This window comes from Cavia porcellus, unplaced genomic scaffold (assembly GCF_034190915.1).
Source record: "Cavia porcellus strain 051 isolate PalLab524CR breed Dunkin Hartley unplaced genomic scaffold, mCavPor4.1 scaffold_23, whole genome shotgun sequence".
NCBI classification, from domain to species: Eukaryota; Metazoa; Chordata; class Mammalia; order Rodentia; family Caviidae; genus Cavia; species Cavia porcellus.
Window position 1 is genome coordinate 51,231,253 of NW_026947506.1, and position 288,358 is coordinate 51,519,610.

General features: G+C 48.1%; 2 protein-coding genes and 1 long non-coding RNA gene across 3 annotated transcripts; 2 read left to right on the plus strand and 1 right to left on the minus strand.

Moving 5' to 3' along the window:
• The first annotated feature begins 89,321 nt into the window (after positions 1 to 89,321).
• On the plus strand, positions 89,322 to 215,422 carry Egfr (epidermal growth factor receptor). Its single transcript, XM_003465815.5, has 28 exons — positions 89,322 to 89,503; positions 172,936 to 173,087; positions 173,836 to 174,031; positions 175,522 to 175,656; positions 176,477 to 176,545; positions 177,089 to 177,207; positions 178,103 to 178,244; positions 178,835 to 178,951; positions 179,638 to 179,764; positions 179,840 to 179,913; positions 180,283 to 180,373; positions 181,579 to 181,778; positions 182,733 to 182,865; positions 184,365 to 184,455; positions 186,047 to 186,204; positions 186,932 to 186,970; positions 189,517 to 189,658; positions 190,776 to 190,898; positions 191,272 to 191,370; positions 196,508 to 196,693; positions 200,959 to 201,114; positions 201,773 to 201,848; positions 203,957 to 204,103; positions 207,033 to 207,130; positions 208,115 to 208,282; positions 208,612 to 208,659; positions 209,307 to 209,409; positions 210,023 to 215,422. Exons 1-28 carry the CDS (start codon positions 89,410 to 89,412, stop codon positions 210,382 to 210,384), a joined length of 3,645 nt encoding a protein of 1,214 aa, XP_003465863.2. The 5' UTR covers positions 89,322 to 89,409; the 3' UTR covers positions 210,385 to 215,422.
• Positions 215,423 to 225,193: 9,771 nt separating this feature from the next.
• On the minus strand, positions 225,194 to 236,663 carry LOC134472538 (uncharacterized). Its single transcript, XR_010042407.1, has 3 exons — positions 236,482 to 236,663; positions 235,901 to 235,983; positions 225,194 to 225,769 (listed from the first exon to the last, which is right to left on the minus strand). It is a non-coding gene; the product is annotated as an uncharacterized LOC134472538 (long non-coding RNA).
• Positions 236,664 to 274,063: 37,400 nt separating this feature from the next.
• LOC134472295 (putative speedy protein-like protein 3) lies at positions 274,064 to 283,913 on the plus strand. Its single transcript, XM_063233619.1, has 7 exons — positions 274,064 to 274,175; positions 274,619 to 275,188; positions 275,806 to 275,864; positions 276,443 to 276,528; positions 278,354 to 278,522; positions 278,676 to 278,769; positions 283,744 to 283,913. The coding sequence occupies exons 1-7, from the start codon at positions 274,064 to 274,066 to the stop codon at positions 283,911 to 283,913; spliced, it is 1,260 nt and encodes a 419-aa protein (XP_063089689.1).
• The last annotated feature ends 4,445 nt before the right edge of the window (positions 283,914 to 288,358 follow it).

A 288,358-nucleotide genomic window follows, 5' to 3' on the forward strand; every position in this document is an offset into this window, starting at 1 on the left:
TTCCCAATGTGAAAGCTAAGACACAGGCCAGCCCGGTGGTGCTCAACTGTAATCTCAGCACTCAGGAGGTTGAGGCAGGAGATTCTGGGAGAGTTCAAGACCAGCCTAGACTCACAGTGAATTCAAGGCCAGCCTGAACTACATAGCAAGACTGTCTAAAGAACAGACAACAAACAAGCAATAAGCCAAAATGCAAAACTCTACTCACCCACCCACCCAACACCACTAGCAAAACACTGACTAAATGACAGGTAAGCTTAAGGGAAGTTTTTAAAAAGTATTGTAATATTTTATCAAATTGTAATGTGTTCTAACAAAAGGAACAATTCTTTTAAAGCACAAAAAAAAATGGAATAAGAAAAATTCTCATTATGAAACCTAAAGTCATACTAAAAAGAGAAGTATCTTTTCTTTTTCCTCTTCCTTTTTTCTTCTTTCTAACGAGAAAAGTATAAGCAGTGATTTTTTTTTTTTTTTTTTTTTTTGGTCTTTTTCCTTTTTATCAGTACCAGGGATTGAATTCACGACCACCTACTTGCAAGGCAGGTACTTATGCCACTGAGCTAAATCCCCAGCCCCTAAGCAGTGATCTTTTAAAACTATCTAAAGCCAATCACAGTTTGCAAACCTGGGCTCCCAGCAGCCTGGGAGACTGACTGTGAGTTCAACACCATTCTTAAAAGACAACTTGGTGCCAGGGATTCAGTCCAGCTGCAGGGGCGCCTGCCCAGGAAGCGCAAGGTTGTGAGTTCAATCCTGGTAACAACAACAACAAAAAGACAACCAGAAAACCTCTGGAAAGCAGCCAAAGCAGGGGGTGAAGAGCCCTGGCCGGAACCCCGCCTGCCCACTCTGATGAGCCTCTGCCACAGACATCTCACAGGAGCCAAAGCCCAAGTCTCTCTCCTCGCTGTTCGCGTGGAAACCTGCTATTAGTTTTGTTGGCGAACAGGAAGGGTCTAGCCCAGCTCCCCGGAAGCCATTTCCAGGTTTCCATTTGGTTGGGCTGAGGTACAGAACAATTCCAGATTCATTGACCTGTGGGAATAATGCATATGTCTTTTGATGAGCTTTGTTGCCTTTCTTGCTATTTTTTCTTTCCTGAAAGTATTACCTATATTTGTTTCTAGAACCTTTATACTTTGAGATCTTATTATTTTGTAATTACTATAAGGAGTAAAAATTGGTATTGATTGATTAATCTTATCTTAGTCTTTTATATGTAATCCCAGCCTGGGGTCACAATTTCTGTGTTAGCATATTCTGTCAAAAATGTTAGGTAGTTTACTTTTTAACCTTTAAAAAATTTTTAAGTTAAATATCTTTTTATCACTATTCCTTCTTTCTTATACATCCTTTTGTATTCTGCTAGGTTTAAACAATATTATCTGTATTTTTCTATCTTCTTTAAATATGTGTTGGAAGTATTTACAGCATAACATGAAATGAAAATTATTTAATAGTCCATTGATATTAGAAAATATTGCTGTTTGTTTTCTTTGAGAATAAAATTTGTCAAGTTTACAAGGATATTAGATTCTTTATAAACTTTTTTCCTGCTTGAGTCATCAATCTAAGAGAGTTCTCTCCACTCCAAGAATTAGCTAAAAACTCCTGGAATTGATGAGTAATTGTAAACATATTTTAATCTTCTTGATGAGGAACAAAGTCTGGTTACGATCACCTTCCTAATGCAGTGCTTTTTTATTAATAAGTAACATCTCTCATATTTTTATATTTTATGGTTGGTATTCATTTCATTTGTCTTGTTAACACTGATAAATTTATTTAATTTTGTTCGATTTTACTTGGTATATCTTCCATGTTTTCTAAGTCTATTATTTTTTAAAGAGGTACTTACAAACATCTTTCGCTGAATTTAGTTTTTTTCATTTTTAGAATCCAATTTGAAAGCCACTGTATTTAAAGGTAGAGTACTGAACTCAGTCATATTTACTCTCTGTGTGCGTTTGCATTTTGTTATCTTTCTTTCCTTTTGTCTTTTCTAACAGTCTTTAAAGACGTTTTCAATCACTCTTTTGTGCCTGTTCCATCTCAGCTTTTATCCTAGTGCTTTTTTAAAAAATTTTCCTCTTGTAATCTCTGCTGAGCTCATTCTTCAAATTTTGTGAGGTGTCTCCAGCACCCCAAAATATGTCAAGTACTAAGAAGTGGAGCTAGGTATTGACCTTCTCCTTGTAAAATAAGTGAAGGAAGCGAATGTGTCTCCCATTCCTTCCCCAGACTCCTCGCCTTGTAGAAGACAGGGCCCAGCGTGGTGAGCGCCCGGTCTCCAGGGACCCTCGGTCTTCTGTTCCCACCATGCTGGGCTCTCTTCTCCTCCTGTCGCAGGCCCCGGTACCATGTTGGAGGCTTCACTGGCAAAGGTTTGGGGGACTTTCCCTGCAGGTTTCTGGTGCAGGGTGCAGGGTGCAGCCCAGCCCCCAGTGAGCCTCTGTAGCTCCTGACACGGACCTCCTTGCTGTCCAGGTCCACAGTGCCTTTCCCATGGGTGGTGCCTGCAGAGAGAGTACCCGCCAAGCATTCTCTTCTCCCCTTCTTAGAAAGCCAGCATCCCCATCAGCTTAGTCCCTCGCCTCGCTGGTCATCCCTCAATCAGCTCTTAAGACTCCTATCTGCACATGGAATCAGGGTTCAGCACCCACATACAGGGGTCTTGCTCCATACACAGCACCTCCTCCAGGGCTGTTCCTCTCTGATCTGCCTCATGTCATCGAACCCTAAATGCTGGCTTTGACCTCCAAATGTCTTGGTTGTTTCACTGTGATGTCCTTGGTGGCCCCTTCTGCCCCTCACACTAATGATCCTAAGATTTCCCTATCTTCTTCCCTCACCCTGTCCCACCCAGCATCACTGCCACCAGAGGCCAAGTCTTGATCTGCACAAGTGGAATGGACTCTTAACACTTCTTCATTCTTCAAGTTTCCAGAATCTTGGTTTCCATTCCAAAATATTTCCCTTGGCTACTTATATCTCTCCTAATGCTCCTCGTCCTTCCTTGACCCGTCAGATACCTTCTGGGCTCGGGCAAAGACACAAGGTTAGCCCCAGCCAGCTAAGGTGTCTGTCACAAAGGACGGTGGGAAACTGTGTAAGCCTGCAGGTGAAACGTGGCCAGAGATGCACAGTGCTGGAAAGCAACAGCTGGTCTGAAATCAAATCCTGTCCCGAGCAGAGAATGCAACTGGTCAATGGACAGATTGGGCATTAAGACATTTCTTGAGGCTAAGTTTACTGAAATCATGGTAGTCGTGTGCTGTGGCTTGTATCTATTTAGATGTCCCCTGAAGCGGCATGCACACATACCTGGGACTCTGGAGATACATACACCTGGGGCTGTGAATGTGGGTTAAAGATGTGATAACTGGGTCGTCCCCTAATCAGTTTACCTTTTCTCTGGGTATGGATAATGGAAGCCCCACCTGGGTGTGGATGGCACCAATAACCAGGTTTGCAGCCTGGATGGAACAGAAGGTGCAAAGAAGGAAGGCCGGTGGCCTTCTGCTTGCCACGCCACGGACTCTGCGATGCCTCTCTGCCATGTTCCCTGCCTTGGAACCAGCACCAGGTCTGCAACAAAGTCTTTGCACATCGTTTAAATTCTTGGTGGTCTTGACTGTGCCTCAGTTTATCCTAACAATATTTTAATGTTAATCATAATATTAAGGCTCAAACAACCTTAAAGCCTCCAAAACTTGGGGTGCACTATGGAAATATCTCACCCTCTAGAGAAGAATCTTGACCTTAACAGTTTTATTTCAAATTGACTGGCAAAATTTTATGGCCAAGTCTATACCAGAGACTTCCACCTGCTTCTCTAAGGGAACAAGCCAGGACAGGACCGCGATTTGATGTTAAATGTCAGGATATAAATGATATGTTCAGACAGGGAGAAGAAATAAAACGCCTGGGAGCTGGTCTTTGAGGAAATTGCAAAATCATCTCCCTTCTGAGGTCATCTTGTCCTTGAATCCCAAGGATATTTTTCTTTCTGAGCTGAAATCTTGGCTTCCCAAGAGGATGGTTAAGCACAAAATTGTGGAAATGAAAGATGGTCTCATTTGATTTCAGCTTTTTGCAGCTGCAAAAAAAAAAAAAAAAAAAAAAAAAACCTAAGATTCCTCACAGAGGTTGAGTCATAGCCTAAAGCATCTGGAGAGCTGGGCTCGAAGGCAGGCCTGTGCTTGTGAGACTGTCAGCGGGCAGAGCGGGACACGTGTGCACACACACACCAGGCCCTAGTCCTGGGGAAGCAGCCTTTGGTGTTGGAGTAACCTGATGTAAACAGGGCGGTAGCTGGGGGAGCTAGTTTTACTGTAGGGGTCCTGAAGGCGTCTTTCATCTGCACCCATCTTCAGGTGTGTAAAGACAGTGCACAGAGAGTTGGCTCTATAGACACAGATTTCACAGCCATGGGTGAGCCAACTTTGGGCTGCAAATACTTTAATATATTTTATAAATGTACATAAAATAAGTCATGAGAAAAAGGTAAACATTTCCATTCAAAAGAGGAAAAGGATACAGACCGTAGAGGAACAGCACTAAAGGATGAACCGGAAAGTCTTTGGTGCACGGGCTGTGTTGTACAATGTTTTGCCCTAATTTGTTTTCTTGTCAGCCTTCTTACACAATCATCTAATATTATGAGTAGTTTGTGAGCATATTTCAGTGTAAGTGACATTGGCAGAAGTCTTCATTCACCTGTAAGGCATTTGTGCTGGCTAATCTAAGTCATCACCTTGCCTAGATTAAGAGACTTCTGGAGAGGCAACAGGATCACTGTGCCTATCGGCATGTTACCCCTTGATGCTTTAGCTGAGTGTGCAAGGAGAAATGGGCCCAGTGGAGCAGGTAGTCACTAACACTGCCCTGGGAGAGTGTGCCTCTGAGTGGCACCTTCCTGCAGTGTTTCTCCTGAGGTCACGCCATGAACTGCACTCCTCCACACCTTTGCACCATGATGTTTCTGCCTCAGACCCACTGACCATAGACTGAACCCTCTGAAACCGTGAGCCACATTCACCCTCTCCTTCTCTATGTTGCAAGTGTCCATTTAATGCAGTATTCCTTGCCCGTCAGAACTTTTTTATGTATTTTCCCAAGGCTGTTTCTAGACTCACATCCCCACTTGTATACACACACATTTGCACATGTGTGCACACACTAAATACACTTGCACCATGTCTAGCATACGGCAGGAGCTTGAAATAAGTATTTCCTGCCTTCATGCTTTGGTTTAGACAAGAGTAATTCTGCTTCAACAAAGGAAATCTTCCAGAGCACATTTAAGAAGTGTTAGAGTTTAAATCTAGAATGTCCCTCTATAGGCTTGTAGTCAGAGGCCCTGCTTTTAACAGGTGATTGGGCCATGGAAAAAAGCTTACTCATGAGTGGATTCATTCACTAATGTGCTGATGAGCTGAGAACTGATACGGAAAAGGCCCTGCTGAAAGACATATACCACTGGAGTTCTGGCTCCTCCCTTTTCTCTCTGCTCCCTAGCTGCCTTGACATGAGAAGTTTTCCTCCACCAGGCCCTTCCACCATGCTGCTTTTACCCTGCATCCAAGTGACCATGGACTAAATGCCCAAAACGTGAGGCAAATAAACTTCTCCTCTTTAAATATGGGTCTTTTGTCCCAGCACTGGAAAGCTGACTGCTACAAGGAGGAATCATAAGGCAGTGGGTATACCTCAAAGTGTCCACAGGTAAGAGACACAGCCAATGTCACTGGCAACTGGGGTGAAAAGAAAAAAGCAAGAGCGTGCTACCTAAGGAGAAGTGAGGCCAGAGGCACTCGCAACTGTATGCAGGTATGACCACTCTAAGCCCACTGTTCACGGGTGCTGCTGGTACCATGGAAGGAGGTGAGTTTCGTGTGATGAAATCCATGGAAGATGCTTGGACCTGGGAGTCAGGTGGCCCTGACTCAAACCCCCATCTTCCCACAAGCTCAAGCTGTACTGGCCCTGCCTCTTTGTTCTCAAAGTAGGGGCAGCAGAACCTTCTTCCTAGGACTGCTGGGAGTGCTAGAAAGTTCCCACACACTGGCTTGTGATGGGCTCTCCAAGGTTCTCATCTGTATTCTGTACCTAGGTGCATATGTGGTCATAAACACTACCAGGTCAAAGGCAAATGAACTGAAATGACATACTCCATTAAACACCTAAATGATGTTCTAACACAGCCACTCTCAGATTGGAATTCGGTTCTTGCAGGAAGCTGACCTCCAGGCAGGTAGGTCTAAGACGTGGATCTCTGTCCCCACTTAGACACCACACTCTGTACATATATCCCACCTGAACACGCACTTTCTCAGTCTCAGAGCAGGGAACCTGGCCAATTTAGCTTAGCCTAGCAACTTTCAGCCCTCCAAACTGCTTAATTATGAAAAAGGTGCATGCGGAAAGGTTCTTTTGCTAATTATTAAAATATTACAAAACTATCTTTCTGTAAAGCATACTTTTCAAAGACAACACATAACAATGATTCATGATTAGACCTGGATGAATTCTTCATTTTTTATTACAAAACATTGTCATGTTGTAATGATTGATTACTTTATTCAATGTGATTCATATATATTCAATTGGTATAGTGAAAGCATTCATTAATAACTGGAAAGTGGATATATGAGAGCTGGGTCTGGACATCACAGAAATTGTAGATTAGAGAGAATTCAGACTGTTAGCAGGAACCATTTCAACTATCATGATGAAGACCCAGTCATCCTATGAGAGGGTTTCCAAAGGATGCCATGCAAGTGTTAATGCTAGGACAGCTAAAATTATCAAGATCCTTTACTAAACACACACTCCATAGAATGTTTAAAAGTGTGTATTACTTATATTAGAGAACATTCTACATTGTACTTCAGGTCTGGAATTCTCCAAATTCTCATGAGTTGTAGTCTTGGTCTTTAGTCTCTGATGCAGTATGGATGTGGTAGATCCTTGGAGAGGAGGGGCTTAGTGGAAGGTCTTAGATCTCTTGATATGAGACCTGGAAGGTGACAGTGAAACCAGGCCCCTTCCTCTTTCTGGGAGGCATGACCCGGAGGAGACAGTAGGACCCCACCCATATTTCTTTTCTTCTGTGCACATGACCTAGAAAGAGGCATTGGGGCCCTCCCTCCTCCTCTCTGGAGTGTGACCTAGAAGGAGACAGTGGGACCCAGCCTCTTCCTCTTCCTCTTTCTTGCATCTCTACCATGGGGTGAGTAACTTTGCTTGGCCACACTACTGCTCAGGCTGGGACACCCCTACAGTCCAGAGCAGCAAGGACAAGGGACTGTGAATTGAAACTTCCCAAATTAGGAGCCCAAATAAACTTTTTACTTTATAAATTGACTATAGAGGCATTTCTTATAGTGATTTAAAGCTGACAACACACTCTATTTCTCTAAAAAAACAGCATTTACTTAAGATCCCATGTAACATACTGAAGAAAAAGAGCAATCTGGCTTGATGAACTTGGAATGTTTTATTTTCTTTCTTTCGAAGCCAGCATAATTTCTTTAATCTACCTCTAAGTCATTCTACCCATAATATCACTGATAACGACCTTCACTGTGACAAAGAGAGACACTAGCAAGGAAAGACAAAGGGAAGAGTTCTGATGAATTTCTTTTCAAAAGCATCTTCCAAATATTTTTCTTTTCTCAGGGAGTATTTGAAATGTCACAATCCTTCAGCCTATCATTTAGGCTGGGCCTTGTCAATGCACAGAATTGACAATAATGAAGATGTTAGGTAAGAGGTTGTTCTCTTTACTGGATAGATGTGAAACCTGTAGAAAATTTACTGCAAAACCATTTAGCAACATTCTTATCAAACAAGATCTTTCAAAACTTATCTCAGCCACTTTATCACTGAACACATCCGATTGCCCCAGCTCTCAGGAGACTAATTTTCAGCGTTAGGGAACACACTTAGACTTACTTCATCTCTGGAGCACAAAGTTTGATTTCTTCACTCACCATTGACACAGGATTGGATGGAGAGGCAGAATTTGCGCATGTGTGGTGATTTGGGAAATAGATTTACAGGGTGCAGCTTTGCTTCCTACAAAATTAAAATGAGTTCCACATGTGGAAAAGGAAAGGCAAGCAAAGGGACTGAGTTCAGGGGAGACTGTCAGAGGATGGTGAACATTAGGGTTTTCACAGCCTTAGGGGGTGTCATTTCCCTCTGTCATGTACAAATTGGAATGTTTAAAAACAAATTGTGTGTAACATCCTTTCTGTATTTCTTGGAATACACATATCCTTTAGTAGATGAAGGACTTCATTGTATTATTTTTTTTCTTTTGAAGAATTTCTCCTTTGCCCAGTAGTTGGAACTACTGGGAAAAAATAGATTTGCATCAAATTGGATAAAATATTTGGTTGGAGGAGACTACTAAGGTAAGCAAACAGCCATGAAAACAATAGAGACAATAAAGTATAACATGCTTCTGCCCTGAAATAATGCCTCATGAGCACTGTTAAAAACAAGAGGAGTCAACAGCATCTTTAAGTGAGAAGACAGCATATCATGTAAGATTTTCTAGAAACTGACCTCAAAGAAACAAAGACTTCAAGATTGTCTGGAAAAAAAATTTAAAACAGTTGCTTGTTTTAAGAGAGTAAGAAATCTACAAGGAACAAAGAAGGACATTAGAACAAAGGCAAGAAAATGATACATGAATCAAAATGAAAAGTTCAGCAAAGAGACAGAAAACATGAAAAGAAGCACACAGAAAACCTAAAGCTGAAGAATACACTGAATCCAATGGAAGATACCAGAGAAAGCACCCATAGTCCATACAACATGGCAGGAAGAAGAATCACAGACTTGAAGACAAGTCTTTGAAATTTATTTTACAGTCAAAGTTGCAACAACAACAAAAAAATTATGAAATGGAGTAAAGAAAGCCTGTAATATTTGTGGGCCTCCATCAAATGAGCCAATATCTATGTATTATAGCAGTACTGGAACAGTGAAAGAGGGGGTGGTGAGCTCTTTTAAAGAAATAATGACTAAGAAATCCCCAACTCTTGAGAGTATCACCTGGTATCATATTGAAAAATTTAAAAATCTACCAATAAAATAAACCTGAAGATGGTTATACTGAGACACCTTATAATAAAATAACCAAAAGTCAAAACTAATGTAAACAAAAAGATATGAGCAACTTGCCATATACATAAGACTTGGTGAAAGTTTATCTCACTGTTTTTCTGTGGTTTTGAGACCATGTCCTAAATATCGCTTCTCACGATGTGTTTTGGAAGTACTTAGGCAAAAAGTTAAATCTATATGGAAGTTGCTAGTTTTTTAATAATCCTTATTCAAAGAAACTTAAAGCCAGTTATTGGAGGCTGGGGATGTAGCTCAGTGGCACAAGCCTGGCAAGTGTGAGATCATGAGTTTGATCCCTGATAAAACAAACAAACAAACAAACAAACAAACAAAACAGTTAGTGATGTTGACATTTTACCATAATACCTTAGAAACCTGATAAGAAATCCTAACTGGAATTTCATATTTCTCAATTAAAATTAATTAATTTTGAAAAGGAAAAACCCTAGTATGATTCTCAATAGGTAAAATACAGAACCAAAATTTTTGTTTAAAAATCACTTTGAATTCTTGCAGTATTTGAAGACATTACCAGATAAAGAACACTGAAACGACAAAATTATGTGTGTGTGTGTGTGTGTGTATATATATATATATATATATATATATATTATCAAGCATTGGACATTGCACAGATTGTAATATTAACAATACTGGCTTGAAGTGTTTTAAAGTATTTTTCCTAGTTTCTTGTCTTCCCATGCAGCATAACATTTATTCACATTCGTACGTCTTTTTCAGCTGTCTTCACACCTCCTCCTCATTTGGTCAGTCTCTCTCTTATTCATCCCCAGAACCTGAATGAGACTCCATCTTCAGATACTAACTGGCCACCTCGCTATTATGGGACCAAGACAGGGGAAGTAAGAAGGGAACCCAAAGGAGGATTCCGAGCGCCAGTGGGCTGGGTGCGGTGTTCATTCTGGGCAGCCGAGGTGAGAACACACTGTCAGAACTCAGAACCAGGAAGAGATGCACTTGAAACTTGAGGCTTATCGAGGTAGAGCCCAGAAAGGTGCCAGGAGCCCAGAGAAGTCCAAGTCACTGTCTAGGCGAATCCAGACAGCTACTGAGCGGTTCTTCGCGTTGGACCCCTGGATATTGGTGGGTACATTGTCAAGGAACCATGAGTTTTCTGAGAACTTGCAAATGTCGGATGTTAATTCTCTTTCTAAGCCCCCACAATTAGTGTTAGTGCATCCTGGATCATCTTTTAAGTGGAAACTGTCTTGTAACTCAGTATTTGAATAAATCTTTGTGTTTACATTCAATATTACAGTGAATATTTTGTGTTTCTTAATGTTGTGTCACTAAGAGAAAGTGTAAAGATGTAACCTGATGGGCAAGTCTTAATGTGAAGAAACAGTAATTAACCTTGTCCCTGACATGCTAAAGCAACCAACTGCAAAGACAAACTCCTCTCTTGCCATGAAAACGTGCCACTGAGAAGCATTAGCAAACTTAAGTCTCAGTCCCTTGGCTGAGATCCTGAACCAGCGATGAGCTTGTGTGGTAAAGTGTTGCTTCAATTGCTGTGCGCTGGTGATTAAAGGAAACACAAAGGTGGACTCAGTGCAGAACAATGCCCTTGAGCACTTGTGGCCTAAACGACACTACAGTGCTAAGGAGGGCTGCACGCTTGCTGAAACAGAGCAGTGCCGAGGGGCCCGAGCCCACGCCCAGGGGCAGCAGGGCCAGGCCATCTGCGGGTGCAGACCTGATTCATCCCCTGTCCAGCCGCAGCATGCTCTGGCAGTGGATGTACTAGTTAATAAACAAGTAAGACATTTAATAACCAGTAAGATAGTTAATAAACAAATTTAGTTTTAAGAAAATTCAATTTTTAAAATGTATGACATACTTGAAGTACACTATTAAATTGATGATCACAGCTAAATAATGTAGTAGTGATTAAACATCAATGGACATAACTTGTATGGTGGTCCTGCCTGCTCAAGTATAAGTTTGCATGATAAAAAATAAAACCCAAAGTATGATTTTTCAGCTCTGAATTCTAACAATGTTTTTGCTTCAGCAAAGTATAGATGTTACCATGTATTAATGTTGTTTTCACATTTTTCAACAGTGCCATGGTATTTATGGCATTTGAACAGGGCTGTAGTATTAAATGTGCTTGGTTTTATTACTGTACTATTAATATAAAGAATTTATTTTGGCTCAGTTCTAGAGCATAAGCTTGACATCGGTCAGGCCCTGGTTTTAATCCTCAGCAGAGAGAGATCAAGAGAGAGACAGACAGACAGACAGAAAGACAGGGGGGAAGAAATTACAAATATGAAAACAGTCTAATGAAAATGTAAAAGATTTAAGATAACATATTGATAGGCAGACTGACAGTTTTTCTTTTGAAGGAACTCCATAGTTAATGTGATGAATAGCACATCAACACATCTCCTTGTTACAAGTAATGAGCATTTTGACTCTGACCGCATAAATCAACATCTGGGGACAGGAATCCAGGGGCACATGAGTTCACCACACTGTAGGTGAATTCATGATCTACATACTAATGCCTGCCAACCTGGGCCAAAAGTTATGAATTTTGGTTCTTTTATTCATATTTTCTTTTTCTCCTTCAAATTGATTATTTTCTGTCTTGCAGTTTAAATTCTTATCACCTTATTTCTTTTAGTGGACATTATTTTTTAATTCTTACAATGAATACAGAGTCCACAGAAAATGTATACAACTTCAAAAAAAATCTTGTATAAATATTTAAATACTAAAGTTATTGATACATCATAAGATTAATACAACTTGGCCTCTATAATTACCAGAGGTGCTCTCAGTGATGACCATTCTCTTCCAGACATTTATTAACTTGGTGAACTGCTGTTCGGGTAACTTAGTCGCTGCTGTAGTCAGGGGCTGCAAGGAAGACAATTACGTACAGGACATGTAATGTATAGTGTTATTTATAATGGTCACCCAAGGAGTCAAATACAAACAAAGTACAGGAAATCTGCCCACACAATAAAGACCTAGAGAATCTAGCAGAGGGCCTGGATCCCATGACAATATCTAGCATGAGTTCAGCTGAAGACTACAGCCCATGACAATACCCACTATGAGTCTAGCTGGAGGTCTAGAGCCCACAAATATAACTTATGCAAGTCTGTTTCACAGATCTGCCCTGGGAAGGCCCAAAGGTCAGCAGTAGAAGTTTGAAAGTCTATGCCAGCAGGGTGAAGGATCTGTGCCAGCAGGTTGAGGTTCTGCACTGGAGTCAGGAAGTGATGCTCAAAGTAAGGGCCAGGGCTCCCTCGAAACAGTCATCCTCAGTGACAACGAGGTCCCAAGCTCCTCCAATGATAAGAGCCGAGTTCGTATCAGGAAGCCAGCATGAAAGCTTCTTCTGGAGACTGAGCACACATCTTCTCCATTGTAGCCAGGAAGCGACGCTCAAGTAAGGAGCAGGACTCTCCCAAAGTGAACCACAGCCATGCTCAGCGACAGACAAGGTCTCCATCTTCTCTGACAATGAGAACAACCAAGTTCATATGAGGAAAGAAGTTTGAAAAGCTCCTCCAGGAGAACCAACACCACCTCAGAGAACCAACAACACTAAACTCTTCCTCTCCAGTTCTTCTTTTTATCTTGGCAACAATCCACAGGAGGAACCTCCGAGCTCAGCACGGTGCTGATTCAGTTCAGCCGGTATTACAAGTTGACCACCAGTTATCAATCCACCACAGTTTCTGAGACTGCATTTGCAGTTTCTTCTCTAAGACCCAACAGTGTGGTGGGTTTTCTGCAATACACAGCGTCCTCCAGGGTCCCCCATACAAGATAACAGCATCTGTTGAAGAAGCAGGCTACTGTTTTTCTTTCCTGAAGTGTGCATATATTTTCGGTGGACTCTGTAATTAATTGATTTATATTTGTTCCCTTAAAAGTCAAAAAGATTATTTAAAATATGCACCTTATACTAATTAGGTTGAAGAGTTGGTATGCTTTAGAATGTATTTCCTAAATAACGTGGAAGGGAGTTTTGTCATTAATTTAGTATTTACCTATGTAGATATAACTGTTGATGGTATTTTTATTTTTAAAATTTTTAATGGTTTGGATTTTGTTTAAGACTGGCTAAACTTTTGGTATTAATGTTTAAATATTTTTTCATTTGTCATTGAATTTTTCCAGTGATATTTCTGTATTTTAGAAATGCATTAAGAACTTTGAACCCTAAAAATCCGCAATGAGCAAAGCTGCTTTGAGCCAGAGGAAAAATTCAGGAGACACACAGCTGCGGCCCCAGCTGCTTGAGAGCCAAGCAAGGGAAACACAAGATCAGGGAAGCCTGGGAAGCCTGACAAGACTGTTTCAAAATTTTTAAAAATAATTTTTAAGAGGCTTGGAATATAACTCAGTAGTCGAGTGTTTGCCTGTCATGCATGAGGCCCTGAATTCAATCTCTAGTTCCACAAAAAATAAAACTAAAAAATTTATTAAGAACCCTCATTATTTTTATAAATACTATATATATATATATATATATATATTTACATAGTAAATGCACATTTTGTTCATTAGATTAAAAATCCTAAGTATCTATATTTAAGCAAACTTACTGACTATATTTTAAAAAATTTTTTTCTCTCCTGACTTATTATTGCTTATTCATCTATAAAAGAAATAAGAGGATGATAGAAAGTCACAGGTGAGTTTTGCAGATAAGTTTTTGTTTCAAAGAGCTTTGTTTTCATTACCATGTTTTTTCACATAAAAGTTTGTGATCACCAGCCAGCTGCCCTGGAGCATGCCCAAAACCCCAGTCACCTGGGAGGCTGGGGCAAAAAGATTAAAAGTTCAAGTCCAGCCCAGACAACTTTGTGACTTAGAGAGACCCTGTCTCAAGAAGAAAAATGAAAAAGGTCCTGGGAATGCAGCTCAGTGCAAAGGCCCTGAGTTTAATCTCCAGTACCACACAAAAAAGTATGCAAACAACATAAATAATTAAACTATGCAATCCACTACCCTTTATGAATATAACTTAACCCTCTGTCATTTCCACTGAAACCTATGCACTTTGCTCACTGAGTTCCATTTTGGCTGCTCCAGAGATACTTAAATTATCACCAAACTCCCCGCCCTTATATTCTCTTTTTTTAAATCATTAAGCTGCTTATCACTCGGCTTGTATTCTTCTCATGTGTAGACAAACACTGTGTTTTTCAACATTCAACTTTCAGTGTGGCTGTGATCAGTTCCATGTTTGGTACTGATGCATAGTTTGGTTTCTCATTTATGTTTACTCCTTCTCGTGTTTTTATTTTACCCTGTGTTTATTTGTTGATAATTGATCTGTGTTCTTTAAATCTTCATATGCTTTTTATGACTGAAAGTTAAAAATGATTAACTTTGTCCAGCTTGAATATAAAATAATAAATTTGGAAGATGTTGTCTATGTAAAAATATAGCATTGAAACATGAAAGGTCAAGGATGCTTTTATGCCTTCAGCTTTCTAACACATTTCTGAGTATTTTGCAGCTATTTTCTTGTGTTGAATTTTTTTTATTATGCATCATTGCTTTCAACCATCATTTTAATGTGCACACTGCCATATAAAACATCGAGGATTACTTAGCCCTATTAAGTTTAATTGTTTAACATCTTTCCCTTTAAATACTTCCTGCTTCCTCTTACAATGCAATTCTGCTATTAATCTCTTTCTTAGCAAAACAAAATTTTCAAGTATCTTAAAGGACGCATGGGTGTTATGGATTGAACTCCACTCTTCCCACCAAGGGTAGGCTGACATTCCTCCTCTCAGAACCTCAGACTATGAACTTATGTGGAAATAAGGGTTGAGGACAACTAATTACGATGAGTTCACGTTGGGACGGGATGGGCTCCAGCGTCCTTACCAGGAGGAGGGAGACAGACACACAGCCACGCTGGGGACGGTGCTGCGAGCCAGCGAGCAGAGACCAGAGCTCCTCTGTGAGCCGATGGGCACCAGTGCTGCCAACAAATCACCAGAGGCCAGCGCATCGCCAGGAGTGCTCTGCCCAGGGCTCCAGAGGAAACGCTCTGCCAATGCCTTGGTTCCAAGCTATTGTCTCCAGAACAACATGAACACACTTCTGTGGCTTTAATGGAGCCCCATTTATGTTCTTTTGTTATGACAATGCTGGAGATTTTCTAGAAGAAGAAATCCTTTATGACCTTTGATGATCTTGGACATGTATTCCAGCTAATTAATGTAGTACACGCCCCCCAAAATAGAAATTTAGGTCCTGGATTATTTTTGATCTTCAAATCAGTGCTTCCTTGTATTTCTGTGAGGGTTTTGTCTTATATGTTTTCCAGCATGTGGAATTCTTTTTAAAAATTTGAATATTGATTATATAAAAATTGATTCTGCAGTCTAGTGCTGGAACTCCTAAGGAGGTGTTATTGGTTAATTTTTTTATTAATGGTTTTCTAATCAGTGTATGTCTTAGTATTTACTAGATTCTTTCCTTAATTTGCTTCAGTGCTTTATATTGAAGGAGTTTCCTTATATTTCCTGATACGTTTCCAGCACTGATATGGATTTTCCCATATTATTCTATTCTGTTAGCTTAATAGACATTTGGTGGGGGGGGGACTTTCACACGGGTAAGTCAGGAAATGTGACCCACGGGAAAAGTGGCATCAGCTTCTTGCCTTGTCTCTTTGCTTTCTGAGATGGTTCTGTGTCATTGACCACCTCAGCTGAGCACAGGTTTGCTCCGAAGTAGGAACCTTTGGGCTGTGAGAGGTTGTGACTTAGAGAAGAACTTGGTCCAACAAACCATCCATCTGCTCTTCCCTGAAGTCATTTCATCAGAGAAGCAAGAGCCCTCATCTAAGTCCCTGGCCCTCCCGATAGTGGCAGCACCCTTCAGCTACAGAAGAGCATCATCCCTCCAGCCCCAAGACGTGAGGGCAACAGGGCTCCATCTGACGCAGAGGCACTGAGGGTCTTAGCCTTGCAATGCCCCTGCTTGTGGGCATCAACCCATGCGGTATGTGGACTGCCAGCAACACGGGCTTCTCCATCTGGCCTTGGCAGAAGTGCTACTGAAGCTTTAGAAATTTTTGGAAGGGTCCTAAAGTGCATCTGTATAGATTTCTTTACAATCATGGAGATGAAGTAGTTTGGAGACATTTAAATATGTGTTGACTTTAGTTACCTTCCTAACTCCAGACTCACAAGCCCACGTGTCAGTCGTGAAGTGGACTCCTTGATTCTACCAAATCTCCAGTGAGTGACATCAGCTGGAAAACCTGCTCATCGTTGCCAACTGTGGCTCAAAGTTCCAAGAAGTCTTCGTCTAGAAGATCGCCTGGTGCTCTGTGCGTGCCTCTTGTCGGTCATGACACAGAAGGACTGCCACCCGAGGCCCCGTGCAGCGTGCATGGGTGCAAAGTCAAAAAAACTAAAACTTGGGAGCAATGTGCATTCCCAGAAATGTACACCTAACAATGTAGACTCACTAAAAGCTATGGACATTCATAAAATAGAAAATGCAGGAGGAAGAAAAGGGCAGGGAACAAGGAAGGGGGGAGAAGAGAGGCAGAGATGTTTTCAACAACAGGACAGGTATGCTTGTTACCAATGCACTTACTAAGGGGTATGTTACAGTAATTTAAGGAAAAGAAAAAAGGTACAAATACAAGTGAAAATGGGGAGAAAAATGATTTTGTTTATGAATTGGTAAATTAATAAGTTTACTACTTAACTAATTATAGAAACGAAAGTAATAAACAAGCAGTGAAGAAATAAAAAAATTTTTTACAAGTAATCAAAATAGACATCAGAAAGGGGTGTGATTATTACGTGTATTTTGGAGAAGCATGCATAAATAATGCAATATCTTAGAAAAAGCTACTACCTAGATTTAATCATAAGGAAACTTCAGACAAACCCAAGTTGAGCTGTGCTTTATTAGACGTCTGTTATGTGCTCTTGAAAACCATCAATGGCATTATTGATTAACAATTCTTAATAAAAATATCCTGAAGAGATACGACATTAACATGCCATGCGTAACCGTGGACTACATTTGATGCCAGGAAAAGTCATTGCTATAAAGGAAAAATTATTGTGACAGGTGGCACAACTGTAATATAGACTATTTCAACTGAAATATTAATATTTCTGAATATTATAAACTGTAAATATTTAAAACGATATTGTTAAGAAATACACACTTATGCCAATCATGGTAGCACATCCCTGTAATCCCAGCACTCAGGAGACTGAGGCAGGAGGATCGTCCTAAATTCGAGGCCAGCCTTGGCTACATAGTGAGTTCAAGGCCAGCCTGGGCTACACAGTGAGACCCTACCTCAAAAAAAAGTACAAAGGAAATACACATTTAATTTTTATGTAATAAGTACTCTATGCAATTTGCTCTCAAATGTTTCAGGGAAATTTTGAGCTATATCTGTATATCTACATACAGATACATATGATAAATATAAATGTGAGAAAGTTTAAAATTGTCAAATCTATGTTTCATAGAAGTTATTTTAACTATTGTTATTTTTTGTAATTTTAAAGCATTCTGTGATTTTAAAAATTACTTAAAAATTAAATGTAGCAAAATAAGGACTCAATATAAAATACAAAAATACCAACGAATAATTCCAATAAGAGATACATAAACCTTTGCAAAACATATTAAAGGAAACTTAGAAAATGAGGTTATATACCATGTTCATGAATAGAAATGTTCAGCACCACAGAGATTTGTAGCACGAGAGAGAATGAAACGGAGCAGGGGAACTCACCAAGTGGGAGAACGGAGACAGGAAGCAATGAACCAACCAGAGACCGCTGGAATTTGCAAAGAGCTTTGGGAAAAGGGGGCGCAATGCAGAGAAGGAACTCCAGAAGGGAAGAGGGGCCGTCTAGAGCCTCTGGCTGGATCCTAAGCTCAGGAAACGCCAGAGCACCGGAGGAGAGCCCGGAAACGCCAAGAACTGACCGCGAGGCTGCAGACTTCCAGGACACGCTCACTCTAAACCTCCGCGGAGCATTTCAAGAGACACGAAGGAATCCAGCCGATCCAAAAGGAAACTGACTGCCAGTCTGAACAACGCAGTACTCCTTTCGAAGAGAACAACACCCAGGCAGTGAAATGGAGCTTTCACAGTGCACAGCACTTAATTTGAAAACACTGAACATAAGGAGACAGGAAACTAGTGTTGACAACTAGCAGAGACTCGGTGAATAAAAAGTTAGAAATGACAGGGAAGATGGGACTGATAGATAAAGGCTCTGCGGGAAATACTGTCAAAGTTTGAAAGGAGCACGTGAATATAAGAAAGAGCAAAATGGAATGACAATAATGACAGAATCCAAGGAATTTGACGTGTATCTGAAGAAATTCATCAACATTCTGCAAGAAAAGTGAGCATTTTGGGTCAAGATGTAGTTGTTAAAATTAAAAACAAGAGGCTTTTATTTCTCTAAGTAGGAAGGAAAGGAGGTGAGAACAAAGGGTAAGTATTTTAAATACATAATTGTACCCAAGAAACAGTGAGAGATTTCATGTCAGATAGCCTTTCCTGAATATGTAAAGTTTCATAGGTCAAAACAGTCCGTTGGAATTAAGAGAGATAAAGCATTACAAAGACTGGGAAACACATTATAGGACTAAATTGAAAAAGTACAGGTTATTATGAAGTTACAAATATTAAACTACCTCAGTATTTAATGGAAAAACCAATGGATTGCATGACATTCTCTATCATAATTTTAAGGCCCAATCTAGTGTAGGATATACAGTGAATAATAGAAAGAGATAAAATTTCTAGAAATTTAAAAATAACTGAATTGATTCAAGAGAATTATAGAAATAGCATATATAAGAGATAATTATGGCTGAGGAAATAAACCATTTCAGAAGGGGAAGAGTGGTCTAACACGCAGGTGACGAATTAGAACTGAATATGGTGCACTATAAAATAAATGTGTGACACCATTTATGATTTGTGCATGTTCTCTAATGGCGTGAGGACAGACACCGCAGTCCTGGAGAGTTGTGGAGGATTGCTGGGCTGGTTGACAAAGCGTCTGGAGTGAAGCACATGCTGCTCTTGTGTGAGGAAGATGTGGGAAGAGGCTGTGCGGAGACGTGAGGTGCCCAGCTCTCATGTCTGCTTCAGCAGGGACCTGGATCTCAGAGGAACAGGAAGGATGCACTTTCCCTGGCTTGTCACGTTTATGTGCCAAATCTCTGCACAGACCAAGGTTGTATTTCTGTTAAAGCTTAAACCTTCATAAAAGGTGCATTCATATCATCTGATCCTTCGTTGCTTTTGTGAGGCTGACGGATTTGTCATCTTTTCCCTGAAAACAGTTTTAATAAAAAGAAAGGAGAGAAATGCTCAGTCATAGAAAAGCCCGAGTGAGATGAAAAGGATGCGGCAAAGAGGAGGCTGAGAGCATAGAGTCATGATTTTAACCTCACTTGCCTTTCCATGCCACACCTGAGGCATACCTGGAACACACACCTGAGAAAGGTGTGGCCGTGGGTTAGGTGAGTCCAGGCAGATTTTTCCTGGACCTCAGTCAAATGTACTGCCTAAAAAGTTGGTGTTTAGCCAGTTCACCTAAAAGACGTGGTGTCCTTCCTCAAGTGGTAAGCTCAGTTTCTCCCCATCTCAGCAGCTGACTACAGAAGACAGAGAGGGAAAATTGTTGATATAACCTCTGGGTGTGTCTGCCAAGAGGCCGGGGCGGGGTGGGAAAGTGAAAAGGGACGTGTTATTTAGTCGTCTGTATCCGGGTAGTTAATCCCTTTCTCTGAACCAGTCAAAATGATTTGACAGCTAGAATAATGCTAGATTTTATGTTAGAGCTGAAAAACATATGGATGTATTTTATTTTCCTACTTAAAGAGATCCACTGTTTGCTTTCATCTCTCTCTCCTTCTGTGTGTGCATGTGTGTGCACGTGCACAGGTGCATATTTACATTTATAAGGAAAGCAACAAACAATGTAAAACTCTGTCCTACATGAGGTCATTAATAGTGGGAAGCAATGGTCAAATCTCAGAAGAACCTTGACCTTCAGTGGTGGCTCATGCAGGTAACCCTGGTCATGCAGAGCTGGAATAATAAGCACCTCTTCCGGGCATTCCTAGACCCATGTCTCTCCCAGTGCGCCCTTTCTGAAGAGAGCTGATGAGATGTATGCAAAGATGCTTACATGCTGGGAGTGTGCAATGCAAGACTCTAGCTCGCTGGTTTTGACAAAATGGTTCAATTATCTACTTCAATGTGGTGCTCAAAGTTCTCATTTATCATCTTATTATCATGTTTCAAATACCAGGACTTCATTCAAGTAATAGTTTAATGACATAGTAATCTATGGTATTGACAGTTACTAAATGTGTATTTTTAATAATCAAAACTGAATTTAGTGAGTGATTTCAATGAAAATGGCAGAGAAAGGAAATGAAACAATCTCTTTTTTTGAAAAACCAGTGGAAACACAGAAAAAGAATGAAAAGTAACAGATTCTCTGTTAAGGGAACCAGTGTAAACAGAAGAAGAATTCCAGAGAAAGAGAAGATAAATGAACAGAAAGAATTTTGAAAACTGTAATTGTCACAAACTTGATTTTATTTTAAAATATTAACATGAAGGGCTGGGGATTTAGCTCAGTGGCATAAGCGCCTGCCTTGCAAACAGGCAGTCGTGAGTTCCATCCCTGGTACTGATAAAAAAAACAAAAAAAAAACAAAAAAAAAAATATTAACATGAACATTGAACACAAACTCTAATAAATTTCAACCAGTACAAATTGAGAGAGCTCTGCCACTGCATGCATCATAACCAAACTTTCCGAAAGCAGAGACAGACACCAAAAGGCAGTGGGAAAATATTTAGAATTACATTTATTTCAAACAAAGACCATATATAAAACTTGTGGCATGTTATCTAAACCAGTACACAGGGAATTTCCAGCTTTATAGCCTTAAAGTAAAAAGAACTTTCTCAAACTGTCACCCAGCTTTACCTTAAGACACTGATAAAAGAGAAGCAAGCTAAACATACCACAAGCAAAAGAAAATAAACAAGAAAGGCCAGAATGGAAATTAATGAAATATACAAGAGAAAAACATTGTAGAAAATAAGGAAATCCAAAAACAAACTCATTTAAAAGATCAAAATTGACCAATTTTTAGAACCAATGAAAAGAAGACTGAAATTGTTTGAAAGAGAGCATGTTACTACCTTGTCTACAGAAAAAAAAGGATTATAAAAATAATGGCCCAAACAATTATGCCAATGAAATGGATGTAGTTATAGAAAAACACAAGCCACTTTCCTGACTAGAGAGACAGATACTCTGAGTAGAAAGGTAAAAGACTGAAGTATCATAAAACTGTGAACAAGGAAAAACCCCACAGCCAAATGGCTTGTCTGCTGAATTCTACATATGCCTTAAAAATAGTTCAAATCAATTCATTAGAAACTCTTCCAAAAACCAGAAGAAAAAGAAGTATGTCAAAGTATTAAGTACCCTCATACCAAATTCAGGCAGCTATCACAAGAAAAGAATTATTCCAGAACACAGGAATAATTCTTATAACTCAACAATGAAAAGACAAATAATCCAAGTAAAACCTAAGAAAAAACTTGACTAGACATTTCTTCTTGAGGATACAAATACATAGCATGCACATAAAAACACTATCAACGTCACCAGTCTTTAATGAAATGCAAACCAAAACCGTTTCATTTCCATACTATAAACCATGGCTATTAAAAAAAGAAACATTGAAATACTACGCATGGCCATGATGTGGAGAAACTAACCCCTCCCAACTTGCTGGTTCAAACATAAAAAATGATGTGGTCTTAGTAGCACCATATTGGAAAGAACTCACACAATCTTCAGTGAATGATGGACAAACAAAATACATTCACTCAATGGAATAGTATCCAACCACGCAATGGAACTAAGTAGTGGGTTAAGCTACAGCATGAATAAGCTTAAGGCATCATCCTGTTCAGTGAAAGCAACCACTCACAAAAGATCATATTACCTACGTGAAATGCATTCGTGCAAATGTGAAATATAAGTAAATTCCACACTTTAATTGTCCTGATATGAAAGATGTTCAAAACAGGCAAGTAGACAGAAAATAGGTCCGTGCTTGCTGTGAGTCGGAACAGAGCAGGAATGGGGAGTGACTGAACCTTGTTGAGCACTCATGGAAATGCTCTAGAATTAGAGGTTATGGTCACAGAGCTCTGCGCATGTGCTTAAAATGACCACACTGCACATTAGAAGGATGCTGGCTCCCCAGGGTGAATGATCCAATTTGTGTTGCAAATGTCACTAAAATGTTTTTAAAAGACAATAGGTCATATTTGATGGCACAAGACTTGTACCTCAATTGTCCAAATGAGCTTAGCTCTTTAGATGCATCGAGTGGTGTTTAAAAGTACTCTTTCAGTCTTGAATGACAGTCACCTCTCACCCAAACCACTTCCAGACATCTGTGCCTCTGGAGAAGCCACTTCCTCACTCCAGGCTTGGTCTCTGTGATTCTGATTCAACACTGAAAAGCAGACCAAAGAGCCAGGTCAGTAAGGGATCTGTGTAAAATCTGAGGCGAGGAGAGGCTAGAATATTTCACACTTTTTCAAACCATGGTTGTTTGGGTTCTGATTTTGGAGTCAGTCCCCTCTCTAAATCATTTATCTCCTTTAAAGAGATAAATAAAAGGGGAAAATCCATAAACCAGTAACATACTTTTCTCATCAATTTTTAGGTATTCTTGACTAAATGAATTTGGCCCCTGAATCTGTGGATTTGTCCAAAATTTATATAAATGTATATAAAATATTATATTATGGCATATCACTTTCTCATCACTGTACCAGAGGAACCGGGAGGAGACACGCATTTCTGGTCATGGTCTTCAGTCACCTCCTCTGCAGGCCCTGCCTCCTTCAGCCCCTGTGGATTTCTCATGCTTCCATCCATTGTGAGCGCACTTGCGATCTAGCTACCTCCCAAGATCCCTCTCTAAGCACAGGCGCCTCCCTGGGACTGGGAGTCCAGGGAGCTAAATCGGTGAGCTTGTAAATGGCCTTCAGGCTGGGAGCTGAGGGACATTTGCCTGTACTGCCACACTTCAGATTTTGAGGACGAGAACTATACATCATCAAATAAAAAGTGAAAAACAAATGCAAAAATTATTACTCCACTGAATAAAAAAGTACTCCTTAAGCATGTGAGTTTCAGACATTAAATTGCCAGGACTATGCTATTAAAGTGCTTTATTTAAGAATCTAAGCCTAAGTTCAGGAACCTCAGTGCTAACACAATAAGGAAAACATTAGTATTTTGAAGTCCCATGAATATATGAAAATTGCTAAGAGATATGATCTTAAATGTTCTCACAAAAAATTGGCATATGAGCTGATAGGTAGGTTAGTAACTTGATTAAACAATTTCACAGCGTGTACAAATACCAAACATCACTTTGTACAGCAAAAATGTAATTAATTTTTTTCACTTATGTCTTAGTGATGTTTGGAAAAACGAGAATAACCCAGCAGTATAAAACCCTTGCAAATGAGATGATAGATGCAATGTGAAACCTTTTATGGAAATTTTCCTCAGGTTATCTCAGGAAGTTTTATTTATTACCCCTTTAATGCATGATTTGATCTAATTCAGTAATATTTGACAAGTAAAAATCACAACAAGTTTAATTCCTTTATAACCCAGTATTCATGTAAACAATCTAAGCTTTCTTGTTAGAATAAGATGTCAAATATCAATTATATGTGCAGTGTACTTAGTTTTCCACGCCTTGCAGACAGCTGTTTCGGTAAGGTTAAGAGCGACACTGCTGAGCGGTGTGTGCAGACACAGAGATAACGTTCTTTAGTTCAGGAGTGAACCGTGAGAATGGGGAGACTGGTGGAATCCCAACTGCATTTCCTAGGTACCCACTATTAAACCTATAGTTTCATTTTTTCTGCTCTGTGGCATTGTGAGTTTTAATAAAAACTATAGTGTTACTTCTTGATGTCAATTTTTAAGAGACTATTTTCAGGGCGAATTTGAAAGTTGGAAGATTTCCAGATGCCCCCACACTGCACATGGAGAGTCACCCCAACACTGGCATTTCCGCCACATGGGTACATTTGCTGCACCTATAGGTGCCTGGGGTGGTGTCCTTAGTGTTCACCTTACGGTCCTGGACTGGGTAATGATATGCATCCGCCTCTTTAGTATCACACAGGGTGTTCTCACTCTTGCAAAAATCCAATGCTGGCCAGACGTGGTGGCACCCCTCATCCTAGCACTCCGGGAAGCTGAGGCAGGCGGGTCACAGTTTTGAGCTCAACTTGGGCACCTTAGTGAGACCCTGTTACAAACTAAGCAAGGGTCCAGGGCTTTAGCTCAGTGTGAAGACCCAGGATCCAATTCCCAAACTCCTGTGCTCCTTTCACTGTCCTCTGCCTCACCGCTGGTAACCACCCATCTCCCTGTGGTCTCTGAAGGTTTGCCCCTCTCAGAATACCTCATAGTTGGAATCACTCAGCCTGTATCCTTCTGATATCCTCTGTGTGCTGTCCATCTGAGGCTGTTTTTCTTGCCTTAAAAGTCCATTTCCTTCTGACACTGAGTAATCTCCCGCTGCCAGCACATGCCGTGGTGCACTTATCCGTCCACCCACCAAGTCCATCTTGGATGCTTCCTCGTGTAGACAAGGACAGCTAGAAATGCGGCAAACATCTGTGTTCAGGGCTTGGGGGAGGGGTGAAGAGGTTTTTTTGATAAAAACCAAGAAGCGAGGCTGCAGGGTTTCATGGTAAGAGTGTACTTACATTTGCAGGACTGCCTCTCCAGGTGGCCGCGCCCAATCTCTCTCTCTCTCTCTCTCTCTCTCTCTCTCTCTCTCTCTCTCTCTCTCTCTGTCTCTGTCTCTCTCTCTCTCTGTCTCTCTGTCTCTGTCTCTGTCTCTCTCTCTCTCTCTCTCTCTCTCTCTCTCTCTCTCTCTCTCTCTCTCTCTCTCTCTTCCTCCATACCAGAAGACGATTCCTGTGCACTGGCCCTGGGCGAAGCCAGGTTCTGGGTCCTGGCCACTGCTGGTCCAGGGGGCACTTTTTGATTACTTCCCTTGTGCCAGGTGCCTTCCTATGTGTCTTCTTTGTTGAGCTGTTTGCTCGGGTCTTTGCCAATTTTTTATTTATATGTTTGTGTTGAGTTTTAAGAGTATGCATGTTTTGGATGACAGTTCTTTACCAGCTGTGTCTTTTGCAAATGATTTCTTCTGGTCTGCAGCTTGTATTCTTACTCTTTTCAATCTTGCAGAAAGCAGCAGTAGTTAATTTTGAAGGAATCCATCTTACAAATTCCTTTTTTCATGGATCGTGCCTTTTGGGTTGGGTCCAAATGTCCTCACCACTCCCCCGTCGTCGGGGGTTTCTCCTTTGTTGTCTCCTAGATTTGTGGCTTCACGTTTGATGTTTTGATGGAGGACTCATTTTTACTTGTCTGAGGGGGACGCTTGTGAAGGGCCCACTGTTATGGCATCACTGCTGAAAAGAACGTGTTTGCTACGTATGCTGCTCATGCTTTGTGTGGGTTTATTCTGGGGCTCTCAATTCTGTTCCATTGACATATTTGTCTATTAAATTACCAGCATTGCAATGTTTTGACTTACTGTAGTTTTATAATGAGACTTAAGAGTAAAGAGTATCTACCTTCTGATTTTGTTCTTTTCCTTCAATATTGGATTGGCTATTATGAGTCTCAATTTTCCGTGTCCCACTTACAATAGTTTGTAGATACCCAGGAAGTTGTTTTCTAGTATTTTTATTGGTATTGCACTGAGTCTAGATATCATTCAGAAGAATTGACATCTTGAGATTATTGAATATTCTGCTCCATGAACATGGAATATCTATCTATTTATTTTTAAATTTCACTTAGTAGAGTTTTTGTGAATTTTCTTGTACAGATATTTCATTAGATTTTTACCTAAGCATTTAGGTTTTGAGATGTTGATGTGATATGTTTTTCATTTCCAGTTCCATTTATTTATTGCTGGTGTATAAGAAAGTGTTTTTCTTGTGTGTGTGTTAATCATGTATTCTGAAAGTTTTATATAATTTCTGGCATAACGTCTTTTAACATTGTTTTAATATTGAGATAATTTATATTTAGGGAAGAATTCTGTCCTGATATCTCTGTCAATCACATCTTTTCTCCCTTTGTAGGATGTCACTATATTTTGTTGTGCTCATGACTTCTCTCTTATTTCCCAGAATGATTACAATTTTTTCAGCTAATTAATGGAAACTTGAGACCCAGTGAGGCTTCCTGAGAAACCCCAGGAGACTTTCCACGAGTTTGGAAAATGAGTAAAGAGTGTTTTGATCTAACATCTCCAACGATGGCTCTCTTATCAGCAGAGATGGGTATGTTTCATATGGAGCTGTCTGCAGAGCGAAGATGAAGAGTTTGGTCTGCCGGAACTAAGCATCAAATCCTATGTGATATCCAAAAGGAGATTAGGACCCTATGTGTGGGAGATGGCCTGGCTGGAGTCATAAATCGAGGAGATGTCGCCCTCCAGATGTTGCAGGATGCTGGAATAGTCAATGACATCATTCTGAGAAGGAGTGCGAACAGCAGTGGGGATAAAGGCCTGCAAAGGCAGTGGGATCTCCAGTGCCGGAAGCAAGCAGCCAGCCCGCCCTGGGCTCAGCGGTGGACAAGCCCCAGGCACTCCCCAAGCCCTGATGCAGCAGAGAGCAGATGTCTTCTGCAGCTACTTCTCCACGTCCTGACAAGCACCACACACATTAAAACATCAAAGCATCCTAAGTGCAAAAAGCATTTTACACACTGAGTATACTGACACCGTAGCTTAGCATTACCTTCCTTAAACGTGCTCACAACACTTACCTTAGCCCGCATGTGGACAAAATGGTCCCACACAAAGCCCCCTTCATAATCAAGTGTTGGATATCTCCCATAGTTTGCTGAGTACTGCACTGAAAGTGAAAACAGCGTGACTATATGCAGCTGTTTTGATACCACAGTAACGCTAGAGTTTACTTACGGAATCTCTTCCCACCTCCCCTCTCTTCCCTTCCCCTCCCCTCCCCTCCTTTCCCCTCTCTCCTCCTCTCCTCCATTCCTTTGTGCTCCCTCCACTTCCTCTTTCTCTTCTTCCTCTCTCAGTCTCTCTCTCTCTCTCTCTCTCTCTCTCTCTCTCTCCTTTCTCTGAAAGTGGAACCATAGATAAGTGATTTCTTCTTACAAATGACAGTTGGTTCACATCCCTAGGCTTCTAGACCTGGAATAGAAAAACATTTAGTGAATAAAGTGGGTTCCTTAACGGCATAGGAATCCAAACAGCCAAGCTGATAAATCTGGAATTTTATTAGCTGAGCTCAGCAACCACTCGTAGATCCCTGTTTCAGAGTCCAAACAAGTGGCGCTGAACTGGAAAGTTACAGAGCTTTTAAAACAGAAAAATTCAAGAAAGATATCCCATTGGAAACAATTTAGCTAGAATCTTACATTAATTTTTGGTTGACACCTGTGTCCTGCTTCTTTGTTGAGCAGGTTAATTTTTCTCTTGTGGGTGTGGCTCATTCTGCTTTTCTCATGGGACTTGTACCATGAGTAATTTTTCACTCTTCTGGGTCAAATACAGGGCACAAGATGGTATTAGTTATGCCAAGACAATAGTAGACACTCAGATCCTGGCAGCCCTGTCAGAATGTGCCCAGTTTGTGTGCAGGAAACAAGGGGATGAGGGTGCTCTGACATTCTGCTCCCAGGAGGCTCCTGTGTACTGGAGTCTGTGGTCGGGTTTACTGTGGCTCCCATCTCGGAGGGTTTGCAGTAACTTATTGGTCAGCAAACCTTAGTCTCTAAATACTTTGCAGTGTCAAAATGAAAAACAACCAAAATCAACCATGAAGTTCCTTTAATAAAATACAGTATAAAATTGACTTAAAGTTTATTTAAGGTCCCAGAATTTCCTGTATGCACTTTGAAACAGGGGTCCACATGGACCAAGATTATTTTCATCTATCTACATAATACATTAATTTTAGCAAAGAGGAATGAAATTCCCAAACAACTAAGCTATATCTGAGCCCAGTTATTAGATCATCCTGGAACTATTGAATTGGTTGAAGTTTTTCATAGATGACTTGGTACTAACTACCCTAGTCATGTTCTCAAGTAACTGAACTCATTGCATTGACTACAGCCTCACATTCTATGCCAAACTGGAAGAAGAGATGGTGATGTCTATGGAGGCACAGTCTTACATACACATGCATATCACAGAAAAAAAGAGGAGGGAGGGGAGAGATGGGTAGGGGAGGGGAGGGAGAAGAAGAGAGGAAATTTCGTGAGTACATTTTTGGTTTGGATTCTCGTATCTTTGGCATCCATTCGCATGAAGTATTTTTCTCCCTCCTTTTCAGTCAGGCCACCAAACTTAGCCCTTTGACGAATAATATTTACTCTGCATACTGATGCGTGCGCTGTGTAGAAGGAAATTCTGTTTTCTTTCCTAAGACTGACAGCAGCCCCATCAGCCTCGCCTTTAAAAGCTAACCCTGGAGAAACTGTCAAGTCAGTCAACAGAAAGTTCGAAGGCAGCTGTATTTGCCACAGAGCGGAGAAACAAGAAGCAGAAGTAAAATTACAAATGCCGCCATCGTGGGCTCTGCCTTCTGAGGTGCAGAAATGAAAGCCAACAGTCCCGTCCTGGGCCCTGGCACTTCCTCTTCCCTGGGTCCAGCTCTCTGGATTGCAGTCAACCTCGGCAGCTGGCGTCTCAGACGAGCCTTAGTAGGTCAGGCTGGAGCCCCGGCCATTCCCACTCGGCCTTCATCTGTACCCACAGCACACAGGCGCTTGAATGAGGCCTTCAGAACCGCAGCCCTGCCTGTTCTTCATGTTGGCCAGATCCGCCTTTGTTCCGCAAAGACAATGGCTGTGCTCCTTTCCCTCCACTGAACGCCTGGCAACCCACACACAGCGGGGCATCTGCTGTGGGCTTAATTTCCCACTGCACTTGCTTTGTCCCTGTTGCGTGCACCAGCTCTCCCGGTCCGGGCTTTGCCTGGCTTCCTCAGCTGGGCGCTGGAGATGGTGTAGAGCAGATGGGATGAGGTGGGCAGGACAGAAGCGCTGATCTGAGCGGCAGCAGCTCACACCTGCACAGCCACCCCAAACGTGGTGTTCACTCCATCCTGGATGTGAGCACCTGATCATGAAGGATGCCTGTTGAGTTCCTAACATCTGTGAGGGCTCCAAGGGCCCCAGACTTCGAGGATACTTCAAGGTAGCAATGAAGAAGGGATCGGAAGGTGACCTTGGAGCGTCAATTGTGCACCTCCCAGGGTCACACTGGTTTGTGACCAGCCACGTCCACATCCTCACCGCACATGTGCGAGCTCTGCCTCTGAGTAGATTCAGAACCACAGTGCTTCCTCAAGCCAGGGCACCTCCAGCACCAATGAATCGCAGGGTCTCAATGAATGGCAAAGCTCTCCCTTCTTACCTCGCTTGTGCATTATCCACTTAGCATCCCAGAATGGCTCTGTTAAAATGCAAGCTGGTAAGCAGATGCGCTACCTCAGTCACCTCAGCGGTTCCCACACAGGTGGGAGATGAAAACCACATCTCCTTTCCAGTACAGCATCCATCTAATTTACACGGGTGCCCTAGTGCAAGCAGAGAGTGACTGCCAGTGCAGAGCCCATGGCTCAGCCCAGCATGAGGAAGCTATTGGGGGAGCAGAGAGGACAGTGGAGTTGAGATGGACGCTCCAGTCACACACTGATAAACCCTCAACGAGTGATGAGGCAGAAAATGCAAACTTTAAAACTAGAACTAAAGAAAACAATTCTGTCACACCTTTGCCTTGGGAAAGATTATTTTATTCTTAGATTATAGGAAGAAATCGCAAAATAAGGTACTAGTAAGTTAAGCTTCCCTTTGTTCGATCCTACAAATAAAACTTGAGGACAACAAGAAAGTGAATGGAGAAGCAAGCACACATGGGGAACAGGTCTGGGTGCTAAGGCGTGCCCCGCACCCCGCTGCCACTCCTGGCTCTCTGTACTGGCCACCTTCCGGACACCCTCGGCATGTTTGCATAAACAGTGGGTGACACAAGATAGAGAAAAGGAGCGGTCTGTTTCTAAAGTCCCGTCCTTCTGGGCTCAGGCCTGGGTAACCAAGGCTCGGGGTGAGGGTGCACAGTTAGCTGACAGGGAAGCAGAGCGTGTAGGCATGCTGAATGCTCTCCTGAGAAGAGAACGAGGGCGAGGGGCCGCAGACAGTGGTGCGCTCCGCCCAGTTTTGGGCATTTTCTCAAGGCTGCCCGGCCACTGCTTCTGTGCTGCAGTGAGGCAGCTGCAGTGGGCAGTCCGAGGCCAGGGAGCTGCTCCCCTGTGGGCAGGAAGGGGATGAGGAAGCAGCTTGGAGAGAGCTCCTCTGGACCCTTGCTTCCAGGAAGCCCCTGCTCATGGCCCAACATCACCAAGGACTCTGCCCAAGCTCTGGACAGTGGCTTTGGGGACTAATCCAAAGTGCCTGGCAGCCCAGGGCAGGGAAGGTGGCTGTGCTCTTCCAGCCAAGAGGACTGGAACAGTCTGGACTGTGAAGTGATGAGAGCACTGGTCTGGAGTCTTCACACAGGGCTCCTGCCCATCATGGAGCCAGGGGCCAGCTGCTAGGAGTCTGAGAACTTCCTGGAAGTAAAACAAAATCCAAACTACAGAAACGAGGAGTCAGCAGCAGCCCACCTGCAGGATCCACTGGCTGGGCCACGAGAAATTCCAGTAGGTGTCAGATCAGGTGGCCAAGCCAGACTCTGAAGCCAGACAACCTCAGGTAGCACCTTCCCAGTGGCCCCCTGGCCTGTTCTGGGCAAACCCCTGATGGCCATGAGAGCATGTGACAGAGAAATGCGTGCTACATGTGGTCCTGAAGGCGCAGGGCTGCCAGTTGATTTGCAGACTCCATGTAATTCCAATAACACAATTGTAACACAATAATTTTATTATTGTGTTAAAATTGATATGCTAATTCTAAAAACTAACTTGGAAAATAAAAGGGTCAGGAGTAGATACGGGAATCATGAAAACCGAAAACAGCGTTAAGGGTTTACACTTCATGTTGTGAAGACCTGTTATCAAACTACAGTATTAACACAAATTGGTATTGGTGTGAGCACAGACAAATTGACCAGCGGCAGGAATGCCTGGAAATAGAGCCATCCGCACAGACGCTGGCCAGGTGTGTTTATCCGTGAGCGTCTTTAGTTGCACTGCTGTCCCACCTCGATGTCCTGAATAGCCCCCAAACCTTTTCCTTCACGGTTACTGACTTCAGGGATGAACCACAAGCCAGGGCTGGGGTCAGGGCTGGTGAATAAAGAGGATGAGGACACAGCTGTGATGTTACAACTGTGCCTTTCTGTTGGATGGCGCTCAGCTGCAGTCTTCACTGTATTTTTTTTTTCTACCACACTGCATAAAACTGCATAGGAAAGAGGACTTAAATAGTTCACTCCTGGCTCCTATCTGATGTCATACACACATGTACATGCGCCTGCACACGCACACATGCACCCACATGTGCACGTGCACACACACACACACACACACACACACACACACACACATACACACACGACTCCAAAAATATTATTGTTCAAAATGTAACATCTTTAAAATGAAACAAGGCGAAATATCTTCAAGTCACAATAAAAAAGACAAGTGTTCATCAGGACATACAAAACAATAGCCACACAAAGGGAAAAATAATACACTGAATCGTATAAATTTAAGAAAATTATCAAAAACTTCATTAGGAGAGCAAACTAAAAGGCACAAGAGGGAAATATGCTTGTATTATGCAAAATCAACACAGGACTTGTACTGCTAATATATGAAGATAAGGAAAAAACAGGCAATGCACTGTTAGTGGGATTAAAACTCAGGCACAGTCTCCCAAGATTATTTTTTAAGGGGAGAGAGGTTTTGTTTGCTTATGATTCCAGTGCACAACCAGCTGATCCCATGGCAGAGACATCGCAGTGGAGAGGTCCTCAGCTTACATGACTGGCAGACAGAGCAGGGAAGGAGCGTCAGAGAGAAAGGTTCCAAACAGGGACCAGAGACACCAAGGCCACACTTCCCTGATGCATGTCCCCAGGGCTTCCTACACCCACTTTTCCAGGGCACTGGGAGGCCTAGCAAGCTTCTCCCTTGGATGTAGCCGTGGAGTTCTGCTTAGTCTTTTTCACTAACTCTGCTCAGTGGAGCCTTTGTTCTGACTCTTTCCTCCCTATCTGTGTGGATCAGTGACTGACTTTCTCAAAGAGACAACAGCATCAGGAATCATGCACACCTCCACTAAATGCAGACCAGACACTTGGAAAGCATGGCAGCCCGATGTTCTCAGGTCTCAGAGAGAGGCGAGAGAGAGAGGTGATCCTGGGGTAACACTGATCTCAGGGGAACTCTACTGCTCACCAGAGCAGAGGACAGCCCTCTAAAGAATTCTAAACAGCAATCCCAGGTGGCACTGGCTGGCACCTCCCACGTCCCCCACAATATGAGCCTCTTGGCTGGGGTCTCTTTCTGAGGGGTGAGGCTTCACCCAGGGCCCTTGGGTGCAGCCCAGTACACAGGGGTTCTTGGCCTTGGTCATCCCTCATGTCCCCTGAGGCCTCACCTGTGGGCTGCTCAGGCACAGAGTCTGGAAGATGGGTGGGTATCTTCCCAGACTCTTTCCCAAAGAGCTGGCCCCTGCAGTGGAGACCACACCACTGGTTAGCCGAGCTCTCAGCAGCAGCTCCACCCAGCGCCATGCAGGCTCTGTCCCCTCAGCCAGGCACTGGTACTCAATATGGTGAGCACTGCTCAGCAGCCTGACTCTCCTTAACCCAGACATGGACCCACCTTCAGCCGAGCAATGTCCCAGTGGATGACAGGAAAGCTGAGACCTTGCTATCTGCCTACAGTGGCCAGCATGAAAACCTCGAGGAGCCGGGCCGCTGGGTTTGCCTCTTGGATGGAGAACTCAGTATTCCCTGCAGTGGTTTTCCAGTCTGGACCTCGAATTTTCCGCTTACTCTTCCATCCCTGTGGTTTCTGAGCAGAGCCACAGCATGTCCTACTTTAGCCTCTTTTTTCCTTTGTATACAGTGAGAACCTAAAGGGACGTCTATTATGACTTTCTATTGTGGCAAACTAGGTACAACATGAAAACTGCCATTTCAACTGTTGCAAGCACTCAGTTCAGTGTCTTTGGTTATGCTGGCAATGTTACACAGCCGTCTCCACTCTCTGGTTCCAAATGTCCCATTACCTCCAGCAGAAACTGTACCTAGTAATCTACCACTAATTAGAATTAGATGTCATTAATCTAAGTGCTGAAAGTTTTCTATTTCCTGGATTAATAATATGAGATAAAGTGAATTCAATGACCACTCAGTAAAAGACCCATTCTTATATTTCAGTTGAATTATACGATACTTCCCTCAGGAATGGAGAGCTGAAAATGGATTCTAAATGTGGTCTAGTGACATTAGCTTCCATGGAGCGAATGTCCTCTGCCTTGAAAAGGCTTGGTTTAGAGCCAAGCATTAACTTGGTTTAGAGCCAAGCATCTCCCATTTCATGAACAGATCTTGTGCACAAATTATTGATACTCTGCTTGTTGGGTAGATGTACAACAGGGTGAAAATATGCATCCAGGTAAAATGTAGCATGACATTTCAGCAGTGTCACTCAGCCTATCTCTTTCACACACACACACACACACACACACACACACGTGCGCATGTGTGCACACACACAACACTCTCCTTTTACAACACCTTCACGAGAGGTATGAGATGAAACAGATGTGGGTGGAATGAAGATAGATTACCCTTGTGGGGAGGCCCATGAATTTTAGCGCTATAACGCCTGGACATCTGCTGGACTTTTCTGAGTTTTGTTTGTTTTCATTGGTCAAGCATCGCCCTGCCTAAGGATGTGGGTGGATTTGGGAATTAAGCCACCTTGGTTTAAATTAAAGCTATGGAATTTACCAAGTCTTAGAATTCACTAAGGTTTTTGCTTACCAGGCAAGTGCTCAAAATTCTCTAAGTCTCTTTTCCTTTAATGTGCATAAAATTAGTGATCTGTCACAGGGCTGCCATGTGGGTTGGCTGAGGTAAAACTTGTAGATGGCTCAACTCAGTTTCTGGTCTGCACTTAGAGCCACTGTTCTGTTAATATTATCAGCAAAATCTCAGTAAATGTTGTCAATGGCTGAGGTGTTTACATGCTACTTTTGAGACTTACAAACATGACTGCAAAGAAGGATTTTAATGAAGAAGACTGCTTAAAAAGTCAAGTTCATAGGTTATCAAACTGTTTCTTGAAATAGGGTTTGGAAGTCAAGTTTTGAAGTGGTGTAAATTAAACATTCTTTTTGCAGTTTTGCCTTCCAATTCTCAGATGCCACGTTCCAGACAACTGCCTGAATTCCAAGCAATGTTTTAACTAGCATAGCCCCAGTATAAATGCTTTCATGATTGCTCATCTATCACCCTAACTTACCCCACTTTTTTTCTGAGAGAGGCAGAGAAAGTTAACATTCGATAGCTAGTGTGAGAGGTCCAGAGGAAATTTTGGTTCCCAAGAAGTGTGCACTTTGCACTGTTTGAGATGCTTCTGTTTCCAGTGGAACATCCCATTTCAAAGAATTGTGCTATCCTAGGCAGTCTCATACCTCGGCGTGTTCTTGGAATGTGCAAACAGGTGCCAACTATTCCAGCTATGTGTCCACAGTCGGGCACAGGTACCTGAGCAAATTCGATCCCAACAGCCAGCCATCCCATTGCCCAAACATGCTGGAGCTCAAACCACATTCCCGGGTCACAGGGCAGATAATTGCCAACAAGGATTATTCGTACTGCAAGCTAAGAGATGAAGAAGTGGCCTCAGCGCAGACCCAGAACGAAACTTAGGGATTCTCACAGTGGGTAGAGCAGTCCCTGAGCCTACTCGTCCATGATTTCCAAAAGTCTAAATTAACCCAAAAGATGTGACACTGCAGACACCTGTGACCTCAGGAATCTGACCACCAGTGGTAGAGAAGGAAGCTGTGTTATTGTCTGATACCTAGTAGACGCTCATCAGTGCTCTCCGAAGCATAAGAAATACGAATATTTCACTAGACCCTTACACAGGGGTTGGAAGATCTGGAATAACAAACCCGTATTTGCAATGAGAACTGGAGTATAAACCAAGACTTCTGCCCCACAAGTCAGCTATGCAACCTCACCACTCCTGGTCCTGCAGAGAGGGAGACAGCCTGGCTTGCTTGCAGACACTGCCCACTGTGCATTCAGGCTTGTGGGCAAACACCACTCATGGCCTGCACCCCGCACTGGGGGCAGAGGCCTGAGCTGTGTGGACAGAGGCTGAGAGGGGCTGGGAGTATGAGGAAGTAGGGTTGGATGCCAGAGACAGAAGCTGACAATTGCAAAGCTTTTAAAAGTGCCAACACAAATCACAAGGATATACATAGTTTATGTTAAACATGAAACATTTAATAATATCAGTAAATTTTAAATTTTTTTGTTTAATTGTTACTCAATGTTGTTATACCAAAATGTGCTACTGAAGGAAAAATATATTTATATACATCTTCTACAGGGTTATACACTGACGTGGAAATAAGCATATATTTTACTTTTGTATTTGTGGTAATATCAAGCAGTTTACATTAAAGTCTAAAATTATTAATTTAAATTCTAACATTTTATCATTTATTTCAGTTTTTATCAGAGAATACTGTGGTTGGTGTTAACATTTTGCTCTTCTATATAAGTGTCACATCTATCAATCTGAAAGTTTGAATTTTCAGAAGTAAAATCCCAGTCAGAGGTATTTCATTTGTCAGGGTATAGGTGTCTTTTTAATGTTTTAAGTAACTTCAGAAGGTTGGATTAGTTCACACGCTTTTTATAAATAAGAGCACCAGATTCATCTCCAACACGCCAGGCATTCTGCCATCCTCCTAAGCAACTTGCTGGTCTTTCTAGTATAATTAGTACTTTAAATATAATCTTATTCAAGACACCATTTGACCATCATTTGAATTTGTATATTTAAAACATTTCCTATCAGGTAAATTTTTTCTTCTTAAACTTGGAAATCTCATTCGATGCTCATTAGTTTGCATTTTCTCAAATAAGCTGAATGTATTTTCCAAGCTAGGTATTTCTACTTGTGATCATTCTTTTTCATATGTTTTAATGATTTCTTCCATTCTTTTGATTTTTGTGTCAGCTGCAAATCCTACAGCACCCAACACCCACAACCCCACATTCAAACAAGCATAAATACCAATGACAGCAGGATCTCCTCACACACGGAGTCTAAAAGACAGAATTCCTGAAAGTAGAGGGTCCACGGTGGCCACCAGGGACTGGAGGTGGAAGGCTAGGGCGTGCTGGTCAGACAATACAAAGTCCTCTAGCTAGGACAAATGCTTTCGAGCACTGTACTGTACCATACAGTGACTACTGTAATAACAATGTGTTGCACTCCTAAAATCACTAAGGAAGGCAGTGTTTGGGTTGTTACCACTTTGACTAATCATGTGTGCTGACTCCTGTGTGAATCACGCTGCCTTGGTGCTGTGAACCAAATGAAAGTTCTTCAACAGGTCTGGGCTATCGGCTTGCTCCCAGCTCCAGCCTGTGGGGCTATAGAAGGCTTTAGGAGGTGGGGCCTAGAAGAGGAAGTGAGGTCATTGTGGGGCGGGGCCTTGAAGAGTGTCTTCCTCTTCCTTTCCTTGTTCCTGTCCACCAGGAGGCAAGCAGGTTCTTCCTCTTTGTGCTCTGTCCTGATGTAGTGCCTGGCTACAGACCCGCAGCAGCAGAGCTGAACAAACACAGTCTAAGTAAACCCTTCCACTGTTATGCAGGTTACCTCGCATGTCATGTGCAAGGCTGATATGTGCCATTCGAGGTGTACTTATTTCAAGACATCATATTGTGCATGATAAATGTAGCTCTTATTTGTCAATTAAAAATTAATTTTTAAAAACTCTTGAGAAAACAAAAACTTAGGGACAAATGATAAACATTTCAGATCATCTGAGGAATAGTGAGGAGGTGACACTAAGTAATATGGAACAGAGCCCCCCTCAAAGGAACAGTCCCTGTGGGAAGCAGGGGGAAGGGGCACTGACAGGACTTGCTGTGTGCACCAGGAGCAAGGTGACATGGAAGGAACAGCTAGTTTCAGTAAAAAGCAAGAGGAGGCCACAGAAACCAGCCTGACCCCCAGATCCACCAAGCCTCTGGCCCTCCCTATGCCTCCCCTTACCAGCCTGGATGATGTGCTCAGCTGCGGCTCAGTATCTTCTCTCCAGATGCCTGGACTGAGGCTGGGTGGGACTGAGAGCTCCATTTTGTGCAAGATGCTACATTAATAAACAGTTTGTGTTTGTGCTCTCTCTGATAAAGTGTGCATGCTCATATTTTCCCTTCCAGACTGGTGCATCAGTACCCTGGCTGTGCATATCCTGAGTAAGTGTGAGTTTCCCCTCTGAGTCAATCATCGGCAGAATCTTTGGGATAAGGGGGCACCAAGTCAACTACTCGATGCCAAATAAGGCAGCCCGGATATGTTGGAGGACACACAAAACAGCTCCACCAGTGAAGGGAATGTTGATGTTGTAGATGAATGGAAAAAGATCAACTACAGTTTTTATGTAAAAAGTGAAAGCATTCAAGATATCTTGCAACAGATCTGTATTTTCCTGTAAATAAACATCACTGAGGTTCAAGGGAAGTGAACTATATTGGAGAATAGAAAGACTTTTTAATCAATCTATCGATTATGAATTACGGGAAAAAATTTTTGTAAAACATTTCTGATTTTTTTTAACTATTAAAAGAAATGTGACAGCTTTGAAACCTGCAAACACTGGGGAAGGAAGTATGTGAAATACACAGCTCCGTCAATGTGGCGAGCCAGTGGCGTTGGGAGTATCTCCAGGAGACCTCCACTTCCGCACCACTGGAAGAGGCCCTCCTTGGGCAGAGAGGCTGGGTCACTGGTGCTGGGAGAGGAGTGTGTGAGCCTGGCTGCACACTCACAGGCAATCGACACACTGAGCAGTGGGGGATAAAGTCTGGTCTTCTTAAGTGACTCCAGTGTCCTGCAGCTGCAATAAAGAAAACACAAGCTCCGGGGATAAAGTTTTATCCCCCTTTTCTGGAGGTAGAAATCCCAGGTCTCCCCCAGGCTGAAACCAAGTGAGCAGGGCTGCATTCACTGTGATGCCTCGGGGAAAAGCCACTCCTGTCCTTTTCTGCTTCCAGAGGCCACCTTTACTTTCTCCATGTACACCAACAGCCCCAGGCCACGTCCTTCCCAAGCTGCTGTCACTCCGCTCTCATTTCCTTTACCCACTTTTTTGGGCACGCACAGTTTCTCCCACTCTGCGTCGGAAGTTAACCCATCTACAACTGAGTCCCTTCGACCCTGCAAAGTTAACATCTGCAGGCTCCAGGGATCCTTTAGGTCCCGTATAAAGCTCAGTCCCCAGGATGGCGCCACTGGAAGGTGCAGGATCCTTCAGGTGGTGGGAGGTGGTCAAAGGCTTAGGTCAAGGGGAATGGCCTTAAAGGGGATAAAGGACAGTGGGACTCCAGCACTCCTCCTCCTCCCAGCCCTGGCCATGAGGCACACAGCCTCATTCTGCAGCAGGCACCCCATCACGCTGTGCTGAGTCCTCACAGGTACCGAGCAGCGGGCCCACAGCTCACTGTGGACTGGAAACATCAGCACTCCCGGCTGCCGCACGGCTTTTCCCTTTATGAGCTGATTACCTCAGCTGCCGGTGATGCAAAGTGAACTCACACAGGGTCAGTGCTCTGCACCTCACCGTCTCCAGTCTGAGGCCTCCCCCCTCCCAGCCTGACAGGAGCAGACACAGGCCCTGTCTGGATGGATACACCCTGCAAGGAGGTCCACAGAATCCACACAGATGAACCAGGCAGGAAGCCACAATTGATGGTCAGCAAATAACGTGAGAGAGCAGAGCAACAAACAGCAGCTTCCAACCCCACAGCTGACACAGCACATCAAAAATGAGCACAGAGATATTAACAGAGCTAAATAAAGGAACACCACGACACAGCACATCAAAAATGAGCACAGAGATATTAACAGAGCTAAAGAAAGGAGCCCAAACACACACACACACACTCTACACTGGAAGGTATAGCAGAAGGCGGCAATCAAGATTCAATAGTAAGTACAAGAATACAGAATTAAAAACATCTAAAAGAAGACGTTAGACTGTCTAATTCAGTCTAATCAGAATCTCAAAGACAAGGCAGACAACAGTGAGTCAAAGGAAGCATGGGAGAGAATAGGAGAGAGAGAAAAAGAGAAGTTGAGAGACAAATAGGAAATGAATGGAGAATGTTGAAGGTTAATGAAAGAATAATAGCTGAGCATTTTCAGAAATTATGAGAAAATGGGTAGATTCAGGACGCCACTCTCCCATTGGTGGGACAACACACCCTGTATGCACCAGCTCATGGTTTCAAAGGATTCAGTCCAAGGCTCACCAGCTGTAAGAGAGAAACACATGGTGAAAGTCTATGAGAGAACAACACAACTCACCCCACAGCAACCAGAAAGCAAAGCGAGAAAGGAGGACGTAGGGACAAGAACATACCCTTCAGGTCACACCAGTGACCACCTTCAGCCAGTCCCCATGCCTAACTCATGAGAGTTTGGGGGGACATTTTACACCTAAACCATAACACTCAGCAAGTGTTAAATTAAAACAAACTGTATGAGGCCATCTTTAGCGTAGTCACCATTGCAGCAAGCACCTTTCCGAGGTACAGCTGACAACATCTTACTTGGATGTGACTTGAAGCCTTCCATTTTGGCCCCCGCTCATCTGTGAGGCATGTGGAAGCCAGATGGGTGCCCACACTGGCATCAACACTGAAAATCAATGTGAACACTTTGCGGACCCATCCTGGAGCACAGGGAATAGGAGCTCACAGACAGAGGTCCTACTCCTGCATCCCCCACATCCCTGGCTGGGATGCATTCTAAAAAGCACCTCCAGGGCCTCACAGGTCTTAGACTTCGATTTCCACAGTAGTGACCAGATCTCAAGTGCACCTTTGCCTTGAGCCACCCTATCTCCTTGTTTCATTTTTCTTGGTCTGCTGTAGTCAGGGTTTACAAAGGAAAGGAATTGGTACAGGACATATAATTAATAAACTTATTTTATACACTCACCCAAAAAGTCAAATGCAAAAAGAGCACAGGAAATCTGTGCGCACACTATAGACCCAAAGAATCCAGCCAAGAGCCTGGATCCCATGGCAATGTTCTACATGAGTCCAGCTGAAGACTTAGAGTCCATGACAGTGCCCCCCATAAGTGCAACTGGAAGCCTAGAGCCCACAACAATGTCTCATGCAAGTCTATAACAACAGTCTGCACTGGAAAGATGCAAAGGTCAGCAATGGAAGCTAGAAAGTCTGCACCACTAGGATGAAGGAGCTGTGCCAGCAGGCTAAGGGATGTGAACTGAGCCAGGAAGCAAAACTCAAGATAAGGACCAGAGCTCCCCCAGAAGTGAACCACAGCCAACCTCAGTGACAGCGAGGTCCCATCTCCTCCGATGATGAGAACAGCTGAGTTCATATCAGGAGGCCAATGCAAAAGGCTTCTCCAGGAGAATCAACAGTGCACATCCTCCTCTCCAGTTCTCCTTCTATGCTGAGGGCAGCAGTCCCCAGGTGGCCTTCCACACCCAGCACCACACTGACTCAGTTCATCTGGGTGCTACAAGTTGCCCACCAGCTGTCAACACACCACATAGCCCCATTTTTCTTTTCCCTGGCTCAGTTTCCAAAACAAACCATCTGCTTTCCAGGTCTGTGTCTCAGACTCGGGTATGGGGGGAGATTAGACATTATGCAAAGCACTGTCCCATGACATAACATAGTATAACTACAAAATACCAACTAGAATAGAAAGTCTTGAAATCTCCCAGGAAAAGAGAAATCTGACTTTGTCACTTTCTCCTTGCTGAGACAAATACCCAAAACCCACAACCTAAAGGAAGAGAGTGTTGCTTAGGCTCACGATTTCTGTCTAGTTCGCTGGTTCTAAGGCACAAAACTCGGCAGTGGAGAGCTGCTACTGCCAGGGCAGTCAGGGAGCAGAGACAAGAAAGACCAGGAAGGGAGAGGACCTTGTGGTGACTCACCTCTTCTGACCAGACCCCACCTCCTAATAGGAAGTCAGCTGTGGAGGTCCCGGCACCCCAGCACCCTCCAAATGCCCCACCTAGGAGCACAGGAGATATCCAGACAGAAATCATAGCATCATCTACAAAGAAGTGATCATTAGATGGCAGATTCCTCACAGCGAAGGCACACAAGGGTTAGAAAAATGCACAGAAAACCACTATCGATCTAGAAACATATTCCCAGCAAAATCATAGTTTAAGAGCCAGAGTAAAATAAGGAAATTTTTAGCTAAACAGAAACTAGAAGTGTTACCATGCAAATATGTACACAAATGGATCTTCTAAAAAAGTTCCTTCAGAAGCAGAAAAATAAACTTTAAAAGATGTTTTGAGATATGAAAGTATAGTAGAAAATAAGAATCAGCAAAACCTGTACAAACCTAAACAAGCAAAGTATTTATGACATAATTAAAGTATTGTCTAACTTGAAGGCTAAAAATATCAAAGAACATTATTGTTCTTATTGGACAACAATAAAAAAAATTTTAAAAGGGAGTAAAGTTAAAATGTTGCAAGTTTTTACAGCATTTGTAGGGAGCTTAAGATATTAACTTTTTCCCCTTTTTTGGTGCTGATGATCGAGCCCAGGAGATGTACTAAACCTCATCTCCAGGACCCCTACTATCTTTTATAAGTTTGAGACAGGGCCTCACTAAGTTGCTAAGTTGCCCAGGCTGAGCTCAAACTTTTGATCCTCTTGCCTGAGGCTCCCAGAGTGCTAAATTACAGTTGTGCACCAACATGCATGCCCAAGATATTCAATATAAATATACACACACATATATATGTATATATATACATTTATCCTTAAATGTGCTTGAAATTTTTAAATCTTATTAATATATTAATGCTTAAACAGATTTTAAGTTATCAAACACATTTTTTAGTTGGAAGGAGGGTGTGGGGATGAATCCCAACAAAGGTGGACAGCAAACTTTAATAATAGAAAGAAATCACATACATATTTGTGAAGTGCTAGCCCGTCTTAAAGACATTAGAAAGAAATGATTGATGTTTATAATTATCCTTTTTACTAACACTGATTTTACATATATTATCACACACTGTAACTTTGAATGCTATGTATATAAATTTAAACGGAAGATGAATATGAGGCAGTATAAAGATTAGACTGCGTGTGTGGAAATCTTACACAGTTGGAGAGCAGACTGGTAGTACACATTCTACACACCAGCTAACCAGCAATTGCTGGGTGTTGCCCCACCAGAGAGGTAGAGACAGAGACAGAGACAGAGACAGAGACAGAGACAGAGACAGAGACAGACAGAGACAGAGACAGAGAGAGACAGAGACAAAGAGACAGAACACCAGGAGCAGAGAGAAAGCCACATGACTGAGAGGAAACAGTGAAATAAATCCTAACAGTGATTTTGTGGGAAGCCCAGAGAGCCAGCATCCTGGCTCCTGCCGCCAGTGACCAACGTCACTGGAGAGATGGTTAGGGCTTCAGATGCAGCTGCCACTCTGCCAGGTTTGCATGGAGAGATGGGGAGAGAAGTCTGGGGTTCCCGAAGATGGCAGGACCCATAGAAATTCCCTGGAGATTTTCGGACCAACACCTCAGTCTCAGCTCCCTAAAGCCCATGTTGGGTTTCCAGCCAGTAAGGCTCTAAGTAATGAGTTTTTATTCTTCAACTTTTCTCATAACTTTTGAAGCTGCTAGCACTGGGAAATTGAGACTCCAAATAAGGGTTCGAGTTTATTCAGACTCGTAAAGGGTCTGCCTTAATCTGTAAGAACACCAAACAAACCAAGCCTATTTATCGATTGTAAAGTGAAAATTTTGGGAAAAGCAGGCAGCAGGCACAGCCTTTCAGGCAGTCCCGGAATCAGAAGTCAGCGCGGGCTGGGCGCTCACCAGACCCCTCGCGCTGTCCGTGGTCACTCTGGGGATAAGTGTCAGAAACAGAGGGCCTGGTGTACAGCAGAGCACTGGCCACTAAACATGCATCACGAACCCCGGTGAGCAGCGAGAGGGCTGCAGAAGGGGCCTGGGCAGAGGGGCCTGAGGCCTCCTCCTCCAGCCGGTGGGCACTGCTGCAGGACCATCCGTCCTGGGCAGCGCATCTGTCCGGACCTCGGCCGCCTCTGGCCCCGCTGGGCGCGCTGGTCCCTCCAGGCCCCCTCGCCGCGCCCCCTCCGGAAAGAGGTCCCAGCTTCGATCTGCAAGGACCTCGAAAGAAAAACCCAACGGAAACCACAAGTGGCACCGGTGCGACCTCGAGGCGGCCTGCCCCGTACCGTCCCCCACCGCAGAGCAGAGCCCAGGCGTGGCTGCTCCCCACCCAGGCCTGCAGCGTGTGCACGGCCCTGGGGTAGCCTTGCCTTGCCCTCCGGGGCTGCAGGGTCAGACGAACTGACCAGAGCTTCGGAAGGCGGCCGTGGGCACTGAGCACAGGCCCTGGAGGGCTGCACGGGCCCACCGGCCTCACCGCCAGCTTTTCCGCTCCGCTCTCACAAGGGCTCATTTAAAACCACATTTCCCAGCGCTGTGAGAGGCTGAGGCAGGAGGGTTGCGGATCTGAGCCCAGCCTGGGGTGCTTGGTGACTTGGTGACCCTGACTGGAGCTTCAGTTGGGGGTTCAGTCAGCCCACAGGCCCGGTTCCCAACCTTGAAAGGACGATGGCCCTCGGCCTCCTCCCCCCTCCTAAAGCTCAGGCCGCGCCCTGCTTCTGCTTCTGCACCCACGCCCGCCCAGCCCACTCCCCTGCGGCCTCAGCCCCAGGCAGCGTCCCAGGAAGCCCGGCCCAGGGCCACCGGCCCGCGCCCACTGCCCACTCTGGCAGCTGTGTCTCCGTCCTCTGCCTCCGGCCTGCAGCCACAGCTGGCCCCGACAGGGCTCCTCTGCTTCCCGCCTCCTCCTGGCTCCGGTCTTTGTCTGACTTGCAAAATCCTGGCTCAGCCGGCCTGAAGCCAGCTGCAGCCTGCTCTTCCGCTGCGATGTTTCCGCCTCTGCTTTCTGTTCTGTCTTGGTAGCACTGGGGATTGAACCCAGGACCTTCCTGCGAGCTACGCATCCAACATCCCCCCCCCCCCTTTTTCTGTCTTTTTTATCGGTACCAGGGATCGAACTCACGACTGCCTGCTTGCAAGGCAGGTGCTTATGCCGCTGAGCTAAATCCCCAGCCCCCATCTTTCCACTTTTATTTTATTTTATTTTATTTTATTTATTTTTTTTTTTTTGTCTTTTTCATTTTTATCGGTACCGGGGATCGAACTCACGACCGCCTGCTTGCAAGGCAGGTGCTTATGCCGCTGAGCTAAACCCCCAGCCCCCTTTCCACTTTTATTTTGAGACAAGTTCTCCGAGTGGGTAAATGGCCTAGACTGGGCTGGAATTCGCGGTCCTTCTGCCTCAGGCTCATGGCCCGGTCCAGTGGCCTCAGCTTTCTCACGACGTCCACTCGCCCTGCGTAAGACCCGCGAGTCCAGCAGGGTGAGAGCTGTCCCTGCCTCTCTCCACTGCGGGTCATCGCGCTGGTTAGTCTTTCCCCAAATACCTCAAGAGCGCCCTCTTATTTAGTTTTTACTATTTAGGTTTTTAAATTCTCTTTTATTATTTTTAAAATTTTATATATAATTTCAACAGTTTATTTTATATATAATATCGAACATTTTAATAGATTATCAATGGTTTCAAAAGCAAATAGCAGATATTTTGAAATCTTTTATAATAGTTTTGTGATCAGAAAAATAATAAAATTTAAGTAAAAATAATGTTACATAGAGGCGAATCTGTACTTGCACTGTAATTTATCCCCAGATAATAAAAAAGTGGAAACTAATTCTTAACATAATTTTGGATAGTTTTTCATGTTTTTTGTTTTCTAGTTAACTCTTAAATAATTGTTATTTTTCCTCCCCCACCCCCTCAGAATATAAGCTCTATAAAACCAGAGATTTTTCGGTGTTTTGGTTTTTTCCACATTCATACCTCAGTATTTGGAATGAAGGGCACGAAGTGTGTGTGTATGCGTGTGTGTGTGTGAGTGAGTGTGTATCTGTGCATGGATATGTGAGAGAGAACAATTTAATAACTGAATAAGTAATTGAATTAATTAATTGTTTGCTAAGTAGGTTCTCTAATCTTTATTTTTTCAAAGTATTTTAAATTGCATTTTCAAAATCAATTAATAAATTCCAGTAAATTGCTCCTCCATAATTACAATTACAAACACTCTGGTTCCACTGAAATGACCATCCAGGAGGCTGCTAGTATAGCTCAGTCCAAAGACTCCACTCACACATGATGTTTTTATGTGTTTTGGCTATGATAAATTAGAGTTAGTTTTTTTCAGATTAGTCTTTTTTGTTAAGTTTATTGGTATGATTTAGATATACATAATGATCACCTTCATCACAGAGAATTTGTACCTGTACGTGATATATCTTGATTTCTCTTTTTTTCCCATTCATCTCCCCCGTTCGACTCCCCTTTCCTCTTTATTTACAAATCTTTGTTTTATTTCAGGTTAGTTTTTGATAGCTTTTTATTTAGATATATGTGATAATCGTGCAGTTGTGTTAGACAATGATTATTTTTAACTTGTATTTGATTCAGACCCATGAATTCATTGGCAGAAATCCATATTTTAGCTTGCGCGGTTGCACATCTGCATTGTGGGGTGAGGGTGTCCATGAAGAGTGTCACTTCATCATCATCAGAGAAGAATTGGTGACCAGGCAGGAAACAATCAAGTCTGGCCAGCCAGGAGGATCTTCTACCCCAGACTCCCTCACTCAGCACCACAGGTTGAGAACTAGACCGGCATGGAGGGCACTGCCTTCTGGGGATCCAGATGTGTGCACTCGGGAGGAAGGAAGAAATAGGAGGATGCACCGCACCGTAACCTAAGCCTGCAGGTGAGAAATACCATGTGTCAGAACAGAGGGTGCTACGTTTAGCACTAGAGAATCCCCCATTGCGTATGAGTACAATCTCTGGACTGCAGCTGTACTGGCAGCCTCCTGGACGGTCATTTCAGTGGAACCAGAGTGTTTATAACTGTAGTTATGGCTGAGCATCTGTGTGTTCAGAGCAGGGACTTTTGGAAGGAGTTTGGGTCATGAGGGTGCTATAGGGCGCTATACCCATCAGTGGACTGATCCACTAATATGTTCATAGTTCACATGCTATTAGGAATGCCCCTGTGTCACAAGAGGTGGTCAGTTGCCCCGACTCAGAAGCGCATCCTTGTCCCCTGCTCCTCCTTCTCTCTCTGCTTCCTGCCTGCCTTGGTTGGAGCAGCCAGCTTTCTTCCTCTGTGTCTGCCTGCCATGCTGGTTCTGCCTTGCCATGAACCGAACCCTCCAAAACCACGAATAAATCTCTCCTCCTTTAATTTGGAAGTGTTGAGAGAGAGAGAGAGAGAGAGAGAGAGAGAGAGAGAGAGAGAGAATGACTTTTGCCTCAGTATTTTCTGATTATGTTCAGTATGGGAAAATCAAAAAATCACAAGAAAAACAAACAAAATTGATTTGTAACATAACAAGTGAGAGATGATAACTTTTATATACCAAAATATAACTTTGTAGTCAATGAAACTGAATATATTTCGGTTTTCATGTTTGAGTTCAACTTATGCCTATACAAATGGTCATACTAAAGTAAACTCTGACCCCAAACTTGCAGTACTATAGCCAGGAAACCATCCCTACTCACAAGAGCCAGCCCAAGTAGCCAGCCTGCTATAATAAATCAGACTTGTAGAGAGTCAGACTTCTGTTTCTAATAATGATCTAAAAGGCCCAATAAGAAATTCTGTAACGATCAGCATAAGTGACCAGGACTTGATGAAAAATTGACAGGTTCTCTAACTTTGTCCCACGTCCAACTTTGGGCCAATCATGTGATGTTGTGAATACACAGCCCTAACCGTGTATCTAGTTAGCATCCACTGGGCACATTGGAAACTTCCTTCTATTTATGAGGTGGAAAAAGAACAGTGATTTCTCTGCAACAGAAGGCTCTGGAAAAATAGTCTTTGCTTGTTTTCATCCGGATTGTCTTCATTCACAGTCTCTCCCTTCTTCCAAAGGATGTGGAGGAGACATTTTGTGGATCCCTGAAATCATGAATGGGAGGAAATCCTATTCAATGTGTTTTTCCAATAGATACTCAAGCTTTGTTTATATATTAGACACACAAGAAACTAACAATAATAAAACCCTTCAAATGACACATAAGTTACTTAAAACTCAGGAATCATTTATTTCTAGAATTTCCCATTTGGTATTCCTGACCAGCAGTTTATCATCCCTGCAACCGTGGGGTTCAGGACTGTGGCCGAGGGCACCATGTCCCCACAGTTAACCAGAAGGGCGGCCAAGACCTGGCCTCCACTGCCAGTCAGTCTGCACCTTGGACCCAGCATGGTGCCGACAGAGGTCCCTCGTGCCAGCCTGTGCTGGGTCTGAGCTCTGCTGCTTCTCATTGATGACCTTGTTACTGGTCCCCTTGGCTTGCCCTTTCCATGCCTCCATGTTGTCTCCCGTGTCACCGAAAGCCTTGTGGAAAGAGACTCAGCAGAACCCTGGTGTGAGCCTCGAGTTTGACCTACACTGGCAGTGAGTGATGGAAGCCAGGAGTGAGCACTAGTGGCAGCAGGGGCATTGGGAGCTGTCCCTAGAGGGAATTCACTTACCACCTTTGCTCTGGGCCGTGGGGCTCTCTTTTTGGGTCAGCCAACTTTCAAAACTGTGACAAAACACCTTAAAGAAGGAAAGAGTTATTTGTCTCACAGTTCCAGAGGTGTTGGTCTACCTCTGACAGGCCAGCTTTAAGCCTGCAGTCAGACAAGCCACCATGGTAGAAGGGGACAGCATGTGGTAGCCAAGGGACTGAGGCAGAGCCAGGCAGAAGAGCCACGGTCTGATGTGGTTCCCAAGGAAACTCACCCTTCCACAGTTCTCACTCCTGCCTCCCATCACTGCCAGTGATACTGCAAAATTATGAATCTGTCGTTATGTTTATATCTAGATGTCATCCAGCAGCATCCTGTGCTCATTGGCAGTGCTCTTGGAAGGCAAATCCACCATGGGGTGATACAGCTGACTTGCTGTTAGGAAGTGCTGGGGATTTAGCTCAGTGGCACAGGGTCTGCCTGACAGGTGCACAGTCCTGAGTCCAATTCATGGTACCAGAAAAAAAAAAAAAAAAAAAAAAGAGGAGGTGGGTCCTGATGGAGACGACCAGTCACAGTTGCTGTGACTGGCAGGGTGGATTTGCCTTGTGGCTCTTCCCTTCTCTCTGCTCTCTGACCACCATGATGAGAGCAGTTTTCCCAGCAGGCCTTTCCACCATGGTTTCCCGCTTATACCCGATGGGGTGAAACTGAGCCAAAATAAGCCTCTCCTTCTCTACACTTTGGGTATTGAATGTGTTGTCCCAGAGATGAAAAAGTAGCAAAAGCATCCATCAGCAGATAAATCCACTGATGGAATCAGCCTCCTCGTGATCCAGACACTTTCCAGGGCTCATCCTGGCACTTTACTGCTCTGGGAACCGAGCCTTCAACCAGGAGTCTTTGAGGATATTCCATTTTTGCCCTGTGAGTGTGGCTCTGAGCAGAGAGGGCGTCTGCTCTTTCTTGTCTGCCAGCAGAGGCAAGACTGTAAGGTCTGGATTTGAGGACAGTGGACCCTCAGATGGAGCATGAGACCAGGTTCCACCCAGAAATGCTCCTGCCGTACTGCCTTTCTAAATGATGTGGCTTCTGCAAAGGTTACTGGGCCCTCAGTGGACCCTTGGGGAACATTCAACTTGAATAAGATTACACATTTGAGAAGCATCTCAGAAAAGTAAGAGAATGGGAGTTTGCAGGCCCAGCCAGTAAACAGTGCTTCCTTATTGCTATGAAAAAGCCTCCAGGGCAATTCCGACTCCAAAACTGCTTCGTTGAAACATCCTCTGGCCAAAGAGAATGAGCAAGCTGGCCGAGGGAGAGTAAACGGGATTGTCTCCTGAGGAAATCCTCCTCCTCTTGTCCTCCAGCTGCCTCTCAACATCCAGCCTCCCCTCTCCTTGGGTTATAGCCAAGATTTTCTTCGCTTCTCCTCCTCAGCCAGATCTTTTCCCTAAAACTCCAAAATGCCAGTACCTCTGAGGACCTATGTCTTATGAGCCAGGGATGCAGATAACAGGGAGTTAAACCTTGGACTCAGACTAAATCAAGGGCTATAGTTAAATATTTCCTAAAATGACATCGACAAATAGGAAAGAATTTAGAGTTCATTTGGGAGCATATAACCCTGGGTAACCTGATACGAATCTATTTGTACATTCAGGAGTCAGAAGTTCAGATGCTAAACATTGCAGGGCAAGAGATGGTTTAACTGACCCAGAAAAAAATCCATTCCATATGTTATGATTTGTGTCTAGGTGTTCCCTTAATGCCTTGTGTGGTAATGGGGGGCAGGCCTTTTGAAGGCAGCTGAATCTAGAGTTTGTGATTGGTTCATTGTCTAGTGCTGGGACTGGCAGTGTGAGTGCTACACCTGCCCTGGGGTGGGTAGCCTGCACATAATATAAAAGAGGGAAAGAGTCATGCTCCTCCCTTTTGTCCCTTTGATCTTGCTGCTTTTACTGTCTTCCAGGTGTCATGAACTGTTGTCCTCTGCCATGTGGAACTCTGCCTTGGAGCAAACTGAGCATGAACTGAAACTTCCACAAACTGTGAGCTAAATAAACCTTTCTTTCCCACATGTTGGTGTTGAGTATTTTGTCCCAGCAATGAGAAAAAAAATAACGAAAGAATTTGGTACCAGAGGAGCAGGGTCATTGCTGTGACTGTGCCTGACCACGTGGTTCAAGAGCCTTTAGAATGGCTTGTGGGAAGAGTTTGGAAAGGTTCAGAGATGTCATCTGAAAGAATGGAGCTGAAACATCTTAGGCTGTTCTGTATGAGAGATTCTGGTCAGAACTCAGAAGACCAGAGGCTGATAGAAATTCTGCCAGTAAAGACCAGGCTCAGGAATTTCTGCTGGGAAGAAGACTGCATTGATTGCTGGACTCCAGATGATGTGTGTTATGGCCTGGCAAAAAATTTTTCTACATTTTGCTCCTGTCCAGAGGCATTTTGCCTGAAACTGAGATTAAGGACAGCAGACTAATTAATATGGCAGAAGAAATTTCAAGGCAGTCAAGAGTTGAAGTGTTGGCATGGCTATTGTTGGGGGTTTTAGCCAGATTTATGCTGTAAATGAAGAGCAAAGGGCCTAGCAGAGTGATTTAAAATGTTATGAATTCAGCCAAGAAAAACGTTCCAGTAAAGCTGTGGACTACAAAGATAGAGACAAGGAGATCTCCATTGCTGAGAAGGAACAAGAGAATACAAAACATGGCCTGAGGGCATCACAAGAGGCAGCAAGCCTCTATCCCTTGTAGCCTCAAAAGTACAAAAGTGGAAGATTTTGCTTTGAGGAAAAACCACAGAGCACCATGTTCCAGAATAGTGCTGGAAGCCACACCAGGTTCCAAAATGGCAACAGCCTAAAGGATTTGTTCATCAGCACTGGATTCAGAGTGCCTAGCAATCCAGGCACCCAACCCCTACAGCCTGGCTACAGCTACAGCTGGCAGTCAACTCTGGCATCATCCACATGGTGCTGATTTTAGGTGCACGCAGAATGCAAGTGCTCTGAGGTTGGTTTTCACTGATTTCAGAAGAAGGCCTGGGGAACCAGGTAGTGTGCAACTGACAGGGCAGGTGTGAAGCTGTGAGCGTGAAGCCAGAGGTGCAGTGGAGAACCCAGAAGTTTGGGAAAGCCAGGAACATGGATCATCTAAGAACACCTCTTGAGAAGCCATGGGAGCTACAACCACCAGAAGTGCTGTAGAGGTGGAATCATGCAAGCTGTTTGGAGCTCACAATTTGCCACAGATTGCTTCAGATGCTTCACATGGAGCTATAGGGCTTAATGTTTTCCCTGCTATATTTTGGACTTGTATTGGTTCCATTGCTTTGTATGCCCCAGTTTGTAGCTTTTGGAATGAAAATGTTTATCTGTGCTATTGAGCATTGGAAGGGCTTAACTTTTCATTTGTATAAGGGCTCACAGCTAAGAGTTTGCCTTACATCTTGGAAAAGACTTGAGCCTTGGACTTTTCAGCAAGGCTGAAACTGTTAGGACTTTGGCAACTCTTACAAGTGGACTAAACCTCTTTTGCATAAAGAATATGCATGAGTCTTTGGGGGGCCAGGGGAAGAATGCTATAGTTTGTGCTTGTGTGTCCCCCTAAAGCCTCATGTAGTCATGGGGGCAAGCTTCTAGAATTTACAATTGATTCATGGTCTAATGTTGAGATTATGCATGTGAGTGCTATACCTACCCTGGGGTGGATACCCTGCATGCCATATAAGGGACAGAAAGAATCTTCTCTGTGTACTCCTCCTTTTCTGATATTGCTGCTTTTGCTGTTTTCCACCACCATGAACTGTTGCCCTCAGCCATGAGTCACACTGCCTTGGACCCAGCTGATTATGAACTGAAACCTCCACAAAATGTGAGTTAAATAAACCTTCCCTGCTTCATTTGGGGCATCAGGTACTTTGTCTCAGCAATGATAGGAAAGTAATCAAGACACCATAATAAAGTGGATGGCTAGCAAATCAGTCAAAGCACCCTAAAACCCACAGCTGAAACATCTCCAGAAAGAATTAATTGAGCTGGGCCTGGTGGCCACACCTATAATCCTAGCACTCTAAGAGGTTGAGGCAGGAAGAGCAAAAGTTCAAACTCAGCCTCAGCAACTTAACTATCTAGCAAAACTTTGTTTCAAAATAAAAATTTTAAAAAGGACCGGGAAAATAGCAGGATATATTATAGTAACCCACTTTGATTTCCTATTAACTTGATTTGAAACCCTGTATTGCTCTCACTATCTTGTTTTGACTGATTTTCCTCTATTCTGTTTTGCTTGATACTACCAAGTTTGAGAGTATAGGCAACAACTGTGAAGACAATACGATTCATTATGATGCCCATTCTGGTTTGGCTATTATCTTCTTTTGAAGTCCTGTAATGTCTCCAATATTTTGGTTTTATTGGTTTTGTTCTTTACTGTTTTGTTCAATTTTATTATAACTGATGATATAGGCAATTCTTTTTAAGATAGCAAGAGGCATTATGGTAACCAATGTTGATCACTTTGTATTTTGTTTTTACAGTATGTATTATGTCCATCCTTTTGATTTGACTGACTCTGTTTTGGTATGTCACATTTGGTTTTATTCTCTTCAAAAAAATAATAAGAACTGTGAGAGTAATAAAACCCAAAATGTGTGATTGTCATTGTACAAAAGAGAGGAAAAGAAAATGCTCTAAAGGATATAACTGCATGTATATTTAAGTGTATAAGATAGATAACCATATTACTGAGTTTTGTTGGATCATTGAAGAGAACTGTTTGCAGTCTCACTGTTTGAATGTCCACTTTATATGCTTTAATTTTGTAACTTGAACAACTATTTCTAAGATGACAATATGTAATCTATTTACTAGTGATTTCCTACTGTTTATTTTTTTTTTGAAATTCTGTATAACTTGTACCCTTTTTCTGCTTATTTTTTTCTTTCTCTCCTTAAATAAAATTAAAAAAAAAAAAAAAAAAAAAAAGGACCGGGGATAAACCTCCAGGTAAAAGCTCTGAGTTCAACCCTCAGTACCATAAAAACCTTAATTGAGCCACAGTTCAGATAGATGGAGCCTTAGAGGAGGGCAGTGGCACTCACGATCTTACCAGATCCAAAACACGTGGTTGAAAGCGATCCCTGTATTGCTGGGCCTCATCGGCTCCTGACAGGCAGGAACCACTCCTCACCCCCACTTGGCCACGCCCTTGCCCCCCGCCCCCCACCTTCACAGAGCCCACGCCAACAGTGCGCCTCCTGCCTGCACAGGGCAAACATTTCTTTTGCGGTTTAGTGTAGACACCATCCTTAGATGTTCACCCGCCTCATTCAGGAACGAAGGTGTCAAGGAAAAGGGTTTCCCCTAACAGTGCTGAGCTCCCCACGAAAGGGACATAAGCGTTCAGAAGTTTAGCTCGTTTCTCCAGAACACAGCCCATTGTGCATGGCACGAGGGGGACCAGCTCTGCGCTGGTGAAGAGAAGGCTGTCTAGGCTGCTTCCTCCCAAAGGACAGCTGAGATTTCTCTAATTTAACGGCTATTATGGCCAACAGGCACCAAATTTCCTTGCAATCTCAAACCTCTTTATGAGCTGACCAAGTTCTAGGAAGAAGAACCCTGCTCAGGGATCCCAAAGGCCTGGGTCCTAAGACAGCCCCTTCGGAGGGTTTTATTTGTGAGGATGGGGTGGGAGTGGTTGCTTTGTTTATTTGCTTTTGCCACAAGGAACAGACCCAGTACCTTTACTCTGAGCGGCATCCTCAGATCCTCTATTACATTTTTAATCTTGTGACAGGGTCACATTAAGTCTCTGAACCGCTGGGCTGGAACTCGTGGTGCTTCTGCTGAGCCTCCCAGCATGCCAGGAGTACAGATGTGTACCCCGCTGCCTGGCCAGGCATGTGAGACTTTGATTCTGTGGAAACTGTTCAAATCCCCTGTTAACTGCAGGCTGCAGGCTTGAGCTGCTGCTGCCGCTCTTCTGTGGTGCTGCAGAGCCTGACTGAAGTGCCTCCTGCCATGCAGACACTGCTAGGGACTGGAACACACTTATCAGCCAGCGATGACCTGCTCCATGCGGGAGCCCTGGGCTGTCCCTCAATGGAGCCGAAGAGCCGTGAGCCCATGGCAGCCAGCGACCTCAGGTCTCCTTCAGATCCTGATCCTCCATGAGGAGAAGACAGCAGACACACACTCCCATGCCTCCTGAGGCTTGGCCATCATCCAGGACCAGACCACAGGCTGGCTTTGAGGGATAGTGCTTTGAAATGCTTTAGAAACAAAGCCCGGTTCTCACAGCATGCTAAGGACATTGTCAGTGAATCCCCACTTCCCAGACCGGGGTCTGTGATTGAGATTGGTGCCCATATTAAAGGGATTAGATGGAGCTGGATATGCTAGTGCACACTCGTTCTCTCAGGACTCCAGAAGGCTGAGGCAGGAGGACTGCAAGGTAAAACCCAGTTTGGGCAACTTAGCAACTTAGTAAGACCTCCTCTTAAAGTGAAAGGGACAAAGGGTGAAGATCCTGGGTTAATCCTCAATGCCGGGGAAGAAAAGTACTCTGGAAGCTTAAGGAGTGATCTAGCAGATTGGTTTGCCAAAAAAGCAGCTCAGCCGAGGCTATGATTCTACCTAAACTCTTAAAGGATAAGTCTCTGGAAGAATTCCAAAAGGTGATTATCAAATATCAGTGTTTGTCCCTGGTTTTGAAAAGGAAAAATGGATCAAATCTGGCCACAACCTTGACTTAACCTTGGGTACTCTCAGGGCAGCTGCTCGGTGCCACCAGTGATTTTCAAGTGATAATAAATAAGTTTCTCCATGAATGGCTCGTCATGGAACAGACCAGTTGGCCAGTCAGTCTTAGGTCAACAGTGGTGAGTAAACTCTGAAAAGACAGCTGAGGTCACTTTCAGGCCGTGCGCCCTCTGTCAACAACATCCCACTGGAAAAGCCATAAAGATGGGGTGCAGCTGGGACCCAAACCTTCATGTCCTTTGAACACCTTTGGGTGGATTTTGTCCAATGTCCACTCTCTGTAGGACTCAAACATGTTTTAGTTACTGAATGTTTATTTTGAGGGTGGATTAAAACATTTCCCTGCTGAAAAGTTACAGCCCTTTTAGTAGCTAACTAGCTATTTAATTTTGTTCCCAGCATTGGGCACCCTGAACTTTATGTCAAATGACTGAGGCTCACATTTTACAGAAATCATTACTTTTAAAACGCTATATATTGTTAGCCCTTACTGCAAGACGCTGCACTGTGCTGACCACCCACAATCCTCCAGAGAAGTTGGAAGGCTAAGCGCATCCTGGAACTCAAATTACCCAAACTGCTGGGAACCCTAAAGGCCCTTTGCTCACAAGTGCCCTGAGGACTCAGCAGTCATTGCACCGGAATTAATGGCTGGAAAGCCAGTGTGACTTGGAGACAGCACCACTCACACCAGCCTTGGCTTCCTGCAGGCGACATGGCAGAACATTGCAGCACTGTCGTGCTCTACAGGCCACCCTCACGTGGACAAAAGCTGGCAACTTCCCAGGTCCTTGTCCATCTCCATGATCTTCTTCCACGAACTTTTGTCGGTCAGAAGAGAGGTCCCTCAGGTACTGCGGTCAGGACTCAGTCCGTGGACTCATATTTTCAACAACAGAGAAATTCAGAATCTTGTGTAGTTGAGGGGTTTCAGCAGGGTGCTCCGACCTCTGAGTTGTCAGAGATCTCCCAGAAGCAGCCCATCTTCCGAAGCAAGCAGCTAGCCCAGACCTCCATGCATGGCGAGGGTGGTGGGCCGTAGGCACAAGGCCTCGTCCTGACTCTTGCTTTGTTGAGCTCCCGTCTGCAGTCCTCTTCTTGTCTTCTTCAGACTCCCTGTTGTTACCCCCTTATCAAGGTCTTTTTACTCTCTCCTGCCCCTCCCACGGTGTGCTGGGTTGCAGCATGCTCACAGTGTGCCCTTCCTGGATGGCCCCCAAGAGTAGCCCGCCTTGAGCCTGATTCCAGCTTTATCAAATCAGACCTTAGGCTGGTGGTGGCAGGTCTGTGTGCACCTAAATGGACTGCTGACCCTAAACCAACCAACTTAGGACTTTGTGCAAGTGCTCCTCTCTCCCAGAAAAAGAACCAGTCATTACAGTGTTACCCAGACCATCGTTAATTCTAAATTCAAACTCAACAGATGTCCTGGGACCCCGAGACAAATATAGCTGGCAGAGATGGAGGAGTCCCTAAGACATCACCCAGGTGGGCCAGGAAAGCTGGGCCACAGGGCACATGCCAGCATACAGGGGCCAAGGACTGCTTCCCAGCAGCACAAAACACACACACACACACACACACACACACACACACACACACACACAGAGCCCAGCTAAGGGAAAGGCTTGATTTTAACTGTAGGATGCACACACCTCCTTTTATTTAAGCCACACCTCTCCCTCCTTTGTGACCAGGATGCTTAGTGTGTTTTTTTCTTTTTTCTTTTTTGGCAGAGACTAATGCCTCTTGCATGCTGGTTCTGGAATTCTGAGACATGTCTTAACACAGAGACCTCACTCTGTAAATCGCTAAGGTTGGAAATTTGGACTCAGAATTAAACTCCAAAATGAGCTCACACTTGATTATTTCAGGCATGCTACCTGAGGGAGATCACTGACTCACTGTTTATGCCCACAGTTAGCGCTGTCCCCATGCGTGGGAGATGCACACACAGAGAAAACCGTGGAAACTACTGCTAGCACTGGCAGAAATCCTTACAGATGCCACCTCCTCTCCAGAAGAAATGTGGGTCAGTCTCAATACACTGCTGTGAGCTGGTGGACAGCCTCCACGGCTCTGGCCTGCGCTGGAGTCCGCGTTGAGTAGTCATGGTGGCTTCTGTACCATTGCTAAAGCTGATTCCTGGGCTAGGAAACCAGGTCCGGTGGACCAGGCTCACAAGGGTGATCCTCACACCTGGAGCTGGCCAAGCACAGCTTCAGGTTTTGAAGGGTCACATGGAGACCAGCAACAATGTATGTTGCTGTCACCAGGGTCATGATGCTAGAGCCCTGAATTTCACCTTAGACTTCAAAGGCTGCACCATGGCCTCATGTCCCCAGGAGACCTCCAGGAAGCTACCAGAGTAAAACATCAGGAAGACCTTGCAACGTGGTGGACCATGGAGATCCCTGGAAGATTTGGAGCTCTGCTTTACTCTGAGCTGGTCGACTTCTCCCACGTGAGAGAGTGACTGATGTGGGCTTAAGCACTAAACACAATGTGAAAACAGAACCCCACACCACCTGCCACCGGCTGCCTGGCAAGCCAAGCCATGACCTGCAGTGACCGGCTGGCGAAGCTGCCACTGTGCCTCAGGCTTCTGGGAAGTGAGGCTCCTGTGTCCAGCAGCCCAGGATCCAAACCACAGCCATGGTAGTGATCAAGCCCAGTGATGGGGCCCCAATAACTGATGCTTCCTTAGTCACATCTCCCACTTCTGACTCAGGGTGGATAGCGGAAAGCCATCATCAGCCCCAAACTGTAGGCCCTGCTCTGTTATCCCACTCCATCTTTCCTGTGCCCAGAGGCTTCTCTTCCCCTGCAGAGGGTTCCTACGCCTCTGCCTGCCTGAGGCATCACTGCACATGTGCAAGACAGCAAGCTCCGCGTAAGTGATGTCTGGTGTCTTCATGTGGTCAGATTTCCTTGACTTCCCCCATGGGAGATGTGCATTCCTTGGTGGGTGTCCCCCTGCCCAGGCCAGCTCATGTGGCACAGCTGTGGCCTCAGAGCAAGAGACAGAGGAAGAGAGAATGAGGTGGCCGTATAAGACAACAACTTGCCTTCATGGCCTCTAATCTCTGGTGGCATCCAACCTCATCTCTAAGAGTTCCACCCTAGAATCACTCAAACCAGGCCTCACTACGGAGAGAACTGCATAGAGGTGAGGGCCATGCTGTCTGCTTGCGATATCCAATAGTAACACGGCCATTTTAGTGTGGCTTCTCCATTTGTTTTCATCACTTAAAAAATATTTAAATGCCGTGTCCATGTGATTACTTTGAATTTCCACCATAGCATTTCACAAACTGTAACTATCCTTTTGCCTGCTAAAGAGATAGAGGCTTGTGACGTTACTATTTTTTAAAACAAGGAGCTGATTCCCTTTCCTCATGAAACTCCATTTCATCTTACAAGAGGATCTCTTTAAAATAGATTCTTCTGTCACTCCAGTCTTCCTCTGTTCCACCATAGGGAACACCAGCACTTTGCTGGTGTAAATTAGTGGTGCAGGATTTCCTGAGAATCTCTGTTTGAAAAAGTACTCACATTTGTATTTCTCATTCCTACAGGTTTTAGACCTTGCAGTTTGTGCACACATGCTCACACATGTATACACTATGGCCTGGTTCATCTTCCACCACAGAAACTCTTCCTCTTCCAGTTGCCATTGAAAGGTCCTGGAGGTTGGCTTTTATATTTTGCAACCCTTCAGGGAGGTGTCCTACACTTGTGTATGGTGCACAAACCAAAAGCGAACAGCTCAGTGGGTGACCACAGAGTGAGCCCACCTGGTGCACCCAAGCCAGATGATGGCAAAGCCTCACATTCCTGACTCCAGCTCCTCCCACTCCCCGAAGGAAGATACCAGTATAATAATGTCTCAGCCCCAGAGACTGGGGTGGCCTGGATTTGAGTTTTATATCAAAGAATAGCATTTGTTCTTCTGAGGCCGAACTCTTTCTCAAAACTGCCTATGAGACTGATCCATGTAGCTCACTCGTTCACCGTGATTTGCAGGTGGGCCTTCCTCACATGGAGGAGCATAGTGTGTTTTCTGGGCTACTCGTGATACATATTCTGGGTGTTTCTAATGTGGAGCTATTATAAACACTTCTGTAAATATTTTAAATATGTCTTTTGGTGCACATGGATATGAATTCCTGTTGCATCTCTACTTAGAAGTTAAATTACTTGTTCACAGGAAATGCGCTTTTAAATTTTAACAGTTTCCATTTTTAATAGTCATACATCTTTGATTTCTATCTGCAATGCATAGAAGTTTCTAGTTCATCTGTTAAGTTTAATAAACATCCACCTGATGCTGCCACTAGGGACAAGATTTCAGAATTCAAAATGCTACAGTGAGCTACTGCACCAGAATCTTCAGAAAGTCAGAGGAGTGACTGTGTCCCTCCACGTCCAGCCTGGCTTGGAGTGCTGGGAACTGGGTCAATCAGAACAGCCACGGAGCTAACTGCAGGAGCCAGATGATTCCTGCCACCTGAGGTTCATTTATTTCTCCCGCTCCATGAGCTTCTGTGGCAATCACAGTAGCCAAACTTGAGCAGTCCCAGAAGCTTAATAAGGAAAGCTATATTCTCACATCCAAAATTAGTGGACCATAATAACTTTTTTCTTTACAATTTTCTTCACAATGGAAATGGGTTGTTAATGAGCCATTTGCTTGACTTGAGCATGGGACAGTCAGGAAATTGTCAAAAGCACTGAAAAGACCCTGCCCAGCTTACTCTGTCTTGGGGCCTGGCATCAGTCTGGACACTGCTTGGCTGACTACAACCACTCTGGCATTCTGGGGCTTTTGCCTGGGGCAAGACAGAGCTTATCTGCACAGCCACCTGTAAGGTGTCCCTCTTCAGCCACGAGACAGACGAAAGACAGAGCTACTACTTCTTAGGGAAGACAGGCAGGTATCTCATTCAACTCCCTTAAACCTTCCAAAAGGGTCCCAAACCAGTGCAAGAGGTAGGGGAAAACGCCCTTCTTACAAACCAAAGAAAGTGATAAATTCCACACCTCTGAAAGTGAAATCCCTTGCAGGCCTGAACTGAGACCTGAGTGTGGCCTCGAAAGACCCCTCCTGCAGTCCTGTCGGGAAGGACAGGAAGAGAGCAGTACGTCACCAGGATGACCGCCCCAGGGTGGGGAGACAGCTCCATCCCATGGCCCATCTGTCACCTCCCAGTGGACAGAGCCTGTCAGAGGGAAAAGCAGCTGCTGCCACTGAAGACCAGAGCCATAAACAGCAAACAGAAAATATTCAAGTGCATGAGAAATCACCAAAAGAAAGAAATATTCGGTGATGCACTGGGACCCAAAGCGAGCACATTCAAGGAAAGCACAGGACAAGGAAACCAGGGAGGAAATTTAAAACAACAGGAAATCCAGAGCCAAGACGAGTGCTTCTTTCTCACAGGGTGGGATCCAGGGCTCCTGCTCCACCCTGAGCTTTGCCCTGCAGGATGCCACACCATGTAGGATGGAGGCACCACAGCACCAGCACAGAGGTGAAATAAAATTGTCTACACACAAGCACAACAATAAAGCACCACCATAAATTACTCAGTATTCAACTCATTTACATATGTAATTATGGAAAGAAATTACCATGAATCGCAATTATCAGAAAAGATATGAAGTTTATTTCTATGGGCATGTTAAAGTCCAGTAATACCAAAAGCTTGCAAGGATACAAACAAACGGGGTCCTGGATGCTTGTGAGTGGGAGCATGTGGTAAGAAAACTGCTCTTCACATAATTTAACCCCCCTGTTATGCTCCCAGCAGTTATACTCTTGGGTGTTTATTCTGGGAAAACAAAAATAGGTCCCCGAAAACCCTGCACTGGAATATGCATACAGGCTTCATCTGCAGCAGCTCCAAATTGTAAATAAGCTACGTGTTGTGGTGCATGCCTGTGATCCCAGAGGGAAAAGCAGCTGCTGCCACTGAAGACCAGAGCCATAAACAGCAAACAGAAAATATTCCAGTGCATGAGAAATCACCAAAAGAAAGAAATATTCGTTGATGCACTGGGACCCAAAACGAGCACATTCAAGGAAAGCACAGGACAAGGAAGCCTGGGAGGCTCTGGGAGGCTGAGGCTTGAGGACTGCAAGTTCAAGCCTAGCCTGGCCAATTTAGCAAGACCCTGTCACAAAATAAATTTTTAAAAAGGAAGTAGGGCTGGTCATGTCACTCCCGTGAGGATCCTGGGTTCAACTCCAACTATTGCTACATACATAATAAACAAATGTTGTAAATAACCCAACCGTCCACCAGCGGCTGACTGACTGAACACGTGGTGGTACAGATTCAGCCATAAAAAAGGAACAAAACACCGAATGCCACTCAGGTGGGTCTCAGGGGCTGTGCTGAATGAAAACAGCAGTGTCAAAAGGTTGCATAACACCAGCCACATTATGTCACTTTTATTATAGATATATGCTATTTTAAATCCTAAACAAGCAATGAGCAAAAGCAAACAAAGGAACCACCAAGCAGCAGAGCACCTTTGGCCTTGGGAAGGTCACTGTCAGGTGCGATGACAGGAGTAAACAGAAGATTCCAGGAGGGTCAAAGTCTAGGGAGCACAGAGCAGGAAGAGACTATCCAGCTGCTCGGGAGCAGCGAGGTTGCCAGGCTGGAGAAGCATTTGATGAATTGTTTTGAAGACACCCATTTCTTGGTAATTTTTTGAGTGCTGGCTGTAGAAAGGCATGAAGGTAGATGCTGTTCAGTCCAGCCTTCTGCTGTGAAGTGCACTGTGGTTAGTTTTGACAGCTTCTTGACAGGACTTGGAAAGGCGGGAAGCCGGGCAGGGAAACACCGGGTCTGGGTTGCTTACTTTAATGGACAGTTGTGGTAAGTAGACCCTCATGTAAGTAAGACACTGCAGGAACACATTTCTGCCACCTCCGCAGTCATCTTCTTGACATCTCCACAGATGTTACTAAGGCAAGCACTGCAGGCTGCTGGCCACATCTATTTTTCATTTACATTTAAAACATAAAAGGGCTTACAAATGTTTGATTTTCATAACTAGCTGGAAACTTTTCTAATCATGTAGGAGCAAGTATTAATTTGTTTCTTTATCTGAATCCCTGAGTACACAGCTCATACATTTTACTCTGGAATTGGTGTGGCAAGAGCCCGTAATCAAAATCTACCATCAAATCTACGTCCAATATTTACACAGTTGACTGTGCACATCGCCATCTATTTACAAGGTTTAATGGTGTGCCAACATAATTGCCCATCATAAACTCATGGAGTTGGACACCCAGGAGTCAATCTCGCCCACAATAATGGCTGCCCTGACATATGGCCACTCCGCACCAACGTAGGCACCCATGGTTTCAGGAAACCAGCTCTCCACAGTCCAAACAGCCATCCAAAGGCTTGATCTGGCATCTTTAAAGGCAGCCTGGTGTGATGTGCACCACCACCACCTATGCTCCTGAAGGCTCCTTAGCATGCAAAAGACCTAAGGTCTGTGCAATCCCCCTTCACAGGAGAGGTAGATTCTGCTGAGGGATGTAGAATAAATATGAGCCTTGGAGCCAGCGCTGCAACAGTGCCAGCCGCTGACCAGAAACAGCCTGTAGCTTGTGGGCCACTGCAAGCCCCTCCACGTTGGAGTCTGCAGGCCTTTCCTCTGCACCGTCATCATTGACCCCAGCCACACACTTATCTCTGCCTTCAGTTCCAAAGAAGCAGCAGATTTAAAGGACAGACTGGTCTCCAGGGCTGGGGAGTCGCATGGTAAATACCCAGAAGGGCAAAAAATGAAGTATGGCCCAAGCCACTTTCACAAACTGAGAATCCACAGGTGACGTACAGCTGCAAAATAGTCCCATCGCACGTGAATGAAACGCTGTTTCTGGAGACCAGGTGTGATGATGTTTGCGGAATACTTACCTCGGAATCCGCAACGTGCACCTGAGCTGAGTTATGAGAAACTTGCGCTGAGCCTCCTGCCGTGTGGATGTGAAAGCATCATCTGGGCTTTGGAATTTATGTGCTTCTGTTTTACTTTTTCTGGTTTTGAAAAATAATTAGAGTAAGGTGAAGAATAAATAGGAACCTGTCTCACTCTATAGTCACAGATCATTAAAAACCACCTTTTTATACAAATATCATTAAATAATTGGCTGTCTGATCCTAAAGGAACAGGTTTCGGTTTTAGTATCACAGGTGGGTGCAGGGGGGAGGGCTGGAAGTTTCACCAAGATTCCACACTGCTCCGAGACAACAATAAACGGGCTGTCAGGAAGGTGACTCAGAGCACCTGGCTCTGCCAGCTCGGGAGGGAAGGAGGATGCACGGGAAAAATGTGAGGACCTGCAAGGGCTGTGAGCGTAGCTCAGAGTGAAGCCCTGGCTTCAATCTGCAGTGCTTCCCCGCAAAAAGCCACACACACTGTCACACTCACATACACTCACATACCCTCACACTACTCTCACACTCAGACACCTTCACACTACACACACTCACATTCACACACTCACATACACTCACATCCTCATATAACTCACACACATACACTCACTTATCCACCCTCACACTAATCACACACACACCCTCACACTGCTCGCACACTTACACTCATACACACTCACACACACACACACACACATCACAAAGAACAACTGAAAAGCTCCATAGGAACCCTTAGCAAAGAACCTACAAGCCCAGTGGCCAGTGCTACATGACCCACCTTCTTTCCAGCATGCACCTCGCCCCTGGACCGGCGACCCTGACCATGCTGACCCACTCCCACCGGCCCTCACCTCCACTCTGAGTGAGCCTGTGGCTAGCTCGCCTGCAGGCAGCCCCACACACACACCCCTGGGGAAGGCCGGGATGGCAGGGCCCCACTCTGCTCCCTCGGCACTCCAGGACCCTGCAATTACATTTTTGCACGACCTCTTCAGTTTTACTGTTTTGGTTTTGCTCTATTTTTGTGGTATTTTGGTTTTCTGTCTTGAAGGCTGAAGACAGGGCCTTTCCCCAGCCCTTCTTTCATTTTTTCTTTTGAGACAAAGTCTTACTGTGTTGCTAAATTATACAAGCTGTGCTTAAACTTAAGATCCTCCTGCTTCAGCTTCCTAGAGTGCTGGAATTACAGGTATGCGTCACCACTTGCATCTACTTTGTTCTATTTACTTATTTATTTAAAGACAGGGTCTCACTGTGTGATTTAGGCTGACCTTGAACTCATGTAGCCTAGGCTGTCCTTGAGCTCCTGGCAATCCTGCTGCCTCACCCTCCAGAGTGCTGGGAGTCCAGGTGTGTGTTGCCATGCCTGTCCTGTTTCTGGTGTAAACCATCCATAATACCCTACACCTGAGGGCTCAGCTATTCCATAAATCCCTTTGGGAACCCTTGCACCTGCAGTCTGCACACACAACTGATGTCCAGGGACCGACTGTGGAGGGAAAGACAGCCGGAAGGCTGGAAGCTGATGTTGCTGAAGAATGGGTGCTCCCTCCACAGGGGTCCCTCCGGCTCCAGCGGCAGCAGTGGACCACAGGAGGCCACCATTCCCTGCGAGGAAGTGGGTGGAATTCCTGCCTGGGAGCTGGGGAGGCTGCAGGGGCGAGGCAGCACCGCCTGGCCTGGCAGCCTGCCCAGCACCGCAGCTCCTTCAGGCCGCCTGACCTCCCACCCAGGTAGCTGGGCCCAGGCCGGGTCTGCTGGGCTCCACAGGAAAGAGGAGCGCGTTCCCGCAGGAAAACGAGCCGCGGGGCTTTCAGGGAACAGTGGCGCCTGCCATGAAATCCAGCCTCGCTGCTGGCCCGGGGCTGGCGGGAAAGGGGCTGGAAGCTAAAAATAGAGGAACGAGGGAACTGATTTCGCTTGAAATTTCAAGGGAGAAAAGTGTTGATAAGAATCAATGTAAATAACAAAAATAGGGAATTTTTAAGCCAAGAGAGGGCTTAGCGATACTTTTGTTGCTAGAACTGAGTCTTTTTCCAATTTCTCATCCTAAGAGAGAAGTTAATAAATGGGAAGCTCCATGCCAAGAATCCAGAAAATCGTTTCCACTGCTAAGATTTCTAAGTATAGAGTATTTCTCTTCCAACAGCCTGATATTTCCTCAGTTCTGTTAAATAAACGTTTTCCTATTTTCTTCTCTTGTTACCATGGTGGCCTATGAAATTTAAACCAGTCCCTAAATTACAATATTTCTGGGAAGGCTGCAAAACTGAGCTGCTGCCTTTGGCTCAGAATTTTCTATAAAAAAAGTAATTTGGAGCATTCAAATTTAATACCTAGTGTAAATTGTTAGGGGCGAAGGTAGAGCCTTTCTTACATTCAGTAAAATGTCTGGGGTACCCAGTCTTTCTCCTGGCACTGTTGGACATAAAGACCAACTCATTTTGTATGAAGTACAAGCCTTTTAAAATAGCATTGACTCTGCTGATCATAAAGTGATAAACGCTCATAAAAATACAAAAGCACAGAATAGAGAACATTTCTTAGCTCTGTCATCCCAGGGTAGCACCTGGATTCCAGACTGCATTTATGTCTTGTTTTCACAGTTAGCATCCTGTCTGTGTGATTCATGCTCTGGTTAGAAATGAATCGCCATCCATTCATTGACGAAAGTAAAACACCACTAATGATGTCCATTTGGAAGACGCTTTCCTGTTCTAGGTCCTCTATCTCTCGCCCACCTTCTGTGCAAGAAATGAAATTATTTCTCACTGCGTGGACTGTTGCATGGCTGTGTGCATGCAGGGCTGTACTTTGGGGACTTCTGAAGCTTCACCATAGGCTCAGAGTGGGTGAGAGGCCTCGCTTGTCTACACAGCAGTGCCGTCAAGGTAGCCATGAGTGTGCAAAGTCTTTAGAATGATGCAATTAGGGCTACAGGATCTTTGCTTAGACCACACAGCAAATCTGTCTCAGGGTCAAGCGATGCCTGCAGGCCACTGCTGGCCACTGCTCTCGGGCTTCTGGAAACACCCTGTCCTCATCTGTTACCACCTGACTCACCTCTGAGAGCAGCTGTCTGACAGTGCCCTGCCACTGAGACCTGGTCTTGGTCCTGTGATGCAGCAGCTTTGCAAGACCTGTGACAGCAATGTGGAGGGCTGGCCAAGCTGCAGGGCACAGAGCACTGGCCTGGCACAAGGGAGACCCTGGGTGCTGTGCAAACGATTTAATGCATTACTTAAACATTCTACTTTTATCTGTCTTGAGGTCACACATGGTTTCTGCCTGAAAGATGCAAACGCGATCTATAGATGCAGACTTGATCTATAGCTCTCTTGAGCCCTCTTACAAGCAGAGTTCCGTTTTCTCCAGAAAAAGCCATATTCTATAACTTTAGTACATGTCTAAGAACATTTGGGCAGCAAGAACAAAATCATCCTGAAATCCGATCACACCCCCATTGCTGTGTCCTGCAGTAGGCCCTGGCTTGGAGCAAGCAGGAGCAGCAGGGTACTCTAAGAGCAGAGGACATGATTCATGACTGCAGGCTTCTCCTGAACAGCAAGGCTGAACCAGAGGGCTGGGGACACAGCAGCGCTCCTAAAGGGCAGAGAATCACTTGAGGATTTTCTTCTCTTACTCACCTCCCCACCGTCAAGGTCTCCTCGCACAACGGGCAGGTTACTTTTAGTTCCACTGTGTAAACCCTGAAGATGAGTAGAAAGAATGTTCTGCTTCTACTTCTCTCCTGGAAGTCTAGTCAAGCTCAGTGCAAATAAATGGAAAATGCCTCAAATTGCTGGGAGGATTTCTGCCAAGCAGCCATGACTTGGCTCGAGTGAGATGCATGGGCCTCCCCGCTCCCACCCTGCTGCTTGTGATTCCACATGACCCTCCAGAGCTGGGCCCTCGTCCGTCCTGAGGAAGAAGGACACTGTGTCACATGGGTGAGGTGGTCACCATTGCAGTAAGACCAAAACCACAGCCTCAAACAGGGAACTGGTCTGTCTGTTTGCCCAGGGCCCTCCCAGGTCTCGTTAATCCTGGGCACATGGGGCTCTGCAGATCCAACCAGCCACCTGGTTTGCAAAGGCAATGTGTATCATAATTGCCTGGGTTTGTGCGGCAACACTTCACTGCCCAGAACTTGGCCAACAACCCAGGAGCTGGCTGTCCTTGAGATGTGGGATGGGTCAGTGCAAAGTTCAGACTCCAGAGCTTCAGCGTCACTTGTGGGAGAGGCCAGGCCCCAAACGAATTTCACCTTCATCTTCATGGGATTCCAACCAGCCTGACTGCAAGGTCTGTCAACCCACAAATATGTTAGAAATAGTAAGTGTTTAAAGGTGGCAACTCGATCTGTAGCTAGCAGATGGTGCAGAAAAGGAAACAGGCTAGCAGTTCACAGGCACACAGTGATCTGGTGAAGTTTGGTCTACAAGGCTAGGGCACTATGGCACCCTAGGGCCCCTCAGGGGCCTCTGCCTTCCTGCCCGGTCACCAATGCCAGGCGCGTGAATGTGCCCCTCCTGTGGCAGCCTGCACATCAGATTCTCTTGAAGTCCTGCCTCCCTGGCTGCACCTGAACCACCCTTGGTGTATGCTGTTCTCACTTTGTATCTCCTTCCTAGCACATAGCCCAAATGACTTTCCTTTCCATGTGTGTGTCCACCTCCTGCATCCATGCTGACCATCATGTGACAGAGAACCACATCCCCCTGGTCCAAGCCTAGCTTTGTGCCTGTCACAGGAAGGGCATTTGAGAAGCACAAGCTGACCAAACAGAGATGTGTCACCAGAAGAGCATTTCCATCCTGGGAGTATACCACATACTTCAAAATGCTTCTCATGAAGAGCAAGGAACCAGAGAGGCACAGCCATGACCTGTGATGACCTGGCCTGAAGGTCCAGCCAGGTACACACCTCAGGGTGCAGCTCACAACTGGAAAGGGGCCCCGCTCAGCAGTTGAATTGCAGCAGGCAGCTCTGCAAAGGGTCTAGCAAGGCCATCAAGACCCTCAGCACAGCCTCTCAGGATGAACTACAGTGGTCCAGAGCTCACCCTGCGCTTTCTGTCCTGTGATGAAAGAAGGCACCCTAAGTGTGCAGCTCCCAGCAGGCCCCGGATGGCAGCACACACGGGCTGTGCGTCACCCTTGCAGAAGGTCTCGGCCAGAGCAGCAGGTCTGGTCTTTCCAGTGTGCGCTGAAAAGCTCTTGGTCTAAGCCTCTGGCCTCTGCCCTGTCCTCCCTGAGGCTCTGCCTCCAGAGATGTACATCAGTTAACTGTATCTGCATGTAGTGTTTCCAGCAGCTTTGTTACAAAGCGTCAGCTAACTTTGGCTTCCGGGCTTTTGTATTGTTGTCTTGTTTTATAGGATGATTTCCCACCACTCCTCTTTGATCCTGTCCCTCTGCCACCCTTTTACCCTCCTCCAATGAAGAGCCATCGAATTCCCAACAGAGCAAAGCAGCACGGGTCTCTGGAAGTCAGGGAGGCCCAGGACAGAGCTCTGGTTGCTGCTTCCCTCGGCCTCACCCTGCTGTGGGCAGGGTTGGAGGGCAAACACCTGCTGCTTTGCATGGCCATGGGGGTCCTGCTCTCCCCAGGGACCGCATCATCTGGGGAGGAGGTGCACATTTTGGGAGATTATCCGGCAGATGTCCTTGGGCCTTGTGCTAATACACCCTGCACAGTTTTGATAATGTGAGGTGGTCTTCATGCCCCAGTCCTCACCCAGAAGGGTAGCAGAGATGCAGCCACCAGGCGTCCACTCCAGGGAGTGTCTCTCTCCTTGGCATCACCCCACCAGCTCCAGGTGCCGTGCCTCTGTTTCCTGCCAGTGTGTGGGTCAGTTACCCTTCGTTACATGAGAAGGTGCTAACGTGATGTTTGCTGATGAGCATCCAATGAGGAACTTTATTCATATTCCAAAAAGAGAGAAATGCTTCCTCATATTCAGAGCTGCTCCAGGAGAAGATGTGCAAAGCACATGTGTTTCCAGGGAGGGCAGGAAATCAGGAGGAAGGTAACTGGTGTTTGGGAAGCGCTACACATATCCCAGGAGCCCAGATCTCACAAGGACGCAGCCAAGCAGGTACAGTCGGGCCACTGCATTGATCGTGAAATGGAAACTGAGTTTTCAGTTTGTGTAATTAGTGCTAAAACCTGGCTTCAGGCTGAGGTCACTTTTATTGTTTTATTTTATTTTATTTTGATTTTGGGGACTGAACCCAGGACCTTCTTAGGTGGAAGACACTGAGCTGCATCCCTAGCCCTTCCTGTTTTTTACCTTGACACAGGGTCTTGCCAAGTCACTAGCTGAGTTGCCCAGGCTGGGCTCCTCCTGATTCAACCTCCCAGAGTGCTGGGATCATGGGCGTGCACCGTCACACCCAGCTCTGAGGTGAACATTTCATTACTTGGATGGGTAAGGTTTCACGGATCTTCGCTTGAGGAATCACTGGTGTGTTGTTTAGGATGCCAAACTGGCCAGAAACAAGAACTGCTTCCGCTGAGGCCTCATGCACAGTGCTGAGTCATCTCTGACACTCAGAACAGGGAGACCAGGTTCAAAGAGTGGTTGCAGAATCACGAAGACAGAGCTGGAGGCAGGAGTCTGCACAGAAAGAGCCCACTCCCTCTTCACCCACCTCCAAATTCTCCCCAGACAGCTCTTGCTAAGACCTCCAGTGACTTCATACCGCCAACCCGGTGGCCTGGCTGGTGACACTGCTTCTTGGTCCCGCCATCCCGCTGTGACTTGCTGCTCTCCCTGCTCCTGAACGCTTTCCCCATCTGCTCTCGTCTCCCTGCAGCCTCCTCCATGTCCTCTGCCACCTCCTGGCCAGCTCAGGGAGCCAAGGGGAGGCGCCTTATGGTGTGCCCTCAGCTTTCCCCTCCCCTCCCCTCCCCATTCTCCCCTCCCTGTTTCTCGTTCTTTCTCTTCATAAACTCACCCATTCCCATGGCTTTAAATAACACAGACAAGTTGACAACTCCCCAAACCTTTATTTCCCCGTCTTACCTGATGATATTTTGAGCTTCAGACTTGGTTTTCCAACTGCCTACTTGACATTGCTTAAAAATTTAATTACTTCAAACACAAGCTCATCGTGTGGAGCCTGAACTGAAGGGCAAGCTATGCACACACCAGAAACTTAGCACCAGTCTTCATCTCTCTCTCGGTCCTTACACAGACACCTACTGGTTTAGACCAGTGTCTCTAGACTCCCCGTATCCGGTTGGAGAAACTATCTTTGTTCTGCTCATTTCCAGAGCCAAGTCCCACCTATCTCCCCATTTCCACTTGTGGGTCTTGCAATTCATTCTTCATGTCACCACTAGAAACATCTTTTAAAAATACAAACGTGACCACATTGTCCTTCTAATTATAGAGTGAAGCTCTGAGTCTTTAACAAGGTCCTCTTGTTCCTGCAGTTTGACTTTGGCCTGATTTCTAGACCCATCTCCACATTGGACTCCCAATGCCAGTGGCTTTCATTCGGTACAGAACAGCACACTGTGGGTGCCTCTGTGGGTGCAGAGCCTCAGTCATCTCCTCTGCCTCCCCCAGTGCACCTCCATCATCCTCCACCCCTTCACCCTTGGACCTAAGCTCACGCAGACTCCACTCGGCAGACTCCCCAAGGGTTCGTAGCTTTCATCCTCCCAGTGCACACACTTACCCAAGCCGTATAGGGTGCAGGTTCATAGTCCTCCTGGTTAATGTTTCTCTTTCCCCATGGGCTATGAGCTCTCAGAGGCTGAGCCACGGGATTGCTCATCTCTGCATCACTGGGACGGGGTGGTGTTGTGTATGGAGGTGATTCATGAGTATTTGCCAAAGCAGGTGGGGAGGGAGAGAAGGAGAAAGGCACAAGGAAAAGAAGAGGAGTGGGAAGGCCATGCCCAGGCTCACAGTGAGGGTCACTTGGCACTGTAAATGAAGACAGTGTGCTGTGTATTTATGAGCCAATAAATGCCTGACTTCATCTTAGATTTCTTTGGCTTTACAAAGCTCAGTTATTGCTAATACATTTTTATTATTGTAATTGCTGCTACTTTGGTAAATTGTGTTACTTCTCAATTAAATTTCAATTTAGAATATAAGACATATATCCATGGTAGAAAGTGCAGTGAACTTTTGGTTTAAATTTGAGTAAGAGAGGAGTTAAAATGTGGTCCAAGGGCAAGCTAGATCTTACAGAACTGAAAGCAACTGATGCAGCTTGGTCAGCTGCAGGACATCTTCTTGTCTTGCCTCTAACTTTTCCTTCTCTAACAAGCGAGAGTTCTGCAGGGCTAAGCCAGTAATTCAAGATCTTGAGTTGATCCAGAGTCCACCCCCTGTCTTCTGGTCGCAGCACCCACGCGTAATGCCTTGGCCTCCCCTTTGCTTGGCTTGCGTGCAACCACAGGGACTGACACATCCAGCTGCAGTGTGGTCACCCTGGAAGTCTAAGCACAACTAGTCACTTGTAGGTATTAGCTTGGCTACACTGAGGGGGACCTAGAAGCCGGATCCAGGAAGAAAAATCACAAGGGTGTCCCCCCCACCCCCGCAGTGGCATCTGTTCGCCGTCTCTTTCTCGTGGCAGACCAGAAGCTCCTGTGAAGGCTTTGCTCCTTTCTCTGCCTCCCACAGCAGCCTGGAGCCAGCACACAGAGAGGCCATGGCAGGAGACAGCAGGATGTTACCTTTCCATGCTCTAAGCAGCTGGCACCCTCAGACACCAGGAGCAGGTTCCCGAGTTCCTGTACAAAGGGCAGCTCGCCAGTATCTCACTGCCTGTGGCTGATTGCCCTCCTGAGACCACAGAGCTCTGCCTTTATCTTCAAAGCATTGGTGACCATGCAAAATCCATGCCCATGGCTGTGTTCCAAGGCAGCTTAGTTTGTGACCCCGAGATTTGAAGTTTAGATGATTTTAAATGCTCTGAAATGTGATTCTTCTTTGGATTACTTTTGTCAACCATTTAAGGAAAGTGTAAAAATCATTTGTAGCTGCAGACCATCTGTCAGGCCTGGGCCAGATCTGGGCAGTCTCTGACAGCAGCCCAGGGCTTCCCAGGTCCCAGCTGTAAATTCCCTCCTTTGCTTGAGAGGCTTGGGATTCTGGGGCTATTTTGTTTTGTTTTGCCGTCTTTCATTGGAAGAGTCCTGACCTTTTCATCCCTCATTTAGTACCTAGGATTTAGTTTCTGTCTCTTCTTAGACTAAATTATTAAGAAGCCTACAGGTTCTAACAGAAATGAAGACTTGAACTGCTCCTTTTGTGTCCACTAAGGTAGAAAATAGCCTGGTACTGCAGTGATGCCGGGACATTTCAACATCTGCATGAAAAAAATCATTACTAAAAGTGTCAAAACAGCCAGTTATACATTGTCTAAAAGCCTGAGACTTGTTTAAAAAGAACTTGTTTGAAATTATCACATAAGATCACCAATGATTAGGAAATACATTTGATTTTAAAAATAACATCCTTGTTAATGCATCAGGTGAATTTGTCAACTCAAAATATTGCTGTGATATTGTTTTTATTATTATTTTTGTTGTTTTGCTCAAACTGTCTATTTGTTTTGAGCCAGGGTCTCACTATGTAGCCTAACCTCAAACTCAAGGTCCTCCTGCCTCAGCCTCCTGAGTGCCGATATTACAGCATGCAACCCCAGGCCAGCTCTAACTTTTAACTTATCTACTGTTTATCACACTTAAATGGTCCTACAGGAAAGGAGCAGGAGTGGCTCTTGGGGCTCCCAGGGCAATGTCAGAGAGTCCAGTACCCAGCATCAACCAAGTCTCTTGATTTCTGGGTAAACCGGCTCTTTTCAGAGGCCTCTGATCAGTAGGTAGAGAACTGCAAATGGCCAGGAGTTTGCAGGAGATCTTCCTCTGGCTCACCCCATTTGCTGGGGAAAGGTGGGCAAGAAATGGCCTTTGGGGTCACCTGGTAGATTTCAACACAGATGTTACAAGTCGTGTCAGACGTGTCACGTGTGCTTGGCAGTTCATAAAAGTCAAGTAAAATTAAACATGTTGGAATGTTTTCTTCACAAGATGTCTGAGTCACTTTCCTTGTCACTAAGACAAAATCCCTGCACCCACAAATCAGAAGAGGAGAGGTGATTTTAGCTCTGGAACAGCCAAGCTAATACCTACAAGTGACCAGTTGTGCTTGCGGAATGGACAGGCTGGTGGAGCAGAGCTGCTCACGGGTGGCCAGGAAGCAGAGAGAGGGTGAAGCTGGAGAGGGAGACGCCCTCACTGGACCACACCCCGTAACTGCCTCCTCCCCGCAGAGCACAAGACCAAAGCCCAGCACCATGCATTGTGAGCCCTGGCCCTAAGTGCTTCCCCCATGACCCTGACTGCAACCCTGCCGCAGCCGAGCTCTCAACCCACAGAGACAGGGACCGAGACAGGGACCGATGTGCATGCCTGCAACTCAGTGGCCAAGGCGGGAGGGTCACAAGTTCCGGGCCAGACTGAGTAAGTTAGAGCCATCTCAAAACAAATTTTTAAAAAAATAAATAAAAGGGCTGTGTGGTATTGCTCAGTGCAGGCCCTGAGTTCAATCCCCAGTGTTACAAAGACACAGGTAGATGACAGACAGATAGACAGACAGGTAGATAGATACATAGATAGATTTAAAGATTTTTAAAACACGTTTTTAATTTAAAACAAAGTAGTAAATAAAGGAGATGACTGGGAAATTATAATTAGTTGATACTATACCAGTAGTTAACCTAAATATATGCTCTACACATTACTTCTGAGAAAATAAAATTGAATTTTGTTGCCTCAATGAGTGTTTGAAAGTGGACACATTACTGAGATGGTGCTGTGAGGTTTAACCTCACACTGAACAACCAACAAAGGTGAGATTTTTAGCAAACGCGCTCTGCTACTGCACCCTGAATGGTGTTGCTACCTAGGTGCTAGAGTGTTGTCTTCCAGAACGGCAAGTTTTTATTTGTGTGTACCAGAATAGTGATGCTCATTTGCGGATAATCTCTACACTTGCAGCATAGCTGGAGTGTTGCATCTAAAGACAGTATTTGCCCTGTTAATTGACAGGGAAATTTTTCATTGCTTTATTTTCCAAATCTGCATGGCTATTTCATGGGTAACTTTGTGTTATGTTATGAAATATTGCAGCTTATTTGCATACCAAGCATTTTCTAAGTTTGGAGTGGGAAGGCTGCTTTCTCCTTCTATGAGTTCCAGAAAGCACAGCACTCACTGCACGACAATCTGCGGACATCCTGGAGGATTCTCAGATCTTAGAACCTCGAAAGCCTGGGCTGTTTCCTCCTTGGATTTAGCATTTATTCTGTTCTCTTGCTTCTGGCATATGATTTCTCCTTCCACATCACAGGTGTGCCAAGGCCATAAGCCACCACCCAGATTTCCTTGGGTGAATCTGTGCTTTTTAAATGCGTGATACGGCCCAGACCACAAAGTACGTGACCACAGCTTCCCGTGCTTGGCATTCTGAGGCTCTTGGATGTTCTTGGGTCCCTTCTTGCCCTCTGGTCCCATTCAAATGATGAAACCTCAGCTGGAGGATGCCTGGCCTAGACAGCACCATAGCAGCCATGAGATGGACATCTACAGCTAGGTCTTTGTCCATGTAGCTATTGCAACCACGCTGTCCAGACCCAGGAAGTGTCAGACAGCAGAGGCATTGGCAAGACATTGCCTGTCCAGGTCAGGCGAGCCTGCAGCTCCTCCCCACGAGGGCTCACATTCTGATTCTGCTAGAACTGGGCTGGCAGGGCAGTGAGAGTGTCCCTGGCCTCAACAGGGACACTGCACCTTGGTGGGAGTCCTGCTTCATGATCCAATCATCCCCAAGATCCCACTTCCTAAGAGCATCAGTTGGGGACAAGGACTTCAGCACATGGTTGTGGTGGGGTAAAAACACTGAAATCACTGAAGTCAGACTCCCTGAGCCTTATGAACACTGCACTGAGAGCCTTTTACAGTTTCCAATGAATTCAGGGCTACGGAAACACCAGGAGGAAGAGAGTCACACTGAGGAGCCCTGGCCAAGCCAAGAACCAGAGGAGCCGCACAAGCCTTGGAGGGTCCTCTCACAAGAGGGCCACTTCCTGGCCTGTCCATGGGCTTGTTCTGCACGTTGGGACACTGAGCCTGACCTTCACTTAAACAGTAAAGTGCTGCTTAGAGAGCAGCCTCAGCAGATACAAGGGCACAAACACTTCTGTGGGTTTCGAAATTCAGATTATTCTCCCAAACTTAGAAAGTTAGCTGCAAGACGTAAAGGACCAGCTTTACCCTGACCCTGAAAAGCAATTGCATAAGTTCTCTTCTCTGAAAAGAAAGAAAATATTTTTATTTCTTTTGCATTTCAGCATATTTGAACTGACACTTGCCTTTATTTTCATCTCCTCTGAGAGCTCCTGTCTGGCTCTCGCAGGACCCTGCAGTTGGCATGACCAGCCTGCCCCCGCCCTGCTCTCCTAGATTTGATGTGTGGATTATGATCCCTTTCTCCATATGTTTTCTTCTCGCATGAATAGTAAATGTATTTAAGTTCCATATTCAGCTTAACCTCTTGAAAATAGGCTCATTTTTATTCCTAAGTAATCAAAACCATGAGAAGGCTTAGTAGGTTGGTAGTCAGTATTATATTTAATGTTCCTTTTTTTAATTATCATTGATTCAGTTTAAAATTATGACATCTCTGTGATTGTCATTTTCACTATAGTTGAACACTTGTGATTTTATTAGTGCTTTTATGAGAAACTGGCTGTGCAGTTTCATTACTAGCCTCCCCATGATTTCCCAGGGAGTCCAGGAAAGATCCCCACGGGAGGAGAGGTGGAGCTCTGATGATGGATAATCGAGCTTCCCCAAGTGAGTCGGGCGTGGGCAAGGGATGTGCCCTTAGGAAATCCAAGGTGACTTACGTCCTTGATAATCAGGTCTTCCTGACTGCAAGGTGATGTCCATGGTTAGCACAGTACTGTCGTGGTCAGGGGACAGAAGACAAAGCGCCCAAATGTGAGTGTGGACACCAGGAGCTCCGCAGACCTGGCCTTCCCTGACAGCCTGACCCCACGACCTGATGCTTCAGAGGGTAGCTGTCCATCACCTGCCCTCCCCTGAGACCATCACTATCCCCAGGCACAAACACCCATCCAGCTTGCACACACCAGCTGCAGGGCAGGATGACAGCATGGACAAGGGACAGGAATCAGCAAGATACACATCTATCCTACAGCTCAGCAATTCCAGTCCCAAGCTTTTGCCCAAGAGAGATGAAAACCCACATTCCCACAGAGTTGTTTGTGCATGTTGTAGCACAGAAATATGAATGGAGCTCTGCCATTAAACTGAGTGCAAAAGACAGTCACGAAATACTGTCGGGTCCTTTGGCAATTATAGAAGATGTAAACTGTTCTATATGCTTCCAGAGTGCCCTTCAGAGTAGTCAAGTATAAGGGCCAAGGACGGGGCAGACTCCGCAGAGGAGCAGGGAATGACAGAAGACGGCATCCTGTCCCTGGGCAGCTATGCAAGATGTCAAAGCAGATACAGGATGGCACTCTGCGTCTCACAGCCCTTGTCTTACTTTTCTCTCACTGTGGAGACAAAATACCTGACATCCAAAGTGAAGCAAGGGAAGGTTTATTTCTTACAGTTTCGTGGGTTTCAGTCCGTACTCAGCTGGCTCCAAGGCAGGACAGCATGGTGGGGTAGCCATTCATGGCCACCGCAAACAGCAAGGGTGAACAGGGCAAAACAGGAAAGACACGCCTTCTTTCCCACCCTTACACTGTATGCTGGCTCTGCCCCTGGGCAGGTGTAGCACTCACACCATCAACCCCAGTGCTATACAATGAACCAATCATGAACGCCAGACTCAGCTTCTTCCATGATTGGATGATACTTGGGGGCCATCCAGACACAAAGCATAACAGCCCTCAAGATGTCAAAGCAGATGCAGCTCATCACCAATAATCTACTCAGCACCAAAAATGAATAAAAGCCTTTTAAAAACTAAACCCTAAATTGAGAAATGTTTTTAATTGAAAAAAAGGCTTAAAACAGATACCTTCCAAATGGCTAACTACACGAGAAAAGATCAACATTAGAACACAGGAAAACGCAATTTAGACAATATAAAAAATGAGCTACTCGGATGCAAGGATTGACTCCTGTAATCCCAGTACTCTGGGAAGCTGAGGCAGGAGGAGCAGGAGTTCAAGCCCAGTTTACCAAACCTTATACCAGAAATAGAATGTGAAAAGAGGGCTGGATTATGCTTTAGTGTAAAGGTCCTAGATGCAATCCCCTATAACACACACACACACACACACACACACACACACACACACAGAGGCAAGAAAGGAAGAAGAGTTCTTCAGTGCCTCTGTGGAATGGAATGCGCTCAGGTTACATCAACCTTCCAACCTACCCTTGCTGCTCTGGGAACTGAACCCAGGCCCTCACACTGAGCTGCAGTCCCAGCTCTCTTTTATTTTTATTTAGAGGTGGGGTCTTGTTACATCACTAAGTTGCCCAAATTGGGTTCAAACTTGAAATGCTCCTGCCTCAGCCTCTAAGAGTTCTGGGATGGCAATGCAGTTGTCAAGGTGGCATGCATATATGGTGTGATAACTGTGGTGTGTCTCCAACACACAAAGCCACTCCCTTAGCCTGGGGACCAGCTGAACACCACCAACTGGCCCATCCCCTACCCCACGCAAGGCACAGACCAGGCAGAGCCTGTGCTGGAGCTGCATACCCCCTAGCTGTGGGTGAGAGGTAGCCCTGCAGTGTGTGTCACAGCTGAGGCCAGCAGGGCATCAGATGCTACTGGTGACTGGGGTTGGGTGCTTTCTGAGCAAAGCCCGCCTGGCCTGAGGGTACCCTGCAGCAGTCCAGAGAACAATTGGTAGAACAGGGGTGTCCTGCTGCCCCGTGCCCTGACTCCCTGTCCTCTCCCCCTCCCTGTCCTCCACCACAAAGCCTGTCTGAAGTGCTTTTCCCTTTTCGTGGAGCTAGTGCAACCCAAGGCCTGCACAGGCAAAAGCGTATGCTTGACCACGGAGCCAGGTCCACAGCCCCTATACCAGGCCTTGCAGGACGTGGCATCTCCATGGTCACCGTAGCCAAACAAAGAAGCATCGGTTCAGGGTGCACAGAGGTGAGGCTGGTGCTGCCACAAAGTGCTGGACTAAGGGATCCCCAGGCCTGTCCCAGGGCCGGGTCATCCCTCCACTCCTCGGAGAGCTGGGCTTCAGCTGGCAGCTACTGAGTGCCCCGACAGAAAGTCCCTTCAGAGGGGCCTGTGCAGGGCCATCCCCAAAGAGGCCACCTGCACCAGGTGCCAAGCTTGCCATCCCCAAGTGGCCTGTTCTCACCCCAGTCAGGTCCCCTGGGGCTTCTGTGGGAAACAGGCTCTGAGCCACCTAGAAAGGAAAGGCACTGGGCTATCCAGTAGGTGCTGGCTACTAAGTGTCCACTGGCACCCACGTGCCAGGCCTGCGGGCATGCAAGGCCCTCACGTCCACTGTAGAAGGCCCAGTCTGCAATGTCAGCCTGTTAGGACAGCACCATTCCCTTTTTGCTTTTCTTGCTGCTGCTATGACAAGGGGAAGTCTTTGGAAGACGAGGATGGTGTTCATGGGGTGTGACGAAGATCTCAGAAAGATCACTGTTGCTCATTGGGGCCATGAACACGATCGGGCTCCTGCTCCATTGTTCCTGTGACCTTGGAGACATCAGGAAGGGTAAACATGAGGGGCTGCATGTCACATGGAGCTTAAGAGCACCACCTGCCATGCAGCTCAGTTCAGAAGACCTCAGGGAAAGGAATGATGTCACACAGGCCACCCCGAGCCCCACTGCACCTTTGTGTGGGTTCTACCAAGTGCCCCCAAGGCAGGGGCTTTCTTGGCACAGTCCCAAGAATCTGTGCCACTGACAGGGGATATAAAGGTGGAAAGATTGGAAAATAATACCTGCTAAGGTCACGATTAGTGAAGGAAATAGCCCGCTGTCTGCAAGCCCCTGAGTTCTCCCTGAGTTCCTCTCCAAACACATATGTACATGATGTATGCATGTTCTGCTACAGATGGAAGTATGTATGCACACACATGTACACAAAACTCTGTAATATAACTCTGCATATATTTAGAAATGTGTATTTGAATGCTTTTAGATTAAATAGAAATTAGATAACTTTAAAGTATGCAATTTAACTTTTTAATGCAGAATTAAATGCCTTCTTATTAAATTAATGCATGCTGAAATTTATCAGAATAAATAACCTGATGTGCTTTTTTAAAAATTTTATTTTCTGTACTGCAAACTGAACCCAGGGCCTTTGCATGGATCTACATCCCAAGCCCTTTTTATTTTGAAGACCTTAGTAAGTTTCCAAGTTGCCTGGGCTAGGCTTCAACTTGCAGTCCTCCTGCCTCAGCCTCTCAGAGTGCTGGGATGGCAAGCATGCACCATGCCTGGCTTTCACCTGAGATTCTCCTTATCTCCCTCTGGACAGCTTGTAGTTGTCACCTACAGGTTTTCTTCCCCATCACCTCTCTATCTGAGCCCAAGTAAAAGAAAAGGCCACAAGGCCAGGAGGTGGGGGAGAAGTGACTGGAAGAGGAGTGGCTTGGAAGAGCCTCTGCCCATGACTCCCATGAGCAGCTTGTGCAAGGCCACCGTTTCCTGCCTCCAGGGATCAGACGTGCTGTCCTCCCTCTGGGAGGGAACAGTGAGTTTCTGCTCCAGGCTGCAGTCAACCGGTCCCTTCCTTTCCCAGGTGACGTGAGGGAGCTCAACACCATGCTGTCAGAGCAACTTGCTAGCCCTAAGACAACATCAGTGCCCTAGAGGCAGGCACTGAGGCTGCAAACTCCCACATTGCCACTAGCTTAGCCAGCTGTGTGTGGCATTTGTGCTAACGGCAGAGCAGTGACATGGCGAGACACCATGGGGTGGTGTGGAGGACTCCAAGCTCGAGTGAGGAAGAGCAGGGGGTTCCAACAGCACATGCCTGGTCTGCACAGAGGCCAGCATCAGACAGGGGCCTTATGCCCCCAGATGCTGGAACCTACACTGTATAGATGCCCCTGACATCAACTGTGAGTTTTAGTAAAGTCACCAATAAATAGAAAGTCACCAATAGTCACCAACTGAAAGTTTCCCTTTGATTCTGCTAACAAAGTGTAGTAACTAACCTTCTTCTTTTCCCAAAGTGAGCCCCTCGGCAGTGGCCTCATTCTCTGTGCTATGTCCAGGTCCCTTGTGTATCTCTCATCACTCAGGGCTGTCTCAGGCATTTGCACCACAAAAGCAACAGTGATGAGAACTCACCTGGCTTTTATTTTGGACCCTAGAAAGAAATCCTAACTTTCCATTAAGCTACAGAATAGCAAACTAATGTGCCTCCATGTCTCCAGCCGCTTGGCTATTTCCAACCTTTTTTCTGTCTTATTTTAACTTTTAGTCTGTGAGCCCACGTTTGCAGTGCATCATGAGCACATTCCTCGTGGGGAGTGGGAATGGGTGCGTGTGATGCCCTTTCCATTCCCTCCCTGCCTCGTTCCCTCCCTCAACCTCTTGGTCCCTTCCCTGTGCAGAAGATCCACCTTATATTCTCACCTTGGTGGGCCCTGCAGGCTGTTGTCCATCTGGAAATGCCACTTGAATCCAACTCCCTGAACTCCTCCTTCTCCACTACCAGGCAGGGGACCTTCATTCTGCAGCAGAAGATATCCCCAACCCCAGCCAGTGTACTTCAGTTTCTTAGTTGCCCAGGCAACAATTCCTGTTCCAGGTCCAATTGCTTCTGTCTCTTACAGACACTGGTCACTGCAATGCACACGTTTAAACCAATCCCCAGTTGACAAGTCATTCTGCCTCTGCACTTCTTGCTTGCTTATCCCATATAAACCCGAGACCACCAAGTAATATCAATTCTGGGAATGATCCTGACGGTGCCGATTGAGGTGAATAAAGCCTGCCTCCAAATCCTGGGTGTTGTTTTGATGTTTCTGCTTACTCTTGCAGTTCTTGGCATCTACATTCCTGTAACAGAAATCACAAAGCCACACAGCTGTGTCTATTTTTGAACTGTCCCCAGTTCCTGCTCAGAAGTTATCAGCTTGAGGAGAGGCCTTGCCACACAACTCACACAACCTTTCCACATGAGATGAGACATAATCACAGAGACCAAGAAATTAAATCACACCTGCTAAACTGCTCTAAGGGCCACTGGCAATGTCCCCATGCACACTCTACTGTGGTCAGGTAAGTGTCTCAAAACACACTGGCACTACTGGAGGGAGTGGGTTCTTTAAAAGACAAGACCTCATTGTGTTCTTGGGGCATAGTCTTCAATGACCCCATCCACCCACCTTTCCTCTCCCTGCTCCCACACTGCCCTGGGCCTGTGAGTGTCGCCTTCTTCCCCATACCCACCAGGACTGCTCTGCCACTGCACGTCACAGAGGCATGGGATGTGGGCTAAAATCTTTAATACTGAATTTAAAAAATCATCGGTAGCTCATCAGTAATACACTGGGGTTATTAATCAGCTCTGTCTAGAACGGTTTTGCACAGAAGAATCCTGCACGAAGTAGAGAGATTCTGCGCATCTTGAGCCTTGGGTTTGGCCTCGCCCATGGCAGACACCACGAGGGTAACATGGAGTGGGGTGGGGGCATGGACAGAGTCACAGGACTGCACCCTTAGCACCCAGTCCACGTGCACCCAAACAAATGTAAAGGTACATGGGGCAGTCCCATCACCACCTTCTCCCTCAGTGTCACAGAGTTGTCATCAGAATATGTAGCTTTTCAGATTTTTTTTTTTTCTTTTTCAGTCTAGGGATTTAACCCTGGGCTTTTTTTTACTGAGCTACAGCCCTAGCCAATTATTTGGGGGTTTTTGTTTATGTATTTATTTTAGTAAATATCGTTCTAGCCTGAGGTAGACTTGAATTTGTAAACTCCTGCCTCTACCTTCCACAGAGAACTGGAGCTGCGTGTGTGTTAGAAGTCCCGCTCAGATTGGCTTTCTTTACATAGCAATGTGCACCCTGCAATGTACTCACTCTGCAAGGCTGAAGCAAGAAGGTGGCATGGTCCAGCCCAGCCTGAGAAGCTTAGTGATGTGGTGAGATCTTTCCCCATCTCAAAGTAAGAAATAAAGGACTGGGAACATAGGGCAATGGGAGATGCTGGGCTCACTCCCTATCTCCACAAAATTTTTTCTTTTTATTTCCTCTTGGCTTACTTATGACTTTTTTTTTTTAGCAGGGGCTGATATTCCTCCATCTGTGTGTACCACAATCTATCTATCCCCTTTCTACAGACAGACATCTTGGCTACTTTCAAGTTTTGGCAAGAATGAATGAAGTTGTATAAACATCCATCTGCAAATTTGTGTGGACATAAATTTTCCTCTCATTTGGCTAAATGGAGCACAGTTGTTGGGCCATATGCTGAGAGTCTGTGTAGTCTTGTAAGAAACTGTCATGCTGCCTTCCACAGTAGCTGAGACACTGTCACACAAGCTTGGAGCAGGGCGAGGAGTCCTGCCGCTCGGCAGCGTCACCAGTGTCTGACGCTGTGGACATTTCATACCTAATAATATCTTGCTGCTTTGACCAGCAATTTCCTCATTAGGCGAAGAATGGAAATTTTTCATGGACTTATTTGCCATCTTTCCACCTTCTCTGATGAGATTGCTCCAAGATTTTACCCATTTTTAAATAAGCTTATTTATTTTTGTATTGGTAACAATTAAGAGTTTGTTATACATTTTAGGTAATAACTCTTTCTCGGGTGTCTTTGGAATATATTTTCCTCCAGTCTGTGGCTCATCTTCTCAGACTCAGACTCTTGACCCTGCTCTCTGGAGAGCAAGTGCTTTTCATTTTAATGAAGTCTTGCTTATTGATTATTTCTTTCTTGGATCAAACCTACAATGCCATCCCCATGCTTCAGTTCATCTCGTTTTTCTCCTGTGTTATCTTTTAGAAGTTTTTCTGTGGAGTTAACTTGTGAAGTGTGGAAGATCTGTGTGTGTGGGGGGGGGGCAGTTAGCTTTATACATTTCATTCTAAGGTACAAATATAACTACCAATATGTTTTTAATTTCGAATTGCATTTGTTCCTTAGTGGTAGAGAGGAAAGTGGCTGACTTTTATATGTTAACCTGTATCCTCCAACTATGCTAGAGCTTTTTTGTTTCTTCATCTTTTTGAAACAGTTCAGATTCTCTTTATATATACAGTTCAGGTTGGCCTTGAACTCACTTTGTTACCTAGGGTGGTCTCCAGCTTGAACTCACAGCAATCTTCCTGCCCTCAGCTTCCTAAGTGCTGAGATTATAAGCGTGAACCAGTATACCCAGTCCATGCTGTAGCTTTTTGTCTGTGTTTGGGGGACTTTTTTACAAAGATAATCAGCTCATTGGTGAACACATATGGTTTTATACCTTTCTTCCAAAATGTATATATATAATATTGCTAAGATTATGATTATATAATATAATATCATTATATCTTTATTTTTCTTGAGACTCGCGTGAGTTAGAACTTCCAGTACAACATTGGGCAGCAGTTTTAAAAGGAATGCTTGACCCCTTCTCGATTCTACCAGGAACACTTTGGTTTCTGAACTCTAAGGACGACATTACTGTGAGTGTTTGGTACACATTCTCTACAACTTGAGGAAATTCCTCTGTATCTTTGTTTGATGACAGTTTTGTCATGAGTTTTGTCAAGTGCCTTTTTCTTACTTACTGATATGACCATGTAATTCTTATGTACCCTGTTGACATGGCAGACACATTAATGGATTTCTAAAATTACAATAAACCTCCCATGCAGTGTAAATCCCAGTCATGCTGAATTATTATACATAAAATTTATTTTTATATATGTAACACTTTCTGTTTTTTCTCTCTCCATTTTATTTTCTTGCTTTCTTGCTTTCCTTTTGGCAGTACCGGTGACAGACCCCAGGCGAGCTCTACCGCTGAGCTACAGCCTCTGTATTCCCACATTGCCTCCGCTGAACTCAAATCTATGATCCTTCTGTGGTGCTGGGATTATAGGTGTGCCACCATGCTATGGGGTACACTTGATTTGCTGATATTTTGTTGTGAATATTTGTATCTGTGTTCATAAGATATGGTAACATGTACTTTTATTTTCTTATTACATCTTGGTCTGGTTTTGTTTTTGGGGAAATGCTGGCTTTATAGAATATTAAGAAGTCTTCTCTGGGCTGGGGATTTAGCTCAGCAGCATAAGCACCTGCCTTGCAAGCGCACAGTCATGAGTTCAATCCCTGGTACTTAAAAAGAAAAAGAAGTCTTCTCTGTATTCCTGTCTCCTCAAAAAGATTTAGAGAATTGTATCATTCTTCCCCAAATGTTCAGTAGGTTTGCTGGTGCTTTCTGCTTTGGAAAGTTGTTAATAGTTCATTCAGTGTCTTTAATGGGTGTGGACTGTCAGGACATTTGACTTTCTGTGTGAGTTTTAGCAGGGTTATGTTTTGCGAACTCAGCTGATCTCCTGGGTAGTGCAGTTGGAGTGCCAGGCTGGACTGCCCATTGCGTCCATTACTGCCTGTCCTGTCAGGATTCCAACACTGGCTCCTCCTTCACTCTGCTGTTTGTAATTTGCACACTTTCAATTTTTTTTATTTCATTTACAAGTTTGTAGATTTTACTGGTTTTTCAAAAACTCTACTTTTGTTTTCTTTGATTGTCTTGACTGATTTCCTATTTTCAGTGCCACTGGTTTTGCTTTTCCTTGCTCGTTTTCTTCTGTATTTCTCTCTCCTTGTTTGGTCCCTTCACGCAATATGTTGAAGTGATCTGTCCAAGTTTTCTTCTTCCTCATTGTTCACTGATGCTGTAAATTTCCCTCTCATCACTGGTTTCATTGCTTCTCACAGACTTTGAGATACTATGTGTTCATTATCATTTAGTTCAACTTATTTAAAAATTTCCCTTGATGTTTGCTTCATCTGGGATCTGTGTGATATTCATATGTCATTGAATCTCTAATATTTGGGGATTTGCCAACCTTTTTGTGTTATTCATTTCTAATTGAATTCTACTGAATTGATTTCTGATTTCTATCTGTTTTAGTTTCCAGCCACCGTTGCGTTGTTGCTTCTCAGTGCAGATGTCATCTGAAGTTTTATTCTCTTGCCCTTGTGGAGGAAACCTTGTTCCCCTGGTTGGCATGTGCTCCAGAGAAAGGCACACCCCGCCTTGGTTGGTGGGAGGAGCTGATCTGCAGATGCCCTTCAGAGCCAGCTCTCGGGTGGTTCATTCGAGCTCCGGCTTCCCATGCCTGCTTCTTCTGACACTGATATTGATGCTGGCTGTGTCTCTCATGAGCTGTGTTGAAAGGTGGATGTGGCAAGCTGGGTAGGAGGCACGAAGGCAGAGAGGCCTTGGGTCAGGGTAGGGTTTGCCTGCATCTTAGGTTTGCCTGCATCACGGCACTGTCTAGCCCCTTGCCAGGCCTCAGGCCAAGGTGTTAAGAAGGTGAGCCCTGCAGTTCAAAGTGGTTGGAGCTGGTTTTCCTTTCCCCAGATAGGCTGGGTCTCAGGTACTCCTGCCCTGGCTGAAATACAATGGAGGGTCTCCAACCCTCCATGTGAGGATCTGAATGGCTCCTAGCAGCCAAACTCACAGAAGTGTATCATTTAGTTGTATGTGGCAGCATACGCCTGTGATGCCCGCATTCTGGGAGCCTGAGGCAGGAGGATCCAAATTCTAGACAAGCCAGCCTGCGAAACTTAGCAACTCAGTGAGACCCTGCCTCAAAATAAGCCATTCCAAGAGGACTGGGGAGGCAGCTCAGCTCGAAGCTCTGGTTCAGTGCCCAGGACCACCAATGCACGCCATCCCTGCAGTACCCTCCCGGTGACTCGGTCTCCTGGAGTCTTTCCTCTTGCCCTTGGTCACTGTGAGCTCCGGCGACTGGCTCCTGGCAGCTCAGGCTTGCCTGCCCAGGCCCAGGGCTTGGGTGTGGGGTAGGAGGTGGAGTTACCAGTTTCTGCTCCACAGGGTCCTGGTGCGTTCCTGCCTTTCCTGTCCAGAGCTCCAATCTGGGGGCTCAGGAATTTGCCCCAGGACTTCACCTTTCTGCTTTTCCATTTGTTCAGCAAAAGGAACCGTGGTTCCTTTCCAGCCCTGCGCAGCCTCTGCTCTGGAGAAGGTGGAGCATCCTCTAAGATGCAGGCAAACCCTGCAGCCTGCTACCAGCATGTGTCCCCTGAAAAGAAGCCACTCAGTCATCCTCTGCAGGACACAGGTCTCAGCTGAATCAGAAGCACAAGGTCAGCCTGAATGAGAAGGGATAAATGACTGAAATCCACCGGAAGCACCTGAGGCGAAGCACGGCCAGGTGAGGGCTGCACCTCTCTCCAGAAGAAGCAGGCAGTGCAGACCCACAGGAAAAACCCCAAAAGGTAAACTAGCTGAAAACTGAGTCTTCCACTGACCCCTGGCATGCACCACCAAGGCTGTCCTCCCTAAGAGCAATGTCTTCATCGTCTCCGGCTCCTGCATCACCTTAAAATACCACCTAGGAAGAGCTGTTTTTTCGCAAGCTCCATTGAGTGGAGTCCTATATTAAGAGTGGGCACGTTGGTGGAATTTTAACTTTGAGGGCCACTGTTTCCTCATTCATCTCCAACTTCTGGAAACTGGCCACTGTGCAAAAGAGGGTTCTGAAGATGTCTCTTCTGAGGGGAGTGCATCCAGTTTAGATTGTTCCAGGAGTGTATAAAAATGCATAGATGTTTATAATTCTGAAATCTGCCATTCTGGGTTCTTCCCTCATCAATCTTTGCTTTTTCTTCTAAGACCAGGAGAATAAAAACAGGTGATCAATTGTCCCCTCCTGAGATGGAGCTTAAAATATCTGAACATTTCTGCATCTTGGAAAGAACCTGTCCCCCCCCCCCACCTCTTCCCCGGGGTGGTGAGACTCAAGGCTACATCTCTCCCAGAAAGCACTGCACTCCTGTTCAACATTCTCAGAATCTTCTTCTGGGAAGACAACTGCTCATCAGCAAATGTAAGAGCTTCTCAAGCATGCAGGCTGGAGGACAAACAACTTCTGAGTTTGTTTTAGGAAACTAGAATTTTGTATATACTTGCTAGAATATAGGCTTTATCTGAAAATATTGTGCCAAGCAGAAATTTTAGATAGATATAATTTCCAGGATGTGATGAAATGGTATTTGGTGTCTGGACGTCACCACTTGGACAGGGTTAGAAGAGACACTAGGAGAAGAGTGAAGAAGCTTTGATGATGGGGTTTGGAGCTGGGTTTTCCTACTGGCCAAATCCGCACTGGAACTTCAGCAGCTGTGAACCCTTCCAAGCCACAATGTCATCATCTCTTCCAATAAGGCAGGCGTTAGTGCGAGGCAGCTCCAGATTGCACAGGAGAATGTTTGGGCCATGCTCAGCACTGAGTTGGGTTGCAGGTATCCCCTTTGGTGACGGCAAGGGCACAGGGCACCCAGCCTCTGCCCAGGAACCTCGGTGGAACCCCTTCCCCAGAGCCAACTGTAAGGCTCCTCCAGTCTTTCAAGAGGAAGTCGTCCCTGCTGGCTCAGTCACACAGCAATGCTTAGCACAGTTACCACTATACTCCAGGCACCTGCCTAGGAGCGCAGCACTGGGCTGATCTGTGTCTGAATGGTATGAGAAGAAATAGGCTTCCTGGAGAGGTCCAAGGGGGCAGGCAGCAGATCCTGGCTTCTCCACCCCATGTTAGAAGTGCCCACTGTCCTTCTAGCAATCACTTCCCCAGAGCCCTGCGTCTTGAGACACAGTGACATTGAGGTCACACTGAAGGACATTGTCACAAATACCCACACACAGCTCCAGAAGGGCCACACTTCTGAGCTGACTCAGAGCTGTAGATCCTGGAGGATTCTCTTCAGAGGACTGGGGAGAATTTCCTGGGAAGCCTGCAAAGTGGGCTGTAGCTTAAAGTGCTTTACATTTAACACTCGGACAGTACAGTTTGTGTCACTGTTGCATTTCCTTGACAGGGAGTGGGATGTGGAACCCAGTGTGTGGCGCTGGATAACAGGTTGGCGGGATTTTGTGGTTCACAGACTTTCCAAGACTGACTCTCCTTTCATCTGACTTCTCTCTATGGGGCTTCCCAGCTGCTGTTCTCTGAGTTTTCCACTTGCATTTGTGTTTCTTTGCAAACTGCTTTGAGTTCTTGTTTGGAATCTTGGAGGGAGCAAGCACAGGAATTCAAACCATAGGGTTTGCCCTGATTTGTTAAGGCACAGGAGTGACTGCTTGTGTTTATCCACAGAAGCAGCTGCAGAAACGTGGGTGGCAGAGAACACTGGTTCCACTACCACCCAGGTAAAAACTCAGCCTTACAAGAGGCCAGATGGACCCTCAGCACAGCCTCTTTGAGACGAAGGTGCGCGGAAGGGGCCTTGACTCTGTAGTCTGGTTTGTGACTCAGGCTGATCAAGCAGCTCGGACTCTACCAGGCCAAGGCTCACGGGACAGCCTTTTTCTCCAGCAGGTCGGGTGGAGCCCTGCAGGAGGAGCTGAGCAGAACTTTGGGCAGTTCCAGGAAGCCCAGTTTCCTGGCCAATCCTTCATCCCTGGTGTCATCTTGTTCCTCCTGCAGTGCCGCTGGCTGCCCAGGTCACGGGCACCTGGCCCCTGAAGACCTTTCAGCTGTCGGTTTGCGTTCAGCCTTCACGCCTGGCACCTTCTTCTGCGAGCGCTACCACCTGCTTTCCAGTCCAGGCTGGCTCTTCCTGTGTGAAGTGCCCCGCCGGATTTCTCCAGCAGCCGCAGGCTCCCGAGGCCTCACGGTGCCCAGGGACGCGAGGGATTGCTCCAGCCCAGAGCCCTTGCTTCCCTGCTAGCCCCAGGTGCCGGGGGACCAGCTACTCGCAGCCGGAGACTTAATCCGGTGCCTGGGCTAAGGCCGGTGCCCCGCGCCGGTAGGGAAAAGGACAGGAGGGCGCGGCGGGGACGGGCGGGGACGCTGGTGGGCGCGGCGCGGGGGTTTGGCGAGGTCCTCACTTTGACCCCGCCCCTCCCACTTCCTCTAAACCCCGCCCACCGACTCCGCCCCACCCACTCCCTCATGGTCCCGCCCTTCTCAAGTCCCGCCCACCTCCTCGAGGCCCCGCCCCCAAATCGCCCATGCTCCCGCCCACCTCCTCGAGATCCGGCCAGTCTCCTCACAGTCTCGCCCCACCTCCTAGTAGCCCCGGCCAGGCCCCGCCCCGGCTCGCCCCTCTCCCGCCCACCTCCTTGCGGCCCCTTCCCCTTGCCCCTCTTCCCGGCTCCGCCCACCTCTTCCAGGCCCCGCCCTCAGCCTGGCCCCGCCCGCCTCTTCCCCGCCGCGAAGCAGAGGCGTCCGAAGCGCGAGCCCCGCGGAGTGGACGACGGCCAGCGCCCGGGTTAGGACAGCGCGATGCGGCCGTACGCGGCGGCAGGGCCCGCGATGTGCGCCCTACTGGCGCTGCTGGCGCTGCTGGGGGCGCACGCGGCACCCGAAGAGAAGCGCGGTGAGTGTGCGACCGGGTCCCCTGCCCCGCGTCCGCGTCCGTGTCCCTCACCCCGCGTTCTTGTCTCCCGCCCCGCGTCCGTGTCCCTCGGGCCCCATGTCTTGTGTCCCTGTGCCTCCCTGTCCCAGATCCGCAGTCTGCTCCCGGCCCGGACCCGGTAAACTGCTTTCTGCTCCGGTAGGGCGCGCCCGCGGAGGCTGAGACAGTACACGCGGCGCGGGCTCCAACTTTGCTTCCTTCTTCCCTGGCTGCGCAGCGCCGGCGGCCCGGGCGGAACTGGGCCGGGTCAGGGGCACTCGCGCCCCCTGGGACCCGGGGACAGATTCCCCACCACCAGCCTGGTCTTTCTGCCCGGTCTCTGGAGCTCTGGACTGTGGCCGGGAGAGAGGCGCCGATAGCTTGGTCCTCAGCCAGGTGCGCGTCCTGCCTAACCAGGTGACCCTGGCCAGGTGTGCAGTCGGTCCAGGCGCGCCCCAGCCCGCGGCAAGCTTAGGCCCGGGTTCTCTCCAGGTGGTGGCGTCCAGCTCACCCTTGGCGCGTCCCACACCTGGTGCCCTATGGTCCCCCACTCCTCACTGCGTTCCCATCTGAGGGCTCTGCAGGCTGCCAGCAGTGCGTGTTTGAAAACGAGGTTTTCTGTACCCTGGATTTTCTATTTAGGATGTTTCCTTCTGCTGTTTTGAAGAGTTTGATACTCAGACAGCTAAAATAGTGAGCTTATTAAAGAACAAATGGGATTGCTGTGCGTGGTTCAGTAAGACCTGGCTTGGTTATGCCCACCCTGAGCCCACTAGAGAGGAGCTTGCCTCAGGTCTAGGTCGCATTACACAAGCACCCGGAAGAGGACCAGGCCTTTACTTGCCGTGCATGACACTGGCATCGCTGGTGCAGGGGAACCACTGGAGGAGGGAAGGGCCCCACAGCACACTCAAGCTTTACTGCACAGGGAACTGCTGAGAGGGGAGCACAACCTGAGCGACCCTGTGCCAGTCACTGGTCTGCAGTTTCGAAAGCCGTTCCATCCGGGTGGTTCTGTTGGGCAGAGGTCGAGAGATTTTGGCTTGGAAGAGATACTGTTGAAGTCTCCTGGGAGAGTCCCTGCCAAGATACAGAACACCTGCAGATGGAGTCTTGCAAAATCTAGGAAAAAGGGTAAAGGCAGGGTGCAGCTGCCAAAATGAAAGCTCTGTGGCCTGACTGAGGGGTGGCTGGGAAGCCCCTCCTCCCTGCCCACCTGTATTCCCAGGCTGTCTGGCTCTCTCCCTCTGCCAGCTGATAGAGTCCTCGGGAGCAGGTGGCACTTGTGTGTCTGCCATGGGATCACCTCTCCTCTTTTTAAATTAAACTCCGAGGGCCACAGAGCTTAGCTTTTCTCACTCAGGCACATACCTGCTCTGGACACCATCTCCTGAACTTGATTATTATGAATTGTGGCTCTGGTTCTGAGACAAGCATGTACCCCACTGAGCTTACATACTGGTCCTGCATCCCCTTAGACAGAGGGCTCTAGGGTATGACCGGACAGCAGCATACAGATTCAGGTAAAGTAAAATATCGGATCATAAGAAACATTTTTAAAAAGAGGAGATGTTCTTTCTACACGAGCTTATTGAGGAGCGCTACTGACTTAATTCAGTGTTGTGTGAGATGTACTTGTTTCAGATTTGTCGTTGCTGTTGTTGTTTTGGCTCTAAGATGTGCTCTCACTTGTTGCACTGGAGCTGGGTACTATCAGGACTGCTTGAAGCCTCTCACTGACCCGCAGGTCCAGTAGGGAGGTGTGGACTCCCGTTATTTACAGGGACTCTGAGGGACAGGGAAATGCAACAACTTTCCTGCAGATGGAGTCTTGCAAATTCTAGGAAGTGGGGGAACCAAGACGCAGATCCTTCAGCCTCTAACCATGTGGCCTGGTCCCTGGAGCCAGGTCAGGTATGTGCATGATAGGGTCAGAGGCTAGGAGGCCAAGGCAGGTTCATGGGGACAGTCCCTCCCCTCAGGTCCTGCTGCCTACAGTGAAGCTCCAGCTGCTGGAGGGGAGTGGATCGGACACCAAATCTGTGTCTACAGAGATTGATGGCTTCAGGGACATTGAGCAAGGTGCTTTCTCTTGTGCAAAGGAGAGATAAAGATACCATTCTGGACGATCCTCTGTGGGATCCAGGGGAGCGGCCTGCCTGTCCCTATAGTCGAAGACGTCCTGGTTTGGGAGGTCCAGGCTGTGTATGAGGGAAACAAAGCAGGAGTTCTAGTGGGATCCAAAGTGAAGAGCCACACCTTCCTTCCTCCTGGAGACTGGATTTGGAGGCCAGGCCTGGCGTGCAGCCCGGGGGCCCTCCTGTTGTTCCAGCTCCACAGAGGCGCATGGGTCCCACAGAGTTGTGGCCTGAAACTCAGGCTCCAAATTTCACTCATGCTCACCCAGTGCACAGGAAGTGCCTGACAGTGCAACTCGAGTGGTCTCCGTGTGCCCATCTCTGCTCCTGGCAATGCGATGCTCTCATCGTTGCCTGCTTTGCAGACTGACCGCAGAGGAGAGCAGCCTGGAGTGTCAGCTGTGTCTGTCTACCCTGGCGCGGCCCAGACCAGCAGCAACCAGGCGATGGTATCTCAGAGCTTAGAACAGTCCTGCTGGCTCCCGACAGCCAGTTTCACAATCCTTAATTTTTCAAAAATGTATTTTGAAGTTTGGAGAAGCCAGGTGCCAAATTTGGCTTGCTGCATAATTACCCTGGGACCACGTGACAGCACCGACATGTTCCGAAATGTTTTCAGAGGTAGTGTCAGTGAAGATGAAGGAGTCAGCCCTGTTTTAAAAGAAAATACTCTTTGTTTTTTCTTTGATGTAAGCTACAGGATTGCATCCAGGGTCTGAAACTCCTTTGATAGGTGCGATAAATCAACTCTAGTATTAAGACAGTGAGGATTATAGCACAGAAGGGAGGCAGTTCCAGGTCCTGAGATGGGCGGGACCCATGTACTGGGGACGTGCAGCCTTTGAAGGGCCGCCCAGAATTAACTGCCACGTGACTCACCGTGAGTGTGTGCATGCCTGATTTTAACTCGGTAAGGTAGTAATGGCTGGCTTAAGGTTAGAAAACTAAGTTTTGCTAAAAGCAGAGTGAGAAAAACTCATGGCTTTGAAGTATAACTCACCTAGACATTGTTTCTCTGTAAGCACAATTTTGCTTTCTTTTTTTTGTGGTTCTGGGGGTTGAACCCAGGGCCTCATACATTCGAGGTGAGGGCTCTGCAGTGGCGCTAGGTTCCCAGCCCTCGCTTGGCTTCACTTTATAAACTAGTTTCTGGTCCTTAGATACATAATGAACTAATTCCTTTTTTGCTTTCTTCTGTCATTCATGGACATATGAAAGTATGGTAAGAAAGCATTTTAAACCTAGTAACAACCACGGATTTATTCTTGAAATATCAACATGCAGAAAGGAGGATGAATCTCATTCCTTCTCCTAGCCATCCCCGTCGGCCCTCACAGCGCTTTCCCATACTCCTGTTTTATTTTCTTCCTAAAGTATTGTCTGTTCTAAGAAAACTCTGGTGATTGACCCTTAGGACAGTGTGTTGATTATCCACCTCCAGTGTGCATGGCATGGGCCAGGTAGATGGGGCTTACCTAGCTTCTGGGCTGGAATAATTGGTTTTGCTGTAACTTTCCTTTCTCCATCATTTTGTGAGTCCTTCTCAGATCCAGCTGTCTCGAAAGCCAGCTGGGAGAGGTTTGTGGGCCAGGGGTGGCAGAAGTGAGTTTGTTAAGCCCTAAGGAAAGCTCAGCACTGGGTTTGATATTTTGGTTTCTAGAGACCCTGAAGTACAAAGCCCAGGTCTGGCTCTGTTATTGACCATCTTTGAGCTGCATTGCTTAGAAAAATCTCACTCCTAGAAATTTCAGCAGCTTGCTTTAGGTAGTAGGATGTAAAAGGAGTGGTGGGATAGAAATGTCCTTTCTGCTCCCAGTTACATCCATTCTGTTTTCAGGGGCAGAGCCTTTCTGACTGTATCTGCTGCTTCTCATTAACAGGAAGCTAGGCTCACATTGGGAGGACTCAGAGTTGGAAGGCCTTGTGCATGGCCCTTAGTAGACTCCCAATCACGCCAGTGTAATTACACCAGCACACACACCTGGCTTAGTGTAAACAATTACATGAGTTCGCCACTATTACTTGTCCTTTGAGAATAAGGGCGAGTATTGGTGCTATTACAACGTGGGGTTTTGTTTGCATTTTTCCTTGTGTGTGAGCCATGCTTTTGGTTTGCACTGGTCCTCCCCAACTTTGAGATGAAGAACAGTGCTCACCCTGGAGTACCTGGGAAGCAATTAGCAGAACAGTGAGCAGAGATTCCCAAGTGTGCAAAACAGTGGAATCGACATGAGATAAAAGACCTATTTTCATTCTCCCAGAGAGAAACCAGGAGCTCCCCACGGGAAGGAATTGCGTGTTTGATCCTTCAAGGAGATACGTGGTTATAAGGTTCCATTCCTCTGGGGAAACGGGAGGGAGGGGCGTTGTAAGAGAAGCAAGCGGCCATGGGAGCGAGTTCTGCAGAGCCCTGACATTCGCTGTGACGGGAGAGCCATCACATGCCCCCTGTCATGTTCAAACACGGCTACACTGGGCTTCCAGAGGTCCAGTGGCTTTCCTGACAGGGCAGCTCTGGTGAGCGAGTGACCTGGTTAGTTGTGCTTATCAGTGACTGATAAATATACACGGCTCACAGAAGTGCATCGAAATTGTGTTTGTGCCTGTGCTGGTGCAAGTGCTCAGGTGAGGGACGCCGGATTCTTCCTTAGGTCAGCACCAAGCCCTCACTGTGCATCAAGGCTTGAAACAACAATGGTAGAAGATGATAGTTACTTACTCTTTTCTCCTTTTCCTTTACTCTTTTCTTTAACTTTCTCTGCTCTTCTCTTTTCCCCCCTCCCCTTCCCCTGCTCCTGTCCTCCTCTTTGTTTTCTTGGCAGTAGCTTTTGAAGCTCCACTCTTCCTTGGTCACCTGAGGAATAATTGGAAAAGAAAGTGGCTCAGTGCACCCGGCCTAGGGATGCACATCTGAGCACATTTGCAGACTCCCCGGCAGTGCTGGTGAAGGACGCGGTGCTGCTCACAGCTGGTGACAGTAGAAAGTTTGTCTCTTCTCTGGCTGCTATTCCATGTTCATCTCATGAGCAAGACCCAGGGCCAGTTGCAAAGTTCCTAGTGACTAAGTTGGGGTTGCATTTTATTTCATGGGTTACTTCATTCAAATCCTCTCTGATAACCCTGAAGTGCGGGTCCTCAGGAATCTGGTGGAAATGCAAGGGCCCCTGATGGGCTCCTGAAGCACAGCCTGAGCCTGACCCTGGGAGGATCCTTGCGCATCAGAGTTTAGGAATCAGACACACCAGAGGAAGGCTGTGCTCGTTCTCGGGGGCTGGGCCAAGAGGCCTGCGAATGTGTCCCGGGAATGTGGCATTTGTGACAGATGTGATGTGGGATTTCGGTGCAAGCTCGTGGCAGACACTAACTATATGTCTGTGATAGGTGCCATTTCTCAAAACAGGAACGTTTCTCTGAGTCTCAAAGTAAGGGGTTTTTGCCTCGCCCCAGGCACAGGGATGTGGAAATGTGCTGGCAGGCCTGGCCCAGGCCCCTCCTGGGCTCCTCCTCTCTAAAACCCACAGGTCTCCTGAGAGCAGATGCAAGGCTGCACAATTCCTGTTTTATTTTTCTAAGTAACCATGAAGAAATTTACAGTGTCCAAAGTTAAGTGCCCAAGAAGTGATAAAGTGACATTTAAAGATTAAAATGGCAATTTAAAAATAAAGCAACAACCACGTGTGGAAAAATGAATGAGTCTGGATTATAGTTGATAGCTTTTTAACTTTCTCTTCAACTGCTTGATTTTTCCCTAGAACTTGTTATAGATAAGCAAAATCACTGCCTCACATCTCTTATGTAACTCCTGCTTGCAGACAGCAAAGAGCAAAAGGAAACTAAATTCTGTTCAAATCCAACGCGCTGTGGATCCCCATTGAATCACCCTGAACTCAGAGAACAACTCTGTAATAATCAAGCTACTGATGCTTCAGAATTTGGAGACACCTCTGTTTCCTGATGTGTTGCTGAGAAGATTTACCCTTTACCCGCACATTTGTAGAGGTGATTTGGAAACAAATGGGCAGATTCCCAGCAGATAAAGGCTAAGCCAAGCTGCTGGTTTTACCCTGTGGGCTTCTGCGCGTGCGGGACGGGAGATTTAGCAGTAAGGACCACTGTGTGCTCTGCAGGTGTGAGGACAGTCCATGAAGGGTTTGTTTTAAGAGCAGAAATGTGATACCTGACGGACTTTACTGCTGTGCTGTGCAGGTCTGCACGCGTGGGTGACGTCTTGATTGCTTTAGCAGTTGTTGCTTATGTCTGCGGTCCTTGTAACCATTTGCTGAAGTCCTTGCCTTTGACTTCAGGTTTTGGATAAAATTAATGGATTGCATGCAATCCCTCTCCTCTGACCAAGTGACATTTATATGTGGAAAACTGTGCATGTTTCTATTTCTTTGCTTATACTCATAAATCATTCTTTATTCTTTTGTTTGGAAGAAAAATGAGCCGCTTTATTAAATAAGTGCAAATCCTAAAGGACCGGCAAGGGCGTCTTGAGAATTATTGATCATTCCTATGATTTCAGAATGTTTTTCCAAGAGAGTTTTTTAATGCCAAAACTTATTTGCCAGCAAATATTGAGTTCTTAAAAGCTGTAGGTAGACGTAATTATAATAGTTTTTCTTTACTTTTACCTAATTATCTCCTAGTTTATACTCCTACAATATTAGCCATTGTAGTTGCTTAAAATTGAACTGAGCAATATAAAGCAGACAAGTTGGTATAAGTTTGTTCTAATACTAACACAAGATATGATGACTTTATTTTGTTTTTTTTATTAAAATATATTTTAATATGGTTTTAGAAAGTTAAACAATAACCTTTATATGGGAACCAAACCCCTCAGAGCTTCTGATTTCATCTGATTTTGATTAATTTCAAATGAATGACAGGAAAACATAAGGTGGTCACTGGAGAATAATTGTATCCCTTTTTGATTTATGATTTCAAGGGGCTTTTGAATATGATGCATTTCAGAAACATTTTTTTGGCTTTGACTTACTATAAAGTTAATAGAAAATCAGGAGACTTATCTTTCTACTGACGTCATGGTGTTGTTTTAAACCTCTGCCAACACTTCCTGATGAATTCCTGATGAATTTCTCTTAAGAGAACCCTCACAATGGACATAAAATGAATGTCTGACTTTGCTGCTTTGTTCTTTTCTCCTTTCCTTCCTAACCTCCCTACTCCTTCACCCCACTTTTGTCTGTCTTTTTGAAAGCTGTCAAAAAGACTTTCTTTTTGCTGTCTCTTTTTGAAAGCTGTTGTGAGTCGGCATTTGCGAAGAAAGAACAAACTTGATAACTGTGAATGGAACTTTACAACTAATTGCAAAAAATATACTACATAATTTTTGAAAGTTAGGGTCAAATACATTCAGTTTTCATGATTATTTTTTAATCCAAACATCTATAAGCATGGATCATTTTTTGGAAAGTAGTATTGGTAAAGGTGTTTTTCTTGATTCACAGCTTACCATGTTTTCCCTGTAACTAGTTAGCTGTAGTAGGAAGGGAAAACTGGTTGGAATCTACCCTCCCAGTTTCAGTTTGCATATAATAATTAAACTAGATAATTCCAAAAGTCCTTGTAGCCGAAAACATCTATGAAATTAAAAGCAAATCTAAATATATGCAAGATATGTATTTAAACAAGCTGATAATAAGTGTGCTGTCCCTGTAATTTAAATGCTAAAATATTGATGTCATAATAATAATAACCACTTGCATTTGCACAGCACTTCGCAGTTTGCACAATGCCTCAGTGTGGTCTTTCTGGCCTCTCAGCCGCTTCACGCGACCAGGGTAATTATCCACACGAGGGCCAGGGATGAGGCCCAGCATGCACTGCTGTCTGCCCACATCACAGCCAGGTGAGCAGTGGGTGCTGGGCACCCTTCCTGCTGTGCTCCATCTCCCCACATGCTGCCTTGCACGCCCCGCTTCTCCTTACCCCTCCTTTGAGTCCTCAGGGGCCCTCAGCCATGGATGCCAGCTCTGGCTTTTAGTCCTATTTGCAAATCATTGGGCAGACACAATAATCCCTCCACATCTTTGTTGTATTTCCACTGCTTGTACTTCATTGCTGTCAGCTTTGTACATCTCTGTGTTTTCTCAGTTTTGTTCCCTTCCTACTTTTCCTCTTTTTGTGAAGAATTGTTTTTAGCCAGTCCCATGCCTGTGCTTTTGCCTGCATTTGATAAGATATGCATTTGTGAGCCCTAAACACATTTGCTCCAGGAATTGGAAGTATGACTTTTTGAGCACTGTGTCTTCAGCATCTGTAAACTTGCCAGATCTAAAAATACTTACAGGAGAAAGGAGGGTGGAAAGCAAGGCCGGAGCAGCTCGGGTAGCCACAAGGCTGTGTCAAGGAGGCTGCTGGGTCGTGTGGGCTCTAGGCTACGCGGAGCTCACACTCAGCTCACTCAGGTGTGAGAAGGAGAAACTCGAAGCCGAGTGTGGCCCTCATGAGAGTCCACACCGTGTTGTCTCAGCCAGGCTGCCGACATGGTACGCACCGACATCGGGGGAAAGGGTCACAAATCCACGTGACGTGGGGCCGGGGGAGGAGCCTACAGCCTGGGACGGCAGATGAAATGCAATGCAGTGTGTGGTGACTGGCCAACCTCGCCACGTGTGATGGAACTGCCCCGAAGGAAATCTCAAGATGCAGGGTTATTTTCCTTCTCTGGGAAGGATTTTTTATGGCTTATTCCCCACATAGTGGAAACTTTCCAGTCCTCTGGAGATCTCCCCCCAGTGCAGTCACACTTAATGACTGTAGAGGACAGGAGTGGACCTCAGCCATGGTCTGTGTGTCCAGGTGTAGAGGCTCCACTGGAGGGACAGCACTTGAGAGGGTGCAGGTCTCGAGCAAGCACACCCTGCCTGCTGGGAACAGTCTGCCTTAGAGTGCCTTCATCATGGGCTCTGGTCTCTGAGCCTGTGAGCCTCCAGTGGTCACTTGCATGACAGCCCCGCCCTTACCTTCCCAGCCAGGCAGACCCGCTGTCCTGCACTGGTGAAGGGACACTCAGAAAGTGAGATAGAGGGGCTCTCTGTTTATTCACTTGCTAGTTCAGGAGACGCTGTCCTGTTAGGTGCATGCCCAGTGATGGTGGCAGTGGTGTCTCTGGTGGGGAGGGTCCCAGATGGGACTTGAGGTGTGATGGGGTCATCTCCTCAGTGGCACACTATTATTCTCAGTTTTGGTGACAAAAGCAAGGATTTAGATGTGTCGTGCAGGTGCAGTGTCTACTAAATACTCACAGTGCTGCTCAGTTGCAAAAACAAGACTTTCAGACAATAGCTGAGGAGGTCTACAGTCCCAAATTCAAGGCCTGAGCCCTATGTGCAAACAGTGCCGGGCCATAACATTAAACCCGCTCATTAGTTCAAAATGAAGGAATTGAGGAGACATATATATTTGTGACAGATGTTTGGTATCATAAGGTGTCAATCAATGTGTATCAGTTGCGAGTGCTGGCCACAGTGCCTTTTTTCCTGCAATCTGTGAGCTTTTGTGGCATTTTCCTTCCCTCCTTGGGGAGGGGAAGGGCTAGGGTTCCTTGGGCCTCACTTTGAGAAAAGGTTGCACATTCTTCTTATGGCCAGGCTCAGTTCTCCCACAGAGATGCCAAAAGGCAGGAGCCACAGGAGAGCCGCGTTTGCTGTTGGCGTCTGCTGAACTCGAGCCATGAGCGCAAGTCTTCCTAGTGTGATGCGCTGGGGCAGCTGCTGGTGCGTAGTGGGTGCTGTCACATCAAAGGCCTCGCTGCAGCAAAGGGCTATCTTCAAAGTAACAGAGAGTGGTAATGAAGGCCCAGGGTTTGGAAACGAGACGTTCACATGCCAGTGTGATGGCATCACCCTATCACCCTAGAATGAGGGCAATTATGTCCTGTGTCTTTCTCTTGTCACAGCCATAGAGGCAAGGGAGAAGTGTGATCTGAGCTGAACCTGGCCGTTCCAGCCTCCAGTGGGATGCTGCCTGCACACCCTTCTCGTGAGGCTCCTGTGTGACCTGGGTCATTGTGACACCCTGAGGGTGGGAGCTGATGTGAATATCAGGGTGCGGTCACCTGCCGCCTGTCCAGTGGCTGTTGCCACTGACCTGCCCAGCTGGTCTCTACTGTCCTTGCTCTCGTCACCAGGGTCATTACCAGTTCCCAGCAGCTGCTCCTGGTCTCCATCCATTGTTTGCCAGCTTGGCTGTGTCTGTCTGCATCTTTTCTGCTGTAAAGCAGAGTGTACTCATCACTTCTTAACAATGGAGAAATGTCCAGGTGCTTCTTGACCTGAGGAGGAAAGGGCACTGGTTCCCCTCCTCAGATGTCACCATTTCTCAAAGGCCATGGCAAGGCGTGCACAGAGGGCACAGAGCTCTGGCACCCTGTCCACCTCAATACAGAGGCCTCTACTCTGCTGGGAAACTCGCGCTGGCCCTAAGTCTGTTCTGAGTGACCGCATCTGGGAATGACTTCCCCAACCAGAAAACCACCACCACAGGCCAAGTAAAACACTAGGTCAGTAACCCCAGGACTGATCATCTCTCTCTCTCTGAGTGGGTAGCTTGTGTCCTAGAGAAAGCAATGATAACTTTACCATATCGATCATCCTCGGATGCTGAGATTTCTGCAAGCAGGAAGCAATGGGAATAAGGTACAAACACGACATGCAGAATTGGAGACTCGCTGTGTGGCCCTTCCATTCCCTGTCTCTGTCTCTGTCTGTCTCTCTGTTTCTGTCTGTCTCTCTCTGTCCCTTTTTGTCTCTGTCTCTCCTTGTCTTTTCTGTGTCTGTCTCTGTCTCTTCTCTGCTTTTGTCTCTATCTCTGTCTCTGTCTATCTCTGTCTGTCTCTGTCTTCCTCTGTCTGTGTCTGTCTCTGTGTCTGTCAGTCTCTTCTCTATATCTGCCTCTGTCTGTCTGTGCCTCTGTTTGTCTCTGTCTCTGTGTCTGTGTCTGTCTCTGTCTCTCTGACCCTGTCTTTAGATAAAAGTGATGTACCGGCCCTCCCACCCACTAGTATGGATAGAAGGGGCTGTGAGGCTGGGGCAGCCCTGGACACACTGCCTGGGGGTGAAAGCAGCCCTGCCTTGGCAGAGGGGACAGGTTGGTAACCCTGGAAGTCTATTTCTTCACGGGCAGAAGTGGTGAATCTGGTACTCATGCTGGGGCTGCTGAGGAGGAAGGGGGTGGTCTGGCTGGATGAGCACATTCCACGAGTGGGAGTGCCGGCCTGCACCATGGCCCGGAAAGTCTGTGCTATGAAGGAGGAACCCAAGGCTACCACAGCACAGTGGGCAGGACCTGCCCAGACTGATGGCCTTGTGACTGCTGCTTTCTGCCCTGTGGCTGGATCCTGAAGGAGTCACTGAGACCCAGGACACAGCCCCAGCTTGGCTTAACTCCTGGGTCCTGGTGCTCAGTGACCTTCCTGAGCCCCCACAGGACTCTCAAATCCCCGCACCAAGCCTGTCCTCCTTCTGTGGGGTCACCATCTGTCCAAAGAGCCTTGCGGGCTGGGGTCCTGGGTGTGCCAGCTGGGTTTAGACCTTCTCCACTTTGTTGCATGCCCGGGGGTTCCCTGTGCCACTTTGAGGCTGGGACTTCCCAGAGCGCATTGTGAGGCCAGTGCTGCGGGCTCTCTCATGCTCACCCTTTTCCCACTGTTGCTGAATCAGACATGGTGGCCACGTCCTTACAGTTTTGAAACTGTCCTAACAGTTTCGTGTCCCCAGGTGCCTGGACCATCTCATGAGATGTGGCCTGGGTGAATCAAGCTTTCAGTCACTGAAACAAGCATCTGAAAAAATCGACTTGCAAGGAGAAAGGTAGTTTTGGTTCCCAATTTTGCAGGCTGGTCCTGCTGCTTTGTGTGGCCAGAAAGAAAAGTAAAAGGGGGAAGAGACCAGCCCAAATTGTCCTTTGAAGATGCATTTCCAGGACCTAAAGATCTCCCATTAAGCCTCGCCTTTTAAAGGAGCCACTACGTCCAGTGCTTCAGGAACGCAGGGCCCCTGGGGATACTTAGTATCTAAGCTCAGGCAGGTGTGACTGCACTGCAAAGTGCCCAGGCACACTGCATCCACGGGGTCCAGGCACCATCTTCTCTCTCCATTCACGGTCGGGAGCTGCAGGTGTCACCGCGCCTGTGACCCTCATGTCATCATCTACCTTCTTATTTTCTACTACATGGGTAAGGGACTGGCAATGAATTAACATACCCTAGGGGCTTCCTGCTTCTTACCAGCAGCACTGGCAAATTATTTTTAACTTTGTGTTAAGTCTCTGAGTGAAAAATAAATGTTTTGCTGCAAGAAACACCGAAAATGGAAAAGCTAATGTTGGCAGCCGATCGTCCACCTCGGAGGCACAGCTGGTGGTGTGGCTGTGTGCAGCAGCAGGGCTGGTGGGCTGTGAGCCCACCAAGGGCTGTCACACGCTTGGTGGCCTTGTGCCACTTAGACCTGAGGCCACCAGGAGAATTGTCCCAAGCACCAAGGAAGGGGGCAGCAAACACAGGTCCTCTTTGAAGGTCAACCTCATAAGTGCTTTCCAAATTGTGAAGAAGGGAGGTCTGCCATGGAGGAGCGCTGCGGAGCTGCTGGCCACCTCCTACCTCAGAGTTGCAAGCCCTGGGTTACCTGCTTAGAAACTACACTTCCAGCTGAGTGTTTTGAGCTTGTATTTTCCCACTCTTTGTCATTTAATAGGCGAGTTAAGACATTTGTTATTGTCGCAGGTCCCAGAAAGTCTTACTGAAACAAAGCAGATCTCCTTGTATGAGTATCTTGGCGGGGCATAGTGGTGGATGCTGTGATACTAGCACTCAGGAGGCTGAGGCAGGAGGCTTGCCAAGAATTCAAGGCCAGCCTGTGGCATAGGGAGTTCAAGGCAACCTGAACTGTATACCGTGGGCCTTCCACCCCTCCACAATAAGAATGAATGCCTTGCTGTGGGTATGGCAGCATGCTGTTGACTTTTCTGTTGAAGAATTATGGATTCTCAGGAAGTTACAGGGAATCTGCATGGGTTTCTGTGAACTCTTCTCCCAACCTCCATCAATGGGAAAATCTTGGTAGCAAACTTTGGTGTTTTTAATTTGACATCTTTATGGTTAACCTAGGTACAAAACTCACTATTTTAATTAGCTAATGATTTAATAGCACAAAGGTTGCAGTCTTTCACAGTACAGTTTGAAAGTTGCTCTTTTTTGTGTGTCTATGGTACTATGGATTGAACCCAGGACCTTTGCTCTGAGCTATGTGTATCTGCCACCCTTTTCAATTTTTTAAATTTTGAGATAGGATCTCAGTAAGTTCCCCAGGCTGGGGTTCAGCATGTGATCCTCCTGTGTCAGCCTCCCAGAGTGCTGACACTATGGGTTTGAGCCACTAATGCCTGGTCTGGCCTCCCCTTTTAACAGATAGTGAATATTTGCAGAAACTATAAAAGACCATGTTACTGAGGGAACTGAAGCTCTGCCTGCCTCTGTGACCCACCAGCCTCACAGAGTTGGCATTTGTGGACCAGGTTCATGTGCCGGGATGGGAAGGAACGTGGGAATGGGGGTGTGAGTGCCCTGGCGCACAGTGGAACCTCTGCCTGCACCCCAGGCCTAGCATTTAGGCCACTCCACTCACAGCCACTCTCTGCACCTGTAGCCCTGGGTGCATGGGTCGCTTTAATAGGTTACGTGGCTCAGCCCACCCTCGATGCATATGGCACTGCCTAGGTTCAGGTCTGCTCAGGTGGAGGCACTCATGAGAGGTCTCTGTGCACTGCCCACCAAACAGCTGCGGAGTGAGAGCAGGAAATGTTTCCACCCTTGAGGAGCCACAGCCCCATGCCCGTGTCCCTGAGTGTGAGGCTGTCTGTGGGACCTGCGAGCCCCCATAGCTGAAAGCGTGGTCTCCGGAGGGCCATGTTGGTCAACTATGCTGCCCTTGCTGACCCTGGCGCGCCTGAGAAATTCAGGGCTCCATGGCTCTCGTGGGCCGGGATTCCCCCATCTGCCTCCTTGGGGTGACTGGGAACCACCCTGTCTCCCTGGAATCTCCTGATCAGTGATGCAAGGTAGACAAGCTTGAAGCCTCAGAGCTCAGCCAAGATTGAGCAGGGTTGGGAACCTGTGCACTCTCGTCGCATTGCTGTGTTGATATTGAAAACTATTTACCGTAAACTTAATAGTGATCACTAATCTCAATTGCAGGTCCCGTATCCCTTCTCCGGAAAGCTTGGGGCCAGCGTGCTTCACATTTTGGACGTTTGTCTACACTTCAGTTGTATAGTATCCCTAATCCAAAAATAAGTCTGAAATGCTGTCATGTTGGGCATAAGAAGTTTTACATTTTAAGCTGGGTGTGGTATATACATCTATAATTCTAGTGCTTGGGAGGCTCAGGCAGGAGGACTGGAAGTTCCAAGCCAGCCTGGACTATGTAGCAAGACTCGGTCTCAAAGAAAGAAAAAGTTTCAGATTTCGTGTTTGGCGTGGAGGCCGAGGCTCAGCCTAGATGTGCAGAGCTCATGTCTTCATTGGGCTGCTGTCCACGCAGGGTCCTGTTTCTCCAGAAAGACTTGACCTCTCATGTTTCCTCACTTGCTGGGGGAGATGTGTGGGTCTGAGAGCTGGAGCTGGGAGCTTGTTTCCACCTGTGAGGGAGGGAGGATGGTGTGAGGTGCCTCCGGAACACAGCTGGAGGGGATGAGGTGCCCTGATATGGGGTCCCCGCAAAGGCCACCGCTGCCCCCAGAGTGCGGCCCACAGTGGCTTTGCACTGCGGGCTGTCCCGTACTCAGCACCTGGGAGACAGGAGGAGGGCGCCTTGGCTTCTAGAAGTGGAGAAAGAGGCATTGGAAGGGAGGTGGAGAGTGAGCCAGAAGCCCATGATCATATAGGTGCATCTGCCGTGGGAAGGGAAAGATCTGTGCACCCGTGAGAGGCAGCAGGGAGGCAGCAGGACCTTTAAGAGGTGGATGTGGCTGTGCACACCTGTAATCCCAGCACTCTGAGGCATGAGCCTAAGGCAGGAGGGTCCATCATGAGTAACTTAAAGACTTAGGTAGACCCTGTCTCAGAATGAGAAATCGTAATAAAGGGCTGGGGACACAGGTCAGTATGAAGGCCCTGGACTGAATGCCCAGTACCACAGGGATGAAAACATGGCCTGGTGTGTGGGCTTTGGCAGCAGGCTTTGGCAGCAGGGCAGAGACCTGGCTCTCCTATTGCTTCCACTTCCTGCTGTCCTGGCTGTAAGCATTTGCTACCTGGCACCCTCACCATGGGTCCCCCTGTGGGCCCAAGTATTCCTCTTCTGTAGAGCTGGTCATCTCAAACCTGACAGCACTGCACAGCTAGCTGACAAGTCTAGGGCCTGGGACCTCAGCCAGGCCTGCAAGGGAGGACCGGCTCTAGGATCTGACACTGCGGGTGCATGGAGGGCACACAGGGTCCCCCAGGAGGTCCTTGACACACCACACACATGCACGTGACTGTCTTCACTACCCCATGGGTGGGGAAGCAGGCATGCAGACTCTTTATGTGCGGGGGTGTGAGCCAATTCACACATGCCTTGCTGCAGGCCCTGGCTCTGCGCTGTGGCCCTGGTTTGGTAAGAGACTGTCCTTAGTGGTGTCACCCAGCCTGCACCAGGCTTGAGGGCTGGAAGCACCCCAGGAAGTGCCAGGGGCAGTGCTGCCACAACTGTGCACTCCAGCCTGCCACACAAGAACCTCAGGACACCTTCTCTGGTCCCCAAGGCACTGATTCTAAGACCCACAGCCGAAGTGAGGTGAGCTGCAGAGGTGCTGAGACGGGTGCCCGTGCAACCGGCACTTACACAGATATACCAGTGTTTCCTCACCAGACGGAAATGTTGGTGAATACAGTGGGTGGAATAAACCTTTGCAGCTGACTTTGTCCAGTGTTATTATTATTTTAGAGTCAGACTGAAATAGTGGAATGCAATATTTAAAAGCACTTTTCTAATTTCTTTCCTGGTTGTGCATCCCACCTTAGGTTGTAGAGTAACTGGAAAGAGACCTTCTTTCTACTTTTTTTAGTGTCTGCTTAGTTTTCTGAGCTGTTTTTTGTGGCAATGTGCCTTTTCCCAGAAAATCAGGTTAACATTAAATAGGCACTGGGTGTTTATCTGATCTTGTTTATGGGAGTTTAAGAAATTTTTAATCTTTGTATACACTTTACGCTGTTAACTAGGTGAAAGGCCATTAGAACTTTTAGAATGCACTCTAACTTCAGAAGTTAGCAGGTAGGGCAGCTGCATCCCATCGTGGGACAGCGCTTACTGTTAACCTGCGCTGGCAGTGAAGAGGCAGCGTGCAGTCCACCTGGGAGACCTCTGCACCTGGGATGGAGACCCAGGCAAGGTAGTGCTGGTCTTTCCCGAGTTCAGAAGACCTCTGAGTCATGTAAAATGGCAGAGGACCCTTAAGGGCAGGAGAGGTGACATGTGGAAATGTGGGGGCAGTAGTAGCCAGCGGTCACTCAGCCAGGCCATGTCTGAATGGACAACAATACACCACCTGCCCACACAGAACCTACCTACATAGACTTGCACTCCAGATAGGCGTATGAGACCCTAAAACACCTTCATTCAATGATCGTATGGCTGTGTGAACCGGGGAAAGAACGTGGTGATCAGCAGATGCCTGCCTGGATTGCAGCGATCGCAGTGCACACATTTTCTCCCTGATCTTCACCCACACTGACCATGTAGTGCCCAGAAAAACCAGCCTGGCCACAGGGTGGATTGGCTTCCTCTGAAACACCTGGGAGTGACGAGTGCTCTCATATTTTAGCCTTCACAGAATTCAGCTGGGAAACCCTCTAGTTTAAATATTTGGGAGGAAGTAGCTGGGTTAGGCTCAAGTCACTGTCAAGGAGAAACCACCCTGGAGTTCCTGCAGTCACAGGCAACCTCTTCATCCAAGAGGCCGGTGTTTTCCACAGTGTTCACCTTTGCCCAAAACTCCAGGACACAGGTGCTGCTTGGGGTTTTAGTTTTTAATTGAAACCAGTAGGAATTGTCAAGCAGGTGTGACCTCTGGCATCCCCCTGGTAGTTAGAAGAACGATGATTATTTTGGATGGAACTTGATAAAGTGGTAGCAAGTGCATGGAAAGAGGTTGTAACCGTGACAACTCTCTGTAGGGCATCAAAGAAAAAGATTGACTTCAATCACCCTTGGAATCAACTATTGATTAGTCTCACCCCAGGCCATGCAGTGGGGGGCCTGTTCCCATGCATGCTGTGGGGTCAGTGCCTGGCAGTCACTCGCTGACTCGCAGAGTGGGCAGCTCGATGGTACCCATTCTCTGTGCATAGGATCTGCCTAGACCTGGCCAGCAGTGAGAAGACTGCAGGTGCCCAGCCAGGAGCTGCTGCAGGAAACAAAACTGAGCTGCAAGGACAGGAACAGCAGAGCCTGTCTGATTCAGACTTGGCCATGTGTGCTCTGCCTTTCGTGCAGGACTGCAAGATCCCCTTTTCCTCTCATGCTTCAGGTGGCACCAGTGCTGGGGAGCCCTCTTTGCAAGGGGAGCCGATGTGTACTCGAGGAAGCTGTGGAGATGGAAAACTCTAGGTCATCAACCAGATGATTTTTTAAATTATCAAACCAGGAGACATAAAATATAGGAAAACAAGAGAAACATCTGAATCAAATGATGACAGCAGGTCTGAAGTCAGCCGTGAAGGGCGAAGCGGCAGATGACGAGGCATGGTCCATGCCATGGATGTTTACCATGTGGTTTCTCGTTCTGCCTCTGCAAGACAGGTGTGGGTATCACAGGTGACAGCATGGGGACGGAGATGCCATCTAGCTGTGAACTTCTTTTTGTTATTTTAGAAGACAAGTCACACTTCAGATTGTCTGGTATCTGCTTTCCCCAGCTATGACAAATAGCAGAGATAACCAGCATGCAAAAAGGAGAGGCTGATTGTGGCTCACAGTGTCAGAGCTTTCGGGGGGCCTGTTGCACTGGGGGGAGGTGTGGCAGCCCATCGAGGTGGAGGTGGTGGGGTACAGCCAGGAGGGGAGGACAAGAGAAGGATCTTGGGCACTATTATGCCCCTCACAGGTACCAGGGACCTGAGACTGTTTTACCGCCAGTCGTGCCAAGCTGGTGACCATGCTTTTAGCTCAGGGCCTTCTGGGGAAGGTTTATACCACAGCAGAGTCTTTACCACAAAAGTGCACTTCACTAGGATGTGTCTTCCTTCTTTCAGGCTGAATGGTACCGGTCTGTCAGCCTGCCTCTTGGTGGCTATCTCTGTTTAAGGCACTACCCTCAGAGCTGAGACTGGAGTATAGCCTCAGGCTCAAATGAGTCAGGTAGACCGCTCAGCAGCATGGAGCTAGGGTCTCCACCGGGAACAAGCCCATCCCTGCCCTGCCCCACCCGGCAGATGTGTGACAATGTGGAGAAATAAACAGTTGCCCCACAGATGCGTGCATGCAGCTGGCTCCTGGTGGGTGGAGACAGGACTGCCAGAGAGCACCATGGAGAGTTGTGACAGCCCCCACCACTAGCTGTGGCCAGACCGAAACAGTGTGGTGCCAGGGCTGAGCCTGCAGTGAGCTGAGCGGTTGTGCACAGCTCACTGTGTGTCTGCTCAGTGCTCTCTCATCCTTGCTCCTGAGGCCTTGCAGTTGATTGTTCCCCACCAGGTCCACTGAGCACCCAGAGAGCAGCAGTGGCAGCACGGGTTTGCACTAGGCAAGGACCACCTGCACCAGCTGTTTCAGCCTGCAGGCTTCACAGGAAAGCAGGCAGCACCCACAAACCTGCACAGAGGAGCCTGGGCCTGGGATTAGACCTGGATCCAGCTTTGCTTTAGGAGCAGCCTACATTTCACATAAAGCAGGTGCTTTTCCTTCTCCTGCTTTATTTCCTTGTTCCTGGCAACACAAGGGTGCAATTAGGAGAAGGAGTCTTTTACCGAATAGCTCCCTAAGAGCCAGCAGAGACCCAGCTGGTTCTGGGCCTGCTTTGTCACCAGAGAGGCAGCTGCTTCACTCTGCGTCTTTCTTTGTCAGCGGCTGACCCAGAAGTGGAAACGAACTTAACAGAATTGCACAGCTACAGCCATGGAAGACTTGGTCCACCTCACCCTCTTTTAGAACAATGCCATTCTTCTTGGGGTTCAGGTTGCTGCGCCCATGGGTTAGAAAAAGAAAAGGAAGTCTCCTGCCATGCAGAGGTCACCATGGGCTTGACCCGGACAGGCTGCACAGAGCCTGGGCAGACATCACCTTGCTCCGGGGCCTGCTCTGAGGCAGCTGGGTCTGGTGCATGGAGTGTCCATGTGGCTATAGTGCAGGGCAGGGGACCTGGAGTCCTGCTGAGCTGAAGCCATCTGGTTGTGGGCTTGAATTCAGAGATGGTGGTTGATTCCTGCATGGAATCATGAGTCATAAGACACAGTGACTTCCTAAACTCTGGAGTCATTTGTGCTGGTGATGATACCTGGCATACAGCAGGTGCATAATGAGTCCCTGTTGAGTGAATTGGCTCAGAGCTACCTAAGCTTCTGCCTCATCCTTTTCTTTAATAAAGGCCCATGGAGGCTCCCTGGTAATTGGGAGGAAAAGTGACTTTTAAGCCCCGTTTCCACGGGGTGTGGGACTCCCTCAGCTCTGTAGATTGCGCCTCATTTGGATGCTGCTCTGCCTGGCAGAGCATGCAAAGACCTCACAGGAGAACATGGGACAGATGCCTCTCTCATGCCGGAGCACATCTCTGCCCAAGAGGCCTCCAGAATCCCCGAGAGTTCAGCTCACAAAGTCTGCAGAAACCTCGCTGGGAAATCAAGAGAAGCAGTGACTTCCTGGGTTTGAGACCCTAACCTGCAGCTTTAAAGTAATGAAATCCATGTTTTCAAATATTTGACTTGGTTAAGTCTCAGTAAAATGTTTACTTTGTTGTATTGGTCCTTGTTCTAGTTGTGTCATTTTGATCCACCAGTTCCTCCTCTATAAACAAGGGTTAGGGAACCAAGCAGGTTTTTTTTTTTTTTTTTTTTTTTTTTTTTTTTTTTTTTTTTTTTTTTTTAAAGTGAGTTAGCTACACTTTAACAAAGATAACAGTGAATACATGCTGGTAAATAACTGACCAGGTCTTACTTGTGTTTGCATGTGATTGGATATTTTTCCAACAAAAGATGCCAGTTTTCTCACCATGTGAAGCAGGGCCGATTCTTTCTGCTGGCCAGCGCCTTCTCCTGTGACAGGGTGACTTCCTTCACTCCCCCGTGCCTCAGTTTCCCCCCACTCACGTGCTTCCTGTCAGGCCTGGGCTGCAGTGAGGACGTGGGAAGGAATTTGCCTGCCTCATGGGTGCTGGCCTTCGGTGCTGTTTGTGTGGCTTCAGCCATCGGTCCTAATGTGCCCCAGCTCACATGAGCTGCAGCCCAGATGTGTGCTGCTCCTGGAGCCTTCCCACAGGGAGAGCACTAGAACTCCCACGAAGGCTGAGCACATAGCTCCGTGGTGAGCCCCACCCACTGAAGCAGATCCCCCTAGATGCCACACTGCATACCGCTGTCCTCTGAACAGATGATCAGATTGTCAATAGCTGTTTTGTGAATAGGGTTGATGCTCAGACATCAGGCATGCTGACCCCTGGTTTTTGTCAGGCACGCGAGAGATGTGTAAGTGTTTTAATGACCCTGCCTTGCTCTGGGATGAGGTGTGGTGATGGTGTATGTCCGTGTCAAGGGGCCAGGGGCCCCACGACCCTAGGTGTGCTCACATCCACACTCGCTGCCCAGAGTGGTGTGTTAGAGGAATGCAGCTGGCAGGTCCCTGAGTACATGGTGACTGAGGCCTCACTGACCTTCACCTTTGGTGACATGTGTGTGCACGTGTGTATTCATTTTAGCCCCACAGGGCCTCCTGGGTTGCTTGTAAAGTGTTTTATCTGTCTGCTTTTCAGTGAGTAGAGTGAGGGAATCTCTTTGTAGACAGCCTAAGTCTCTCACTGGTCATTTGCCCTTGGGCAAGACCCAGGTGACCTTGAGAGGAGGGCCTTTGCTACTCAGGCTCACAGGAGCATTGAGGGGGTGCCAACGTCCACCGCTGTGGGGAGGGCAATGTCCGTGGCATGAGTGGCAGCTAGTCCCAAACCCAATCAAGCCACAAAACAAAGCAAAGGACTTGGAGCCCAAGCCTCCTTTGGTGTGTGGCTGAGGATGTGAATGGCACTGGAAGGATGGCGGCTGGGACAGGGGCGGAGGTGGTGCCCAGCTCAGTCTGCCTGAGCGGACATTCAGCTGGCCTGGACTCGGTGTGGCTGCAGTGTCCATGGTAGGCAAATGCTGTGAGTTGCGTCCCCTCCAGGGACCGCCAAGCCCAAAGTGCTTCCTCCCCGGCTGTGCCCTCCCCCAGAGAGAACTTTCTTTTTTTTGCTGTGCTGGGGATTGAACCCAGGGCCTTTGCACTGAGCTACTTGTTTCTGAATTTTTTATTTTGAGACGAGGTTTCGTTAAGTGTCCTGGGCTGGGCTAGAATTTTGATCCTCCTACCTCAGCCTCCAAAGCATGTGCTACCACACCCTGTTCCAAAATGCTATTTTTAAATAATTTCATCATTTAAAATAAATGAGTGTGTGATTTACTTTTAATATTCATGCCTAGCAATGTGAAACATTTCCATCTTGCTAATACAATACAGCATCACAGGACTTTTACACTTGAATTAGCAAAAGAATGAGCTCCATGCACATTATAAAGTAAAATATTCTGTTTACAGACTGACTTAGGAATACTCTCTCTAGGAAACAACCACCCTCCACCCACCCAGTTTGTAAGCACAGGAGGAACAGAGCGGGAGCCTAACTTAAGAGTGCAGAATCCCCTGCCTGCATTTCTGGCCAAGCCACCTCCGGCTCCATCACCCTGGGCTGCACAGCTCTGAGGACTCAGCTGCCTGGGGCTGCACCTCAGTCTCCAGCCAGGGCAGGAACAGTTCTGAGGAGGTGGCCAGGCCCCTCTACAGCCCCCTTGTAGCTGAAGACAGGGGTGCCTTGGGGTAGGGCGCTACCTTTCTCCCTCCTCCCATAAGGCTACATCCAGCCCCACCTCCACTTGGACCATCCACTTCGGGCCCCCAGCCACCTTCCTGGCTCCAATCCTGCACTGGACCTGGTGCCCTGCTGTGCTGCCGGCAGTTCCTGTTCCTGCTCACACAGACCCCAAGCCCAGAGCCAGGTCTGGGCCTCTACGTGGTCTTCAGCCCTGCCGCTCCCCATCCCGACCTGTCCTGTTTTTGTCCCAAGCAGACTGTGCCCCCAGTGCCCCTGCACTGTCCTAAAGGAGGTCAGTGCTGTGTCCTCAGGGCCCCATCCTCTCTGGGCTCCTGGGCTCCCGTGGTGCTCATGCACTCAAATCCCAGCCCTGTTCCCAGGCTGGGCTCCTGTCAAGCTTTTCTCAGTCTTCCACGGCTCCAGGTCCCCAGCTGGGTACTTGTGCGAGGTATGCGCAGTCCCCGTGGCTTCCTAGTGTTTGTGCTTCCATGTGTCCCTGCGTCACCATGAGTAGCCTGGGTGGCCACTGTATCCCTGCAGAGCCTCTGCACACAGATAATTCCATCTCTTCCTACCAGTCAGGGTACAGTTGTGCCAGGGGCTGGCACCACAGCAGCTGGATAGACCTGCAGGACACAGGTTCCAGCTGCATGGCCCCTTCTTTCAGCCAGGTGACACTGGCTGACTCCCCTGTGCTCCTGGGCCCTTGTATCCTCTTCTGTAAATGGAACCCAAGTGTTCCCCATAGTCACTGGGGACTCACACCTCGGGGTACTGTGCCACAAGGAGCAGCCAGCTGGAGCTCAAGGAGAGCCAGCCTTCCTTCGTGGACACAGCTTAGTCACAAATTAAACATAGGTCTGGCTCTGCACATCTGATCCCTTCACCCTAGTAGGCTGAGGCAGGAGGGTCTCAAGTTCGAGCCCATCCTGGGAAAGTTGGCAACTTAACAAGACCCTGTCTCAAAACAAAGAAGAAAGGAAAGGACCTGGGCATGTAGCACAGTGCAGAGGCTCTGGGTGCATTCCTCAGTGTAGGTGTTAGATCAGTAGACAGAACGGAGCTCTCTGAGTCTGTGTCTTGGCTGTGCGCCCTAGTCTTTCATGTCACTGTCTGTGTCCCTCACTTGAATCCTTTCTGTTCTTCAGAAGTTGAGCTTTTCCCCAGTAGTTTCTAGAATCAGTCATCCCACTGATAATTGCCAGAAGTGAGTGTGACTATGGCCTGTGCTGGCCGTGTCCATCCTAGTGCATGCACCCGCTACCTGGAGATGACCTCAGCCCCTTCCACCTTTGTGGCTGTGGAGCTATGCAGCTGAGGCAGGAGACGCATGAGTCCTGGCTCCCGGCCAGGCGCTGGGGCCCACTGGAGGCCTTGGCCACGTTCAGCCACTGCCACGGGCTGTGCTGAAAACATAGAAGGCCAGACCTTGACCACTCTCGAACCACCTGGACTTATTATCATTTGGATCAGCTCTGCTGTTCTCAAAGACAGCAGTGCAGAGTGTCAGCTGTCCAGCTGGAATGCAAGCAGCAGAGCCCGGGTCTGACCCAGATCCCCTCCCCTGCCCGCTGTGAAAGGAGAACCTCCAGACCCTTCCTGGCACCCTTCACTACAGACTTGAGAGGAATCGAACCTTCCTCAAGCGCTCCACACATTCCTCTGCAGATGGTCTTCATTTTCCCAACCTGACGTGCATTTGCCAGGGGAAATCCCTGTGGGAACAACATGCCAGAGGAGAGGGAGCAGAGGTGAAGTGGCAATGACGAATGTGGCCGGATGGGTTGTCTTCTGCACCAGGGAGGTCAGGGAGGCCTAAGCTGCAGTCTGGGGATGATGCTGGTCTCCTCAGGCACGTGCTGAATTTCTTGTGCCCACAAAGACTGGTCAGAGCCACACGGGCCCTGTGTTCCCAGGCTGGCTGTCTGGAACTGCTGCCCAGCCCCTGCGTCCTCATCCTGGTCGGCCACCATGGAGGCCACAGAGTTCTGCAGCACAGAACTGGCTCAGGAGCCGGCCAGCTCAGCTTACACCAGGGACAGCTGGATTTGCACTGCGTCTGCTTGGTGGCCTGGGACAGGCGGGGTGAGCAGAACAGCTGCTCCCCACTGGGAGGCCTCGACAGTGGCACCTTTGGGCCACTCCAGGCCTGTCCCTGTCCCCCTTCTACTACACCCTGGAGGAATTCAGTCATATGATCACCTGCAAGCCATTGGGGGCCAGGAGCCGAAGGCCATGGGAAAAACTCGGAGGCCAGAGAACTCACTGCTCCTTCCCGGCCCCTGACCAGGACAGGCGTTTCTGGGACATCAGACTCCTTGCCTTTCCTCCCAGGGGAGTCACAAGACTTCTGCTTTCTGAAGCTCTTAGCAGTGTGCTTTACTGTGAATGGGTTCATTGAAGCAGATACTGGATTCTCAGGGGTGAGCCAGGATGTCACCAATCCTAAGGAAGCATTTCAATTTTCCTCAACTTGCAAAAAAGCCAGGTTCCTGCCCACCTTCTTGTCCTGGACATTTTCATGCATTTCCCAGTTGCTGAGGCTAGGACAGGCAGGGCTGCTGCCGCCCTCCACAGAGGCAGGCAACGCCCGACTCTGCTCATTCTCATCCCTTACCTTGGGCTTCTACCTCTCTCTGGATCCCACCTGGTACCCCACCTGCCACCCTCAGGCCCTCTGGCCTCAGCCTCAGCTCAGCCCTGCTTCCCCAGGGTGGTCTGGGCAAGTCCTTGAGCAGCAGCCCATCTGGTGCCCCCAGGAATGCACAGCACCTGGTGAGCCTGCTTGGAAAGCACCACTTGTGGGTGGAAAACCACTCTGGGGGTGGAGGGAAAAGCCCTGTTTGCACAGCCAGGAGTGGTGCAAACCTGGGCAGGATGAGCCCTCAGCCCAGTCGGCCAGCGGGATGGAGGCCTGCTGCTCCTTGGTCCTGGCAGGCCTGGGGCTTTCGGCTCCCAGCTCAGCAGTCTCCATTGCTACAGCAGAGCCCTGGTCATGCCACGCTGCCCTGGCTATTGGCCCAAAGGCAGGCTCAATGTGCTGTCTGAGCCAGGGGCCTAGGGGCAGGCCTGTGGGAGTCTGTGCAGGGTGAGAGCCAGCGCTGGCTGCCTTTGTGTCCCTCTCCTCCCATTCAACCGTCCAAGCTGCTATAGCCTCCTCCTCCTGGCCACACTGCTTGGCCTCTACCCATCTCCTGCAAGTCCCAGCTTGCCAAGGCGCCACTCATAGTCTACGTCAGTGGTCGCCTCAGACCCAGAAGGCCAAGAGCTCACCAGCACCCCAGCTCTCCTGGCCCCAGCTGTCCACAGAGCCCTCCGTACTTTGCTCCAGTGACCCCAGGTGAAGCTCCTTGAGAGGCTTCAGCCTTCCCCCACTTCTGGGTGTGGAGTCCCACTCAAAGCCAGAGTGCCCAACTCATGCATCCCATCCTCGGGCTGCTGTAATGACGGGCTTGCTTCAGCCTCTTCAGCCCCTAAGCCACCTCTCCTGTGCCCCATCTTGGCAGCTGGAGCAACCCTCCCCAGGGCAGCTGGAACAGCTCTCCCAACTGCTTCCCAGCCTGGACCATACATGGCATTGCCTCTGGCACCCTAAGGAAAGTCCTAATGCTTGGTCCAACCCCTGTGATTCTGCATGGCTTGGCCTGGAGTGAGACTGTGCAGGCCCCTCAGAGGTGTCCAGGTGGCCTTGTGCGCCAGAGTCCAGCACCATGGACTGAGACCCAGCCTTGGCTTGTTACCCCTGCGAGGGAGGCCTCTCGGTGAGGCCTTTGTTGGACTCTTGGTTGAGTGGATCCGGCTTCAGGGCTGTACATGAGGTCAGATGGATGCAGAACTCACTCTTGGAGCCCAGAACCTCTTCCCCAGAAATGCCCTGTGTGCGAACTGTCCTCAAACTGCCCTAGTGACTGTGTGGCTTTACTTCCTCCTTGCACACCTGCCTCTGATGCTGGGCAGGGGTCATACCTTAGCCTCCTTCAGGCTCTCTGGCCATCCTCATCCAAGGTTCCCGCCTGTGGCCTCAGCCCTGGCTGCACGCAAGATGGAATGGCCCAGCCAGGAGGTGGGGGTGTGTGTGGGTCTCCACCTTGACAGCACCACTCCGGCTCAGCCATGGCCTCCTGGTAAGCAGTGTCTGTCTGCCCACAGTTGGGGACACCAGAGCTGTGGGAACCATGTTCATACATGAAGTGTGTTGGCCTGTGGCTTCAACCTGAGGTTCCTCCCTACTGGCTTTCAAAGGGGAATGGCCGGGCCCGTCTTTTCTCAGAAGTCCTCTCTGGGCCTCTCTGAACAAATCCCCTTACCATGCAGTTGGAATAGCATGGAATTTTACCTCGTTTGTTCAGCTGTCCCTGAAACAGCTCGTTGATACCTAATATAGTCAGCTTTTAATTCATGGAAAAATAGAACCCCAGGTTCAAGTGCAGGGCAGGGTCCACGTGCCTTCTTAGTCTGTTTGCCTCTCAGTCATCAGATGGAAACTTGTCAGCATTTGGTGTGGAAATAATTTTCTTGAAGGCCTTATTTGTTGAGTGACTGGGAGAATGAAAAACACAAATGACGTAAGTGTGAAAAAGATGGGGTGTTGTTTGGATCCGAGCTCGCCATGAGCCAGTGGCGGAGTGGCCTGGATGTTGAGTCTATTAATAAACCTACCGTGTTCCAAGTCAGGCCTTAGTTGCTCCACTGTGCCCCAGGCCGCTCAGAACGTGAGGGGTGTAGTGTGTGGCCTGGGGGGAGTGCGAGAATGGTCCTGAGGCCCCACTGCAAATGGATGCTGCGTGGTTGGAAGGCATTCAGCCCAGAGGATGCCCTCCCAGGGTGCTGTCCTCTATGGGGGCCGAGGTGTCTGGGAGCAGAAAAGGAGGCTGCCTCCCCAACCCCCACGGCTCCTGAGTCTGCAGCTGATGAGATAAATGCCGGGCATTGAAGGGGAGACAAATTTGGGGTCAGTTTAAGAAAGGATTTTGTGAGCAGCTGGGTCTGCACCAGGGTGGAGCTGGCTCACCAGAAGTGAGTGTGGCACCTGGTGGGGGCTCTACAACACTGGAGATCTCTGAGCTTCTTAGACCCCTTTTGGCCCGGCACCCCAGACCTGGATAAAACCTCCATTTGTGCACAAGAAGGTCTACCGCTCCAACTCCTCCTTGGCTGTGTGCCCTGAGGGGGCTGCAGAGGCTCTCATGTCGCTGGCCAGAGTAACAGTGGAGCTGAGAGAAAGCCGTGGGCGGCTCCGTGTTAGGTCCTATTTGGCTTCCCTGGGAACTCAGGATTTTTTCAAAGCACAGGTTCACTGCCTGCCTCCTTTGTTTTGGTGGAATCACATATTTTTAATTTTAAGGCTACATAATGTCATGTGAGTCCCTGGAGTAGCAGATGTCTCCACACTGTCTGCCTTGTATGTGAGCACACCTAGCCGCTCAGATGTCCCCCGCCTCGGTGGTTGGTGAGGTCTGGCGCTTGGGTCGGGCACTTGGTTTGCTATAGAGCAGGGTGCAGATGGGGTGCTGCGGCTGTGTTGCTTTGTACCCTGGTTCTGTTATCCAGCACTGTGTGGGGTCCTCACCCAGGAGGAAATGGAGTTCTCTGTCTCTCATGCAGCAAATCCCTATATGGAGACCCAGGACAATGAAGCTTGTGATCCCCCTATGCCTTTTAAACACTTGACCAATGTCACTTAGCAAGGAGTGGTCTTGTTATTAACCACGTGAAGAACTGCTTAAATATATAATTATACATCAAATGCATTAAAACAAAATCTTAAGACTCTAACCTGGTAAATATTGGTTTCATAATTAAAAATACATGTCTGAGGGCTCTAGGGAAAACCAATAAGGTGTTCAATGTGGAAAGCCCAAAGTAAATGAGGAAGGGTCAGCTTCTTGCCTTCTCTGTTGGATGTGCCCAGGACTTCAGTGTGTTCAAGGGCACTGGAGTCCTTGAGTATTGACCCCAGGCCCAGAACCAGGGGGACACCCCCTGTCCCAGTTCTGCAGGAAACAGGTACAGCTGAGGTTTCCAGGGTGCAAGGAACAGGACAGGACACTGCCAAACTGCTAGGAGTGGCCTCCAGGAAAGCGTCAAGATGCAGAGGAAATAACCACCTCTGTGATTATATTAATCAGCAAGTTATGGATTAGTAAAACATTGATAAAGATTTATTTTCACAGTTGTAGGAAAGAGAAATGGGAATTATAGAATTCCTTTAGGTTCCTCTTCCTCCCAGTGTCACCCGCTGTGCACCTCAGCACAGCTGTTGCAGGTGTGAAGCCCGCTGGGAACAGGCTGAGAAAGGTCTCACTGTGCAGCCCAGGCTGGCCTTGATTTCACAGTGATCTTCTTGCTTCAGCTTCCTGAGTGCTGGTCTTACAGACGTGCACCACGATGCCTGGCTTGTTGAACCCCCAGACTAAGTGTGGTCCATGGTTCCTGCCAGGGCTCTGCCTGGTGTCCTGTGTCACATGTCTCTGACTGACAAGTGTGCTCAGTCCCTGCAGGAGCAGGGCTTTCACCACCCAAGCAGTCCCTGTGCCTGACCCTTTCACACAGCAAGGGCACTCGGCCTCGCCCTGCACCCTCATGGTTCCTCTGCAGCCCCATGCACTGGGTTCTGGCCTACAAACGCATCTGCAGGAGTGTGGTGTGGTGCCCGTGGATGCATGCCTGCTTGGGGTTTGCTTGATCGCTCTGTGTCACATATCTTCAGTGACACAGCTGACCTGGATTGGCATCGGGCCTCTCTGCCTCCAATGACCCCAGAGAGGAGGTGGGGGACCCCAGCATATGCCACCCCTGGGGACTCGAGGCCTGGGATGAAGACAGGCCTGCCCTAAAGGCTGTGTGCTCACTGTCACCCGAGCACGCCCTCCACAGGCCGTTGTCCCCCTGAGTCCAGCATCAGGAGGGCGTGTAATGGGCTGTCATAGAGGGCTCTCCTGGCTTCCTTCTGTCTCCACTTTCAACAGTGCTCCCAGAAGTTTGCATGCAATTATTTTCCTTTTGGATTATGTCCTGGATGGGGGGGGGGGTAGGGTCTCATTCAAAAAGTGAAATTAGTGGCTTCTCATGGTGAACTTTTGTGTAATTCTGACTTTCAAGGGTCCACATTTTACTAGGAAAGTACAAGAAGGAAGAGAAGCTTGACATTTTCCTGGTATCTTTCTGATCCATCTTTGTTTGTGGAATGCCAAGTATTTCAAGAACCCCAGCTCTAATAAACATCTCTCCCGAAGCAGGTCCCGTGGATTTCCCTTCTGTTTCAAGAGGGCTGGCTCTTGGGTGTTGTTCTTATTGTCTTGGCCAGCCCTGGAATTGGACCCAGGGCCTTCGCATTAAGCCAGATCCCCAGCCCCCTCCCCCCATTTCTGCTTTGAGACAAGTTCTTGCTAAGTCATTGAGTAGCCCAGGCCAAGCTGGGACTTGTGATCTTCCTGCCTCAGCCTCCTTGAGTGCTAGAGTTACAGGGATTGGGGCTGCTCTTAGTGCGGTGGTACGGCTCCTTGTGAAAGGTGTGTGCATGGACTTTGGGACTCTGGGTACCGTGCGGCCTGGACAGAGCAGGGGTCAGTGTCAGCCCTGCCCGTTGCCAACTATGTAACCAGTAACCTTCAGCGGTCTCGGGCCCACTCTGTTGGCACAGGAAAGGGGACCCAGAAAGGTGGCGCTGTTGGTAACTGCAGTGCACAGGGCCAGCTTTGCAGCACTGTTTTCTGTCCCAAATCAGAGTGGTCCAGAAGAGGTCACATCACAAGATGGAGGCCAAGGTGCTGTTCTGGGAGGGCAGCTCCCAGCAGCGCTATCTGGTGAAATCGCAGGTCCTAAGTAAATTACCTAGGGGCCCTGGAATGGGCTTCCGCTTTTTACTTAATAGACTGCTTAGTAAAGGAAGCGTAGGTCTCCCTGTGGATGGAACTCTGCCTCTCACGTGAGACGGAGGCTACGGTCAGCTTCCAGGCCCAACCCCCTGGCCACCAACGATCAGGAGCAGGATTGTCTCCCAGCTGCTTCCAATTAGCTCTGTGCGTGGTGACCTGGCTGAGTCTCCCTCCCACATCCACTGGACTCCAGGATGCAGCGGACGGAGCAGGCGCAGTCTGGTGCTCCAGCCCTGCTCTCTGCCCCTTCATCTCTCAGGAGCGTGTGTTTCTCTTCTCTGAGTAAGCGAGCACTTCGTGAGCCAGATGCACTGTGTGAGGCAAACTCTTCCCTCCCGTGGGCGGAGTCCCAAAGGTACCCTGTGTCTCAGTCATGGTATGAGTGTAAATACTTCTCTGTGTGGAACTGCATTTTCATATGTGGATTTTTGGAACCAAGACAAATGATACTTAGGCAAAGATGGAGAAGGTTGATCTGCTATCACCTAATGTGCTTTAGTTACTAAGCCATGGGCCTCAGAGTAATGACCAGTGGCCGTGATCACACACCGCCCATGAAATGAACCCTCTTCTTACAACACAGAAGCCAGTGCTGCCCAGCGGGTGAGATGTGGAGCTCACTGTTGGTCCCCAGGGCTCGGTGCCCCTTTCTGCAGGCTGAATAGGGAGGGGCATCTCACTGCCCAAGGCCTTCAGCTGTGGTCTCAGCTCTGCAGGAGCTGGGGACTTGGAGGAGGAGCTGGTCAGCTGCTGTGGGCCAGCACCAGGCCTGGTCCTGGGTCCTGAGAGCAGGCAAGAGATGGAAAGTCTCCCTCTGAGAACCAGAGAGGCCTGAGGCCAGGGGAGGACAGGAGGAGAGGCTGCTCTGGAGCCAGCACTCAGCCAGATCAGCATCGAGCAGGTCTCTCCAGAGCGCGAGCTCAACTGAGTCTCTGCGGTGCTGCATTATAGGTTGCTGTTTGGCTTTGGAAACAGGCAGATGTTTAGTTTTAAAGGAACAGAGATCAAAACCAAAGTGATACTCATTGTGAAAAGGTTAGACAAGGGCAGAGGATGCCACAGCCCGCACAGCCTCAGAACAGTTTGTGAAAACTCTGACTGGTGACAGCACCTGCCCCATTGCTGCGTGAACACTGCCTGCTGGTGTGTTTTTGGAGGGCTCTGATCGCCCCAGGTTCTCGTCGTCATGTTACAGGTGGAGGTCTGGGTCTCCGCTGTCCCCATGTGAGCTGAGGGTTTTGGGTCTCCTCTGTCCCCATGTGAGCTGAGAATCTGGGTCTCCGCTGTCCCCACGTGAGCTGAGGGTCTGGGTCTCCGCTGTACCCACGTGAGAGCAGAGGGTCTGGGTCTCCTCTGTCCCCATGAGAGAGCTGAGGGTCTGAGTTTCCACTGTCCCCACATGAGCTTAGGGTCTGAGTCTCCTCTGTCCCCATGTGAGCTGAAGGTCTGGGTCTCTGCTGTCCCCTCGTGAGCTGCTCGCCCTTCTGCACCTTCCTTTCTAGTTGTTTGGAAGATCAGACACCCGCTTGTGGTGTCTTTCAAATATGACTCTTGGTGCCCTGCTGCATGCTGTGCTGTTAGAGAGTGTACAGAACCGTGTGCCGTGCGGGGTGAACCTATCTCCCCCGGCATGGGGCTACGAGACTGCTGCTCCCGGTTCTGTGCTCGGAATCTTGGGCCTCTCTTTTGGATGCGGAAACACAGGATCAGAGAGGTGAGCAGCATCTCAGCAGCGTGGACTCCCATACCCCGCGCGGTGTGTGTCTGCCTTTCCCAATACCCCTCACCACATCTCCACTCTCTCCACCAAGGGTCAGATGGGAAGAACAGATGGAGCTCAGGTTTCAGTAAATCAGGGAAATTAGAAGATCTGTGCCTGGAAAGGAGGAGGACCAGTCTCATCCAACTGGCTCCCTTTCCTCTCACCCCAGCCTCTGCCGCCTCCCCCACTTCCCCCACACCCTCATCTCCTCCTGGTCCTGTTTGAGCCTCTGCCTGGTGAAGTCATTCAGACCCAGGCTTTTGTTTCACTTCAGTCTGGAGTTGAGATGGAACCACATGTGCTGATGTGATTGCAAGGACCTAGAGTTCTCCAGACAGACTCGTGGCGGGAGAGGGTTCGGGATGAAAAGACCAGGCGTGGGAGGAAGCGAATGAACAGAGATGGATGTTAGTGAGCACTGAGCCTACACTCAGGGAATCAGCCTTCCCCAGAGGTTTGCAAAGCATTTCACCATCAGCACAGCTGGAGATTGCCCAGGCCTGCCTGGTGCTGGCCCAGCTACTGAAGGGTGCCAGAGTCAAAGGAAAAAACCAAGTTTCAGAGCAGAGAGGAGGATGCAGGAGAATGCGCTGCTCACCAATGGGATGGAAGGACGAGGACAGCAGGTGCCTCCAGCACACAGACGTGGCCTGGCCTGGAGCCTCAGTGCTCTGTCCTTGACTGGAGCAGGAAGCTTGCCCAGCCGGCAGCGCCTTGACACTTTGCTCCACCCTTCGTGTTGTCTTGTTCTCTTGGCCTTTCTCCTGCACACGCGGTTCTCAGGTAGCAGAAACCTAATAGGAAAATTGCATCAAGCCCAGCAGGGTTGTTAGCCTGGACACAAAGGCTTTTACTTTTTAACAACACTACAATGGGTCTTCCTGGACTAAAACAGTTCTAAGCCTAACTAAACAAATTCTGTTGTACAACAGCTTACAGTTCTTCAGATTATGTGCTCAAAATTTTTATTTTAATTTTTAAAATGTCCATAGGTTTATATGCAAGCTTGTAGATACAGATGGATATGTAATAATAGCTTGTGATGCTAGTGATTTCTGAACTCAGGGCTTTCACTGAGTTGCATTCCTAATCTTTTGTTCTTTTCTCTTTTTATTAAGTTGCTAATTTGCCTAGGCTAGGCTCAAACTTTTGATCCTCCTGCCTTGGCCTCCTCAAGTGCTGGGATAACAGGTGTGCACCAGCCCGCTCGGCTCGCAGGTCATGTCTGACTATCAAATGGATGTAATTTTAGTTCATAGTACTGTAGCACAATCTTCCTCCTGTGGTGCTAACTATGTTGGCTTTGCCTCCATACATGGAAGGGGATTTAGAACAGGGCACATTTGGGTTGCACCCATCGGAAGCAGTAAGGTGTCGGGTTGCCCTACTGAGGTGGATGTACTGGCACCCAGGTGATCAGAAAGTCCTGCGCCTTCCAGACCTGGGCACAGGCAGAGACAGCTCAGAGACTTCGTGTCGCTCAGCACACATGCGCACATCCTTCCCCTGGGGTTCCTTGTCTTCTCTATCAGCACCCATTTCCTCTTACTGTAGATATGATTTAAACTGAATTACAGACCAGAGCCCCTGTCCTTTGCACAGGTGATTTTAAAACCCTAAAGCTGTGAGGATAATGAGGCGATTACATAGCGATGGAAAGGTGACTTACCAGCATGAAGACAGACCTTCTTCTTCTACCTCAGATTTCTGAATGTTAGAAATTCTCAAAGTCAAAAATGAAGAAGCTGTCGGGAGAAAGGGCAGAGAAAGTAGCCACAGTCTTTGTGGGCTTGGTCATCATGTAGTAGCAGGTAGCTCTTATCTGCCAAGAGACAGGCCTGCCCAGTCTCTCCTGCTAGTGATGTCCTGCACGCATGGAAAAGGCAGGAAGGCTCACAGTGATCCCGAATCTCCTGCATTGTTTGGAAGAGGATGCTCAGATGAGCGCTTGACCCTGGCAGGGAAGGGCAGAGGGGATTTCCCTCCACTTCCTCAGAAAATGCAACTCTGGAATTCCCTATTCCCTTGGAGATCCTGGCTGTGCTCTGGGTTTCAGTGTGTAAACACGTGGCCCTTGAGGCAGGTCACTTCCTAGGAGTGGGTGGAAGAGCGATTGGTCACTGCTGCTGATTCTTCTGGAGGTCCCTGTGTCCATGACTGTTGCCTCTAAAGAGTTTACTGCCTTCCACAGCCCGTGGTTTATTGATGCCAAAGATCAGTTGACTCACTTGATGTATCTGGGAAGCTACCTACGTGCTTGTACGCTTAAATAGAGTAGTCACATCTTAAGGTCAAATGTGCAAGGCAAGAGTTGGAAAGACATTAAAGACTGACAGAGTCCCATTTTTGAACAATTTCATTAGTAGGTTCCAACTGCAAAAGGAGTGAGAAGCAGCTGAGAGTGGTGACTCGGACTTGTGGGTGCTGCCTCTGGCTGCCTGCTTGCTCCGCCAAGGTGGGCTGCGCGTCCAGGCTGGGAACCCAGGAGGCCAACAGCTCCGTCTTTCCATTTCTCCAGTCTGTGGTCTGCTTTTGATGCACTTGACAGGGCTGGAGGCACTGGGCCCAGAACATGTGCAACCACGTAACTCCTGTGGCTCTGTCACTCCATGTCCCCTGAACACATTCTGCTCTGCACAGCCCTCTGGGGCATGGCCCTGCTGTGGACTGTGAAGGAGACAATGTGCAGTGCTGTGATTTGCTATGGGTTTTAGATCAGTGCAGCTTTTTCCCAGCAGTGGTTGTGTGATCATAGCACAGCATAGGTGAGGCATCTCAGGTGCTGGAGAACACAGCTGCATCCTCCTCACCCATCTCTTTCCAAAGATCAAGTTCCTGACCCTCAGAGGTGCTGGGATGCTTCACAAGGGATCCTAATTTTGTTTGACTTCTGTGTTTTAAAAAAATCACAGAACTGCTACTAAAGAGTTCATTCTGTGTTCTTAATATTATGAGTTTGATAGTAAACCAGTCACTACTGCGCCTTCTATTATTTTTAGATGTGTTTTTATTAAACAGGAAAAACTATTCTGTGTGAAATGTGCTTTGGCCAGTTGGTGAAGGCAAGAAGTGACCAGACAGGTGCTGGGTCCTTCCCCTGGATTTCTCTAGTCCAAGAGCACTACAAATAGCTCCATACAGATAAAGTATAAAACCAAGATCCCTCCCTGCAAGCAAATTAGTTTACAGCTATGCAACAAAGTATCTACCAGCAAGTTAAGTTTATAACTCTCTGCAAGGAAGTATCTACTAGAAACTTAGCTTATAACTCTGCAACAAAGTATCTTTGATGTATCAGGAACACATCTCTTTTTAATGTCAGGTTTGGCTCCCTGAATTACTAAAAAAGGTTCAAAGTTTTAGTTCTTGGTTGATATAAGAAAATAACCAAAATCAGGTATGGTGGCACATGTTTATAATCCCAGATTTCTGGGAGGCTGAGGCAGGAGGAGCTCAAGTTTGATCCAGCCTGGGCAATTCAGTGAAAGCCTGTCTTGAAAAGGGTGGGAAGGTGTCTGGGGACATAGCTCATTGCAAAGGCCCTAGATTCAATCAGTACAAAAAGTAACAAAAAAAGAATCCAAACTCCTCCTCCTCTCCCTTCGGGTGGGCTCAGCTGACTGGTGACAGCTAAGAGTTGCCCAGGCCTGGCAGGGCCCAGCAGCCTGGCAAGCCCAGCAGGCCTGGCAGGGCCCAGCAACCTGGCGAGACCAGCATGAGCACGCTCCCCCCTCCAAGGTCATGACTAGGTCAAAGAGTGTCCCTCAGATGCTGCTGTGGTTGTCTTTACCAGGGCCCAGGGATGCAGTGTTAAGCGAGGGTGGGAGCTGAGAGCATGGCTCTGCAGCTTTCTGTGCATTAGAGGAAATCATCATTTCAGGCCATGAGCACCTAGGCAGACAGATGCTGGATCAGATGGGCAAAGCAACCCCCAAGCCCTGGGAGGCTAAAATCAAACACGAGGTTAAAAACCAAAAGTGAAGACCCATGCCTCTTCTTTTAGTTTTATTTTTTAAAAAAATTTTTTTTACACTTTTTTTTTTCTTTTTTCTTTTTATCGGTACCGGGGATCGAACTCACGACCGCCTGCTTGCAAGGCAGGTGCTTATGCCGCTGAGCTAAATCCCCAGCCCCTATTTTTTTTAAATCTTGAATTGCCACAAAATACACATAAAATGTGCTATCTTATGTTTTAAAGTGTATAGTTCACTAGTGCTAACACTATTCACATTATTATGTAAAATTTAGCTATTTTTACCTGTTTGTGTTTTTCTTAAAGTTTTTTATTTAAAAATATTTGATTGATAGTTAAAATTGTATCTATTCAAAGCATACATGATGGCTTGATATGCACAGTGAACTGATGTGTGTGTGGTGTGTGTGTCATATGCGTGTGGCATGTGTATTGTGTGTGTGTATGTGTGTGTGTGTGTGTGTGTGAGAGAGAGAGAGAGAGAGAAAGAGAGAGAGAGAGACAGACAGAGAGAGAGAGATGAAAATCAGCTCTTTTGTGACCTCTTCAGTGGGAGAACAGTGGTCATTTTGGAGTTGGCTTCTCTGTCTGGAGTGCCAGAGGACAATGAGATGAGATGGTTTTAAGTTCCAGCCCAGCCCAGCCAGTTTAGTGGCTTAGTGAAATCCTGTCTCATAAAAAAATGAAAAAGGCCGGTGTTCTGCTCAGTGCAAAGGCCCTGGTTCAAACTGAAGTAGACACCTGCCCCTCCAAATACCAGAGTGGCAACTTCTCAGGCACAAACATCCTCAGTGGACAGCGCCGTATGCCACCCATGTTCCCTGTGGACTTCTTATTAGGTGCTGAGTCTGTCCTGAAAATCAAGGCTCCAGAGATGGGATTCCAGCACACCCATAGCAGCATTAGTGCCACTCTCTCCCCCCTCCCCCTGCCTTTTCCAAATCTTTCCTGTGACTGCAGCGGCACCTGGGAACAGTGTGTCCTTTGACCCTGACCTTATCTGGCAGCAGGAGCCCCTGTGTAGCTGAGGCTTTCTTTGGTGATAGCTTTGTGTGAGCTCCAGGGCTGGCTCCTGTTGGGGTCACAGTCCCCTCCCTGGGGACCAGGAAGACTTGCCCTGCAGCTGCAGCTCTTGTTCCTCCCCAGTCCTTCCTGAAGCTGACAGAAACCCAGCCCAGTGCAGGAGTCCTTATCATCCCCAGGGGGCTGATGTGAGGGCTAACCCCACAGACCAGAGGGAGGATGTCACCCACCTCCCAGGATAGGCCTGGACAGGGTTGCAAGGCTCACACTGCTGCACCAGGGAAGCAGCGAGTGGGTGGCGCCCAGGGCTCTGGGCCTGGGCTGACCCCTGGGAGCAGGGCTCACTGCAGGCACTGCTGTTTCTCTAGGAATCGTTGGGATTCTTGGGGTTTCCATGGAGCAGATGAGATGCCTATATCCAGTGAATGATGACAGACGCAGACAGGAGGCTTTGTTTTCATTTTAAATGACATTCCTGTTTCAGTCAGTGCAGAAACACCTGTTGACAGTGTGTGGTTAATTTCAATTTCAGTTCAGGTGATGAGGGAAGGACACAGTGTGGCCATGTAGGTGGCCTTGAGTTCCGGGCAACCCATGCTTGGGTGCCCAGCATGGGTGTAAGCAGGCTGCCTGGGGACTGTGCTGCAAGTAGGAGTGTGTGTCTGAATGTTTGCTGAATGAGTAACAAACAGCCTCAGAGAAGTGGAAGTGGGTGCCTGGGCCATGGCCTTACTGAGAGGACCGCTTGTCCTACCCTACCCTGACCTTCCAGCATGGAGCCCAACAGGCGCTATGGACCAGCCACATCAGATGGGGAGAGCACAGAATCTAGCAGGTACTGGCTCCTCAAGACCAGGGGCTGGGAGCCCTAAGTTAAAAAGCTGTGGGGGCAACAACACCCTTACCTCTGCTTGCTCTAGAGGGGGCACCACTACCCTGACACAAGGACCTAAACAGAACCCACAGCAGGAGCAGACATAGCAACCCAGGGTGGCTTAGTGGACTCCAGGAGCTCTCAGGGACAGAGCCCTCACAGGGCACCCAAAAGCCACAGCTGCCTCTGCAGAAGTTGGTGGCCCCCTGGCCCCTCCTCGCACCCTGCCATCCTCTTCTCCTCCTCCATCACTCATTTTCAGGTGTTGGCTTTCACAGACATCCTGTGCCAAGCTGAGAGGTTACCTTTAAATCCACGGAGAGCCCTGCAGTTTGTGTCTTTGTTTTTTCTCAAACACCACAGTTGAAAGGACACCCTAGGAACACAACTGGAAAAACAGGTTTTGGCTTGTTTCGGAGAAGGCTGCTACCTGCCTGGCTCCAGCTCTGAATGGTACCTAGCGTTCTCCTAGGGAAGCCTGGAGGTTCGCTCAGCCACAGTGCCCTCCCTTAATCGGGTCACACAGTGGCCTCTGTGGAGTCCTCTTACTACTGGCTGATGTGTTCTCTTTTAATTATTTAAAACAGCCTAACTTTCTTGACTCAGAAAAACTAAAGCAAAACAAGAAACCTCCACTGCATAAAATATAGCATGGGTACTGTTTGGGGTCATCTCAACTGCAGGAAAAAGAAGCAAAGTGTGGAAGGACTGTTCTAATCTCCCCATCCAAAGTCTAGGGTAGAAAGACAGACAGACAGATGAAAAGCAGCCTTTATGAAGTGAAGAGGGAGACCCTGGAGATGAAGGTGCCTTTTGCAAGTGAGAAGACAGAGGCTCGTAGGAGGACCTCTGTGTGTGGTGATAGGATTTTTGAGACAAAAAATATAAAGTAAAGTGGCCTTTATTTTAAGGATTCGAAGAGAAACTCTGTGACTGCCGGGGTCAGCCTGGTTTTTCTCTGCTGCACACCTGGTATGCGGGGCTACATAAAGCTTTGGTCTGATGTGGTGTCTAAATGGTCATTGCTGATGCCCAAGCAGCCCATTGGAACTCATTTCCAGCCACAGGTAAATTGCTTAAGGGTGGGGGAAAATGCCCTCAAGGTAAACATCCCTTGGCCCCTCCCTTGGCCCCGCCTCTCACTGCCATAGTATCCTATTTAGGGCAAAATCCTTTCATGTGGCCTTCCAATCCCTCAGTTAATGTCCATTTTGCAACCCCACACCGGACTGGCCTGGGTTCTCACACACATAGGGCCTCCGTGCTCTGTGCTGTGCCCTCCCGGGCCAGGCCTGCGGAGGGAGCCAGGAGCCCAGATGACAGGCGGGGAGAGTCTCCCAGAACCCCAGCTGCAGTGAGCCGCACTTTGTTCCATGGCAGTGTGCACGCACGTGCTGTGCAGCACCTGCAGGAGCTGGGAGCAGGTGAGGGACTGAGCCCAGTGCTCCTCTGAGAACAAATGAGCCCAGAGTGTGCAGCCTGTGTTGCCCTGTGCCTGCAGTCTAAGCCGATGCAGAGCCAGGTGTCCCACTGCTGCCAGGAAGACAAGGAGGCATTTGGGGGTCCTGTGTGGGGCCCATGAGGCCTGGGCCAGACAGGGAAAGCCACAAAAGACAGAAACACATGTGCTGATCTCTGCCTTGGTTACAGCTGAGGGAAAGGAAGCAATCACTTTACTATAGGCAGTAGTTGCCATTATCATTGCACTTTACCTTATTGTGTTTTAGTTCAGCATATTGTACAATATATTAAAAGTTATCTTACAGTTTCATTTGAAAAGAGTGTTTTGCCACATATCTGAGCATGTACAACACAGGAGCATTGTGCATTTATGTGCAGGTGTCTGTGGATGCACATGTGTATGCACATGTGTATGCTAGTTGTGTGTACTTGGGTGTGGGTGTGTGCATGCATGTGTATTTGTATGCAAGTGTGCATGCATGTGTGTGTATGTGTGTGCAGCTGTGCAAATGTGTGTATGCAAGTGTGTGTGCATGTTTGTGTGAGTCACAGGGCACTCTATAAGGGGAGATGTTTCTGCTTAATGCAAACATGTGAGATTTTCATTTCAAATCAGTGCAGAACCAATGCTTCATTTCAAAGTATTAGAAGGGAAAAAGGGTATTTTATAGATATCTTCCAAGCACATTTAGGGCACATATGCTGGAATGTTCCAGAATGCAGCTTATTCCTTTAAAGACAATTAGCGTGGTTTTCTGGCAAGGCAAGGCAAAATATTCAGTAACTTAGCAACATAAACAGAATAGAGCCAAGATTGCAGCACATTTTTCTCTTGCACTGGGTCAGAAAGTATTAGATAGAGAACAGAGCAGAAAAACCTGAAATTCATCTGCAGCAGCCACCATGACCATGGCTGGGTCCAGAGTTTGCTCAATGTTGACGCCGGCACTGACCAGAGCCTGCGTGCAGGGCTCAGGTCCCACCAGGACCTGCTGGGGGTGCAGGATAAAATCCAATGCTTGGCGCCTGCTGAGCTGTACCCAACCCCTGCAGGACCTTGAATACACTTTTTATTTTGAACGTGACCTACAAAAAAGTAAATGAACTGTGCATGGTTTATAAAGTTCAAGTGCATGCTTACTTTTTAGTCTCCATGACATTGACTTCAGTGTCCTAGATGTGACCAGCAGAGTAGCCTGGAGTTCTTCCTTTTGCAAGAAGCTTTCAGTGTTGGGTACACACAGCCTGAGAAAGGCAGATCTGAGGGTTTTGTTCATGGACATTGGAGCCCCACACACGACGTGCAAACTCCTGCTCTCCCACTCCCCAGCGTGAGACACCGGCCTTTTGTGCTTGTACCTTCTCAAGGGCCCTGTGGGGCTGGTGATGGTTCTTCTGTGTGGCTGTGGCTGTGAGGCTCCTGGTGGCCAAGGCTTCTGGAGGCAGAGCATTGGGTGTCCTCGTGGAATGATGATGGTGATGGCGTCCTGTCTTTATCAAGTGGACTTTCCCTGGAAAGACACCAATCCCAAAGAGACAGCTTTGTGTCACTTCCTTTCACCATTAATTGTTCCCTATAATACCTGTCCAGTCATGAAATAACTGCTTCTCACCACCCACTCTGTTGCTTTGTTGGTTTAGATAAACCTTCAGTAATGCTTTGAGGGTCCCTAAGTGACACCAAAAGGTGACAGTGTAGATAGATGTCAGGGACCCCACATCTCCGAGTGAACCTGTTTGCTTTCCTCATGGGTTTCCCAGTGTCTAAAATGCCCCAGATAAAGGGATTCCACAAGTACTTTAAGTTCATGGCTTCAGTTCAGCACTGTCTGGGGAATTTCCTGACAGTTGGGCTGAATTATCTCCCCTTCTCAGGTAAGAAATCCACAGACTTCCCTACATCCGCTCCTCCCGGAACCCAGGCTCTGTAACTGCCTGAGTGTCTCCTCTCGGAGGGTGAGGTGAACACCTCACTCTCAGGATCTTCCCACCCCCAATCGTTTAACCATCTGTGACCTCTGGGTGCTGAAGGACCCTCTTCCCCAGCACAAATGTGCTCAGGTCAGGAAGGGGAGCCATGCATGGGAAGCAGCCCAGGGCAGCCCCACAGGCACTGCAGGTCCTGCCCACCTCATGTGGCTTCAGGATCCTCTGCCTTCAGCCTGCAGCTTCGTCTCCAAGGGAGCACAGTGCCAGTCTGGCTGATCCAAGTGAGGGTAAAGTCAGAGCCTCCCTGAGGCTCAAGCTCAGTGAGCAGGCAGGGAATATGCCAGAGCTGCTTCAGGCTGTGGTGTGTGCTGTCCCCACGAGCCTGGTGTGGTGACTGGAGGTTTCTGTGCCGGGGACTCTGAGTGCAGCCACACTGTGTGGTGCCTCAGGGGGCGGAATTCTCCTTCATACCGCTCAGAGGTGGGTGTGGGTTTAGATCTGTCTGACACCATCAGAGCTGAGTGCTGTCATATTTTATCTACGTCTTCCCGTGTTTGCCAGGAGGAAACCAAGGAGCCCTCTCTGGAGCTGCCTGATCCCATCCTGCCTTTTTGTTTATTTTTTTGCTGCTGTGTTAATTACACAGAGACATACACACATTTTAAGACATTATCAGTGTTAAATAAACTAACAAGGAAAGATGCTGAGTGTGGTGGTGCCTGCCTGTAATCCTCACACTCTGGGGGGCTGAGGCAGGAGGGTGGCAAATTCAAGTCCAGGCCCAGCACTTAGTGACTTAGCAGGACTTCATCTCAAAAAGGAACAAAGATCCATGTTTGGGAGTGAATCTTTAATGTCACACCACAAACCGACACACTCAATAAAGTAGGAGGAGATGTGTAATGGATTAGTGCACTGACAGGCAAATCACAATTAATTTTTCTTGCTCTTTTTTGGCTACAGAATGACAGTGAACCCATTGTGCTAATCACTAGGTAAAGGCTTGCTGGGGAAGGTCATCCAAGCAGAGCATTCTTTCCCTCCACAATGAGTCTGGTGGTGGTGAAGTGTTTTAGAAATCTGTGGTGAGAGCCGGCAATTTGCTCAGCGCCATAAGCGCCTATCTGGCAAGTATGAGGTTGTGAGTTCGATCCCTGTTACAAGAAAAAAGGAAAGAAATCTGTGGTAGATGTCTTTGTCCAAGGTCCCTAGGTAAGCAATGAGGATAAGAGCCAGCTGAGGCCACTTCTGGCCCAGCACCCCACTCTGGCCACCTCTTTAAAGCACTGAGGGGCATTGGTAACTGACCCATCACCCATCAAGTGCAGAATATCGGCACTCCATCTGCAGCCCAGGTTCTACCTGCGTCCTTTGGGCACCAAGTCCATGGACCGAGCAGCAGCGAGACCTGAGGGAACCCAGGGCTCAGTGCCTCCACCGGGCAGCGGCCTCTGCCACCGCACCCTCTGCTGCCCCCCTTCCCAGAGGTCATTTCAGCAGCTGATTCGTAAACGTTGTGACACAAGTTCACGCTTTGAGGCTTTCACAGTATAAACAATTTATATTTAATTTGAGAATCATCACTGAGACTCAGCAACGATAACAACAGCACAACAAAAATGTGCTTTGGAATTGATTTGCTAAATGGGTTTTCCCCATTTGGGTCACCCCTGCACCCCAGCTAACACATAGTTGTGTCCCTCTGGGACCTTGGAAACACATCTTCTTGGCCCTGGCAACCAGGGGCCACTTGAACCTTGGGTCCTAGCAGGGTGCTGGGGCAGACACCCAACACTGAGGAGAGGGCGCCTGAGTCCTCCCAGGCCGCCCCAGCTGCTGTCCTTGGCAAGCTCTGAGCGACACCATGTTCTCTGTGATTGGAACGCTTTGTTGTTTTTCTTTTTCTCCGTTGCTTTGTAAATAATAAGATTGCATAAAAATCCATGCACACCCACACTTGAAATCAGAATCTGCTGTGCTATAAAGAGTGTCAATTAGAGGGGCTGGCTTTCAGTTGGTGGGAATACAGTCATCTAATTCCACAGAGCAGCCCTGTTCAGACACACAGCAAGCAGGCTGGGGAAGCGTCCACTCAGCTGGAAACGTCCAAGCCTGTTTACCTCAATGAACTATCCTTGTCATCTTCCAGCCAGTAAGTGTCCACTGGCAGTTAGCTGGGAACAATGCTGCATTCCTAGCCCTGTGGGAGATGCTGCTACAGTTCACTGTGACTTCTTACAGCCTGGCTTGGTCAGCCTGGGGTGCAGTACCATGGGCTGAGACTACAGGACTCTCCTGGGTGTGCAGCACCATGGACTGGGACTGTAGGACTCTCTCAGAAATGTCCTTGCTAAATCCCAAGTCGAAACAAGACTGGCATCACAGCTTAGCCAGCAGATGTGGTAACTGGTGGAGTAGCCTGAAGACACGGGAAGCCCTGTGGAACCCCTCATCTCAGGGCCACCAGGCCACTTCACACCATGCTGAAGGAATGGGTAGGGCCACTGTCAGGGGGCAGAATCCCAGAAAAGCACCCCTCGTCCATGGGTGACTGAAACTGTTAGAACACTTGGAGCTTAGCTCACATCAATAGAAAAAGTCTCCCTTTTTATATCTGTCTAATGTTTTACACTCACACTGGTCCAAACAGCCATCCTGACAAAACTCAGACGCAGCCCCTGCCTCTCCACACGTGAACCTCTCACAGCCATGCAGTGAGCCCAAGCCGTGTGGGAGCCTTCCAGCTGGCCTTTGCCATGAACCCAGGTCTCTGTGTGTGTGTCCTCAGTGAGCTGCACCCACTTGCTCCCAAAAGACAGTCATTTGTCCATAGCCTGCTCAGTGACTCAGAGCATCTGTCAGAACTCAGCATCCCAAATTTATTTTGCCCCATTTGATGTCTGCCATCCTGTTTGACATCATATAGACTGTCAATAAATATCTGATATGGTGGCACACCCCCAGCTACAGGAGGCTGAGGCAGGAGGGTTAGAGAGCAGATCTGGCAGCTTAAAAAGACTCTGTCTCAACATAAAAGAGACTGAGGACATAGCTCAGCACGCCTGGGTTCAGGCCACAGTACTGCAAACATAAGTAGATGAATTTTTAAGTTAATATATGATAAATAAAGCTGAAAACATGAAGGAGATTGCCATCCATCAGGACCTGAGCCATGCTCTGCTCTGGCACTGAAGGTTGAGTTTGCTGCGGGGTGAAAAGCTTGTAGGCAGGTGAGTGAAGCCCCACCAGAAACCACACCTGTCAGCGCCAGCCCTCGAGTGTGACTGCTATCACCCCCATGATCACAGATGACTCTTTGCAGGGTCAACTGCAGGTTCTGTTTAAACTCAGAAGACTGTGAAGGTGGCACTATGTCAGCTCATGTCCTTGGAGAGCTGGGGAACCTGTGCAGTGTGTGGTGCAGACTGCGTGTCAGGACCGCGGCAGCACTCACGCTCCTCTGTCACCACGGGAACAGTTTCCAGTGAAGGCTCAGGACGATTTCCTGACATGGCTAACACAACAGACAGCTTTGTACATTGAGCGCACCGTAAATTACAGTGCAAGTGTCACAGGTTTCCTCATCTCGGTGTTGTCGTTTTCCTAGAACATGGAAGTCCCTCCCGTGTTTTTCTCCCCACTGTAAAATGGGTGCCTCTGGCCACCCTGCCGGGGCCTCCCCGCTTTCCTTCACTCCCATTTGATCACTTATCACTTGCTGCACCGGGTCCCGGCCAGACACAGGCAACCCAGGTGTGAAGCAGGCTTGTGGCCATTCTCTGGGCCATGGGGCCAGTGTCTCAGCACCCTGTGTGGAAAAGTCTGGCTGTTCTGAGATGTGAGAGGGCTGCAGTGACAGGGGCTTTCACTGCCCTTGGCTTCATCTTAGTGTCTGTGGGATCCACTCAGTGTCTGAATAGCAGGAGCCTCTGTCTCCTGTGACGTGGGTGGGCCTGCAGAAGTAATGCCAAGTAGTGTAAGCCAGTCACTGAGGAACAAAGACCACATGATCTCTCTTCCTCAAGAGATCCTGGGAAGCAGAGCCTATGGGAGCAGTGCACGGAGGGTATTTCCTTAGCAGGGGCTGGGGCCAAGGAAGGTGATGGGACTGAGATGTTGGTCAAAGGACACAAAGCTTCAGTTTGACAGGAAAAGTACACTCAAAACATCCGCTGCATGTGGTGGAGGCTCAAGTCTGTCATAGGACACTGTGGACTTGAAAATTGCTAAAACGGTAGATAAGAGTCTGCTCCCCCAAATAGAGAGAAGTATGGTAGCCGTTTGGCAATGCATGGTGGCTGCTATACCAAGACACAGTGTTGTGTACTCCAGATACATGCAGTTTTTCTTCATTTTGAAACCAAACTGACTTGGATGGCATAGATGTCAGTTGCTGAAACCCAGATGTGGCAGCATAGATGATATTCCTTCCTGCTGAACCAGGGCCCGAGCACCACCCAGTGACATCAGCAGCTTATCCAGAGTGCACTTGTGTCAGTTGTAAAGATAAAGCTCTGGCCTGCGTACTCAGCTCATGGAAGCTCAACCCCAATTTTGGATGCCTGCACAGTACCCCAAGAGCCACACAAACACCAGACACTTCCACAGTGCATGTCCTGTCTACCCAGCAACAGCAGTTTGGCTTGAGCACCAGTGCTTGGAATGTGCTTCCTGCAGGGCTCCTGCAAATAGCGTGGAAATGATTAACCTGCTAGTTATTGATTGTGAATGTCTGGCGTCTGGCGGCAGGGTGGTGCTAGGTAGATGGAGCTTGAGCCTGGGACTCTTGAGCCTCGAGCTCTGCAGACGGCTCCTTCCTATCCACAGGGCACTTGGGTGCGGCTTGAGGAGCAGGCTGCTGCACGTCTCCAGGTTATTCACTCTGTTGGAATGAAGGCGTCCTGTCCAGACTGGGCTAAGCTTTCTTCTTCTGAAAGGGTGTAGACGATGCTGGTGCGCCCGGCCTGGTTTGTCCCACCACCTAAAGCTGGGAAGAGACAGGGCCATGCATGTTCTGCTGCTTGGGGCTCCCAGTGGTACAGCCAGGCCCCTGTGAGCCTAAGCAGCAGGCAGTGGCCCAGTCACCCCTGGGCCTAGCTGGATGTGTTGCTCCTACACAGCCAGGAGGCTGGAAGACAAGATCATTCTGAAGGATAGACTTCTTTTCAATTTGCAAGATTTTGCCTCTCTCCAGAACCCCCTGATAGCTCACAGGAAAGGCTCTAGTATAATTGAACTCAGTGGCTTTCAAACACTTGCAGCCTCTCTGAGGTGTGGTTTGCATCTTAGAACCTTGACATGCACACCTGGCTGTGGATAAAACTCCACACCATAATCCTACACCACAGCCTTCCTCGGAATGCTCCTTGCTTGTGTTTCTTTTTCTTTTCCTTTACCATGCTGGCCTCAGCTCCAGATAATTTCACATACCACTGGGTTCTGTTACAGACTGAGATCCCAATTCAGAGCCTTCCTCCCTCTGGATGGAGAAGGAAACTGAGGCCAATAGTGAGTGACCCAAAAGAAGCCGAACCACAGAACAGAGTCTGAGGAAGACCAGGCACGATACCAGGGCTGCATTGCAATCCTGCGCCACAGGCTGCAGCAGCAGAGAATCTGGGCTCTTGCTATCCTAGTTACCTTTCTCCTTCTGCACCAGGCCCCCTTGCAGTTTTTTCATAAGGATCTTTGTTTTCCCTTTGTTCCCTTTGCCTTCTGTGTATGATTGATGAGAACACACTGTGGCGGCACTGGGAGGGGCTGACCCAAGCCACGCCCAGGCAGAGCAGCTCAGAATGCAGCCTGAGAGGATTCCAAGGGCTCCTGCAGGGTTGCTGTCCTGACTGAGGAAGCATAGAGGTTTGGGTGTTCATCTTGTCACCTTTGTCAGTTCTGGTCTGCCTGGGCAGCATCCCTAGGCTCTGCTGTGCAGACCTCAGGACCTTAGCCCACCAGACCTTCTTAGTTGCCTCAGCTGCAGGGAGGCTCCTTCCTCCTGAGGGCCCTGCTGCTGTCTCTCCTCCGTGTCCTGCATGAGGTCCGTGTGACCCCCCCGGCTCTGCGCTGCACATGGTGTCCTCCTCTCTTCCTGTCCCAGGGCCACCCTGACCCAGCGTGACTTCATTACAGCTGGATGGTCACTTGAGAAACACATGTCCAAGTCAGACTCATGCCAGGTTTCAGGAGTTAGACCTGGACAAACCTGATTGGAACAGCTGAGTTCACAACACACAGGTGGTGAAGCACATTCTCAGGACCCAACTTTAGCAGCCCTAGCTGTGGAATCGCCCCAGTACTTCCAGCAGCCTGGTGCATGTGAGCCCCAAGGCATACTGGAAACACTGTGCCCACTTCCTCAGTAGCCTCTGGACTCCCAGTGTGTCCTTTGTGACTTACCTGTGGTGGACTCCCAGTCACTGGGACGCTGACTGATGCTGTGGCCATGACCCACTGGCCTCTGAGGGATACCACTCTGGTGACTGCTTTCTGAGAAAAATGCATGCTCATGGGTATGGAACCACCCACAGTGTACCTGCGCTTTGCTATAGCACACTGTGTGAATGCATGGATGTGTGTATGTGCACACGTGTGTGCGTATGACAGATAAACACAGAGACAACACAGGCGTATGCAGCAATAGCTTTACATTGTTTTTATCTGAGTAGAGACCTTTACTGCATTTACTGATTGAAGAGACTCCTTTCCTTCCTGCATTCTAAAACATGGCAGTGAACAGAATTCAGTTAGATACCAATGTCCAATATACTGAGGAATCATCAGTGAAGTGCCACCGAGTCTGCATGCTATCCGGACACACTAACAGGTGCTACATGGGGAGGTCTGCCAATTTCAATGTGTATCCCAGGCTCTGCAAATACAACAAGCCTAGAGAGAGGAGTTCAAATCCACAGCCTGGCAAGACTGGGGTCCTCAAAGGCACCCAGTTCAAGCAAGCAAAAGTTATGAAACTTGTTCGTAATAAGCTCAGAGTTGAATCAGTTGCAGAGATGCTGGGTTGAAGGAAGTGGTTTAACAAATGTGCCTGTGACAGAGTTGAGACTTAGCTCCATGCGATGAAGGATGCGCCCCTTCTGTGAGGTGCTGTGGCTGTTCTGTGTGCAGAAGCAGGGCATCATGTGCCTGGGGTCTCAGTGACCCCAGCACTCACAGGCCATATGCAGGTGCATTCCCATCTGGAACATCACATCCTCTTCAAGCCACCCAAGTTGCTGCAGAATTCATCTTCTTGGGATCATAGGACCAAGACTGCCATGGCCAGTTGCTTCTCCACAGCATCACATGTGTCCCCTGGAGTTCGCATGTGTCCTTGATGGCCTTTCACCAGGCATGGGATACAGGGCAGGATTGAAAAGTATGGTAAATGAACAGTTTTAAACATTTCATTATAGTAAAAGACATCTTGCTGTTAATCCCCCTCAAAATCCTGCCCTCATTTGGAACCTACCCATCTCATGGATTCTACCACTTTCTGCAGCAGCTCTGGAGTCCTCTTTCCTGAGTGTCTTTCATTATGCTGTTGTGCTGGCTTCCTCAATGTCCTGAATTTATTCCAGACTTTCCCTTTCATGGTCATTTTGACTGTAGAGCAGAGCCTGTAGCCGTGTGGTGCCAGATCCAATGAGTAAGGAGGACACAGCATCATGTTGTGCAAGCCTGCCTTTCTCCTGGGTCTGTTTCTGTCCCATCTTGTGAAGACAGCGAGGACAGGGGAATCCAGAGCTGCTTCCAAAAGCAGCGAGGACACAGAATGAGTGTTTCAAACAAGGGGAGTCCTGGAGAGGATTAATGGCTGCATGACTTCTACTTTCTCTTTTAAGCACATCTCATAATTTCCTTTTTTATTAACCCACAGCCAGCCTATTTGGGACCTTGATAATACTTGCAGAGCTTTCACTTCCTATGTGCACTGATCTTGGGGGCAGTGTCCTTCCTGCATTCAGGCTCTGAAGGAAATGATGGGGCTGGACGCCCTTCTGTGCAACAGAGTTCAGAGCCAAGCTCCCTGGGGAGGGATATGTGTGACCTAAGCCAGACAGAGGATGGAGGACACTTAAACTCTTGGTGATGCTAAAGATGGACTGGGGACACTGATCTGGGAGAAACCTGGAGGGTTCTGTGTCAGGTCCCTGCATTGTGACACAGTGCCCAGGGAAGCCACTTTGGAGTGATTTCCTCTCCTTTCCAGTGGAGCAGAGGCCCTGGGCTTCAGTGCACACAGTCTGTGGCAGGCTGGCGCTGTGGTTCCTGGATCTGTGACATGAACGTGCACCATAGCGGGAGGGTGTAGGACCCGGCTCGTCACCTCGAGTAGCCAGGCAGACAGAAATGGCGAGGAAGGGGCCGGCCCCATTTCCCCATTCCAGCACACTTCTAGCTTCTTCCCACAGGCCCTAACCCCTCCTTCACCTCCTGCACCACAGGCTGCTAATCAAAGCTTTGGGGGCCCATGGGCTGTGGAGATCATTTAAGAACCAGAGACCACAGGTGAGAAGAGCCACCCTAGGGTGTCTGGTGGGGAGGGGACTGTGATGAATTGAGATTTGGGCTTTCTGGACAGCTGACGAGGCAGCTCCATAGAGCACCCAGCCTCTGCTGCCATTGTCTAAACCCACCTGCCTCATAGTCTGATGCCAGAGGGCACAGCAGCGTCCATGCCCTCAGCAGCAGGGCACAGTGTAGACACTGGGCAGACACAGTGGCAAGAGGGAAGAGGCACAGCTTCCATGCAGAGGCCCATGGATGTGACCCCTTCCCTCCAGTGTCTCAATCATCATGGAGCAGTAGGCATTAAGTGCAGCCCCAGAAACCTTCCCAAGTCTCTGGCGACCAAGTACACAGTGCTTGGCCGGCCCAGCATGAGACTCTGCACCTAAACACGAAAGGCTGTCCTGCTGACAGTCTACGGTTACACAGTGTCCACGTCAGAGCACACGCTCGGCTGCCCCTTTCCACCTCAGTCATGAAAATCCCCTTAGTTTGCAAAGACTCAGTCTCACCCTTGTCATGAGTCCTTTGCATGCGAGCATTTTCCAGGGATTCTGTGTGGTGAACTAAAAGGCTGTAGGCTCCGAGCTCTGCTGGGCACTGGCCAGCTTCCAGGGCAAGCTCTCTGTGGCCTCCCCAAACCCTGGGATCCTTTCTACCTCTGTTTCCTTGTATGTCTAAGCACTGACTCTTACTACTAAATGGTTACCATAGAAACCTAACAATATGGGTGAATGATGCACATGATTGGTGCTTTGTGACTATTATTTCTTCTACTTTCTGAAAATCACTTTTGGACAAGAATCCTTGAGCATTTGGAATTAAGGTAGTTTTAGTGACACTGCTAAATTACAGTGTGTGGTAAAGGCCTGTAGAACAGAACATGCTAAGGATCGGGGTGGAGAAGGCACTGAATTTGGGGGAACCTCTTGTGTGCTGGTATGGAACTGGGTGTTTTATAGGTTATGTCAGCTAGTTCTCACATTGATTTCCTTCTTATGTAAGAACCCCAAAGTACAAATAAAAGATAGATAATAGGAAACAGGAAGGTAGAGCTTTTGCAAATGAGAAGGGGACCAGGAGGTGGAGGGAGGGAGGGAGATGTAGAAATAATTAATGAGTTACGCACACATACCACCTCCTCGCAGTGAATGTGATCGTTACGTGCAGAAAATGTAGACTCAAAACACACAAAAAATAAAAAAATAAAAATGAAGAAGGAGGGCACCACAACAGGCCTCAGCGAGGCAGCAGCCAACAGGGAGGCTGGGCTGGGCACAGTCTGCTTGGGGGTCCCCTCTGAGCCGGCAGCTGGGCTCCTGAGTGCCAGGTATCCCACCACCCCCAACAGCCTGTCCCCAGAGTCGCCCGTGGCTCAGGCTGCTGCTGATAGCACTACAATAGCCAGTGTGTGCTGAATGCTGGCCACAGACCAGCCCGAGTACAGCCCGGTTTTAGGAATTACCTAATTTCCTTGTTGCCTCCTCCTCCACATCTGCATTTCACGGTGGAGCTTGAGCTTAGCAGGGCCAGCAGCCTGGCTCCCAGCTCAGAGCAGGACCTGCAGAGTGCCTGGCCTGGCACACCCTAAGCCTGGCGGCTCTAGAACCAGGAACTGCTTGTTCTGACTAGTGCAAATGCCTGTGGTGATGCATAGTGAGGTTATTTTGTTCCTTTTGAGGGGAAGAGAGGAGCCCTGGAAAGACATATCACTGGAGTATGGGAAAATTGAAGCTGCGGCGTTTCAGGGAGCCAGTTCTTTCCTGGCAACATGTTGGAATTAAACCAACTACAGCAGTGGCTTCCGGGTCCCTGAGAGCAGCAAGAGGGCTTTTTCCCACCCGTTCCTACTTTCATGTCTCCCCTCTTCCTTCCACTCTGAATCCCACGCCCTGTCTGTGGAACAGCTGTGCTCCGGTCCCAGCTGTGCTCCCCGCACCCTGCCCGTAGGTCCGCAGGTTCTGTGGGCAACAGCGGCCTCAGACTTCAATGCAGGGTCTGAGGACTCCAGGGAAGCATCCCTACCGTTCAGCCGAAGCCCTCACTCAGTCCTGCCTCCTGTGCCCCGCTGTCTCTGTGCAGAATGCAATCCTAGTATTTCTCTTTCCCGCGGGCAGGAAATAAGAAGCCCATTTTTCTCGGCCCATTCAGGAAGTTGTCCAGAGTCATAATGGCCTATTATCTGGCAGTCTGAGTTTACATAGGCGCCTGCCGCTTCCACTGCCCACTTGTCTTCCTGCTGCCCGCGTGTCGGCCTCAAAGCTGACCGCAGTCTGACACAGTTGCGTCCGCAGCCAGTGCAGTGACTTGTGTTTTTATTTATTGATTTGTTTTGTATGCGGATTGAAGGTGGGGTCCTTGCACTGAGCTAGACTCCTAGCCCTTTAATGATTATTATCAATTATTTTATTATTATCATTAACAGTGTCTGGCCAAGGTTTCCAGGCTGCATTGGAACTTGGAATCCTCCTATCTCAGCCTCCCATATTTCTCAGGGATTACAGGCCTCAGCCATTGCACCTGACTCTGCTCATACTGTTTTAGGTTCCTTTTAAGAAATTTCCCAAGGGTTTCATTCTTTAAAGTGTGCTCTGAGCAAGTGTGCACAATCCCTTCATTTAACCCACCTTTCCAGAGGCATAGACAGCCCCAGCCCCTCTCAGACATACAGTGTCTGGGCCTCCAAAGTCTCTGTTGTGGGAGAATATGGGCCTCAGAAACAAACATGAGACTGACAGCCTCACCCTAGGCATGGGAGAAAGCCTGGCACCCGCTGCCACCACGCTGGCTGGTGTGTAAAAGGTTCAGCAAACAGTGTTCTGATGACACCTGGGATTTATGATTCTCAGGAGCACAATAACAAGAGCAGTGCCCCGGAAATGCCAGAGACTCCCTAGCCAGGTTCCTGGGTGAGGAGCCCCTTCTGTGAGCACAGGGCCCCTGGTCTGTGGGCCTCCGCTCCCTTTCCCACTCCTCCTCCACCTGTCCAGGTTCAGAAGGAAACTGATGCAGGGACCGTGAGCAACTTAGTCCTTTGGTCAGAGGGGAATGACACCTACTCTAGCTGCCAGCTCGGGTGGGCGAGAAGGGACAGCAGACATAGAGTCCTTTTCCTCCAGTCCCTAGGTGACGCTGGGCATCAACCAGAGCATGGCCCTCACCCCATCCCTTATCACCTTCGTCTCCCCTCTAGACAGATGGCCCCCTGCACTCTGATAAACTGGAAAGAAGCAGGCAGTACACAGCCCTGGCCCACTTCCTGTTGCATTGCTGAGGGTAGGTGGAGAGCCCTCTGTGCAGAAGGCCCAGGAGAGAACCTTCAACCGTGGGGGCAGAACAGGTGTTGAAACGTTCCTGGGATTTTCCCAGCCCTTGTGAACCCAGACTTGTCCAGCGTCACTGCGCAAACATCCTGATCCGTGGTCCCCCCTGCAAACGCACTCTTGCTTCAGTCCGTGGGTGGCACACTCCTGGTGGTTAAGACTTTACCGGGCAGTTTGAGGGTAATGTCAACGTCCACTGCAAAGTGAGACAGCTGCGGTTGTGCGCTGAGCACCTGGCAATGGCCGTGCTGGTTCCCGGTCTTCAGTGCAGAGATCACCGGCTGTTTGTGGGCGTGGTCCCCTATGCCGCCTTCCCTGTGATTACCTGGAAATCACTCTGCTGAGAGGCCCTTAGCCTGTGACCAGCCCCATTCCCCCATGCTGCGACAGAACAGGCCATGCACCAGCTCCTGTCCCTGGGTTGTGAAACTCTGGCCCCAGGTAGCTACCTGCCAGCCCCTCAGCCATCCACCCCTCCCCTCTTCACCATTCACTCCTGCCTCCACTCGTTTGTTTATCTGGCTGTGTTTTAACTGCAAGACACAAAAGTAACTGCTGTTTGTGCAACGTTCAATAACTGTGGAAAATTAGACAGTGAAAAGCAAGGAGCATGCTTTCGGCTCCCCTCCAATCTCTGTCACTGTTGGGAGCCTTCCAAATTATTTGTGTTTTACATGCATATTGTTTGACCACTTTTGATTTTACACTTACCTTTCAGAAGCTTTATCAGTTGCAGCGGGTTGGTTGCTTCTTCTTGTGGTTGCTGCCCCAGGTCCACACTGGGCGTGGCAAGTTGCCAGGTTGGTGCAACTTTCCACATATTTGCAAGTGGCCCTGTCGGTGCAGGCTTCTCCATGCAGTCACAGCTGGTATGTCATAAAATACACAACAGAGTTCCCCATGGAAGATCTTTTAATGTGTTTTTTTCAAGATTGGTAAGGTTCTTGTGGGTTTGAGGTGCTGTGTTTAACACTTGGCCTCAGCCACATCTGACCTCCTCAGAAACACATCTGGAGAGGTTATGGCCCTCAGAGGTTCTGCCCAGCAGCAGGTAAAGCAATACTTAGGCCCCAATTTCCAATGTGAAGATACTGTTCTTTCTACAGCCACTCATGCTGAGGGGGGATCCCACAACTTTACAAAACAAGGCTTTGAATAAAAGCATCAACATGCCAGCAAGAGAACTGTAATGACGAAATATGATGAATAAGTCTTTTGCCTGAAATTATCTACTGTGAAATGAACAGTAATTTAAAAAAACAAAAACCCCCATCGTCTTGAAAGGCTGTGGTAATAGAAGTTCCCACTGCAGAGAAAGATACAGGAGCTGGGAAATGGATACCAGACAGGGACGGAGGGACTAGGACATGCCGGGAAGACGCGTGGCCTCCGAGACACATGCATCCTGTCCTGTCTCCTGCCAGGCAGTGAGCCCAAGGGGAGCTGAACTGTCTGAGAGGCCAGTGCCAAGTCCATCACTGGGCAGCATGCACCCCGCTGTGCTCTGAAGATGGGCGGCGAGCCAGAGCCTGGGTGGGAGCTCTTGTCTAAACTCTCACTGCCGGGCATGCACACACTTGCGCGCACACATTATTTCACTTTGGCAAAACAGCACACATCCTAAGGAAGCCTTTCTCATGACTGATGCACCAACATCCCCCATCTCGCTCTGTTTCTGAAAGAAAAAAGCTCTAGTTGTTACCAGCTGGTTTCACAGGTCTCAGTGTGCAATTCCCTATGGAATTCACAGGATCCCAGTGGTGAAGAAGGCCCATAGCGCAGCGCAGTGCAGGGGTGACTCTCAGTCTCTCTGTCTCTCTCTGTCTCTGTCTTTGTCTCTGCCTTTGCCTCTGCCTTTGGTCTGATGATTCCACCAAATGCTGAGTCCTCATGCAACTCAGGAGCCCAGGAAGTGCCACAGAGGGTGCACTGTGGTTGCTCCCGTGAGGCCCAGCAGCTCCTGTGGTTACAGTGTAGGACTGGCAGCGGCGTCAGGGCAGCCTTGCTCTGTCCTGCTGCTGAGTGTGCACATCCCGGGCCCACATCTTTGTCATTTCACAATGTGGGGCACTTGTGGATCCGAACCAGGCTGGGAGCCCCACACTCCAACAAATGTAGCAAACAGAGTGATGCCCACGATTGTCCTCTCCACATCTTTCACCATATTGCAATGAATTTTAAAGAAAGTGTGCCAATTTGATCTCACAGAAAATCCATCTCCTCACTAGGTTCATGCCTTGTCACTTGTGCGCAACAAGCTTATGATGACAAATGTCACTGTGCACAGACAGCTGATGGTGTCGTTCACTTTCCTGGCTAAGGCTCTGACCCCTGGCCAGCACACAGCCCAGCTGTCAGTTTGAAGCAGAGGGACTGGTAGGGCTCAGGTACCTGCGCTGTGAAGGGGAAGCAGTTAGAGCCCCCTGTTCCAGCCCAGAAATCCAGGAGGCAAAGTTTGCCTACCAGCCAACACTACCTGCCTTCCCATCCAAGAGTGCCCAGAGTTCCTACACTGCTGCCCATTTGATCCAAAGAGACCTAACTTGGGGCTGGGTCCAACTAGGGTTTAGCCTCCCATGCCCAGGTTGGGGGCCTGGCCTCAATCCATGGTTTCCTGTCCCCAAGAGAGAGCCTAAAGGAGATTTTGAAAGTCACTTAGCCAATACTGCCTTTTTTTTTTCTTGCAATATAGGGGGTTAAACCCAAGACCTTCATACTGAATTACATCTTCAGATCTTTTGTTTTTTTATTTTGGAACAAGTCCTCACTAAGCTGCCCAGTTTGTCCTAGAACTCACAATGCTCCTGCTTCAGCTTCCCAGAGTGCTAGAATTTGAGGTGTGTACCACCCTGTGTCTTAACTTCCTAACTAGAAAAGAGCTGAGCCAAATGGTAGGGACACCTGAGAACTTTTCATGCCAGGGTCCAAGTTTCTACTTAATTTTGAGATTTTGCCTCCTGCTTCTTGGGTTGTTCACAGCTATGCAAAGTACTTTTCTATGTTTCTTAAGAATGGAATCGCTTTTGCTGGGAGTTGTCTGGTCAGTTTCTCTCCACTTGGATCCAGCGTCCCCTCCTGGCCAGCATCTACCAAAAGATCAGTAACACAGTTAGCAGTCAATCACACAAAGGCCATGGGAGCATGCACCTGGCCATCCCTCCAGGGTCTCGTTGGGAGCAGCATGAGGGTGTTTGTCCCATCTGCCTCTCCGTCTGTTAGTGACATTGCAGAGCTTCCTGTTTCAGGGACAGCCCCTCAGTCCTGTCTGTGGACAGTAGCGGGCCTTGCTGGGATTCACACCCATTTTCACCGGCTCTGGCTTAACAGGAACTTTGATGGACAGTGGCGCTGGGTTATTTGTTTTTCTACCTGCGTGGCCCTTAGTGCAGGGAGTGGAGGACTCTCGTCTATCTCGCAGCCCCACATCTGCGGGTCTCTTCCGGGTCCAGTGTTGTTGCTCGGCGTTTGGACCCGGACAGTGCCCCTGCATCCTGTGCCCCTCTCCGGTGACCCTAGGGTTGGAGGAGGCATGGGCTGAGGAAGCACCGACGGACATGGAGCAGTTGGCCTCATGTAACCTCAGCTCTGCTGCAGATGGTGATGATGATGGTGAAAACACATGCGGGCCACGAAGTCCAGGCCAGAGCCCATGCTACAGCCCCGGCAGGCATGTCTGATCACCCCACGGGGCTCTGCTGGGCTCCAAGACCCATGTTTCCACTTAGGAAAGGAAAATCCATCATGGGGGCAGGTGGACTGCATGGATCTGTGCAGCTGGCTCTTCTGGAAATAGTCTGGAGAGCCAGTGCCCACAGACAGTGAGGAGAGAAATGAGTTGCCTTCATCTTCTGGCCTGAGGGGTGACCGGTGCATGCAGAGGTCAAGGTGGTACAGCCCTGTGCCTCCTCAGGAACCCCAAACTGTGCAGGGACTGCTTGGACCATGCAGCTGTCCTCTCAGGGAATGCAGTTACTGAGACCCTTCTAGCCAGGAGTGAGGGCACACACCTGTGTATTCCCAATGCTCTGGGAGGCTGAGCCAGGAGGGTTGCAAGTTCAAGCCAGGGCAACTTAGTGACATACAAAGACTGTAGCTGAAAACAAACAAAAAAAAAAGTACAAAAAATTGGACTGGGAATATAGCTCACTAAGAAGGCCCTGGGTTCAGCCTCTAGTACCACACACACACACACACACACACACACACACACACACACAAAATAACAATAATTAAAAGAAACAAAAAACCTTCCAAGGCTGAGCATCTTTTGAGTGCTAGTGTCGCAGACCCTTACCCTGAGACCGCAGTTTCTGTGGAGGAAGGAGAGAGACCACATAGGCCATTTCCTGCTGAGAGACCGCAGAAGAAGGATCTGTCACATAGTGTTCTAGTAATTCCCTTTCTTCCTTTGTCCTTCCAACTTTGTGTTCACACAGTCACCCAGTTTGGAGAAAAGTAGAGTAAAAACAGAAATGCAGAGACTTTGATGTTTTTCTTTGGGTATATCTTATGTGCTGGGGTTACATTTTCATAAATGCTTATCTCCAGGCTAGAGATGGACTCTGTTTTTGCCAGGTGAAACACTTGTCTTTGAAAAATGGTGAGGAACCAAGAAACTCTGCCAGAAACATTTTGGACCATCCAGAACCATGATTTGTAATAATTCAAATTCTTTGGCTGCTTGAGCAAAAGGTAGAGTTTGGGAAGGCTGGGATTCTTGGGAGACTTCCGACTTGGAAAACTGCTTGAAGGCTTTGGGCGTCTTTGGGGACCCACCATCTCCTCTCTTTTCCATAGAGGACACTACCTGAAGGATGCAGGCTGCTTGTCCTTGTTCTGTCGAAACACCTGTGGGCGGAGGAGGTCAAGGATATAGCCCCAGGGTGGGCGGCATGGTGTTGGGCGCTGCCCAGGATGTGTGGGAACACAGCTGTGGGGTCAGGGCTGTGCTGTCCTCTGTGGAGACTTAGCACTGTGCCTACTGGCAGGAAGATGGGGAGCATAGGAACCCTCAGTGCTTTCAGGCAGCTCAGGGAGTTCCCATTGCTGTGACGGAGGAACTTCCTTCACTCTTGATGGCTGTGAGGGAAGAATTTCAGAGAGCCTTGGTAATGCACAGAGGAAGGAAAAAATGATTTTAAGGTCAAGTTTGTGTTTTGTTAGGTTCACAACTTAGTAAAAAGCTCAGAACAGCTTCCTTAGGAGTCATCTGGCTGGAACGGAATGTGGTCACTTCCTGTCGAGAGGCCCTTATGGAACCTTATGGACTTTTTAAGGAGAAGGACCTTGCTTCTCCCTGGTTTCCAGTGCAATGACTTGGGGAGGGTCCTCTGTTCAGTGTCTGGAATGACTGACAAAACAGATCCCCCTCTCCCAGTAGGGAGACATTTGCCAATAAATTCACCCCAAGAATGTGCCAGGAAATGGCCCTGGATCAGGTGCAGGAACCCCAGCTCTGCAGTCCTGGGGCTGCCCCCCAACTCTGCACATGCACAAATTTGGCTTGAATGCTGTCCCTCCTGGATCCACTCTGCCATCACTCTTTGTGCTGGGGCCTCCTGAGGTCGTCTGAGACCCCACTGTTGCCAGTGCACACAGCTCTGTTTGGTGACCCTGTGCAGGGCTTCCAGGGCCCTGAGGACTGCATCTGGAAGCCTGCTGGCTAAATCTAGGGGGTGGCACCCTTCCCATCAGCATGCAGTGAACTCTGACCCTGCAGGGTCATGGGGAGACCCTGAGACCAGATCTGGTGTTAGCACTGACGCTGGGCCTTGGGAGGAAAGTTGCATGGGTGGGGCAGCATGGAGTGGCATTTGGGAGGAAGGAGAGGTATGGGGTGACTGTGTGCAGATGTTGTCAGAAAGACTCAGGCCTGCTGAATTTGAGGGTCTGCAGAGAAGGTCCCCAGGGGAACCCAGATGTTCTGGAACCTGCCTCGTCCTTTGCACACCAATGTCCCATGAGCCCAAGCCTGCATGCTTGTCAGCGAGCACCCACACAGGTTCCAGTCTCCAGTTAGGAGACAAGGGCACTGCAGAGAAGGCTTGCCCCTATCAAGATGCATCACGCAATGCACCCTCTGAGGTAGATGGCTGGCCCTGCGCTGTTCAGTGTTTGTCTCTGAGCCGAAGGGCAGAAACACCTATGGTCATTTTGAAGCACAGCCTTGGGGGTTGCTTGGGAGGAAACTCCAGAGCTCTCATGTTTGCCCAGGGCTCCTGTGCTGCATGTGGCACACAGGTGCTGCCAAGTGCTGCATATGCTCACCAGTCCCACATGCAGAAAGCACCGGAGGTAATCACCACGGGGACACCGAGGCCTGGAGCCTCCATTTCTAAAGGCCCCATGCCCAGTATACCACCCAGCGGCATCAGACCCTAGTGCTGGGCTCCCGGTGTGTGCCCCAAGTCCAGCTGAGTGAACCATGGAGCTGTGAGGTGCTGCTTATAAAGCAGGTAGGGTTGGACACCACCCATGACCTGGTCATTCGGGGTCTTTGGCAAGTGAGCTGTTTTAGTCTGTTTTTCTCATCTGTACATCAAGAGAACCTGGGTCTGACCTTCTGGGGTTTTCCTCAGAATTCTGAAGATAGATGTGGAACCCCGTGTTCCGCATGTAATCAGGACCCCTCAGGCGACCATGAAGACCAGTGTTCTCCCTGCGGTGCTGTGCAGGTAAAGTTGCAGTCACTCTGCCACCTCACTGCAAGCCCACTCGCCCCCCACCTGAGGCTGGGACCCTGAAACCCTCAGGGAGCATGGACTCCCTTCCCTGGAAACCGAGTGTGACCTCATGCAGGCTGTCTACCCAACCTTTAGGAGGTGGGATGCCTGCCCAAGAAAGAGGTTTATACCAATTTAGTGTCCGTACTGCACCTTCATGTGCTCTAACACAGAATAGCTGCACTAGAGAGCTACTCAAATATGAGCAAAAAAGTTACTCAAAGGGAAGTTTTAGCCAGATGTGGCAGTGCATGTCTGTAATTCCAGCTCTCAGGGAAGCTGAGGCAGGAGGTTTGCAAGTTCAAGCCAAGCGTGAGCAAATTAGCAACACTCTGTCTCAAAATTAAAAGTGAAAGGAGGAGCTGGGGATGTAGCTTAATGCTACACTGGGGAGGGGAGTTTGGAGTGTGGGCTGTTCTGTGATGAAATAAATGTCCATATGAATCTTCCGTGCTGCCCCTTTGAAAGTGGACTGCGTAGGGGATGTTTGCTCTAGATTTTGATGCTGGAAGTGTGGTTGCTGATTTATATCAGTACTGTTTCACACTGCTGTTTCATGGTGGTTAGCCACATCCCCAGGTCGGTCCGCAAGCAGGAGTGGTACTGCCCCATCGTGTGTGGCTCCCATAGGAAAGTGCCGTGCACCCACAGCGGCGTGATGTGTGCTGCCCAGCACCAGCCTGAGTGAGGCAGCCTGGACAGCCTGAGTGTTGGAGGCCTGGGGTCCTGGGGAGAAATGCAGCTGGCTACCCCTCCTGGGGCTTGTGTGAGACAGTGCTTCTTGTGCCCTGTAGATAGAGGATCCACTCTGCTGCTTTCTGTTGAACTGAGTCCTTGGGATCCCAGCTAAGCAGCCTCATGGCACTGATATGGGAACGCAGCCCCTGCCAGGTGACACATACTCGGCACTAGGAGGTACCGATTGAGAGCACTTGGACCTGAACCTGATGGCATCCTGAGCAGATGACAGAGCAGGAATCCATGCCAGGCGTGGCAGTGCCTGCCTGTCACTCAGCACTCCAGGAAAGGAGGCAAGAGGGTTGCAAGTGTCAGAAGGGACCCAGCTGTAACCTTTGGTGCCAGCTCCACTCAGCAGGCTCAGGGTCCCGCCTGTTCCTGGGCAGCCTGCTGTCAGGGTAAACAGAAATGCAGGTGGAAATCTATAAAATGCATGCTTGTTCCTGGTGATATCGTGGTCAGGGACAGTGAAACAGGGCCGAGTGCAGAGTTATAGGCAGCTTGGTGGGGCCGTGCTCAACAGAACAAACAGCACACATGGCAGAGGCAAGGCTGCCTCCCCAGAAGGTCTGGAGCCTGGCCACAAGAAGGCAGAGAGGAGAGCCACCTGCAGGTCACTGCCACCTTTCCTAGCTGAGCACACCGATGTCCCCACCAAGGCATCTATGTGCTCTCCTGTCCTCACACATCTGGTCTCACTGCCTAGAGCCCAATTGCTTCTGTTCTGGTTGCATAGCCGGTCTAGAAGAACCAGAGATGGATGATGTGTAGATGCCTCCCAGGGAACTAACTTTGCTGACTCTGTCCTCGAGCTACAGCCTCCATCCTCTTCAGAACCATCCAGGGCCTGCTATCAAGCTCTGCTCTGCCAGAAACCTGGTGGGAACAAGACGGGGCAGGTCTGTGGCAGTGACTCAAACTACCTGCTTTCCCATGTGAGTCACTGTAGTCACCCCGTTTCCTATGTGGAGACTCAAAACCATTTCGGCCCTGAAGGTGCTGCTCCCTTCTGGCTGGGACAAACCTTTGTCTCTCATGCAAATCCTGCTGTTCTTCAGGGCCTGGGATCATGTTTATGGGCAGCCCGAAGGATCCTGTCTGGAATCTCAACAAATAAAAGCAAACCTGTAAACCCAGGCTCTGGGGGCAGCAGGATTGCTGCCAGTCTTGTGAGGAGCTCCAAAGAGGAAGTCTTCAGCTTTTTATTTGGAAACTTTATTGGAAAAGTACACATAATATGCTCCCACAAGAGGAAACTCTAGACATGGTAGATTTGAAAAAGCAGAGTGGAAAACATCCTATCCATCTGCTTTTGCTATTTGTGCATTTTGTGCAAGTATAGACATGGCTAGAGAGGTAGCCAGGGTCTGTGATGTGGGTGCACAGTGAGCAGCGCTCATCAAGGGGTGGGAAAGTGGACACAGGCCACTCACAGAGTGGACACAGCCCTGGCCATGGCCCCTCAGGGGAGCGGCCTCCCTGCAGGGCGCCCTCCTCACTCGCTCTCCAGCCCACCATGAGCAGACAGAACTTGGGCACAGCCCAAGACTCTCTTTGGCCTCAGTCTCAGTGGTTTGCGAGCCTTTGTTTTACATCTCAGATGTCGTAAGATTGCTTAATTATCCATCGTCCAGTTCACACTTACCCAAACCCAAGAAATCCATAGAAGACCACTCCTGTGTCACCAGAAACGGAGGACGGAGGCGGCTGTCTGTAATTGCTGGGTTTCCGCGCCGCTTCCTGTTCCTGTCCAGAAGTAGAATTTCAAATATTGCTTTTCAGGCTTTGTCTGGGGCCCATTTCAGCCCCCTTCTCTTTCTCCTGCCGCTCGCTGGCCCTCGGCCACCAGACTCTGCACAATGACCAGCTGGCCCTTGGAAGAGCCTAGGCCCAGGTGTGGTGTAGCTGGAGGAGCAGTTGGACGCCAAGACGAGTGATTTCATTTTCCACTGGCTGTATGCAGAGATGAGGGGATTCAAGTGCCTGCAGACAGGCTTCCTCCACTGAGTGGGGCTTTGGGGGGTTTCCAGATCTGCAACTGTTTTTATTCTTGGAAGCATCATTGTTGCTGTGCCCCCCTCCATTTATATCCCAGGAACTGATTCAGAAAGCATAGAAATTGGATTTGGAACTGCTGAATGCTAGGAGACAGCTGACTGCACTCTTCCCAAGCAGCCCTGCCAGCTGGGGTGGGACTGTGGAGCCTGCTCTCTTGGCCGGGTCTGGCTGGGTCCTCAGCACCAGGCGGCTCACATCTCACACCGAAGTGCACTAGAACTAAAGTGTCTGCCTCATTCTCCGGGCATTTATGGTTTGGGGCTCCATCAGTCAGAATAGGATCAGTCAGAATAGGATCTGCAATCCACAGCAGCCGCTTCAGAGCAGCTGCCTAAGCAGACTAGTTCCAGCTCGAGCTCCAGTGTACTTGTTTTTAACCTCACACCTTCTTTTTTTTCCACAATTACACTTCATTTTAGTTTCCTGAGCCTGATGTGGCCACTGCTAGACGACGAGGGTACCCAGGAAGACCCATAGGGCTGCTGGGAGAAAGGCCACAATGAATATGTTAGTCAGTTTACAATCACCCAAAATATGGTCTGAAAACCTGAAAATGTCAGGACTCCACAGAGTCCCGTCCTCAACCTACAGAAATGAAGTCCTCCATGGGAAACGTTGGCTGGCTTTACCTGAGGAGCAAGTGAGTTTAGTTAAGTGAGTTAAAGCGTGACAAGATCAAACACGAGCAAGTGTTAACCTGCACGGCGCTTGCCACGCTATGTTAGGGAGCTTTCAGGATGAGACTTGTCCTTCATGTTTGCCCACCACATAAACAGACATGTGAGTATCCCGGTGGGGCCTGGGCAGTGCCGAAAAGGGGATACCTCCAAAGTGGAAGGAGGCAAACACTGCCCATGTGGGCTGGGTCCCGAGGGCAACAAACAGTGTGGGGGGGATGTGGAGCATAGGTTGTGCTCTCCCAGGGGCGCCTGACCTGGCCAGCTCTGGGCCTGTGGTGGGGCCCCAGCTCACCGGCTTCCTGAGACACCAGGTCCCCAGGCAGGAGGCAGCAGAGGCCACCCTGTGAGCTTCCTTTGCAAACTGTTTCCCACTTAAGCCACCCAAGGCTGCCTTGCAGGAGGCCTCTCAAATGTCCTAGCGTCAGGGGTGACTGCTCCCAATAGGGACACAAGCGTGAAGATGGTTTTGGCGTGAGGTGCAGGTGGCAGTAGTTCGGGTTCTTGCCTTGTCTGGATGCTTCAAATCCTTCCCTCCCTCCAATGGGTCATAGAGTCAGCAGGGACAGATGAGAACCCGGACAGCCACAGGGACAGGAGTCTGGGCCCGCAGTGGGAGCAGAATAGCCAGTGACTGAGGCAGGAGGGTGGTCCCCGAAAACCTGTGGTTTGGAGTTAAAACAGATGCGTGTCAGGGACTGTCAGCAGGGGCTACCACCTGTCTAGACATGGCTGTCATCAGAACTGTGGACACAGGATTGTGCTGTTCCAGTTAGGGATGCTAAGCAGGCCAGGGTCTACTTCTGGGGTTGGTATTCACCTGAAAAACAATCAGTTGTGGATGCGAGAAGGATCTGAAATGTATGTAGTACCTTGCAGTACTCTCCTTCCCCAGGTCCTAGAGCTTGGGTTCAGACACAAGGTCGCCCGAGTGAACAACTTTGCTGAAGATCATGGGATCTGGGGCAGCAGGGCTGTCTGTGTTGGGCTTGGGGACTTTATCATGTGCATTAACAGTGTTTCCTGACTTTTTTCCAATGCCATTTAATAATTTTAAAGGTATTTAACTGTTAGAGCAATTAACCTTGAATTTATGTGCAATGATTTATTTAGTAGAACTTAGTAGTGGACATTTAGCAGTTACAAAACTGGTTTTTAGAAAATCTGTGTTTGTAATCTTTTAAAACAAGGAACCATTGGCTTTGATGTAATGGCACTGCATGCTCTTCTATGATGACCTGACTGACGGACTCATGTATTAATATGTTGTTATGGTTCAGGTCTAAAATGCCCCCCAGAGCCTCCTGTGTTTGAAAGGTGATGGCCATTCGTGGGGCATTATACTCATCAGAGAACTTTTCCATGAGTAAGGTCATAGCTGAATGTGGCATCAGGAGGCAGGGCTGGTTGGAGGTGGTCCTGGAAAGGTATTTCTTGTCTCTGCTTCCTCCCTTTCCTCTCTGCTTCCTGCCACCATGGGGTGCGTGGCTTTTCCTCTGCCTGACCCTTCTGCCATGCTGCCTCTGCCTTGGAGCCAGCTGACTTCGGACTGAACCAATTGAAACTTTGAGGCAAAATAAACCTCTCGTTCTTTATGTTGTGACTATCAGGTATTTTGTCCCAGCAACAGGAAAGCTGACTCATACATGTACTTATTTGTGTTTTGTTGGTGTTTTTAAAAACACTAAATATGTTGTGGCCTGCATCAGTTTTGAAAGAGGAAAGTTGTGTTGAAATAATGAAACACTGTAGCCTTTCATTTATGCTATTATTCTGTAGGTTCAGGTGAAAATTTAAATTGATTTTAAAGCGTACATTAAAATATCACTAAGACCCTACTTAGACAAAAGTATTAATAAAAGTGTGCCAAATACTTTATAGGTACAATCTTTTTTAACTCTAGTTTTGTGAAGAGGGATCATTTAAATTTTATTTCACTTGCCCAGATTATTGTAAAAGCACTAGGCACATTGATTGCCCACAAAGTGGGCAATAGCTGCTATCTTAATGAATTTCCACTTAACAAATATTTATGATCTCACACTAAAGAAGTTATATTTATCAGCATCTAATACTTGAGCTGTTCAAAGTTTTAAAAATAGATTCTAGAATTGGTCTCAGGATGGAAAGGTGACTCATAGGCCTTAGACCTCGAGGGTTTCCTGAAGCCTCCTGGGAGGCGTAGGCCCTGCAGACCTCAGGCTTTACACTTCCACGCCTGTCCCGCCCATCAGGAGGAGCTCAGTGATTTACTTTCATGGAATCTGCCAAAGACAGCCACGACTTCCTGTGTCCTTCCCTCTTTCCCGTCTCAATCTCTTACTACAATGTGCCAGAAGCTTCATCAGGTCTCCCAACTGGACAGGAGGATGGCGCCACCAGCTCTGAGGCCCTGGAGCAGTGTCGCACCGTGGGGATCAGTGTCATAACGGGCAGCAGTTTGTGTGTGGGAGGCTGTGTGCACACGGCCTCATGGGGCATCTCAAGTTTGAAACCAAATGCTCTGAAGCAAAGATTCGCAGCATTTGGCGTGGGCAGAACACGTAGGTTCATGGTTATTTTTCTAACCTTGTCCATTTGAAACCTGGAAATATACTCAACTCATGCAAGGAAAAGGACTTAACTCACCCGAGGAAAGCCACAGCTTGACAACATGGGTTCAAGAGTGACAGGCACTCACCCAACAGATCTGCTGTTGCAGCGGGTGCCTAATCTCAAGCCCCTGCTGAGTCCGGGCCCCTGCTCCTGCCGTGGGCAGCCCATGGAGCTCTCTAGGCCCACTCCATGCTGTCCATCCTTCGTGGCACTCTCCACAGTAAATCCAATTGCATCCTGGCACTCCAGGAAGCTAAGGCAGGAGGATTGCAAGTTCAAGTTCAACTTAGCAATTTAGGGAGACCAGTTTTGCCTCTGTGATAGCTGTGTGTGACTGATTTACCCCCTCACCCAGGGCAGTGAGGAAAGCAGAGGCTCTGGTCTACCCCGTACCTCAGAATCTGCATTCCTAACACAGAGTCTGAGAAGCACTCCCCTGTTGCACTGCCAACAGGCAGACACTGCCGAGATCAGGTCAGGGCACCAAGCGGAGCATCTGCCTGCCCCTTGAGGGCTGGCTGGACCACAAACACACTGCGCTGGACGAAGTGACTCTTCCTCCAATTAGCTAGCATGTGGCTGCTTTCTCTGAGGGTTTTGGTGCTGCCCTCCCTGGTGGAGGAACTGCAGTGAACAACCAGGCTCCACAGCACCCCAGTCTTCTGTGCTTAAGCTGGGAAGAGGCCACCTTCCTCAGGGTTCCATCTGCACGTGGATGGCCAAAGGGGCTCATTTAAGACCCCATGCTTCTTGCTTGTGTCTGAGGAACCCAGCCTACTATGTAGGTATTGAGGCACTTTTCTAGTGACAAAGGAAGCACTTCCTTGGTTTCACAAATCACCACTTGCATTCTTTCATTGGAAAGTTATTCACTTTGAGTGTATTATGATAATGAGGCATTTGTACAGGAAAGACCCACTGTAAAGACATTCACACCTCCTCCTGCTTGGCAGCTCTGGGTGTGGGAAGTGTGCACCTGCAGGTTTCGGTCTGCCCCCTGCCTGGAATTGGCTCTGCTGGGAAAAGCCCAAGGCCTGGCCTGTGCCATGGCATACCGACTACCCCTGCTGGGGACACTGCTGTGGTGTCTCAGAGCCCGCATTATCACTGAGCACTCACCGCTCTGCTGCCGGCAAACTTGAGACATGGCAAGCATTGTTTGGAAGAATTGACCTGGGCGTGAGCCAAACGCCATTCCACTTAGGAGCTGGCCTGGCGTCATTTTTGGGAGATGAGATAACGCTGCTCTCTGTAGGGTGAATTGCCTGCCTGTGGCAAGTCAGGATTTGCTGGTCTGGTGTGCAGTTCCAGAGAGAAGAGGTAAGTGGGTCTCCTAGCGAGAGGTCATCTGTTTTGAAAGCCTGGAAGATTCCATGAACAAAATCTGAGTATTACCACGCAGGGAAGTGTCCCAGACGGTGCAGGGTAGGTCAGGGTAGTGTAAGATATAAACAAAAACTCCCTGCACTGCCCTTCTTGAAGATCCCAGAGGAGCCAAACCTCTGAGTCCTTAGAAGTTTATGTCCATGAATAGGAGTGGTGATAAAACTGTGATACCAAAGAGAGAATGGACTTACCTCGCTCCCCGAAGTCTCTGCCTTCCCAGAAGCCATTTCCAGAAGGTCTGGCCCCCAGACAGTGCTGTTGTGGCTCCCGTGTGTCCGGCCTGCATCATCACACTGTCCTAGAGGGAAGGCATAGAGAGGCCCGGCCTGAGGGTCCAGGTCCTGTGTGTCCTGCAGCCCTCCTCCAGTTCCCCAGCTCTGCCCAGCCATGACGGCCGGTCCCTTCTTTCCATGCCCAGCAGTGACCACCAGTCCCTTCCTGTCTCTGCACCAGAGCTCTTGTCTGGAGAATTACCAAATGCAGTCTAGAAATGTGACCTACTGGAGCATAGTGGATGTGGCCCTGTTTTGCCTCATCTTCGTAGTCTGGGGATGAAACCCAGGGCCTTACCACTGAGCTATGTTCCCAGCCCTTTAAAATCTTTTTCTTTTAATACAAGGTCTTGTTAAGTTTCCCAGGCTGCACTAGAACTTGCAATCCTCCTACCTCAGCCTCCCAGAATGCTCCATCACAGCTGGCTGTTGTGAGGGGTTTGTATTACCAAGCTTCCTGGGGCAACTTCAAGTCAGTCAAAATTAATATTCAAAAAACTTCTACTTCCCTGAATAGGAAGGTGTTAAAGTGATGCGCTAAACTGTAGGCCATCCTTCATTCAGTCTCAGACATATTTGGATCATTATGTGCAGACTGGAGACTAGGGCATCCACGTGTGGCCTCTTCCTGTCCATTGCAGCCGTGCACTGGCCATCGTCAGGTCAGACTGTCAGATGTGGGACCTCTGACTCATCCCTGTTAAGTCCTTTCCTGGGTCGCTGCCACCCCAGGAGCACTGGAGGAGATGCAGAGACTTCCAGATGGGAAGGGCAGTGATCTACGATGGTGCCCTGACAGGATGAGGAGGCCAGGCTGTCCTGCAGCCACGCCCAGGCCTTGCTTCCTGTCCTGCTGGGCGGGCTCTTTGCGGCCCTTGCAGGACAGCCTGAGCTTCTGGGCAGCTCCTCGAACTGCACCAGATCTTCCTGCCTCCCGCTGCCACACTCCGTGCCTGCCACACTCTGTCCACTTCATCCACTTGCACTGTTCCCAATGTGGGTGGACAGGATTCCGTGGCTCAGTGGTGCCTCTTTCCAGGGAAATTGCTCCTTTAAGTGCTGCCACCATCATTTATGCAATGAGTTTCACCCAGTGCTTTTGTTCAGGAAAATCTGATCCACGTCAGACTTGACTGACCAATAGTGCTCAGTGGCATGCCCTTCTGCATAGACATTCCTCCAGAATGATCTGCACACAGGGTCACTCCAAAGGAATGGCCAGGGTGTTCTGCAGCCAGCGAGGTCCAATGAGACTGGTCATGGGTTGACGTTTTTTAACTCCACAATCACTACAAAAGACAGGAAAGCGACCCACCTTCCATCCCATCAAGCTGTGTCTGGAGAGTTCTGTCTGGAAAGAGGTTCAAACCCTTCATGGTGTGTTCAAACCCGCTGGTTCGCTAAGTGTGATGACATCGCAGTCAAGGCCAAGGAATAAAAGAGTCATTCTTGGAGGCATAAATACCTGGCCAGTAATGAAGAAACTAGTTGCCAAAATGTCATCATTCCTCTTACAAATGAGTGTGAAGAAAACTAGAAATACTTTGTGTCCCTGCTCCACATTTGTGTCCTGGAGAAGACCTGTCTTTCATAACTTCTTGGGGTTTTTACTTCCTTTCTTCTGTAGGGTCTGCAGGGAAATTCTCCTGTCTGTACTCACAGCGTCTCCTGTAAAACGTCATAAGGGTCTGCTTGTGCATTGCAGTTAGCAGCCAAAGCCCAAGGTTTCTACCATGCTCCTTTTCCTGACACCTCGTACAGGAGTCTGCAGAGATGCCCATGTGTCTCCCACATGATGTGTGTATAAATCCCAGACGCAGTATCTGAGAGGGAGAAATCAAGAGTACTGAGACTGTGTGTGTTGGGGTGGGGGAATAAAAGACTAGAGTCACTGGTCTTTCTCAACTCACATCTAGAATTAAAGTTCTGTGTGTGTGTACAGGAGTGTGTGCATATGTTCCCGTGCGTCTGTGAGTGTGGATGCATGTGTGCATGTGCATGTGTGCACCCATGTGTACTTGCATATATGTGAGTGTACATGTGTGTGTGTAGCTCTATAGTCTAGCTAGGGAGAGGACATAAAAAGTAGGAGGCTGGTGTGTGATTCAGTGTTAAAGCAAGTGCTTACCATGTACAAGGCCGGGTTCAGTCCCTATCATTAAAAACAGTGAAAAGAATGCAAGAAAGGAAGAAAGAGGTGTAGCTTGCATGATGAGGGAAACCTTTGCTCTGGTTGAGCCATAGTTTTGCAGTGTTCGGACTTGTTGATCATTTTCCCTGATATTGGCACTAGAATTTCTGTGTCATTCCCTGCTTCTTCAACCAAACCTACAAGCTCTGTGTCAGCATGTTTTGTTGATATCATTTTTTTTTTCAAGTTTCTATCAGATCCCCATAGGGAAAATCAGCTGTAAAATTGACTAAAGAATCCCAGAGGAAGCTGAATGCTGCCAGGAGCTGGGCGGGGCCCTGTAGGCTCACATGATTCCACTGCTTCATTTCCAGTTCTTTGGCAGTGCCACAAGCCCTAAGGTCATGGGGTGTTTGTGACCTTGGGTGGGAAAGTGACAGGGCTCACAGCCGCAGTGACTCCGCATTATCACCGTCACAGGGGCACTGTATGCCCTCCTCCCTGGAGCTCTTCTTTCTCTGTCAGGCCAGCCAGGTCTGTCCCTCCTCACCGCCATCGTACCCTGGGTGCACTGCTGTCCACAGCTCTGTGGAACAAGGACCTCACCAGAGAGCCAGGCCCAGGGTTCCTCCTCGCTTCCCAGTGCACATTGCAGCCCGCTACACCTCCCCATCTGGGGAGCTTTGGGGTCTCTCCATGTGGAGTAAGGCCTTTTTCTGCTCTTATCTTTGTTTTTGCTCATTAAGGAGATCATTTAATTCTACGAAGATGCAATACAGCCTGGAAAAACAGTTCTTAAACATAAGCATGTGCCATTGAAATGACGTGCTAAGGCAAAACGCTTCCATCAAATGTAGAGTCAGCCTGCAGTTTACTAATGATTGCGGCGGGCCCACACAGTGGGGACAGGGGCATGTCTCCTGTCACCTGGCAGGGCTGCTAGCCATGCTTCTTACGAGGTGCAGTCTGCAGCTCTCCCACCACACACTGACCAGACCGGGCTCTGCCATGTGGCTCGTGCTTGTGGATAAGCCACAAAACTATGCTTCTCGTTTTGAGGAAATCATGAATTCACACGTAACTGGTAGCGGCAGCAGAGAAATCTCACCTGCCCTTCTCTGGCCCTCCCTGTGGGCGCACTGTTAGTACAGGGCCACCAATGGTATCCTCTGGCCACAGGGTCGGTCCCCCCCCCACTCTAATAGACATGCCCGCGGGCTTCAGGAGGTATCTGAAAGACTCATATTGCGCATTGCTCCTGTCTGAAACCTTTTGGTGGCTTCCCATAGCCTTTAGAGTGAAGGCAGAGCCTCACCCAGCCCTGAGCTGTAATCCTACCTCCACTCTGAGCTCTCGGCCTGCTCTTAGCCTCTCCTGAGCTCCCTGGTTCTGCTGGCCATGCTGCCCCTCCCCACCCCACCAGCCAGGCTTCCTCTTGTCCTACGGGACCTCTCTCTCTGGGTCGGATTCCACACCTCAGCTCCCACAGCAGGACTTGCTGCAGGCTCCCCGCGCAGTGCAGTGAGCTCATCTAGGATCCCTCACCCCATTGGCAGGCAGGATCTTGGGGCCTGGTGAGAAGTCGTCAGCCCACGGTGACACCCACTCCAGCGCAGAGCAGGGATCCTGGCACCAACGCTGGGGCTGGAGCCCACGCATGTCATGTGAGGGCGCCAATGAGGAAGAAAGCGTGTCCTGAGGTGGCCTGTGCTGCAGCTCGCGCGCAGTGCCAGTGTGCAGAACCACTACCACAGCTTCAGTCCCGGGACCTGTTCCTCAGCAGTATCCCTGTTCGCTCAAGTGTCTATCGGTAAGCTGTGAATTGGAGGATGTAGATGTTTGCAAGTGGAGACAAGGAAGCGTTTCATAAATGTCGTTTCGTTTGTAAGGGGATACAGAGCTCTGCAGATGTGGCGTGTAATTACTGTGTGAGCCACAGGCCTCCTCAAAACCCTGACAACACTCGTCTATCTCCAGCCGGCACAGAATTCAAAGGGAATGATGCAGCGTCTCTGAGCGTGCGGCAAGCCCGCTCCTGCTCAGCATGGGAACCGCCACTCGGGGGCGCTGCGTTTGCGTCTCCTCTGCGAAGGAGCTAGGCTCCATGGGCTTGCACTTTTTGGGCCTGTTCCCAACATCAAATTATGACTGCAGCTAATCCTGTCACAAGGATCTGGGTGTCATTAGGAGAGAGAAAGCAGGAGGGTACCCAGTCTTCCCTCCCTGAGCCGAGCAGCCACAGTGTTCGCTGCGCCTCACCAGCGATCTAGTTTGTGGAGCCCAACCCTGATGTGCTTTTTCCATGGAGGAAGCCTCGCCACATTTTCCGAGGGGGAGGCCCGAGGTCCTGGCTCCTTCATCCCTCGCCCACGCCTCCGCCCACGAGACAGCTGTGGTTCTTCGGCTAAGAGCACAGATTATTGTAAAAGGTAATTGAGCTCACAAAGAAACGCTTGTGTGGAAAATTGTCTTGGCTTCAAGGGGTAGAAATCGTGCTTCAAGTGGTCACTCAGCAGTGCGGCATTAGCTCAGGAAGGACCCGCGTGCCTCCAGGGAGTGACCCCTTTACCACCCGCCCCGCCCGCCTGCTGGGAAGGTTTGACTGTGCTCCAAAATAAACAACTTCAGGACAAATTGAGCTAAGACATAAAATACAGTTTTTCACTTCTCTGGTTACCGGTCACGATCGCCAGGCAGTCGGCTGGAGAACAAAGTAAGAGCTCACAGATTCCCTAGACTGACCACGTGGCCACCTCACTGTGCTGGACCCCACAAGCTGCATACTTCATAGAAGCCACCAAGCCCAGGGCACCAGCCGTGGCCTTGTCCCCTCTCCACAAATCCTGTCAGACGGGATGGGCAGCCAACTTGGATTGTACCCATGGACACAATCCAGGGGCGCAGCTTCTGCTGGAGTGGGGTTCTAGGCCTATCTTACTTTCAGACGCCCCAGCACCAGCAAGTGGATAAAGTCCTGTTCATCCTGGAGCTTCCTGGCCAGCATCCTGGGGGCTCACTGAACAGAGCCTGCTCTTTAAAAGATACTTCTGAGAACCTGTGTAGGCAGATATGGTGGCCCACACCCATGATCCCAGTGCTCTGGGAGGCTGAGGCAGGAGATCACAAATTCTAGCCTAGCTCAGGCAACCTGGCCATGTAGTGAGGACCTGTCTTAAAATAAAACATGAAAAAGAGCTAGAGATACAGCTCAGTAGATGGGCCCTGGGTTCATTCCCTATTTCCACTGGCCCCAAAATATTTTTTTAAAAAAGCAGCTCATGTATCTCCTTGTGATTAGTCTTTGACTGTCCCTGAGAGAAAAAGAAATTCAAATAGTTTCTTACTAAGAGATAAGGAAGTCTGCATAAGTAGTAGTCTAAAATTATTGGTCTACTAAAACAGCTTCTCCTTAGTCTTTGTACTTAAATGTAAAAGTTATTTATGACCATGTAATGAGGAAGAAAATTACAAGTGCTTTCCACAAGCAAAGTCAAAACATAGAAGTTGGAGGGAGTAATTTTTGAGAAGAAAACATGAAACATACCTTGTGGCTCATCTGTGTCATTTGTATGTTTCATTTAGATAATAATTAATGATGCAGCAATGCTATGTGTTTTGCCTACTAATTCAGACCCCATGTTTTTGGAAAACATCAATCTGTTTAAACTCCAGGTCTTCAGTAGCAGAATCTGCCATCACTAGCAAATCTAGTCTAATTTATTTAGGCTCCTAGGATGTGATAGGAATCTAAAGGTTAGGTGTGGGCCTAGCAAAGAAGCTACTTACTTCTCATCCAAGCCAGAAGGGAATACACCATCAGTCCTACTGAAAAGCAGCCTGAAGCTGGCTGACTCGGTGGGTAGAGTCCCGGCCACTGTGTGGTACCCAGGCCCACGTCCTATCATTGACGGGGGACCAGACTCTATCCTGCCATATGATATTCAGCTCCTTAAAACCGCAAGTGGGAGCTGAAAACTCACATGTGGCGTGAATTCAGACGTAGCCCTAATTCGGCAACCCACATTTATTTTACTGCTCAACCAAAGTGTCAAAATACAAACTCAAGGGCAAGAGAGGTGTGGCTCGGCACTGGTCTGAAGTGGCAGGTCACCTCTCGAGGGAGGCGACACTGCTGAGGAGCACAGCACTTTTGGCTGTTGGGTGAGTGGCTGTGCCTGGGAGGCTGCTGCAGTGAGAAGGCCTACGCACAGGGTAGGGCAAGGCTAGGGCAAGACCAGGGTGCCAGGAGGCCACACACAGCTGGACCTCAGGAGACAGGAGTGAGGCTCTGCTGGTAGGGATGGGGAAGAGAGTGGACAGAAACAGCGGGGTCCAGAACACCTGCGGGCTTGAGGGGCAAGGACCACGCTGCAGCCATATTAAGCCGAGGCTTTGGTTCACGTGAGACATGGCTCTGTTTCAGAGCCACCACTTCACAAACTCCCAGCAGGATGAGACTGCAGCTGCTTAACATAGTCCAGCAGGACGTGAGAGCTCCTCGACAGACAGCAGGAAGGAGGACCCTGGGTGTGGCGGGGCGTGGTTTGGATGTCCATGGCCAGAGTACACGAGGCCCAGCGCAGACCAGTCATGCTCTGTACATACCAGGGAAGCAGCCGTTCTGGCCCTGCTCATCTCTCAGGGTTTTCATGCTCTGCATCCTGTGCCAACTCCCTATTTCCTGTGGAGGAAATAGGAGTGGCTTAGTCCTCAGAGTCTGGACCTTGGAAAGTGGGTCACTCACCAGGTTGATCTCTGGAAAGCGCAGGACAGAGGGCTCTGGCCTGCACTTCCTGACCTCCTTCTGGCTGCTGCTCCAGCCCCAGGTGGAAGGAGTTCCACTGGGCACGGCCTAGCACATCCTCTGCCCCATCCCTACTGTGCACATGCCTGGCCAGCAGGACCAAGGTGCAGAGCAGTCAACAGTAGCCTACAAAGCTCAAATATTGAGTCCCTAGCACTTTATTTTTTCCAGAAAATGCTGTGTTACCCCTTCTCTGGGAGCTCATATGCAGCACTTCAGCTCCCTCTTTCCTGGACTGAGCCACAAAAAGCCAGCTATAGCTGGCACTGCCTGCACTGGCTTAGCTCGCAGAGAGGTGAGCCCTCTAACAGCAGGTGGGTTTGTGGAAGAACTGTCAGTTTTTCAGGTAGTTTTCGTGAACATTAGGGCTCCCCCAGGGTGCAGAAGCAACTGCAAAACCCTAGAGCAGGAATCTGCTGAATGTGAGTCAGGAGCAGGGCAGAACTTTGGGTGGGCTCTGATTTAGCTTGGAAATTGTTCCTGATTTTTTGAGTCAGTCCTTCCTGGCCTGCGATCCTGGGAAACGGCTGTGGGTCCCAGCTCATGCTGGCATGGAGCCTCAAGTCTCTGCCCTGGGACAAGGTCTGTGGCAGAGCTGTGGGTCTGTATTTAGGAATGGAACTTCTTTGTTTTTGTTGTTGTTGTTTGTTTGTTTGTTTTTATACCGGGATTGATCTCCAGAGACCTCGCACTTGCCAGTAGGGATGGAACTTCAAAGGCGTACTGAGTATAAATAGGAGTGATGAAAGAGGTTCCTTTTCAAGCAGGCATTACATGCTAACACGTGCACACACAGCCCCTGAATCCAGCTCCACTCAGCTCCACCCACAGATCAGCAAGGCCCTTTTCTGAATGGACAATAACACGGGAACAGTGCTCCAAGCAGCCATAGGTCCTAGGCAGAGAATCACCTGAGGCCCCAGGTCTGTGTGGCTTCCTCAGTGCCCAGTGCCCTGGGAAGACTAGGTGGGCAGTGGTCTGGGTTGGTATCAGCATTCCCAGCCCCCAGCCAGGTCACACACTCATGATGCAGCGCAGAATGCAGGCTCAGGCCCCCAGGCCCTAGAGACAGGAAGCCCTCATCACGGGCACAGAGCTGGGCTTGCACTGTTGATCAAGGGGTATCAGCTGCCTTGGCTGTGCTGGCCCTGCACAAGTTGTAGGCACACTAGGCACACTACTGTGCAGAGGACCAAATCAGTGCCGAGCAAGTCACCCTGTCCCAGTGGATCCAGGATTCCAATATGGACCCGCATGACTCCACGCCCCGTGGCTGCTTACTGACAGTGCAATAGAAATCCGATTGTTTGTTCTGTAGTCAGAACAGCTGGAGCTCTCGTTTTCTACTTTTGTGTTCTCTCCTTTTGTTTATTAAATTTGTAATGACATGAATGTGATGTACTGATTCAAATAGCTCCGTGAAGACCTGACAGGTATATGAACTTCAATGGAAACAAGCCCTAGGCCTTCCTCTTTGGTGAAATCACTCCAGCAGCTCGAAGGAAGGGTCATCTTTCTCCCTGTTGCTGCTTCCCGGTTTCTCCCAGTGGTAAAGGGTGAAGATGACACCCCAGGAGAGCGATCCTAGCCTGCAGTACATAGGGCAGGCTCGGATATGAGGTATGCATGGAGATCGTAGCTCTGCCAGCCTTGCACCCACAGTGTGCCCACCCGACCCCAGCCTCCCCTGTCCATTTCTTCCCCAAGGACTCATAGCTGGCTTCCTCCCACCCATCCTTTCTCCACCTATTTTCTGCTTGGTAGGTACAGGAGTCCCATGCTTAGTCCTTGGGGAGGGCTCCGGAATTGTCATTGATTGCATTTTGTCCCGTGGGCCCATGTTCCTGCCACTGTGGTCCGCCAGTTTCCAGTGCCATGGTGTGGGTCTTTCTCCAAATCTGCAGGGCCGCCTCGGAATGGGTAGGTACTGTCACGTAGCAACTCGGCCCCCAGATGCGGGCTTGCTGTGGCCAAGAGCTGCTGAGCCCCAGAGAGAGGAGTTACTGGGAGCATCTCTGCTTTCCGGAAGAAAACCACACTTGAGTGTCTGCCTTTTCCTGCACCTGAGAGACTGTTCTGCATTCAGATGTTCGGTTGTCGTCTGTTTGCCCCTTGGCAGGGCAGGGCAGGGCAAAGCAGGGACTACTTGTGTGTATTGGTTTTACCCCCAGAGCCCATCTCTAAACCAGCAGAATGTGCATATGTTTATAAGGATGGTCTTAAAATATGTGTGCATTAGAGGCTGATTTTTAAAGCATAGGTTGAAAGTAGAAGAGTGTTTTAAAAAGAACATTTGAACTATAGGAGAAAGTGGATACACACAGAACCCAGGGTGTCTGCAGAGAATTATTTGCACAAAAGGAACTCCCAAACCCATTTTTAGATCAGAAAGATTTTGTTCCCTTGGAAATTACATGTGTTTTCAGAATTTTTTCCATAAGAAAAGTTCTTATAGATAATAATTTAAAAAACAGAAGGAATAATTTGTACCCCAAAATTAGAATTTGAGTAATGGCCCACAGGAGGGGAATGCAGACGAAATAGAAGACACTTATTTTTTAGCATAGGAAGTTGTGGAATTATGTAAGGTTAAGCTACTAAGCCCAGCACTGGGCACTTGAGGGTCGTCTCTCTTTGAGTCTGAGTGTGAATGCCATGCTTTCCTGTGCTTGGTGATGGAACAATGGAGCCCCTTTACCTGGCGATGCCTCTTTTCCTTGTGGTGTTCATTCAGCACGACAACTCTGTGTCCAGGACACCCCTATAAAATCATCCCCCCAAAGGGCTAATGCATGCTTTAAGGCAGGGAGTACTTCTGATCCATCCTTGGGAACTGAATTTGTGCTGTTTTATTAAGTATATTTTCAGTGAATGAATGAACAGCCACACCAGACAGCCTCTCCTGTGCAGACTCAGAGAGCAAGGCCACCTGAGCCTGTGCTGCTTGGCCACGGCACTCTGGAGGCACTGACACCACCTGCCCTGCTGCCAGGACGTGCGTGACATTCACAGTCTAAGGGACAACTGGGTGGGGCAGCAAGCTTCCCATGTGGGGTGTAACTCAGCCTCTGTCACCTGGCGTGAGACATCTGCACCCAGGCAGGTTGTAAGAGAAGCACAGGAGTTGTGGGGACTGCACCCAGAGTGTGTGGTGCTGTGGTCGCACCTCCCTTTACCTGCAAGCCCCATTGCAGGGAAGGGCGAGAGTGGAGACGCAGCTCAGGAGGGAAGAGCTGCCCTGATGTGCCGCCCTTCTCTGTCCTTCCAGAAACTGCAGAGAACCGCATGGGTCATGGGGTTGCCTCCCACTGACAGCCTTGCTTGCACCCACACTGCTGTGCCCAGCATCCTCCAGCACACAGGAGAGGTTGGGTCACAGGTGCTGGGTGGCAGATGAAGGACCCTCTTGAGTCTCCAAGAGCTAGCATTCCGGAAGTCAGGCTGGTCAGGGTGCAAGGGCCGTGCGCATGCGTGGCCCTCCCCTGGGATCCCCTGCTAATCCTCCACACCATGCCACTGTAGTCCTTCTTCCAGGCCTGCTGCTCTCGCGGTGGCAGCCAGCTGACCCCTGTACAAACTTGAGTTTCTGGGGTGCCCTCTGGGCCCCGGTCAGGCCCCGGTCACAGCACTGTAGCCACTTCCCAAGGCCTTGCCTGGACTACAGCGAGAGCTGAAGAGCTGAGGCCTCCAGGGTCCATGTAGGTGCCGCTGCAAACTTCCTCCCCTCCCTGTCTTCCTTTCTTTTGTAGTTTGTGTCAGTGTAACATAGTGGCAGATTTGTCTGGGGAAGCTGATACAAGCATCAACACTCCATAATCAGCTTTAGCCCCAGAGCCTTCCTCTCCTGGGTCCTGCCCATCTGCATAGCCTGCCTCCTGCTTTCCTGTCACTGCTCCTGCCTTTGTTTATGTGATTTTCTAGGTGTTTTGGAGAAAACAAATCGTCTTTCTGAGCCTGGCCATTTTCACTTAGCTGCTGTACACACAGGTCAGCGCTACTTACTGTGCCGTGCTGGCTTCTTAGTTCTTTTGGGAATGTGCTCTGGAGAGGAGCAGCCAGCCAGTGGTCTTTGTGTGTCTGCTAGTGGAAGAACCTCCATGCCAATTTCCACAGCGATTGCACAAGCTCCCTCCAGCAGTTGCAGTCCCACACACATCCCGGCCCGCAGTGTTGGTGTGGTCTCCATGCAGTGTCCAGCCTATCCATCAAGGCACTCATCTTGGAGAACCCACAGCCACAGGAGAAACGGTCAGATTCCCAAGGCCAAGAAGGTCAGGGAGGGGAAGAGGCAGTGCGCCCCACCAGCGCATGCCTTTGTGTGCAGGGAGTCTGTCATGAGCGGGCAGGCCCAGGCTGAGGGCGAGGGAAGCTGACCTGCCAGAGTGGAGGCCCCAGCTCTGGCCGCGGAGGAAACAGCGCAGGCTCCCCATGTGCCCCCCGAGAAAGGGCTCTCTCATTACTGCCCCAGTCCCCTCGCTAGTGGATGCTTGGTGATGCCCTTGGACTCTCATTTCGCAGAACATCCTCTGGCGGCTCAGAATGGTCATGAGCTCTCAGGCAGTGGCCACAGTCAGCTACGCTCTGGCCCCCGCGGTATGAGGTGGCCCCAGCCTTCATGTCTGTGAGAATGGGCAGGGACGTGAGAAGGGTACACAGGTGAGCCCTTCTTCCGTGGTAGTGCTTCATGTGCAGTGGAGAAAATAACAAATTAAAACAATCACGAGTTCTCCTGGGCTGTTCCCCAAGTGTCTGGGTGGGTTTGGGCAGCCTGGGAAAACCTGTTTAAGGCTGCACTTAGTAAAGCAGATTTGCCCGGGCTTGTGGGCAAGGAGGGATGTGTGCCCCATCCTGGCACAGCAAGGCCACAGAACCTACCCCATAAAACCAGCGGCACTCTCCACCGAAAGAAAGCAGATTGCTCCTTGTGTTCACTGAAGGTGAAACATTGGGCTTTTCTTTTTCACTTTTTTTTTTCCAGTATCAGTGTTTGAAAACAAGACCTTTGCACTGAGCTATGTCGCCAGAGCCATTTTACTTTTTTTTGAGACAGTCTTGCTAAGTAGCTAAGTTGCCAAGACTGTGCTCAGATTTGCAGTTCTTCTGCCTCAGCCTCCCAGAATGCCGAGACTGCAGGCATGGACCACCAGCCCCAGCTCCTGAAGAGAAAAATAAACAAACACTAGGTCAGCCCTAGATGTCTCAGGACAAATACAGAAAACTTCGCTTACTGCACTCAGCTGGGTCTGTCACAAAAACTAAGTGCAGCCAAACAAGATTAATCTCAAACAACGCCATGCTGTGAAACAGGCCTTCCACAATGGCGTGCTCCCAGTTGTATGAAGTTCTAAATCTGGCAGAACAGCCCTAGTGAGGGCTCACACTGGGCTGCCTTGCATGCACACCAGGGATGAGCAGGCAGGCTGACAGCGAGGTCCTCTCCAGGATTCAGGCATGCAGTTGCAAGCTGTGTATTTGTAGAAACAGTAGAGGCCATGCCTCAGCCCTCCCACCCTGTGCAGGGTCTTTGAAACGGTAGCCACCGAGCACTTTCACTGACCTGCAATCGGGCACGAGCTGAGTGCAGCTGTGGACGCTCTCGCCTTGCTTTGAAGCACACCTGGACCAGACAGGTGCAGGAACAGGAGATGAAGTAAGTGCTGTGAATGTTGGCATCAGCATGTCCACGGACCAGCTCCTCTCACTTCCTAAACATTAGGAAGCTAGTAAAACTTGAGGACACAGGACAAGGGCTCTGAGACCTAAGTCACGGGACCTGCTCTTCCTGCTTCAGTGAAGTTTGTCCCCAGTGCTGCAGGAGTTCTGTGGGCAAACCACAAGCATCGACACAAACACTAGCTGTCTGCTTCTCAAGCAAACAGACCTAAAATAATAGCGAGGTTGTCACCAAATACCTTATGTAATGCGTATTTATATGAAATTCTTGAAGTACGGGAGATTTCCTTTACCTCTCTGCTTATATTTGTTGCCACTCTGCCTGCGTTTGATGGCTAATGTTTAAGTTAGCTCCATGTGGATTCAAGCACATACCTGAGACAGTTGCAGGGCAGTGTGCCTTAACCGAGGGCCTTGAACATCTTCACTGCCCGTTACGTCACTGCCCCCTTCTCAACAGTTAAGTGAAGGAAAGTTGAACGATCTGGTCCAGTCCAACCATCACAGTGGTCCTGCAGGTTTGTCACCGTCTCAGTGTCCTCTTTGAGGAATACAATTGCACCATGAGGAAATGATGAAGCTGATTTCTCCTGGTCTAATTAAAATCTTTTGCTTTGGGCAGCTTTTTCTTAAATCTGCTCTACTAGTTGGCCATCATTTTTTCAATAATTTTATTTGTATCAGTGGTCTTACATTTAAGTTTCCTCATTCTGTAGAGTATAACAGGACACACTGTGTTATAAAGGTTACACTGCATTGATGAGGGCAGCTAAGCCAGCCTTTTCTTAGGATGCTGGGGACACAGCCCTCTGCCTTAAGCTTCCTGGGCATGTCCTCTTCTCTGAGCTGCACTCTCCACCCACCCTGGCCAGCCCTAATCTCTCCTGAGACCTCACTCTCCTCTGCAGAGATGGGCAAAGCACCTCAGCAGGAGCCCTCAGAGGCTCCCTGCCACTCTGGACTCTGGCGTGAGAGCTCAGCTCCAGGACGCAGCTCACGCAGGAAGGTCTGCCTTTGTCACCTCAGCGTCTCCTGATGGGTGGTTGCACATCTAGGTTTCTTTGCAACTTTCCGTTCACCACTGTTGAAAAGGTAAACCATGAACAACATTCTACATGCAGCTTTCTCTCTATTGATGTCTGTTTCCTCAGAACAACTTTCCTGAAATGGAATCATCATGGTATGGAATTTGAGCACATTTGTCCCTCTACACCCGCTGTCTAGTTGCTTGCCAAGTTGTTTTCTGACTTAACATTCCCATCCGTAGTATGCAGTGTTTCTGTTCTCTTCCAAATACAGGACCACCTTTTCTGTATGTGAAAGTGATTCACCCTAATTGCAGACAATGCAGGGCTCTACATATTCATAAAGAATAAGTTAGGTGCTCAGTGAGCATTTTTAATAAGTGAATGAAAGTACAAATACAATCTTTAAAATTAATTTTTGTGACTCACTAATCTTAAATGCCACATTGTACTGACATTCACTTACTCATTGGTTTGAAAATAAAAATTCTTAGTGCAGTGAAGAGAACCCTGCAAGGCGATGCTGTGTGTATTCACAGTGAAAGCGTGCCAGTGCCATCGTCTGCATCAAAGCCCTCTGAAAGCTGCTCTGAGCTTGGTTCCGGCAGACCCTGCTCTCCTGCTGACACCAATTGCATGACCAGTATTCGAGGTGACCTGGGCCACAGCTGCTCAGTTAGAACAAGAGGGGAGCCCTCTGTCCCTCAGCTAGGAAAGCCGCTTTTGTTCCACAGTACACCTGCTGAGAAGTCACATGCTGTTTTCAAACCTGGTACCTGCCTCTTGCTAACATCTTTGAGCATCCTGTCACCAGGAGGTCCTTCACTTCCAGTCCTGTCTGTGCTTGGAGCAGTTTCAGGACTGGTCCACCTTGAGGCTTCTGACTACAGACACTGGGTCAGTAATGGAAGGAATTATGGAAACTTCCTACCTCTGCAGATATGGACTCTATATTGTCAGTATCCATAGCTTCTGTGTCTTCTGCTGAATTTGAATGACAGCCCAAAAAGGAAGAGAGATAAATCCCCACAGAGTCAACGAGGGTGTGGAGACTGCCTTATGGGCATGTCATGTAGACTTGACAGTGTCTGAACTTGTGCCCACTGCCCTGGCTCTGCCGAGCAAGAGTAGACAGATGACACTGGCGGAACAGTTCCCCTGGGGTGGGAAAAGGAAGCCTATAAAGTCCCAGGGTAGCTTCTGAAGTGGTAGCAAGAGAAGTGCTGAGCCGTGCTGACTTCGACCTCGTTTTGTGCGCCATGACCTGCCTCCTGTCTGTCAGGCAGCAGACCAGAGGCCACAGCCGGGTCTTGATCTAACATCCACAGCCAGGGGCCATTGTCTCTTCACTCTGCTGATAATTAGGCTTCCTGCTCTGAAAGCCCCAAGCATCTCTACCGAAGCATATCTCTGAGAGCCAGGTCCATGCCCAGCCTTGGATCGCGGTCCTCTCCACTGCTCAGCATCCACTGTCCACCAAGTGTGTGTCCATCACTGAGCCTTAGTCCCTTGGAATGTCTTCTTGGATTAAATATGATGTCTTGAAACTTCAGGGAGTGCCAAGTGCCAGGGTTATGTAGCAACAGGTGACAAGGAGGACGCATTGGGCAGACAGAAGGGCTTGCTGGCTGCTGGCGAGCCGAGGGTTTAAATGTGACGCTTTTCAATCCCCTAACTGCTCCATGATCAGACCTTTGCTTTGTTCTTTGATGCAGGTGTTTAGAGGAATATTTTAAATCCCCCTAAAGCTGGGTTTTTCAATTGTGGGGTTGTTATTGATTTTAGATGGACAATTTTGTGGTCAGAAAATATTAAATACTTCCTAGTACTTGCTGTGTTCGTGTATACTTCTTGCATAATAATGTGACATGCTAAGTGTTGCCAAGTAAAATGTATATTGCAGAGTTATTAACCCAACCCTGTAATTATACAATCTAAACGCTTCCTGGTTTTTTTTGTTGTTGATCAGGGATCTTGTAGACTTGTACTTTCTTAAATACTTTCCTAGGTCTTTTATCTATTCTCCCTTATATTCTTACCATTTGCCCGTTGTGTACTTCAATGGAATCAATCCCAGGTACACAAAATTATGCCTAATATAATCTTGGACCTTTATCACATTGGCCTTGAGGTGTACGATGATCAAAATTAACACTGTGCTGGGCACACACCTGTGATACCAATACTTGGGAGGCTGAGGCAGGAGGACCACTGTGAGTCTGAGGCCATCCTGGGCTACAAAGTGAATTCAATGCCAGCCTAAACTGTAGAGTGAAACACTGTCTCAAAAAGACAACAACAACCAAAACATTAATGCTTTGAGTCTCTATAGCTCACAAAGTTAGTGAATCCTGTTTTCTTTTAGTTTTGCTGCTTAACACTTCACGAGGTCTGTGTTTCCCCTTTGTTCCAGTTTGCCAAGGAACAAGCAACAAGCTCACCCAGTTGGGCACTTTTGAAGACCACTTCCTGAGCCTCCAGCGGATGTTCAACAACTGCGAGGTGGTGCTGGGGAATCTAGAGATCACCTATGTGCAGAGGAACTATGACCTTTCCTTCCTGAAGGTCAGTGCAATGAGTCTGGCCACCCAAACACAGCAGAGGTAGCCATAAGCCAGGGAGGCTGGGACCCGCTGTGGCATGAGTCGTGGTCATGTCTGCTGTGGCAGTTACATTGGAAGGAAAGTACAGATGAGCACTTTCTGAGGACACTGCACCAGCGGGGGCCAAGTCAGAGCAGGAGGGGCTGGAGACAACCTCAGGCTGGCATGGCACCCCAGATCTCTGCATGCTGGTCCTTAAAATGACAATAACAAAACCTGTGAGAGCTGTGCTCGTAGCTTTTTCCCATGATATACAAACTCCTGTCTCTCGTTGAGGAGCAAGGCCAAGCTGCTGAGAGTCTATAACCAGCTCTCAGGGCTCTGCATGTCTGAAAGCAAGCTCCCAAATTTGGGCTGGTGGTACCTGGGTCAGAGCTGCTTGCCTTTCTTTTGGCTGGCTTCCTTTCTCCTGTCCTGCTTCTCTCTCCTCTGTGGTTCTCTCTCTCCTCTCAGCTCTCTCTCTCTTGCCCCCTCCCCCTTTTATTGTTCATTCTCCTCCTAAACAGGACACACTGCCATTGCCAACTTGCTTTAAAAGCAAAAGTGTCACAATACTGTCACGTCCCTTTCCCCCAGCAGCTCCCCCATGACTACATTTGCTGACCCTGTGTGATGGTGCAGGGAGGTGACCTGGGGCCTCTGGGCCCCCAGGAAACCTAGAATCCTCGAGTCTTTTGTGGAGAAATGACATTGTCATGCCCCGTCCTCAGACCATCCAGGAGGTGGCCGGCTACGTGCTTGTTGCCCTCAACACGGTGGAGAGGATCCCACTGGAGAACCTGCAGATCGTGCGTGGAAACGTGCTCTATGAGAACACCTATGCTCTGGCCGTGCTGTCCAACTACGGCAGTGCCAACAGTGCCAACAGGACCGGGCTGCGGGAGCTGCCCCTGAGGAGCCTGCAGGGTGAGCCACGCGTGAGGCGAGAGGCGGGGTCCCTCAGAGGTGAAGCCCTGCACCCCTGCAAAGACGGGTCTGTGAGGGCCACCTGCATGCCCGCTCAGGGCAGGAAGTTGCTGAGGGCTGAGGAAAGGGCAGATGAGAGCCTGCGATGGGGCTCCAGGGGCTCTGGGACATGGAAGTGGGTGATGGCCAGACCATGGCCAGCTGCCCTGTAGGATAGCTGTGCACACGGATGAATGATGGCTGCATCCATGCTATACCCAGAGACATAGCTGGGACCTCCAGGTGCACACACTGTCTTCTCCCCTGTTCATGCTTCCTACGATAGCACCCCTGATAAGCTAGGCACTGTAGGAGATGGATGGTGGTGACAGACACCCACAGAGCAGTCCTCAGGGTCCACAGCAGTGGCACTGCCACCCGAGGCAGTTTACCATGCAGCAGTGGCTGTGTCCTGGGTTGTCTGCAGTGCTGGAACTGCAGGAGAAGGCACGAGTTGCCAGGGCTGCCCGGCTTAGACACCCTGCCATAGGGAGACACATCCTGAGCAGGCCTGTGCCTGGCAATCAGGACCAGGATGAAGGTTTCCTGGGAGAAGCCCAGGCTCCCCTGAGAGGGACAGAGGGGCACCTCCAGTGGAAGGAAACCAGGGCCTGGCAAAGTGAGGGAGGCTTCTGATTTTATTTATTTTTAATTTATCTGCATGTGTACTTGTGTGGCACTGTATACCAAACCCAGGACCTTCGTGCTGAGATGTGTCTCCAGTTATTATTTTGTTACTGTGTTTATTTTTTAAATTTTGAGACAGAGTCTCACCAAGTTGCCCATCGGCTGGAACTTTCCACCCTGTCAGGTCTCTCTGAGTGCTGGGATTACAGATGTGCTCTGCCTCCCAATTCAGAGTGTTTGTGCACGGAAGTCACCAATGCTCCCCTGCCTTGGCAGGCACAGTGCTTCCTCTGTGGACCCAGCCTTCCCAGCCTGAGCTCCCCCTGCCATGTGGGGCAGTGCTCCCTCTGCGGGCCTGACTTTTCAGGCCTTTGCCTGATCTCCTGTGCTCCCTCAAAGCTGCATGCAGCGCAGTGTCCTTGTTGTCCCTGGTGTCCCTGTGACTGCTCCAAGGAAGGACTCACCCAGTCCCTCCACTGTCCTTGGGTGCTTGAGGTGTAGGTGCCCTCATGGCACAGGTCCCCAGAGCTGTGACAGCCTCCTCCTGCCTGACCCTCCACATTGTCCGTCCATGCTGCATGCCCGGCCCAGTGGGCCCAGCACCATGGGCTCTGGCCCTGCTGCACCAACTGTCCTGCTCCCTGCAACAGCTGAACTCACGCTCCTCTTTGGACCTTCGAGTGCTGCTCTATCCCTAGTAGTGTCTCCCATAGACCCTCGGTGCACCCCACATCTCCCAGCAGGACACAGGTACAGGGAAACTGTCTGCGCTTTCTGTGCTCCTAGAGGCGCCGCACCTGCTCACTTTGCCTCTGTCCATGCAGAGATCCTGCATGGTGCCGTGCGCTTCAGCAACAACCCCGTGCTCTGCAGTGTGGACACCATCCAGTGGCGGGACATCGTGAACAACCTCTTCCTGAGCAACATGTCGCTGGACTGGCAGAGCCCTCAGAGCGGCTGTAAGTGAGCACGGATTCCACACCTAAAACAAAGCCATGCAGGAGACTCATTGCCTGCCCTGGTTGAGACCCAGGGACACAGCAGCCACTCATGGGTGTCCATGTGTCTACAGCAGTGCCAGCTGGAACAGGGGATGGCTGCTGGTCCTGGGACCCTGTCCTGCCCACCCTGGGGAATGCCAGACTCTGTACCTTGGCTGCCCTGACTCCCCCAGTGCTGCTGGGAGCCTCTGTCCCAGCTACAGGCATGGATGCCACCCAGGACACCTGAATGAAGTCAGCCAATGTCCGCCAAACACTATGAGTGGCCCGGGCTTGCAAGCAGGGCTGGTGGGGACTGGTCCTCACCCACCACCACCGTCCCAGGAACTGCAGACCCTGTTACACTGTCCCAGCCCAACTGGTCCTCACCCCTCCTGGGCCAGGTCCTTCCACTCTCCCAGGCGAAAGGCATCGCTCCATTCTCATTGCCTTACAGCAGGCAGGGAGCAGCAGGCTAAGCACACACAGGGGCTCAGGGTGCAGCGGATGGGAGTCTCGGAACCATCAGCCAAAGCCGCTGGCCCCTGCCCGTTTGTCTCCTGTGGGTGTACAGTAGACAGGCAACATTCCAGGCATGTGGTTCAGTGGCCTTCGCCACATCCACTCATGAACCCTTCACCCTCAGCACTGGACAGGCACCAACCGGCGGCAGTGCCCCATCCCCAACACCACCACCCACTTCCTTCTCCATGGACATGGTGGCCCCTGGGGCCATCAGCCACTTGTCAGTTGATTTCTGTGGCTGAGATGAGAGCTGACATCGATGTTTACCTTTCAGGCCAAAAGTGTGATCCGAGCTGTCCCAATGGGAGCTGCTGGGGCCCGGGCGCGGAGAACTGCCAGAAACGTGAGTGTGATGCAGAGAGAGTGGGGTGCAGGCCACCATACCCACCCTCTTGCCCTGGGAGCAGAGCCCAAGTCCCCGTGTGGCCACCCCATGAACCTGGGCAAGCACAGCAGGGAGCCACCTGCCAAGGGGCCAGCAGCCAGCAGCCCACAGTGACACCACCACAGGTTGATCCTGGCATCCCCAGCATAACCAGCGAGAGCTCCTGCACCCAGTCCCTGCTGCCACACCGAATTGTTCCAGCTATGGCCTGTTTATCAAGGAGGTCTGAAAGCCTGGACTTGATTGGAGTGGTTCTCCTTAATTAGACCTAGACAGGAAAACACAGCCCCAGAAGGAGGGCCATGAGAAGGGTCCATGAGAAGGGACTGTTAGGAAGGTCCTCGGGTGGGTCACCAGGAAGGTCATGAGGAAGGTCATGACTGGGTTGCGTCTGAATGTGATGCTAGAAACTGGCTCCTGAGCCCTGCACCCACCATGCCCCGCGGCCCGCCCCCGGCACTCAACCCAACTCTCAGGTAACTTCTCTCTTCCCTGTTTCAGTGACCAAGATCATCTGTGCCCAGCAGTGCTCAGGGCGCTGTCGTGGCAAGTCTCCCAGCGACTGCTGCCACAACCAGTGTGCGGCTGGCTGCACTGGGCCGCGGGAGAGCGACTGTCTGGTAAGACCCAAGGCCTGAGGCAGACCTGGCCCCAGCACACTGGCCTCACACGTGTCCTGGCTGTCAAATGGCCCGAGCAGAAGTTCACTGTGTCCATGGGCCACGGACACCACACATGGCTATAGACCAGAGACATCCCAGAAGTCCTGGACCCATTAGGGCTGCTGGATAGGCCTCTTAGGGTCAGCACATGGCGGCAAAGCTCTTCCAGGCCCAGGAAGAGCAGGTCCACCCCCAGCTAGACTCCTGCCATTCAGTGGTTTCAGTGAAGGCAAGGGCACACCTGGGATCCCAGCGGTCTGGGGGACCGAGGCAGGAAAGTTGGAAGTTCAAATCTACCCTGGGCACTTTAGCAATTTAGTGCTCAAAAATCTAACAAAAATGAACCAGGTCTGCAAATGCCACTCAATGTGAAGTCCCTGGGTGATCCCAGAACAAAAAGAAGACTGGACTCAGCTGGTGGGGGCTGCTCCTACCCTGCAGCTGAAGGAGAAGACTGTACTCGGCTCCTTGGAAGGCTGCTGCCTGCTCTCTTCCCTGCTCCCTGGCGGCCTTCCACCTGAGAGTCAATAAACTCTCTGGTGCTGCTCAGACTTGTCCGGGAGCCCAGCGTAAACTGAGTTTAAAAGTAAGGTCGCTCTGCCAGCCACTGCTGGAAGGAGCGGACTCTTTCCTCAGAGACTCGTTTTCTCTGCCCGTGCCCATAACTCACAGCAGCTGGAGTGTAAGGACCTCACCTCTAAGAGCAGTTTTCTGGCTCCCCAGAAGCACTTAGGTTTCCGGGTTCCCTGAGCCTCCTAGGCTTCCCAACCTGGCAGCCAAGCAGCACAGCACCCACTCCTGGGTGCTGGCATCCTTGTTCCCTGACCAGCGCGTCCTGTTCCTCCTGACACAGGTCTGCCGCAGGTTCCGTGATGAGGCCACATGCAAGGACACCTGCCCGCCGCTCATGCTGTACAACCCCACCACCTACCAGATGGATGTCAACCCCGAAGGGAAGTACAGCTTCGGCGCCACCTGCGTGAAGAAGTGTCCCCGTGAGTCCCTGTACCTTGCCCCTACCCCTGCCCTGTACAGCCTGGGGTCGCTGTGACCTCGTCCTCTTCATGCATTCGAGTGTGGGACACCAAGAGAGACACCGCCACCCAGACCCCATACTTCATGCCCTGTTCATGGCCGTGGTCCAGCTGTGCAGACTGTGCAGTCGCAGGACCCCACAGCACCCGTCCATGGCCTCTTAGGAACCGGAACGCACTCAAGTCAGGGCCATAGGTTCTCATGCTTGGGTTTCCACGAGGCCTGCATTCCAGTCTCTGTAGGGGAGAGAGTGGGGGCAGAGTATCCCTGACAGCGAAGGTTTGTCCTGCTGGGTTCGTAGATGGAAAAATTTAACTGTGCAGTGAAAAGCAAACATGATGAGAAAACGTTGCCACATGGGGACACAGGAGACCCTGCGAGGAGGTGCCTGGACAGCCTAGGCAACCACGCAAGGCTGGGGGAGTGGGGTGAGGTGTCAGAGCAGCCTCTGGAGGGGAACGTGTGTCAGGAAGGCCTGCCGAGGGCTGCCTCCACTTCTGTTGGGCCAGGGCCACCTGCCACCCTTGCCACCCACTCTCTGTCCCTGCAGGGAACTACGTGGTGACTGACCATGGCTCCTGTGTCCGGGCCTGCAGCTCCGACAGCTACGAGATAGAGGAAGACGGTGTGCGCAAGTGCAAAAAATGTGAAGGGCCCTGTCGCAAAGGTAGGGACCTGCCACAAAAGTAGGGACCTGAGGGGTGGGCCGGTACTCCTGACCCTGCCCAGGCACTCGTGGCCCCTGCCAGATGAGCACACCACTCTTTTAACCTGTGTCTTTTTCCTGGTCCTGGAGTTTAAGCCCAAGGCCTTCACACTAAGCTTTTCATTTTGAGACAGTGTCTCTGAGTCATTGAATTGCCCAGGCTGGGCTCAAATTTGAGATCTTCCTGCCTCAGCCTCCCAGAGTGCTGGAATTACAGGCATGCACCATCCATTTTATCTTAGGACAGAAGTTAAAGCTGTGACAGTGGCTCAGGCTTCAGAAAGGCACTGGTCCAAAAAGCCCAGTGAGCAGAGCCACAGGAGCAAGGCACAGAGACAAGTGGCACAGGGGCTAAGGAGGAAACAGGGTGCTAAGGTCCCTGGGCAGTCAGACCACCTACCTAGGGTGGTGGGAGGGGGGGTCTGGGACACAGAGTGGCACCTGCTCATGCCTGTGAATGCCCAGAGCCTGCCAGGGGTCCCAATACACTGGACTCCCCCAGTGTCTGTCAAGTGACTGTGTAACTGCATGGAAGGGATGCACCTGGTAAGGGTTCTCACAGCAGTGGCCCCTCTCTGCTCCTGCTGCCTGTGACCCCCAGAGCTGCTAACTCTGCAGGTGAGTGAAGCCAACCTCTCTCTCCTCAGTTTGCAATGGAATAGGAATTGGGGAGTTTAAAGACACACTTTCCATAAACGCCACGAACATCAAGCACTTCAGGAACTGCACAACCATCAGTGGGGACCTGCATATCCTCCCAGTGGCATTTCGGGGGTGAGTGGCCCTCGGTGCCCCCGCAGAGGGAGCAGCCTGCGTCCACCAGCAGCTGACACTCTGCCACCCTTGCAGGGATTCCTTCACGCGCACGCAGCCCCTGGATCCCAAGGAGCTGGACATCCTGAAGACCGTGAAGGAAATCACAGGTCTGGGAGCATCCACAGCCTCTGTGGAGCTGGCGCTCCCCGGAGAGAGCTAGGCAGTACTTCCCCCGCTCCCCGGTGCAAGGCGCTGCCCTGAAATGCCACCATTCAGGGCTAATTTGCTGATAGTTTCCCTGCAGGCATGGGGAGGACACAGATGACCAGCTGGGAACCTGTTCAGTCCCTCACTCCCTGGCCTGCACTGGCACCTCTGTGCCCTGGCCCCAGCACTTCAGTTATAGAGCAGGGAGGAGGAGGGGAGGGTAGATTCCCCACTGCTGCCCACATGACAGTCTAAGGAGGGTCCCCAGACCAGGTCCTCTGGAAAGAGCCATGCCTCACGCTGTGTCTGAGCCTTCTTCTGCCTTCCAGGGTTCCTGCTGATTCAGGCCTGGCCTGAGAACAGGACCAACCTCCACGCATTTGAGAACCTGGAAATCATCCGTGGCCGGACAAAGCAACAGTAAGTTGGCTCCGGCAAAGCTGGCTGATTTGTGTGTGTGTGTGTGTGTGTGTGTGTGTGTGTGTGTGTGTGTGTTTATTTTGAAATTAGACTTATAGAGGAGTTGCAGCAGTAGTGCCCAGACTCCTGCTGTGCCCTCCCCAGCTCCCCTTTTGTGACTGCTGACACCCAGACCAAGGGCCCGCGGCAGGAGGGCACCAGCTTGAGTAGCACTGTCAGCTACTTGACACTTGCTGTCTTCCTTGCATGACTCTGTCCCTCTCAGCGCCCAGCCCCAACCCCTACTGCTCTTAGGCCTGGCTCTTCCCAGACCCTCCAACCTGCACCTGTTTTGTGTCTTCCCCAGTGCCTTGTAGACGGGAGACCTGGGGAGACACGGAGCAGGGCTTGTGGAGTGACCGTTTCTGGCTGATGGTGTCTCACCATGTAGCTGAGGCTCTGCACATCCCATTAGGGCAGAGAGATTTGCTATTTTCCCCAAGATTTCCACTGTTCCAACTCTGAAAGTGATTCAGAGAGGGAGATAGGGGAGGTCTTTAGGCCAAGCCTGCCTTAGAAGCAGGCTGTTATAAGCATTGCCACACACACAGTGCCGAAGGCCAAGTTATATTGGCCAGTGAGAGAGAAAACCAGAAGCCACACACAGCAGCAACGCACCACCCACCACACACCACGCTGGCTGATGGCCTCTGACACTGAGCTCAAGCTGCACCCTACCCTGGAAGGCTCTCTGCTTGGGACTCAAGACACCTTCCCGTCCCAGGGTTGTGCAGACACTAGGGCACAGAGCAAGGTCTTCAATGGCTGCGCCTCAGCACCGGTGATGCTGGCAGGGATTTGAGCAGGTCAAGGCTGTCTCTTTTCCCACTTGAACGAGAAGCCCAGTGATACCAGTCCCCCTGCTAGGATGACACTGGTTCCAACATGCCTGCGCCTGGCCAAAACTCTGCCCTGTGGGAAGACCCAGCCCACTCTGGCCGCGGCTGCCCTGGGCACAGGCGGGCTGGCTACGTTAGAGGTCAGAACATATCCTCAATGTCCAGCAAAATACAATGGCCTGAAGAGATTTGCTCAACCTCCCAGGATGCCTCAGAGTGAAAGACAGGAGTGTCCACTTGCAAGCCCACAGCACAGGGCAGCCTCCTGCAGGCCCTGGCCATGTACCCCGTCCCAGTGCCTGCTCAGTCAGTTCTCTTCCCATGCAGTGGCCAGTTTTCTCTGGCTGTGGTTGGCCTGAACCTGACGTCCCTGGGTCTGCGCTCCCTGAAGGAGATCAGCGACGGAGACGTGATCGTCTCCGGGAACCGGCATCTGTGCTACGCCAACACCATCCACTGGAGAAAACTGTTTGGAACTGCCGGACAGAAAACCAAAATTGTAAACAACAGGAATGAAAGGGACTGCAGTAAGTGACCTGCGCTCCCACCCTGACTGTGCAAACAGCCCCTGCGAGTCATTTATTCTGGGGTAGAACGGGAAAGGCCTAAACGTTTCAGTCACATTTTCCGTTCTTTAGGAAGGGAGTTAATATCTGCCCTGTCCTAATTATGGGTTAGCGTAGGATTACAGGCGCTGTCTCCAGAGCGTTCCTCCTTTTTGTGGGGCAAATTTTCCTGAAGTTGGAGCTTCCAGTTGTTTGCAATTTAATACCTAAGCTGGGAATCAGTGGCTTTCTGTGAACTGTGCCTGGAGGCTGCTTTCTGCTCAAGGCAACCTGTGATGACAGAGGTGGGCGTGTGCACCCCACATGGCCAGAGCAAGACAGGTGGCCTTCACATCTCGGCTTTGGGCTCCAATCGATAGAAGCAATCCAGCACAGACTCTTCCCACTGGAGAAGCTGCCCTGAGTTCCAGAGCTGGTCTGTCCTGCCTGGGCTTGCGAAGTAGGCTAGCGACCTTAATCTCTTAAGACTCAGGATTCTTCATCCATGAAATGGCTTTGATAGGCTTGGCAGGGTGGTGCTTTCTTGGGAGGCTGAGCCAGGAGGATCACAGTTTGGAGCCCAGCCTGGGCCACTTCCCAAGATGCTATTCCCAAAGGCGGTGCATGGGATGGGGAGCAGAAACGCACTGAGTCCCAAGCCACCCTGGGGAAGGAAAGGGCTTGATGATGAATCCCTTGACAGGGTGCTGCTCAGCTAAATGAAATTCCGTGTGTGGTGCCCAGGCATGGTGCCTGGCAGGCAGCAGGTGACCACAAGGTGTTTGTCATAGAACAACAGCGGGTCTGGCCTGTGAGGGCTGCTGTGACCCCAGGCCTGCTTCTGCCATGCCGACTGTGCGTGCACACACATGGGAGGGATGGTCTCCCAGCTAGCCAGCTGACTCAGCCCCTGCCCTGACCCTCCATGTGTTTCAGAGGCTGATGGTCACGTCTGCCACCCGCTGTGCTCCTCCGAGGGCTGCTGGGGCCCCGAGGCCCAGGACTGCGTCTCCTGCCAGAATGTGAGCCGGGGCAGGGAGTGTGTGGCCAGGTGCAACATCTTTGAGGGGTAAGAGCTGTTCCTTGTCTGCCCTGGCCCAGGTCATGCACAGGATTGGTGAGGGTTCTAGCCTTCAGGTAGACTCTTCCTGATTGTCACCAGCTTCGATCTGTGTGACTGTTAGGCTTGCGACAAATTGTTCCGCACTGCAGGGAACAAGCACTTTGTTCCCTCTTACTCCATTTATAAAATCTCTCTTCCTGAAGACACCTTACATCTTTCTAACTGGCACAGAGGTTCCAATTGCCGGAGTGTGGTGGGCTGGTGTTTCCCGTGTGGCCCACACAGCCCTGGGTGTCCAGTCCACTAACACCAGTGCTGTCTCCGAGTCAGTTATGCTTTCAGTGCCTCCCAGGTGTGCGCTGGCACTGAGTGGAGGGGACAAAGTGAGAAATGGCTTGCAGGATGCTCACTAAGTTGAGCTGTAATCAATAAAGAGGACAGTCTGTGGGTATTGAAAAGCCCAGTGCTGGTGTGAAGTTTCCCACAACTGAATTAATTGGAAAGTCAGATGGTAGGGGAGAGAGGAAGTGACAATTCTAAAATATGTATAAGAGAACATAACTAGGATGGAGAGGCACTTAGGAATTTCAGGCAGCGGTGGGGCTTTGCAGGGTGCAAAGCCCCAGGCCCTTATTTGTTGCAGGCCCAGAACAGTTTGGGTACCTGACTTCGACCTCAGCTCCAAGGAGTATTCAGCTGAAAATAGTCATCCATGTTTTGAGCTTTCAAGTCCTTTGAGATGCAAGGAGATTAAAGTAACCACACCCAGAAGCCCAAGTCTCTCCTGGTCCAGCGGCAGCCTGCCCCTCAGCTGTGACCCCAGAACACCGCTGTATTGTTTCGTTTCATTGACTATCTTTGCCTAAAGGGCAGCAATTCGAAACACAGGTCTTAGGGTATAACACTCCTGCCCCTTGCTTGGCTTGAGGGCCTTTAGGAACCCCAGGCATGTCGATTTGCGCATTGTGAGGTGGCTGAAAATATTACAGTACAGATGCGCCTTGGTCTACACATCTGGACAAAGGTTGAAGATACTGCAGGGAAAAACTCTGATGCCTGTATTCAACACTTCCTCTTCAGAGGAATAACCACTGCGTGAGTTTAATACTCTGCCTTCCCTTCCTGCTCCTGGTCTGCAGGGGCCTCTTCTTCCGCTTACCATGAGTCAGTATCAGAAGGAGGCATCCCTGATCAGGACTTTTTGCCATTTTTGTCTTGCTTGCTCAATATACAGAAACTGCCCTGAAAATGCTGGGCAAGTGCTACAGCTATAAAGGAACCTAATGTGGTAGCTCCTCGAGCTGAGCAGGAATTTGGGTAATAAAACCATGCATTATGCCACAGTGCAGTCCTAGAGACCTAGCTCTGTGACCTCTGCCTAAAGTGGTTTTGAATTTCGAGGAGAGGCCATCTGCATTCCCTGATGCCCACAGCCTGTCTGTGTCCAGACGCATGGGATTGTATCTGCAAGGGCCAGTGTGAGCATCTCCCTTCTCCTTTCTCAGGGAGCCCAGAGAGTTCGTGGAGAATTCTGAGTGCATCCAGTGCCACCCGGAGTGCCTGCCCCAGGCCATGAACGTGACCTGCACCGGCAGGGTAAGGATCCTCCACCCAGCTCCCTTTTGGAGGACTCTGGGCAGCCACTGCGGGCTGGAGACTGACGCAGGGGGGGCCAAGGGCAGCTGAGTCTGAGGCTGTCTCACACCCCTGGTGTGAGGAGCGCCCTTCTGTGCCGCCATCCTGACATTGCTCCTCCCATTCAGCAAGGGCAGCCGAGGCCCTTGGTTGGGTGGTTTCCCACATCAGCCAAGCCCCTTTAAAGGCTTAACACCCCCTTAACTCACTCAGAGAAACTTTAACAAAACTCCTTCCAAAGTTTAAATTCAGCTTGATTCCTGCGTGCTGAGTCAATCTCATGAGGAGCAGAGTGTGAGCTCAGGGCCTTCTGATACCAGACAGCCTATATTCTTAATTCTCACTGTCACGGTGGGGAGCCCTGTTCAGGCCCCGGCTTTGCAGCCAGGGCCAAATCTACCAGTGGAGGACATTTCTCAGTGCTTCTCCTCAGTGGATGACTGGGCTGTATGTGGAGTACAGGCTGTAGGCTGCTCTGTGGCTGTTACCAAGGAAGCCACTGTCATGGGATTGTGTAGTGTTGGGCTACATTTTCACCTTTACTGTGAATTCACTGCTGATACCAGTGCACTTTGGTCCCAGGCCGTTTAGTCTCTGTGTGGCTCCCTGAGCTGCTGTCTCGAAGCTGGAACGCAATGCCAAGTTGATTTATGGCAGGAAAGGGCTGTTGGGGCTCACAGTGTCAGTTCTGCCTGGCCGGCTCCATGCCAGGGCAGCCTCATAGAGGGCAGCTGCTCAGCTCAAGGGGGCCAGGAAGCAGCAAGAAAGGAGGAGCCGGGAGGAGAGGTGACCCCAGAGCACCTCGGTGACAGCCTCTACCCAAAGTCACAGGGGCCCAGAGACATCTAGATCCAAGCCACTCGAGTGAGCAGACAGTGGCCATTGTGTCACCAAGGGACAGCTTCCTAACGGCATCTCAGCCCCCAGAAAGCAAGGTGCAGCCCAGTGGCCCAGGGCTTTCATTTCTGGGGTTCTGCTGGGCATAGCAGGGACAAAAATTAGAGGAAAAACATGGGCTGGGGATCAGCTCAGGGGAAGGGAAGGAGCCATGGGTTTGATCCCCATGACCATAAAAATAAATGCAAGTGTGTGCCAAGCAAGGTGGCTTGGACAAGGGAAGGTCCCCATACAAATAGCAAGTAAAGGCAGTGCTTATAAAAAATATTTATTTTCCTCCTTTTCTTCTTTTCCATCCTAGAGATTAAACTCAGAGCCTTTGCACTGAATTACATCCCCAGCCCTTCTTTTCTGTTGTGAGAAATAGCTAAATAGCTAAATTGTCCAGGCTGGGCTGGAGTTATGATCCTCCTGCCTCGGCCTCCTGGAGTGCTGGGGTGACACCCAGCTGAGTCCTTTGCTTTACACCTGTGTACAATGTACGCATTAAAGGGAGGAGAACTTTGTGTTCAGTTATGTGTGCTGGCTGTGTTGAGCCAGAGCGTTGCTAGAACTTGTCTTTTACCTTGCTTTCCCTCACACATGCATGTCAGTGCAAAGCTAGTCTGTCTCATGAGAGAAAGGCAAGCGCAGACTCTGTCCTGTGCTCCGCCAGGGCCCTGACAACTGTGTCCAGTGCGCCCACCACATCGATGGCCCCCACTGTGTCAAGACCTGCCCGGCCGGGGTCATGGGAGAGAACAACACGCTGGTGTGGAAGTACGCGGATGCTGGCCGGGTGTGCCGCCTGTGCCACCCCAACTGCACCTATGGGTAAGTGGGGCCCGGCACCCTGCAGGATGGGCAGAGCACAGGTGCCCCTGCTGCAGGCCCTCACAGTGTCCGGAGGCCCCCAGCAGCTACCAAGCTTGGTCCACACTAGAGGGGTCACTGAGATGCAGGAGCCTGGGCCATGGCAGCTGCAGAACAAGCCGGACACAGGTTTAGGTGCTAGGGGATAGTTCCACCTCTTAGGCTATGAGCTTGACCAGCATCCAGACAGAGAGGCTGGAGCAGGCCGTCTGATAACCCTGAGGCCCCTGGTCCATGCCCTGTCCTCAGGCCATTCCTGAGCCGGGGCTGTGAGACTCCTGCATGGGAGCAGCCTGTGGCCCCCATAGTTGTCACCCAGGGCTGCAGGGCCTCTGAAGACCACCCTGCCCTCCTCTGCCTGGCCCTACATGTGCTCCTCATCCTGGTTCCCTGTACCTCCCTGCGTACCCCAACACCTGGAGCCAGCTGGGGGATGTCCATGCCTGTTGGAGTGAACAGTGCATAATGACACTGCTCACTACGTGCTGGCTCCCTCCTGCCAGGACAGCCTGTCAGACAGGCTGTGTGAACCCATGGTGCATCCCAGATCAGCCAGCAGCCGGCAGTGAAGCTCGGGGCTCCAGTGATGGAGCACTCGCTCATACTGTCTTGTGAGCCAGTGAAAAATATCCACAAACAAACACTAAAGGACAGCGAGAAAAACGTGTTTCTTTTTCATTTCCTACAGATGTACCGGGCCAGGTCTGCAAGGCTGTGCAATAGAAGGGTGAGGAGCTCAGCTCTGGCTCTACAGGATCCCATCCAGCACTGAAAAAGTCATTTCTGATTGTCTATCCTGCGCCCCCATCATGCTCATCCTGCCCCTCTTCCTCCTCCTCCTCTTCCTCCTCCTCTTATTCCTTTTCCTCGTCTTCTTCTCTTCCTGCCACTTCTCTTCCTCCTCCTCCTCCTTCTCTCCTCCTTCTTTCTCTTCCGCCTTTTTCTCTTCTCCTTGTCCTTCTTCTTCTAGCAGTGGAGACAGAACCCAGGGCCTCACACTGAACCACATCCCCAGCCCATTTTATTTTTATTTTGAGGCACTGCCTCTCAAAACTGCCCAGGCTGGCCTAGAACTTGCCAACCTCCTGCCTCAGCCTACACGTAGCTGGGATGACAGGTTTGTGGTATCCAGTGTCTCTGCCTGTCCTCTAGACTGGTCACATCTGACCTTGTTGGCCTGGTTCCTGGGTAAAGGGACCAGGAAGAGGTGTGGGCTGCCCCTGGGAGTGACTTCTGTGCCCCTCCACCGCTCTTCATGAGCAGAGGTCTCCACAGGCACATTTTTCTCAGCCGTATTTTGGCCTTCTCGTCTCCTGGCCTCTCCATTTTCCCACTAACCCGGGTGATCCTGAGACAGGAGATGAGGGTGTGGCAAAGCTAGCTGGGGGAGAAGGTGAGACCTGTTGATTATGAAATCCCCGACGTGTGGACAGCCCGATTCCCAAGCCCTGCACCTGGGCGTCCCTCAAGAACTGGAGCAGGTTTCTGAAGGGACCGCCTAGCCCAGACATCAAGAGGAGGGGTGGCTCCACACTGAGCGTGTGCCCTGCATTCTCGGACATGGCAGCTGCTCTCAGACTGCAGGGTGTTTGCTTTTCCTCTCTTACGTGGACCAAACTCGCTCTGCAGAGCCGGCTTCTTTTACTTCCTGTAGAAAACTGCTATTTCTGTGCTTTTTTGGACCGATTCTTTATTCAGAACACAAGGAACCTAGAAACCACCCCCAAGAAGATTCTAGCCCCCCAGAACTCAGTAAGAGTCCCGCCACAAACCAGAGTCCTTCGGGCCTCTCTGCTGGGTGCCAGGTGGGGCGACTCTCTCATTACTTCCGTCTGGACATGCATTGTCAATGGAGGCAGGTGGCCTCTTCCAGCATCTTCCTGCAGACACACCTGCCATTGCTGCTTGAAACATGGCACGAGGACAGCAAAGCTGCCACTTGTTTCCCACTCAGGGGCGGCAGGGGAGAGGACTCTCCCCAGCAGCAGCGCCGTGTAGGGATCTGAACTGTGCACAAGACGCTTGCTTGCCACCCCCAACCAACCATCCAGCCAGGCTCCAGCTCTTCCGCCCTTCCGGTCCTGCCCGCAAAGCCCCCTCTCACCCCGCTCTTCCTCAGCCTCTGCTCACCATGGTTGGCTCACAGCTGGTGGTGGCAGCTGGTCACACCTGGCCTCAGGTGGAACCCCAGAGAGAAGTGAGGCAACACCTTGATCAGGACCCCTTCCTTTCTGGCTCTCCTGCCCAGGCATCAGAAACACTTTCAAGCTCCACATGCCGGGCTCGGGCAACTAGTGATGAGGCGTCCCACTGCGTCCATGCTTAATTTTCTTGTCCTCTTTTCAGTTACTCAGGCTTACTCCTTGGCTCCCCATGGATCATGCTCTGTAGCCAATTATTCCTTCTATCCTCCAGCATTCCCTTTGCCATAATAAAAGCTCATTAACCCAAACCGTTAGCTGGGGATTTGGTGTATAGTGACTTCCACACTGCCTGAATATTGTGAAGCGTCATTTTCATGTAGCAGTTGACCCACTTAAGAGGAACCTGCAAACAGTTTGGTACCTTTGTTCCCTTCAAATGGTGCTGCTGACTAATTTGTGTTCATTAACATTTCTACCTGAAAATAAGAATCAAGTTGCCAGGAATTCAAATGCGATTCTTAACAATAACAACCCTCCACCCTGCACAGCCAAAGGGGCCTGTTGGAGACTCCTAGTTCAGACTCCCTGATGTTGCCAAGCAGGTGGCCCTCCTCCCACCTAGCCCAAAGCCTCACTTCGAGCATCCCTTCCCTGGGATTTGCACCATGTGGTGACATCACACAGGACCACGGTGCTGCTTTTCACAGCTCAGTCCCAAGGCTTTGCAACCCTGGGTCCTGTCCTGGAGGCCTGGGCTCCAGGCTGGCTAGGTCTCAGTTGCCCACCTGATTGGGAGACAGTGCCTGGCTGGGCTCCTTCATTGCTCCGCCAGCTCCAGAAAAGAGCAAAATAAAAAGCACTGTGAAAGTCTGAATCACTTTAAACCATACGTATCTCAGTAACAGATTAAAAAGTAGGTGTCCTGTGGATACAACTTGTGAGCTGCAGTTTTGGGGGTGCTGAGTGTGCTGGACTGGGGAGAGGCTGACGATGACATGAGGCCTCACCTTTTTCCCTGGGGAGCTGTATACATCCACTTTCTGGGGTCGTTTGAAATGATGGCACTGTGCCAAAGGTGCAGGAGATGTGCAAACCTCAGCATCACCAGCTCTATCTCTCCCCACTGCAGGACCAAGGTCCCATCCATTGCTACTGGGATCGTGGGTGGCCTCTTCCTGCTGGTGCTGCTGGGCCTGGGCATCGGCCTCCTCATGAGGCGACGCCACATTGTCCGCAAGCGCACGCTGCGCCGGCTGCTGCAGGAACGCGAGGTGAGCAAGGCCGGCCACGATGGGCAGCCTTACATGGGCTGCAGTGTGTACCGTCTGGAACTTCACGTGGCTCGGCGGTTTCCCATCACTGGAGCAGATTCCTGAGACAATCAACTGGCAGAGGGGAGGCTTGTCCTGGTTCCTTCATGGCTATGCCATTGCTCGGGTCTGTGGTTAACAAGCCCACAGCCTTTGTACTGGGAAGCAAAGCAAAGGAGAGAATGGTTCCCCATCCCTTTCACTGTGCACTCCAGGGAACTGCCAGGGCCTCATGTGCAGGACACTTGTCCAAACCTCACAGACAGGACCACAGGGCTGGGAACTGTTTTGGGAGCAACATCTGCGTCCACTTGTTCTGGGGGTTGCTCTTGGCTGCCCAGTGAGTGGGTGTTGGTGTCTCCAGATAGGCATGCAAAGTACTGTGACAGCACAGGGGCCTCAGCCATAGCAGAGGAGGCTGGGCAGGCGCTGCTGCAAGCTCCAGGGCAGGCTCCACGTGAGCCAGGGTCACACTGGAAAGTCACTGTCCATGCATAGCTGCTCCTTTTCAGGCTATGTGGCTGGTTGCACCCTCAGCTGGGGTCTGTGTTCCGCACTGCGAAACCTCATCCCCCGGTTCCAGCGTCTTGGTGCTGCATGGGCCCTGCTGGCAGCACCTTGGGTGAAATGATTGGGAAGAAAACGGAGATTGAAACAGTGCAATGGATGTGCATTCTGACACGGCACTCCTGTGTTGTCTCTCTACCATGTTTTATAAGTCCTCTGTCTTTTTGTGTTTTGTTTTGTTTTGCTTTGCTTTGCTTTGTTTTGGTTTGTTTTGGTTTGGTTTTGATTTTACAGTACTAAGATTGAGCCCAAGGCCTTTGCACTAAGCTACATTGCCCTGCTCTTCGCTTGGAGACAGGGTCTCACTAAAATAGGAAGTTTCTCAGGCTGGACCCACACTTATGATCCTACTGCCTCTGCCTCCAGAGTGTTGGGCCTCCATATTGGGCTCCTCAGAGAAAGTGCCTTCTCCTTTGCACCAGTGTGCCGACTGGTGCCAACTTGTGCTGACTTCAGACTCATCTAACCCCATGCCCCATGGCAGCCTCACATCTGTGCCTTCTCTTCACAGCTGGTGGAGCCCCTTACACCCAGCGGAGAAGCCCCTAACCAGGCCCTCCTGAGGATCCTGAAGGAAACAGAATTCAAGAAGATCAAGGTGCTGGGCTCTGGAGCATTCGGCACAGTCTACAAGGTGGGTCCCTGGGTCCTTTGGGATGGGAGGCCACCAGGCCCTCATGCCCATGGGTGAACAGGTCCTGGGCATCTCAGTTCCACCACAATCTACTCCACCTCAGGGCTTGGGATCCCAGGGTTTATTTAGAGGAATCTTTTATAACCACAGTGCAGATACAGGAGCATGTTATGGGCGGTCATGGCCCTTTCGGGGGTGAGTGACACAGGAGGACATGTGGCAGCTGAGAAGAGGGGCTGCCTGTCCTGCATGGAGCTGTGGTTCCAGCAGCATCCCTGCCCTGGAGGACAGCATCACCCTGGAGAGCCGTCCAGCACACCGGTCAGCATTGCCTGTGTGACCACGGCCAGCTAACTCCCCTCTCTTGTCCCAGGGACTCTGGATCCCGGAAGGTGAGAAAGTGAAGATTCCTGTGGCCATCAAGGAGTTGCGAGAAGCCACATCTCCGAAAGCCAACAAGGAAATCCTGGATGTGAGTTCCTCCCTTGAGCTGAGGTCCTCTTCTCTGGGTCTGGCATCAGAGGCTCTCAGTTAGATGGGTTTCCATCCCTACAGTCTAAACATTTGCTTTCCAATTCTTCTTCCCTCTCTAATTGGGATAATTCAGTCCTCTGATCCAGAAGTCTCATCTCCTCCATTCTGCTTTTTCTCTTTCCCAGGGACCAGTAATTTATTTATTCATTTATTTATTTTACAGTACTAGAGATTGAAACTAGGGCCACAGCACTGAGCTGCCTCCCCAGCCTCCTTGCCTCTCTTTAATCCGAGACAGAATCTCCCTGAGTTGCTAATTTTCCCAGGCTGGGCTTTAGCTTGCAAGCCTCCTGCCTCAGCCTCCCAGAGTGCTGAGATTCGGGAGTGCACTGCCACCCCTGGCCTAAACTCTTTATTTAGATTATCACCACTGCATGAACATTTTCCTCACCAGCATTTCTCCAGTCAGCTGTGGGTATGGAAACAGAAACAGATTTGCAGGTACGGTGTGTGGCTGTCCCGACAAGGGACCTTGTCTCAGAGTCTTCCCACCATGCTCTGTTTTGTTCTCCAGGGAAAGCAACTGCATCTCCCTTTGAGCGAAGTGCTGAGTGTTTCAGGCTAGGTGCAGCCGCACACTGGCCGCCAGCTCTCAAGAAGGGCCTGGGACAAAGCATCCCCAATTCAGCTCTCTTTGGGAGAAAATGGTGCCTTCTCAGCCTCACACAGCTGGAGGTGGTCAGAGCCTGTCACTGTCTCTGACATTGTCTTAGCTCTGGAATGGCCTTTATGAACAGGCCTCATGAGGCCCATTGTATAAACAGGTGGTGATCTCCCAGCACTCTAGGAGGCTGAGGCAGTAAATGTGAGCCCAGCCTGGGCAATTTAGCTACTTAGTGAGACCCTGTTTCAAAGTTTAAAAAGGAGGGGAGACTGGGACTGTATCTCAGTGCAAAGGCCCTGGGTCCCAGCCCGGTACACATTAAATGAAACATTGACCTCCTTCTGCATCCTCTCCCACTTGCTACCTTAATGCTACATCTGTTCACATGGCTCTCTGTCCACTCCTCTGGCCTCCCAGCCCAGCACAGGCTGCACCCTGCCAGGGAAAGCCAGCTGTGAGGACCCTTCCTGGGTGGCACTGAGCCCACGGACGTAGGTCTGAGTTGCCTGGAGCTATTGAAATCTCAGACTCTTGTCCTGAGACTAGGCAGGTGAAGGAGGGCCAGAGGAGTGTCAGACAGCGGTGGTGAAACTATGGCACGTGTGCCACAGCAGGCTGTTCGGTATCATTGGAAGCTCTAAAAGCCTCGCTGTTGCTGGGCTAGGGTTAGGGAAACAGAGCCAAAGGAAAGGAAGAAAAGGTGGTTATAATTATTATTGTACAGTGCACTAGGGAGTCCCAGTGCTGATGACATGCTTATCAGACTAAATTATCTTTCCTTGGAAAGGTTAATGGATTAGTGTCGGCTTGTCAGCATGCTGTGGAGGCATTAACACGGTCATGAAACACGGGACAGGATCGGGGGCTCACTGCACCGCTGCAGCTGCAAAGAAAATCTTTCTGCTGAACCTGCTCCCACCTCTTGCTCCTCCGAAATATCCCAGTGAACCACGTGGGGAACACAGAGCAGGGCCACATAGAGGTGCTCTGAACAGCAGGGTAGATCTGTTAGAGGAGACAATTTCCACTCTGAGGCTTTTGCTGCAGGAAACCCGCAGTTTCTGGGGATAGAGCGGAAGCCGCAGAGAGGAAAGGCTTAACAGTTGCAAGTGTCAGACATCCGAAGGGCCCTGTTTTGCCTCTTTTTCATCTCTTTGCTGGTCTCCTTTTGGCTCCCTCTCCCCCTGATTCTTCAGTCACCTTTTTTTTTTTTTTATTTAAAGAAAAGGAAACGAAAAAAAAATACATGGAAATTAAAAAAAAAGGGTAGAAATAATTCTAAATTACAGACAAACAAAAGGTAAGCTTTGATCTCCTGAAACCTTAGCTGAGACAGAGGAGGACTTCCGAGCCTCCAGCCTAACCATCCCGAGGCAGGCCCACTTGGCACTTAGCATCCCGGCTGCCTGGGGCTATGTGGGTTCTGAGAGGCTGAGAGCCTCAAAGGAAGGGGACATGGGTGGCCTCCCTTAAGGGACGGTGGTGGCGCCAGTGCTGCTGAGGCCAGTTCACCCTTTGTGAAATATGCTGCTCTTATGTCCTTCTGAACGCCAGCCTTCACTCACAAGTGTCCTCTGGGTCCAGCGTGTAATAGGGCCTCAGTTCTACCTGGCCATCAGGGGCTTGCTCTAAAGTGTCAGGAGCTCCTCCCCTCACGCAGGCCTTGTACTGAGGAGTTAAGACCCAGTGTGATTCTGCTCCCCTTCATAACATAAAGTGATTCATGATGACGGACACAAGCAACAAAGAGGGACTCTGAAGTCACGTCCTCGAGGAGGACCCACCAGCAGGCTGTCAAGTGGTCCCTGAAGCCAAGGGTCACCCTGAGGGAACTCGGTTTCCCAGCACAGGCTCTGCTCTGATGGCCACGGGATTCTGAGCATACTTGCTGTGGTCACACGGCACCTGCACCATTTCCAAGACAAACAGTGAAAGATACAGCTCCTTTTAACTGGGCTTCCATTGTGACCCAGAGGGTGGCAGGAAGCCACACCCGCCCACCCTGTGAGCTGATTAGATTTCAGTGGGATGGAACTTGGCAAGACCCCCCCAGCTTGTGTGGCCAGCACCCTACCCAGCCCTGCACCGGTCTGGTCCAGGTTGGTGCCCACTATGCAAGGAAGTGGACTTCTCATGAGGCCCGCTCCACAGCTGTGTCTTCCTGTATAGACCTCCCTAGACTAGGGGAGACAGGACAGCAGGTACTCCTCTCCACGATGCATACACAGACACAGGAAGAGGCAGATTCAGGCCCCTCTGGGTCTGTGGCTGGGTAACTTTTCTGCATTACCCAGTTTAAACACAGCCCAGGAGAGGCAGTGCAAGCACAAGACAGAGCAGATTTGCCTATGTGCCGCGTGGGTGTGTGCCTGTGTGTGTGACAACATTCATCACCAGGGGCCCTGCAGCACTGTGCTTTGTGTCTGCAGTGCCCTTGGGCCCTTGGTGCCCTCTGCCACCTATGGGTGGGCAGTGGGCCGGCAGGAGACAGCAGGCTCAGGTGAGGAGACCTGGGCGGGCCTGACCTGATGTGGAGGAGCAGGCCTCAGGCTCTGCTCTGGGACGGCATCTTCGGCAGGGGTCCCCCAGTGCTGCATCTTGGAGGAGGAAGGGTTTGTTTTGCCTCCTGGTTTGTAAAGGTCTCAATGCCCTGAAGGCCAGCACCAAGGCAGGGCAGCACAGCACAAGAGCTGCCTTGAGAGACCCACCCCTGAACCCTAGACCCTGCCTCCCAGCAGCAAGTCGGCTGTGAGTCCGGGGATCCACTGCCCCTCAAAGCCCTGCCACAAACAAGCAGGCTTTAGGGAAGTACCTAGATAAAAGTCCCAACTACGACCTCATATGAGCCATCCTACTGGCTCTGTGGAGTTCTTTTTCCAAAGATTATTCCCAGAGGAAGTTTTCATTGTTCATGGCATGGATGAGGATTCAACATTGGCTTGGCCCTTTTGTTTTACTGTGCTGGGATTTAAACCCAGGGCTTTCACATCAAGCTATATCCCCAGTCCTTTTGAATGTCTTTATTTCAAGACCAGGTCTCCTTAAGTTGCCCAACCTCGGCTGGAACTTACCACCTCCTGCCTCAGCTTCCCAGGGTACTGGGATGACAGTGTGCATGGCTTACTCTGCTCCATAATGTCAGTGTGTTATGTTTGTCATGTGAAAGAGAAATTGCTCATCCTACCTGGGAAGAGCCTCCCAAGCCTCAGGAAAGCATGGCCGTCATGTGGGGTTGGGATCCACAGCAGCCTGTAGCAGTGTTTACCAGCAGGTCCAGCTCTCACCCCATTTTCCATGAGCACATGCTGGCCTAGGAGCTCTGCGGCAGGGACGATTCCCAAGTGAGGAAGACCTGGGTGCTGGAGGACGCACGCTCTGAGCAGAGGCTGGGGCTGCATCAGGATTTCGAGGGCTCATTCCCACAGCACCCACCTCTGCCTGTCCCTGAGGGGGAAGTCGGCCTCTCAGATCTCTCAGTGTGGCCAAGGAGACCTGCAGGACTCTGGGGCTTGGTTGGAGGGGACAGCAAGGGCTTCCAGGAACCAGAGGACTTGGCATACAAAGTTTGATGGCCGTGGGATTCCGAGCATCCCACAGGGGCTGCAACCCACACACACATCCCCAATAGTGGATGAGTGTGCACAGAGTAAGTGCACGGCCACCACCTGGCCCAGTGCCTCACAGCCCACCTGGGTGCCCACCACCCTCCTGAGCCCCTGCCTGGCCAAGAGCCCTTGGGGTGCATTCTCCCATGGTCCCTGTGGTCTCCTCCTCATCTCAGTGAAGGTCACCACCACCTTTCAGTGAGACAGAGAATTCTGTTGTGTGCAGGGCCAGGAGTGGCTGAACCAGGTTAAATCAGAGTCTGGGTCACAGATGCACACACAGCCCTCAGAGAGCCAGGCGGGGCAGTGTGCAGGGTGGCAAGGACTGCCCACTGGGAGGCTGAGGCAAGCACCTCTCCTGGGGGAAGAGTCTGGCCACATGCATGGCAGAGATGCAGCTGGGATGCACAGTGTTTCCCTGGGACCCTTACTACCTCACCCACCTCAGGGTAGGCCAGGAATGCTCCTGAGTAACAACTTCGTCCACCTGTGCTGGCTGGGTGGCCCTGCCCGAGTACTGTGTGTAGCACCAACTCCACCCCCAGGCTGCAGCAGAGTGAGGCTCATTGTGTTCCCCAGGCCCCTCCTTGGCTGTCCCAACCACGGGGTCCCCCAGTAGTGCACAGACTTGGAGGCACTAGGGGATTCAGGTTCCTCACCCAACACGCCTGGCCCCACATCACAGGGGCCCTGGGACACAGCCAGGAGGGCTCTGTCCCACCTGGGGCTCATCAGCCCCACACTTCCTTCACACCAGGTATTATGTGGGCCTTATCTGCACCCATGCCACATCCCTGGGCCTTTGCACAGATTCGGTCTGCATCCCCAGCTAGAGGAGCTTCCTGACGCATATCTCCTGCCCACAGGAAGCCTATGTGATGGCCAGCGTGGACAACCCCCATGTGTGCCGCCTTCTGGGCATCTGCCTGACGTCCACTGTGCAGCTGGTCACACAACTCATGCCCTTTGGCTGCCTGCTGGACTATGTGCGTGAGCACAAGGACAACATCGGGTCCCAGCACCTGCTCAACTGGTGTGTGCAGATCGCCAAGGTGAGGCGGCACCTGTGGTGGCGGGCAAGGACCAGGCCAGTGAGAGCAGGAAGCAGCCAGGAACCAGGCGACTGGGAGGGAGCAGCCAGGCCCAGGTCAGGGTGGCAGAACACCAAGGGGCACGCGCCCATGTGCCTGCTGGGGACACCACGCTTCCTTCAGATTAAACTGGGCCAGTCCACAAGTGCACAGAACCAACCTTGCCCCCTCAACATGTGGGAGCCCAGTGCACTGGTGCTGGGTGCAGTTTGGGGCCCCCAGCTCTTCCCAGAACACAGTGGTGATTTCCCAAGCATCAGTGTGGCTTCTCCCTGGGACTCAGTGAGGAGCCAGGCTGGGTCGGAAAGACAAGGCAGTCACTGGGCAGGAGGTAGAGGGCTGCAGGGGTGATCAGGGCTCCCCCACTGCATGGCAGCTCCTCCAGTGTCCCAGAGCAGAAATGGGGCTGTCTGTGCCCTGGAGGTGGGCAGGAGCTGCTACTTACTGATCGCCGCCCCAGTTCTCTCTGTCGTCTCAGATGCAGCAGCCGCTGGCACCCAGCAGCGGCTTGATTTCTTCTGAGGAACAGTGCACTTTCCACACTGTGGGCAGATCCCCCAGGGATATACCCTCAGCTTTGTGTTCTCAGACAGCCAGCAGGGTGGCCCAGGCAGGAGGAAAGGTGACTCACAGAACAAATCCTGTTCTGGGGCCCCACTCTGCCAATAGCTGCCTGGGACACCCCAAGACCTGCCAGGAGATGAGGTACAGGGCAGGTGGCCCCCTCCTGTCACCAGGGCAACAGCACCTCTACGCCTATACCATGGGAGTGGTGACTGCCAAGATCAGGTGTCAAACCACTAATGGGCCTGAAGAGGAGTGGGTGCCTACCTGCTGTCGCCGTGTGGAGCCTTCTCATCCCGTGTCGCTGTGAAGCTTCAGCCCATACACATGGGGCTTCTCCCCACCCCAGCACCCTCAGGGTTCTGCAGGACAAAGTCCAGCCAGGTGTACATGGGTCCTCTGGCCCAGAGAGCTCTCCTGTCTCCTGCTGTGGGCAGATGGTCACCCCTCCTCTCTCGGTCTTCAGTGGCCTCTCAGCCATCCCTGTGTGGGGATATCCCTCTTTCTTGCGTTGACACAGCGTTGCACCTGAAATGCTTAAGGGTGGGCTTTAAACACCCTCCCCACAAAAGGGCGACTGGACTCCAGTTGGTAGATCTGCTGAGTGGCTGGGCTCAGTTATTTCCCAATGTGCACAGCCAGGCCTGGGCTCACATACAGAAAGCAGCCAGTCCCTGGGGGCACAGCTCAGCCCATGTGGTTCTGTCTCCATCTTTGGTGAAAAGATCTGCAAAATGCTAGGTCCAAGTATGGTCACCTTCTGGAGTTCTGGGCAGACATGAAACTGGGGCACATGGTTCAGTGCACCACAGAGCTGAGTTCTGGCTACCCCAGAGAGGTTTTGTTGGATGTGGAATTATTTCTGCAGGTCTACACGTGGCCCACCTGAAACTGAAACTGTCACATGACAGCCCCCAGCAACCCCTGGGGGGACAGGGAACACGCTGCTCCTTCCCTGAAGCCTCTGCTCCCCGGCTTCTTTCAGTACGGAGCGCTGCCTAGGCAGATGAGCTTTGCTTTTGGGGTCGTGGTCACCTGGCCGACTGTCTCAGCCCAGGAGGGCTGGCGGAGCTCTGCATTTCTAGGCCCAGGTCCACCTACATGATTTTTTTTTTCAGAACTGGAAATTGAACCCAAGGCCCTTTTTCTTTTTTTAAATTATTTTGAGGTGGAATTTCCCTAAGTTTCTGAGTTGCCCAGACTGTTCTCAAGCTATAGTCCTCAGCCTGGGCCTCCCAGAGTGCTAGGGTTACCCACCTGTGCCACCACAGTTGGTCTCCTTAATGCTGGCCTCACCAGGAAGCACCCAGAGATTTAGCATTGGATCTTTAATTATCTCACCGGCATTCTCAGCTCCTCGGGGAGACTTGCATGTTATGTAGGAGGCCCTGGGCTTGATCACGCTGTAGGCCTTCTCATCAGTTTATTCACGATGTGATGACGAGGTGGCCAGGCCATCTGTGCAAGGCGTTTTACTTGAAGGGCCCACAGCCCACACAGTTTCCCCAGTATGGTGTGGGCCTTCTGGTCTGAGTGGGCCAGAATCAAACCTGACACCAGCAGCTGCAGGAGCGGGACGGGTACCTCCATCCTTCGGTGCTGCTCTCTGGCTCTGAGACTGCATCTGCCCACCCACCTCCCTGGGGAGCAGAGTCAGAGCCACCAGCCTCGAAGCATCGCCTGCAACCACACCGGTGTCTACCGAAGAGGACATTATTTGGTCCTAGTGCTGTCCCTCACAAGGCATCATGGAAGCACAGCAGCCAACAGTGTCCACCGCAGGAGTTTGGCCGGGGTGGGTCCTGTCAGGCTCGCGCGAGTTGTAGTCCTGGGGCCCCAGAGTTTCCGATGGTTCCTGTGTGGTCACTCTGGACTAACTCACTGTGTGAAGTGCTGTTCTCTGGGCTTAGCTTTGAGCTGAAGTCTCCCCTGCGACAGCTTCACTTTTCAGTCATGTAAACACTCCACTGAGGGCAAATTGTCCTAGGAGTGGGAATCTGTCCCAGGAGGGAGGTATCCCAAATTACAGAGATGTGTCCCTGGGTGTATCATCTGAGTATTAAGCAATACTCTTTTTACCAGTTTTTGAGACACTCACTGGCCAGCCGGTTCAAAGTGGGATTTGTTGACTTAATATGTCCTCTGTTGACCTACAAAGGTCAGGGGGTGGGGCTGTCCCGGAAAGCTTTCTGAGCTCTCAGCCATGGCTTCCAAGCTCGTCATCATGGCTACACTGCTAAGAGGGCAAATACAGTTCTATCAACTGGGCAGAAGGAAAAAGAAACAGGCAATGATAATCCAAATGGAAACCCAGAAGGTGACTGCGGGCAGAAGCCAGGGCAGCACTGATGGCCGCAAACGCCACACTGCCTGCCCCACGCAGGGACTCAGCCTCGGCCTGGAGCTGCCCTCACGGCCTTTCAAAGGACAGCTCAAGCCCCGCCCCTGCCCTGAGCCCTGAGCTCATAGGGGCCTCCACTGGCTCAGCTCTCAGGGAGAGGTTCTTGCTCCAGGACTTGTACTCCCTGGTATATAAGCCAGCTAGGAACCACATCTATGGTGTGGTAAGATAAATCCATGAAAGAAAATGTTCCAGTCCCAGAGATAAAGTTCTGATCAGAAGATGCTCTCAGCAGTGCCTGGAAAGCCCCGCACTCTTCCCTGCAAGCCTGACAGCACGCATCGGAGCAGAGTCTGTGATCATGAAGCTGTTTACACAGACTGTGACTCAGCGACTATTTCCCCAAATTTTGGGAACCATGGGGCTTTAAGATCTGGCAGGATCCAGCTCTCAGACCATGCTGGTCTGGCTCTGCAGTAACGCAGGTGACCTGGACGTATGGTCAAAGGCCCTGGTGAGAGGCGAAGGGCCCTGTCCCAGGAGCGACTGTTACAGCTTGGTGAGAACATCCAGCCAGTCTCTGAGATACAGCCCCACGGATGAACTGTTTAGAGCTTCAGTTTAAAGCCTCTGCCTTTCCAGTATATGGGAAAACAGGATTGAAAACACATGAATGCTTTTTTCAAAAATGGTTACAGCAAAAGACACACTTCCATGAATCCCCTCTGGATTCTCCCTGTCACTTCAAACACTGGTCCCACCATTCTTGCCACTGTCTGAAGCAAGTCTGCAGGTGACCTTTTCATCTTTACGGGGTGACTGCTGTGCTGGGAGCCATTCAGTGGAAAGGCAGCTCCTTGAAACACGATGCTGTGTCCTCACGTACCTTCCTCACTGGCCCTGTGTGACTTCTGGCTTCTCCTCAAATTACATGGACTGCAGGGCAGCCAGGACAGCACAACTACATACGTGCAGGAAAGAAGACTCCAGAGCCGCGCAGGATGTGGTAGTATGGTGGGCTGAGTGTGTTTGAAGAAGGGCAGGGTCCTGAGGACGACCCATGCCAGTGTCTTTTACTACTATAATTTTTTAATGCGAACAGTCACCATATTTTTCAATCACATCTCCTGGTTCTAAACATTTGCCAGCTGCAAGTTACTGTGTCCATTAAGCAAAGCACAAAGATGGGTGGAAGTCATCCTGGTAAGGCAAACATTCTAAGAGTTGGTGTGCATGTGACGCCTGGCTTAGAGCCTGAGTGCATCTCTCCACATCACCAGGTGTCTTGGGAGCTCCTCTGACTGCAGCACCTTTTTCTCAGGGCATGAACTACCTGGAGGACCGGCGCTTGGTGCACCGAGACCTGGCGGCCAGGAATGTCCTGGTGAAGACACCACAGCACGTCAAGATCACAGACTTTGGGCTGGCCAAGCTCCTGGGCGCGGAGGAGAAGGAGTACCATGCTGAGGGTGGCAAGGTGAGGAGGGGGTCCAGAGCTGCTGCCCACGTGAGTGCTACCAGGCTCTGCTGTATGGGAGGAGCTTTGTGAGAAAGAGGAGAAAGGACTCGAGGTGGTCCTCAGCAAAGCCACAGAACCACCTGCCCCTCCAGGCACAGCTCTGGGAGTGTAACAGCACCTCCAGCTCCTGCTGTGGAGAGTTCCAGGAAGTATTCAGAGCTCTCTGGCCGGCTCTGGGGGTCCCATGTATCTCTGGGACATGTGCCTGGTACTAGCAGTGGTAGGAGCCAATCTTTTCTCCCTGGCTGGGGTCACCAGGCCACTGGCACAGCACCTAAGGGTGCATGGATACCCACCAGGCCCACACCCTCCCCTGGCCAGGCTCTAGCTGCATCAGCTGCTCCTCTGTTGAGCTTCTGGCCTGCATGACTTCAGCAGCCATCAATCCCAGGGCACTGTCCCCTGAAACCCCACCCAAATGCAGGGTGCTCGGGATCCCTGGACTGGCCAGGACCCTTAGCTCTGAACAGCCCTGGTCCTGTGGCCTCAGCTGTGGTGTTTATGAAGTCACCCCTGGGCCTCACAGCGGCTGCTCCTAGGCAGAGGGAGTCATTTGCAGTTAGCAAGGGGGACAAACTAATGGCTGTCATACTGCTTCATCTCCTGTCACCCCAAGGTGCCCATCAAATGGATGGCTTTGGAGTCAATTTTACACCGGATTTATACCCACCAGAGTGATGTCTGGAGCTACGGTGAGCCAGAGTCCTGACGCTAATGAATTTCTACGCTGAGGGGGTGGGCTTTTGATGTGTGTTAATTCATGTTACATGTTCTGACACAGTTTTCTTCCAAGACGGTGACTAACAGTAATGGAATAGCCGCTGACTATCTGTGATACTGAAAACCTGACAAGGGAGTTTGACCCCTGCCCTGAGTGTCTAGAGCCATGGGGAGCACTGGGAGGGACCAAGGTGGGAGGAGGCCTGGGCTGGCCCCAAGACCTGCCCAGTGGCTTCTAGCAGGTCAGGGTTCTCCATCCAGAGCTGAGGAGAGACGCCCACAACAGAAGCAAGGCTGCCCCGGCACTGACACTGGCTGTGTCTCCGGAAGCGGGTGGGTGGGTGTTGCTGGGTGTCAGAGTCAGTGTGGGAGACAGTGAGGGAGGAGAAACACCTGCTCCTCCCCATCAAAGACCAGCTGGGCCCTCTGTACCTTGTGTACTCACAGTGCCCCTGCCCAGCCTGCCTGCATACTCTGTGTGGACAGGGCCTCCCCACTGGGTCCCTGTCACCTGTTCCCATACTGGATCCTCCTTCAGCCACTGCAGAAAGCTGAGGACACCTCCTTCCCCCCTGCACCAGGCAACCCCTGCCCTGTTCAGCAGCAGCAGCAGCAAGTCAGGGAGGGTGTCAGCCCTGTCATGGCCCCAAGAGAGCGGCACTGCAGGGGGTTTCCACAGGGATGGCTCAGGAACACAAGGGCCATCACTCAGAATGGCCTTGTCACAGTTTTAGATCTACTTTTTACTTGTCCATTTCAGTCTTTGTTGACTTTCTAATTTCCAAAAATGTATCTTGTCGTTCCACGAGCTGCTTTCTCTGGTGGCCATCACAGGTCGGCACCTCTGCTCCTCCTCTCCCTCCCCGTCCCCGTCCCTTTCCTTCCTCCATGCCCATCTCCTGTCTCCTGCACACACCTTCCGCTCTGCTCCTTGAGTTTCTCATCTCAGAGAAACGGGGTGACATGAGTCTTCTGGAGCCCGTGCCTCTAAGCAGGAAGAGGAGGAGCTATGGCCTGCACTAAGTGGACAGGAAAGGGACAGAGCTGTCCCCAACCTCCTCACTTCCACGCACATCTGGTCATCATGTCTCCTGCCCAAGCCACTCCTTTTGTCCCCAAATGAGCCTGGCCCGCTGACCTCTCTTCCCCCAGCCTCTCTTCTGCTCTTCACGGCTTGCCCAGACTCTGGCTGCTCTGCTTCCCAATGCTTCTCCCTACCTTGCACATAAAATCCGAACTCCTATCCCATGCCACAGGGGCAACAGGCCTTCCGCCCTGTAACACCACGCAGCCCCTCACCCTCCTATCCAGGCCCTGCCCTTGGCACCAGTTCACAGCCCACACTCTGTGGAAACTCTTGAGTTGGTGACAGTGCCTTGCAGTGACTGGTGTCCCAAAAGGCAGGAACCCCAGAGTGCTCATGTCTGTAATGTCGTTGGATGCCACACAGTCGGTGATGAGCACTCACAGAGGTCTCTGGCAGTGCACAAGAGTCCCTAGACTGTGAGTCTAGAGCCAGAGGAGCCCAGAGGTGAGAACCGGCAAAACTGGCTTCTTGGACAAATATCACTGCCGAGTGGCCGCTCTTTCAACTGGCTAAGCAAGTTGGTAGTTGACTGACTTTACAACTAAAAGGGGAGACTTTTATGCCTATCATCAAGCATGTAAGCCTCTCTGTCTCCTCACTTAGAACTTCATAGCTTGCAGCCTCACTCAGAGTCCCCGTCCCTATGGCCAGGCTCATGGGCAGTGTTAGTAAGAAGCCACCATAGCCCTAGTGTTGGCCGGACTTCGCCTGAGTCACAGGTCATCATCCATGTTGTTATTACTGACATCATTTGTGGCACAGTTGTGTCTGCCAGGCATTTGCTGTGCCTGTTGGTGTTTATCTCACTCCATCTTCACAGCCATTATTTCGGACATGTGCTGTTGTCTCCCATTAGTCAGATGGGAAAACTGAGGTTCACAGAAGTCAAGCAAGTGTAAACACCAAGGAGCCCCTGGGCTGAGGTTGTCGGTGCTGGGCTTGTTTCTGTGTCAGGAGGTGACCACTGTCTCTGCCCTCCCACTTCCTCCACAGGAGTCACCGTGTGGGAGCTGATGACCTTCGGGTCCAAGCCCTATGACGGGATCCCTGCCAGTGAGATCTCATCCATCCTAGAGAAAGGAGAGCGCTTGCCACAGCCGCCCATCTGCACCATCGACGTCTACATGATCATGGTCAAATGTGAGTGCGGGGCCAGGCGGGAAGAGTCCTCTGCTCTTGGCCCTGTGTTCCCTACTGCAGGGGTCCCAGGCACACAGGCAGGGACAGCCATAGAATCACAGCACTTACCTTAAAAAGTGCCCACTGGCCTCCCTGAGCTGTGGGCCTGCCCTGTGCTCGTGTTCACAAGCAAGTCAGTGAAAGCCAGTCTTTCTGATCCCTTTCACCCAAACGCTCTGTTCTGCATTTTGCTCGGTGAGCTGCAGAGTGGTGACAGTGGCACAGAGAATTTAAAACTCCTGCCGGTGAGGCTGATGGAATCGACTGTGCTGCTTCTGTGAAACTGAGGTGAACTCCGCGAGGTCTTCCGCAGGGCAGCGTGTGAACACTTTCCCCAGGGGGAGGAAGTGAATGAGTGGTGCCCTCATCCCATCAGACTCCCAGCACTCTGGGTCTGCATGGTAGGGCAGTGACAGGGGACATGACAGACCCACGTTCCTGTGAACAAGCACGCCCTTCCACAAGCTGATCCAGGGCTCCTGGCATCCAGAGAGGTCGCATTAAGGTCACATGTGTCTGGCTGAGAACGGCTCAGCACCCCCATGGCGTAAGGGGCTCTCTGGTCAGGGATAGCCTCCCTCCAGCTTGCAAAGTCCTTGTGTGATGCTGCACACTGGGGTGGCCAGGGAGGCACTGGCACTGGCAGCTGAGGTCAATCCCTGGCCCGGCAGGGTAGATGAGAAGTAAACGGAAGCACCGCGACAGCTGGTCCTGGCCCTGCATGGGAGCTGGTCCATGGTGTAGGGTGGGAGACAGCCCCCAAGAGGGTCGGACTCACATCGTGTTCCTTGGATCAGATGTGGCTTATGGCCACCATGAAGTGAGAGCCCATCACGAGGGGACCCTGGGAAGAGCAGATGCAGGAAACTACAGGGCATCTGGGCAGCTCTGATTCAGACACGGCCTGCCCCACGCACTGGGACAGCAGCAGTGCCCAGGCCAGGGCTGAGACTACTGCCAAGGGCAGGCTCTGCGTCGGTGACTTGTCCAGCGGCCCTGCACTCTTCTCACTGGTAACAGCTTCCTGTCTCCTTTTCTGCTATTATTGCCACCTCCTGATCCCACAAACCTGCAAGGTCCACCGGGGTGTTTCCCGGCGTCTGCCGCTCCTCTGCCCAACCTTGTGGTCCCTCACCCTTCCTCATAGCCAGGGCCGTCTGAATTTCCACAAACTGTGCACTTCTTGTCTTTCTGTGTCTGGCGTCTCTCACTGGACATCAGGATCTCCAGTTCCGTGCATGGCAGCCATGCACGGCAGGATTCACTCTTTTTCTGCCTGCGTAGCTCTCCACACTTCCTTTACACACTCACCCAGCAAGGCCTCTGGGTGCCTCTTCACTTTGGCTGTAGTAACCACGAAGTGCAGGCGACTCCTTGGGGTAAGATTTTACATCCCAGGTGTGTGCCAAGCCATGCTGGCTCACACTGTATTTCTAGCTTCAGTTTCTGAGGAGTTTCCACTCTGGTTTCCGTCAGGCTGCCCTAATTCACAATCCCACCTCCAGTGCTGGACGCCTCCTCCTCCACAGCCCAACCAGCAGTTGCCATTTCCTGTCTGAAATGAAAGCCACTTGAAAGGGATTTGCATTTCTCCAATGACCAGTGAAACTGAACATTTTTTCATATGCCCTTTGTATGTCTTTCTGTCTTTGCCCATTTTTTAATTGAACTGTTTACTTTAGGAGCTTTTTATCTGTGTTCAGCTCTCAGAAGGGGAGTCTTTTGCTGCATGTCCTGTTTGCAAAGATTTTCCTTCACAGGCTGTCTCTGATTCTCATCGATTACTGTTGTTTTTCTTTAGTTTGATGTCTTCTTATTTATCTATTTTCACTTTTTCCCAATACTAAGGATTAAACCCAGGGCCTTTGCATCAAGTTACACCCTAGCACATTTTATTTATTTTGAAACAAGGTCTTACCAAGTTCTTAAATTACCTGGGCTGGGCTCAAACTTCCAGCCCTGCCTCAGCCTCCCAGAATACTGGGATTATCTGTTCTTACTTTTGTTTCCTGTGCTTTGGGAAGATATTTTAAAAACTGTTTGCCTAAACCAATGTCTTGAAAAGTTTGCTTTCTAGTTTCTGGAAGTAACTTCATATTTTCTTTTCACTCCTGAGTCTCAGCTTTTTAATCCATTTTGAGTTGATTTTGTGTACAGTACAAGGATCTAACACCTGTCTTCTACTCATGCATTATCTAGTTTGGCCCACACTATTTATGGAAGAGGTTGTCTTCTCCCCACTAGTGTCTTGGTGCCTTTGTCAATAATCAGCAGCTGTATGAGCACGGACAGCAGCTGAGCTCTCAGTCCTGACCATCTCATCTGTGTTTGCTTTTATGCCTTTTGTGCTGTTTTAATGACCATTTCTTTGTAGTGTGTTGTGAAATCCAGGTTAGAGATGCTGCCAGGATATATTTTGCTTGTTTACTTGTTTGCTTGCTGTTCTCAGGATTCCTTTAGCTGTTCTGGGACTCTGTGACATAAATGCTTTCTTTAAGAAAACTTCTTAGTTACTATTTTGTTGCTGGGACAAAGTATACAATACCCACATCTCAAAGATGAGAGATTTCCTCGGGCTCACAGTCGTTCGGGGTCAATCCATGATCACTGGTTCCAAAACAGGGCAGCAGGGCAGAGGGTCCTGGCAGAGGATGTTTGCTCATGGCCTGGTGGCAGAAGGCAGGAGAGAAGGGAACTGGGGAGGGCCACAAAAGTTCCAGGCCACTTCTCCTGGGACTCTCTCTTCTGACCAGGCCTTCCTTCCTTGCCCCAAATCCAGCTGCCTGTGAGCACAGGAGGCTCTTGGAGGACATCTAGATACAAACCATCGCAAGCATCATCTTTGTTTCTCCCAGGCTGTAGCTGCTTTCTTCTTTTGTTCGTTTCTCAGGCTGGATGATAGATGCAGATAGCCGCCCAAAGTTCCGCGAGCTGATCGTCGAGTTCTCCAAAATGGCCCGAGACCCCCAGCGCTACCTTGTCATTCAGGTACAGGGCAGAGCTTATGTGTCCCTGATGACCCCACACCACTGAACCCCTCCTTAGCCCATGTCCTCGGTCACATTATCAGACTCCATGTTGTTTTGGCTCTTTAGAGCCCTGGTCTTGATAATCCCACCAAGGGATAGCAAGTCTCAGGCAAGGGACAGCCAGGCTGTGGATGTGTGGTGGCCCTGCTCAGCCACCCAGCGAGCTCTACTCCACAGGCCCTCACCTAGCCCAGGGGGAAACCAGCTGAGTTTCCACGCTCTGTGCTCCTCAGGCAGCCCACTGACCAGCCCTTCACCTAGCACAGGGCAGCAGAAACACTCTCACAGGGTGTCTTGATTTTCAAGTTTCAGTAAATCAATAGAGCCATAAAATGCATGGCGTGGCACCCAGCAGCACAGTCCATGCCTGGTGAGCAGCCTCTTGGCTTTCTCCCTCCATGGCAACTTTTCAGGTTCCCACATGTAGAAGGGGAAGCAGCTGCACACACAGAAAGCTGCCACTGTTACAGGCACTTTGGCCAGTCAGGCCTGGTTTGCATGCTTACAATCTCTGCACTTGATTAGCTGAGGAAGGGGGATCACCATTAGTTCAAGGCCAGCCTGGGCTCCAGAGTGAGACCTTGTCTCAAAAAAAAAAAAAAACCAAAAAACAAAAAAAAACATTACAATACAATATAATAAAAAGGAGCTACGTGTGATGGCACACGCCTGCAACCCCAGCACTCTATGAGGCTGAGGCTGGAGGATGAGCACAAGTATGAGCCCAGCCTGAGGAAGATAGCAACCTAGGGAGATCCTCTGTCGGTATAAAAACTATAAAGCATGCTAGCTCAATGGAGAGGCCTCGGTTCAATCCTTAATCCCACACAAAACTGAACCAGCAAACCTACAGGCCCCACTGAGTAGGACCATGCCCTACTGCCACAGGCAGGAGGTGCAGAGCTCCCGAGCGCCCTGGCTAACCAGCAGCTCTCTGCACCAGGGGGATGAGAGGATGCATTTGCCGAGCCCTACAGACTCCAATTTCTACCGTGCCCTGATGGACGAGGAGGACATGGAGGATATCGTGGATGCGGACGAGTATCTCATTCCACAGCAGAGCTTCTTCAGCAGCCCCTCCACCTCTCGGACGCCCCTCCTGAGCTCGCTGGTAGGAAACACCGCTCCCTCGATGCTTCCCTCTAGTGTTTCAGACACAGTGAGTGTGACACCATGGCAACCCAGAGCTAGTGAAACTCACTTATGGATGAATGGTAAAGCAATGAAGTGCAGACATCGGTCACTCTGTGGCACCAGTCTACCTACCTGTGACCTGTCAATCTGCCCAGGTTCCCTGTGAAGTTCAGCCGAGCCCCATTTTGGTAAAGTGAGCAGAGAAATATCAGGGACCTTCAAGCCTTCTCTCAGGAGCCCTGCCTCGTTGTGTCTGAGGAGCCAGGGGATCCCCAGGGTCCCTCATGGTCTCTGTTTCTTTTTCAGAGTGCAAACAGCAACAATTCTACCGGAGCTTGTGTTCCTAGGAATGGGGTAGGTAGAACACTTCACAGAGCAGAACTACACTACGGCACTGTGCCCCGTGCAGTTCTGTCATGTGTGGAAAGTGACCCCCAGACCAAGTACCCCTCACTCTTCTTCTGGCTCCCTCTTCCCTCTGCCCCAAGGTCGGCAGTCAGCTGGCTTGCTAGAAATGTAGATTCTCAGCCAGTCAAAATAAACATAAAAGGGCTGAGTGTATAGCTCAGTATTACGCCCTGGGTTTCATCTCAGTGCCACAAAAGAAAAAAGCAACATAGATCCTCAGACCACTAGCCAGACCTGCTGAACCAGAGTGTGGGGAGGAGCCAGTAGCTGGGTTCCCGCCAGCCATCTGGTGACGCTGGACACAGAACGTTTGACGCTTGCGTGTGATACTTACGATTAAAAGTCAACTAATTGCGGTGAAGTAGGGTGCACACTTGCCCCTCATGCACATGAGGTGTGTGTGCCGGCTGTGCATCTCCACAGCGCAGCAGTCCTGTGGACACCGTGTGCACCGATGCCCCTAGTGCCATGTGCCAGCAGTCCCCACCCTCAGCCCGCCCCACGCCAAGCCTGCGTCTCCAGCAGTTGAAGGAGGTGCTTGCCCCAGTGAGGTGAGGGGTAGCACCAGAGTCACCTTGCCTGTCCACCCACAGAACTGCCCTGTCAGAAGTGATGGTTTCCTGCAGCGCTACAGCTCAGACCCCACTGGCACCCTGACTGAGGACAACCTGGATGATGCCTTCCTCCCTGTGCCCGGTGAGTGGTGGCCTGGGAATCCAGAGCCCCTCAGCCCCCTGCTCTGGCCATCAGTGAGACTGGGTCAAATTCCGGAGGAGAGAAGCAGCTGAATCCAAAAGGTGGAATGCAGGAGGCCTGGTGTGCACTCCCGAGATGCGGGAGTTTGCTATGGCTCCACAGGTTTTCTGGAGTTTGAAGTAGACAGTGAAGACAACCACAAATGCATGTACATACCTGCATGTGTGCTGTGTGTAAGTGTGTGTTGGGGGAGAGGCACACATGTGAGAGACGTTCCGTCCTCTCACCTGGCTCTGTGCTTGGCCTGTGAAATGTGTTTTCAATCTAAACCTTAGCTCCAGATATTTCCAAACTGTGCCCATGCATGTGTGTGTGCGCACACACACACATACACCCACAGAGGCAGGTGGTCCTCCCACAACTTGAAATTTGCAAGAGATGCAGGTGGTATCTGGCTTCAGCAACATGCATGGAACACTCTGCAACCATCCCCAAGGTTTCTCTGTGCCTTGTGGAAGGCATTCATAGGCCCACTGTGACCTGCGAACCCTGCCCTGGGGCCTTGGGGGAATGCTCTGCAACTGATCTTGCCCTGTCCTCTTTTCAATTTCAGAATACATAAACCAGTCCTTCCCTAAAAGGCCTGCAGGCTCCGTGCAGAACCCCATCTATCACAATCAGCCCCTGCACCCCGCTCCAGGCAGAGACCCACACTACCAGAACCCCCACAGCCATGCCGTGGGCAACCCCGAATATCTCAACACCACGCAGTCCACTGGTGTCAGTGGCAGCTTTGACAGCCCTGGCCCCTGGACCCAGCAGGGCAACCACCAACTTAGCCTGGACAACCCCGACTACCAGCAGGACTTCTTTCCCAAGGAAGCCAAGCCCAACGGCATCTTTAAGGGGCCCACAGCTGAAAACACAGAATACCTTCGGGTGGCCCCGCCAAGCAGTGAGTTTATTGGAGCATAACAATGGAGCACAGCCTCTGGAGTAGAAGTTCCAGCCTCTCCAGCAACCCAGGACCAAGCCTCGCATCTGCTCCTCCCTGAGCCATGCCCTGCTCGAGTGCAGACTGCAGACCAGGGGGTGGCTCTACAGACAGCTGCATCGGCCCCCTCAGCCTGGAAGTGCTCTGCCTCGGAGGTGCTGGGGGAGCCAAAGGTACATTCCTCGGTCTCCAAACTGTAAAGCTTTCACATGCGCACTGGGCAAAAACGCTGGCCGTTTGAGTGGAAGTTTATCTTTTGGTGAGATACATTAGAGAGAATAAAGATGCATAGGAGTGTTACCAGTTGGGGATCTTTGGGGTTTCTGGTTGCTGTGCTTGATTTTGAGCTGATGCGCACATCCAAGGGGAAACCCATGCGCTTGCAACCCTGGGTCAATGCAGGCCCAGCTGTGACCGGGGAGCATGGCCACCCCTGCATTCCACTGGCCCTGCTGCAGACTGCCGAGGAAGGAAGGGTGCCCAAGGAGCCCTAGATGTCCTCAGCAGGCCTCACACCGTGGCAGGCACACAGGAGAAGCCACTCAGTTCCTTCAGGGAGAAGAGGACCAGAGACATAGGATTCTCCCTCAGATCCACATTTGTATCAATGCCTCCCTGGTGTGACTACCGTTAGTGCACCAGTATTTTCTGATCATTAGTATTAGCCTTGACTATTTTCCATTCCGTTGTTTTGAAACTCATGTACTTTGCCTGTCTTGACATCATGAAGTTGGCAAAAGCAGAGTACGGCCAAGAGATTCCATGTTTGCTCCATCAATGTTCAAACCAATTGCCTATAATTAAGACAATGAAATTGCAAGAGTTTATGTAAAACATAAGTCAGGTTTCTTTCTTATTTTTGGCAGCGTCAGGAACCGAATCCAGCACTCTCACCACGCTGCTTCCCCTGCGCCTTTTTATTTTTTAACTTGAGACAGGATCTTGATAAGAGCCTGGGCTGGGCTACAACTTGCTGTTCTCCTGCCTCAGCTTCCCAGAGTGCTGAGGTTACAAGTATGCACCACAACACCCAAAGTTGAGTCTCAGATGAAAAATTTCAAGTCCTTGAGCAAATTTCATGAAATTACAGAAATGGTGCTTTGAAAACTCACTTTGCCTATGCCCTTCTCCAGCTGCAAAGTTTTAGGCCACTCATGGGAGACAGTCTTTTCGTTTTCCCACAACATATTTTGATGGGCAGGTGTGCATTCCTCATTGGCAACTGGCCCAGGTCCCCTCTGTCCACTTGATGAGAGAAAGTGTCAATGCCTAAAGCCACCAGGCAAGAGCCGACGGTCTCGGTAGGAGCACTGCACCACTGTCCATGATTCTGAGAGATTCATGATGTAACAAAGAAACGGGTGAATAATTACTAACTGTAGAACACTCTGATGGGTGCAAGAGCAGAGCCACAGCCAGGCTGTGGGACACAGAGGGCAGGGGATTCTCCTGGGGAGACTTGAGGCTCAGAAAGGAGAAGGGCCTCAGCCCCAGGGACTTGGCAAGTGTTATCTCCCCAGGAAAGCAGATCATCCTGAGCCCCTGCTCCCTGAGTGCCACCTCCTATTGGGATGAATTTTGGCTCTCACCCTGCAAAGTACTCAGGGAGGAAGCCAAGCACCTCTCAAATCTGAGATTTTAGGCATGTCTGTAAACCTCTTTATCAATTCACTTCAGAAGGTAATGAAATGCTTTAGAGTCTGCACAGAGCTGGGAAGCAAGCAGAAGGCCTCAGATTCGTCTCTCTCACTTTCAAGAAGCACATGAGGCCGAGAGTGAGCTGCAAGACAGCCCAGCTGTGGCCAAGACACCCTAGTAAATTTGTGCTTTGAAGTGCTCTCCTATGCCATGATAAAATAGTCAAGACTGTTCAAGCTTGCTTTTCTTTTCCTTTATATTTCAGTCTTCCTACCTAAAACTTCATTGCTATTAAATTTAAGATTGTGTTTTCTCAACTGTTCCCTCTACGTGTCCCCAAGGCATGGGCTTGGGGGCTGAAGAACCCAGGCCTCCTCCAGGGACCAGGGCTACCCTTCCCGTGTTGCAGCCCTGACGGTTCCCTGCCACCCTTCTTCATAAACAGCCAGTGCCCACTGCCTTCACAGGTGTCTGTCATCTGTTCCTGTCAGTTCCCAGAGAAAGTCGGTTCACATCCCCACTTCAAAGAATAGAGTCAGAAGTGAACATTTATGCTGGACTACAATCTTTACATGAGTCTCATGTTCTCCGAGGAGTCCTGATCTTCATACCCAGAAAAATATCACCTTGTGGTTTAAAAGAGTGCTGGACTTTTTACACTCAAAATTTTCTGGGGCCAGGTTGCCTCTGCAAAAATCTGCTAAGTGGAGCCTGGGAGGCTTCTACTGTACCCAGCCGATGGGACCAATGCCCCAAGTTTCTGGAAGCTCTTGTTTGTTCTGTCCCTATCCCACGCCAACTGCTGCCAGCTGTGCACACCAGTTCTGGGCCAGTCTTCCTGGGTAGCACCCTTCCCACAGCCAAGAGGACTCTTGGTGGGATGGGTTTTCTTGGGCTCAGCCTGGGCCAGGATTTCACAGAACATTCTGGATTATTCTGACGTGCTCCAAAGTGGCCAACAGCACAGTGTGAAGGAAAGGCCTGGCTGTTGGGCCTCCACCCATGTCCTCCAAGTTAGCCTCTGGGTGGGGTGAGACCAACACCCCTCATTGCTGCACAGAAGAACCCAGGAGCCTGAAAGTGGGGTCAGAGTCCCATGGAGCAACTCCATCAGCAGCTTGGGGGCTCCCCCAAAAGAGGTCCAGTAATCCATCCAGAACTGATTCTGACAGGAGCCTGTGAGAATCTGCACCTCAACCCGACTTGGCATGAACCAGTGGGGTACGGCAGAGTTGCCCAGTGCCACACAGGCCCATGGCTTGAGACTGGCCACAGCCATCCTTCCCAGAGCCTGCAGCCCTTATCTCTAGACATTTACCCTGAAAATGGCAAATGTCCAAATCTGAGCCTGGATAAAGCCCTGGGACTGCATTTTCTAAGAAGAGAGTTATAAAAGCTGGTTTCCTCTGGCCTTGCCCTAGTGAAGGAGCTGCCCCCTCTCACCAGGCAGCTCTTGAAGTTGTCCTTAGTCTGCCCTTTGCATTTCTTTCTCCTGATAAGCATACATGTTTATTATAACAGTGGTCTGTTGTAAAACCCTAACTGAAGAAAGCCCTGCCCTTTTCCCAGCCACACCTACCTTAGTCCTTGGGCAAACATCTTTGTACTGTTGAAGAACATTCAGACAGGATTTTTAAATGCAGATCTATTTTTGTTACTTTTTGCAGGTTATTGTCCTCTTTATGTAGCACTGAATTTGTAAAGTATATTTTTAGAAAACTAATTTTTCTACTATGGGAAACAGTTTACTTTAGAAAGACTGCAATAGAAGTAAAATTTGAAATTGAAATTTTGCTTACTAAAGTTAAGTTGAAGCAAGGGAAGTTTCTTTTCTCTTAGGAAAGATACAAGTTCATTGCAAAGCTGTGCTAGGTCACTGCCATGTGAATAGAAGAAAGTTTGTAAAATTAAACAGGAGGAAACAGCACCCTAGCTTAGCATTGGCCTGAGATGGTTCTGCTATCTGTCTGGGACAATGTTAGTACAAAGGAGTCGCTGTAAGAAGGGGAACCCAAACGCATGCTGTCCTCTGATCCTTTGACAGTACAACCTTGTAAATACAAGAAAAGCAATAACAGCACTTTGTTGGTGTATCTATACTAATCAGGTTGAATGCAAATTAGTTTGCTTTATTTTTATGTTTCCAATTTGTATTCATTGACCAATACAAACTAGAAGTATCTGGAGACCTCAATCATGTTACATATGGATGCAACTGCTGTGTGCATGTCGGCTGACTCAGTCCAAGCTGACCGCGAGAGAGCAAACTCTGGGCTGGCTGCTGCTCAGTGCTCTGAGTTGTCCTCCAGGACCAGCTATGTGCATAGTCCTCAGGGATAAGCCCAGGCTTCTGCCCTGAGTAAAGCTCTCCTGGCCACTGCAGCACTCAGCCAGTGTTGAGACCCCTCAGTCGGGGACCACCCAGGGTCCCTGGAGAGTGAGTGGCTCTCAGACTCTGAGATGTCTGCCACAAAGTTATCTGCACCATGCCTGGGCATCAGGAAGCTGAGCAGAGCTCCCAAGTGCAGGAGGGAAGAGTGACTCTCCACAGATGGAAAGCAGGGAAGACCAAGACAACCTCTGCTGGGCATTTCCTATGCTCCCTCTGTGTACTAAACGTGCACTGTCAGTGAAAGGAAGCCAGTGGGCACTCCTGCTGCTGGTACAACCCATATTACTGCTGTCCCTCTAGCAGCCTGTAACCTTTATCGCCCAAGGTGAAAGAAAACCTCTATCTGTCAGTTATGAAGGGCAGACTTCAAAGATTGATAAATAGTTGTGTGGCTTTTGTAGAACAAAAATCTTCTTGTATTGAGAAATATTTTTTGTACTTTGGTCATAAACTGTACCTTGACTAAAAACAGAAGCCACTAATGCAGTTTTCCTTCCATATGCAAAAGCAGAATCCCGAGTCACTAGGGACCCCCCACACCTCCCACTGCAGACAAAATACAAGAGAAAACTTAAATGCTACATTTTTAGAGTCATTTACTTATTTAAAAAAAAAAAAACTATTGATGTGATTTGACTATGAAGTAATCTTGTGGTATAAGATAATCTCTTACAAATAAAGAGATCCTGTGGGTCTAATGACTGGTATTAGAGATGATTGGTGATTAACACGGACAGCAATAACTGTATGTAAGCAACATTCAAGCAATAGTTTTGTAGCTTCCTGATGTAATGCATTTTAACCTTGTAAAGTTTTGCAATGATGAATGCAGTATTTGTACAAATAGAAGGCAAGATTCTCTTTTATATGGTTTATACTATTGATCAGAACATGTTGACTGTATATTGAGTGTTAAAAAATTAGGTGTATGTTATTCATTGTTCTTTATCCCTAAGTACCTTCCAATAACATTGTATTCTTTGTTAACAGCACAGTGTTGATTCTAATTCTTACTCATGCTGACTGATGGTAGACATTCCTTCTTTTTTTTTTTTTTTTTTTTGTCTTTTTCTTTTTTTTTAATCGGTACCGGGGATCGAACTCACAACTGCCTGCTTGCAAGGCAGGTGCTTATACCACTGAGGTAAATCCCCTAGACATTCCTTCTTAATGATGCTCTTCTTATTCATTTGTTGTGAGACCAGAGAGTGAGACTTTGGTCCTCACACTGAGTCACATCTTTAGCTCCTTGCTGAGCCACTAAGTTCTCTCAGTTGGGTTCAAAGTTGGTGTCTTCCTGCCTCAGCCTCCCAGGGTCCTGGGATTATAGGCATGAGCTGCCATGCCAGATCTTTCTTACTTTCCTCATGCTGAGGGTCTCAGCATACTAGGTGAATGCTGTACCACGGAGCCACACCACTGCAACTTTTTAAAAGCTAATTAATAGGCTTCACTTTGAGAGCAGCTTAGGGTCACAGTCAAATGGGGCAGACAGCACAGGGAGCTCCCACGCCCCTGCAGTCCCCAGTGCACCAAGCACAGCCCCACTATTGCTGAGGTACCGGGTGCAGGACTGCAGCATCGCTGGGTCCCCTTGGAAATCAGGTGCTTTACACGATGGCTCCCTGGGCCCCATGCAGAGTGGTGCTGGGCTCGCTGCCCCTGTCCCTACCTTTCTGGGCATTCTTCATACCCCTTCCTGGGCAAGAGTAACTATAACTGCACTCTAGGAGGCTGAGGCAGAAAGATCACAGTCTGAGCCCAGCCCGGGCAACTTAAGGAGAGCTGGTCTCAAAATTAAAATTTTAAACAAAGGATAGGATGTAGTTCAGTGTGAGGACTCTGAGTTTAATCCTCAAGACCCCCCAAAACAACCACAAAAAGTATTTCTATGATCTGGGAAGAGAAAAGATTTCCCAAGAAGAAGGCATCTAAGGAAAAGAATGGAACTACTCTTCCTGCTGTTCCTTGAGTCCAGGCTTGGCCACCTCCATGGCACAAGCCTAGCCTCTCCAGCGCCTGAGCCCTTCCACCCCTCCCCAAAGCTCTGAGAGTCCTTTGGTTCTGCTCTGGTTACAGAAACAGCAGACAAACTGCACAAGGAATTGGTGAAGTGCCTCCAGGGGACCCGCCCTCCGCTCCCACAGTAGCCAGAAGCCTATGAGACTCCCAGAAGCCTGGAGACTCAGGGCCCCGGCCCGACACCTGGTTCTGTACTTTCCCTGGCCACTGGGAGTCCCTGGCCACTAAAGCAAGCTAAAGTGTGCATTTGACACATGCCTGAAAGCCAGCCCTGAGGAGCCACAGGCCAACTCCGTGCAGGACAGTTGGGCCCACAGGCCCAGCCCACTGCTCTGAAGGAGGCTTAGTCAACACAGCAACAGCTACTGCCCTCTCTGGGCCCAGGGTCCCAGTGTCCGGCCACGACCTCCAGATCTGCCTCCTAACATTCGGCAGAGGCAGGCCTGTGTGGAGGACTCTGCCTTTCCCGCTGTCCTGAGGAGGGTGTGGCAGTGGAGGGACGCCCAGAGAATAAGGGATTCTTCCACCTCACAGGCCAGGAATGTAAAGGGCACTGCCCCCACAACTGGGATCTGACTGCCCAGTGGAAACTGGTGCCGACAGCCCCAGATCTGAGGACAGGCAAGTACTCCAAGTGTCATGTTAGTACGTGCCTGTGATCCCAGCACTTTGGGAGGCAGAGGCAGGAGGTTTGCAAGTTTGAGCTCAGCTTAGGCAACCTAGTGACACACTGAGATCTTGTTTCAAAATTTAAAAATAAAGAGAAATGGCTGTGGCTATAGCTCAGTGTAAAGACCATGGCTTCAATCTCCAGTACTGAAAAAACCAAAACCCTCAGAACCTCCAGCGTACTGCAGTGGTGGAAATGGAGGCCCACATCTCTCATCATCCCCACTTCCTCCCAAACTCTCTCCTTCAGCTCTCACCTTTCAGAAGACATGGAGTGAAGACCAGCAACAGAATCTGAAGTCAGGACAAGGCTTCTCACACTGTTAGAGCTCAGGAATGTGACAAGGGAACTATTCACACTTGAGGCACACAGCGTTTGATAAAATGCAATCACACTGCTGTTAAAATCTCATCATAACCTGGAACAGCTGGTAGCACCTTTAATGAAGTAAACACATCTACCAAAAGGTTGCTAAGAAACAGCAGACTTAAGGGTTAGACAACAAGACAAAAGTTATCGTCATCATTCCTGTTGTTCAACATGTTTCTGAAGTACTATTTGGAGACAAGTGTGTGCCAGATATCTGTCCCTGATAAATACCTAACACAAATCCACTTCCGTGGAGAGAAACTTTGGCTTATAGTTTCAGAGGCTGCAGTTCATGGTGGCATACCCCCCCCCCCCCCGCTCTGGGTGAGGCAGCTTGTCAGCACTGAAGCTCAAGACAGCAAAACCACTCAACTCAGACCAGGCAAAGGGAGAAGAGGCCAGAGTTCCTCTATCCCTTCCAGGGAGAGAGGCCCAGACCCAAGACCTGCCACTGGGCCCCTGAGGTTCTGCCCACTCTCAGCAGCGTCGGTCAAGGAACAGCACAGGAACCTTCAGAGAAGGTTCTGCTGCAGATCGAGGACAGATGCACTGTTTAAATGGGATCCGTTTCAGCTCGGAACAGTCAGTGCAGTCACAGCCTGTGCCCAGGGCCAGACTTGGGCAGCAGCCTGGCCTTGCACCAGAGTGCTGTCTGTACACAGCCTGCATCTGCATGTCTCAACCTGGCTGTACCTGCTCTGTAGACAGAGGTGGGCAGTGGCAACAGAGATCCTGGTGGGAAGCTAAACTGTTCCCTACCTGACCCTCTCCACACAAAGCTTGTCAACCCAAAACAACTAACCAGAAAAAGTTAAAATACCTAAGAGTATCACGAGGGCAGACCTATGTAAACGAGACAGATAACTTTCCTACCTACCGCCAGCCATGAATTAAACAAGATAATGAATGCCATTTAAAATCACAACAGAAATGACAAGACTGGTTGAAATAAACTTAAGTATGCATGAACAATGTGAAAACAAGAACTATAAAACTTTGTTGAAATATAAAAGAAGACTTTAAAATGTTACATTCATGGCTATGAGACATTACAAATATGCCAGTACTTCCTCAGTGTTACATAAGTTCAGTGTTATGCAAATGAAAATTTCAATAGCTATTTTGGGAAATGGGTTTTAAATCTTGGACTCTAGAACAGAAAATGCACCGCAGTAGCCAGGAACATTTGGAAAACAATTGAGTAGGGATAGCAATGGCATAAAAATACACACTAAAACTATAATCATTAAAGCTGGGCAATGCCAGTGTAATCAAAGAAATAATGAATGGAAAAATTTAGAAATTTGGAAAAGGACATGTGTACATGAAAATGTAATGTGTGACAAAAATAATATTTCCAGATGGTGGGGGAATGAAAGACTATCCAATACATGGTTTTGGAGAAAGCTTTCGTGCACTTGAAACACAAACTTGCTTTATACCTTCAAAACAAACTCCAGATGGACCAAAGGTCTAAACATAAAAACACATTGAAAACAATGTTAGACGGAACACGTGACATTATTATTCTTAAGGTGGGAAGCTGAGCCAAGTGGCACCCCAGCTCCAGAGGCATAAAAACATGACAACATGGCCATCCAGATTTTGTTTTTGTTTTTAGTTTTTAAAGAAAAAGGTAACTCAGTAGAAAAAATAAATATGAGAAAAGGTTTGCATTATACCAACAATTAATGTCCGAAGTGAAGAGTTCCAGTGAATCCACAGTAAAAATTTAAACACCCGCACTGCAACCTTGACAGGGTATAAATGGATGATTCATGGAAAAAACTACAAATTATTAGAAACATGTATGCATGTATATTCAACCTCAATAACAACAAAAAGAATGCTACCCAAAAACAAAATAATAATCCTTTGGTCACGCATTTTGTTGAGAATATCAATTGTTATAAACACTTTGGAGGACAACTGAAGTTTTAAATATGTGTGTACCCTCATCCCTTTTTTTTTTCCCAGTACTGGGGATTAAACCCAGGACCCTCACACTGAGCTAGGTCCTGAAACTTTGTTTATTTATTTAATTTTGAGAAAGATTCTCACCACACTGTCCAGACTGAGCTTGGATTTTTCATCCTGCCTCCGCCTCCACAGGTCCTGGGATTATGGATGTTTTCCATCATGGCACCTTGTGTTTATCCTTTGATACGACAATGGCGCTTATAAAAACAAAGTCTACTAAAATATTCAAGCAATTATGCAAATATAGATAAATGAGAACATTCACTGAAATTGTGTAAATACTACATGAAGGATTATTTGTAATGGAGAAGAAAGGAACATTTTAATGTTCAAAAGCAGTTATTAAATCATGGAGTCTTGCCTTAGCTCTCTCGTTGTTGAGTCAACATAACTGACATCCAAAGTTAAAGGAACAAAGGTTTATTTAGCTCACAGTTTGTGGCGGTTTCAGCCCATAATCAGCTGGCTCCAAGGCAGTGGAGATGTGACAGAGGGCAACAGTTCAGGGTGGTCAAAGGCAGCAAAAGCAACAAGCCCGGAGAGACAAGCCTCTTTCTGCTCCTTTTATTGTATTCAGTGTACTGGGTTATGGTGGTCTCAGTCTAATCAGTGGGCTAATCCCGCAATTGTTCACCCTTAATCCTAGCAGCAAACCATGAATCAATAACCTCTAAATTTAGCCACCTCCAAAAAAGCCCCATCTAAAACTGCATGAAGTTATGAGGGGACATCTAGGCGCTAGCCATGTGGTCTGGAATTCTGTACAGTTATTGAATAGATTGGATAAATCCACATGTGGTGGACCCATCCCCACATTGTAGTGTGTGGTTGTGTGTGTGCATAGCTTTGTTGTGCTGGAGGCCAAATCCAGAGCTTGTATACCCTAAGTACACGTGTTCTTGGCATGTCAGTGATGTGAGCCCAGGCACAGAAAACAGAGCCCTTCTGGACTGAGAATGTAGGGCCACCTTGCCTGCCCTGACAAAGAGCGATAGCCAGGGTGGCTTCTGTGGCTCAAGTTTCTTTCCCCACTGTCCTGGAGGCCAGAAGCCCAAGACCCAGGTGGGTCTGATCACTTCCAGGGTGACCCCTTCTGTTTCTGCTCCTGGTCACTCTGTGCTCAAGCTGGGGGACAGGGCGAGTGAGTGTGAGAGCTCCATTGTCTCTCTTTATGGGGACCCCAGCCCAGTGACCTCATCTAATACTTCACAGAAGTCCCATCACCTCATCATTGGTGCTGATGATTTCAATATGAACTCAGGGAGACACATTCAAGCCACAGTTTCTTTGCAGCACAGGAAACTAGGGAGGATTGGAGGACTTTAATAAAACAGGCATGGACTGCCACATTATTTAGTGAGACCCAAGTTTCACATGGAATTTCTGTTTAGATCTTGTTTCTTTAAGTAAAACACTCATCAAGTCTTAGCCAATATAGGTCAAAGTTTCCATACATCAGATTAAGAAACAAAATTGTAAAACATACTGGCTCCAGGCACCTGCAACCTTGAGATCTGGAATGGGTTTTTAAACTGAGCTGGAGCAGAGGATAGTTAGGAAGAACAGACAGTAGTAACATTACTATTTTCTGCACGGCTTCACTGTCGCCGGGGAGCCTACCCGACAAAGGTTTGCTGGCATCTCACGTGGCTTCCACCCTCAGCCACCTTATCAACTAGTAAGTCAGTAAATTTCTAATTAGAACAGTGTAAGGGTTAATGGAAGAAGTCATAAAAACTGATAAACCTATTGATTTTTAAAAGCAGAGTAGACACAGTAGAGAATGAACTAAGAGCCCCTCTCCAGGGGCTCTTACTAATGCAGAAACAGTTTCACTGTTGTTTTGGCCTCATTGTTACAAATCTCCACATCAGTGTTTCATTTTTAAACAATTGCCCCTGTGATTAGCCTATAGAGAAATAGCTACCATGTGATACTTCACTACTATTTTGGACACAGTATTACAGATTCCCCTCATCAGCAGTTCCTCTTTCTGAAAATGTCACCGATCCAAATCTACAGAGCTGGGATATTTCCTGGGGATCAGCTACCAGCTCGCCTGGGCTGCACACACATACAGAAGCCACTCAACCCTGGCACAGGAAGAGCTCCAGCCTCCCGGAGTGAATGCAGACCCACAAAGTGTCAAACCAGCACATAATTCGGGTCTTGGTTTTCTTCAAAACATGCTTATTGACCTGCTTCATGCAGAGACCTGTGCTCCACCCTGGGTAACTAGCCAGGCTACATTCCAAAGTAGGCAAGCTCTGTGCACACACACACTCCACGAAGGAGGCAAGGTGCCCAGTTGTGGGCACAGGTTCTCTCTCCTTTTCCAGCAGATGATTCAGGCATTTAGGCACCAGGCAAAGCCATACAAACCAAGCCAGGAGGGGAAGTGAAAGGAGTTGTTCTTTCCACATTGAAGACTAAGTGGGACAACTAACATGCAATCCAAGACTTTATTCTCCAGTAAAGTACAGATCAAACATGGAAGACACCGGGACAAACCATACTTTGAAAAAATAACAATATCTCCTTGGGGACGTTCTGGAAAAGTCAAACTATGGGGCCAGTTAAAAGAGTGTTGGCTGCTTGGAGCTGGAAGACAGAGGAGGAGGAGGGGGCAGAACAGAGGATGCAGGATGGGAAAGTACCCTGGGTGCTGTGGACAGGGCATGCCATAGTATGTGCCATACCAGCGTGAGCCTCCTGCCCGCTGTGGGCCTGAGCGGCGATGACACATCAAGTCAGGTTCATCCTTTGTGACAATTACACCACAAAGAGGTGGGGATGTTCCAAATGGGAGTGGCTGTTGAGTGGCCAGAGCTGTATGAAGGATTGCTGTGCTTTCCTCTCAATTTTACCCTGAATCTAAAGTCACTCCATTAAGGTTTGGATCTAATGTGACCCAGAAGCCTCAAGCGTTTGGATCATGAGGCTCAGAGTCAACTTCTGTCGGGGACTGGGGTCAAGCTGGGGTGTGGCCTGGAAGGTGCTGCTCCCTCCCCTAGTCCTCGGTCCCCTCTCCTCTCTCTGTGGTGTGAGCAGCTCTCCTCCGCCAGACCCTTCCACCACACAGCTCTGCCTGGAGCCAATTGACAGACATCAAAATTACCTCTCCTCCTCAAACTGTGGGGTTCAACACTGTGTCTCAGCAACAAGGAGCGTGGCTATGAAATACTCCTTAAAAAGTGTGGTTCAGAAAATAAATCAATAAATGAAAACCTTGTTGCAAAGCTTCCACCTCCTCTCTCCCCTGCTTCTATCCTGTCATCTCCAGTCTACACCCTGTGTCGAGGGCAGGTGGTATTATCTTCCAGCCCACTCACAGATGTCAAGATTTTGCATTCCAAAACTAGCTTTAAGTATCCATTTGTTCTTTTTTGCATTTTCTACAGTACTCTGGGCTTTATGTCTGGCTACTGGGAAGTTTTCACTCATTCACTCATTTATTCGTTCAATGGCTATCACTGAGCAGCACCAGGTGCTGGACCTGGGTGCTGAGTCTGCAGCTCAGTCCCCATGTTGCCCTCCGTCCCTTGATCTAGAATCAGAGTCTGAAGTCATCAGGAGTTCCCAGGATGACCATGTCTTTGAAAGATGCTTTCCTTCTTCTCAGAGATGCTTTTAGTTACCCTGAGAACATCTAAATTTCAGTGAGTTTTTTCCTTCATGTGAAGAGAATCTACTGCTCCATGTCTGGGGTTCACTGAGTCCAGCTCCGCCCCACTCTTCAACACAGTCCTCTGCTGTCCCTCACTGGACCTTCAGATCAGCACCCACTACTGCTGCCGACCCCAGCCTGGGGCTGCCAGTGCTCACAGTTGATCTGAATTACACATCCAACCTCAGTTCTTACCACTTTGAACTCCTGCACGGCCCTTGGGTTAGCACCCAGTTCACTACTGTGACCTTCCCCCACACACCTGCCCTCCAAATGCAGGGCTCTTCCCATTTTCCTTCCAAGCAGAAGGACCAGCATCAGTTCCACATGGACCCCAGACTGCTGGCTGGGCTGCATGCTTCTTCTCAGATCCTCCCCATAGCTCCCTGGGCCTCTGCCCCCACAGAACTCACTCTTCCTGGAAACTGCATCATGTGGGCTTCCCCTGCAAGGGAAGGGCTCCTCAGAGTAGAGGATGGAGCTATGTTGGCTGCATTTCTCTAGTACCTAGCAAGGTACCTGGCACACAGCGAGTGCTCAAGGAGGGCCCGAGGGACTTTCGCCCTCACTGTGAAGTCAATGTCTTAGTGGCCAGAGAGAAGACTCCTAGTGGAGTGAAGGGACAGGACAGGCCCTGCATCACATGCTTCGTGACCTGCTTCTGTAACACTGCGCATACCTGTCCTGAGTGGCCTGTACTGTGGGAGGACCCTGGCTGTCTCACCTCTCCCCTTTCAGACATGCCACAATTCTCACACAGGCCTTCAATGCCGATATCCATGTGGGAGAAGCTACCCAGAAGTGAATTCATCTATAGTGCTCTTTCTTTCCCCTCAGCACATTCGCCTTTAAGGTCTCATGTGGCCCCTGTAGGTCCCAGTCCCCGTCCACTCAGCGCCGCCACCTTCTGCTCACACCCTCCTTCACAACCTCCTTTGGCTCTGAATCCTGACCTATCTGGGACTGACCAGGCACCCAACCTCCTAAAACAAGTTGCAGTGAGGGCTTAAATAACAGAGACAAGTACTATGATATCGGGGAAATGCAAGGTCAGAACTCTCTGGGCGCTGAGAGCATGAGTTCTCTGGACAGCTAGTATGTATTGGGTTACAGGCAGGGTGCAGGTAGAGAAGTGTAAGCACCCCTGAGGCAGAAGCCCACGAAAATGAGCAGGCCTTGGAAAGTTAGAGCAAAGGCAGTGAAGCTTGCTAACCAAGAGAGCTTCTTGATCTCTAAGGCTGACACTTACTACAGGAGCCAAATGCCTGCAGCTGCTGCTTTAAGCGTGTCCTCGCTGTGGTGCCATGCTGTCTTCAGAGCACTGGGTTCAGCAACTTAACAGCGTGGTCTCCAATCCTAGCCCTCAGTACCCCTACCGAGAGCCAAGGACCATGCCCCTCGCCCTGCCAGCTGAAACTGAGCCACTGCACAGGTCTAGCTGGTGGGAGGCCCAAGTGGTTCTGGACACCAGGCCCTGGGGCTTCCTGGCCAAGTGACCTGTCCCTGTGAAACCAGCAGCCTTGGAGGCAGTGAGGTGCTCTGGGGAATCCTGTCTGACTCTTGCAGTTTCAACCCATTAGCTGCCACTTGCACCCTGAAGAGTCAACCACACAGTCCCTCACTTCCCAGGGCCAGAAGCATCCCTTGAACCCGAGGGTGTGGGATGCCTCAGGACTCACATGCACTGGAGTTGGGACAGAGAGAACCACTTCTGAACTCTGTCCTGCCCACTATGTGTGCATGTGACCAAGATCTAGGGAGAATGTTAAATGAGCATCTTAACAAGGTATGATCGAAAATCCAGTAAATGCCCCTGAGCCTTATCCAACAGAGAGACAGCTCGTAAAAACATGACGCCGTGTCCCCACCCCCTTGTTCACTAGATCTGGCACTCTGTGACTTCTGGGTTTTCCCTAAAGTCAAAATGATCCTGAAAGGGAAACATTTTGGATCCATTCTAACAAGGAGACAGCCAGGCCAGTGCAATAAAGACACCAGGAAAGAGGACTGCAGAGCTGCTGCAGGAAGTGTCAAGGATTCTAGGATGAGTGTTCCAAGCCAGGGGAGGACTTAAGGGAGATTCACAGTGGAGTGCTCTCAGCTATGATGCTGTAATTTAAATGTTCTCTGTAGTTTTTAGTCACACTTCACATTCTACACTATTCACCTCAGCTCCCCTGTGAGAGCCACAATTTCAATCCCAACTCAAAAGAAAGCAAAGTGTGATTCTGGCTCCAAACAGCAGAAAGCATTCTGATTTCAAAGCCTCCCAAGGGTTACACTGAAAGGGATTTCATTTCCAACCCCCGGAGGCAGCCCACAGCTCAGGCAGCTGCTGGAGGCTGCATGGGCACCAGACTCCACAGCGCCATCCCTGCTGCTTTTTGCCCTTGTTGGTCTTGCAAATGCCTGTTGCCCTGCAGGGAACAAGTCAGATTGCAGGCAAGATGACAAGGTAGAGAACATGCACATAAATGCAGGCCTTTGCCCCAGAAAGTCTAGAGGCTGGCTGTCCGTTGCCTGGCAGGGTGCTGGCCTTGCTCCAGGAAGACTTCTTAGGGTAGATGTGCTCCATCCACCTGAGCTCAGATGATCATGCAGCACTGCAGAATCCAGGCACCCCTGCAACTGAGCAAGTGGGGCCAATGTTAGCAGAAAATCAAGAAGAAATGTTGGTAGATAACAGCCAGCACATACAATGGGAGACCTGCCTGGAAGCAAGACTGTGGTAAGGGGGACACACTCACCAGGGAGGGACACACTCACCAAGCAGCACTCACTGGGCAGGGTGGTGGTAAATGTGGCTGGAGGTGGGAGCACCCTGTGGGCTGGGCTGTGTTTCTAGACTGCGGGAGACAACAAGGGGTATGGATTCTCCAGGTTCGCTGTACTCTGTACTAGTGTGGAGCAGAGCCCTGGAAAGCTAACAGACACAAAGAGCAGCATCCAGCAGGGGGAACCAAAGCTCTGGAGCAGCATGTGGAGGTTGGGCCTACAGGGCTGGCTCTGCAGCTAACAGAAACCTCAGAAACAAAAAGGCAGCTGGGAAACCAAGGCATAGATACTTAACCAGCAGCCAAGCCCCTGGAGGACAGCTAGGGTCTGGACTATCTCCAGGGCTCCCAAGTGCAGGAATGGGGAGGTCTAGAGCAGGAAGTGTGACTCTGGACCCAGCCTTGGGGAGGAACCTCGCTGGCTCCTATCTTCCTGGAAATGTCCCAGCTCCTGCTGAAGCCAACCAAGCATGGGGGTAGCAGGCCTGGGCAGCAGGCCTGGTAAACAGAGGTCACTGCAGCCCTGACCCTTCTCACCTCCCCTTCTGCCATCGGCCTCCTCTGCACCCACCCCATGCTGGCAGCCCTGGAGGAAAGGGGAAAGAGCCCACTCCTCTTTCTCCCAGACCTCCCTTCCACCCTCTCACAGCTTGATTCTTCTCAATGGAACTGTTGTGCACATCCGGGTCATTTTTGCATGGCTGTCTCCATTCAGGAGGAGACAAGCCTTGGGACTGTCCACATGTGCCACAGCAGGCTGTCTGCATCCTTGAAAGCTCTAAAAGGCTTGACATCACTGGCCTTGGGAGTGGGAAGATAAGACATCCCTGCAACTGCCAGGATTCTAGCCCCACCAAGCGCCGGAGCCCTCCCTCCTTTTTCTGTCTCCTGGCTGCCATGGGGTGAGCTGCAGTCTTTGCAGACCCTTCCACCATGTGTTTCTGCCTTAGAGACAGCAGACCAGGGACTAAACCCTCTGAAAACTAAAACAAACCTCTCTTCCTTTAAAGGGTGGGTCCTGGACATTTTGTTCCAGCGACAAGAAATTAACTAAGACAGATGTTAACTTCACTCAAGTTTTTGACCCATTCCCCAATTTACATTACTGATGTAATACCCATTCCCCAATGGCATTACTGATTACTTGCATGTCTGCTAATACAACCTCTGCAACTTTATCCTGCTTTTATAAAGTTTTGTAAGAAATGCTTTCCAAGAATGCATTTCTAAAACAGAGCGTTATTTTATTTTATTGGATTTTGTGAGTATGTATTTATGGTGTAGCACTGAGCTGCACCCTCAGCCCTTTCTTATTTTTTACTTGGAGACAAAGTCTCACTAAATTGCCCAAGGGGGGCTTGAATTTGCAATTTCCTGCCTCAGCTTCCCAGAGTTCTAGGATTACAGGCCTGCGTCACCATGTCTGGCTTGTTTTGTTGGATTCTTGTTGCAGGAAACTTGGTGCTCGCTTTGCACACATACCAAAAAGGGAGCCTCAGTGTAGGTGTTTGGTCTAAATTACATCTTGCACCCATGCAGTGTCAGTAAGATTGTGAGTTTTGTGGAGCTGTAATAAGTTCCCTTTCTCCTTGGTCAGCAAGAGCTAATAAGAATTCCCTACTGGCACTCGAGTGGGCTCTGTGCCCTCACTGAGTCTGGCGATGGCTCTGTTTCCATGTGCTTGGTGACAGGCCTGCAGGGGGAAGCCCCTCCACGACACGATGACTCTCGCGCTTTGCTGTGAGATGGGAGCAAATCTCGCAGGTCATAAAAACAGTACTGCTCCTCCAGCTGGCTTCTCCTGTTACTCAAGGCCACACTTACCTTCGTGCTAAGCCAACACTAGTGTGGGCTCCTACTGAGGGGGCCCTGACCCCAGAGTGCCCTGCACAACAGGGCTTTCGACCAATCTGAGTTCCTCTAGGCCTTCAGTGCTAATGACTCCAGACTCACGATGCTCTCCATCCGGTCTCAGTAAACAAACTTCAGTGAGAAACTCAGTGCTCCAAAGGCCACAAGCACAGAACACCCTTGGAACAGGAGCCAGCGATCTGGGTGGGAACCAGGTCTGCAAACTATTTGCTGTGTGCCCTCAACAGGACCTTCACCTCTGACCTCAGTTTACCCATCTGTAAAAAGAGTAGACTGGCTCATATAGTCTTCACTGAGGTCTCCTCCAGTCCCCCAATTCTAGCATCATTTAACATAGAAAAAAAAAATCAAGAAACCTTCATGTGCAGTCCTGCTGCCAGAGGTGCCCCCTCGCTGTCTGAATGTGCTTCACAGAGCCCAGGCTGGGACAGGGGAGACCAAGATTTTGTCAAGAGATGGGAGAATGACAAACTCCCTTGCCTCTGCCTGGCCCATTCATAAGCATTTCCAGAGACAAAGCACTTGACACCTGCCAAAGCCCAAGCGTCTGCTGACTTGGCATTCTCTAAAGGCAGAAGGAGGAAGCAATGATCTCCGCTGTTCCATAATGAAACACGGTCTCATCTCACCACTGGAAGCAGACACAACTTCTCTTCCTCATCCAAAGAAGTCGTCTGGATGTGGCCTTGACAAACGCCACATTCCCAGGTACAATAAGAAGGCAGACCAGAGATCCTAGAGGTCACCCTGCTAAAGGATCTGAGCACCAAGAACAGTCAATCTGACTCTCTAGTGGAAGAAGCAGATCTGTGTTCAGACAGACATCTGGATCCAGGTACCACTTCTTCCGTGTCTAGGTTACTCTACGTCTGCTTCACGCTGCACATGGCATTGTCTCAGCACTGAGTCAAGGTCAAGACAGCAGCATCGCTGCCCTTCTCACAGGGAAGGAAGTGCAGTCTGAGGACAGCAGGCCACTTGTTTCATAACACACTCACCACACAGACCTGCAGGCTCCACTACGGGTTTGAATCAAGACCTGCTCCAAGGTGCTTGCTGGTCAGCAAGGTGAGGAAAGTATTGGTTTTCATGGTGACCAGCACTCCTCGGCTGCCCTTCCAGCATACCCTTCTCCTGTTGCCCCTCTGCTGTGTACTAGAGATCTCTAGAAGAATAGAATCAGTGTAGGACAAACACATAACCATGCAAGGGGGGTAATTAGGCAGCTGAGAGGGTCACAGCTGATGATAGCTCCACACACCAAGGAGCGGGAGGACCCAGGAGCTGCTCATCCCAGGAAGACAAATGCTGCAGAGTAGGAGGGACCGATGCAGCAGCCCTGGTCCAAGGCTGAAGGCCCAGTTACTCCCTGCAGAGTCACCTGTGTGAGTCTTCATGGGTACTGGAGAAGCTGCAGTCTGATGTCCAGGGACGAGGGCTGCAAAAGACAAGCTGCTCAAGCAGACTGGAGCTCTTGGAAACTCACTCCAACTTCCTCCTTGTGCTTTTATTCCATCCAGTCCTTTTATTTCATCAGGCTTATTGGCTGGTGCCACCCACAAGCAGGGCATCCTCCCCCTTGGTTTGCTGGTCTACCTGTCAGTCACCTCTGGAAACTCCCACAGTCTGGCCCAAAGTGCGCCTTTTGGGTGCCCTGAGTATCATAGTCCAAGCACCTCAAGGGTCACAAGCAGCAATCACAGCATGGATTTGTTTCCTTTCTGGGATGAAAAAGAGAATGAGGAGAGAACCTATTGTGTGTTCCACTTTCAGGGCAGTGATAGATGGCGGAAAAGAATCATTTTGCTACTTTTTCAGATGCGCTGAGAAACACAGAGCAATCTTTCGGAACTGAGGATGCATGGTGGCAGGGCGTCCTCCAGGTGTGGGCGTTTCCCTGAGGAAGACATGTGGTCCTCTCCTGGTGCTCCCTAAAGAAGCTCGGCAGGTCTATGGGAATGAGTTTTGCCATTTGTGAAGAACCCATCTTCACATTCTGAGTTAATTGCATCACTTTGTGTGTGGCGCACAAGACTTCCAGGGCCAAGTCCATACTCAGACCTCTGTGTGTCCATGGAGGAAAATTGGACTTCTTTTCTCAAAGGTGGAGATACAATTGTACCAGAGCTGAACCACTGAGTTGTGTACCAGCACTGGCTTTTTTCAGGGGACAAGGATTGCAGAGAATTGAACCAAGGTCCATCACACTGCCCTACATCCCCAACTCTTTATCAGTGTTTTATTTTGAGAAAGGGTCTTGCTATGTCTCTAACTTGTCCAGGCTGGGCAGGACTTTCAATCCTCCCACCTCAGCCTCCCAAAAAGCTGGATCGCAGGTGTGTACTGTTATATCTGACCCAGCACTAGACTGTCTACACAGGAACAGATATCTTCTCACTAGCTCCTATAGATGCTTCCCACACTCCCAGTAGGTCCCAGCATCAGTCTGTAGTTCTGTGAAACGAGATTCCTGTCCCAGAAGTGGGGACACACTCAGATCCACGAGACACAAGCCTCATAGGAAATTGTGAATCTGGTGAGAAGTGACAACAGCTTGTGACAGCAGAGCGGTGAGTGAGGGAAGAGACACCAGCTGCTCCTCCCCTCCACTCCCTCAGCCTCCTACACCCCGGTCACAGCGGAGCTGGAGAGGCTGAGGGGACATAGGAGGCGGCCAAGCCAAATGTCTGCCCAGACTACGCTAAGCCCTGGCCTTGGGGCTGGTGCTAGACCAGGCACTGGCTTCCGGCTGGGAGTCTGGTTCAGAAAGAGGGCTGTAGCCAGACGCCTCAGGCAAGGTGACAGGAGAGCCAGGTGGCCCCATCCAGAGAGCCAGCAGTTGGCAGCAGATGCCACGTCTTGTTGGACCACTGCCAAGGCTGCCTGCTGTGGTGCTGGGAACCAAGGAGCCTGCAATCACAAAGCAGCCTTGCACCTCCTGCAGCAAGCTGTGACCACATACTCACAGGGCAAGATGTCACAGAGCTGAGGCCTGCTGAGAGGAGGGAGCCTCAGAGATAGCTCATGCAGGCTCCTGGCCTCCCTGCACCAATCTCAGTGGCCCCCACTCCTCTGTCTCCCTGTGCACCTCTGTGCAGCCTCCCTGCATGCTTCCTCTTTAGGAAACACTTTCACTGGTGCCACAGCAAGGACATCAGCCTTGGACAGACAGAGGTTGGGTCTTGTGCCTGTGAATGCACCATGCACAAAGTTGAAGGTAAAGATGCACTAGCAAGTGACACATGTTACTCCCTGTTCCTATTTTGTCATTGCCTTTTCACCCTTATTTGTATAAATGTAAATAAAGAACCAAAGGTAATGAAAAACAGCGGGGCAGGGTAGCACAAGCCTGTAATCTGAGCACTCTTCAAGGCTTAGGCAGGAGGATCAAATAGAGTCCCAGCAAGGCATCTTAGTGGCTTAATAAGACCCTGCCTCCAAATAAAAAACAAAACGGTCTGGGACAGCTCAGTGTGAAGCCCTGTGTTCAATGCCAAATACCACACACATACTGAAAAGAAAATGCAATAACCTGAAGGCATCCAGTATCTCTTACTCCACTGCGTCTGCAGTGTCTGCAGGAGGACGCAACCACCGGAAGGCAGGAGCTGCCCCTTCCAGTCCAGCTCTGCAGCCTCGGGTGCCCCTTCCCCACCTGCATCAGGGGGGAGGAGAGGTGAGGACATGCAGGGAGACCTGGAGACGAGTCCAGACCTTTCCTGGAGTCAGCAGCGTGGCCCTCCCAAGACGATGTTGCGTTTTCTCCCAAGTGAACTCCTGTCCGGGAAACGACCAAAGACAACTAAAAAGCTGGAGAAAGAAAGAAGAGTGTTTCACAGAGTCACCCCATGTGTGCACATATGATGAGCTGAGGTTGGCACACGCCCAGGAAGCTCCCTGACAGTGCAGGCCTGAGCCTCCGTCCGCCCTGGGCTAGGCCACCTCCACTGCCTGCTTGTGGTCAGCGCTCCCAGCCCGCCGGTGACCTGCAGCTTCTGTTAGGAGACCGCCCACACTATCTTTCTGTCCCTGGCATGTCTCACTTCACACAATATTCTCTGAGTCATGTTGCCCCAAACAATAGAATTTCCTTCTTTTTAAGGTTGAAAAATACACCATTGTTTGTAGGTCCCACGTTTTCTTTGCTTGTCTATCCATTAATAGAAAATAGGTTTTAGTCCACATCTTGGCTGTTGGGAATCTGGCAACAATGAAAATGGAAATACGATATCTCTTTACAGTTCTGGCTTCAATTTACCTGAATGTATACCCAAAAGAAGAATTGCTGGAGGCCGGGGATTTAGCTCAGCAGCTTAAGCGCTTGCCTGGTAAGCACAAGGTTGTGAGTTTGATCCTCGGTATTAAAAAAAAAAAAAAAAAAAAAAAAAAGAATTGCTGGATCTTGGCAGCTTTAATTGTAGTGCTGAAGAAATTCTGTCCTGTCTTCCATAATGGTCAGTCAGTTATCTTCCTGCCCGGTCACGGTAGGTGAGGGTTCCCTTTCCCCCACAGCTTAGACGACACCTGCTGTCTGTTGATGTATTCAATAAGGGCTCACCTAACTGCTGCGTGGTTTTAACTTGCATTTCCTGTGACCTGTGATGCTTCGTGCTTTTCCAAGTGTCTGATGGCTATCTGGGCGTCTTCCTTGGAGAAAAGCACGTCCCGGGTATTTGTCCATTTTAAAAACCTGGCTATTTGCTTGCTTCCTTAAAAATCTTGACTAATTAATGCATGATCCTTAATGTTCTACGTGATGCAGCCCACAGTCAGCAGGAGGCGCTTCGCTGCCCACTGACCTGTCAAGTCGTCGGCCAGCTCAGGGTGCTTTCGCTAACTCCACTTCGCACATTCACATTTGCCCTAAGGTGACGACAGACAGACACACTCTACCCCTGCGGCAAGCTGACAGTGTCACACAAACATGCAAACTGCACTGATACTTCACAGAAAATACCCAGTACAAGGGGACAACAAGGGAATTCAATCCTTTTAACAAAACCAAGAACTTCTGGCAACTTGCACCCGAAGCCACGGGCTTGACAGCATTCTACTTTGATGTGATTTGGGGTGCACTACAATTAAATGTACCCACAAATGTTCATAACTCAAGGATCCAGTATTTTCCAAATGACCAGTGTATTTTGCTACAAAATCATGCATAAAGCACCTGTATAAAGCTACAAGACAGAACAATTGATACTAATTTTAGCGGAGTAAAAAAATGGGAGAGACACGATTTCAAATTCCACAAGGCAACTGACTTTTAGAAACTACTACTACTGCACTTTGCTTGTATATTTAAGAGGTCAATCATAAAAAAGATCTAAATCTCTCCCTTTTCTGAACCTTCTGCAATTATTTCAACCATGATAGCATACTACAGCAGATTAATAAAGATTTATAAAGCTGTATGACAGTGCCATTCTTCTCAATAAATGTTGTTTTGAATACATGACTAATTTTTACAGTTTTTCAGTTTTTCTTAACATATAATTGTTTTTTTGTTACTCTGAACTAACTAGTAAATAATTAATTTTTTCTTTTAATTAATGTTTACTTCAATAAGCATTGGTAGATACCAATTATATAAAGCAAAGCTTTTTGCTGTCCTTAATGCCTTTTACCCATGAAAGATACCCTTATATCAAAAAGTATTTAAATCATCACATAAAGAGAAAGAAATATTCTTTTTTCTTTCCTGTGGATTCCACACAAGGTTAACTTGCTGAGGAACAGACCCTGCAGAGGGCGGCCTGGAGCTGGGGATGCTGGGTCTCACAGGGCTCTTGGGGTGGTGAGAAGACCGGTGTTCTACGCAATACCAAGACCCACGTGGCCTGACCTGAGGCCCAAAGGCTCCTAACCCTGACCGGGCAGCTGCAACACAACACCGTCTGCCCTCAGCTGCACCTCTCCATCCTAACTCTGTAGTTTCCCTCAGCCAGCATGCCCATCACCTTGGACCTGCACAACGCAGAGTGGTGGTCAGCTCTCCAGTCTGCAGGGAGCATTTGAGGTCACTAGCCTGCAAGGCAGAGGCTGGCCTGGCTCAGTCGGTGGGGCACAGTGGCAGGAGCAAAATTCCTCACTTCTCGGCCAGAGATCGCGTTCCATCCCCTTACAGGACTCACTCCAGTGACCCAAAGACCACCCGTGAGTAACCCTACCTCCAAGATGCACCGCACTGATGGCCAGTCTCAAACACACAGGCCGTGGCACAGAGAGGACATAGGACACAGAGCCACAAAGCAAAGCGCCATCCACACCTGACCCCATGCCGCTCACTCAGAAGAGAAGGCCACGCTCATCTTCCTTGGTGTATCTCACAGGGTCTGTCTTCACCGCCCCCTCGGCTGTCGTGCTGAACATGGCCTTGTTCTTTCTGACCTTTGCGTGGAAGAGAGGAGGGGCAGTGGAGGAAGTGAAGCAGAAGAAAAAGAATCAGCAGAAGGGAGGCAGATGGCAGGTAGACGGAAAGGAAGGAACTGACTTGCAGGAGAAGCCCCCTTAGGGCCATTGCCCCTTGGGTAACTCCTAACATCCCACCAGTCATCAGAGACCCCTGATGTGGCCAACCGGGGCACCTGCAGCCATGGCCCCTCCAGTTCCAAGCCAGCTGTGGATCGGGAGGTATTCGTGCCTCAGACTTAGATCCAGCACGGTCGCCTTGGAGGCCCAGGCACATGCAGCACCGTGGTCACACACAGAGCACAAGAGCCCGGGGCAGCAGGGTGGGCTGGCCAGGTCGGCCCAGGCTCTGCCTGCTGAACTCTGGCAGCTGGCCCACCCTGTGGTGCTGGCCTCTGCTGTGCCACCTGCTCCAGGCCCACATTGTGATGGCTGGCGGGACCTGAGTCCTGCCCATACAACCGTCAGAGGCCCTCCCCTATGCACAGGTCTCAGCTTCCGTTCACTGTGCATCCAGCACAGGGCCCAGGGCTTCCAGGCTGATGTCCACCCTGGGGTCACGCATCAAGAAAGGGCTTGTTTCCACCCGGGGACCACCTTAGGATGATCTTTAATCTAAATGCACCTGGAATTTCCACCTGTTTAATCTCATTTCTAAAGGAGGCATATTCTCACACCTGGACAACTGAGGGACAGTGGTACTTGGGCTCCTTAGTCACCCAGCTGAGGCCAGTGATTTCCTAAACTCAGTGTCACATGAGCTTTGTGTCTCTCTTCACCTAAGAGTACTCTGTGATGGTCTGGAGATTGTATAAAACCCTGTGCCTTCAGATACCCGTGTCTGGCCTTCCAGTCTATGAATGCGAGGTGCTTGTGTCAAGTCTCATCCCATGTTAGTTCCCGAGATGCCCAGATGAAAACCGGAGTTCTCGGAAACACCAGTGGGTTTGTGGCGCCCTCTGCTGGCAAAATGTGGTGGCTACAACCCACAGTTCAATCCAGGTCAGACTGGGACAGGGCAGCGCCCCAGTTACAGGATCCCTGAAGAGGGTGAGTACAGCCCCACACTATGCCCCTTTGCAGATGGCCCCCTGCCATGGCAGAGCGACCCTCTGGGCCTCAGTGGTGTGTTCTAGAAGGAAGAGCTGGAGACACGCAGCCCCTGTCCCCTCCTATGTAACACCCTGGCCTTCTGTGCTCCCACCAAGGTGTGAGTGGAGAAATAAAATCTCCAAGCCATGTGCTCTTCTGCCCAGTAAAATACCACCACTCCATCCTGAGTTTCATTTTTTTTATCTTATTTGTGTGCTGGAGCTCAAACCAAGCCCTTCACACTGAGCTACAACCTCAGGTCTTTTTAAATTTTTTTTTTAAAAATTTGATACACGGGATCTTGCTAAGTCACTAAGTTATTCAAGCAGTCCTCCTGCCTCAGCCTCCAACAGTGCTGGGATTTCAGGTGCTCATCACCACATCTAGCAATTGTTTAACCTCAGAGGAAACTGGGGAAAAGCAATGGACAAAGGAGGTGAGCTGCCTTGAATTTCATGCACTTGGGTGAGTCTCACCTCGCATGCAGCCACTTCTGGAATCTGCACCCGGGAGCCCCCAGCGGAGCAGTGGTCCACCTCCCCATCCTGGGCTGTGTCTGTTCACCTCTAGGTGTTATGAGTTGTGTATTGTAGAAGACATAGGCTCTCACCTCTGGTGAGAGTCCCTGGAAGACACCAGCCTCTGGGCCTGGTTCTGCCACAGCTGGGCATCCTCTGAGTCATGGTTTTATGGCTGAAAGAAGAAAAGACGTTATCAAGAAACAAAAAACAAAATCCTACGAGCCCTGAAGAACTGTGCGCGTAAAGGTTACTATGAGGACAGGAAGCCATCAAATCTCTGCCTGACATGCTCACAGGCAAGGGCAGATCAGTACCAATAGGAGAGGAAATCCAAATTTATGCATGAAAGAAATCCAGAGGCCTGAACAACATCATTCCCAGACACCCTCCCGGTGAGCTGCTCCCAGGAACAGAGGGCTTGGGTAGACCAGGCCTTCTCCTCCAGAGGATTCACTAGAGCCACCAAGACTGTTCCCAGAAATGATTTTCAGAGTGTTTTGGGTTTCACAATTGTGGGTGTAGAACTTCAAATGCTGTAGTAAAGTCTGTAAAAGGTTACCGCTCCGTATCACCACTCCGTCCTGGGTCTCCTGAGGAGATGTGGTCCATTAGGCCACTTGGGGCTGACACTGTTGCTGGAACCTTAGTGGAAGTAGACAAGCTCACGTACCTTGCAGGGGTAGTTTACAACCAAAAGGCTGACTGTCGTTAACCAGCTATATGAGACCCAAACCAGTTATAGTTTGGGTCTCAATGTTCCCCAAAGACTCCTGTGTTCCAGGCATGGTCCCTTGTGCAACAGGACTTGGAGACGGCACCTTAGGAGGTGATTGGCTCACACAGGCTCTGAACTCATAATGATACCTTCCTTTATGACCTCCTGGCTCAGTGATCTAATGAGCAGTGGTGGCAATGCCAGGGGGTATAGGAAGCAGGTCACTGGGACTGTGTCCTGGCAGGGGACACATGGTCCCTGGTACCTTCCTCCCTCCCCCCTTTGTTTCCCAGCTGCTGTCATGAGTGGCTCCCTTCTGTCATGTGTCCACCTCACTGTTGGCCCAAAAGCCACCAGGCTGGGTGGCTTTGGACTGAAACCTCTGAAATACACTTTTTCTCCTTCAGGCCAATTGTCTCAGGCATTTCTGTCACAGCAACAGAACTCTGACTAACAGAAGAGTTTACTGAGTGACGCTGTGGTTACTATCTATGATGCAAGGGAATTCTTGTAGCTGTAGATCATGCAGGAAGATTTACTGTGCCAGAAATGGCTAAGAAAGTAGACCCTGGCCACCACCTCACATCTGTATCCCAACCCCCAAATCACACTTGGTGAAATAACAAGGGTAAGCAACAGTGAGGACCCTCTGACCTTAGGACCAACCTGGATCATACAGGGTGCTGAATGACACCATGACACAAAAGAATGCTAGAGCCAGACAACAGCGTGAAACACGTGGTCCGGCCTGAGTCATCCAGTCCCTGCTGGCACAGAAGGCAGGGAGGAGCCTGATGCTCCTGCCCAAGGCTACAGTGAGTGGTACTAAGCTTAGTTCCCTAAAATGTCACCCGGCAATATGACTTGCCTTATAAATTAGATGTTTTTCAGCTAGTGTACACCTCTTTTCTCTGAGGCCAGTAGCAGCACTATCCCCAGTTGAAATCACAGCCACGTATGTCCAGTTCTGGGCTGCCTGTGTTGCTCCCGGGACCTCTTTTGCTAATATGCCTGCCTGCACCACACTGTCTTGACTACTGTAGTACTATTAGCATTATCTTGAAAGTAGACAGTGTGAATCCAAGAATCAAACTTGTTCTTTATTATATTTTTTCGGAAATAGCTTTGACTATGCTAGGTCCTTTGCATTTTCATGTAAATTTTAAAATCACTTTGTCAATGTTCACAAAACTCCTCCTGGAGTTAAGACCGGGATGCCTATTGAGAAGTAATCGACCTTTTGATATTACTGAGGCTTCCATTCCATAAACTTAGTATGTCTCTCTCATTAGCCTTTACTTTTATACTTTTTAAATAGAAGTTTTGTGCATCACATTCCTGCTGTTACAGTAATGAAGAGGCGACCTGGCTTGTCGAGGGCTCTAATGCTCCCTTGCTGTTCCCTCTGATTGCTGTGGAGAGCTCAGTGGGGTGCAATTCACTCCATCTATGCCTGGATGAACCCAAATCTGCTCCCCCAAACAGTGCTGCTCTCAATAAAGCATTCAAAGTGGACTCGATCTTGAGCAAGGCAGTGGGCTAGGACTTCGCGTGTATCTCTCCAGGAGCAGCGCTTGGGTCACTGTCACACAGGAAAATGCCACCATGAAGCAAGAGATTATAACTGCTAAGCGCAGCTCAGAAACAAGAGTGAAGAGCAGCTTCCTGCCTGCGTCAGCCTCACCACAGGCCCCAGCAGCACATCAGAGAGTCTGCCTGGCGCAGAAGTGAGAACCCTGCCTTGCGCTGAGTCCCCACGCCAGGCAGCCTCAGGCCAAGCTACAGGAGCTGAGCTGGCTCCACACAGTCTGCTCCAGCTCAACCTAGCACAAAGCCCACCACCGTCACCTCAGTGGTGAACACAGCCCGACTACAGTCTGGTGCCCATGGGCCCTAGCCTAGATTGCCATGTACCACCAGGCCCAGCTTCTATGGGCCCGACTTTGTGTTCCCTGGCACCAGGCTGGTCCATGAGGTCCAGGCCCTGCGGAAAGGACCCTGTAACAGGTTAGTTACGGCAGATCTAAATTCCACAACCACACCCATAAGTTTAGGGCTCAAGCCACCTCCTGTGGCCCCAAGATCCAAGCCTGGCACCACGGTCTCAGGCTCAAGTGGTTCCAGACAGCAGGCTCAGCAGGACGGGCCCATTTGCCAGGCCCTGCCCAGGACAGCCTAGTCCCACAGTTGGCCCCGCACACTCAGGATTAACCCCTGCACTGGCACTCAGATGTCAGGCTCAGCTCAGCCCCTGGGCCTAGGCTTCCAGGTTTGCAGACACAGGCTCTCCGCCGGTTCTTGTGGACCTAGGCAACAGGCCCACTCCAGTGCACCCTGGAGCCAGGCAAGCTGACCCAGGAAGGAGGCCAATCTGCCTAAAGGCTCCACCACCATGTCTTCTACCTACCTGACCCACCTGGAAGACTTCCTGGCCAGAGCCAGACTGTGAAGCATAGAAGAGAAACCTACTTCTCATACATACAAGTGTAGCATCACAAGTAGCGCAATCAGAGAAACTTCAGATCAAAGGAACTCAATAAAGAGCCAGTTCCTGACCACAAGACACAGAGAACTGTGAACGCCTAACCAGAAATTTAAAATGACTGTCTGAAAGAAGCTGCAAAGAAGATAAGCTGACATGTAAATGAAATCAGGGAAACGCCAGCGGAACCATGGCAATGGTCCAACTGGCAAAGGAGCCAAAAGCATATCAACTTCCTCTGTTTTCTCCCCTCACCCCAAAATAAACTTCCTGTCTGTTCCTTCGCACATGCCAAGACTCCTCCAAGTCAATTGTTAAGCCGTCACCTGGCCTGCCTCCCAAACCCCACCCCTGACCTACCTGATAAAAACTCAGCTACTCCTTTGCTCTGGTCTGAGGGGACCTGGCCCTCTTCTGCAACCCTCCCGGGCCCACAGTCAAGGTCTCTTTATCTCCCTCTCTCTCCCTTTGCTTCTCACCTATGCTGAAAATCTAACATAAACACTATATATAACCAGACTAAAAAGCCAAATAGAAAGGAGTTTTTCATGATTCTGAGGGTTGAATCTTGAATGGGAAGAGAAAAACACCTTGCCACATAGCAAAGAACTTCCATGCTGTGATCACCAGCTTCTCCGCAGGAGTGTTGCAGCTAGGAGAGATTGGGGTGATTTATTCAAAGGACAGAGAGAAAGGGACTACCAACAAGAGGATGACACCAGCAAGACTGTCTTCAGCAGTGAAGAATACAGCGTTCCAGGCAGACAAAACCTGTGCTGGGAATCACCACCTTTCTACAAGGTGTGCTGCAGGGAGCTCTTTACAGTGTAACAAGGGTTTCTAGTGGACATCACTAGAACATGCAAGTATAAAGCTCACTGTGCAAGGAAGAATGTAGCCAAAATCTAAAAAATGAAAGTATAAAAGTAAAAAATAACTATATAGCACCAGCCTGGCAAGCACAAGGTTATGAGTTTGAGCCCTGGTACCAAAAATTTTTTTTAAAAAACCTCAAAAAACTATAGATGCAATAATTGAGTCGTGGGTACATGAGTAATGGAAGATGTAAATGGTGATACCAATAACAAAAGGGGTGGGGGAGGAAAGTTAAGGTGTAGGGTTTTTGTACATAGTCAAAATCAAGTTGTAATCAGTTAAAATAAGTATTTGTAATATTTTTATGTATGTCTCATAGTAACCACAAAGAAAAGATCTCTGGTAAGTAACAAAAAATAAGTTATGAGAAAGGTATCAAGCATGCCATTATAAAAAAAATCATCAAGTGATGATCCTTTATCAACCATGAAATAATAGCACAACTAACACAGTACAGCAGTGAGTCATTACCTGCTGAGAACCACTTTCCATGTAAAGAGGTTCAAAGTCTTCCACCAAGACACATACAGTACCTGAAGAGCAAAAACTCGAGATATATCGCATCACCTATAAGCAACTCTTGTTAGCTTTAAGGTCATACAGACTCTACAGCTGAAGGGAAGTAAATATATCATTTACAGGCAAATGGTAACCTGAAGAAAGGAGTGGCAATTCTTGTATGAGACAGAATAGACTTTAAGTAAAAGATTGTCACAAGATGCCCCTTCGCCATACCCAAAAGACCTCAGCAGCCAAGGGGAGCCTCGGCTGCCCCTCCCTCACACCTGGATGACCTCGCCAAACCACGGACCATCAGTGACCCATTCCACCACCTGCAGTACCTCAGTGGGCTGGCAGGAGTTTCAACAACTCCTCCCCCTACCCAGAGAACTTGGGAGACCAGCAAAAGCAGTGAGTCCCCTCACAAACAGGGAACCTCTGTGGGTCAGCAGGAGCCTCAGAGAACCCTCCCCTCAACCCAGAGGACCTTGGTGAGCTGGTGAGAGTGTGAGTGAGCCTTTCTTCCATACAGAGAACCCCAGGGTGAGCTGGTGAAGGTGCCAGGAAGGCCTCCTCCTACCCAGAGGAACCCAGCAGGACCTGAGACCCCCCAGTACACAGTAGGGTCCCAGCTGTGGTGCACACTATAGACAGGTGAGTCTGGTGGCCTGGAACACTCTGAAGTTCAGTAACAATACGAGTGAAGTGTTGGTTCACATCAATCCTCATAGACTACTCAGCCTAGGAAAAATATAGGGCTCACCCAACAGACCCTACAGGAGGAACCCCTCTTCTATACTATAGGACTCAGCAACTGAGTGAACACCAGCCACACAGTAGGACCCTAAAATACACATGATGGAAAGTCAAGCTAAGAGGGATTGAAAAGATCAAAATGTCAACCCAAGAGGCGAAAATGACAAAATGGAAAAGCACACTGAAATCTCAAATGCCCATCCGGAACAAGTCCAGGAGACATCAAAATAGAGGACACTGGAAGTCACACACCTGAAATCTGAAAAGATAGCAAGTAAAATAAAGAAATCCATGAGGCTACAGAGAAAATCAGATTAGAAATAATCTTTCAGGTAAAGTAGGAAACGACAACCTTAATAAAAGAGTTGCTCAGCATAGCTAGAGAAGATGTAGATAAAAAAGTACAGGGGCATGGGGAAATGATGGAAACCTTGAATGAACAATATGGGAAAGAAACAGAATGCATAAAACAAATTCAAAGAGATACAAATTCCGTCAAAAGCTGGTAAAACTGCTTGAATAAAACTAAAGACAGACTTTCAGTCCTTGAAGACAGGATTGCACATAGCGACCATAAAAGGAAAGACATCTTAATATAACAAGGGATCATGAATTAACAATTCAACAGCTCCAATACAATGCAAAGGAAAACAATACAGCATAAGAAAATAAGTGTCAGTAAAAATGCAGGAGTCAATGCAAATGGCATAAAAAAAAAACTATTTGCAGAAGTAATCACAGAAAATTTCCCAAGCATGAGAAAAGAATGTGATATATGAATAAGTGAGGCATATAGAACTCCATACAGCCATAACCAAAATAAATCTACACCCAGACATATAACAATTAAGATCCCAGACATACAGCTTAAAAACAGAACACTAAAAGCTGCTAGAGAAAAGGCACAACTCACCTATCAAGGACAGCCCACTAGAATCATGGCAGACTTTTCAGCACAAACCCTATAAACACACAGTAACACAGCTGTTACAGGGGACCTTAATACCCCATTGTCACAAAGAGATAAATCAACTAGACAAAAAAGTCAGCAAAGAAATAGCAGAACTTAAACCTGTGAACAAATGAGCTTACTAATGTCTACAGAGTGTTCTACTCAACAACATAGAATACATATTCTTCTCAGCTGCATATGAGACCTTCTCTAAAATAGACTATATATTAGCCCATAGAACATGCTTAAGTAAATGCAAAGGGACTGAAATTATCCCACACATATTGCCTGACCATAGTGCACTGAAATTGGAAATTAATGCAAAATAAACTGCAAAACCAACATAAATGGAAATTAAATAACACCCTCATGAACAATCAATGGCCACAAATGAAATTTAAAAAGAAACTAAACAATATCTACAATTAAATGAAAATGTAGATACAACATACCAGAATATATGGGACTCAGTGAAAGTGGTCCTAAGAGGAAAATTATAGTAATGAATTGTCATATAAGGAAAACAGAATGAGCACAAATAAACAATCTAAAGCTTCTAGAAAAAGAAGAGCAAGTCAAGACTAAAACTCATTGAAGGAAAAATTATAAAGATCAAAGCAGAAGGTTATACAACGGAGACTAAGAAAACAATACAAAGAATTAATGAATCACAAAGTTGGTTCTTTGAAAGAATAAACAAAATTGATAAGCCCCTAGCCAACCTTATCAAGAAAAGGAGAGAAGAAACTCAAATTCATGCAATGACAAATGAAAAGAGTGAAATTCTATTGATCCTTTGGAAATTCAGAAGATCATCAACACTTACTTTGAAAATCTTTACTCACGTAGGCTGGAAAACACAGAAGAAATGGACAGATCCCTAGAAATATATGAATTACCAAAGCTGGATCAAGAAGTTATAAAAATTTTGAATAACCCAATATCAGTTACCGAAATTGAAAACATAGTTTAAAACTTACCATCAAAGAAAAGCCCAAGTCCTGGTGGATTAACACATAAATTCTACAAGAAATTTTAAGATTTAATGCCAATACTCCCCAAACTCTTTAATGAAATTAAAAGATGAGTAATTCTCCCTAACTCATTTCTGGAGGCAAGTATTACTCTGATACCAAAACCAGAGAGAGAGAGACCAAACAAAAAAGAACTACAGGCCAATCTCCCTAATGAACATTGATGCAAAAATTCTCAATAAAATATTAGCAAAAAGAATGCAGCAAATCATCAAGAAGATTATATCCCACTACCAAGCGGGATTCATCCCAGGAATGCAAGCGTGGTTCAACATATGCAAATTAATAAATATAATGCACCACATCAACAGAGCTGAAGACAAAAATCATATGATCATCTCAATAGATGCAGAAAAACCTTTTTGATAAAGTCCAACACTCATTCATGATGAAAACTCTACAGAAAATCAAAGTAGATGGTCGCTACTTCAGTCTGATAAAAGCCATCTATGACAAACCAACAGTCAATGTTATACTAAATGGAAAAAACTGAAGGCTTTCCTCTACAATCAGGAACAAGACAATGATGTCCACTATCACCACTCCTATTCAATATAGTTCTAAAAACATTAACCAGGGCAATCAGACAAGAGAGAGAAATAGGAGTAAGAATAGGAAAGGAAGAAGTTAAATTATCATTATTTGCAGATGACATGATATTCTACAGCTCCCAAAATTCCATCAAAAGACTACTACACACAATAGGAGAATGACAGTCTCTTCAGTAAGTGGTAACGGGCATACCAGATGCCTACATGCAGAACACTGAAGTTAGACTACCTCTCATCACATACAAAAACCACCTCAAAATGGATCAAAGGCTTATATTATATGTGAGACCTACAACCACAGAACTACTGGAAAACAAGGAAACTTTTCTTTGTAATTGACCTGGGTCATGATTTTTTTGGATATGACTCCAAAAGTATAGGCAACAGAAACAAAATAGACAAATGGAATTGTATCAAGCTTAAAACCTCTGTAGACTAGAAAAAAAATGATCAGCAGAGTGAAGAGAACATTTACAGGACAGAAGAAAACATTTGAAAACAATACATCTGATAAGGGGTTAATATCAAAATGCACAAGGAATTTAAATACTGAATAACATAAAAACAAACCCATTAAACATGAGCAAAAGTTTTTCTGAAAAAAAAATTAGACACAGTACTTAAGAAACTTGCGTTGGACCAGAATAAAAGAAGTAGAACAAAATGAGAAGAGAATTATTTCTACCTGATATATTTTCTCTATGATTTTTAAATGTAAGGCAGTTGTGTAAAGTTATGAAATAATTTAACCTTTGGGGATCCTTGTTTCTTTGTCTTGGAAAGTATGAAGTAAAATATTGTTTTCCAAGTCTGGTCCTGCATGAGTCACATGGGTTTTGCTACAGGTACTTCACTCCCCGAGTGGAACCATCCTAGGTGAAGCCATGCGGAAAGTAACAACCTCAGGAGCTCAGGTCAGTGCAAAACAGACACAAGTGCTTTTTCAACTCCACCGCATCCTCCAACATTCCTTTAGGCAGAACCCACCCACCCATTTTTTCATTCATGAAATGCTGAGCACCTGTGAAACATCCTGACTCTGCTCAGCCATGGTGCAGTGTTAACCAACACAACACAGCCCAGGCCTCGTGGTACTTATAAGAAGGTGAAGGGAAACAGTGAAGAGGAAGTGCAGCACATCACATCAACTTTTGGGCAGCACTGTAGGGCGGCCACTTTTCCTCCCCACATTTGCCTATGACTCAGCTCTGACACCCTGTGGCCATCTGCAGGATGGTGTTTCAGGTAGGACAAAAAGCCCTACCGGAAGGGCAAACGCCTTTACCATCAAGATTACACAGAATTTCTAGCACATAATGGTAGCAAAAAGCACAGTCACTATCAGCATTGTTTGTAAATTGTCTTGGACTAATAAACCCCTTATAGTTTCTCCAGGAGTAGACCATGCCCACACACCAGCAGATCCCTGTGTTCACACCTTGACCACTATCTCCAGTTTGGTACTGTAAGTGCTCATTTCTCTCAGGACAATGTCATTTTGTTGCTGACAAAATATCACTCAAAAATTTCTACCCACCTTACCTCCAGTCTTGTGTACTTTCACAAAAATGCCAGTGACTCCTGGCTGGCTTTGGAGACAGCTATATGGAATTTTGAACCCACGGCTGGAGTTACTGAGACTTCTTTCCTCATACCTCCTCACAGTTCATTGCAGGGAGGACACTGGATTCAAGTCTCTCAAACACAACAAGAAACATTAGTACTCTGAAAATGGATGAATATAGGCAGAGATTTGGATTATAACCTCTGCACTGACAGAGCCACTGCCCAAAGAGCTACTAGTCTGCTAAGGACTGCACACTACAGACTGATAGAATTTTCAGTGTGGCTAAAAAGATAGAAATATGAAATAAAAGTGGCCTTTATTTTAAGAATGCTGAGAGAGAACCCCATGACCACTGAGGACTGGCTTTTCTGTCTGCCGAACACATGGTGCGGGATCACATATATAGCTTAGGTTTGGGGTGGTGCCTAAGGGGCATTACTGATGCACAGGTAGCCCATTGAAATTCATTTTGAGCCACGGGTATATTGCCTAGGGGCGGGAAAGGTGACCTCAAGATACAGCCCCTTGGTTCTACCTCCCAGCCTCCCACTGCTGCAGCTTCCCATTCAGGGCAAAATCCTTTCACAGACTACACAGCCACATGCCACATTCTGGTGGCTTAAATGATGAAAACTTTCCTCACAATTCTGGAAGCTGAAAATCAGAGACCAAGGTATCAACTGAGTTGGTTTCTTTTTGGTTTGTGCATGGCTGTCACTGTTTTTCATATGGACTTTCTCTTACATGTTCCTGACTAAATTTGCTCTTCTAATAAATCATTTTGGGTCAGAATCCATCCTAATGACCTAATCTAGCTTCCTTACATCTTTAAAGACACACCCACATGGTCCCATTCTGAAGTAATGGAGATTTAGTCTTCAGTGTATGCATTCACAGGTGTATGACTGAGCCTTCAACAACTGTGCCCACCCTAACCCACAGAACCAGTGACAGTGTTGCCTTGCAACACACTAGGGCTTTGCAGATGTGGTAAAACAAGGATCTTGATGATTGTGGATTACATAAAATTACCTGGAATGGTACTCTGGGTTACCCAAGAGCCCCATGGGAGGTTACTGTGGGTTATCCAAGATCCTCTGGAACGTTAGTGTGGATTACCCAAAGTCCCCTGGGAGGTTATTGCGGGTTACCCAAAATCCTTTGAGAGGTCAGTGTGCGTTTTTACCTAAGATCCACTGGGAGGTTCCTGTGCATTACCCAAGGTCCCCTGGGAGGTTACTATGAGTTACCCAGAATCTCCTACATAGCCACAAAGTCCTCAAGAAGGAGACAGAAAGGTCAGAGACAGAGCTAAGTGTAGCACAAATACAAACAGAAGAAAGGCAAGCAGATACCTGGAGATTATTCTGCTGGCTTTGAGGATAGAGGCAGTGTCCATAAGCCAAGGAATTCATATGGCTGCAGAAATGGGAAAGGACCAGGAGATGGACTGCTCCACGAGCCCACGGAAGGAGCACAGTCCTGATGAAGCTGATCTCAGCTCAGTGAGACAATTTAACCTCCAGAACTGTGAGACAATAAATATGTGTCATCACATAAGATTCTAAACTTATGGTACTTTGTTACAAGACAAATAGGAAAAACTGAGACAAGTTACTCAGGACATATTTTGGACTTTGTGAAAATTACATTGTAGTGAGGAAAATAAAGAGCCAGGCATGCTGGTAATTCTAGCACTCAGAAAGCTGAGGCAGGAGGATTGCTATGAGTTCAAGGTCAGCCTGGGCTACACAGTGAACTCAAGGCTAATCTGAACTATATAGTGAGACCCAGCTTCAAAAAAAATTTTTTTAAAGAGAGAAAGAAATAAGATGAGAAAAGAATGAATGAGAAATCAAGGACTGCAGTTATAAACACAAATAAGAAAATTCAGAAAGTGGCAGGCCCTACAAAGCGGCTGGCCTGGAAAAGATTATAATGTTAGAAAACAATGTTAAAACCTCCAGCACACCGAATATGATAACATCTGCCGTGGATAACATCGGTACACTAGGAAAGAAGTAACAGCTACAAGGTCCAGGGTGAACCAGGCCTGGAGTGGCCTCGGAGAAGACCAAGTGCAAGACCACCAAGAACACCCTTTCCTTTGAGCACCCTCTGCAGTGTGACAAGAACAATAAGCACTTTTCAGCTACCTCATCTCAGCACCCAGGAAATGAATATACAAACAGCAATGGCCACCTCACAAATGAAACTCTGACCACACACTGAACAACCATCCGGGAAACCAACCCACTTGGCCAGTCAGCCTTCTGTGCAGCAGGCTGGCGAGCAGCCATGGTGCTTTCTCTAGTGACAACCTGAGAGATCAGTCAACCAATTCTGGGGTAATGGGCAATAGTCAGCTTCAGTATCCAGGATGTGGCCAGTAACTGACAGGTTCCCTGGTGAACTGCCTGACTCAGTTCTCAAGGACTCAGCCTCAAAGACCAGAGGCTCTAGACTCAAATCAGTTCATCCAGGCTCAGAGCTGCTCTGCTGTGGGAAATGATGAGGCAACCTGCACAGGGTACCCAGCACCCTGGAGTCAGCTTCTGCTCCCAGGGACAGTAGGGGCCCCATAGGGTGGCACTGAGATTCGCTGAGGTGCCCAACTGGGTCCCATCTGGATGTCAGAGCCTGGCTCTGTGAGGTGACTCAGTATAGCACCTGGCACAGAGCCCTGTACCTCACCCAGGCCACCACACAGAGATCTGTAACAGATGGAGTCAGACAGGAAGACAGAGCATCAGAAGGAGGCCAGAAGGCCATGGGGAGCTGGACAGGAGCCCATATTCCCTGGGCAGCAGGTGCTGAGCAGAGCGCAGAAGGAAACTGAGGCACCCAGCACTGCATCAGTAGTACTAGCCCAAGGTTCCACTCATAGGGAAGTGTTTGAAGGCCTTGTGCAAGACCACCTGAGACCAAGTGGCAGAGGACCTCAGGGAGCAGGAGACCGTTACCATGACCCTCAAAAACAAAGAATTGGCCCTATCAATGGTCAGTACCATTTTGAAGCTACTTCCATGTGTCCTGCAAGATGTCCAGCCCTCAGCTACCCACAGACGCTCTGATACTCAGCACCCAGCAACTGAGGGGACAGAGCCCTCTTTGCCTCAGAGGAAACTCTATCCACTTCCTCTGCTGCTATAACAAATTACCAGCAACCAAGTGGTTGCAAATGACAGGCTTCATTCTGCCACAGCTCTGCAGGAAAGAAGTCCATGCTGCTGCATGGCAGGGCCATGGTTCCACATGGAACTGCAGGGAGAACCTGTGTGGACTCTTGTAGGCAGTGGTGGTTCCCAGTGATCCATGGTCCAGGACACAACTCTACACCTCTGCCCCATCCTCCCATGCACTGTGCACACATTTGCCTCTGTGTTTACGAAGACACCAGTCCCTAGATCTGGAGCCAGCTCTATCCTTATTTTACTAGTCAGTTACACACAAAGACTTTGTCTCTTGTGAGGTCATGTGCTAGGGTTCCAGATGGACAGGAATGGGGACTTCATTGTTCAACCTATGGCACATCTTACCAGGGTTTAAAAAACTATCTCCTTCTGTAACCAACATGAAGATAGCTGAAATGGGGTTTGAACTCATAGAGTGAGGCTGCTGCCTGTGACCAAAAGGCATCTTAAGCAGTGTTTTAACAGGTGTGAAGCTCCTAGAAACATTAACACCAGGCCCAGCAATTATAAGCTTAGAACTGTACTGCTGATGTGCTGCTGATGTTACCATTGGGGAAAAGCCTGAGCAGTGTGTGGAGAACCTAAGGCTGGTGGCAAAGCCTGCACTTCACCTGCCTGACTGTAGACTATGAGGAAACGCTGCTCAGTCTGTGACCGTGACTCTGCTGCACTAAGCTGGCAGCCCTGTTCCCACCCACAAGGGTGTAGCCATGCACTTCTGCAGAGTCCAGCACCCAAGGCTGCAGGACATGCCCTGCAGGCCGTGCAGACAGTGGCATCTCCTGGCGGCCTGATGGGAAGTGCTGGAGGGCGATCCAAATCCCTGCACCCACAGGAAAACTCATAAAACTAAATGGAGGTCTTCAGAGAGACTCGGGGTGCTAAGAGACGAGACAGAGGGAGGACACACTACTGCATCAGAGGCATAGGCTTGCTGATTTAGGTCAGGACTGTAGATCAGGGCCAGGTGGCTCCTGGACTCTAAATCACTCCCCAAAGTCCAAAGCACCTAGACTGCATCTCACAGCATTAGAGAGCAGCACAAAGGCCTCTTTTGTTTCACTTAGCACTGTGGCATGCGACACACGTGTCAGAATCTAGAGGTGGTGACTGGAGGCTGAGCAGTGACTGGAGAAGCAGTCAGACACTCGAGGCTGCTGCTCATGGGAGGAGGGAGGTTTGAGATCCTGTGCAGCAGCAGGGTGGCTGCAGTTGGCATACACTTGAAACTGCTTCAAGAGTTGGCCCTGATACCTGCACGAGACCAGGGAGAGTTTAAGATCATCCCTCCCAGCAGTTAAGTGCCCGCCCACCTTCCAGCCACACTAGACTAGGCTTGGCAGGTTTTGGAGCCTAACTTTTAAGGCCATGCCCAGTGACCTTACTCTCAATCCATGGAGCTGAGAGCATGTGAAGTGAATTCCAGTATACCTGGGCAGGCCCAGGAAAAGTTTAAGATCAATGCTCCCAGCAGTTAAGTGCCACCCAGCTTCCAGCCACACTGGACTAGGCTCAGCAGATTTTTGGGCCTAACTGGGCCATGGCCAGCAACATTATTCAATCAGGGGAGATTAGGGAACATGAGGTGAGTTCCAGTGCATCAGGGATAGCCCAGAGAAACCTTTGGACCATCACTCACAATGGTTAGGAGCCTGCCAAACTTCCTGGAATACCAGAGGTGGCACAGGAGGTCCTGTGGGCCTGACTGGACCATGCTCAGCAACCTTTATACAGACCCAGGAGCCAAAAATGTGGATGGCAATTTCCAACACACCCAGGGGAAGCTTTGGAACATCACTTGAAACATGGAAATATAGGAAAATGACAAGATGAAAGACCAAAATGCAAACTTAAATCTCCAGCCCACTCTAAGAAAGCCTAGGAGGCAGGTACATAGAAAAAATATACACCTGAAATAACTGAAATAATAGCAACTGAAATAAAGAAGCAACTCCAGGAAGCTTTAAAGGAATACATATTAGAAAAAAATCTCCCATGTAAAAGAAGAAATGATAAAAGTAATGAAAGAAACTCTGAACACATCTAAAGAAGACACAGTAAAAATTAGAAGAACAAAACCAAAACATAGAATCTGTGGATGAACAATATAAGAAACAAACAGAATTCATAAAGCAAATTCAAAGAGATATACAGGAAATCAAAAATTCCATTGAATGTTGTCAAAACTGCCTCAACAAAAGTGAAGATAGAATTTCAGAGCTTGAAGACAAGATTGCAGCTAGTGAACAGGAAAGATCTTTTTAAAATAACAAGGAATCAGGAAATAATAATTCAACAGCTGCAAGATGATGAGGACAAAAGCAACATAAGATTAATAGGGATAAATGAAAAAAGAAGAGGACAACACAAATAATATCAAGAGGCTATTTACAGAAGTAATAGCTGAAAATTTCCCAAACATGAAAATGGAAACTGACATACAGATTAGTGAAGCATAAAGAACTCCAAATAGCCATAACCAAAATAAAACTACAGCCAGACATATAATAATCACAATCCCAGAAATACAACATAAGAATAGAACATTAAGAGCTGTTAGAGACAAAAGACAGATCATCTATAAAGGGAAACCTATCAGAAACACAGCAGACTTCTCAGCACAAACAATGAAGGCAAGAAGAGCATGTAGCAAAGTATTTCAGATTCTAAAGGAAAACAACTTCCAACGTAGACTGATTTACCCTGCAAAACTGTCCTTCAAAATGGATGGAGAAATAAGATACTTCCATGACAAAGAACAGCTTCATGATCACCAAACCAACTCTGTAAAGAATACTGAAAGACATTCTAGATACATATAAGAAAAAACCACTAAGCAAGGCAGCCAATTAAACAGAATGGAAAGATAAAGATACAATAGCAAAAAGATAACATGTCAACAATAAACCAGTATGTAACAGTTATAATCATTAATGTAAATGGTCTCAATTCACCAATTAAAAGAAACAGATTGACACAGTGGATCAAGAAACAACATATGCTGCCTAAAAGAAACCCATTTAACCAAAAAGAAAACTCATAGACTGAAAGTCAAAGGGTAGAAAACAATACTTAATGCAACAGGAACCTCCCAAAAATGGGGTTAGCTTTTTTTTGCAGACAATGTAAACTTCAAGTCAAGAATGAACCCAAGAGATAAACAAGGTCACTACATACTAAGTAGGGGAAAACTTCACAAGAAAGAGATAACAATCTTAAACATATATGCACCAAATTCCAGAGCACCCAGCTATACAAAGTAGAAATGAAAGATCAAATAAGCAATAGCACAATTATAACAGGAGACCTTAACACACCATTGACACGAAGGGACAGATCAACCAGAAAGAAAATTAGCAAAGAAATAACAGAACTGAATCACACCTGTGAACAAATGAACTTGATAGATGTACACAATGTTCCATCCAACAATATCAGAATATACATTCTTCTCAGCAGTACATGGGAAATTCTCTAAAACAGACCATATCCTAGCCCACAGACATGTTTAAGTAAATGCAAAAGTATTGAAATTACTCCATGCATGTTATCAGATCATAGCACCATGAAACTAGAAATTAATGATAAAAGAAACTGCAAAAACCCCAGAAACACATAGACATTGAATACTACACTCTTGAGCAATCAGTGGGCCACTGAGGAAATTAAAGAAGTAATTAAACAATATCTAAAAGCAAATGAAAATACAAATTCAATGTACTGGAACCTGTGGGATACAATGAAAGTGGTCCTCAGAGGAAAATTTATTGTACTGAGTTCCCACATCAGGAAAACAAATAAACAATCTGATGCTACACCTCAAACATCTAGAAAAAGAAAAGCAAGCCAAGCCCAAAGCAAAAAGAAGAGAGGAAATTATAAAAATCGGAACAGAAATTAATGCAATACGGACTAAGAAAACAATCCAAAGAATCAATGAATCAAAGACTTGGTTCTTTGAAAGAATAAATAAAATTGATAAGCCCTTAGCCAACCTTATCAAAAAAAAAGGAAAGGAAAAGCTCAAATTCATGCAATAAGGAATGAAAAAGGTGAAATCACTACAGACTCTGTGGAAATACAGAAGACCATCAACACCTATTTCAAAAACCTCTACTCTCATAGGTTCGATAACACAGAAGAACTGGAAAGATTCCTAGAAACATATAAACTACCAAATCTGGGTCAAGAAGATGTAAAACTGCTAAAAATCCAATTTCTATTAAAGAAATTGAAAATGTAATTAAGTCCTTACCTACAAAGAAGGCCCAGGCCCAGATGGAATTCATGTGGAATTCTAAAAGAAATACAAAGAAGATTTAATGCCAACACTCCTCAAACTCTTCAATGAAACTGAAAGGGAAGCAATTCTTCCTAAGTCATTCTTTGAAGCAAATATTTCTCTAGTACCAAAACCTGAGAAAGACCCAACTAAAAAAAGAAAATTACAGACCAATCTCCCTAATGAACATAGATGCAAAAATTCTCAGTAAAATATTGGCAAACAGGATGCAGCAAATCATCAAAAGGTTATACACCACGACCAAGTGGGATTCATCCTAGGTATCCAAGAATGGTTCAACATACCTAAATCAATAAATGTAATCCACCATATCAATAGAGTCAAAAGTAAGAATCAACATGATTATTTCTATAGATGCAGAAAAAGCTTTTGATAAGGTCCAACATTCATTCATGATAAGAACTTAACAGAAAATTGGAATAGATGGTATTTACCTCAATATGATAAAGGCCATCTATGACAAACCAACAGCCAGTATCATATTAAATGGCCAAAAACTGAAAGTCTTTACCCTAAAATCAGGCACAAGACAAAGATGTACCTTACTACCAGTCATATTCAACACAGTACTGGAAATAGTAGTCAGAGCAATTAGACAAGAGAGATAAATAAAATGAGTAAAGACAGGAAAAGAAGCAGTTAAATTATCATTATTTGCAGATGACATGATACTCTACATATAATACTCCCAAAACTCCATTGAAAGACTCCTAGATATAATAAATAAATTCAACAATGTAGCTGAATATAAACTCAATATTCAGAATCAATAGCATTCGTATACACTAACAACAAAAATCAAGAAGAGAGAAATAAGAGATGCCACATCCTTCATGCTAGCATCCAAAAAAATGAAATACTTAGGAATTAATCTCACAAAAGAAGTAAAAGATCTATACAGCAAAAAATTGTACTACCCTGAAAAGAAGAAACTGAAGAGGATCTCAGAAAGTGGAAAGACATCCTTTGTTCATGGGTACGAAGAATAAATATTGTGAAAATGGCCATTCTCCCAAAACTGTTACACAGATTCAATGTAATCCCAATGAAAATACAATTAACATACCTCATAGATCTAGAGAAATCACTCTTAAAATTTATCTGGAACCAGAAGAGACCTAGAATAGCAAAAGCAATTCTAAGCACCAAAGGCAAGGCAGGAGGCATCACAATCTCTGACTTGAAGTTATACTACAAAGCTACTGTAATAAAATCAACATGGTATTGGAATCAAAACATATCTGAAGATCAATGGAATAGATTAGAAGATACAACCACAACTACAAACACACTCAACCAACTTATCTTTGATAAACGGGCCAAACATGTTCATTGGAAGAACAATAGTCTCTATAATAAATGGTGCTGGGAAAACTGGCTCTCCATATGCTGAAAATTAAAACTAGACCCATGCCTATCACCATGTACTAAACTAAAATCTAAATGGATCAAAGATCTAAATATTAAAACAGAAACACTAAATCTGTTGAAAGACAAATTAGGTAAAAATCTTGAAGACATAGGGGTAGGTAGACAATTCATGAACAAGAATCAAACTGCACGGGAAATACTTCCCAGAATCAATAACTGGGATCACGTCTTATAAAAGAGTTTTTGCATTTTGAAAGAAATCTCCAGCATAGTGAAAAGAAAACCCAAAAACTGGGAAAAAATCTTAATGAATTGTCTCTCAGACAAAGGATTTCTGTCTAAAACATATAAAGAATTAAAAAAAAAAATCAGACTCCGAAATTCAAAGACCCAATCCAAAAATGGGGATCCCAGATGAATACTCGGATGAAGAAATACAAATGGCAAATAAATACATGAAAAAAATGTTCATCATCATTAGTCATTAGAAAAATGCAAATTAAAACCACACCGAGATTCCATCTCACTCCTGAAAGTATGGCCAGGATCCAGAAAATTACCAACAACAACGCTGGAGAGGCTGTGGGGAAAAAGGAACTCTCTTACACTGTTGGTGTGAATGTAGACTGGTGCAACCATTGTGGAGGTCAGTCTGGAGAGTCTTCAAAAAGCTGGGGTTGGAAGTCCCATTTGTTCCAGCTAGTCCACTTCTAGGCATATTCTCAGAAGAACTGAAAACAGCATACAGTGATATATGTGCACCCATATTTATAGCAGCACAATTTGTAATAGCCAGATCCTGGAAACAAACTAAGTGTCCATCAACTGAGGAATAGGTTTTTAAAAAGTTGATTTTTATACAACAGAGTACTACTCAGCTATAGAGAATGATCATATTGAGATATTCATAAATAAATGGACACAACTTGAGACTATTCTCATAAGTGAAATAAATCAAACTCACATGTATAAAAATACCGTATAGTCTTCCAAGTGTAAGAAATAGTAAGAGTACATAAGATTTTATGGTAATCATGATTCTCCATTACATTGCTTTGAAGACTTACCATGTTTTCATTCATTAGTTGGAATGGTTTTATTCTATTTTGTTTGATTTTATTATGTGTGATGATATGAACAGCTATTTTGAAGAAAACAAGACATTATGGAAGCCATTGTTGATTTAATATCATCTTGCTTTGAAGTCCTACCATGCTTTTGTTCTTCTATTTCCATTGGTTCTATCATGTTGTGTCTTATTGGGTTTTAATATAGTGACAGTATAAACAAATTTTTTATGGAAAGTTAGATAATGTAGTAGCCATTGTTCACTTTCTGTTATTTGGTTCTGAATGCCCTGTAACACTCTCATTCTCTTGAATGGCTTTATACTATTTTGTTATGTTTGCATTTTGATACTATTCTGTATGAACATATGCTCGACTATTTCAAAGAAAGAGACACTATAGTAGCTACTGTTAATATTCAGTTTTCTTGTGGTGAGTTGCTGTGTTGCTTACATTGTTCTGTCCTGATCTGCTTTGTTCTATCCTCTTTGGCTTAATCTCTTTAAAATAAAATTAAAAATTAAAAAAAAAGAGTTGGCTCTAAGTAGCCTCTCTGCCAAGGCCAAGGTGGGTGCTGCTAGCAGAGCTGTGCTGACCACCTGAATCACGGCCCAAGCACAGATCATCCCGGCCCACATGACTGCACACACTTGTGGTTATTTGTCAGGTTAAATTTTAAAAATCCAACGTTTGCAAAGGTTGTTTCATATGGTCAGCACCATGGTCCTCCAGAGCAGAGAGTCCTGGCCTCTGGGGAATGGAGGTCCTGGCTTTCTTGTCCCTGCAGGCGGGGCAGATGGCCAGTCCTCGGGCTGCACCTGCACTGTGCTGTTGTCAGCTGCACCCTTATAATTGGCACCTCGAGCCCCAACCCTGCTCTAGGACCCCACTTGCATGAGAGAAGTAACCCTTGTCCCACCCATCAGATAAAATGTGATGAAAGAGGAGCCAATGAGGCAAAATGAATGTGTAACCCTCTGCTTACTACCTCAGAAAGGGTAGTAATTGGATTTTAAAGTACTGGGGACTGAACGCAGGACCTTGGCACTAACTTTTTAAAAGAACAGCCTTTTTTCACTTTTTATTGTGAGGCAAGGCATCCTAAATTGCTAAGTAGCCCAGACTGGCTTGAACTTATGATCTTCCTGCCACAGCCTCCCAAAGTGCTAGAATTATAAGTACGCACAAATCCGACTGATTACATGCTGGACGTACCGAGTTTTAATAAAGTCTTTAAGCAGAGGAGACATCGTCGGGAGCTGGTTCCACATGAGGGGCTCAGGGTAGAATGGAGCTGGCCTGGGAGAAGGGGTTCTGGGGCTGCAAAGAACAGCCCACAAGGTGGCCCTATCCCCTGCTGCAGCTGTGTGGCTCGTGGGCTCCCCAAAGCACAGGCCTGTGTGAGACACAAAGGAGATCTTGCAAGCCTTCTCAGACCCCTGAAAGTGTCTCAAGGTCTCTGTGTGGTTCTCACATTCTGCTTCTCCTTTCATCCATGTTCTGCTTTGAGCCTTGATCTGTGACTTACCTCTCCCCACTCTGTCTCTCCCTGGCTGCCCAGGTCCCTCTAGCTGAACCTCTCCATTCCAAATGGGATCTTAGGATCTTTTCCCCAAATTCCTGTCTCCTAAGCAGGAGGTGCAAGAGCCAGGCCTACAGACCCAGCCTTATAGGAGCACCCTGGAAAAGGGCTCCTCTAAACTGTACAGGAGGTGGCACTGGTTCCTAACTATCTGTGTGACTGACACAGGTTGAATCCAGGGCATTCACCCTGGATTCACCCTTCATCCTCAGCCCCTTCTTTCATTTTTTTGAGATAGTAGCTGTATAATTCACTAAGTTGCTGGGTCTGAGCTGATCTTGTAACCCTCCTGTGTGAGTCTCCCAGAATGAGGGAGCATGACAGGCATGTGCCACCACACCCAGCTCATGTGGATTTCCAGATGAGTGCTTCTCAGTTTTCTAGGGAAGTAGTCTCAGATAGAAGGAATCTGCCCTTGTGGGGGCCTGAAGCTGCAGGGCCAGGACTGGGAAGCACAGCTTGGGGAAGGGGAAAAGGCAAAGCTGAACAGAAAAGGTTGGAGAGGAAACCAGAGTGAAGCCATCGCAAAATTATTTACAGTAGGAGGAATCTGAAAATAAATAATATAAATAAAACAGGAAAATACCATAAGGTCATTCACATGATCATGAGGAAGAATACCATTTACATGGAAAGATGGCCATGTATATGGTTAACCCAAAAAGCAGACTGCGGAGGTGCAGAATGTAATAACCAAACTCTGCACTGTTTAAACCAGAGTGAGTGAAGCAGGGAGGGTCAGAAGGGGAGAACAGAACAAGGAGGGATTCCATTAAGTGAGAAGCCAGCCTCAACTGGTGATGAGTTCTGGTTTGTGGTATCATAATTAACATATATAGTGAAATTAAGCCAGTTGTGGTAGTTCATGCCTATAATCCCAGCACTCGGGAGGCTGAGGTGGGAGGATCATTTCAAGACCAGCCTGGGCTACCATGTGAGCTCAAGGCAAGCCTGAACTGCATAGGGAGACTCCGTCTCAAAAAAAAAAAAAAAAGGAAAAAGAAATAGTCTGTTCACAAAAAGAATAAGATCAAACAACTTTTGATATAACAATCTCATGTCTTAGGTATGTTTTAAAGGTGGGAATCTAAAATAATTTAGATGGCATTTCAGATTCCTTATGAAGAAAGATGTTCAGGGACTTGAGAGCTTGTTCCCTGGAACCCACAAGTCTGTTTTTCTGAGTCTGGAAGTGTTGTTACTGGAAGCTGAGAGGAGAAAGTGTGCCCGTCAGGCTCTGGACACACATCTAAGAGCTTTTGTGTCTTCCAGCAGCCTCTGCACCAGTCCTGCCACTTCATCCCGGGCCAGGAGAGCAACCAAGGGTGGTCTTGGAGCCAAGTGCTGGGATACCTGGAGTTTTCCCTTGGAGGCCACACTGATTCATAACCCACTGTGATTTCAGAAACAGCTGGGTCAAGAAGCACCTTCCTTGATGCTGTTAGTCTGTGATAAAACCTAGGAGGGCAAACATCTGGCTAAAGAGTAGCAGCTGGCTGAGACTTTCTGTCATCAATGGAAGAGCAGAGAAGTCTCAAGGCCCAAAGGATGAGGAGACAGCAGGAGGAGGCCTTGGTGAGCTCTCCAGAAGCGAGCTGCTACCTCAGTTTCCCAAGATTGCAGCCAGCTTCCGTGGCTCTGAGGGGTGGTTTGCTGGGTGAGTCAGTGTAGCTCTCTGAGAACTCTGGGGGTGGAACTAATGACGTTCAGATGGCATGTGGTGTGTGCCACTGTGTGCTGGCTTCTCTCACTGCTGCCAACCTTGTTCTCCAGGGGCTTTCAGACAGCATCTTGGTTCACTTTCCACTGAGCTACCAAAGGCAGATTGTGTTCCACATGCAAGAAAAATTTCAGTTTTACTGTTGAGAGATTTTTATAAAAATCATCTTTATTAAATTATATAGTTTAAAAAAGTAAAAATAACAAGAAACACTTTAAATATAGTTGTGTCTTAGCTAAAAGTACTTTACATGCTTTGATTTATAATACACTGTCAGGTGGAAACTATAAATAAGAGCCAAGGCATGGAATTGCATTTTTAAGTTATAAACTATGGATGTGATGTGACTAAAATACAAAACTCCTGTAGAGGAAGGGAACCAGGAGGGGGCAGAGGAAGGGGGATCAAAATGATCAAGATATGATATCCATATCTCCAAACAAGGTTAAATATCATGTATTACATACACCAATTAAAAAGATTCCTTTATTTGCTGAGCACACACCGATATACAGCGCCCCCTTCTGTAATTGCAGATATGTGGAGTAACATACATAGCAAGGGAGGCATGGTGCATGTGTGGCCGCCCATCCTGAAGTCCGGATTGGACACAGAGCTCCTGGTGCAGCACTTGAATCTCCAGGCAGCCACTGAGCTACTGGTGCCTCCCAGTGATTCTGACAAGTTTCTCCAACCCCCCTTCAGAATGAGGAGACAAAAATCATTAGAACAGCACAACAGAGGGACTGATAACAAGACCACTGTAGCCCACATGTTTATTTGCTCAAGTCCAAGGAAGGAACTGGTTCTGTACAAACCAGATGGGTTGGGAATCATTATGAAGCACAGAAGAGAAATCAACACTAAACAAACAAAAGTATCTGAATCCCTGAGACAAAGACTTGGCCCAAGCCACACAGAAGATTCTGCTGAAGTTCACTGACAGTGTCAGAATGGGGACTGCTGTGATCCCCCAGTTTCATCTGTGTTAACTGTACCTCAAACTGAACTTATTTTACATGACTAAGCTTAAACTCACTGCTGTAGAAATGGTAGATGATCCATCCTGCGTGTGGGTGTTATCAAAGAAGAAGAAAAATCGGGAAACAAATTGATCAATTTCAACAGATCAAGAGAAAAAGAGACAAAATTAAAATAGCAGAGGGAGAAATAAAGAGATTGTACTATCAACCTGGGAAAAATAGGAAAGATTACAAAGAACAAATTCTAGCAAATTAGATTCTCTTAGGTGAAATGAACAAATTCCATCCATCCAGGTAATTCTTTTGCACAATGAAGAAGTAATGGAATTGAAGAATCCCTGCAGTGCCAACATTCTTTCCATGCCATTCTCTTTGGTGAGGTATGGCTTTGGAAGGCATGCTAGAATCAGACAGCAGCTGAGCTGCAAGGGGACTGTCAGAAGGTGCACAGCTCCAGCTCTCACACTGACCTGCTGCTGTGACAGTGACGGCCTGGCCTGCAGTCCTCCCCCCACCCCGAGAGGCTATATCTGCAGTGACAGGGATGCTCTCTTCCTGCCCCCACAGCCGGCTGCATTTGCAGCCTGTTTGATTCTTGGGTTCTTCTCATAAAGCTCCCACTCGACTTTCTCCAAGTCAGTCTCTTGGGATCCTGTGAGTCCCTGTCCCACAGTGTCCTGTACACATGGGCAGATGTCTTTCACAGCCCCCAACCTTACTCCTGTGCACTGAGCATTCTCTGGGCTCACAGTAAAGTAGGTGCAATGGCTTTGGTGTTGTGTTCCAGATCATTTATAGTTTTCTAGACATATGGCTTCTAGAAATAGACTTGTGTTGCAGGTGCAGCCCAGCAGCACAGCACGCGGTGGAGCTAGCACTTCCTCTGCCTCCTAGCCTGTGTGGTGTGAATGCTGCCTGCGCTCGGGTGTCTCACAAACCGATGACTCAGCTGGAGACAGCTGCCAAGCAAGAGCACTAAGAGCTTGGCATCTGTGTAGCGGGCAATGTCACAAAGGTAATAACCTACTCTTCACCCTCAGGTGAGCATGCCTGGACACTACAAAGACAAGTCCCCCCTGCCCCTGTGGTTTCTAATATCAAGCTATTCTTGAATTCTGATTTTTGTCATACAAGTCAATGTAACCTACAGGGCCACTGTGCCTTCTGTTGGTCATATTCTGAGGTTGGGAGAGGAGGTGTGCTGCTTCTCTAGACTTCCTGGAGTGGGTGCAGTCCAAATGGCCCTTATATGGAGCCCAAAAGGATCAGCCAAGCCTGGGCCTGCAGGGAAATCTAGACACACTGTCCAAAGAACATGTCTACCACATCCATGCCCTGGCCCTAGACGGCCCAAATGTTTCTAAGAAAAGAGCAGACTCTTCCTCTGGACATTGTGAGGGAAGCAACCAGGGGTCTGGCAGGCATGAAGCCAGCCAAGGACCCAGAAGCTTTCCTGACATCTACAGTTTTCTGGAATGTGCAAAGAAAGGACTGTGTTCTGGAAAAAAAAACATAGCAAGAACAAGAGAGGAAGCACAGTGAATCCCAGGCCTGATGAACCAGGCTATGCAGATACCAGACTCAGGCTCACCACTTCCTGTTCTGAGGCCAGTGACCACAACTTGCTGACCAACTTCCCAGGAAGAGAAGGGCTCAGGGGCTGATAGGGCAGTTCTGGAGGAGATTCATCTGGATGTGACTGCAAGTATTGGTGGAGGCAGAGCAGAAAAGGAGCATGGGAACAGTGCACACCATCATTGAGACTCTAGGAGCTGGACGTGGTAATGTGCTCCTGTGATCCCCAACTCTGTGGGAAGATCACAAATTTGAGCCCATCCTGGGGAATTTGTGACTTAGAAAGACTTTGCTTCAAAATTTTAAAAATAAATTTAAAAGGATGTTGAGGATGCAACTGGTTGTGAAGGTTTTGGGTTCAATCCTCAATACTGCGGTCCTGTAGGAGGAGGAAGAGGAGGCAGCTCCAGTGAAAGCATTACTGAGGGTCCAGCCTGGGACAGCACACACAGCTGGGAGTCCACACCACTACCTTCTGCCACGGTTTGAATTTCCCTTTTATTTTTATTTATTTTTCTTATGCTCTCATTTCTCTGAGGGCAGTCTCCCCTGTGCTGTGTTCCCACTGTCCACCCCTCCAGAAGGTCATGTGCTGGAATTAGTGCTCAACATCCCCAGCTGCATTTCACTTAAGCTGTCACTACTGGATCCACAGGGACAGCGTAGGGCAGAAAATCAAATGAATTTTAGTAACTCTACTGCTCACCTTGCCAAATCTCAGTCTCATACCTGGATCAAAAAGGAAAAAAAAGCTACTTTTTTGGCACAGTTTTAAACTGAACTCAATGCCAAATTCTATTCTTTATTACTTACAGCATAATTTTGTTCAGTCAGTAAATACTGATATCTGAGTTCAGAGGAGTTTTCTAAGCACAAAAAAGCAACTTCTTTGTTAAAACATCCTACAAACTTGCAGTGTGGTTGTACAAAATGTACCTGTATCCTCCTCTAAGGAATACTTGCTCCTTTTGGTCTGACACACCCCCAATCCTAGCACCCTGAGAGATGCATGGTCCTCATTGCATGAGTCCAGTTGCTCAGCATCTGAAATTCCTTCAGGCCAGACCTGTAGAGCAACCAAATCACCTCTCAGAAAAAAATGACAAACTAGCCAAGTTGGCTGTATCTCGGCCTCAGCTATATTTCATTTGGTTTAAAAGTTTTAAAAACTGAAATAGCTGCCAACATTACATGTTGAGGACCTCACATCAAATCAGAATGCCTGGCTTCTCCTGGAAGTTGGGGAGCTGCGAAGCTCCTGAGCCCCTAAACTCACTTAGAAGGCTGGGTGTGGGGCTCAGTGGCTACTGTCTCCCTAGGGTGCATGCAGTTCTGGAAATTCCCGCTTGGCCCACTCAGATTGTTCATGTTGGCTTTCTGGCCTCTTTAGCATTGGCACTGTGACTCCTGACCTCAGGTTTACCATTTGTCCTGGTGTGTTAACTTTGTGTCCCTGTGACAACAGATCTGACATAATCAGCTTTTGAGGGGGGAAAGATTCTTTTGGGCTCACTGCACTGGAGGCTCAAGTCATGGTCAACTGACCCAGTTGCTCTTGTACTGTGGAGAAGTGTGACATCTAGGTGGTGGCATATGTTAGGATGGAGTTGGCACTCATCCTGGCAACCAGAGAGTAAAAAAAGAGACAGGAGGGTGTTGGCTGCAATGACCCAGCTTCTGTGCTCTCAGTCCTGCCTGCTAAGATTTCCACATCTCCCAATGACTTACAGGGCATGGACCAAGCCTCCGATACATGAACTTTGCAAATATTTCAGTCAGTTTAGTTTTTCATTGCTGTGACCAAATACCTAAGAAAACCAACTCACAGGAAGAGAGGTTCGCTTCAATTCATGGGCTCTGAGGTTTCTGTCCATAGTCAGCTGCTCCATGGCTTTAGGGCTGGGGCAAAGTAAAAATATGGCAGACAAGGCTCCCCCTGGAAGAGGGGAGCTGCTACCCCATGGCATCCAGAAAGAAGGGAGGGAAGGACCAGGGAGCAAGGGCCTGGGACAGATATAGTTCCCAAGGTCACAGCCTCAAGATCTGTGATCTTCAGCCAAGCTGCACTGTCTAAACTCCTGTCCCCACCCAACAGTACCACTGAATAATGGCTTCACCAACAATGTCAGAGCCCTCCTTCTCCAGTGACCTTCTGAAGGCCCTACTTCTGAGAGCATGAGCTGGGTGGACATTCGGGATCTAAATCATAATAGGGAGATTCAAAATCTAAACTACAGGGCCTGGGCTCCATTTTACCCTGCTAGTATAAACTTCCTAATCTGAGGCTAAAACCATGCCCAGTGAGAACTATGATGGCCTGAAGGCCAGGTCACAGGTGAAGGGTAAGTGTGGGTACAGCACCAACATACACCGAACACTGACTTCTCAGCCCATGTCTTAACTCTCACAGCAGCCCAGGGTGGCAGGAGACATTATTATCCCATCTCCCAAGAAGACACTGATGGCAGCCAACTTGTCCAGACGTGACTGCCTTCTCACCACTGCTATTGGTTCACACTGCCACCACTGGAATCCCCTGCCCTGAAATTAGTGCTCAGACTGGTTTTCTGCCTTGACCTTGTCACTCTGAGTAAGTCTTGGTGTGTTGGGACTCGGACCCTCCAGCACACTTCCTCTGGGCCTGTGGGATGTTGGGGCCACTTCTCTCATGCCTTGCATCACCCACTTCTACACTGGGCTCTGAATCACTTCTGGCACTTCTTAGCCACCCTCCTGGCAAGAGTCAAGAAACCAAGTAGTCTGTCAGGCAAGAATCTTTAGCGACACTATCAAGAATGCTGAAAGGCAAAACTGTCCAGCAGGACAAGCATGACTGGAAGGAGAAATGAAGAATGGATGAGATCTGTTATCGTTCCCCATGAGGCAGGGAGTCTGTATACCCACTGTCCATGCTAGAGCAGCCTGGTGGTGGGGAGTGTTTAGCACCTTCAGCTGTCCCTGAAAACGAAGGAACATGAAGGAACACCTCTCTGAAGAGCATGATGTCTGACTTAGATGGGAGGGCAGCAACTCAAGGACTCCTAGAACCTCACCCCAGCAGGCTGCACAAACAGACCCCAGGATGTGCTCCAGGTCAGTAGTTACAGGAGCCTGCTATGTGCTAGAAATGTGCTGGGCCTGTGTGCTGAGAATTCCTTGTAGTTCTGTTAATTGCAAACAAATACCAGTGGGCTCTGGAGATTCAGCCCCTGACCTGGTAGAGATGATGCTTTAGAAGAAGTAGAATTACAAGCTTTTTCACTGTAAGGGCTGCAAACAGAAACACACTATGTTTCCCAGACAGCATACACCACCAGCCCATCTCCACATCACCAGCCCGTCTCCCTGCAGCAGAATCAGCAGAACAGGAAGCTGGAGCTGTGATCAGCAGGGGGAGCAGAGCTGGCATGAGGGCTCAGCAGGAAAGTGTGAGTCTTCCAGGTCTGAGGATCGGGAAATGAGAGGGCTGACATGGGCGTAGCCACCACTTTCCCTGGCTGGAAACAGCAGCAGCCAGAACTCTTGAAATACAGAGAAGACAGCATCAGGGGCTCAGCTGCTGACCTTGGCGGATACTAACCCAAAACAAAACCATGGAAAAGATGAACAGGGGTTGAGGATGACCAGCATTGTTTCGCTATCTCACATCATTTATATACAGAAGAGCTGCATCCTGGAACACAGTATCATATTTAGAATAGCTAAGGGAGCAGGTATTGGAGAATGAATACAGTCAAGGTTTAAGAATATTGCCTAATATGGACTGATAGCCTGACAGCTTACAGATTATAACTATGCTCTTAAAAGTGAACCTTTTTCTTTTTAGTCATGATTGAAAGAGTTAAAATAGCATATCCAGTCCATGAGCTCTGCTTCTAAAATTTCACCATTTGGGGAAATTTTATGACCTTGTTCTCCCTTGTCCTTAATGCTTAAATGTATAGTGTATCTACCTTTACTTGGAATTTACTTTGAATATTTTTAGTGTAATACTCTACAAATGATTTCAAGTATACAAGGATGTGCATAGGTATATGTGCAAATAATAAGTTTTCAATCTAGGAGACTTAAGCATCAGGAAACTTTTGTATTGATCAGATTTAAGTAACAGCATACAGCTTCCTCTGTCATCCTTACTCAGCAATTTGCTCACCTCGTTCTTTGTAGAACAGATGTTTGATATATGTAAACAGTGCCTGAGGTCATGTCATGAACTGCCTGGAACTTCAGGGGTCCCAGGGTTACAGGCTGGCAGCTGTTCTTCTCATCATAAAGCCAAAGCATTGACTAAGTTGCTAATTATGTAGGAAGGGAAATGGATATTCATGAGTAGTGGAAATATGAAAAAGGGCTCTAAGAAGGACCATCTTGTTTTACTTGTGGCTTCATTATAAAGATACTGCATTTCAGAAAAACTTCGTAGTTGTCTTGCACCTCTCATGCTGTTCTGCTCACCAGCCATGGGAAGGTGCTTTTGTCCACCAGTTATTGCCACAAAAGGCTTAATACTATGAAAAGGTGAAATGTGCTCACTGTGAGTTAGGTATCACAGCTGACTATAATGTGTCTAAAACCATTTTGTATCTACCACCTGTATGTTATATTGCATGTTGGTGGCACTTGGTATTTACTGAACAGACTTACACCTGTGCCCTTCACGAATGTGGAGGTGATAGCAATACTACCTGGTGGATGACTTTTGCTGCAATGTCTAGGCATTTCAATCAGCAAAACTGTGTAGGAAATTTACATGGGCAGCAGACGTGTCTGATTTACAGCTGTGACCTGACATCTTGCTTTAGCTGAGCACAATCTCTCAGTCCCACTTCCCTTTCTCATCACAGAATAAACATCACGTACAACAGTTCTTAGCACAGCACTTAAACAGAGCTAAAATGAAAAAGCGGTGCTCTACTCCACTCTTTGCAGGTTTACTTAGAAATGTTGTTGTCATATGCTAAGATTGACCTCTGTCCTACCAATTGGAAAAGGATTGTCTTGGGAGCCATTCTTCTTGCCTTCAAGGTGAAGAACCAGAAATTTAAAGGTTAAAAACAAGATGCTGTTTCTCAGCTAGAAACAGCACTGGGCCTAGTGACTCAGTCCTAACTCAGCCCTGCAGGAAGATCAAAGAAAATATCTGCAGCTGTGATATGCTCTTAAAGGTGAACCTGGCTGTGCTGTGCCAGGAAACTCAGAGATAGAGCCTGCCGATTACGCTAATCGGGGTTGTAGAAACATGTCAAACTCGAGCCGTACAGAAACCAGGTGTCCTAAAGATAAGTTATGCAGAACAAAGACAGTTAATTAACTCTGACCCGCTGGTCATCCCTTATGAGCTGACCAACCACAAATAGGTAAAATGCTGACTGTCCTGCTCTAACTGCTGTGATTGGCTTCTGTTAAAAAAAAAACGCTTACATTGTGGGTTTTCCCCCCTTAAAAACACCAGCCTTGCCCCAACTCGGGGTTCTCCGTTTCCACCTGTTTGGAGGACCCCGTGCGCACGGAATAATAAAAACCCCTTTGTTCTTACATGAGAGTGAGGCCCTTGGAGTCTCCTTTGCGACACCGGTCTTACATTTGGAGGCCCCAGTGAGATCAAACTGAGATCAGACCTCCTCGCAGAGGGAGACCCCAACGGCACCTCTCTGGGGTAAGTAGTACGGCCGATTTTTGTTTACTTTCATTTTGATCGATCGCTCATTCACTCCCCTTTCTTTTACTGCCCTGAACCGTTCGTTTTCTTTGGTTCTGATTTCAAGGGCAGTTTGTTTCTCTTGGGGGATGCCCCAAGGTTCCCCTGAGGAATGTTCGTCGGTGGCTCACCGGTTCGCGTAGGCAGGTCGCTCCTGGTTAGTTGTAGCCATTACATGGCTACGTTCGCGGTGGAATACTCTGCCGGTTTCCACCTGGTGATTTTGGTATGTGTGTGCATGATGCCGGCTTGTGAGTTGTGTTCTGAAATGTAAACTTTTTGTGTTTGTCTGCATCTTCCCTGTTCATTGTTATTATTCTCTTTTTCTCCAGGATAAGATGGGACAGACAACTTCATCTCCTCTCTCCCTTACCTTGGACCATTGGCCCGAGGTTTAAGAGCGAGCTCACAATCTTTCTCTCCAGGTTAAGAAGTACATGATTAATGATGGTACAGCTGAGGAAAAAATGCCCTCCCTACAGTATTGGCCATTCTCCTCCTTGGTTGCCTGTTTAAACTTGTTACTAACTTAGGGGCTGGTTGCTCATTTCTGTTGCAGGATCCATATGGCTTATTAGATTCAAGGTTCATGATAAGAAAATTTATTTCCTTGAGCTCACCAAACTATGCAAGAAGCACCCTTTGTTTGTGTCTTTAATGTTGTGGCGCCTTGTTTAATATGTAAGTCTTCAACTGATTGCTTGCAACCTTGGCATGCCTTTTAAAAGGAGTATTTTTCTTTCTGGTTAAAATGTAAACATATGTGCACATATATGTGTATATTTATGGTTTTTAAGAATCATATCAACTTTACCAAGTGAAAACCAGGTCATACTGTAATTGAGCCAGTTAAAAGGTTATAGTTTTTTTTTAAACCAGCATTTTAATGTAGTAAAAAGACATAAAATAATTAAATATGTTTTAGACTACTAGAAGGTGACTTCAAGGGTTTTGTTGAGAGTTTTAATGTTGTCTGAGAAGCAAGAGAAAAGGTAATTGACTGGTGATAGTAAAAAGGAGGGACAAAGAAAGTGGTTTGTCTTCAAGTAAAAATGTCTGGCTGTGCCAGAATATGAAAGAAGATAAAACTTGGAGGTATATTGTAAGTTATAGGAAGCTCGAGATGATGTAAATTTTATTTGTCTTGGTTATAGTACTGAAAACAGCAGGTTTGACAAGAAGTAAATGTGTTCAAAATTTGACAGTATTAGATCAGTTTTGGTAGATTTATTTATAAGATTCTAAACCTTTGCTGCAAAGTGTTTCCATTAATATGAGATTATAAATGATAATAGAGATAAGATATAAGTTCTTACATGTGCTGTGGACATCTGGGAGATTATATGGCACAATTTTGATACCTATGAAAAAGTTTCTTTTTGTTAAGTATGTAATTTCAGTAAAACAATGGCCTGCCACGTGGCACCCTGGGACAAAAGGTGGTGTGCCATCCAGTAAAAGCCTGCTCTCTGATCCGGAATGCCAAAACCATGTTTTCCCTTTGTCCCACCCCGATTGGACATCCAGAGGTAAGGGGGTTTCCCCAGCATCGCCAGTTGTTCTCTTTGCAACTCAGTGGGCCCCACATGTTAGAAAAAAGATTACAAAGGTTTGAGAGTTTTTGAGAAAATGCCCCTCAGCCAGTTGATAGAGATAGCACAAAAGGTCTTTTAAAACAGGAAAAATTACCATCTACTCGGAAATTTGTCTGGTGTACCTGAGTTGTCACAACTGACTTAGAGTTAAAACTGTTGAGCAAATGGAATCAAGAGATTCCAGAAGTCTGGGCAGAAGACAATCTTCCAAGGCTAGCAATTAACCAGGTTCCCCTTGTGATGAAATTCTTACCCCAAGCATGCCCCATCTGCTTGTGGCAATACCCGATAAGCCTGCAGGCCCAGAAAGGGATTTAAAGTCCACATGCAGAGGCTAAGAGACAATGATATTCTCATTCCTTGTGTCTCTCCCTCGAACACGCTCTTGCTTTCAGTCACTGAAGCCAGTAACAAATAACTATTGCCCTGTACAGGATCTCAGAGAGGTTAATAGACGAGTTCTGAGTCTATACCCAACAGTGCCAAATCCTGAGAACACCTGGCACTCTGTTCTGAACCTGAAAGATGCTTTCTTCACTTTGCCTCTTACTCTGGTGAGTCAACTCCTTTTTGCCTTTGAATGGACTGACCCAGATACAGGGGTAAAAGAACAGCTGACCCGGACATGTTTACCTCAGGGTTACAAGAACTCTCCCACTCTTTTTGATGAGACATTAGCAAGAGATCTTTTAGAATTTAGGGGAAAACACCCTAAGATAGTGCTCCTTCAGTTCATGGATGACTTGTTAATAGCCTCGACCCCCACAGAAGCTTGTAAGCTTGTCAAGAGACAACTGAGGAACTGTCAAGGACTTGGGGGCAATTAGGCTATAAAGTCTCAGCTAAAAGGGCCCAATTGTGCCGTCAGGCTGTGACTCATCTGGGATACAAATTACAAAAAAAAGAGGAATGTTGTCTAAAGAAAGTGTCCAGGCTATATTGCAGATCCCATTCCCAGAAACTAAGAAACAGGTGCGCGAATTTCTGAAAGCTGTCAGATACTCCAGGCTGTGGATTCTAAATTTTACTGAAACAGCTCACACCCTATATGGCTCCCTTAAGGGAAAAACTCACTAAACTGGACTGATAAATGTGAACAGATCTTGCAGCAGCTCAAGTGGCCTTGATAGAGGCCCCAGCCCTGGGACTCCCTGATGTTACCAAGCCATTCACCTTGTTCATAGAAAAACTCAGGGGCATTGCCAAAAGAGTCCTAACCCAGGACATTGGCCCTTGGAAGAGGCCTATAGCCTATCTTTCCAAAAGGCTCAATCCAATAACAAGAGGGTGGCCTCCATGCCTAAAAATTCTGGCCGCTGTGGCAATGCTACTTAAAAGAGGCCAAGAAACTCACTTTTGGACAGATTTCTGTAGTGACCTCCCACAGTTTAGAGACTCTTATCAAAACCCCTCCCGAAAATGTGAATGCTAGAATCTCACACTATTAGGCCCTGCTCCTAGACCCAGAATTGGTAGTTTTCAAGACTTCTTCAGCTTTAAACCCGGCCACCCTTATGCCTGACAACGACCTGAGAAATTTCACAGATGGAAGCAGCTTCATCCAGAACGGCAGAGGCAGATGAGTGGCCAGGGCAGCAGTGACCACCAAAAAGGAGTTACTCTGGGTTAAATGGTTAGAGTCTGGCATCTCTGCCCAAAAGGCGGAGCTCATTTCTTTGACTGAGGTACTAAAACTAGCCACAGGAAAGAGGGTAAACATCTATACTGATAGTAGCTATGCTTTTGCTACTATACATGTACATGGAGCCATCTATTAAGAGCGAGGTCTCTTAATCTCGGCCAGAGCTAAGATTTAAAAAAAAGGGGGGGGGGGGCTCCACAGATCTTAGATTTGCTGGCAACAGTCTGGCTGTCAGCAGATTGCTGCTATTCACCTGAGGAAACAATTTGGCAGATCAGGCTGCTCAAAGAGTAGCAATCACATCAGAGGGGCCAGCCGAGAAAGTAACTGCTCTGATGTGAGTCCCCCCGACCTTGTCAGAACCAATCTACACAAAGAAAGAGTGCACTGGTTGTTGTGAGCCATCTAACAGATTCCAGCCCCTGTGACTAAAAGACAAGTGCAAAATTTCTAGGAGCCACAGGACTGATCCAGAGTTTGGGACCCTGGCAGAGGCCTGTTGCCTACCTTTCCAAGAGACTTGGTTCTGTGGCAGCCAGATGGCCACCCTGTCTGCGGTGATTTCCTCAATGGCCCCCTCATAAAGGAGGCTTAAAAATTGACTTTTGGACACAAACTCTTAATTGTTTCCTCCTATTCGCTGGAGACTCTCCCATCAAGGCCCCACCAGACTGATGGATGTCTAATTCCTGAGCCATACATTATCAGGCTCTATTTCTGGAAACAGCAGCTTCAAACTCGGCTACTTTGCTGCCTGAGGACGACCCCTCATTGCCTCACCACAATTGTACTGAGATCATTGATTACCTCACGGGACGTCGACCTTATCTAGTGGATAAGCTACTATCTAGAGTTCCATCCTACTTCTCTGATGGAAGCAGTTACGTCTATCAAGGTAAGCAGGTCGTGGGACCTGCCATTACACAAAATCTTAGGTTCTATGGGAACAAATCTTAGAGCCAGAGACATCAGCATAGTGGGCCAAACTCGTTGCCCACACTGAGGCCTCAAGTTGTCTTTATCAAAAATGGTGCTTTTTGTCTTCTGGAGTCAAAAGATTAAAATTGCTCCCCAAATCTGGACTTGTTGGCTGCCATCTAGATGCCAAAGAGAGTGGCTACTATCTGCTGTATAAGCCATTGGGCAGAAGATGATCTTGTTATAGGAGAAAATAATTTGGCAAATGCCACCTTCCAAAAGACAGCCAGAAAGCCCCCAAATCAGTGGGGATTGAGATAAGCTTGACATTACTGCTGATCCCACCTATTTTCTTTGTCAGAGCCCATTTGCACTTAAAAAGACCAGCATCTGGCAGCTCAACTTCCGAGAGATTCCCGGGGGCTAATATCAAGCTAGCCCAGTCTGTGAGCTTCAGATGCCCTCAGTGCCAATTGGTAAATTGGTAAATCTAAAAGTACTGCAACAAATAGAAACTATGCCTAAAAACACTGGAAAATAGATTTTACAAAAATAAAAAGCCTGAACTTCAAGGATATAAATGTTATAATGGTTGATACTTTCACTAGATGAGTAAAAGTGTTTTCTACTTAGTCTGAGTCAGCTCTGATAGCAGTTTCCCTGATTTGGTCTCCCTTTTTATCCATGGGGTCCGACAATGGCCTGGCTTTTATAGCCTAGTAACTCAAATTAACCTAAGCTTTGCAGATCAATTAAAAAACTCGGTTGAGCTTACCAGCCTCAGAGTGAAAACTGCGTGAGTCTCTTTTCCTGCTGCCCCTTTTGCGTGCATGAGGCACCCCCTATGTTGCAGATATTTCCTCTTTTGAGGTTTTATATGAGAAGGTTTCAAGAAATTAGCTGATTTAACTAATCAAGATCTTATTAAGTCTCCCCCAGACTTTTCAGCTAACTGTGACTTCCATCCACTGGTTATTTCACTGCCCACTGCAAGCTAAAGAGCCTAGGCACCTGGACAAGCAACCTCACCGTGAATCTCTTGAGCTGCAATGGACTGTCAAAGTAGCTGAAAGCCTGCTTGGATTCAACGTTCCCACTGCAGACAGGTCCCAGCTTCATAAGACCATCAGCCTGCGGATAAGTGAACTGTCATTTCTTCCAAGGACACTTTAAAGCTTAAGAGTGTCTAATATAACTGATAATTTTGTGTTCTCCTCCTTTGTAGAGACCCCAAAGAGGCCTCTGTCTGACTTAAAAATTGTTACTTGTATGATAAAACAGAGTAAATTTAAATGTTGGTTTTCTTTCTCCCTTTGGTTAATAACTTTAATGACATCTGCAAGACCGTTGTTAATCCTCCTACTGGGCCTTATGTTGTAAACAAGTTGATAAACTATGTCAAAGTTCTTAAAAGCTTATGATTTTAAAGACACATGCAAGGTTATAAACAGATGCCAATGAGCCAATGATTTTTCTCGTTCCATTTTAAGTTGCATCTCTGGCTCACTTGTTCATAATTTAAATTCGTTTACAGATTTAATGAAGCATGCTTCCACATGGGTTTCCAACTAGTCAAAATGATATTGATTTTTCTTAGGTTATCAAAAATTCTTAGGATAAATCATAGTCCCTCGGTATGGAGAGCAATTATTGGACAAACCTCCAATTGATGAATAAGAAAGCAGCTCCCTGGAAACATTATGCAGTTCTTGTTCACTGACAGAAGGAAATCCATACAAAGTTGCAAAAGGGAGGACTTTCACTGAATTGGATAGCTCTCATTTATTTCCTTATTTTGCCATCCCCTCCTTTCCTTCCTCCTGGAAAGTTAGGGAGCAGAGCTGGAAGCAGCAACCATGCAAGTATTTTTTGCTATTCAGTTAGATTTACTCAGAGATCGGAAGAACCATGAAAACAAAGCTTTAGTGCAGTCAATCTTAACAAACTTAAGTGTCTAGTAGGTGCGTGTAAAGCAATCATGCCAAGCATTGAAACACTGTCACACAGATCTTCCCATCACTCTGTACTTCACTGAATGCTAGGCAAGGGGCAATCTTTCCGAAGATAAGGGCCAATGTTTGAAAACTTCTCCTTGAGGCATGTCCCTGGTCTTCGTCTCAGTTGGAGTTTGGATTCCTTCATACAACCGTTCCTCCTTTACCTGGAAACTTTCAGAGAGTCAGTGATTCTGAGAAGCACACTCTCTGTTGGGTAGGGGTTTCATCCGACTTTGACATTACATTTTACCGGGCTTCCACTTAAGCGTTCACTATAAGAATATGCGTTTCCTCTCTATTCTCTACTCACAACTACATTCTACAAAGACTTTCTTACTAGTTTATTTTTCCACCAATGTGCCATCTGCCCAGGGTCCCTGCAAATACATGAACTTTGCAAAGCAGTGAGAAAATATCAGTCATCTTCCACTCAGAGGTTAACAATTTCATCTTGAAAAAGCCCAGCTTTGGGGGTTTTCTTATAACCACAATATCTGTGAAGAAAGAGAGCATGTGTGTCTCTAGTACATATTCCTAAACACAGAAAGGCCTAGTGGACACTGGGAAGAAGAGCTTGTCCAAATTGCATGTTTGGAGTGACATTTGCCAGTCCACACCTCTGTGTCCCTGTGACCTTCTGTCCACGCTTATGGCATACTGGAGCGGGTCATATCCTTTCCAATCTCGCTAAGTGTCTGGTACTCTGGTATCCTTCCCTCACCTGGTCATGCACTCAAGAAGCAAAGCATAGACAATAGGATGCTTGGTGTTGACAGTGCACATAAACAGCATGTGTTGAGAAGGCAGAGAAGAACCTAGAGGCCCAGTGAGCCCTTGAGGATGACACACAGTGTTTTGTGTGCCTGGTAGGACAGGCCATAGATTCCCCTATATCCAGTCTGGCAGTTACATGTAGTTTACTTTCAAACTGGTTACCAGAACAGAAGGTGCGATGACCTCACAGGATTCCAAGCTCCCTGATTGGAAGGTTCAAATTCCTTGGGGGTTAGAAGTCCAGTGGTCAAAAGCTGCCCCTGAGAGCTGTTGTCCACTGGTGGTCTGTGTCCTCAAACTAGAAAGGAGAGTGGTTTGGGTTCAACCAAATAATAGAAATAGCCTGCGGGCAGACCTCAGCCTGTTTATTGGAGCTCAGCAAGACACTTGGCAGAAGTCATGGCCACAGATGAACCACCCTTCCAGTCTGAGGATTGCAGCACACTGCTCCTATCTCCAGGATATGCCTTGCAGGTGGTCATATTTGACACAGAGACCCCAGAACAATCAGGTGAGGGGAAGCAGGCAAAAGAGGTCTGAGAATGGAACTAGTAAGGACATAGGACTCCAGGAAAAGGAAGTAGGGATTCACGAAGGCAAAGGGAGGGGACAGAAAAGCCAGGAGGTGGGAACACGATGGGCAATAAATACAAAACATGGCAAGCAGCAAAGCTGTTAGGAGATGAGCTCCAACAATGGGTCAGGAAGCTGTGACTCAAGCAGAGTTCCCTCAAAGCATGAGTGAAAAAGTCTACATGAGTAAGTGATTATACACATAGTGTGAGGGGATACTGGCAAACAGAACTGAGTTAAAATGGAAATCACCTAAGGCACAATGGCTTTGAAGGGGACAATATAGGTAGAAACTTGGAGTTTTAATAGGGGGGAATTGAGTTGGGATAGTGAATGGCTGAAAACAGCACTCACACATTGAGCCTCAATTACTTTGCTCAGTCCTAGGGGAAGCACCTAGCCTCCCACCTTGGGCCTGTTTACAGAAGAGGAAGAGAGACTGGTTCTCAGAGACTGAGGAAAAGCTGCAAGAGAATCTGCTTGGTTTCTCTGATGGAGGGCCTGGACTGGAGTCCTATTTCATGCCTCCCCCACCAGCCCAGAAGAAGCAGAAAGACAGTTCTGATTCAGAGTCCCAATCAGAGGCAGAGCAAGAGAAGGATCATCAGGGGGGCTCTGATTCAGATCTCAGGGGGAACCCCAACCTCCTACCTCGATCTCCTAGCCACACATGGAAGACGGAGTGGTCATGGGAGTCGAAGGAGGATGAGGAGGGGGGAGGACCCCGGTGCTGTGACTCAGCACCCAGGGTAGACATGAGGCTCCCACCTCGCAAGAGGTGGAGACAGTATGTGTCCTTGCTAGATGAGGAGTCTTGGGAACATCTAAACCCTGTGCCATCTACACACACAGGTATCTTGGAGAAGCCTTCTGGCCTCAAAAAGAAGAGGAAGATGAAACACCTGTCCTCGGTGCTGCCTGAACACCATGCAGCCTTCACCAGGCTGCTGTGTAAGGAGGCCCCACGTGGCACCACTCATCTAGTTGCAGGGAACACCAGACACTGCCAGTCACCTCTGTCACACATATAAGGAAACTCTATGTAATCCCAAGGTCTCCATTCCTGGAGGGCTATGATGTCATCCTGCCCCAGGCATATAAATGACAGTGACACATGTCCCCAAATGGGAACAGAAAGCTGGGTTCCAAAGGGCCTCTCTGACATTGAGGAATTGCTCCCTTCCCTGAATGGAAATGTTTGCAGCACCTGAGGGCTGGCAGGGTTATGCTGTGTCCTAGAAGCATAGACCATAAGAGATATCGACCTGGAGAGTTCTGAATTGTGAGCAGGAGCATTCATCTGCCATGAGAGACCACCACAGACTGCTCTACAGTCAAAACCTGGCAAATAATTGGTGTTACCCTGCCCTTCACTCAGTGGCTTCTCCAGGTGCCTCAGGAATGAATCCACATCCTTGCCCAGGAAATCTTTTATCTGTCTCCCGCATAGGCCTGAACCTGGTGCTACCCAGCACTTTCTTTCAGCCTGATGTGGTTTCACTCCCTGTTTTCTCACTCACGGTGAAAACCTTGACAAGTTGCAAACTAACCCTGAGGTCTTTTCACAGCGGATCCCATCATCAGAAGATTTCTGGCCTGGGACATGAACCTCAGGGCTTCTGATAAGGTGAAGCTAAAAACCCCTAGGCTATGCAGTGGCTATGTCATAGCCTGGGTTTGCAGAGTTCCCAACCTTCAGTCCTACTTCCTTCCCTCCCACAAGCTTCCACCAGCTTTCCCACCCTGGAGGTACCTTTATGCATCCACATCATCTTGCTGGCAGGCCTTGCTCATCCTGGAACACCCTCCTCTATCTGGATCTCCTGGGATGTGAGCCCAGGCCATGCTCTCCAGCCTCTATCTGGATCTCCTGGGATGTGAGCTCAGGCAGCTCCAGCCAGAATCACCTGGTCCCTTCCCTTAGCTCTGTGGGACATGTTTGCACTACACTGAAGAACCTCTTTCACATTCAAGTGACTTCAATGTTCTGTCTCAAAGACACCATTGGAGGTGACACCCTGGGCTGCCTTTTCCCTTCTCTCATGATGAATGCTCTCAGTGGCAGGAAACTTTAAACTTCCTTACCCTCCCCTAGTTGCCAGCACAGCCTGCGGTGGAGTCTCTTCTCCACATGGCCCTGCTGCTGTCTGCCAGTCTGTGGCCACACATCCCCCTTACTCTCTGGCTCTCTTCTCTTCCCATCAGTACCTCCTAGCCATGGTCATCGCCTATTTTAGCTGCGCTGGACTCTTCCCCTGGCAGTACCAGAGAATCCATTTCTTCTTGGCACTGTGAGTACTGGGGCTCTCCTTATTGTCCTGCATAGTCACTTCCGGACAATGGGAGAGGTTAATCTAATCTGTCCTTTAATTTCAGACCTCTAGGTGCTGCTCATTCTTGAAAATGGTTTCACACTACAGGTCCCAATAGTTCCCTTTGTAAAAGTTACACTGTACTCTTATGTCAAAGAGTGCAACCAGAGGAAACAGACCTTAACAGGCCCAAAGAACCCACAGGGACCCTCAGCCCACAGACACAAAGAGCAGATGCTAATGGCCATTGTGATCACCTCCTTCCTGAGCAGAACCAAATGTCTTTCTTGTGCCTACCTTGTGTGTTTTAAAGACTGATATTGCAAGCATGCCCTCCTTACAGGTCACAGGATGCATGTAGTACGTTCCCTACTGCTGTCTCATAAGTAATTCCACAAGCCATGGAGCAAATTCTAGCTCTGTTGACTGATAATCCTTCTCAAAGATGTTCCAAGAATTAGGTTACCTCATGCCTACTGTACTGCTGATTATTTCCTGGAGACCAAGGCTCTCTGGAGATCTGCTATTGAACTTACCCACTCTACAATACCTTAGTCACCAAACCACCTCATCACTGTTATACCATTTCTTTTCCTTCATTGCTCCTTCCAAACCATTATGTGTCTCTTACTTTTGGCCCATGTATATTAATAAAACTTTGAAACTCAATAACATTATGAAATGTTCAACTGGGTGAAAAGATCCAAACTATGATGGCCACGGGCGTACACAATGGTATAAATGCAACTCAGAAAGCTACTACAAGGATTGTTTCTATCCTGGGGTTCCAGATCCACAATTTAAGATCAGAGGAAAGCCAATGCAAACCTGTTGCAAAATACAAGTGGGAACATTTGCATAACCCTGTAATCAGTGTGCACTGGGAGGCTGAGGTAGGAAAATGCCAGAGTTAAACCATGCCTGGCAACATAATAAGATAGCAAGATGTTGTTTCCAATGAAATCTTTAAATAGACCGTGGATATACATCAACATAAAATCTCTTGGATTCACTCAGCACTGAACACAAAATAAAAAGCAAAACTCCTAAACGGACTGCTTCCTTCACAACTTCTGCCTTCCCACAGTTTTATCATCAAGTCCCACTATGATAGAATATTTTAAACTAATTCCTCTGCCCTGCTTCTATCTACCTAAAATTCTTTCATGGGACAAGTGTTGAGGGCTGCTCCTTGGGAAATTACACTTGCATTCTGAAAGCAGTCCCTGTGGTGCATTTCATTCAGTAAGTGCTTTCTGAACTGCAGTGAGTCCAGGCAGACTCACGATTGCCTCTGTCTGCAGATCAAACTGCCCTTCAATCCTTCATTCATTTGCTCAGCAAAACCTGTGGTGCATCCCCTGCGAGGGATTGTAACACAAAAGAAACAGACATGTAAGAAATAGGGATTTCATGTGCCCTCTGACCTGTGCCCTATCCTGGGCATTCAGGAGGAGAGGGATGGACATAGAATTATGGCTAGATCATTTGTCCCAGGTGCTTCTCATGTGGTCAGCACACAGGTGCTATGCCTAAGCGCAAGAGTCAGCGAGATGATGGTATCATCATTTGGTTACAGGAGTGGAAGTCCACCTCGGGTTCTGCACAGAGGTTGTGTTAGAGCTCTCTTCAGAGGGACCCTGTGCAGCCCTAGTCTCTCCACAGATACATGCTCTGCAGGAGCACAGTGGATGGCTGATGGGATCCTGATGGGAAGAGGACCACCTGTCCTTTGTCACAGTGGAGTTGGGGCTCAGCTCCTTTCTGGTCATGTCCCCAACCAGTATCCTCCTTTCCTTCCCAGTTATCTGGCCAATGACATGGAAGAAGACAACATGGTTGCAAAGCTGGACATGTTCTTCTTCCTCTATGGGAGGAACTTGGGCCAGATTCCCAAGTTTCACAAGATGCGCTCCAGTTTCATCTGCTGCATGGGCTGGGACCTGAGGGTGACAAGAGAGGAGTGTGAAGAGGTGCATTGGCTTGGGATTGGTGGGGCTGAACCGGAGACAGATGGCCACAGAACAGTCTGGGGATTGGTGATCAGAAACAAATGGAGCATGGACAAGGAGGTGCTGTTCCTGGATGACTTCACTCTCTCAGGGAGGGGCTCCTTTCCTTTCTAGATCCAAGCTTATGATCCTGGGCTCTGGGTGTGGAGGAGAGATCGCACTTTCATTCATGAGGCCTTGGACCCTTGGGGATATTCACCTGAAGAAGGTATGTATGTGTCCCTGTGTTTAGACAGTGCTACTGCTGTCTGTCTTCAAAATGCAGGGAACCCACATACGGCCCTCCTCTCATGATCCTTCCATCCCTTCCACTGCTACACATCAAGGGACCAGCTCAGGCTCACGTACAATGTTGGCCTTCCTCTCTCCACATCACAGCAACCAACAGATGTTACCTTGAAGAGATATTTTAGATGCTGGGATACTGCTTGCTAAGACCTCACAAAAACAGATTGCCCCTGTGCAGTGATGTGGTAGAAATGATTTCACTCAGAGAAAATGTGTCCAATAACAGTGAGAATGAAAAGTGGATGCTTATTCCGGCTGAATATTTCCTAGCCTTTGTTACATCCCAGAAGTTGTGCTTTTACCATGTGTCATTTATACGGGGCCTTTCATTCTTCAGGGAGAGCAAAGAAACACATTTATTTCTAATGAAATGGAGGTTTATAAAGAAGCTATCACAGTGAACAGGTCACATATTCAGAAAAGGAATATCATCTCTAACTGCGTGTCCATCCCAGCATGAGTGTGAACATGTTTTCTTTCTAATTCTGCAAGAATGTCACTCCTTGTAGAAATACACATCTCTCCAAGTTAGGCTATCCAAATTTATTCGAATGATAGTTATGTGATAAATTTTGCTTCTTATCATGCATACATTGCAGTTAGTGTTTGGACAGAGGAATAATCATTTGCTTTAGACCACGTGAAATTAGCCAAATTCACAGGTAAATATTTTGGTAATATTTGAAGCCTGGGCTTAGGCATTAGGCAGGTGGGATTGTGGTCCTGATGTGGAAATATTAGTGATGTTCATATCGTACAGAACAGTCCAAATATTCAACGCATGGAAAAGAGCAAGGTGTGAGTTGGGAAAACATGAGCCACTTTCTTCAAGGGTACTCAAATCCCTGAGAAGAATCACCTCAAATTCTTCCTATGAAGCAAGAAAACAGGTCTTACACATCACTAGCCATTTTGGGGATGTGGCCCAAAGAGCGAGAAAACCACCATTATAAATGATGATTCAGAACCATGGTTCAGAAGGAATCTGTACAGATGAAACTGGATTTCAAAATTGGTGGAAGCTATAGTTGGGATTGTTTCTTTTGACTGTCCATCTCGTTCTTTCCACAGGAAGCCTAATGGTGTCTTTCTCTTATTTTCAGACTTCAGAGCACAGGGGACAAATGAAGTCAAAACGCAACAGCATACATCTTGGAGATGGGAATCCATGGGGAGGGATCTAGGAACCAGTTTTTCTCTGTTACCTTCTCAATTTTACATCCCAGTTCCCTGTGTATTAGACTTTCAACAACTGTTAGCTTTACAGGCTTTGTACTGCGTATACTTCATACCATTTGAAGGTGACCTGTAGAGTGTCACAAGGGGAGGAAATCGCTCAAAATAGAACATTACGTTCATACATATGTCATAGGTTTCTTCAATATAGAGTAATAACCCTTCTCTGTTTATTATCAACATATTCACCAAAGAAATATATTGAGGCAATATGGATATCTGTAACCCTGTTCTTATAATGTTTTGTTAGATATGTTAGCTGATAAAGCTGCATAAATATGTAATCATTTAGGAGAAGTTTTTCTGTCATATTTATAAACACACTACATTAAAATCAGGTGGTAGCAACCACAAACACTTGAAAGTATAAAGCATGTGGCCTTTCCTTATTCACTGTGAGCTGTCATTTTTTCACTCAGCTCCACTCATCTTAGTCATGCAAAAGATCAGGTAGGTAGAAAAGAAATATGTTCAAAAGAGGATGGGGCTGTAAATCCTTTCTGGAGAGAAAATAAACACAAATTAAACCTTCCAATATGTATATTTCTGTCAGTGTGCATTTCTTCTTTCTTTTCTTTTCTTTCTTTCTTTCTTTTTTTTTTTTTTTTTTTTTTTTGTCTTTTTCATTTTAATCGGTACCATGGATCGAACTCAGGACTGCCTTGTTGCAAGGCAAGCGCTTATGCCGCTGAGCTAAATCCCCAGCCCCCCAGTGTGCATTTCTTCATCACTTGGCAAATTTCTTAACTGTGAAAAGGACTCTTGAATTATTTTCACATAGGCAAAGCAATAAAGCCTCAACAAAAACCCAGAATATTCCAAAAGGAAGCAGAATGTAACCTATAGATTTAAAGAGAGAAATGAGGAGTAGAGATTGAAGCAGAAAAACCAAGTAAAGTGGCATGAAAAAAAACAAATTCTGAGGGTGCTTGCATAATCACAATAAACCCGTATTGACTGTAAAAAGATGAATATTAATTATTAAAGAGGGATGTAGAGGCAAGGGATAAAGAAGGGAACTGAAATATGTTATGTTCATGTACAGATTTCCTATAGTGAACATAATGATATACTGAAACATGTACTAACAAATGCACAATATTATTAAGTGCAAACCTGGTGATGAAACCTGGTGGTGGAAAGTTAGTCATTTATTTCATAATGAAACAGGCTAAAAACCAACCAGAAGGCCTCCAACAGGTGACAGAATATATTATACTACAGTGCATGAAACCTCCAAATTACAATGTGTTAACAAAGTAAACATACTAGGGATTCACACTGCAGTATAGAAGAGCCTTCAATGCATTTACCTATGTAGAGGAAATCAGATCCCAACGCATGTGATATTATGTGATTCTACTTAGAGTGTACAACAAGTGAAAATTTGGGCATTTACAATTGCCACTGGTTGTCTCAGGATGGGGCAGAGAAGAACTACAAACTTGAAGCATGAGGCAATATTTTGGAGATGAAATAGTTCTTTATGGTAACATGGAGTTGGATATGTGGCTATACAGTTGCCAAAACACACTAAACTCTATCCCCAAATGTGTTACTCTATGCAACTTTGTGAAAATCAATCAGGATAGACAGGCAGTGTGGGATATTGCTGTAGTCTCAGCTAAATGGGAGGCCACAGCAGAAGATTCTCTTGAATCTAGGAAGTCCAATGTCAGCCTGGGGAACTGAACAAAAACATATCAGCCTGGAATTTGAGGTAATAGACCAGATTTCAGACAAGAACAAATGAACCTAAATACAAGAAATAAGTTACATGACTAGCCTGAGAGGGGTGATGATAATGAAAGATCCTGACCTAAGCATATTCTGAAAACAGCTCTCAACCTGGGTACTGTAAGGTGGAAGAGCTGTGCACAAACACCATGAGTTTCCTAGCAAATGTGTGGCTCACAAAAACATATGTTAGTGACTCTGAAACTATTCTACATGATAATGATTCCACTGTTGATAATAAGAGTTCAGTCTCCCATTGTAACTGAAAGAAGTTATGAATAAATAACGACACAATTTTGGAATAAATCCTTCTGTGTCAGAATGGAGTTGAGACATCAATATGAATCTATTTTAATACATATCTGGATAGATAGACTGAATTTCAATAAAAGAAAATATGTCTTCTTGAAAAATGGCTAATTGTAGTGCTTGGGAGAAAATTTCAAAACTAAGCCTAGAAAATTTTATAAAGCCAGAACTTAAGAAGTACTTGAAAATAAATAAATATGTCAAAAGGAGCTAAGTTGAAAGACCTTTCACAGCTCCAAGGAGAAAAATGAAAGCAAGAAAACAAAGATAAACAACATCAGACAACATGAGAGAATAAAATAAATATATGTGAATCCAAGGTGATATTAAACAAACAGAAAAGGGAAGAAGTTAAGGAACAACAGAGGGAATGGGATAAGTTTTTCTTAGAGAAAAATTTAAAGTAGTAAATATGGATGGATAAATACAAAATAACAAAACATCACTAGAAGGAAGATTTCTCAAATTGTTTGGCATCACATTCAAAAGCCTCTGTACAGAAAAGATAACAACACAATAAAAACACAGGCTACAGAGTGGAAGAAAATCTTTTCAAGCTACTGTTCCCACAGAAGATAAATATATAGGCTATATAACAAACATGAGAAAACCAAAGTGTTCAATAAAAGGAAAATTGAATTGAACAGACACTTCTCAAAATAGTACAAATGGCCAAAAATAAACATCGGAAGAAATGTTCAACATCTTTAGCAATCAGAGTAACACAAATCAAAACTATAATGTAATTCTTTTCACTTGGGAGTGGTTATAATCAAGATTATGAAAAGAAAAATAACAAACATTTGTTAGAAAAGGGGTAAAGGAACATTTGTACACTACTGGTGAGAATGTAAATTAGCATGGCCCCTAGGAACTCTTGTCAAAACTCTAAAATAGCACATAGTGGAGTATTACTATGATCAAAAAGATCAAAAGATCAAAATTTTCTCATTACTGTGAAAATGAGTGGATTATGGAGCATGTGGGACAAAATAAAGCAGACTCAGGAAAACAAAAGTCACATGTTTTCCCTACCATGTGCAAATTTAAAAACATGAGAAGAAAGTAGAAAGGAAATTTTTAGGCAAGAAAGGGGGATATAATTGTCAGTAATACAGGGAGATATAACTGTCAGTGCTATTGTCAGTAACACAGGGAGAGTAAAATCAAATCAAATATATAGCATAGGATGCAGAGGAGAACATACATAGCTTAGAAAGTATTATTAAACAAGAAGATGCAAACAAATATATAAATGAAAGCCAGAGAGAAAAATATATGAAAAACTCAAGAAACGATAAGAGATACAACATTTAAAAGTCTCTTCAGAGTTCCACAGAGGATAACAGAGAATGGAGAAAAATATAAGATGAAAAGAAATTGACACAGATACTACCAAGATGAGACAAGAATGGTACAAATGGTTGTGGTGACCTAGCAAGCCCATGGTGTGGTGTATTCTTACCCTTCATTGCATGGCATGTTTTGACAGGCCTCCTATAAAATAGGAGCTATTCCTGATAAAAATGACAGACACCAGTATAGCATGTAATATGAAAACTTGTTACCAATGAAAAACCAACATAAACCCTCTAGGTCCTCTTGCTTGTAGTACACTGGAAAATCACCACGTTTGTGGGGTCATACAGCTTTGTGGTAGATAACACCTCTGACATGAAGATTAAGAAAAGTTTCCTTGACTCCTTTTGTCATGTGAAGATCATTTCTGCTATGAACCCTGGAGGTACCCTGGAGTACCCTGGAGGTACAGAGATCCGATAGCTAACTAAGTAAGAGTTTAACCTCTGTCTTCCTGTTGTTTTGTTCCCTTTGCTGCCACAAACCTTGAGTCCCATTCTACTCAGCTCTCTATAATGACATGTTGATCATTTATAAAATGAGGAAACCACTATTCTTCACCATAAGGACACAGGGCTATTTCCATGGTTGAATCAGGAAAACACACTGGCACATCCTACTGAGCCACAGTATACTCAGTATCACAACAGCATGTCTTGGGGACAAAGGATCTAGTGCAAAACATTTACTATAGCTATGCCTGGAGCTTCTTTTTGTGCATACTGAGAACTTCCTCCACACAGACATCACGTGACCCCACCATCATTCCCTACAAAAGGACCTGCAAGGCAATCATGTTGGAATTTCTCTGAACACACACATCAGCTAGAGAAAACTGGCATTATGGTATCTTCATTTGCATAACAGTTTATGTTTCCCCTTATTGCACATTCTTTACATGTTACAAATTTAAAAATGTTTCCCTATGTGTGGAAAGCAGTGGAGCTGGAGAGTGATCACACATGCAGGGTTAAAGTAAGACCAGTCCTGAGAACACAAGTGCCTGAGGTGAGCCAAGTAAACAAGCTGATCCAGCTCCAAGTAAACAAGTTGTTTCAGCTCCGAAAGCATGAGGTGCTCAAGTGAGCCATACAAAGTTGCCAAATAGAGGGGCTCCAATGAACATCAAACTCCCAGTTGTATAAATAAATGCACTGTGGTGGTTGAGCAAATACTTTCCTCCCATTAGAAACCTGACTACAGCCTTCATCTTGTCTTTGTTTCCCATCCCTTCACTCTCCTTCCCCACAGGAACTTGAAAAGCTGAGCTGGATGCAACATACTGGTGCCTAAATATGGATCCAGTGTAGAAAGAAATAGTGGGTGAGGCGACACCTCTCATTGTGTGGGCAAAGTGGGAGAACTACAATGATAAAATCAATATCAAAGCGTTGTTTTGATACTCAAATATACACTTGGGGCTCAAAAAATAATGGGCTCACTGAGGCCAGAAGAAAAACCATGCTTACTAGGGCCAAAGGGTATTCATCAGGGGATAAAACATGGTACAGACAGATTCTCAAGAACCACAAATGTATATGCAACTGTTTGTCATATTCTTGATTTCTGTACTTACATTATTTTTATTGACTTGCATTAGGGAGCGCTTTAATGGTTTTAAGTTTGTTGAGAAGATCACAGAGGATTTGGTTCACAGCATTGTTTTAAAATCAAGTCCCAAGATGAAAAAATAATGGTGAAACACTCCTGATAACCTGAACTGAGTACAAGTGGCAATCCCAGGGAAATTTTGCTGCATCACAGCCTGAGATCTCCACACTTCATAAAATAGAACTATATTTTAAGTTATTTGTTCAACAATTGGTCATCAAAAATGCAAAGGAATGATACAGAGGCTTTAAGAAAACACAAAAATAGGGTACGTTGGCTTAAATGATTCAAATTTGTGCAGACACTCAGCCCTAATATGTTCAGAGAGCTACCTTGGCAACACTGACCACTCTTGAAAAGGACAAATCAGGGATACTTGTTTCTCCTGCAGGCATAAGGGATACTGCCAGAGATTGCCCTGCTGTGCCCATAAGAACAGCACAGCTGCCATCAGACCCATCAATAAACTCTTCTACTAGCTATAGATGAGGATATTATTGGGCCACTTTGCATAGATTCAACATTGATACGGAAGGCTGACTTATTCTAGGAGACTTGTAGCAGTGACTGCCCCAGCCTTGTCAAACACTCGGAGTGGTAGACCTCAGACAACACCCTAAGATGGCATGGCCTTGCTCCACAAAGCAGACTCCTAGTGGTTGGGGGTGTATAGAGTGGTCCTGATTTGTGGTTTGCAGATTTTTGTTTAATAAAATATTCTAACAATAAACAATTTCAAGTAACCAATACGGCAACAGTCAACCTGAAAAACCTTTTAAAATTCAACATCTGCCTTTCACAGGTTGGTAACAGGCTGGCTCCAGCAGATCACTGTCTCACTGGCTTTGTAGTAACTTTTGATATACGGTAGTGTGAATTCTAAAACTGTGGGTTTTCAAAATTGTTATTTACTTTATAGGTACTTGCTACAAATTCACAATCAATAAAACTCCACATGTATTTAGGTCTTTCCTTGCTTACTGCTTTCTTTTATCCATGCTCACTTTTCATTGCACTGACACTGCATAGCTTGCTAAATTTCTCACAATTGTTTGTTTCCAGAAGTAGGAACTGTAAATCTACATACTTGGGAGGAAGTCAGACAGCTTCTTAGAATAAGGATAGGGAAAACATAAACCAGAACAAATAAATAGTTCAGGACCTCTACAAACTTTTAAGAGTTATTTATCGGGAAGAAAAGGCTGCTTTCTGCTATTCTCATGAATTTTCACAGGTTCCTGGTTAGGGGAAGGACCCAAAGAGTTCCACCAAGCCTGAAGCCTGACTCAGCCAAGGGAGGCTTTAGGAACACTGTAACTTGTTTCAGCTGCAAAGGCAAAACGTTGTGCTTCAAATGTCATGTACTTTGGACAGACTGAATATCCTTTCTTAAAGATGGTTAAGTTTAGGTCGTGAGTTTCAACTTCTGAGAGGATAAAAACAATCATGCTTTGTGTCTGGAAACTGACTTAAAGCATTTGTTTGATCGCAAGTTGACAAGGGGTAGATTGGAATGGTTGAGACATTGTGTCACCATAGAAGCATAGAAGCTGGCTGAGTGAGTCCCTGGGGGGCCAGGTTCATCCTTTTGAAAACATCTTCATTCTATGCAAGAGGAGGGTACATCCTGTGCATGCAGCTCCTGCCCTAGGGGGTAAAACCTGGGGAGAAAGGGAAGTTTACTCTCCTCCCTCTGCTTTATCCTGCTGCCTTTTCTTTCCATTACTCCCTCTGATGCCATTCAACGGGCTTCTTTTTCCCAAGCCAACTTTCAACAAAGTGCTTCTGCCTCATGCAAACAGTTCCAAGGAAACCAGGAACAGGATCAACAAATTGTGAAACAATGATCCTCATCTGTAATACATTTTCCCTCACTCTCGATATTAGGGTTCATCTCCAAGGATTACACTACAATCCTCTCTGACAAATGGATGACACTCACTTTCCCAGTTTGGTCCTTTGTACTGGGTCCATGTCTCTGTAGACTCTTCCTCATGATTCATTTTTACTTCTGCCTGCAATGGTGATGCCCATTGTTTGGATGTCTTTAGTGGACTGGGCTGCTTTCAGGCACCTAAGACTGATGATGGCCCAACCTATACAAGTCCTGCCTTCTAAACATTTGGTAAAACTTTATCTGTTTCCTTTCCCACAGCAATTCTTTAAACTTCTCAAGGTCAAGGACCTCTTGAACATGCTCACCATGTGCTCAAACTTCAAATACAAAAATAAAAAGGGGAACCCTTCCCTAAAAAAATGTACACCTCTTCATAGACTTCCCTTGACAATATATACTATTAACCTTTTAAACCCTGCTAGGGATGGGACAAAAGTAGCAGAAAACCAATTCAATCAAGTAAAAAAAATATACCTAGGAAGGGCACTGTAGAAAGATCTTAAAGCACAATGGCACAGACCAAGCCTAGTGCTCATTTTGGCTCAAGAATTTGCTTATATCATTCCAGAGAATGCAGAGTGGCTGATCAGCATACCAGGACCTGCCAATTGGCTGTAGGATGGACCCAGAACTTGACAAGGAGTTGATTCACTTTCAAGAAGCTTGCATTCAGTTGTATGAACATGATGCCTCAGAGACTGCTCTACAGTCAATAGAAAAGATTGGGGTTAGGCCTGACCTGGGATCAACAGGAGGAATTGAAGATGGTAACCAAATATGGGACCCAAGGATCTAACTGAGTAATAGAGTGCATGGAGATAACTGAGCTCAAAGTTACATGAAAGATGTAACACAACAGTTACAAGTATTCTTAAGCAACAAAAAATAAAAAACTGTGTAGTGATTATACTTGAAATATTTTGTTCATTAAATTCTTCTTACCAGGTATCCACTAAGTGGACTGCAACAAAAACTAACTAGGCTATTTAAACTATTAAACCCTAATTTATAAAAATCTATTATAATTCATTTTGGCCAAAATAAATTTGAATGCACTCTGTCTGTCTAATCTGTTAAGCTGTGCACTTGTTTTGCCATTTTTTCAATAAATGAACAGTTGCTTTTAATTGAGCTCAACAATTATTCTCTTTCCATTTTCAAGTTGCATCTTTGGCTCATTTGTTCATAATTTAATTTGGTTAACAGATTTAATGAAGCCTGCTTCCACTTGGGGTTCCAAATACTCAAAATGATATTGATTTTTCTTAGGTTATCAAAAATTTTAGGATAAATAGAAGTCCCTCGGTGTGGGGAGAAATTATTGGACAAACCTGCAATTCAAAAATTAGAAAGCAGCTCC

Bases quoted from the DNA above. Each gene is read 5' to 3' on its own strand.
- Egfr (XM_003465815.5), top strand. From the start codon at position 89,410: ATGCGGCCGTACGCGGCGGCAGGGCCCGCGATGTGCGCCCTACTGGCG. The intron at 175,657-176,476 runs GTAAGTGAGCAC...TTTACCTTTCAG, and splicing joins GCAGAGCCCTCAGAGCGGCT to GCCAAAAGTGTGATCCGAGC. The intron at 208,660-209,306 runs GTAGGTAGAACA...GTCCACCCACAG, and splicing joins CTTGTGTTCCTAGGAATGGG to AACTGCCCTGTCAGAAGTGA.
- LOC134472295 (XM_063233619.1), top strand. From the start codon at position 274,064: ATGGCCACAGATGAACCACCCTTCCAGTCTGAGGATTGCAGCACACTG. The intron at 275,865-276,442 runs GTGAAGCTAAAA...TCTTCCCATCAG, and splicing joins ACCTCAGGGCTTCTGATAAG to TACCTCCTAGCCATGGTCAT. The intron at 276,529-278,353 runs GTGAGTACTGGG...TTTCCTTCCCAG, and splicing joins ATCCATTTCTTCTTGGCACT to TTATCTGGCCAATGACATGG.